The sequence below is a fragment of the Microtus pennsylvanicus genome, chromosome 9, assembly GCF_037038515.1.
Source record: "Microtus pennsylvanicus isolate mMicPen1 chromosome 9, mMicPen1.hap1, whole genome shotgun sequence".
Classification (NCBI taxonomy): domain Eukaryota; kingdom Metazoa; phylum Chordata; class Mammalia; order Rodentia; family Cricetidae; genus Microtus; species Microtus pennsylvanicus.
Genome location: NC_134587.1, coordinates 44318896 through 44560118, shown reverse-complemented (window position 1 = coordinate 44560118; position 241223 = coordinate 44318896). Strand labels below are relative to the sequence as shown.

At 46.9% G+C, this 241223-nt stretch overlaps 6 protein-coding genes, 1 long non-coding RNA gene and 1 pseudogene across 26 annotated transcripts; 2 read left to right on the top strand and 6 right to left on the bottom strand.

The window, feature by feature from the left end:
• Window positions 1–5249: 5249 nt before the first annotated feature.
• On the bottom strand, window positions 5250–16470 carry Set (SET nuclear proto-oncogene). Of its 2 annotated transcripts, XM_075985671.1 has the most exons (9): window positions 16372–16470; window positions 15823–15965; window positions 9386–9443; window positions 8674–8816; window positions 8399–8502; window positions 8191–8304; window positions 7650–7820; window positions 7413–7559; window positions 5250–6952 (listed from the first exon to the last, which is right to left on the bottom strand). In XM_075985671.1, the coding sequence occupies exons 2-9, from the start codon at window positions 15929–15931 to the stop codon at window positions 6929–6931; spliced, it is 870 nt and encodes a 289-aa protein (XP_075841786.1). In that variant the 5' UTR covers window positions 15932–15965; window positions 16372–16470; the 3' UTR covers window positions 5250–6928. The 2 variants fall into 2 exon arrangements, with proteins under 2 accessions (XP_075841786.1, XP_075841785.1); XM_075985670.1 differs by lacking the exons at window positions 15823–15965; window positions 16372–16470 and adding an exon at window positions 10768–10903.
• A 13575-nt stretch (window positions 16471–30045) lies between these two features.
• Dync2i2 (dynein 2 intermediate chain 2) lies at window positions 30046–48903 on the top strand. The gene is made up of 10 exons (XM_075984614.1): window positions 30046–30066; window positions 30128–30295; window positions 41793–42041; window positions 45960–46069; window positions 46659–46816; window positions 47233–47342; window positions 47546–47713; window positions 47818–48050; window positions 48267–48424; window positions 48583–48903. The coding sequence occupies exons 1-10, from the start codon at window positions 30046–30048 to the stop codon at window positions 48819–48821; spliced, it is 1614 nt and encodes a 537-aa protein (XP_075840729.1). The 3' UTR covers window positions 48822–48903.
• Sptan1 (spectrin alpha, non-erythrocytic 1) lies at window positions 48879–121087 on the bottom strand. 11 transcript variants are annotated; one of them, XM_075985655.1, is made up of 59 exons: window positions 120870–120976; window positions 117854–117904; window positions 105931–106170; window positions 103388–103513; window positions 100060–100200; window positions 99599–99745; window positions 97162–97295; window positions 96918–97062; window positions 96516–96670; window positions 95385–95520; window positions 94343–94444; window positions 93257–93394; window positions 92497–92607; window positions 91722–91799; window positions 91436–91591; window positions 91021–91225; window positions 90351–90532; window positions 89769–90012; window positions 89503–89625; window positions 89165–89382; window positions 87747–87839; window positions 86998–87132; window positions 85530–85678; window positions 84423–84482; window positions 83145–83343; window positions 81587–81691; window positions 80926–80949; window positions 79872–79907; window positions 77698–77745; window positions 76470–76561; window positions 76076–76220; window positions 75809–75990; window positions 71165–71264; window positions 70854–71051; window positions 70636–70782; window positions 68057–68160; window positions 67768–67930; window positions 67437–67451; window positions 65806–65937; window positions 65437–65574; window positions 63857–63961; window positions 61062–61270; window positions 60302–60422; window positions 59866–59987; window positions 59339–59471; window positions 58224–58322; window positions 55796–55955; window positions 55197–55273; window positions 54399–54608; window positions 53801–54097; window positions 53468–53580; window positions 52854–52871; window positions 51815–51877; window positions 50756–50810; window positions 50113–50309; window positions 49952–50005; window positions 49725–49871; window positions 49500–49647; window positions 48879–49353 (listed from the first exon to the last, which is right to left on the bottom strand). In XM_075985655.1, exons 2-59 carry the CDS (start codon window positions 117884–117886, stop codon window positions 49228–49230), a joined length of 7533 nt encoding a protein of 2510 aa, XP_075841770.1. In that variant the 5' UTR covers window positions 117887–117904; window positions 120870–120976; the 3' UTR covers window positions 48879–49227. The 11 variants fall into 11 exon arrangements, with proteins under 11 accessions (XP_075841770.1, XP_075841772.1, XP_075841773.1 ...); XM_075985657.1 differs by lacking the exon at window positions 117854–117904 and having other exon boundaries at window positions 120870–121004; XM_075985658.1 differs by lacking the exon at window positions 51815–51877 and having other exon boundaries at window positions 120870–120975.
• A 7396-nt stretch (window positions 121088–128483) lies between these two features.
• On the bottom strand, window positions 128484–161462 carry Gle1 (GLE1 RNA export mediator). The gene is made up of 16 exons (XM_075985654.1): window positions 161257–161462; window positions 159187–159414; window positions 153018–153128; window positions 151139–151287; window positions 150891–150951; window positions 150121–150375; window positions 147382–147613; window positions 146090–146202; window positions 145658–145727; window positions 139718–139860; window positions 139423–139613; window positions 138326–138455; window positions 136211–136315; window positions 134242–134324; window positions 130201–130264; window positions 128484–129538 (listed from the first exon to the last, which is right to left on the bottom strand). Exons 1-16 carry the CDS (start codon window positions 161353–161355, stop codon window positions 129470–129472), a joined length of 2103 nt encoding a protein of 700 aa, XP_075841769.1. The 5' UTR covers window positions 161356–161462; the 3' UTR covers window positions 128484–129469.
• LOC142858077 (5S ribosomal RNA) lies at window positions 154342–154454 on the top strand (annotated as a pseudogene).
• Window positions 161463–166696: 5234 nt separating the features above from the next.
• Odf2 (outer dense fiber of sperm tails 2) lies at window positions 166697–205472 on the bottom strand. 7 transcript variants are annotated; one of them, XM_075985647.1, is made up of 21 exons: window positions 205415–205472; window positions 202374–202464; window positions 201512–201665; window positions 201118–201243; window positions 195154–195324; window positions 193916–194076; window positions 192953–193082; window positions 192327–192458; window positions 184855–184926; window positions 183129–183200; window positions 182931–183047; window positions 182451–182636; window positions 182034–182143; window positions 181022–181157; window positions 178293–178403; window positions 178071–178175; window positions 176972–177130; window positions 175454–175554; window positions 172888–173050; window positions 172403–172528; window positions 166697–167926 (listed from the first exon to the last, which is right to left on the bottom strand). In XM_075985647.1, the coding sequence occupies exons 3-21, from the start codon at window positions 201617–201619 to the stop codon at window positions 167735–167737; spliced, it is 2478 nt and encodes an 825-aa protein (XP_075841762.1). In that variant the 5' UTR covers window positions 201620–201665; window positions 202374–202464; window positions 205415–205472; the 3' UTR covers window positions 166697–167734. The 7 variants fall into 7 exon arrangements, with proteins under 7 accessions (XP_075841762.1, XP_075841766.1, XP_075841761.1 ...); XM_075985651.1 differs by having other exon boundaries at window positions 201175–201243; window positions 205415–205468; XM_075985646.1 differs by lacking the exon at window positions 205415–205472 and adding an exon at window positions 204777–204950.
• Window positions 205473–209156: 3684 nt separating this feature from the next.
• Window positions 209157–220775, bottom strand: Cercam (cerebral endothelial cell adhesion molecule). Of its 3 annotated transcripts, none has more exons than XM_075985667.1 (13): window positions 220155–220775; window positions 218697–218807; window positions 218454–218571; window positions 217364–217498; window positions 217054–217258; window positions 214886–215005; window positions 214527–214603; window positions 214346–214452; window positions 212761–212893; window positions 211054–211181; window positions 210713–210916; window positions 209865–210117; window positions 209157–209644 (listed from the first exon to the last, which is right to left on the bottom strand). In XM_075985667.1, exons 1-12 carry the CDS (start codon window positions 220415–220417, stop codon window positions 209865–209867), a joined length of 1854 nt encoding a protein of 617 aa, XP_075841782.1. In that variant the 5' UTR covers window positions 220418–220775; the 3' UTR covers window positions 209157–209644. The 3 variants fall into 3 exon arrangements, with proteins under 3 accessions (XP_075841782.1, XP_075841784.1, XP_075841783.1); XM_075985669.1 differs by having other exon boundaries at window positions 220540–220750; XM_075985668.1 differs by having other exon boundaries at window positions 209510–209644; window positions 210867–210916; window positions 220155–220511.
• Window positions 220776–220803: 28 nt separating this feature from the next.
• Window positions 220804–228655, bottom strand: LOC142857443 (uncharacterized). Its single transcript, XR_012911818.1, has 4 exons — window positions 228583–228655; window positions 222461–222553; window positions 221410–221508; window positions 220804–220907 (listed from the first exon to the last, which is right to left on the bottom strand). It is a non-coding gene; the product is annotated as an uncharacterized LOC142857443 (long non-coding RNA).
• Between the last annotated feature and the right edge of the window lie 12568 nt (window positions 228656–241223).

The window sequence follows — 241223 nt, the reverse complement described above, 5'->3', positions numbered from 1 at the left end:
CGGCTAGGATTTCTTTATGTGCACCATTGTGCATGCCTGGTATCCTTGGAGATCAGAAAGCATCAGCTCTCCTGGAACTGCAGTCATGAACCACCCTTAGTCCTTCTCAGGAGCATCAAGTACAAAACTCTGACCCATCTCTGCAACCCTCACTTGATTACTTTTCAGACAGGATCACCTGCAGCCCAGGATGGCGTCAGGATGATGAGGTCCTGACCACTCCATCATCCTGTGCTGGATTACAGGTGCTCGTCACTGTTTAGCCGGGGTTTCTGCTATGTGTGTTTTGAGGGTTCATCCCAACTCAGCCAAGGTTTTTTTTGAGACAGGTTTTCTCTGTGTAACAGTCCTGCCTGGCTGTCCTAGAACTCACTTTGTAGACCAGGCTGGCCTCAAACACACTGACATCCGCCTGCCTCTACCTCCCAAATACTGGAATTGAAGGTGTGTGCCATCACTGCCAGGCTCAGCCAAGGTCTTACTACACAGCCCTGGGATTAAGTATCATCATAGCTTCCACTCAGAGGTTAAGAGCACTGGCTGCTCTTCCAGAAGTCCTGAGTTCAATTCCCAGCAAACACATGGTGGCTCACAACCATCTGTAATGAGATCTGGTGCCCTCTTCTGGCCTGCAATCATACATGCAAGCAGAACACTGTATATGTAATAAATAAATCTTTAAAAAAAACAACCATGAATCAGACTATAAATTTTTCCCTTCAAGTTGCCCAGTGTTACAGTTCACCGGTTAAGAGGGTGTGGTAAGGGTTAAGTTCACTGGTTAAGAGGGCATTCAGGTAGCTCTTGGGCTTCCATTTCAAAAAAAAGGGGGGGAAAAATCAGAACTACTGCCGCCCCTAGAAGGTAACAGATAATCTGATTTAGAACTCTCCTTTGAACCAATGGTTCAGTGTGTAAAGGAGTTTTGCTGCTGGTAATGAAGACAGATGATGGAGAACCAACTCACACAGCAGCCCACTGACCCTCATGCCTGCACAAACTTTTATAGTCACTTTCTGTTTGCTTTTTTACCTAGTGCTGGCTGTCCTGGAACTTGCTCTGTAGTCCAGGCTGGCTTCATATTAACATAGTTCATTGGGATAGTTCAAAACATATGCACAACACGTAATAATCAAATCCAGTTTTTTTCTTTTATACACCCTTCCTTCACATCCTTTTGTAACCACTGTACTACGTCCAAATCCCCTCTTCAGCTCTCACAGGTAAGAGTGAAGACCTGCCTCTGCCTCCCGAGGGCTGGGCTCACAGGTGCGTGCTACCACTGCCCAGCTTTCTTCCACATTCTTGAAAATTGTAATATACAAGCCTTTAGGCCAGTACTAGGGAGGCAGAGGCAGGTGGATCTCTGAGCTTGTGGCCAGTCTGGTCATAGAGTTCCAAGATAGCCAGGGATAGGAGACCCTACCACAAAACTGAGAAAAAAAATAAAAGACAAAGAAGTGTGGTGTGGAGATGGGACATCCTGCAATGGCTGATCTAATGGGAGTTCTATGCTAACCAGAGATGCAGCGTAAAACACCATCTCAAGAGCCAGGCATGGCAGCACATTCCCTTAATCCTGGCACTTGGAGGCCAGAAACACGTGGGTCCCTAAGCTTAATGTTTAGAGCCTAGTCTACAGAGTTCTAGAGTAGCCAAGACCACAGAGTAACCCTGTGTCTCGGAAAATAATCAACAAAGTGTTTGTATGTGTGACTGCAGTCTACCCATTCCCACGCCAAGGCATTGACTGGATCCCCTGAAGTAGTTACAGGTGGCTTCAGTACCTAGGTGCTCTTTGCTTTCTTCTGCAGTGCTTGGAGCCTAATGCTGCTTTTTCTGTTTTTTTTTGTTTTGTTTTCGAGACAGGATTTCTCAATAGCTATGGATCCTGTCCTGGAACTCGCTCTGTAGACCAGGCTGGCCTCAAACTCAGAGACCCGCCTGCCTCTGCCTCCCAAGGTTGGGATTAAAGACAGGCATGTGCCACCACATTGTGGCAAATCCCCAGCCCCAGCATGTAATACTGCTTCAGAACCCTTGGTCTACTGCCTGCACCAGGAAGCTGAATGAGCCAGTCAGTACCTCACATGGAGGGAAAGGAGCCCAGGCTGCATTATCCACTAAGGCATCTGGAAGGAGAAAGCCCGGCTGCACCTACTGATGAAACTTTGCTCAAATCCTTAGGCAGACACTGCATGTCCAACTTCCAACATGCAGCTCCAGTTAACTTCAGGACTTACCCTTAAGGCAACCTGAAGGTACCCCAGCTTCCTCACAGGACATCTCCCCACTAGCTGGCAAACATCCTGCAATCACTAGTTGTCACTTGAACTAAGCACAATCCATTAGACCCGATTTTAAATTGGAGTTGGGGATGGTAGAACATGCCTTTAATCCCAGCACTCAGAAGACAGATCTCTAAATTCCACACCAGCCCGGTCTATGTACCAAATTCTAGGAACAGCCAGCCAGGTCTATTAGACCCTGCCTAAAAATAAAGCCAATGTGTTGGTTATAAGCATTTATGTAGCAGAGGTTCAGACTTGAGTCCACCACCATGTCAGATGGCTAACATCCAGTAAATCTGGGTCCAGAGTATGCAGTGCCCTTTTCTGGCCTCCAAAGGTTTGTATACACGTATGGATATCATATACATTAAGTATATTTAAAAACACAACATGCATACAAAGATCCGCCTGCCTCTGCCTCCCACGTGCTGGGGTTAAAGGTGTGTGCCACCACTGCCCAGCCAGAATAATTTTAAACTATTTTGTTATGGATGCTTCCATAGCAGTGTCACATGTGAGGCTTCGGGACTGGAGTTGCTGGTGGACACCAGTGGTTCTGTGGGTAGAGAACTAATCTCGTCCTCTGCAAGAGTAACAAGTGCTCTTAACCTTTCACGTCCACGGGGTACATTCTGGTAGACCTGGAACTCTCTGTAGACAGGCTGTCTTCTACCAAATAAAGCAGTTTTGAGACAGGGTCTGTGCATGTAGGCTAGTCTGCCTGTCTCCCAGGATGGCTATGCGCTAAAGGGAGCGCCACTGCGGTCAGTAGCCCGACTGTCCTGTGGGACTCTGAATTGATGCAGACAGAAGCTATCTGTCTCTGTACTGGCACAGTGGGCATACCCCATGCTAGGCAAGCACCCTATCATTGACCCACAACCCAACATTTCCCCTTATGTTTTTTTTTGAGACAGGAGCACCCTCCTGGAACTCATTTTGTGTGCTAAACTGGCCTCAAGTTCAACATGCCCATCTTCAGAATGCTGGAATTAAAGCCATAGGTCTCCACACCCAGTATTTTACTTTAGATAATTAGGAAACCCTAGCTTAAGGATGATCTATTGAGGTTCCTAAAGGTTTTCCAGCCCAGTCCAGGCCTCAGGGGTCATATTAGTGACTCCTTGTGAACCGTATGGTATGGCCCACTTGTGCCTCATACCCCCATCAGGCCAGCCCAGGAAGCTGTTAGGCTTTCTCATCCCAGCCCAAGAGTCCTATGTTCAAAGAATACAGTGACAAAAATAACTTAAGGTCAAATTATCTTCAAAGATCCCAAAACAAGAACAGCCCCCAGTTAGTCAAAGAACTAACTACACATTGTAACTGATACCTGTAGTCCCACCTAGAAGGCAGAATCACTGGCCAAATTCAAGGAACCAGAAAGGTAAAAAACTGGCTGCCTTTCCAGAGGACCAAGGAACTCCAGGTCCAGGGAACCTCAACGCCCTCTGCTGGCCTTCCAGAGAACTACTCTTGGTGCAGACATAAAGGCAAGCAAAATGTGGAGTCACAGGCGTGGTATCTTGCCATAACTAACTCTTCTTTATATATAGGACTATCTATCCCCTCACAAAGTCCAATAATCCTAGATACTGGGGAAACTCAGACTGGAGTATGCAAAAGTTCTAGGACTAGAGTTCCAGGGCAACTCAGTGATACTTTGCAAAAAGGAAACACCCAGAGCTAGCTATTGTAAAGTGACTTTTTAAAAAAAAAAAAAAAATCACATGGGGGAGGGGAGTGGGGAGCAGGAAAAGGGAGGCGGAAATTTTTAATAAAATAAAAAAAATCACATGGTACAAATGTAAAACTAAGGTACAGCATACTAAATTAATTTTAAAAAGTGGGTGGGACATCAGACAGAGGATCTCCAAAATGCAAATCAAAACAACTCTGAGATTCCATCTTACACCTGTAAGAATGGCTAAGATCAAAAACACTGATGACAACTAATGCTGGAGAGGTTGTGGGGAAAAGGGAACACTCCTGCATTGCTGGTGGGAATGCAAGCTGGCACAACCCCTTTGGATGTCAGTGTGACAATTTCTCAGAAAATTAGGAAACCTTCTTCAAGACCCAATAATACCACTTTTAGGTATATATCCAAAGGATGCTCAATTGTGCCACAAGGACATGTGCTCAACTATGTTTGTAGCAGCATTGTTTGTCATAGCCAGAACCTGGAAACAACCTAAATGCCCCTGACCGAAGAATGGATAAGGAAAATGTGGTACATTTACACAATGGAGTACTACACAGCAGAAAAAAAATGACAGCTTGAATTTTGCAGAAAAATGGAGCTAGAAAACATCATTTTGAGTGAGGTAACCCAGACCCAGAAAGACAATTATCACATGTACTCACTCATAGGTGGTCTTTAAACATAAAGCAAAGAAAGCCAGCCTACAAACCACAATCACAGAGGACTTAGACAACAATGTAGACACTAAGAGAAAGTTACATAGATCTAATCTACATGGGAAGTAGAAAGTGGGAAAAGACAAGATCTTTATGAGTAAATTGGGAGCATGGGGACCTTGGGGAAGGATTGGGGGGAGTGGAGGCAGGGAGGGGAACAGAAAAAAACTTAAGAGCTCAATATCAATACTAAAAAAAAGTAGGCGGGAGGGCAGTGGTTCCAGCACCTGCAAAGCCTGGTTCAGAGCTAGTTCCAGGACAGGCTCCAAAGCTACAGAGAATCCGTCTCGAAAAGTGAAAAAAGTAAAATAAAAAGGGGGTAAGGGACATAGACTTAGTGCCACAATCTTAATTTGAATTCCAGGCCAGCACCCTCCCTCAATCACCAGACTGCCTAGTGTCACGACCAAGTGTATATGGATCTGGTAGATACCTCAACTTTTTACTTGTACCTGGGCCGTAATCACCAAATAGTCCCAGTATCCCAACCACTAGTACATCTTTTAAATCTCTACAAAACAAGGAGAATGACCCCAGTCCAAAAAAAATCTTTATGTTCCTTTATTGGAGCAAGATTCCTGACGTATACAGTGATGTATTCACTAAACAGAGTCCTGTGCAGAAATTACACACTATCCATCTAGACAGATTTGGTTACACTTTGCCTACTGATGGAGTAGTTCCATTTATAAAGTTTTATACATCAAAAAGCTTTGAATTTGACCAGGCTGTCCATTAATCATCTCTGAAAAAGTGGCATTTAATTTTAGCTCTATTTTACAGCATTAAAAAGCTTATGTATCAGGTAGCTTTCCAAAACATTATTCTCTGCACAATGGCGTTGAGCAGATAAAACTTCTTTATCCACCCAGATTCACAGAGTCTGAGAGCTTTGCTACATACCTGGGACAGTGCACTCCCAACCACCCCAAAGACTGCTGACTCTGAAAGCCCATTTCCTTAGTCAGTTCAAATTGCCAATGAAGACCCGCCAGCAGCTGTCCTTCGTACAGATGGCATTAGAGCAACAGTTCTGTGACATGGTGGGAGCAGGTGCCGCCATATATCCAGGTAACTAAAGGCCCATTTAAAAAATGCCAAATTGAGATAAAAATCATGGGTACAAGTCCATTGCAGCAAACTGTACCCACATCACCCAGTTACGGAGACATTAAGACATGATTCACATCCCTTTAACTCAATCTGCATAGCCCTGAGGTCATCCTGCAAAGTGCGTATCAAAAAATATGAAGTTAGGGAGACAAAGTTTGACATGATGTCATTATGCAGGTCAAACTCGGAAGGTCATATTGAGCATCTGTTCTGATAGAAAAGCATCCGGTCCTTTGTGTACACATTGGTTTTATTGTAACAAAGCAACTTGTACACTTCAACATTTAAAATGAGCATCTTTTCCTTCCAGTGAAAACCAAAAAACTAAAAATAAAAAAAAATTAAAAATAAAGTTACAACAGAGAATGTGAACTCCAAATAAACCCCTACAGGTTCTGCTGATTCTCCCATTGAGTGGTAGGGCTCGAGTCATCGTTAGGAGAGAATTTTATTTTAAAAGTGTCATCTTAAACTGCAAGGATGTCTGTTAAACATCACAATTAAACATGCCAAAGGAGAAGCCATGTTGTCACAATGCCCACTTACCCCCCCAGACACCTCAAACCCACCCTTGCTGACCTTCTAACCCCCCCTTTTTTTCTTTTTTTTTCTTTTTATTAAACAAGAGAAAGTAGACAGATACATGTTGGTAAATGCTAACTGTCTGTATTCACATAGACACAGTGTAATCTCTGAGCCCAATATACAGAGAAAGGAAAAAAGCTAGAATTCTATGCACTACTACACAGGGGCCTAGCACCCTCCAGCCTCCAGCAGAGCCAAAGGGGCTGGAGGGCTTTTCTTTTTTCCCACAGAGCACGGTGGTGGTGGTGTTGAATCCACAGTTCAAGACAAGAAAAGATAAAAATGAATGTAGAACAGAGTAGTGGAGATTCTTTCTTTTCCCATTGTATTTTGCTCAAGACATTTCCCCAAAAATAAGTTGAGAACCATGGTATTGAGAAGCGAGACCTCAGAAACAGGGCGACTGAGCACAAGAGGGATTGGGGACGGGAGGGAAATGACTGCAACTTGCTCCCAGGGACTGGAGAAATTTAATAAAAAGAAAATAAAAAAGAGTCGGAATCCATCAGTCTTCTCTGCTAGTCATCCTCGCCTTCATCCTCCTGAAAGAACAAGGGACCAGTCAACCATGGGGCAAATTCTAAGACTTTTCACTACTTTTGAACACACAATGAACCTTATCTAACACAGAACACTCCGTGGATAACCCAGTTCTTCTAGGTGAAATATGAATCTTCATTAAGCAAACACTGGCAGGAAGAGTATGTATGTTCCTGGATTAAGAGCGCTTTAGGACCCCAACACCCACACAGAAGCTCACAATCACTCTTAACTTTAGTACTAGGGGATCCTATGCCCTCTTTTGATCTTTGCAGATAAAGCACATGTAGTACAGACATGTAGACTAAACTTTAAACAGAGAAAAAGTCTCACATGTTAATACCTCATCTCCCCTGATCTCCCCACATTCTAATTATATTCTACAGTTTTATTATTATTTATTATTATGTTCTTTATATATATAATTTCCAAAGTCACTAGGGGTTTAACAAGTTTCCTTACCTCTCCTTCTTCCCCTTCATCATCATCTTCATCTTCATCTTCTTCACCTTCATCTCCTTCTTCATCAATATCTTCCAAGCCTTCTTCTTCTTCATCATCATCGTCATCATCTTCTGCCTCTCCCTCTTCATCGTCCATATCAGGAACCTTAAAAAACCAGGCGATGTTCCTTTATGGACTGAACTCTCTTTGTAGGACACATTAATACCCTCAAGTGAATGAACATCACCAACTCACCAAATAGTACTGCAAGGGGTTTGGCCAAATGTCATCTTTGATGACTTCTCCTAACTCATCTGCACCTGCATCAGAGTGGTCAGTAAACCAGGTAAAGAAGCTCTCTGGCTCTTCATGTTGTCTCTTCCTGCTGGCCTTATTCTGTGTTTGACTCGAGCGTTTTGTCAAATCCTAAATGAAAACATCAGTATGTCCCAATATTAGCTTTCTACCACACCCAAATCCCCCAAAGCACTAAAGATCACTATAGAGCAATTACTAAGAACAATTATAAAATGTGTGTGTCAAGTGCTTTCACAGAAGTTATGTGTCTATTTGATTTCATAAAAATCACTTCCACTGTAGACCTAGAAGTCAGACCCGTGACTCCAAAAGAATATTGAAAAACAAATCTCTGTGAGGAAGATATAGTGCACTATGCAAACTTTGTACAATTAGTATTGTATCTGACCTCTACAAACCAGAATTTCTAAACTTTTCACCCAGTGATCTAAGGTACTGAGCACTAGCAGATTCAGCTAAGCCACAATCTATCAAATACCTTTCCAGATTTCCATTTGATTTCAGTGGACTTTGAGGATGGGTCACCACTCTCATTCAGATGAAATTCTTTGGAGAGAACTTTATTTTCGAAGTAGGGATTTTCATCAAAATACTGTAATAAATCAAAAGATTAGCAATCAATAAACAACTCTCATAACCAAAGCATACATTCATTCTCAGTGGCAAACTGGATGTTCGATACTTACAAAATCTATTCTGTAACCTGATTTAATGTCTTCAAATTCTGTTACTTCAACTCTGGTTAAATAATGCAGAGCCTCTTCGTCTTCCTCCCCAAGCAGTGCAGACACTAGAGAAGCAACTCACTTAATGACCACTTTATAGTGTTTCCAAGTTCAGTAACAGCTTTGCTGACAAACCCACTAATTCCAGGACTTTGTCCTGACTGTGCCCCCAGAATGCCCCAATTCCTGGACAAATGCCCCCCAATAACCTTCATTATTGCTAACCCCCCACATACCTTGTGGATGGTTGACAAATGTGGTTACCCAAAAATTTGGGATTTTAGCGATCAATTCTGACCTCTTCTGAAAAAACGGTTGGCGGAGTTTATTATATTTTTGTTCTACTTTTAGTATTTCCTCACTTGCTTGTTCATTAAGTCTGAAACAACGAAGGCATATTGACTGTGATGGCTGACAGATACAACTGTTTACAACCACAAAATTTCTTACTGGCTTCAGGACTGCAAACAAAAATGTATAGAAGCAGACTCCCCAGTTTATCCCTGAAGACAGTAAAGCTAAATATCCAAACTGACACATCTTAGCAACATTATTCTCCCGTAGGGGCCTAGTATGTGGCACAACAGCCCCCAGGCCTTTCTGAGAACCAAATCCACAGAACCAACTGGGCATCTCCAGTCCTGGCAACATTGTATTTCAGCACAGTCTATTCCAGGCTATTGAGATTGGGCCTCCCAGTAACACCAAGTATTAAGCGAAGGTGCCATACTATCCATGAAAATCCAGGTAGCCAGGCAATTTTGTAGCCTCCAAAAGCAAACCCAACCTACAGTCTCCCTGTATCTGGGAGGTTGAGGTATGTTTAAGTTAACCAGGAGTTATCACTAGACCAAGAAACCGGACACATTCACCAAAACCTTCCTTGACTGACTGCTAGCCAATCAGATTCTCAAGAAAACTTCCATAAAGTGAATTAAATAAATTTACCTGTCTATTTCATTTTGTACTTCGTCAATGTGTTCAATTGCTTCTTGCTGTTCTTTTTCTGCAAAACAAAAAAGGGACGAGACTCAATACAAATTACAAGCTACACTTCCCGACATGTGTAGGAATGTGCTTCCTGCAAAGCATGCTCCCCACGTGCTCAAGCATGCAGTTGACAAATTACTTTCTCGTTTCTTGACCCTAAATTAAAGTATCTGCTAGCCTGCTCAGGAAAATGCTTCATTACTGGATCACTTTTTAAGAGTTTAAGGCTTCAATCATCGGCCTTCATTATGAAAGGTGAGGAAGAGGCTAAGCCTCATTCAGAAATACTTCGTGTTTATTACTAATCACATTATACACTTGCAGTAAAATGTGCCAGCTGCTAACTGAATGTGGAAACTAATCCATGACAAATTCGGATACTACCAACTGGTACAACGGCTTTAAAACAGAATACCACCGCCTATTCCGGTTATCAACATATACCAACAAAGACCAGCCAGCCACCAGTCCACCAGAGCCGCCTCTGCAGTGGGAGATCGGGGACCCGATTCCAACTCCTTCAACCCAATCCCGAGGAGACTGGTCATCACACGCGGCCGTGCGCGATTTCTGAACGCACTTACAGGGAAAAGGCCGTCCCCCAAACTAGCAAGCACCGGGAGGAAAGGGGGTGTGCTCCAGATTCGTGCCCTTTTGTCCGGTGAGGACTGTGAAGGCCTTTACAAAGCCAAGTGGGCGTGAGGGGGCCCCGCTCGCGCGGTCCATTTCCGGTAACCAGCCCCAGGCTCCGCCGCTGCCCTTTGCTAAGAACGAGCCTCCCGGCGAGGGCTGGGTGCCCTGAGGGTCCGTGGAAGGCCCTGCGAGCCTCCGCCTCCGGGCCAGATCCCTCGCGCGCCCGGCGCGGCCGAGTGTGGCTGCCCCACGTGGGGCGTGCGAGCCGCGCAGCCCGGAGCATCCTCGCGCCGGCTCCGCGTCGCCACCCCGCCCCAGACCCAGGCTCCCGGTCCCGCCGCGGTGCCGGCTCCGGGCGGGAAGCAGGACGGCGGGAGAGGCCGGGCCGCAGGGCTGCGTCCGGCCGCACCATGTGGCGGCGGCGGCGGCGGCTGATGGGAGCGAGGCATCATGGCGGAGCACAATAAAGAGAGGCTTCTCGGGAGGGAGGGAGGGGGAGGAGAGCGCGGGCGGGGGGAAGGGGGGGTCTCCGCCCGCCGCGCAGGCCGCAGCGCCCCCGCCTCGCCCGCCGCCACCCCGGCCCCCCGGTCCCGCGCCGCACAAAAAAAGGGCGCCGGCTCTGCGGGCCCCCGCGCGCCCCCCGCAGTCCCGCGGCCCGGGCCGAAAGATGGCGGCGCGGCCGGGCCCCCGCCGCGCCCGGTCCTCACCTGAGGTCTCGTCGGCCCCGTCGTGGTTGGAGTTGAGCTCCTTTTTACTGGCTTTGGCCGTCGGCGCCGACATGGTGCCCTCCGCGGTCGGGGCAGGGAGCGGGGAGGGGGAGCGAAGGGACGGCCAAGGGGGCGGCCAGCGGCTTCCCCTCACGCCACACGCGCGGCGCCCGCTCGCTCCGGCCGCCTCCTCCCGGCGCTCACTTGCTCGCCCTCCCCCTGGCTGCCTGGCGCTGCCCGCGGGGCCTGACGCCGAGGCAGGCCCGGGCGCGTTGTGGCGGGCCCCCGGCCGGGGCTCTCGCTGAAGGCGGGGAGGCGGCGGCGGCTCGGCTGGACTCCGACTCGCGCCCCGCGCTCCGGCTCGCTTCTCGATTGCCCCGAGCCGCCTCCTCCTCCTCCTCCTCCTCCCCCTCCACCACCACCTCCTCCTCCTCTTCGCGGCGAGGGGCAGTCGGCAGTGCGCAGGCGCGCCGGGCCTGCGCAAGTCCCGCCCCCGGCCGGAGACGCTCGCGCCGCACAGCTATTGGTTGGGGCCGCGGGCCAGGGGGCGGGGCCGTGGCGGGTGGTGGTGGCGGTGGTGGGGACACTGGGGCCTGGACGAGGCGGGAGGAAGCGGCTCCGCGACGCCTGGTCCGTCCCCCGCGCGGCGCTCCCCTCCCCCGCTTTCCCCTTCTCCAGCCGACCCGGGACGTTAGCGCGCGGCGGCGGGCGCGCGGTGACTTGAGGGGCGGGGCCTCCTCTCCCCAATACCCGCGCATCACGTGGTGGCTGAGCGGCTTCCCTTCGCGGGGCTCCCGGGGGGCGCCGGAGAGGGGGCGCGCGCAGCCCCTCGGAAGTGCAGGCCTTGGGAATTCACAGACTACACACACCCGCCTGACTCCTGCACCCCGGGCACGGTCGGACCTTCCTCTTAGTGGGAGAGACACCTCCATCCTTTATTCTAGATGCAGAAGCTGCGGACCTAACTCAAACTCTAATCTATCCAGTCTACTCCCAGGGCCCTGCTGTACCCTTGGGCCAAGTCAAGCGTCTCTGCACTCGACTCTCAAATTTTAAAAACTGTCACACGTCCTACTTAAAAAGGTTCACACTGAAGTTTGAGTCCTCTGAATGTAGGAAGCGGCATTCTGCCACAGGTCCTTCGGCTCGACTTAGCCCATCTCAGCGGAGATGAGTTTTGGAGGCGACAAACGGAGAAATGTTCATAGGCTCTTAAAGGGTAAAACAGCGAAAACCAGTTTTAGATTAAAAAGCCCTTAAGTACTATGTCGGGAGGAGGCTTTTCTGCTTAAACAATTTTCCACGGCTTGAAAAGACAGCAGCTCTTTTCTGTCTACCTGTACTTCAACACGTGGTTTTGGAAAAGCCCTCTTTCTACCCGGATGCTCTGCAACTTGAGTTATTCACCCACCTTCCAGCATCCCCGTCTTATTATCAGCTCTTAAAGATAAAGCAGTGTGGCTTTAATAGTCAAGACATTCATGGCGAGTGATCAATAAATGTAAAAAAAAAAAATACACCATATATACAGTCTTCACAAACTTCAGGAGATTCATCTAAGCCTTCTGGCGCACCTTATGCTCAATGAATTCCATTCATCTATTGCAATTGGTAAAATTAAACCTGTCAACAGCCACTAAGTTAGCTTGGCGGTGGTGGCGCAAACCTTTAATCCCAGCACTGGTAAGACAGAGGCAGGTGGCCCAATGTGAGTTCGAGGCCAGCCTGGTGTACAGCGCTGGTTCCAGAACAGGCATCAAAGCAACAGAGAAACCGTGTCTCAAAAAACCAAACCAAACCAAAAACCTGTCAACATTCACTAAAGACTCCCACAGTTCCCAAGCACAGGGACCTCCAGCACATACAACTAACTATGGACAGGTTCCTTAAAGAGGGAAATACCTAACAACGAAATAAAAAGCAGAGGGATAAAATTTGTGATCTGTGACATTTGCTAAATCTCTGGTAACACTTTTACCATGCATGGGTAATTTCAAGATAGTCCTGTGAGGTCCTGGCACAGTTGCAAGAAATTCCACACAGCCGGGTGGTGGTGACACACGTCATTAATCCCACCCAGCACTCGGGAGGCAGAGGAAGGCCGATTTCCGAGTTCGAGGCCAGCCTTGTCTACAGAGCAAGTTCTGGGACAGCTAGGGTTTGTTGCAGAAAAGGCCTGACTAGGGGAAGGAGCACAGGGGGGGGGGGATATTCCACAAACAAAACCAGGCAAAGTAGGGAGACTTAGGAAACCCTGGCAGAAGGACTTAGTGTCAGCCTGGGATAGTGTGAAACAGCGTCTCAAAAGGAAAAAATGTTGACGGCCACCTCACTAGGGCATTTTTATGGGTCACGGCTGGGATTAGTTAGCTATATCTTCATGCAACCCTCACTCAATATAAAGTAGGTTTTATAGATATTAAGTGCTGGGAGTTAACCTAGGCCCTGGTGCCTACTAGACCAGCCCCTATTACCCAACCAGGTCCCAGCCTCAAACTGAACACATATATAGAAAGTACATTTTACTCAAACTCAAGGTAATGGGACTGGAACCCCAGGCCTGGTGCCTGCTGAGCTTTCCTCTGGCTCCCACCCACAAAGCCTCACTCCTAACTGAAGTTTACAAGAAACGGGATCAAAATTTTTTTTTGAGGGGGGAATGGAACTAGCTATGTAGACCAGCACAGTCTTGCCCTTGAGTTCTTCCCACCCCAAACCATCAGATTTTAAATGTGGCCTAAGAGACACAACTGACAGCAGTACTTGGCACACACAAAATACAACCCTACTAAGAACGATGGATCAGTTTCTTTCCCTCTGTATTATAAAAACATTGAAAACTTTTATTTGTTTATTTATTTTTGATTTTTGAGACAGGGTTTCTCTGTGGCTTTGGAGCCTGTCCTGGAACTAGCTCTGTAGACCAGGCTGGTCTCGAACTCACAGAGATCCTCCTGCCTCTGCCTCCCGTGCACCACCACCGCCCAGCGAAAACTTTTTACTTTACAAGCAAGAGTGTTTTGTGTGTGTATATGTAAGTGTAGTGGTAGGATGCTCCAGGTGCAGAGAGAATACTTGCTCTTCCCTGAGCTGTCAAGTGCGTGCTGGGAAACTAAATCCAAGTCCTTCAGCCAGGCCAAAGTGCTCCTAAGCACCGAGCCACCTCTCCAATCGTTCTTTTGTTTTTCGAGACAGGGTTACTACTATGTAGCTTTGGAGCCTGTCCTGCAACTAGCTCTTGTAGACCTTGAACTCACGGAGATCTGCCTTCCTCTGCCTCCCAAGTGCTGGGATTAAAGCTGTGCCCAACCGTTCCTTTTTTAACTACAAGCTATATACCTCATTACACAGACTTAACGAGTCACTCATAGGAAGAACTTTGGTCTGAAAAACCAAAGTGTTTTTAACCACAAAGCCTAGCTGGCGGGTTGGTACCGTTCCCCACACAGCAGGTATCCATGAAGTACCTGATCCACAGAAGGGGCTCTAGGGGCCTTATCGGGCACTGGCCTTCAAGACGAATGCAAGTTCACTAGGAAATGGAAAACGACGCAGAACGGTGAGATAAACATGGGAGAGGCCTGGCATGAATGCTATCAGGAAGTCACCAAGCACTCAAGGGCTGTTGTGATCTGACGCTGGGTACAGGGCCTGGCAGGCCACTAGTGTCCACTAAGCACACTCCGGAGGACTGGGGGCTGCACCCTCCCATCCCTTGCCAGTAAACTAAATGGAAGACCATGCAGCAAGTTTGGGGCTCCATATCCACCAGGACCTGGTCATTAAGGTGCTCGCCTCTGGATCAGAAAGTTAAAGGTCACCCTCACTGACAAATTTGAGACCAACTTGGGATTTCCTTTTTTTTAAAAAGGGAAAACGCCAGGTATGGTGCTGCCTTTAATCCCAGCATGGCAGAGGCAGGCTGAGTGCCAGGCCAAGAAGGGCTGCACAGAGACCCCCGTGTCTTTATCACTCCTGGGACATAGGGCAGTTCTCTGTCTGCCATTTGAAAGGCGAGGGACTGAACCACAGCAAAGGGAAACAGGACCACAGAAGTACTGAGATGTCCGCTTCACTCGGTGCCTAGTGTTCCTTCCACCCGTGGCACGAAACTTCAGCCAAACACTTTCCCTCGGCTTCCCCGCCCTATACCAGACCCAAACCGCGCGGGAAAACTCCACCATACTCGGAGTCGCGTCTAAGAAACGCAGCCCTCACGGTCAACAGAGGAAGACGAACACACAAAAAAAAAAGATGATCTGAATGAAAAAATGAGGGGTGTCACTGGACGCGGCCAACAGTAGCTTTTGATAGGAGCTTAGGCTGAGGGGGAGAAGCTGGAGAGCGATCTACTCCCCCCACCCCAGGGTGGGGGAGACAAGGGTTTCCGGGAAGAAGACAAGTCGTTATCCAGGGCAGGGGGATGAGAGAATGCAACACCCAAGTGTTTAGGTGGTTAGCATTCAAAGAGCTAGAGGAAGACCACCACGTGGGGAACCCGGAGAAGTGGGTGGGGACCAAGTGGGCAGGGTCCTCGGTACCGGAAGTCTTAGTTAGTACCTGGAGGGCAACCGAGAGGCTGTCTCACAAGTCTGGGAGCCAGTCACGTGACGAGCTTTGCTCGGGCAGGATGGGAGAAGGAAGCTGGGAGCCACACGAGGTGGCAGTTATTCAGGCCAGAGTTGTGGGTGGCGGCTGCAGCAACAGGGAGACCAACCTAAGAGGGCTTGAACCTCCAAGCCTCGGAGTTGGAGGAATGGAGAAGCCTCAGAATGGTTGGTGGTGCATCGACCCGCGCAAAGCTCCAAATGAGAGAGTTTGGGGGTTGGGAAGAGCAAGCTGGGTCCCACGTGGTGTCGCGGGCCAGAGGAAGTCCCCCGTGCACGGGTTTCCCAGTCCCGCGCTTTCCGCTCCTTCTCTCACATCGGCCTCATTCCCCGCCGCCCCGAGCTGAGAGCCTTTCGAGAGAGTTTGTGGGGGTCCCATCTCCAGAAGGATCGGGGAAGGGAAAAGCCAATCACAGTCGATCAGCAAGGAAGCGATGGAGGAACTTACCTCCCTTCGGCAGGCCGGGAGAGGCAGACTTGTCCTCCAGTTTCGGGGACGGAGCCGATTTGGGTTTCTTGGACTGAGGCAGAAGCGCAGATTGCCGTTTCGGGGCCATGACACGAGGGAAGTGGCTAGAGGCCAGAGGCCAGCTGCAGAGAGCAGGAAGAAACTCGCAGGAACTGAGGCGAGCTCAGGTGCGGGAGATTTAAGTCGGCCTCGCAGCCGCCCTGCCCGCGGGGGATATTTACATGACAGTGGGATACACACCCCCACGCCCCTTCTTCCAGCCTCCTCGCCCTCCCTCCAATCAGCAGAAACTTCTTTGAGTTGCTCTCGGCGGGGGCTTCCCGGCGTTGGAGGAGGGGGCGGCTTCAGCGAGAATAGCGCCCCGCCGCCTTTGAACCCCGGATTGCACTGGGAAGCCCGCGGCCCGTGGCCCTGCCCGCCTCCCAGAGCCCCTGCGCTACGCGCCCGGCCCCCATCGAGAGTTCTTCCTCTTTCCCTTCACTCCCCAGTCTGGTCTCCAGCAGACTTAGAGGCGTTCTGTTGCCTCACCTCGGCCTGGAACATTCTTCACGCTTCCCAACCCCTCTACTCGTGCGTCTAGCTAGGCTCTTTCCGAGCCTGCAGATCGCCGCTTGGAGGAACAGATGAGTGTTGGAAGAAAAGGGATTCCCGGGCAAGAATTACAAAAATTGCGGCGGGGGAGGGGAGGAAAGACTTGGCGCACCCATTCCATCTACCCAAAAGGGATTGAATCAGAGAAGTAAAATGCGCTGGCTCAGTCTGTCGTCTTTTTGTTTTTACTTTTGTTTTATGATTTTTCAGGACAGAGTTTCTCTATGTAGCCCTGGCGGTCCTGGAACTCATTTTTTTAGACCAGTCTGTCCTCAAACTAGAGACCCGCCTGCCTTTGCCTCCGGAGTGCTGATTTAAAGGCGTGCACTACCACAGCCTTTTAGGCTGTAATATTGGCACTCAAAAGTTGAGGAGGTTCGCAGATTTCAGACCAGCCTGAACTAGAGTGCAAAACCCTGCCCCAAAAAACTAAAAGAAAAAAAAAGTGTGTGTATGTGGTGCTGGGGATGGAACCAAGGCCTCCAGCGAGCACACACACTACTGCTCAGCTACACCTTGCTCCTGCAGGGAGGATTACAGAGCATCTACCTTGGGTGCCACATACCCAGGTAATAAAAAACAAACGTGGACGGGCCGTGGTGGCACAGGCCTTTAATCCCAACACTCAGGAGGCACAAGCAGGAAGATTTCTGAGTTCGAGGCCAGTCTGGTCTACAGAGTGAGTTCCAGGACAGCCAGGGCTGTTACAGAGAAACCCTGTCCTAAAAAAGCAAAAAGTAAATAAAAAAGAAAAAATATTTTATTTAGAAAAGTAAATAAAAAAGCAAACAAAGGAGCGTGCCGCTCAGCAGTAGAGTTTGTGTCTACCAATTGAAAAGCGCACTAAACAACAACAAGAAGCAAGGAAGTTGGGCTGCGGTTCCAGGTGCTTTCTGTCAGGCCTGAGGAACTGCATTCTATTCCCACAAGTAGTGCTATTACTCCCCCATCACACACCGATTGTGCACACACCACACACACACAATCACACAGTTTGTTTTTTTTATTTTTCTAAGACACAGTTTCAAGATATAGGCTGGCCTGGAGCTTACTCTGTAGACCAGGCTGGCCTCGAAGTCAAGATATCTACCTGCCTCTGGAGTACTGAGATTAAATTCCTGTGCCACCAAACCCCGGCTCAAAATAAATCTTTTTTTTTTTGGGGGGGGGGTTCAAGATAGGGTTTCTCTGTGGTTTTGGAGCCTGTTCTGGAACTAGCTCTTATAGACCAGGCTGGTCTCGAACTCACAGAGATCCGCCTGCCTCTGCCTCCCGAGTGCTGGGATTAAAGGCATGCGCCACCACCACCCGGCTAATAAATCTTTAAAATATAGTTCAAGCTAGGCATGATGGCAAAGACCTTTAACCCGAGCCCTCAAAAGCACAGGCAGGTAGATCTCTGAGTTCCAGTCTAGCCAAGGGAACACAGTGAGATCCAGTCTCAAAAGAAGAGGAGGAAGAGAAGGGGCTAAAGGTGGCTCAGAAATTAAAAGCTTCCTTGCTCTTGCAGAGATGGCAGATTTCTTTCCCAGCACCCACAGTTGTCCTTAACTCCACTTTTAGGGAAGCTGACTGCCATTTCTGGCCTCCCAGGGCAGTAGACACACAAGTGGTACACAGACATTCCTACAAACAGGACACCCATACATATAAAATAAAAATAAATACTTTCAAAAAAAAGTACTAGCCAAGGCCAGTTATCTCAGCACTTGAGACTGGGGGGGGGGGGGGGGACGGACACAAGAGTTCAAGGTCATCCTTGAGTCTGTGTGCTTCACAAGTTTGAGGCCAGCAGCCTGGGCTACAGAGAGCTTTCTTACACACACACACACACACACACACACAGAGAGAGAGAGAGAGAGAGAGAGAGAGAGAGAGAGAGAGAGAGAAACTAGCAACAATCCTGAAGGTTCTCAGCTGGAGGGCAGGTAAGGAATTCTCAGCCAATGGGAGGTTGGTGGAACCACTCTGGGCAACTGCGCTGGGTCACAGAGGCTGGAGATGAACACAGTCCCAGCAACCACTCCCGCTTTGCCTCCAACAGAAGCACCTGCAGAGATGCCCAAATGCTCGCAAAGGCTCACGCACTAGGATTCACAATTGCACACCCAACCTGTAAGGAAAGCATTTGCCAAAAGACAAGAATGAAGCTTAGAAACGATGTTGGGTGGAGGACAAGAGACACAAATAGTAACTTACAGAATCAGGCCAGACTTGGTGGGCCGCATTTGTAATCCACCTGCCCAGGAGGCTGAAACAGGACTGATGCGGCATAGAGGACAGCTGGTTTACAGAGTGAGACCTTGTCTCAAAGGCAGGATGGCTCGCGGATAAAGGCTGACTGCCTGGGCTTGATCCACAGGACCTACGTGGTGGAGGAAACCATACCAAAGATGCAAGATGTGGCTCATGTGCACATTCACATATACGTGATAAATAAATAAATATAAAACAAACACAATACATGTAATTTAAAACTTTTAGAACTGGAGAGGTGGCCCGGGGACTAAGAGCACTGCTTGCTCCTCCAGGGTAGCCAGGCTCACTCTCTTCCACCCACATGTTGATGCACAAACTCTAGGCACAGGGCATCCTCTTTTGGCCTCCAGGGGCACCAGGCACATGGTTGGCACACAAACATACATGTAGTCAAAGCATGCATACACATATATAAAGTAAAAATAATTGAAAATATTTTATTTTTTTTTAAAATATTTATTTATTTATTTTGTATACAATTTTCTGTCTGTATGCCTGAAGGCCAGAAGAGGGCGCCAGACCTCTTTACAGATGGTTGTGAGCCACCATGTGGTTGCTGGGAATCGAACTCGGGTCCTTTGGAAGAGCAGGCAATGCTCTTAACCACTGAGCCATCTCTCCAGCCCCCTGAAAATATTTTAAAATTAATTTTATTTATTTATTTTTAGGTCTAAGTACTCTGTGTGCATATATACCTGCGCGCCAGAGAGGGCATCAGATCTCATTAGAGATGGTTGCGAACCACCATGTGTCTTCTTGGAATTAAACTCGGGATCTCTGGAAGAGCAGCCAGTGATCTTAACCCCTGAGCCATCTCTCCAGCCCTGAAAAAATGTGTGTGTGTATATACATTGGTTTTCTGAGACAGGGTTTCTCTGTGTTTCTCTGTGTGACAGCCCTAGCTGTCCTGGAACTTGTTCTGTAGACCAGGTTGGCCTCGAACTCACAGAGATCCACCTGTCTCTGCTTCTTAAGTGCTTAGATTAAAAGCATGAGCCACCAACGACCAGCCTGAAAATATTTTTTAGTGTTTATCTTATGTGTATTTGTGCACCTAAGTGTATGTATGTGTACCACATATATGCTGAAGCCCTCAGAGGCCAGAAGAACCATCGGACCTCTTACAAGTGGCATTATGGATGTTTGTGAGCCACCGTGTGGGTGCGGGGAACTGAACCCTATCCTCTTCAAGAGCAATAGGTGCTTTAAATACTCAGTCTTCTCTCCATCCACATGATTAAATTTATTTCAGATAAATAAAACACAGCATCCTTTCGACTGACTGAGGATGTGGCTCGGATGGTGGAACACTAACCTAATCATACACAAACCCTGGAATCCATTCCCAGCACCACAAAAGTTTGCCTAGTCATGTATACCTACACCACACAGGAAGTAGAGGCAAAACTATTAGAATTTCAAGGCCAGCCTGGGACACAGGAAAACCTGTCTCAAAAATAAAAAAGGAGCCGGGCGGTGGTGGCGCACGCCTTTAATCTCAGCACTCTGGAGGCAGAGGCAGGCGGATCTCTGTGAGTTCGAGTCCAGCCTGGTCTACATGAGCTAGTTCCAGGACAGGAACCAAAAGCTATGGAGAAACCCTGTCTCGAAAATACAAAAATAAAATAAAATAAAAATAAAAAGGGACAGACAGTGGTGGCACATGCCTTTAATTCTAGTACTTAGGCAGAAGCAGGTGGATCTCTGTGAGTTGGATGCCACCTGGTCTACAAAGTGAGTTCCGGGACAGCCAGGACCGTTGCACAGAGAAACCCTGTCTCAAAAAGTCAAATAAAATGATAAAAAATTAAATGCAAAGTTAGTTTATGATCTTAGAAATGCAGGGTGCGCCTGGAAATGGATAAAAGGCTCACACCTTTTACCCCAGCGCTCAGGAGGCAGAGGCAGGTGGATCTCTGTGAGTTCAAGGTCAGCCTGGGCTACAGAGTGAGTTCCAGGCTCCAAAGCTACACAGAGAAATTCTGTCTCAAAAAAAAAAAAAAAAAAGGAAAAAGAAAAGAAAGCAGAGTGAAGTCACCTTGCCTTGGTAGGACATGTGTCACTAAATAAGACAGTAAGCATTCCTCTCTTGGAGCCCACTCTTAATTCTCCCTCACTTTTCCTTATTAAATCCTTGTTTCCCTAGGCCAATAACTAGGCAGTTCAGTCTTTGCATTAGGGGCTTGTTTATTAATTTATTTTATGTGTGCTTGTGTCTGCGTGTGCCACATACATGCACTACCCAAGAAGGCAAAAGAGGAGAGCCAATTCCCCTGGTGCTGGAATTACAGGCAGCTGTGAGCTGCCCCATGCTGGTGCTGGGACCTAACTTTTGTCCTCTAGAAGAGTACTGGTGCTCTTATCCCCTGAGTAATCCCTCTATCCCCAACACTTAAAAAAAAATCATTATTTTATTGGGTTTTTGTTTTTAGAAGGGTGCATTTATCTACTATGCTGCAAAGTAACAGCAGAATATAGCTGTTTTGTTGTTAAAGCTGGGTCTCATATGGTATTGCCCAGGCAATCCCTAAATTCTTTTAGTACATATTTTAAGTTGTTTTGTTTTTGTTTGTTTGTATGAATGCATACTTGCCACAGCAATGAACACAGAGATAAATAGTTGCCAGGCTCTGTGGTTACCTCCCTAGGATGAGTTAGGCTCCAGGTACCAGCTCCAGGACTGCCCAGGTTGGGGTGAGCTGAGGTTGAATGCATAGTGAAAGAAAAAAGGAGAGATACAAGAAGAATAGGAAAACAGATCAAAAATACATAAACAGGCTGGAGAGATGGCTCAGCGGTTAAGAGCATTGCCTGCTCTTCCAAAGGTCCTGAGTTCAATTCCCAGCAACCACATGGTGGCTCACAGCCATCTGTAATGGGGTCTGGTGCCCTCTTCTGGCCTGCGGGCATACACACAGACAGAATATTGTATACATAATATAAATAAATAAATAAATAAATAAATAAAATGTTTGGGCTGGAGAGATGGCTCAGTGGTTAAGAGCACCACCTGCTCTTCCATAGGTCCTGAGTTCAATTCCCAGCAACCACATGGTGGCTCACAACCATCTGTAATGAGATCTGGTGCCCTCTTCTGGCCTGCAGGCAGAGTACTGAGAATACTGTATACATAATAAATAAATAAATCTTTAAAAAAAAATAAAGTATTAAAAAAAAATACATAAACAGCCTGGTGTGGCAGGCAGTGATTGCCTGAATCCCAGCACTCTGAGACAGAGTTTGAGGCCATCCTGGTCTACATAGTGAGTTCTAGGACAGCTAGGGCTACATAGCGAGATCCTGTCTCAAAACAAAAGTAAAAATAAAAACAAAATCAACCACCCCTAAAAATTGAGTGGCTAGAGAGACGGCTCAACGCTTAAGAGAACCTGTGCTTTTGCACACGATCTGTGTTCCTTTGTTCCTAGAACGTACAAGAGAGCTCACAAATGCCTGTAACACCAGAGGATCTGATGTGGCTACTGACCTTGACCTTCTAGGACACCAGACTGCGCGTGTAGTGTACTTACGTATTTGAAGATAACACTTACGAGCGTGAAATAAGAATAAATAAATCGACAGGGGGTAGTAGCGCAGGCCTTTAATCCCAGCACTGGGGAGGCAGAGGCAGGTGGATCTCTGTGAGTTCAAGGCCAGCCTAGTCTACAAGAGCTAGTTCCAGGACAGGCTCTAAAGCTACAGAGAAATCTTGTCTCAAAAAAATAATTTAAAATAAATAGAACAAAACAGGGACTGTTGAGAAAACTTAGCTGGACAAGTGCTTGGTGCCAGCAAGCCTGAGCTGGATCATGGGAACCCACAAGGTATAAGGGAGGACCAACTCCCGGAAGTTGTCCTCTGCTCTCCACACGCATACCATGGCACACATTCATGCAGGACATGCACACAGAGTAAATAAATGTTTGAAATAACCATAAGGAGACATTTTTTTAAATTTATTTATTTATTATATATTCAGTATTCTCAGTACTCTGCCTGCAGGCCAGAAGAGGGCATATATCTCATTACAGATGGTTGTGAGCCACAATGTGGGTGCTGGGAATTGAACTCAGGACCTTTGGAAGAGCAGGCGGTGCTCTTAACCACTGAGCCATCTCTCCAGCCCAAGGAGACATTTTTTAAAAATGAAATTTTAAAAAGAGGGGCCTGCTAGTTGGCGCAGCTGGTGAAAAAGCTACACAATAACCTGAATTAGGTCCTTGAAACTCTGTGAGATCCAACTCCAACCATTGTCTCTGCCTTCCACAGGGGTGCTCATGCGCCCCCAACAATAATAGCAACAACAACAAAGATAATACTAAAGCCGGGAACCAGAAATGCATGAAGTGGAAAAAGCAAATGGCCAAAGTCATGCATTCAGTTGTTACCATTTCTTTCCTCTGCAGCTCCCAAATCTTCCCTTCCTGGATTTCCAGAGGTTACTAGGCAACAGAGACAACTGGACTCCACTCCGCAGCAGCAGACGGCAGGAGTTGGTAGGGTACAGAGTAAATGGCCTCTCCTAACAGATCTAACAGAGGAATGGCTCTGAGAGGGTCAAATGTCCTGTGTCCCTGTGCTTGGGTCTCCAAGCCCAGGTGACGTGAATTCAGTCCCCTTGCATGGTAGAAGGAGAGGAACCATTTCCACAGTTGTGTCATCTGGCCACCACAGACACTCTGGCACACATGGGCATGAGCATACAGTAATAAAAAGTGAAAATTTAAGACATAAAATAGGGCCTGGAGGTGGTGGCACACAGCTTTAATCCCAGCACTCAGGAGGCAGAGGCAGGTGAATCTCTGTGAGTTTGAGGCCAGCCTGGTCTACAGAATGAGTTCCAGGACAGCCAGGGCTGCACAGAGAAACCCATTCTGGGAGGAAAAATAAAATAAAAACAAAGCAATTAGATATCTAAAGGGTTAGCTATCTTGTTCAGCTGTCTGTCTTGTTGCCTCTTGTAGTACCTAAGTGTATCTCACCAAACCGCATTCCCTGAGGAAAAGCCTAACTCAGCTTGCTGCAATAGCTTCGGCGTGGATTCTCTGAGCCAAGGGTGAGGAGAGGCAGAAGAGTCTCCAAGTTCAAGGACAGCCTAGACTATATGAGAATCTGTCTCAAAAAACAAAACCAATGCTCAATGGTTAAGAGCATCCACTGCTCTTCTATGGGAACCAAAGGCAATCCCCATCAACCATATCAGGTGCCTCCCAGCCAACTGTAACCGCAGCACCAGGGGATCTGGTGCTTCTGGGCTCCTCGAGCACCTATACTCATGAGCACATATCCTTCCACAGACACATAATTCAAAATATAAGTAAAAATGTTATTTTTAAATTAATGTACTTAATAAGAAGTACATTTTGCTGGTCCAGAACTGAACTCACTGTGTAGACCAGGCTGGCCTCTAAGTCACAAAGACAGACGTGTCCAGCTTTAAAAATCAATCTTTAAAAACAAGACAAGATAGGCTGGGCAAGCTGGAACACACCTTTAGTCATGGAGGCAAGTGGGCCTTTAAGTTCCAGGCCCAGTGAAGCCTTGTCTCAAAAAACAGAGATGGGCACCAGGTAGTGGTGGCACGAGCCTTTAATCCCAGCACTCGGGAGTCAGAGTCAGGTGGATCTCTGTGAGTTCGAGGCCAGCCTGGCCAACCAGAGCTAGCTCCAGGGCAGGCTCCAAAAGCTACAGAGAAACACTGTCTCAAAAAACCAAACCAAAACAAAAACAAAAAACAAAAAAGAAAACAACAACTTAAAAAAGAACACAGCTGGATGATGATGGCGCAGGCCTTTAATCCCAGCACTCAAGAGGCAGGGGCAAGTGGATCTCTGTGAGTTCGAGGACAGCGTGACCTACAAAGTGAGTTCTTGGACAGCCAGGCTACACAGAGAAACCCTTTCTCAAATAGAAAAACAAACAGGATGAAACAAAATGTCTAAGTACATTTTACATACTAAGTGGATAAACATTTTCTCATATATTGTAAAAATATTTTATCTAGGTTGCTATTTAATGCTTTTTTTTTCTCTTCTTCAAAACAGGATTTCCCTGTGTAACAGCCCTGGATGTCTTGGTTGTCCCCCTTTGTAGACTAGGCTGGCCTCGAACTCACAGAGATCTGCCTGCCTCTGCCTCCTGAGCGCTAGAGTAAAGGCTTGCACCACCACTGCCCAGCCTCTTAGTGGTTTTTAACTGAGGAGGGCCCAGGAAAATGTTTATTTGTACATAGTGAATTTGCTCTGACAATTTTGATTCTTTTTTTTTTAGAATATTTATTTATTTATTATGTATACAATATTTTGTCTGTGTGTATGTCTGTAGGCCAGAAGAGGGCACCAGACCCCATTACAGATGGTTGTGAGCCACCATGTGGTTGCTGGGAATTGAACTCAGGACTTCTGGAAGAGCAGGCAATGCTCTTAACTTCTGAGCCATCTCTCCAGCCCAATTTTGATTCTTTTGATATGTAAATGCAACTGCAGCTAGGCAGTGGTAGCACACACCTTTAATGCCAGCTCCCAGGAGGCAGAAACAGGTAGATCTACAGATCAAGTTCCAGAAAACAGTCGGGGCTACACAGAGAAACTCTGTCTCGGATAGCCTAAATCAATAAATAAACGCAACTTGTTCTGTCCTTTCAGGTATATGAAAGGACTTGCATGTATATGATTCCAGGACTGACCACTTGGTGTTGGAGAACCAATTAGGGAATTTGTCCTTGGAGAAGGCAATGTCTCCTGCCTTCTGCATACCTTAGCTCCTTGTAGTTTTCTGACTGTGAGTGGGGCACCTTGAGAGTTACGCCTAGCCGGGTGGTGGTGGCGCACGCCTTTAATCTCAGCACTCTGGAGGCAGAGGCAGGCGGATCTCTGTGAGTTCGAGACCAGCCTGGTCTACAAGAGCTAGTTCCAGGACAGGCTCCAAAACCACAGAGAAACCCTGTCTCGAAAAACCAAAAAAAAAAAAAAAAACCAAAAAAAAAAAAAAAAACCAAAAAAGAGAGTTACGCCTTCCATTTTAGCATATCTGTTGATGTTGTATTTCTCCAGGTTTTGTGTAGGCAGTCATACTGTTGCGTTATCACGGAGAAAGCTTCCCTGTAGTTTTTGCTGGCATTACCTGTGTGCACCATGCCCAGCAGATATTTTTCTTTTCAAATGATTTTTACTTTTCTTCTTCCAAGAGTGACATTCTACAAAAATTCAGCTGCTTTTCTTATTATGCTGCATATGCATACTTTTGTTTTGTTTTTCGAGACAAGGTTTCTCTGTGTAGACCCGGTTGTCCTGGAACTAGCTCTTGTAGACCAGGCTGGCCTTGAACTCACAGAGATTCAGCCTCTTGAGTGCTGGGATTAAAAGCCTGCACCACAACTGCCCATCTACCTCCCCCCCCCCCCAGACAGGGTTTCTCTGTATAGCTTGGAGCCTGTCCTTACTCTGTAAACCAGGCTGGGCTCGAACTCAGATATCCACCTATCTGCCTCCAGATTGCTGGGATCAAAGGTGTGCATCTTCTTTGGTTTTCCGACGTAAAAATAAATAAATAAATAAATAAAATAAGGGCGTGCGTCACCACCACGCAGTCTTTTTTTTGTTTTTATTTACAGGCAGGTCTCAGATGACTCGGGGATGAAGTTCAGAAGGCTTAATTTAATCCACACAACTGTTTGTGTAGCAGATTTTCAACAGACCTAGTGATGGCAAATGAAATACCAGAAAAGGATGTATCTCCAGAACATTCGAGTGTTCACTCTCAATTGCTGTGCACCAAGTGTCCAGTTCAAACCAGGCTGTAGGCATCATGTTCAAGGCTGTGAACACAATACACACAACAGAATCTGTCTGGGATTGAGACAGGAAGCATTGCCTTGACCAGGAAACAGAAAGGGCTGAGCCTGAGGCAAGAGCAGGTCCCAGAAAACAGACCGGCGCTCAGGGTTTTGCAGGCGTTGGTGACAGAAGGGCTCAGAAGCTCAGAGGCTGTAGAAAGTGAACTGTGGCAGTATTTGGCCCCTTTAAAAAAAAAAGTGGCCAGGCGGTGGTGGCGCACGCCTTTAATCCCAGCACTCGGGAGGCAGAGGCAGGCGGATCTCTGTGAGTTCGAGACCAGTCTGGTCTAGAGAGCTAGTTCCAGGATAGGCTCCAAAGCCACAGAGAAACTCTGTCTCGAAAAACCAAAAAAAAAAAAAAAAGTGTATGTGTGTGTACACGTGCGTGTGGGCACAACATGAGTGTGTTATTCAGAGGACAGCTCAGAGGAATTGGTTCTCTCCTCCCATGTATGTCCCAGGGATCCAACTCAAGGTGTCAGGTTTTAGCCACTATTTTACATATCTTGTAGCTGTGCGGTGGTAGCACATGCCTTTAATCCCAGCACTTGGGAGGCAGAGGCAGGCAGATCTCTGTGAGTTCGAGACCAGCCTGGTCTACAAGAGCTAGCTAGTTCCAGGATAGGCTATAGAGAAACCCTGTCTCGAAAAACAAAAACAAACAAACAAAAAAACCACACTTTATATTTTTTATATTTTATAATTAGACTTATTTATTTTTATATGTGAATGTTTTACCGAATGCATGTATGTCTGTGACCATATATAGCTAGGTCCAAGGAGGTCAGGAGAGGGCAGATCCCCTGGAACTAGATTTACGGACTGTTGTGAACCACCATGTGGGGAATCAGATCCTGGGAATCAACAGGTGCTCGAAGGAAGCACAGAGGTGTCTTTCCAACCCCTTTCAGGAATTTGTTAGCAACCCAATACAGTGGTGCATGCCTTGAATCCTAGCTCTTTGTAGTACAACCAGGTGTTTCAAAAAACCAAAATAAATAAATACCTCTCCCAGGGCTTCATTGGAGTGACTTCCCCTACCCTCGAGACAGGGTTTCTTTGTGTAGCCCTGGCTGATCTGGAACTCACTTTTTTTTTTTTGGTTTTTTTTTTTTTTAAGATTTATTTATTTATGTATACAACATTCCTTCCATGTATGGTTGCATGCCAGAAGAGGGCACCAGATCTCATTATAGATGGCTGTGGGCCACCATGTGGCTGCTGGGAATTGAACTCAGGACCTTTGGAAGAGCAGTCAGTGCTCTTAACCTCTGAGCCATCTCTCCAGCCCTTTTTTTTGGGTTTTCGAGATAGAGTTTCTCTGTAGCTTTGGAGCCTGTCCTGGAACTATCTCTTGTAGACCGGGCTGGTCTCAAACTCACAGAGATCAGCCTGCCTCTGCCTCCTAAGTGCTGGGATTAAAGGTGTGCGCCACCACTGCATGGCTGGAACTCACTTTGTAGAGCAGTCTGGCCCTGAACTCAGAGATCCACCTGCCTCTGCCTCCTAAGGCACCTGGCACCACTGCCTGGCCTAATTTTTTTAATTTAAATTTTATTATTTTTACTTTATATGTCAGAATATTTTGCCTGCATGCATGTCTGTGCACCAGGTGCATGTCTAGTGCCTTCAGAGGCCAGCAGTCTGTTAGGTATTTTCTCTTAGACAAACCTCTCCACCGACACAAATAATCTCAATCAAACTGAATCAGATCGAATTAAAGACACCCATATGTCCCCAAGAAAACGTGGAGAGGGGAAGACCACACAAAACCCAGAGACCACGTGTTCATTCTCTAGGGGACAGTTTTTTTTTTTTTTTGGTTTTTCAAGACAGGGTTTCTTTGTGGTTTTGGAGCCTGTCCTGGAACTAGCTCTTGTAGACCAGGCTGGTCTCGAACTCACAGAGATCCATCTGCCTCTGCCTCCCAAGTGCTGGGATTAAAGGTGTGTGCCACCACAGCTGGCTCTAGGGGACAGTTTAAGTAACCTGTGGAAATGGTACTGCCCTTCCCTGGGGAGAGGTTACTGTTTGGTGGGCTTTCTTGACCCTCCCTGGGGAGAGGTCACCATGGGGTGGATTTTCTTGGAGGTGGAGTTTGGACTGAGGAAATGCCCAGGGGAGGGCCAGGAGCTCAGGTGGAGCCCCAAGCCAAATTTTGTAAAAAAGGGTGGTAGCAAGTTGAGGTGATGCTTTCAGCCAAACACAGATGGTGCCAGAGATGGTGTCAGATCTCCTTGGAACCAGAATTACAGACAGTTGTTAGCTGCCGTGTAGGTGCTGGGGATTGAACCGGGGTTTTCTGTAGGAGCAAGGGGCCAGTGACTCTTAACTTTTGAGCCCCGAGTCTGACTTTTTTGGAATCCTTGATGTTTGAAAATTTTTCTAGAGTTTAGCTGGCCTCACAAAGAGGCTCTTTTTAGGAAGGACGTTTGAGGAAGACTTCTCTATTGTATTTTCCTCCCTCCCCAGCGCCTCTGCGCTAATCTAATCGGGCCTCCTGGCCTTGGCTGTGGGGGAGGATCCCGTCTCAGGGTGGTGCACTGAGAACAAGCCCAGTGCGGGCTTCCCAGCCTGAGAAAAGAGGAAATGGGCCCAGTGGATTAAACAACAGATTACAGCCTAGAGACTCGGGGCTTGGTTTTGGATAATAGGCATGCCACCTCTAGAATAGATGGTTTGGGACAGTTACAGATTTGTTAGTGCAATCAAGAGGCACAAGCATTAATAACAATTGAGCTATAGATGTAGTTCATCGGTAGAGGGTAGGGGTTGGTGTACAGGAAAGCCCTGGGTTCAAAAAACAAACCAACCAACAAGCAAGCAAGCAAGAAAGCAAGCAGTTGCTTATGTAGGTTGAGGATTTAATGACATTCATATGACTTTGGGTACTTTGCTTGACATGTTGTAGGTACTCATTATCTGTAATTGTGCCCGTGTGTGTGTGTGTGTGTGTGTGTGTGTTGAGGACTGATCCGGGGCAATCTATCATTGAGCTCAACTTCATCCCCAGTGGTTGTGTCTTTAATTTCAGTTTAACAAGAATTTTATTTATTATTTTTTTGTTTAAACGTTTTCATTTGGGCCTTCTATCCATTGGGCCCCACTTTCGTTCTGTGTATGAATATTTTCCATTAAGGGAGAAACTGAAAATGCTCCCGACTCAAGCAGCGCACTGTGTGCTTTTGGAGTACTCGGAGGCTTCCCGTTCAGCCTGGTGTCCCTACCAGCTCGGCCCAGTGGGCCGCAGCAAGTCCCCCTCGCCTCTACGCGGGCCGCTCAGCGCCATCTTTGAGCCTGGAGCCCACGCCTCACTTCCTCCCTTCTTTTTATACCTTGAAAAGCTGTTTCCGACGCAAACATGGCTTCTGGGAATAGGACAATCCAAAAACCACTGACTTTTTGCTGTATTGACTGATAAGAGTCTTCATATTTTTCTTCGGGTCCTTTAGGAAGATGCTGTAACCAGTTCAAAAATGGCGCCGTCAGCCTCACTTCCTCTTGCCTGACTTCCGCTAATGGAGGCGAAGCCAGCGGCGGTCAGGTCTCAGGGCGCCGGCGCGAGTGGGCGGGGCCGTCGCCGTGGCAACGAGCGCGTAGCCCGGACCTTTTCAGCGGACTGGGAGCACCAGAGCTGCAACACTGGCTGCTGGCGGGGCCGGCGGCACGGAGCGGCCCGGGAGGCCCGCGCCACTGCAGGACGAGACCCTGGGCGTGGCGTCCGTGCCCTCGCAGTGGAGGGGCGTCCAGGGCATCCGCGGGGAGACGGTGAGGGCGCGGGTTCGCTCTGGGTGGCGCGGACGGGAGGGCCGGGGCACAGCGTAGGGTTTTCATAGTTTAGCGAAAAAACCCACTCGGGGATGCTTTCACGTTAGACTTTCCCCAGTGTCTGAAGAGAAAAAAAGCAAAACAAAAACAAGGAGAACAAAACTCTTAGGATTCCATGTTGTTGTTTACGTGAGTGCGTGCATGCATGGGCCATGGCACTGGTGGGGCTCGGTTACACAAGTTAGTTGTTTCCTTCCACTCGTGGGTCCTGGAAATCCAGTTCACGTTGTCAGGCTTGGCATAGTGCCATTACCAGCTGAGCCTTCTCATCAGCCAGCACCGCGTTTGGAAGGATTTTTCGTGAATGTTTATTTTTAGGCATGTCAAACTGACATTGGTTTTTCGAAAAGTCAGACTGCACCTTAAGGGTTGGCTAAAACGGTTTTCTAGTTTTTTGTTTTTCGAGACAGGGTTTCTCTGTGTAACAGTCCTGACTGTTCTGGAACTCACTGTGTAGACCAGAACAGGCTGGCCTCGAACTCACAGAGATCTGCCTGCCTCTGCCTCCTGAGTGCTGGGATTAAATGTTTGCACCACCACTGCCTCGACTGATCTTTAGGGTTCTAAGAAACGATCCTGATATATGGAGTATAAAAGCCTGCCCCCTGGAGGGTACATCTCCTGACTCCTGAAGGAGATTATTTGAACTTTTTATTGTATTTTATTTACTGATTCGTTGACTGCGGGTGTGTGCTTGTGGGAAGTCAGAAGACCGTAGTAGTGCCATGAGGGTCCCGTGGATGACACTCGGGTGTCTAGGCGTGACTGCAAGCACCCCTACCTGCTTGATAACTGTGAGAGCGTTGGAGGAGACAGGAGAAAGTGGCAGCTTCTTCCTCTAGGTATTGGTGGTTTATGTCACAGATTTAGAGACGTTTGAATTGGCAGACGAGTGTAGAGCTGGGCATGGCGTGGCACACACTTGTAAATCTCGTGCTTGGAGAGTGGAAGCAGGAGAATCAGAAGCTTGAGGCCAGCCTGGGCTGCATGAGTCTTTGTCTCGAAATGAACAAACAGGCTGGGGACATGGCCCAGCAGTTAAGAGCAGTGTTTTCCCAGAGAACCTGGATTTGTTTCCCAGAGCCCACAATCATCTAACTCCAGTTCCAGGGATCTGATACCATCTTCTGGAGGCGCCAGGCACACATGTGGTGCAAAAACATACATGCCAGGAAAAACATCCACATACAGAAGAATAAACAGCCACAAAAAAAAAATATGATTTCTTCTCTTCCAGAAGACCCGACTTTGGTTTCCAGCACCCGGGCTGAGCCACTCAAAACAGCCTATAATACAACTTCAGGGTGTAGCAGACTTTCTTTGGGGCCACCAACCTGTAGAAGGAGACTGCTCATTCATTTCCTGGCTGCCCAGACCTGAATAATCACACAGAAACTATATTAATTACAACACTGTTTGGCCAATGACTCTAGCATATTCCTAGCTAGCTTTTACATCTTTTTTTTTTTTTAAGATTTATTTATTACATACAGTGTTCTGCCTGCATGTATGCCTTCATGTCAGAAGAAGGCACTAGATCTCATTACAGATGGCTGTGAGTCACCATGTGGTTGCTGGGAACTGAACCTCTGGAAGAGCAGTCAGTGCTCTCAACCACTGAGCCATCTCTCCAGCCCCTAGCTCTTACATCTTAAACTAACCCATTTCTATTAATCTGAGTATCGCCTTAACCTATCCGTAAGGTTTCAGTGTTCTAGCGACTTGATCCTTCGGCAGCTACATGGGGTCTCTCTGAGTCCCTATTCTCTATCTCTTCCAGCCTGGCTATATTCTGCCCTGCTGTAGGCCAACACTGTTCTTTATTAACCAATGGTAATGAAACATATTCATAGCATACAGAGGGGAATCCCACACCACAAACCAGTTCCCAATAGACACGGATAATTAATATTAGTGATGAATGCTCAACCTTATCTTATACTTGGCACATTAGCTCCTCCCCTCTGCTCCCCTTTCCCCAAGACACTGATACAGTTTTTTTTTCTGTGCAGCTCTGGCTGTCTAAAACTTTCTCTGTAGACTAGGCTGGCCTCAGACTCAGAGATCTGCCCGCTTCTACCTCCCTGAGTGCTGGGATTAAATAGGTGTGTCCCAGTACCACCAGGTGACTGGCCCCAGGTGTATGACTCTCTCTCATTCTCTCTTTTCTTCTCCTACTTATTCTCGCTGCCCACCAGCCCCTCCTGTCGCTCTACTGCCTAACTACTGGCTCTTCAGCTTTTTACTAAACCAATCAGGAGCCTTAGGCAGGCAAAGCAGTGTATCTTTACATCATTAAACTAATGCAGCATAAACAATGTTTACATCTTTACATAGTTAAAGTAGTATTTCATTGGGGATGGAGAGATGGCTCAGTGCTTAGGAGCTCTGGCTATTCTTCCAGAGGACCAGGGTTTAATCTCCAGTACCCACAAGGCAGCTGATAGCTGTCTGTGATTCCAGTTCTAGGGGATCTGACACCTTCACATCAATGCACATAAAACAAAGTTAAATAAATTATTTTAAAAAGTAATATTTCACAACACCAGAGGATCAAATACCATCTTCTGAAGACACTAACACACACCTGGGAGACACCAGATGCATACATACACACATAAATACGAATGAAATCTTGAAAACCAACTGCACATCCACAAAAGAATAATTGGAGTGCTGGTGGGGTGTTGCTCCCCGCTCCCTGTACAGCGTTTGCCCGGCATGCAGAAGCACTGTAGCATAACGATGAGGTTCTGGGGATCAAACCATTGCCTGTCAGGTTGGGCAAGTGCTCCAGCCTTGGCTATGTCCTTAGCCTAGAAAAACTAACTTGGAACTGGTGGGCAGCTCCATGCTTAAGAACATTTGCTGCTCTTCAAGAAGAGCCACCCAAGTTGGGTTCCCAGCACCCAGGTCAGGTAGTTCACAAGCATCTGTGACTCCATCTCCAGGGGCTCTAGTACCCTTTTCTGAACTCTGCAGGGACCTGTAACATACATGTGCATGTGTCCACTGACACACTGTGTGTCCTGTCTCATGCGCACGCGTGCGTATAATTTAGAAACTTACTTTTGTGGGCTGGAGAGATGACTCAGCAGTCAAGAGCATCAGCTGCTCTGGCAGAGGACCCGGGTGCAGTTTCCATCCTCCACATGGCTGTCCCAACCATTGAACTCCAGTGCCCTCTGTAGTCCTAAGACTAAAGAACCTTTGAAAACTTAATTTATTTCAGCATTTCCCGTGTGTGTGTGTGTATGTGTGGTTTTTCCAGACAGAGTTTATTTGTAGCTTTGGAGCCTGTCCTGGAACTCACTCTGTAGACCAGGCTGGCCTCGAACTCACAGAGATCGGCCTCAGCATTTCTTTGTAATCAGCTGTTCAGATATTGATTAAACCTTGTCAGCTGGGTGATGGTGGCACAATCCTTTAGCAGGTGGGTCTCTGAGTTGAAGCCTGCTCTACAGAGTGAGTCTTAGGACAGCCGGGCTACACAAAGAAACCCCATCTCAAAACAAACCCAAAGCTGTTTCTTTCCCTGCTGTCAGGAAGCCCGTGTCAGTGCTGTAAGTATCTTTTCAATCTCCAGCAGTTCCTCTGGAGAAGTTGAGCACCAGCACATACTAATGTGTGCTGTGTCTTAACAGTGGGCTGGAAAGAAAGCATTGGTGTCTTTTCTCCATTTTTTTGTTCTTTAAATTTTCTTTAACAAAATTAATTTATTTAAATAATAAATAAATTGAATATAATTTTTTTTTTTTGGTTTTTCGAGACAGGGTTTCTCTGTGGCTTTGGAGCCTGTCCTGGCACTAGCTCTTGTAGACCAGGCTGGTCTCGAACTCACAGAGATCCGCCTGCCTCTGCCTCCCGAGTGCTGGAATTAAAGACGTGCACCACCACCGCCCGGCTGAATATGAATTTTTTTAAAATATTTATTTATTTAAAGCGTATACAATGTTCTGTCTGTGTGTATGCCTGCAGGCCAGAAGAGGGCACCAGACCCCATTACAGATAGATGGTTGTGAGCCACCATGTGGTTGCTGGGAATTGAACTCAGGATCTTTAGAAGAATAGGCAATGCTCTTAACCGCTGAGCCATCTCTCCAGCCCAATATAAATATTTAATATATATAAATAAGTACAATAATGATTATAATATTATTTATATAATTTAATCTTTGTTTGTTTTTATCTTTCAAGACAGGGTTTCTCTATATTGTCTTGGCTGTCCTGGCACTCGCTCTGTAGATCAGGCTGGCCTTGAATTCACAGAGATCCACCTGCCTCTGCCTCCCGAGTACTGGGATTAAAGGTGTGTGTCACTGCTGCCCAGTTTAATTTAATTTTTAATTTCACATGTATGAGTGTTTTGTGTATGAGTTTTTTGTCTGTATACTACATGAGACTGTAGTACTCCTGGAGGCCAGAAGGGGGCGTCAAGTACGTTGGGGCCTGGATTTGCAAAGCCTTCATGTTAGTTCTGAGAATTGAACCTGGGTCCTCTAGAAGAGCAATCAGTGTTGTGAACCACCCCTCCTGTTTTTTTGAGGCAGGGTTTCCCATATACCATATACCCCTGTCTTACCTGGAACTCACTTTCCCCCCTCTGCAAGACAAGAGTTTCTTTCTTTTTTTCTTTTCTTTTCTTTCATATACAATATTCTGTCTGTGTGTATGCCTGCACCAGACCTCATTACAGATGGTTGTGAGCCACCATGTGGTTGCTGGGAATTGAACTCAGGACCTTTGGAAGAGCAGGCAATGCTCTTAACCTCTGAGCCATCTCTCTAGCACAACAGAGTTTAGCTATGTAACAGTCCTGGCTCTTGTAGACCAGACTGGCCTTGAATTTATAGAGAATCTCCAGCCTGTACCTCCCTAGTGCTAGGATTGAAGGCCTGCACCACTGCCTGGCTCTGGAACTCACTTTTTTTTTTTTTTTTGGTTTTTTCGAGACAGGGTTTCTCTGTGGTTTTGGTGGAACTCACTTTTTAACCCTGACTGGTTTTGCCATCACAGAGAGAGGCACCTGCTGGTACTAAAGATGTGTGCTTTGTAGGGCTGGAGAGATGGCTCAGTGGTTAAAAGCACTGGCTGCTCTTCCAAAGGTCCTGGGTTCAATTCCCAGCAACCCCATGGTGGCCCACACCCATCTATAATGAGATGTGGTGTCCTCTTCTGGAGTGCAGACAGAACACTGCATACACAACAAATAAATCTTTTAAAAAAAAGGCTGCGTGCTGAAGTGCTGGGCTATTTTCCTCAGCTTCAGCGAGCCTGTCATGGAAGGAAGGGTTCTGGATATTGGCTTGAGGTTGGGTTTGCAGCTCTTTTTAGGGGCTGGGCCTTCTTATCATTGTTCCCCAGTGGGTCTTGCAGAAGGTGCCATTGCTAATATCAAAGCACAAGGCTGCTCCCCTGGGTGGCCTTTCGAGTTCGGGTTCTGGTGCGCTTGGAGCCACTGGGATGCCCTGGAGAGTTTAGCACTTGCGTGTTGCCTGTGTGTTGCCTGTGAACCTGGACAGCAGGTATGTGGTGTGACCTGGGAATCTGTTTCTGTGAATTGCGATGCTGAGCCATTCGTAGTTAACGACTGTTAGCTCAGCCTGCTGTCAAGGCACCAGAGGTCTGTGTTCATCAGAGTGTGGGTTGGTAGCCACGTGGGAGAACTGGTGTCTGATTCCATTGGAGGGCATAGAATTAGAGATTCAGGGCCAACCTTGGCTACCTAATAAGTTTTAGGTCAACCTGGACTACATGAGCCCTGACTCAAAAAATTGTGAAAAAAGACTAGTGGTAAAATGTACATGTGAGTCGGGTGGTGGGGGCACACGCTTTTAATCCCAGCACTCGGACCTCTGAGTTCAGGCCAGTCTGCTCTATAGAGTGAATTCCAGGACAGCCAGGGCTACACAGAAAGACCCTGTCTTGAAAAACCAAATGAAGCCAAGCAAAACCAAAGAGCAACAACAACAGAAACCCAAACATATAACAAGTAGAGCGGAGAGACTGCGGCCCAGTGGTTAGCACTGTCGCTCTTGACAGGACTTGGCGTCCACCTGGCGCTTCACAGTAGACCCTACTCTAGTTCTCTGTCTCCTGGAGACCATGTACATCCATGCGTGCGAGCAAAACACATATACATAAATAATGTTTTTTTCGAGATAGGGTTTCTCTGTAGTTTTGGAGCCTTAAACTTGCTGTATAGACCAGGCTGGCCTTGTACTCACAGTGATCTGTCTGTCTCTGCCTAGTGCTGGAATTAAAGGTGTGCGCCATCAGCGCATAAATAAATCCTTACAAAACACACGTAACACATTTTTAATTTTTTTATTTTATTTTTTAATATTTATTTATTTACTTTGTGTACAGCATTCCTTCCATGTGTGCCCGCATGCCAGAAGGGGGCGCCAGGTCTCATTATAGATGGCTGTGAGCCACCATGGTTGCTGGGAATTGAACTCAGGACCTCTGGAAGAGCAGTCAGTGCTCTTAACCACTGAGCCATCTCTCCAGCTCCACGTAACACATTTTTTAAGATTTATTTATTATGTGTATAGTGTGTAATGTTCTGTCTGCATGTGTGCCTGCAGGCCAGAAAAGGGTACAAGATCTCATTATAGATGGTTGTGAGCCACCATGGTTGCTGGGAATTGAATTCCTTACATCTGAAAGTGCAGCCAGGGCTCTTAACTTCTGAGCCGTCTCTCCAGCTCCAGCCCCGTAACAGGTGTTTTTGAGACTGGATCTTGATAGTTGCCTAGGCTGTCCCAGAGTCCTGGGTTCCAGTGATCCTCCTACTTCAGCCTCCAGCACAGCTGGCTACTCCATTATGATCTTTAAATTTGTTTGTTTGTTTTTTTGTTTTTTGAGACAGGGTTTCTCTGTGGCTTTGGTGCTTGTTCCAGGATGGCCTCGAACTCACAGAGATCCACCTGCTTCTGCCTCCCAAGTGCTGGGATTAAAGGTGTGCGCCACCACCGGGCATGATCTTTGATTTTTATTTTGTGTTTTTATTTTTACATTGTTACATTTAGTGAGAGACACTAGTGTAAATGCCACAGTGCACATGTGAGGTGAACGGACTATGTGGGAATCAGTTCTCTACTTCCATTATGTAGGCCCAGTGGCCACACCTTACCTGTTGAGCCTCTGAGTGCTGGAATTAGAGGCGCTCACCGCCGCCCTGCCCCACCTTGCTCTCTTAACTGCAAATGAATGGCATTCAGTTGCAGGCTGGTTGTTCCAGGACCGCTTCCTCAGTGAACACGAACTAGCTCTTTGGGGGAGGGAGGGGCCCTGTGTGCTTTTCTACCTCCTGCAGAAACCCAGGAAGTTTGGACAATTTTCTTCCCATCCCACGGACTGTGGGGTGGACTTCTGCTACACCTGAGAGGGGACTCCTCCAATGGCAGGCGGGGCTTTGCTTGTGTTTCATGGCTCATGGCGCCCTCTGCTGGCCCATCCTCTCGCTGCTGCTGCCTTAGTGCTGGGATGACAGGCATGTTACCATGCCTAGAGCCCCTTCCCTGCTTTGAGACATTGTTGCTCAAGCCGATCTCAAACTCATGACAATCTCCCTGCCTCCACCTCCCTGGGGTGGGGAATAGAGGGTATTACTGGGATGACAGGTATGAGACACTTTTGTTTCTAGGCCCTCTTTACAGCAGTGTGAAGAGACACAGACTAACCAAAAGTATCGCCAGTACAGAGATTTGCTCCCAGCCTGGTCAAGGAGGGGCGCTTCCTTGGGTCGAGTGTTTTGAGTAGCCATTTGCTGTAGAAGCACTCACAGGCGAGTTTCAGCCTGGGTGTGGGCCAGCTGGTAGAGTGCTTTGTATGCAGGGCGCTGGGGGTTTAATTCCCAACACTGAGGAAGCTGGATGTGGGAGCTTACCTGTAACCCCAGGTAAAAACAGGAGGCTTACAAGTTCAAGGTCATCTTTAGTTACGTGGTGAGTTTGAAGTCATCCTGGGGTATTCGAGCCCCTGGAAAGCGGGGAGGCTGTGCACACACATTCAACACACACCCGGTTCCATGTACACGAGGGAGGCTGGATCTGGCTGCCAGTTTAGCTACTCAGTGTCCTTAACACTGGATCAAATAGGTGGGGGCTTGCTCTACTGCTGTCAGGTAGAGTGTCTCCCAAGTGTTCCCACAGGCCTTGGAAGAGAACAGTCATGGATGGGGTGTGCTGAGACCATGGAGAAACCAAGGGGCTCTTTTTACACACTGTCAAGACCAAGTGAGTCGCTGTGATCAGAAAGGAGGGTAAAGGGGCTGGGTGTGTGGCCCTAGGCTCCATCCCATCCCAGGACCACAAAAATAAGTGGGCACACACGTATGTATTACTGATGTTTTAGTTTTTTTTTTTTTTTTTTTTGGTTTTTCGAGACAGGGTTTCTCTGTGGTTTTGGAGCCTGTCCTGGAACTAGCTCTTGTAGACCAGGCTGGTCTCGAACTTACAGAGATCCGCCTGTCTCTGCCTCCCGAGTGCTGGGATTAAAGGCGTGCGCCACCACCGCCCGGCCTTTAGTTTTTTTTTTTATAAATATTTATTTATTTATTATGTACACAGTGTTCAGCCTCCATGTATGCCTGCAGGCCAGAAGAGGGCGCCAGATCTCATTACAGATGGTTGTGAGCCACCATGTGGTTGCTGGGAATTGAACTCAGGACCTCTGGAAGAGCAGTCAGTGCTCTTAACCTCTGAGCCATCTCTCCAGCCCCTACTGCTGTTTTAGTTAAACTAGTCTTTTTCATACAGTGCATTCTGATCATGGTTTTTCATCCCCAACCCAGATCCACTCAACCCATCCAAATCCATACACTTCCATTTTCTCTGAACACAAACAGGCAATTGAAAAATAAATAAACCATAATAGAACAAAACAAACAAACAAACAGGAAAGAAAAGCCAAGCAAATTTTGTTTAATTTTGTTTTTGTTTTTGTTTTGAGAAAAGTTTCTCTATGTAGTATTGCTATCCTGGAACTGGCTCTCTAACCGGGCTGGCCTTAAACTTACAGAGATCCTTCTGCCTCTGCCTCCCAAGTGCTGGGATTAAAGATCTATGCCAGGGCTGGAGAGATGGTTCAGTGGTTAAGAACATTACCTGCTCTTTCAAAGGTCCTGAGTTCAATTCCCAGCAACCACATGGTGCCCTCTTCTGGCCTGTAGGCATATATGCATACAGAATACTTAGAATACTGTACCCATAATAAATAAATAAATCTTAAAAAAAATACAAAAATAAAGGTGTGTGCCACCACCACTGGGCATAAACAAAAATTTTTTTTTATTTTTTCTAGATAGGGTTTCTCTGTGTAACAGCCCGAAGTGTCATGGAACTAACTCTTGTAGACCAGGGTGGCCTTGAACTCAGAGGCTCTACCTCCTGAGTACTGGGATTGAAGATGTCCACCACTGCTGCCCTGGCCAGGCTGGTTTTATACTTGCCACTGTAGCTAAGGATGGACTTGTGATCCCCCTGCCTCCATATTCCACGTGGTAGGATTGCAGGTATGAGTCATTGTCTTACATTTCGATTGCTGTGAAGAGACACCATGACCATGGGAACTGTTATGAGAACATTTAAATGAGGTAGTAGCTTACAGTTTCAGAGGTTTAGTTCGTTACTGTAGTATGGAGCTTGGTGGCTAGAGTGTGGAGTCCTGCATCCAGGCGTGGTGCTGCACAAGTCTGCAGCAGGAAGTGAGATGTCTCACAGGTGTGGACTGACAGTGCCCCAGATCATCGTCGCCACTGTCTCCAGTTTAGAGTGTGCCTTTCCTTGTCTTTTATTTATTAGTTTTTCTTTTTTAGACAGGGTAGCCCTGGATGGCTTGGAAGTTGCTATGCAGACCAGGCTGGCTTGGAACTCAGAGATCCTTCTGCCTCTGCTTCTGTCTCCCGAGTCCTGGAATTAAAGGCTTGCATCACCAGGCCAGACTGAGCACATGGTTTCCACTAGAGGCTTTGGCTTTGTCCACCTGTGTTGATGTCATTGCCTTCCCTGCCTTGCTATAGGGCTAACATTGCTTGCTTTGCCTATGGGCGGCCTGACGGAGGCTGCCTTTCTTCCCACTGGCTTGTCATGGAGGATGCCTGTCTGGAAAATAGGCCCCCTGTCCTGCTTAGTTTCTTGTCATTGTTAATTTTTGTTAACTTGACACACACTGCTGCCATCTGCAGAGGGAAGGCCAGTTGCTGGGGTTCCTGTGTCACACTGTTCTCTGCAGGCATGTCTGTAGGGCTTTTCTTTTCTTTTTGGTTTTTTGAGACAGGGTTTTTCTGTGTAAAACTAGGTTTTCTCTATACAAACTAGGTTTGTAGACCAGACTGGCCTTGAACTCCTGGAGATCCGCCTGCCTCTGCCTCCAGAGTGCTGGGATTAAAGGCTTGCACCACTACCACCACCATTGTTTTGGGAGGGCCTAGCCCCTGTGGGTGGTGCCACTGTCACAGGCAGACCTGGGTTGCAGAAGATAGTTGAGCAAGCCAGGAAGGAGCCTCCTACTGTGGTCTCTGCTTTACTTCCTGCTCCAATTTCTTTTGATAATTATAGTAGTTTGAATGTAATTGGCCACCATAATGCCATATTCCCAGAATCTCATAGGGAGTGGCACTATTAGGAGGTGTGGCCTTGTTGCAGGAAGTGTGTCACTGTGGGGGCGGGCTTTGAGGTTTTTTGCTCAAGCTTCCCTCAGTGTGAGTCAGTCGACTTCCTGTTGCCTGCAGGATGCAGCACTCTCAGCTCCTGCACCACAGCTGTCTGCGCACAGCCGTGCTCCCTGCCATGATAATGGACTGAACCTCTGAGACTGTAAGCCACCTCAGTAAAATGTTTCCTTTATAAGAGTTGCTGTGGTCATGGTGTCTCTTCATAGCAATAAAACCCCTGGCTGAAACAGAGTGGTCGTGGCGCACGCCTTTAATCCCAGCACTTGGGAGAGGCAGGTGGATCTCTGTGAATTCGAGGACAGCCTGGTCTACAGAGTGAGTTCCAGGATAGCCAGGGCTACACACAGAGAAAACCTGTCTTGAAAAACCAAAACCAAAAAAAAAAAGAAAGAAAGAAAGAAAAGAAAAACCAAAACCAAAATAAATGAATAAAAAAATAAAAGTAAAAGTTATGACTGAGACAATGATGGAATCTAACTGTAAGCCAAATAAACCCTTTTATCCCAAGTTGATTTTGCAACAGAGAATAAGCTAGGACAGTAGCCCAGGCTGGCCTCGAACTCACAGAGATTTGCCTGCCTCTGCCTCCTGAGTTCTGGGATTAAAGGTATGTGCCACCACTGCCTGGTGTCTGTTCTCTCTTTCTACCATGTGGGTTGTTCTGGGAATTGAACCCAAGTCGTAGACTGGGCCGCAAGCACTTTTCCCATCGTGTCTTTTCACTGGTCCATGACCCTGGTTTTAATCTCCTTCCAGAAGAGTTGCCAGACAGCCGGCATTGCCACAGCAGAGGCCTGTGCTCAGGCCCGGACACATGCGGACGCCCAGGTTCAGACGGAGGCTCCTGAGCCAGTGGCCACGCCGCCCGTTTCGCAGCAGGACTCCCTCAGACTTGCTGCCTTTCTCCGGAGGGTGGAGGCCATGGTCATCCGGGAGCTGAACAACAACTGGCAGAGCCATGCCTTCGATGGCTACGAGGTGAACTGGACGGAGCCGCAGCAGACGGTAGGACCCCTCCCTGCGGCCCCACGGCCTGTTTAGAGCTTGCTTTGCTGTGCTCTGCTGCAGTGCCCGCAGTGCCAGCAGCAGCCAGTGTGCCAGGTACAGAGGGGATGGGACTGACTCACCCTTCAGGGGAAGCCTGTGATCATAATGAAAGCAAGTGGCTGAAGAGGTGTGGGCTTCTAGGGCAGCCTGCCCCTCGCCTGGTACCACCCTCAGGAGTGACCTGCTGTGCTCTCTTTCCTTGGCCAACTCTATTCCTGTTATTTTCTCTTCAGAGATGGGCCTGGGCGGCTTGAGTGCTTTGCCTAGGGCTGCAGCTCTGAGCTGTCTGAGCTGGAACCTAAACCCAGCCTGCGTTCTAAAGGTGCCAGCATGTCTTGGCAGTTGCGCGCAGTCCCCTGTGGACCTGTGTGCGCAGCTGGATTGACAGCTGAAGTGTTGTGTGTGACTAAACCATGAGGTTGGTCTCCTTGTTTTATAGTGGGCTCCAGGTCACCTCGACCTCTCCCAGGTGTGTTGTCAGACAATTTAGTGATTTTGGTTTTTCTTTTTTTTTTTTTTTAAGATTTATTTATTTATTATGTATACAACATTCTGCCTTGATGTATGCCCGCACGCCAGAGGAGGGCGCCAGATCTCAATACAGATGGTTGTGAGCCACCATGTGGTTGCTGGGAATTGAACTCATGACCTCTGGAAGAGCAGCCAGTGCTCTTAACCTCTGAGCCATCTCTCCAGCCCCGTGATTTTGGTTTTTCAAGACAGGGTTTCTTTGTGTAACAGTCCTGGCTGTCCTGGAACTTGTTTTGCAGACCAGGCTGGCCTTGCAGTCAGAGATCCGCCTGCCTCTGCTTCCCGAGCGCTGGGATTAAAGGTGTAAACCACGACCGCCAGGTTTATTTATTTATTTATTTTTATGTTTGTGCTCTGCTTGTCAGCAGAGGGCATCAGATCCTATTGCAGGATGGTTGTGAGCCACCATGTGGTTGCTAGGAATTGAACTCAGGACTCTTAACGGCTGAGCCCTCTCTCCAGCTTGATTTATTTATTATGTACACACTGTTCTGTCTGCATGTATGCCCGCACGCCAGAAGAGGGCACCAGATCTCATTACAGATGGTTGTGAGCCACTATGTGGTTGCTGGGAATTGAACTCATCACCTCTGGAAGAGCCAGTGCTCTTAATCACTGAACCATCTCTCTAGCCCAGAATTATTTAATTGTATGTGTGTGCGTGTGTGTGTCTGTCTGTGTCTCTGCCTATGGGTATGTGCTTGTAAGTTTGGTGCCCACGGAGGTCAGCAAGGGTGTCACCTCTTGTCATTGGAGTTTCAGACTGTTGTAGGTTGCCTGATGTGTGTGCTGGGAATTGAACTCGGGACCTCTGGACGAGTGGAAGATCAGTACACGAGCCAGGGTCATGGTTTACTTTTCTTTTTCCTTTTCTTTCCTTTTTCTTTTTCTTTTTTTTTTGAGATAGAGTCGCACCATGTAGCTTGGAACTCATGTGGACCATGTTGGTCTCGAACTTGCAGAGTCCCTGAAATGTGCATCACCATGACCGGTTACAATTTGCGTTAGTGTGAACGTTATAACTGACATGCCCAGGTGACGATGCATGTAGGATCAGTTTCCCACAAGTTCAGGAGTTTGGGGAAGCAGATCCCAGGCCAAGGAGCTGCATGTGACAGACCCATGTCTTCCTCAGGAGCTTCCTTCCTTGGCCTTGTCCCTAACCCTTTCTTTTTTTTCTGCAACTGAGCACTGAACCCAGGGCCTTGCACCTGTTAGGCAAGCACTCTACCTCTGAGCTAAATCCTGAGCCCTCCCGACCATTTTCTTGACGGCATCTGTGCAGTGGCTTACTCTGGTAGAGTGTGGAGTTCGGCCGCTCATCCCAGCCACAGGAGAGCCTGGTCTGCACGCACGGGGTTGCATCCTTGGCTCTCCCAGGAGGGCTGCCTACTGGAGAGTCCGCCCAGGCTTTGCCTTGCTGTCATTTCACTTTTTTTTTTTCAAGACAGGGTTTCTCTGTAGCTTTGGAGCCTGTCCTGGAACTCCCTTTGTAGACCAGGCAGGCCTCGAACTCACAGAGATCCACCTGCCTCTGCCTCCCGAGTGCTGGGATTACAGGCGTGCGCCACCACCGCCCGGCTTGTCATTTCACTTTTTATATTTTGGTTTACTTACTTATTTTTGACAGTTTAAGCAGAAGTTTATTTAACAAAGCAAATGTTCCAAAGACAGATTGGAGTAGGCTGCCCCAAGGCAGAGCGCCCCTTTTTTTTCCAGAAGAAGAAAAAGAACAACAGGATCTCACTATATCGCTCTGGTAATTCTGGCTAGTCTGGAACTCACTGTGCAGACCAGGCTGGCCTTGAATTCAGAGACTGACCTACTTCTGTAGCCCAGGCTGACTTCAAAGTCTTGGCACTCCACCTGCCTCAGCCTCCTGAATATTGGGGTAGCAGGCTTGCATCACCACACTGGCAAGTCTCTGCTCCTGGTGTCTCTGTCTGTGTGACTGGGATCTCTTGCTACGTGGCCTTTGGGGGCCTTCAGCATTTCCACACCCCTGCACGTCAGCGGCAGTGGGCATGTGTTCCTGAAGGCTTTTTGCAGGGCTAGGCTTTTGCTTTGGTCCAGTCATGGGGTCAGGAGGTGTAGAGTTTTACACCAAAGTTTTTGATACCCCGCTGCTAGGCAACCCCCCCCCCCCCATCCATTGGGACTGGACCATCTCCTTTGCTGCTCCCACCTGCTGGGAAAGACTCCAAATCAAGATTCCAAAAGAGCCTTGATTTGGGGAGATAGGGAGTGAAGCCAGCCATGTTGGCCCACATCTGCAATCCCACCACGAGGCTGAAGCAGGATTGCCATGAGTTTGAGGCTAGACTGGGGTATATATTGAGACACTGCCTGAAAAGCTCTTTCCCCACCTGGTGTCTAACAGCCCACAATAAGATTGGCATGCCAGCCTTCTGTAGGTGTGTAGGCTGTGGGGTGGAATGCATTTCTCTGTGTGCAGCTGTTACCATGTTTTTGCTTGCAGCTTTTGCTCCATGTGCTGAGCTGAGCTTGTGGCTGCATCAACTGGGTTTCTCAGGCGCCTTCCAAGGCTCTGAAAGTGCCTGCACAGACGGCAGGTGAAGGCTGTCTATTCTGTCTTTGGGGGAGGGTGTGTGTGTTGAGACAGGGTACTGTTAAGAATCCAACCTGGGGGCTAGAGAGATGGCTCAGAGGTTAAGAGCACTGAGTTCAATTCCCAGCAACCACATGGTGGCTCACAAACATCTGTAATGAGATCTGGTGCCCTCTTCTGGCCTGCAGGCATGGAGGCTGAACACTGTGTACATAATAAATAAATATTTAAAAAAATATTTATTTTTAAATAAATATTTAAAAGAATATTTATTTTTAAATAAATATTTTTAAAAAAAAGAACCCGACCTGGTTGGCACCGTATGGCTCAAGCTTGGCTAGATCTCATGTGATCCTCCTGCCTCAGCCTCCCAAGTGCTGGGATTATAGTGATGAACCCCATGCCCAGATTTTAGTCTGCATTTTCCTCTGTCTGTTGCTAGCTTGTAGGCCTTGGGCTGCCTAGATGTGGCTGTGATTTTCCTCTGCTACCTGGAGGCTCCCTATTAGAGCAGTGCTTCTCACCCTTCCTGATATGTGCTCGCCATCACAGCTCTTCATGTTGTGCTGACCCCAACCCTACAGTAGTTTTATTGCCATTCATAACTGTAATTTTGCTAGATATGAGTTGTAATGTAAATATCTGTGTTTTCCTGTGATCTTAGGCAACCCCTGTGTAAGGGTCATTTGATTCCTTTGGGGGTCGTGACCCACAGGTTGAGAACCGCTTACTAGATGGATTTAGTATTTAGGGCTAGGACTGGTTTGTCTCTGCAGGTGTCCTGTCTGCACACCCTGGTCTATCCCCCAGCCCAAGGGCAAGGTCTGCACGTGACCAGCATTTCCTGGAATGCCACAGGCTCTGTGTTGGCCTGTGCCTACGGCCGGTGAGTGACAGCTGGGGTGGGTGGGAAATAATGGAGGTCCCAAGACTTGTTTGGGCCTCTGTTTCATTAGCTTCAGGGTAAAGGGTTCGGTAAAGAGCAGAGGGAGGGGCTGAGAGCCCATGCCTCAAGTCTACCTACCTGGCAGTCAGCCCTGGGCTCATGCTGGCCTTTACTCTGGTGTCTGTTGCTGGATGCTCTGTGGTCCCATCCACTAATGCATAGTTGCACACTTGGGGTCTGAGGACCCTTCTCCCTACCGTGGGGTCTCACTATGTAGCTCAGGATGGCATTGGTCTCTATCTTGTCTCAGCTTTCCAAGTGTCCTCTGCTCATAGTGGGCTATTGCCCAGCTCCAGGGCAGTCTGCATATGAGTAGTGTTGTCTGCATGTTACACATGTAGCACCCTGGGATACAGACAGGGACCTGAAGTGACTTCACACTTGCGCTTTTCAGTGCCAGAGTACGATATACCCATCGTACAGAGTCTGGGTCTGAAGGAGATACAGGCTCATTTTTATGGGGGTTAGCGGAGCAGAGGTGGAGGTGGTGATGGGAGCCCGGAGGACACTCAGGCATGTCCTTGTGCAGGCTAGATGATGGGGACTGGAGCACGCTCAAGTCCTATGTGTGTACCTGGAACCTGGACCGGCAAGGCCTGAACCCCCAGCAGCCATCAGTAGTTGTGGAGGTGCCCAGTGCCGTCATGTGCCTGGCCTTTCATCCCACACAGCCCTCACACATTGCAGGTAAGTGCTGAGCCCTCCCCAGCCTCCTCTCTTCCCAAGGTTCTGCTTCCCACCCAGCTACAGGCTTCTGGTCAGGGCAGGACACCTGGGAGTCGATGAGGTGGTCCTGGCCCTCTGTAGCTGGGGATAATCTGCCTGCTTGGACAAAGGAGTCATTTGTTAGGGGCTGAGTCTGGCTGTGCAAGAGGCAGGATGAGAAAAGGGGGATAAAGAGGTGGGCTCCCCTCAGTGCTGACAGCGGATGCCCCTGCTAGAGGGATAGGTTACTGGGCACGGTCCCTGAGGCACAGCAAGGAGACTGAGTTTGAGTTTCCCCTCAGGAAATCCTCACAAGAGGCCTTTGTTCTGACTGCATGGCACGAAGGGGTTGCTGGGGGGCTGTACAGTGGTGTGGCTGATGTGATCTGTCCCCACAGGGGGGCTGTACAGTGGCGAGGTGCTGGTCTGGGACGCGGGCCGCCCTGAGGACCCGCTGCTTTGGCGCACAGGTCTGACTGATGACACCCACACAGACCCTGTCTATCAGGTCAGGAGCCACTCCCACACCCTTGTGGGGGGCGCCAGCATCAGCTGCTTCAAGGAGATGGTGGTTAGACAGCTGCCTGGGCATTCCTGGAGCGCCAGTCTGAGTCAGCTCCCCACTGGGTGGCCTGGAGAAGGGACACAGCTGCAGGTGAGGCTGACACTGGGGACACGCCCTCCATTCTGCCTGTGCTGTCGTCACCTCAGGTACTGTGGCTGCCTGAACCCCGGCACAGCCACCGCTTCCAGGTGCTGAGTGCAGCCACTGACGGGCGGGTGCTGCTCTGGAGGGGCAGCGGCACCGGGCAGCTGCGGCTCTCCAAGGGCTTTGCTCTGGCTGTGCAGCAGCTGCCTCGGAGCACCAAACTGAAGAAGGTAAGGACCCAGGCTCAAGGAAGCTGGGCTCTGGGAGCCTGTCGGTGTTCTTCCCTCTGCCCGCTGGCTGTCAGGACTTAACTGTCACTGCCACTTTCCCACAGCCGCCCCGTGGAGAGACCGAGGTGGGGGTGACATCAGTGGCCTTCTCCAGCTTCGACTCCAGCCTTTTTGTTCTGGGCACAGAAGGTGGCTTTCCCCTCAAGTGTTCCCTGGCAGCAGAGACAGCTGCCCTCACTCGGATACCCAGCTCTGTGCCCCTCAGGGCCCCGGTGCAGTTCACCTTCTCTCCCCATGGTGGCCCCGTGTACTCTGTGAGCTGTTCTCCCTTCCACAGGTAGGGGCATCAGCCTGGGCTTGCCACTCAGGCACAGGGAAGAGGCCCTGCCGCAGGCTTTAACACCAGCATTCTGATTCTTTGCACTTTGGTAGTTGGTCCCAGGACCTGCCCCATTTTTAACAGCTGTGCAGGCCAAGGGAATTTCCCACAGGTGGACGGCCGAGGAGGTGATGGTGGCAGCACCATGTAGACACCCTTTTCTGCACTGTCTAGGAATCTCTTCCTGAGTGCCGGGACCGATGGCCATGTCCACCTGTACTCCATGCTGCAGGCCCAGCCTCTGACCTCACTGCAGCTCTCTCACAAGTACCTGTTTGCCGTGCGCTGGTCCCCTGTGCGCCCTTTGGTTTTTGCTGCTGCTTCTGGGGAAGGTACGCAAGAGCCACAAGGCCTGTCTTAAGTGGAGGGGTCATGTGGTGAGGATGGTTTTTATCCCGGCTACTGGCACCCACCACAAGGCACACAGGAAAAGTACACGCCATAGCCTCTCCCAGCTGTGGTTTCTCTTTTCTGGACCTTCTCCCTGCAGGTGATGTACAACTGTTTGACCTCCAGAAAAGCTCACAGAAACCCACAGTTTCCATAACACAAACCCACGATAGCAGTCCTGTCTACTGTCTTGAGTTTAACAGCCAGCAGACTCAGCTCTTAGCTGCTGGTGATGCCAAGGGCACGGTGAAGGTGTGGCGGTTGAGCACAGCCTTCACGGAACAAGGGCCCAGGGAGACGGAGGACTTGGATCAACTGGAAGCGGAAGTAGCTACCTGAGGGCCACAAGGAGCAGCAGGGATGTGGTGTCCCAAGTTGAATAAAGAGGAACAAAAGTTTTTAGGGGGAGAACTGAGTCCTTTATTTGTCTTTTACATGAAAACAGAATTTGGGGAGGGAGGAGAGAGAATAAAGAAGATGAACCAGCTGCTTTGATTTTAAGTGGGAATGAGGGCAGCTGGCTGTGCAGGGTTTGGGTCCCACAGCAACATGGCGATTGTAATTGGACTGTAAGCGGTTTACTGAAGCACCATTTTCTACCAAGTCTTACCCCAAGCTAAGCAGGCCTACGGTTACACTGGAAAGTAACATTGGAATATTTTCCTTGAAAGCACAGAGGAAGTGACATGCAGCAAGGTGACAGCAGGGCAGGCAATGTGGGTCAGGCTCACCTCCGAGCCAAGGGTCAATTCACAAAGAGTGAGCGGGTGAACTCGACGTAGTCGAAGGCAGTGGGGAGTTCACGGCCTTTGCCATCCACATAGGGCTTCATGTGAGAGACGCAGTAGTCGGCTTGTTCCCGGGTCAGGTTCTGGAGGGGAGGTGGTATGGTCAGCTCAGCCATGACAAGTGCCCACAGGTAAGGGGTTGTTGGGCCAGGCCAGATCGGCCAGCAGACACAGGCTTCCTGACTGTGTGTGGGGTGCCCAGGAGCTCTGGCCCTTCCCAAGGTCCTACCTGGTAGAGCTCCTCCTTAGTCACGTACGGCTTGCCCTCAGAGCTGAGGGCCCGGAAAGCGCTCTCAATCTCTTCACTGGACTTGACATTCTCCGTTTCGCGGCTGATCATGAAAGCCATGTATTCTTGCAGGGAGACATGACCATCCCTACAGGAGGCAGGTACAATGAGCAGGGTGCTCAGAGGGAGGCGAAGACTGTCCTGTCCCCTTTCCCTTCAGCTTACCTGTTGGGGTCAACAGTGTCCAGGATTGCTTCAAATTCGGGGTCAGGCTCTCCTTCCTCTACCATTGGCAGGTCATAGCCCAGGGAACGAAGACAGGATTTGAATTCCTGATGGTTCAGCCGGCCAGACTTGTCTTTGTCAAAGTGTCTGTAGAACAAAGCCCAGGGCTCAGCATATGGTCCCTGCCTCCCATCCACCCTCGGCCAAGGTACCTGGGCCATACTCACTTGAACATCATGCTGAATTCCTTGAGGGCCTCCTCGGTCACGCCTGTTGTGTTCCTAGAAGAAGAACAGAAGTAGGGAGCAGGCCTTCCGTGCAGAGGTGACATCTTCTTCCCTCCTGTGCCAGTCCCTTGTTGACAGCTGTACCCTGGGTGGTCCCGTACCTGGCCTGGATCTGCTGCTCCAGGTTGTGCTGCATGCGCATGCCCAGCTGGTCCAGCTGGTCCCACTGCTGGGCCAGGCCCACAGTGCTGTGTTCAGTGTACTTGTTGTCCAGGATGAGGGCTTCCTCCATGGCAGCCCCCAGGTCCTCAATTTTCTTCAGCTGACTTCTCATGGCTCGAATCTCCTGGTGCTTGCGCTGCCGGGAACAAACCAGTGTGAGATGGGGACGCCTCAAGCCCCAGAACCCAGCTGAGATCTCCCAGGGCCAGAAAGAGTCAGGAAAGGAGAGTGGGAGGGGGTAGGATGTGGAGGGGAAAATCTTCATAAAGCAACTGGCAGAGGAGCCAATAAGAATGTGATGTGCAGCAAGGACTTCTTGGCCTCTTCAAATAGGTTCACTTACAGCAGCTGGCAGAGACTTTCTCAAAAAGAAGCCCCAAGCTGTTTTTTTTTTTTGTTTTTTTGAGACAGGGTTTCTCTGTAGCTTTAGAGCCTATCCTGGAACTAGCTCCTGTAGACCAGGCTGGTCTTGAACTCACAAGCTGTTTTTTAAGTCAAGGGAAAAACAGCCTTGGCAGCTTCAGGTTGAGTGGCTGCCTGGCTGGGGGCCTCTGGGGTGGCCAGAGCACTTTGGGTACTCACTTTGGTAGCTTCGAGCTGAGACTCTAGAGTTCCTGACTCTTCCACCATGCAGGACCTAAACACAGAAGCACAGTGAGCAGGGTTCCATCGCAGCAGATCAGTGTCCACATTTAACTCTTCCTCCTGGTACAAAGTGCCAGAGCCCGCAATGCTGTTCACAGAGAACAACCCATCTGGTGTTGACCTCCCTCTAACAGGCCTGAGAAAGGGCAGGCACCATTTCCTTTTCAGAGACACATAGGCCAGAGGCCTCTCAGCTCTTGAAAGGTCTCTCGGGAATTAAATTTGTTCCCCATAGGAACAGAGCAGTTTCAGGCCTAATAGCATGATAGTCCCCCCTTTCTGCGCCAACAGGAGGCCAAGAACCCAACAGACAGGAGTCCTTGGGGCTGTAAGGACAGTCAAGACAGTGACAGTCCACTTAGCCCAGCTTTAATCCCCCTTAGGCTACTGAGGGGAAAAGCCACATTCTAAGAGACAGCATGGCCAGTAAGATAGCTAAGTGGGTGTGCTGGCCAACTGGTTCCAGCTGAGGACAGCGGTGACAGAACTCTGGATTTGGGTTCCAGCATCTAGACACAGCCAGGCTAGGTCTCCTTTTGAAGGCCATTTTCTGAGAAGCCTGCTTCTCTCCAAGATGTGTGAGTACAAAGAAGGTTCCCAGTGAACAAGGACATCAGACAAGCAGGGTCACGTGCAGGGACAGTTCACACAGTGCACACAGCCCCATCTCCTCTGTACCCATGTCTACCCCAATCTACCCCTGCGACTTCAGTGAGCCAGGAAGAACTCTACAATCTCCCCAAGCTCAAAATGCTTTAGCAAGGCAAGGCACCAGGCTTCCTCCTACCCCAGCAGTTGAGACTCACAGGCACGCCCCATCCCCCGGGAAAAGGGAGCCCCAGGGACGGGGGCAGGACGCAGGGCCAGTGCATCAGAGGGGAACAGAACCTCCTCCCAAGTGGCTAGGGTGTGGGTTAGAAAGCAGAGCCGCCTGGGAGTCCAGAGTGCATTGGTAAAACCACAGTGAGGGAAGAAGAGAAATAAGAGGAGAAGAACCTTCCAGACAGATCATCCCCAACTTCATACTGATAGACACGAATGACCCGACGATATGCTATGCTATTCAAAGAAAAGAAACCAAATGAATATACCAAAGGAAGGCGAGGCAAGAGCATATCGAGACAGACATGTGCCACAAGCTGGCAGCCTGGCATCAGGTGGGAACCATGGGTAGGTAGCTCAAGGGGATTGGGCCAGGTGGGACAAAGCTTGGGAGGAGCCACAGGTGAGGAAGCATGGCACTGCACAGAAACAAGACCAAGAGCAGCAGACATAGGGTGGGGAAGCCTGTGGTGCTCAGGCCATGGCTGCAATCCTTCCCGCCTTGCAAAGCCTCTTACAACCTGACTGACTGGGGCAGGTTTCTGTGGTCATTACCCTTACACACCTGACTTGCCCCTCTGCAGAACCTCTCGGACACTAGTTAATCCTTAGTCTGGCTTGGCCTGGCAAGAATGGCCAGGGGGATGGCCTGGGTACAGGCTCCTGGTGGGACTGGGAGATAGCCCTGCTCCTCCCGGGGACTCCTCCAAGCCCTATCTCCACACCACATTGTAACACAGGACATTCTGCCTTTAGCTAGGGTGAACAATTCTGGTTACCCTCCCCAGGGGGAAGATAGGGCCACTTCAGTCCTAAGGGGGCTGCAGAGCTTCTCTCAACTGGATATTGTACTTAGCCCAAGCTCCTAGCACAGCCATCCAGCGTCCTATGTCCACTGACCACTGAGGCTTAATGCAAATCCTTCTGGTCATGGTGGGAAAACAGGCCAAAAGGAAGTTGCTAATCCAATCCTGGTGAACAGGCATGGACAGGGGTTCTGACTTCCTCTCACGGTGACATTCCTTGCCTTGAAAGAGGGGAAGTGACTCCGCAAAGACCATGCGTTCTAGCAGGGACAAAGGGCATGGACAAGATGGGCAGCAGGCCCATCCTTGGAACCTTTGTAAGCCAGGCCACTGGGGACAAGGGACACAGGGACAAGCACACAAGACACCACCACACCATGAGCCCGGAGAAAGAAGGCAATATTAACCCGTCGAGGAGATATGTTCTGTGGAGATCCAAGCAGCCAGGAGCCATGGTAGTGTCCACATACAGCAGCAATCAGGGTGGGATGGAGGAGAGAAAAAAAATGAGCAGAACATCAGTGCCCTCAGTCACCACACCTGTCAGCTCGGTCACCACACCTGTCAGCTCGGTCACCACACCTGTCAGCTCGGTCACCACACCTGTCAGCTCAGTCACCACACCTGTCAGCTCGGTCACCACACCTGTCAGCTCGGTCACCACACCTGTCAGCTCAAGTCACCAGGGACAGCAGTTCTACCTTACTGGGGACAGGTGCTAACATCATCTCTGTGGAAATGAGTCACGCAAAGCGACCCAATCAGATCACACCAGCCTTCTTAGTCCAAGCAGTCCTCCTCACCACCCCATCTTTTGGGGGGTAAGACAGAGTCTTGCTATAGCCTCAAATGGCACAGAATATGTAACCACACTGGATTCAAGCTCATGGCTATCCTCCTGTGCATTGGGATAACAGATGCCAACTGTACTTGGCTTAGGCACCAGGCTGTGAACAAGCTCCCTGTGTCCAGGAGCTGCAGGGAGCAGCACATGCTTGGGCTGGCCCCACAGGGTGGGCACCTGGTCTCCTGGATCCACTGGTGGAAGGCATTGGCATGCTGGGCAAACTCCTGGCGCAGTTTGTCATTCTCCTCCTGCCGCCGTTGTTCCTTCTGCAGCTCCAGCTCCCGCTCCTGAGACAAAAGGAAAGCAGATGCTGCTACCTTCAGTTAGTTCTTGACATCTGGCCTCGCACAGGTGGGCTCAGCATAAACATGGTTCTTTCTACCTTGGAGGAAATGTCAGTGGGACTTAAAAGTGGAGAGGGGCATAAGTTCTACTGAGGCTGACCCAAACAACGAACAGCCCAGGGCAGGGAACAGGGCTCTTAAGGGGCTGGCCCATCAGGTGCACCTTAATGATCTTCTGCAGGTTCCTCCAGGTCTCCTCCAGGGCCTCCATGGTGAACCAGGTGTAGGGGTTGGAGGCCACGCGGAAACTCTTAATCTGGCGGTCCAGTTCAGCTAGTTGGTTGAAATCAGCCTGTGCGGAGCTGAGGGATGAGCGGAAGGCATCGTGAGCCTCTCGAAGGGCTTTGATTTCTTCCAGAGAGTTGCAGCGCACTGGATCTGTCAGGTCCTCTTCTGCATTCTCAAACCAGCTGTTGAAGGCTGATGCCTTTTTGGCAAAAGTCAGGAAGAGGTCCTCTACCTAGAAGTAGAGGGGCAGGGTGTCAGTGTGGGCATTATGTGGGTAAGGCAGTTCCTAGGACTCCAGCTCTCTGCCCCATCTCAGAATCTTCCCCACTTCTCTGCCTGGTGACCTTTGGTACAAGCTGTGCTCGTCCTGGGAGGGTCAACAAGTTCAAGGCTCCACATGCTTCAGTTTCTACTGCCTCCAGGCTTATGTTCAGCTCCTCTGGGCTGAGGGCACTCCTTCCTCACAGGCATGGAAGAGGAAAATGGGCTCTATCGTCCCTTCCACTGGTCCAGTTGAATATAACTACCCTTACCTTTCGGAAATGACTCTGGGCCTCCAGCAATTTCTTTTTCCGGGTAGCTGAGTTGGCCAACAGCTGGGTCCATCTCTTCATGAGGGAGGCATGTCGGACCTCGATGGCCTTAGACTGAATGTGTTTGGCAGCTAGCAGCTGGTCTTTGAGGGCAGTGATATTGGCAATGCCCTCCTGCTGGAAGGCCTGCAAGCCAGCATCAAATGTCTCCTGCAAAGAGAAGTCACAAGTCAGTGGTATGTACTGCAAGGAGCTTAATGTGCCTCAGCTCAGATGGCAGAAGCAGATGGTAGCAGGCCTAGAGCTCCACCTCTTGCTGACATGCAGCAAGACCTACCTATGTTACTACTTGCCCTTAGACCACAGATCATGGCACTGTTCTCTTAAGTTCCTGGCCATAAATAAACCCTTCCGTTCTAGCGCTCAAGTTCTGGGCGTGGCTATGTATGGCCTTGGCTCCTCACACAGAGCAGACCATTCACTTGTGACCACTTTCAGTTGACTTTGTGTAACCGAGTCCAGGAAAACGTGACCCACGGACCCTAGCCTGCTGAAGACAGACAGGCACTTTGTGTCCGAGCCTGGCCAGTCCATCAAGCTGCTGCACCTATGTCTGGTTCTGCATCTATGCTACCCCTCTGGAAACTCTGAGGCCCTAGACTGGAAGTGTTTACTACTGACTGTCCCTGGCCATACATACAGGAGGCCATCCAAGACCTAAAGGCAGAACACCGACTGGCCTTCTCCTAGAAGTGCTATCTGAGTAAATCCAGCCCACCATTCAGGCAGCTAACTGACCTGCTTGGTGAGCAGGGTTTGGACAGAAGACAGATCCCGGCCATAGTCATCAGTTTTCAAGCTGTTCTCCTTCTCACCTGTAAAACAAAGCATGGGACTGTCCTAGCCCTCCCAGAACCCAGATGGGCTAAGAAAAGCCGGCTCCAATTCCAAAGTCACCTGCACTCTTCCTGAGCTCACAGTGGCTGCCTGCTCCCTGTAACCACCACTCTGCCTCAACTGAGTGTGGAAATCTTTTTGGGTCACATGGACTGACACCAGAAACCAGTTCCATTGAACCAGGGGCTAGATGGCACCTTGGCCAGGCAGCTAGTGGGTAATTCTGATATGGCCTGACCCTTTGGTGAGCGGACTAGTGCTGGGTCTCTGTATTGCTTGTGTTGAGGTCTGCAGGCCACTGTTCGGTGAACCCTCATGACAGCCTGGTGTAGGCACTGCTGTGGCAACTCTGACTTCGGGATGTTGCTTCCTACTGGGCAACCAGGTCTGTCCTGCAGCAGACTCAGAGCCCATGTCCTAAAAGTTTCTTCTCTACAGCAGAAATCCCACTGTGTGGCAACACACCCTGTGGCTGCTTCGGGTCTTGCTGCACTACTCACCAATCCAGGACTCCACCACGTCAGCCTTCCAGTTGAACTGCAGGAAGGCCGAGTTCTCATCCAGCTTTGCTTTTCTCTGGGCCGCGGCTCTCTCCAAATCAGACACCTTCCCGTTGAGACCCTTCATCTTTGAAGAGATGTTCTCCTCGTGGTGATTGTTCTGGCCAGGGACAGAAGCACACATCAGTTTTGCTCAGCAGACACCCATCTGTGGCAGGTTCCCAGCACCAAACTGTCCAACTTCTGTCACATGGGCTCTCCCTTACCAGAGCTAGTGAAGCTTCCAAAGGGCGGTACTGAGTAAAAGTTTAAGAGTGAAGACCTGGGACTAGGCCAGGTCCAGCACTCGGGAGGTAGAGGCAGGAGGATCGCTCTGAGTTCAAGGCCTGGTCACTACAGAGTGAGTTCCAGGACAGCTAGGGCTACACAGAAAAATTCTGTCTCAAAAGAACAAAAACCAAAAATAAAACCACAAGGCCTGTGACTAGCAGTTCCAGTAGTCAGTGCCACAGGAGCACGAGAAGGGGAGGACGGTGTGAGTGCAGTGGGCACTCGGGCAGTGATGCAGTGAGTACCAGAGTTTCCAAAAGGGAAGAATCACCACTTACATATTAAACAGTACACAGACAAAGAACGGCTCCAGCCCTGTGTAAGGAAGACAGTAATTCTGGGAAGTGTTTGGATGCCATGGACACAAGAGATAGTGAAGCCTGAACATCAGCTCCAGCCAGAGCTGCATTTGGAAACACATGCAAGACGGCAGAAGAAAAAGAAATGTAAAGAAGGGAAGTTTGCCCAGAACAAAGCACTAAGGAACATTAGAACAGACAGCATACGCTAAGGGTCAGACTCAGCAAGGCGTGACGCTTCTCACTCTCCTAACCCAGGAGTTCTGGGAGCCTGGGCTGGACTCCAGTTTCATGCTGCCTGCTGATCACGGCCAGGAGAAAAGCTCTCCCTGGAACAAACCCAGACACCTAACTATTTTTGCCACACAGATGCTAGGCAAAGGCTTTACCAATCGGGGCACCAGCCCAGTCCCAAACCCCAATTCTCTACATGGCAGTTGCTGAGCTGCACCGTGACAGGAGCTCCAAGCATTCATCGTACTTGTACTGCGTCCCGAGGGCCTGTGGCTGATGGTCACCTGCGGACTGACGCTGCACAGCCTGGGTCTAGAAGCTCCACTGCTTTCAAAGTACTGAGACTTTTCCCCTCTCTCCAGAAGAGTCACCAGTAAACGTAAACTGTCCCTCCTGCAATAGGTTTCGCACAACCAACGGAGTCATACAATCCTACTAAGTGGACATTTCATGCTTAGCTCTACACAGTTCAGAGGGAAAGTCTGGACAGCCAAACATTAAAATCCCAATGAGCCAGGCGCGGTGGTACACAGCTGTAATTCAAACACCTGTGAGGTAGAGGGTCAGGAGTTCAAGGTCATCCTTGGCTACAGAACAAGTTGGAAGCTAGCCTGGACTATATGAGACCCTGTCTTAAGATAAAATAAAGTCTAGAATAGCCGTTTTTGAGTGATGGCTTTCTGGATGATTTCTGGTGATGCTTTTGAGACAGGGTTACCACGCAGCCCAAGTCAGCTGGAATTCCCTGTAGGACACACTGCTGTGTCATGTGCTCTCTCCTCACTTATTAATTACACTTTCTAATATCGCTACAGCGACCTTTATCACCAAGAAACAAAGGAACAGGGGCTGGGGGTTCCCAGAACCCATAGTAGCTCACAACCGCTTGTAATACCACTTCCAGGGGGAATCTAATGCCCTCTTGTGGCCTCTGTGGGCACTGCACATATATAGTGCAGACAGACGCATAAAGAAAAATCTGCCAGGTGGTGGTGCATGCCTTTAATCCCAGCAATTGGGAGGCAGAGGCAGGCAGATCTCTGTGAGTTCGAGGCCAGCCTGGTCTACAAGAGCTAGTTCCAGGACAGGCTCCAAAGTAACACAAGGAAACCCAGTCTCAAAAAACCAAAAAATAAATAAATAAAATAAAAATAAAAATCTTAAAAAAAAAAAAGGTAGAGAGATGGTTCTGTGGTTTAAGAGCATTGGCTGTTCTTCTAAAGGCCCAAGGTTCAATTTCCAGTATTTACATGGTGACTCACAACCATCCGTAATTCCAGTTGTAAGGGATTCAAAACACTCTTTTGATATCTTGGCGCAATGCATAAAGTGTGGTGAAGGCAAAACCATGCACATAAAAAAAAATAAAAATAAAAAAAGAATTGAGAGAAAAGCATTCTAGAAGTTCTACCAGGCCAAAAGCTGGTTGCCCAAGGAGTGTGCCAATTCAAAAGCAACTCTTTCCTGCTGTGTGAAATATGGCACAGGCCTGCAGAGTCTCTCTAAGACCTGAGCTTGGTGCACTTTGGGTTGAGAACAAGGGTCTTCCTGGAATCCAGGCTCACCTTCTTAATGAGGTCTTGTCCATTAGTACAGACGTCATTCACCCGATCCTTGTGGACAGTGAAGTCTGTCTCAAAAGCTTCGTGTTTCTTCAGCAAGCCCTAGAGAGAAGCAGTGAGGTCCGCCACTGAGCCTGTGATGTGAGTAGCTAGGTTCGGGATAGAGAGTGGCACAGCTATGAGCCTGGTCCTCCTACTCTCTACTCCATGGGGAGGACCAGGGAGTCAGGAGTGAGACCAGGCTGCAGGAGAAGCTGAACCACCAAGTTTAGGTTGCAAAAAAGGGACAGAAAGCTGGAAGCAAGCACCCAACAAAGCAACAACACATATCCCATGAGGACCCAGGTCTAGCTCCCCAATGACCGAAGGATAATCTCCCTCCCCTTCCTGTTTCTAGTGACCTCAACTACACATGGACTGCCCACTGTGATAAGAGTGGATCAAGGCAATGCAAACTGTTTCCACATTGTCTGGCTGGAACTAAGGAAGGTATGACCATGGTGATGTGTGACCTCTCCTATTCCATGACTGGGCTCTCTTTGGGCCAGCTCTGAGAACAGTGCAATGCCTTTAAAACTCTGTGGTTTCTGCCTTTGCCTGTCTGAATTAAGTGGAGAAAGCTAATCTAGCCTATACTAGAATGAGGGGCTGTGTAGGGCTGAACAAGACAGTCTGTAACTACAGCCATCTGAGATCTTCCAGCTCAGCTAGCTTTACCTTGGAAACAGCGGAGGGATTACACACCCACCCACACAGGTCAGTTTTAAGTGGCTGTTATACAGCAATTGCCAACCAATTAGAAGTGGCTATGGGGCCATGAACACGGGAAAAAAGGACATTAAGGGATATTTTCAGTCTCTCTTACCATAAGATTGTATCCTTACAAAAAAGAGGTCAATTTGGACCTCTTTTTTGTAAGGCATATGGAAAAGAATGCCAGAGAAAAGAGTGAACAGAAGGAGATGCTATGTGGAAACAAAGCTTGGAATGAAGTGTGGTCCAGAAGCTATGAGGACTCCTCTATGAGGTGTGGTGGACCTGGCCCACCCGCCTGCAGTACCCCCAGACTGTGAGCTGGTGGACCTTCACTGTTTATGCACGTGCTTAGCCTTCCTGACCTGGATGGCAGCAAGAGTGTCTCCGTAATCTTCACTGGCCACCAGAGTCATTTTCTCGTTGATCCAAGCCTCTTCCTCTTCTACATTGGCTACAAACTGTTGATACTCCAAGGACTCCTCTAGCCGCTGGCCCCTTATTAAAGTATGGGGAAGGGGAAATCATTAGTATGTACTTAAAATAGCCATGAAGGGGGGGCTGGAGTTATAGCTTGGTGGTATTGGTGCTTGACTACTGTGTCTAAGATCTCGGGTTCAGTTACCAGCACCAACAAATAATAAACAAATAAATTTGGACAAAATATTCATGAAGGGGTGTGTCTATGTATAAACATGTCCTGGGGGACACAAGGCAGACGGTGCTCCTCAGACAGGACACTCTGGAGTTAACTGCTGGGTGCAGACTCACTGGATAGGAACAGCTCAGAATGCCTCTGGAGCAAGGTAATACTTGACATCCAGGTCCTGGGAGCTGGCAGGAAGGGCCGGGCCTTCTGTCTGTCTTAAGAGCTCCCTGCCTATGTGCTCACCGTGCAGCTGCTAGCTGCTTCAGCTCCTTCCAGTGCTCCACGAACTGTGCAAGACGCTGCTGGATCTCCTCCTGCCCAATGGTGTTGTCATCAGACAGCTTCTTCCCAGTGTCCAGGACGCCCTGACCAGCAAGAGCAAGAGTCAACGCCAGCAGATGCCGAGTGCCCAGTTCCAGGTGTCTGTGGCCCAAGCTTAGGACACCTCAACATCACATTCACAATTAGCTCTTCAGGACACATGAGCTGGGCACAGCTTTAATCCCAGCACTCGGGAGGTGAGGCAGAAGCGGGTGATCTCTGAGTTTGGGGTTAGCTTGGTCTACATGAGGAGTTCCACACCAGCCAAGGTTACACAGAGAAACCCTGACTCAAAAAAACAAACATGGTTTTGCTTCTCCTCATGGCCCTGTTCTCTTAGCAGAAGGCAATCACTCACTTGAATGGCTGGTTCGTGGGCAGCCAGCTCGGCTTCTAGCCGTTTGTGTTTCTTCCTCAGGTTCTGAACACCTGTGAGGTCTCGGCCATAGTCTTCAGAGCTCACCAGTAGCTTCTTCTCTCTGAAGAGCAGAGGCAGTAAGGTTAGCCTGGACCTGCTCAATCCATGGATGTGTTAGTTCAGCCACTAACTATAGCATCCTCCAACCTCTACCACTTTCTTCACAAAAATCCCTTTCCGTTTTTAAGGAATAGGAGCCACTGTTTTCCAAAGCCATGCATCCAGAACTGTCTCTGACCATGCACATGTCAATGGACATGGCTCCTCTAAGTGTCATGAGCATACAGAGGATTGTGCTGTCCTGAGGAGAGGAACACCACTGGTATGTACTATTAACTCCATTTACTCATGCGTCACATAAGGAAACAGAGAGACCCTGTTTCAAAAAACAAAAACAAGAGAACAAAAAACAAAACCAAACCAACAAAACACAAACCAAAAACAAAAACAATCAGGAAAAAAGCCAAAAACCACAACTTCCTTAGGACCCAAAAAGCACGGTCTACTATGACATAATGGTTTACCATCATCACAGGATAACAGGTCTCTACTGTGCAGTAGAAGAGGCTGCGAGTTTGGCATGGTCCCTAAGCTATGCCCTTACATCACACTTCCCTGCCCCCCCCAACAGACCAAGGAAGCCTGAAACTCCTGCTCTCTAGGAAGCCCGACACTGAACACACAACTGCTGGGCACACACTTGATCCAGGACTCCTCATCATCCATGTCTCGGAAGAACTGGTGCAGGCGGTGGGACTCGCTCAGCTTTGCTCTTCGGGAGGCTGCCATGTTCTTGATCTTCTGGAAGCGACCATTGATGGTGTCCCGCTTCTCTTTCACTTGGGAGGTGTCGAAGGCACTGCTGGTCATCAGACTGTCGGCCTGGCTGTTCAGGTCCTTCAGACGATCCTGGGGCAGGGAGACAAGAGAGGGCTCAGAAACCTGGTCCCAAAGACTTCCCCGAAAACAGCACCCATTAATTCCTTATTGGGTTGTGCAGCTTCATAAGTCAATGCTGTGTGAACCCTTGCAGTTCTGTAAAGTCAGCTATCTTGATAAAGACTTGGTTCCCTGTCACTGATGGTGGGAAGGTAGTCGGACACAGAATGCAGGGCCATGGCTGCAGCAAAAACCTTTTTAGTGCCACCTATTTTGCTTCGTAGTGGCCTTCAATTTTTTATCTTTTCATATTTTGATGCTAGAGATTGAACTGACTCTTGTGAGGGATAAGCACACTTTACCACTAAGTTACATCAGTTTTACCGTATACTTTAAAAAGCAGCAAAAGTGAATTTTTGTTTTGTTTCAGATAGGGTTTCATCATGTAGGCCTGGATGGCTTGGAACTCAAGAGACACATTTGCCTCTATCTCCTGAGTGCTAGGATTAAAGGTGTGTACTCATAGAAAACTTAGTTTAATTAAACATCTTGGGCCTACAAATGGCTCAGATGGCTGAGAGGTAGTGACACACACCTTTAATCCCAGCACTGCAGAGGCAGAGGCCAGCCTGGTCTACAGAGCCAGTTCTAGGACAGCTAGAGTTGTTACAAAGAGAAATCCTGTGTCAAGAAGCCAAAATAAAAAGATGGCTCGGAGGATGACTTAAGTTCATCCCCGGTAGGAGGGAACCGACTCCTACAAGTTATCCTCTGACTATGTTTACCTCCTTCAACAAATAATAAACATAATTTTAAAAAAGTCCACGTTTTATATTAAAGAACTCAAAGGAAAGCTATGATCATTCAGTCTTGAGTCAATAGAAAACTCCGCCTACCCTGCTCTTCAAAAAGACAAAAGTGAGTTTACCACTTGACAGGAACAGAACTCAATTTTTAAGGGTAAAATTCAATTTTTTTATTTCATTATTTTTATTTTTATTTTTTTTAATATTTATTTATTTATTATGTATACAATGTTCTGTTTGTGTGTATGCCTGCAAGCCAGAAGAGGGCACCAGACCTCATTACAGATGGTTGTGAGCCATCATGTGGTTGCTGGGAATTGAACTCAGGACCTTTGGAAGAGCAGGCAATGCTCTCAACCGCTGAGCCATCTCTCCAGCCCCCTTATTTCATTATTTTTAAATGTGTATAGGTGTTTTGCCAAAGGTGTCAGGTCCCTTGGAACTGTAATTACAGATAGTTGTCAAGTGCCAGGTGGGTGCTGGGAATTGGAAGAATTCCCTGGTCCTCTGGAAGAACAGTCAGTGCTCTTAACCACTGAGCCATCTCTCCAGCCCCATATTCAAACTTTTTGATGTAAATTGGAATTTTGGACAATTCTTATCTGGCACCCCACAGTTTTTCTGATGAGACTAAGAAGGCAAGAAATGTGTCAAACTATTTAGAACTAACATGTGTAACTCAGAGGACCAACATTTCCTAACTGAGCCAGACATATGACAGAATCACAAGTGGATACAATCCATTCTAAGCCCAGGATGGACCAAGGATACAGGATAAAAGCAACGCTTTTGGCACAATTCATTTTGAAAAACTAATTTCACTCTGCCATGAACAGTTACAAAACTGTGACCAATCTGCTAGTGCAGAAGCAGAGAAAAACCATCCTCCATGCTCTGAATCAAATTCCTCTTCCCCCAGCCTGCCTCTATTCTGTGCACCCATCATAAACACCACACACACAGTAAATAACTGGGAACCTGAAGTCCCTGACGTCCTCTGTGAGATGCACCAACAGAGAATCGCAAAACTGTCACCAATGCTATCCTTTTCACTCATCCCCACCATACTCACAGCATCTCACACCATACTCACACTATCTGAATTATCTAAAGCCACAGGTGTGGTGTAAATGCTGTAACCACAAATGCTGGGAGGCAGAGGCAGAAAAATTACTGCAAGTTTGAGGCCAGATAGGACTAAATATTGAAAGTCCCATTGAAAAATAATAAAGGGCCGGGTGTGGATTCGCACACCTTTAATCCCAGCACTCCAAGGTAGAGCAGGCGGATCTTGTTTGAGACTGGCCAAGGCTACACAGCAAAACCTCATCTCAGAAACAAAAAAACAACCAACTGCTGGGCACTGGTGGCGTAAATCTGTGAGTTCAAGGCCAGCCTGGTCTATGTAACACCTAGCGCTACACAGAGAAACCCTGTCTCAGAAAAATTAACAGAACAAAACAACCAAAAAAAAGCAAACAACAAAGGTGAAAATATGCCAACAAACAAACAAAACAAAACCCCTTTAATTTTGTAGCAGCATGGATGGAAGACAGACTCTTGGGCATGACAGGCAACTGCTGACCACTGAGCTCTATTTCCAGCTAAGAACGCACCTGATTTTTCAAAATAATTAGTACTTATAGATAAGATCTGCATATCCTAGGCTGAGAATAATCAGGAAACCAGTCCATAAACTGCTGCCTCAGGTATCAGGCATTCCCTGACCAATGCCAGCTCCTGTCAACATACTGGGACACTCTTGAGGTTCGCTCTACCCCCCCCCCCCCCCCGCTGTTGCCCTGCTGACCTCGTGGGCCGATATGTCTGCCTCCAGCAGCTGGTGCTTTTTCAGCAAGTTGTTCACAGAGGCCAGGTCTTTGCCGTAATCTTCAGACGCCAGGAGAGCTTCCACCTGCAGTTGGCAGCACAACACATGCACAGCGTCACAGCGTTCTGGAAACCCAAGGTGGCCAGGAGCTGCTCCAGGGCCTTTTCAATCATGTCTATTCTTGTAATTGTTTTTATTTGTTTGTTTTTGAGACAAGATCTATGTATACCTGGCTTACTCTGAACTTACATAGATCTCCTGAGTGCTGGGATTAAATGTGTGCACCAAGGAATCACAATTCTGCCCACTAGGCTGGGTCCTGCTCAGAGTAGGGATAGAGGCTCAGCCCCAAGTCTTCTCTGGATACAAGGGTAAAAAGCACAGAGACCAAACCAGTGTGATCACTGTGCTAAGATGCTCCCTGCAGTCTCCACTTTAGGGACCCCTGAATGGCAGCCCGACAGAATTTTTTTTTACACACCAACCCCAGTTCTCTCTTCCTCCTTTCCTCCTGCTCTGCCCACCCCATTTCCCATCCATTCTTCAGAGAGGGTGAGATCTCCCATGGGGAGTCAACATCAACAAACTCTGTCATATTACTTGAGGAAGGACCAAGGCCCTCCTCTCTGTATCATGCTGAGCAAGGTATCTCTTTACTGGATGAAGGCTCTATGATGACAATTAAGGTTGTTACCAATCTGCTTACAGGGGAAGGCCAGTTTAGGCACCCTTTCCACTACTGCTTAGATTCTTAGCTTGGGTCATCCTTGTGGATTCCTGGGAATTTCCTTGGTGCCAGGTTTCTTGCTAACCCTGTAATGGCTCCTTCTATCAAGATATCTTTCCTTGCTCTCCCTCTCTGCGCTTCCCCCAACTTGACCTTCTCAATCCCTCATTGTTCTCCCCACTCTCCTTCTACCCTCCCCTCAACCCCCCAATGTGTGGCTTGGGCAGTTTGTGGGGCTACTGGCCATGAAACTAGTATTTATCAGTGCATGAACTGGCTTTTTGGAGCCCATTCTCAAAGGAAATTCTTCAATCACAGTAAGAATCTTTGGGCTCTCCCATATGCAAATGTTTAGGGAGAATTTAGTGATATGGGATAATACTCTGCCATAGATACTAAGGAAAAATGACACTATGAACTCAGATAAAATAAACCTCTGCAACGATTCACGCACATACAACAGACCGGTAAAGGACTCTGAAATGTTCGCAGTGGTGGTTTCTAAAATCACCCTCTTTAGAGCCTCTGCTGTCTGGGTTTCCTAGTGTGCCTAAGTTCCAACTCCCTCTTGGTGAAGACTTGTGGAAACCACTATGAGGCACCCATCTCCTCCTCTACACATTCCCTTGGGGAGAGGTCTGACAGCCAGGGTCTTCTGAAATCACTTTTCTGTTCTATGCCTCTTTTCACTCTGTAATAGCAATCTGAGCCTATCTCACACAACGAGGACTTCTGCTCAAGGTGCTCTCAAGAGGTTCCCCTTTACAATCTGGGGCTGGCTGACGGACCCATTCATTACCCAAATGTGGGCACAAGAACCATCTCACATTACCTCAGAGAGCCAGAAGTCAAAGTCTTTGATTCCAGTGTTGAAGTTCTGCTGCTTATTGGCCTCTTTTAGCTTCTGGCTCTTCTCAGCTGATTTCTGCACCAGGAACTGCCACTGGTCTGCAAGGGCAGCCAGGCGGGCCTTGGGAAGAGACGGGGCAGGGGGGGCGGTCACTTGGGATGGGGCAATCTCTGAAAGACCCACCCCTAAGACTCAAATTAGAGACCATCAAAGAGGAAGTGGAAACAATCACAGGAACCGAGTTCTCAGATTCTACAGACTGTAGGTCTTACACTGTATTTCAGCTCTAGTCGAGTGGATAGTAGCATGCTGCCACTCTTTCTGGAGACAGTATGGGTCCTTGGACCATACCTTAACAGCGTCCTCACTGCCAGCACAAGCTCCACGCTCGATGAGTGAGTTTCCCATGTCGATGACGCCACGGATTCGGTCAGCATTGGCGTGCAGTTCTGCCTCAAAGGCTTGGTGCTTCTGGTGCTTGCTCTGAAAATACCAAACCACCAGTCAGAGGCAGTTCTTGCCAGCCTTGTCATTAAGGAAAAAGAGATGCTCAGGAAGGAGTGAGTACTAGGAAGGTAAGGAACAAGGCAAGCATTAGCGTTGACAGAAAGCCACCACAGGTTGTGTGGTGCTATGGTTTGGGGTCTATGGGAGCTCAGCAGAGGTGGGTTTAGGCCAGAAAGGAGACAACACTAGTTCAAGGGCAGTGGGGTTAATGCCAGTTCTGAACAGCTCACCAGCAGGCTGGGAGCAAAGCCTCAAAATCTGTAGGAGACTGAGGTAAATTTTAATTCTGAATCTAACCACATGTCCATTGTCAACCCATGTTTTTATGCTTCCTGGACAGAAGTTCTGACTGGTAACGTGGATGGGCTATCCCCCTTCCCCACAGCAGGAACATCTGGTGGCTGCAGTGGTTCTGTTGATGAAGATTTGTAGGCTTATATTTGCTATCTGTCATTAATCAAAACATGAGGCTGTTAAAAAACCCAGGCTGAATTTTATTTTTTTAAGGAATAAGAGAGTTGGGGGCCTGGTATGGTTTCTAAGAATTTGTTAAGAAACTAAAGATGCTGAAACACTTAAGATCTATGATTTTGAGGGTAACAGTAGCTGTAACACAGTTCTGGGAAAAATACAGGGCGAGAAATAGTCTCAGGGGAGAATGTTACCGAGAAAGAAAATTAGGAGAGAACAGACAAACATAAAGACCAACAAGAAAAAAAACCCACAAAAAAAGCCAACAAAATAATTTATTTGGCTAAGAATTCTGCATTCAATGTTTCATTTCAGGGGCAGTAACCATTGCAGGGAGGGGACCCTGGCTGCTAAGGCAGCACCAAGACCAACAGGTCTCACGCACAGATCTTGACAACAGAGTCACTTTGTGATTTGCTCTCATCACTGTTGATACAAACTCTCCTACAGGTTTATTTCTTCTTCCTAGTTCTGGGACTTGGAGCCATGTGATGACAGATAATCTTTTTGTGACCTCCTCAGCAATGTCTACTTAGATTTAAAAGCACGTATTCCTATTCCAGTTCTCTAGGCCAGCACCTCTTGATACCAGCCTAGGTGGTATTGGATTCATCCCAAGCTAGCCTGCCCTGCCCTGCCCAGGCCACTCGACACCTTAAGCCCAGGAAAACAAACTCACAGTCTTTAACATATAGAAGCTGATATTTTGTTTTCAAAAGCATCCCTTGAAAAAGAGTGGTCAAACTACTGCCCCCAAACCAAACACTGTACAGAACTTGCATGGATGATGGAATGGGGAAGAAGAGGTAAGGACTGCCGGCTAATTACAACAGATAAAGCCACATCTCACAGGGACACTTGGATGGAGGGTGACTGGGGATTAGAATGGTGATGGATGAACAGACACCAGTGGACATTACGTGATCACAGTCACAGTATTCCAGCGTAGAACACAGACCCCAGAGCTCACAAATCTACAACTCTTAAAAGCATAAAGAACTTACCAGCAGCTTGGAAAGCTACAAAAACAGATTGAAAGAAGAGTTCAGTACACTGATTTGAACATGTCTCAGCTATTTAAAGACTCAATTGCCATCATACTTCCCCAGGAAATTCAGCACTTGGGAACAGCACAGGAGTAGGACTCTTAGCAGACAAATTTCTACAGAGTAGCAAGGGAGCAGCTTTCAAATGGCTCCACCAACTCGGCAGCATTTGCCCACTGGTCCAGGGACTCTTTCTAAGTAAGCTTCACAGTGGTGCGAATGGTTTTGTAGGCAAACTCCTTTAAGTCTCATTTCTGTAACACAGGCACTTCAGAGCCAGTCCACTCACCTGGATATTGGTGGGGTCCTTATAGGACTCATCACTCGCTGTCTGTAACTTCTCACTGATCCAGGCCTCAATTTCATCCACATCCCGGCTGAACTGCTGAAGTGTTTGAGATTCTCCAAGTTTTGACCTTTTCTCAATCATCTGGGCTTTTAGGCGGCGCCACCTATGAATGAAGATCAAATGTTGAGTGTTCTTTACCAGAAAAGAAGAAGCTTGAGTAGGCGTGGCTTCTCACATGTGGGCTTTCATCTCAACTGGTAGAGTTTATTTATCACCATAGGACACCTACCTGTCAAGGACCTCATTGCGACGGTTTGCAATGTCTCCTTTGGCATAGTGGTCAACAGCAATGAGCTGGTCAGCAAAGGCCTGCAGGGCAGCTATCTTTTCCTCCTGAGGACAAATGGGTAAAGAGGTCGGGGTGGACTGGATAAAGCCTGTCAGCCTGCTAACTTTCAGAGGAGATGGTTACACTTTGGAACTAACTGGTGGCAGGATCGGAACACACCGATACTTTAGAAGCCAGCTTGATTATCATCATTACTAGAGTAGGGTTTAGTTCAAGAGGACTTCAGGTCATACTGAGCTGTGTAGGTGCTGGGACACCAGCAGATGCCACAGCAACAAACGAGGCTCATAAAATGACTACTGTTCTGTTTGCAACAAAATGGTTTAAGTCACAGTTGTATATCTGTTTTATTATTTGTTTTAATGTGTTACCTTACCAAACATAAATTTTCACCCTTAAAAAGATAATTTTGGGGGGTGGCTGGGTATGGTAGCATACACCTTTAATCTCAGCAGAGCAGGCTGGTATCTGGGAGTTCAGCCTGCACCACACATACCCATTTCCAGGGTAGCCAGGACTAAACAGAAAGACCCTATCTCAAAATACAAAACAGAACAAATGTGGGGGCTGGAGAGATGGCTCTTGCACAGGACTTAAGTTTTCCCAGGAACCATGTGCCTATTAACAATTAGCTTGCTATACTCTACTTGCAGAGGATCTGACACCTTCTGGCTTCTAAGGGCACTGCACATAATGCTACACTTAAGAGACAAGCATATAAATACTCATAAATTTAGAAAAATTAATTGTTTCCAATACCATCATTGTTTTTTGCAGTGCTATGGTCTGAACCGAAGTTTCATATATGTCAGGAAGCATTCTTCTAGGGAATTACAGCTCTGTCATCATACAATAATACAGAACTCTTTTGAGCACTTTTTTCTGTATGTATATGTATGTGCAATAAGTGTGTATGTATATGAATATTTATAAACACCAGACATCAGGCTTGGGAGCCACTGCTCAGGAACCTCCACTGTGTCTTCTGACAGAGTCTCACAGATCAGGCCGACTGGCCAGCTGCCAGAAAGTCCCGCACTGTGATTATAAACACACCATACAAGGCTTTTGGATTCTAGGGATCAAACCCAGGTCCTCATGCACTATGTCCGATGGGCTTCATTTGAGTCACCTGAGGTTTTAAACGTCGTCTTGGTGCTGTGTGCTGAGCCCCAAGGGCCTGTTGCACATTAAGCAGTACTCTAGCCCTGGGTAGCAACCCTTCCTTTCTTTTTAATTTTAATCATTTGTTTATTTTTATTTTTTATTTAAGATAAATAAATCAGTGTTTTGCCTGCTTACATGTCTGTGTGAGGGTGTTGTGTTGGATCTCCTGGAACTGGAATTATAGACACATTGTGAACTGCAGTGTGGGTGTTGGGAACTGAACCCAGGTCCTCTGAAGCACAGTCAGTGCCCCCACAGTCACTGAGCCCCCACAACCTTTCCTCTTTTTTGGAGGTAAGTTTTTCCCCCCTTCAGTTTTTTTGGTTTTTCAAGACAGAGTTTCTTAGTAGCTATGGAGTCAGTCCTGGAACTCACTCTGTAGACCAGGCTGGCCTCCAACTCACAGAGATCCACCTGCCTCTGCCTCCTAGTGCTGGGATTAAAGGTATGCACCATTGTTCAGCTGGGGACAAATTTTGTTCTGTAGCCCAGCCTGACTTTGAACTTCATCTTTCTGCCTCAGTTTCCCACACACTAAGATTACAGGAGTACCCACCAAGCTGGTATCTCAAGGTTTCTTGCTGCTATTTTGAGACAGGGTCTCACTATGTAGCCTTGGCTATCCTGGAGCTGGCCATGTAAGCCAGGCTAGCCTCAAATTTAGACATCTATTTGCTTCTACTTCCAGTGCTGGTAGTAATAAAGGTATGTTTTCATATCTGGCCCAGTTTAAATTCTTATTTTCTCAACTAAAGAAGTACTTGTTGGATATGTCCTGGACTGTACTTTTGTTATTAATTCATGTGAGTAGGTTCATGTAAACACTGAGTGTGGGTGTCCTCAGAGAGAGGCATTAGATCCCTGGAGATGGAGTCACACACACTTGGGAAACACCTAAGAAAGTGCTGGGAGCCGAAATCAAGTGCTCTTCAAGAGCACTACTTAAGTGCTCTTAACCACGTAGCTCTGCATCTAGACCAACAGAATGTATATTTCTTTGCAGTACTGGGGACTGAACCCTATAGCACACTAGGCAGTACTCTAACACACAGCTATCCCGGCCACCTGAATAGCATTTTTTGTTTTATTTTGGAAACAGTGTCTCACTATATAGTCCTGGCTAACCTGGAATGTTCTATGTAGCCCAGGCTGGGGAGCTCTTGAACTTTAGAGCTCCATCTTCATTTGACTCCTGAATAACAAGAATATTATGAAGGTCAATAATAATAGCTCTAACTAATACAACTTAGTCTGTAACTTCCTTTTTAACCTAGTCATTAAGATAGAACTGCCATCAAATTATGATGTGACTCAGGCAAACCTAGTCAAGGACCTCATGGTCTAGAACCCACCTGGACATTGATAGCTTTATCAAAGTCTTCATGTTTTTTGATCAGAGCCTCCACACTGTCCAGCGAGTCTCCTTTGTCTTCTGTGTTTAGGAAGGCCTCCCGGGCAGCCATCCAGTTCTCTGCTTGCTCACAGTCCCGATGGAATAGCTAAAGAGTGGACAGGTAGGTGTGAAGATAGGGCCGCTGGCAAGAAGTAACTGATGAAAACTCAAACACACCTGCAGCTCCAAGCAGTGGTCCAGCATCATTCTGCGCTGAACCCAGGCCTTCTCCAGGTCTGTGCGCTCCTGGTCAAGAATATCAAGTTTCTCCTTGATCTCTGGGCTGGCATAGTGCCCATGAGCTAACAGCTGCTGCCCAAACTGCTCAAATGCCTGGAAAGTGCCAGCCCTGGCATCAATTTCTGTCCGGTGTTCCTGCCAAGAGGAGAGAAGTGATTAGGTGACATGCAGAAGATGTCCACACTAGTTATCAACCACTGGTTCCCAGACGGGGAGGGGTAAGGCCTCTAAGGCCCCCAACGACCTACCTGGTGTCGTTCCAGCAAAGCCTCAGCTCCAGTGACATCCTTGGCTAGCTCATCTGAAGATACCAACCCCCGTATTCCATTGATCCAAGACATGAGGTCACTAGAAACCAGATGAACAGAGGAACACCCGTTACACTACCCAGCAACAAACATGCCTGCCCAGGAAATGGCTGCATCACTTCTGCCTCAGGGGGTTATTTTTATAATTATTACTTTAAACTGTCAAAGCTACTTTACTTTTTTCTATTTTATGTGCATTTGTTTTTTGGTGTGTGATGGAGGAAGGTCATTGGTTAAATTAAAAGAAGCTGCTTGGCTCTCATTGGTTAGGAGATAGGTGGGAGGAGTAAACAGAACAAAACGCTGGGAGGAAGAGGAAGTGAGGTCAGACTCCGCAGCTCTCCTCTCCGGAGCAGACTCAGGAGAGACGCCATGCTACCTGCTCCAGGGAAGACGCACGCTATGAAGCTCCGACCCAGGATGGACATAAGCTAGAATCTTCCCGGTAAGACCAGTGCTACACAGATGATAAGAAATGGGCTAGTCCAGGTGCGAGAGTTAGCCTAGAAGAGGCTAGGTAGAAATGGGCCAGAGCAGTGTTTAAATGAATACAGTGTCTGTGTAATTATTTTGGGCATAAGCTAGCCGAGCCGGGCAGGCGGCTGGGGTGTTTGGGGACGCAGCCTCGCCGCCCCTATTACTACAGGTGTGGGTGTCAGGATCCCTGGTACTAGAGTCACAAGACAGTTGTGAGCTGCCACGCTGGTGCTGGGAATTGCACCTGGGCCCTCTGGAAGAGCAGCCAGTGCACTTAACCACTGAGCCATCTCTCCAGCCCTCAGGAGGTTATTTTAGGTTAAACCTAGTCATATATCAAACAGGGCTGAGTCTTATAGCCTCTTATTTGTGTTACCAAAAAAAGGGAAGGGGATTCTTCTTCTGGATCTAGGTGGGTATGTGTAGTTCTCTTCCATCACCGAGCAAACTTCTCTTTGCAATAGATAGAGATCATTACAGAAAACCACAACCTATCAAAATGCAGAGTCTTGAAGCCCAGTCCCAACCGATACATCTACAACACAACTCCTGCACCTAAGGCTCAGGGATTGTTGAGTGTGTGTGTGTGTATGTGTGAGAAGTTAAACCAATAAAATCTCAGCAAAGTGACCACCTACATACCCTGAAGAAAGTCAATACCAACAGACATGCTAATGTGGAAAGGGAAAAGCTTTCAGGGCTTCAACACTAAATAAAGGCCGGGCGGTGATGGTGCACGCCATTAATCCCAGCACTTGGGAGGCAGTGGTGGTTCACACCTTTAATCCCAGCACTCAGGAGGTAGAGGCACGTGGATCTCTGTGAGTTCGAGACCAGTCTGGTCTAGAAGAGCTAGTTCCAGGACAGGCTCCAAAACCACAGAGAAACCCTGTCTCGAAAAACCAAAAAAAACACTAAATAAAGAACCACAGGCAGCACAATGGTGGCACCTGCCTTTAATCCCAGCACTCAGGACGCAGACGTAGGCAAATCTCTGAGTTTGAGGGCAGCCTGGTCTACAAAGCGAGTTCCACCAACGACATAAAAATAGGAAGGTGGAAATGATGTAATTTGTATAATGATGTTAAAAAGTAAAAAAAAAAAAATTTTTTTTTCTTTATTAAAGAAGGAGAGCTGGGCATGGTGCTACATATCTTTTATCCCAGCACTCAGAGGCAGCAGTAGGTGGTCTCTAAGTTCTAGGCTGACCTAATCTACAGAGCAAGTTCCAAGACCAGGACTAGAAAAACTTAATACATAAATGATAAAGAGAAGGGGTCTGAGAGTGGGGCAGTAACCTTCTGAACATACACGATGGCGAGAACGGATTCTCCAAGCTGTCCTCTAGCATTCACACTAGCTGTGGGACACAAGCATGCACATACACACACAACTGCAGTAACAGTGTAATAAAAGATTGTGGGCCAGGTGGTGGTGGCGCATGCCTTTAATCCCAGCACTCTAGGAGCAGAGGCAGGCGGATCTCTGTGAGTTCGAGGCCAGCCTGGTCTACAGAGTGAGTTCCAGGACAGGCTCCAAAGCTACAGAGAAACCCTGTCTCAGAAAAAAAAAAAAAAGATTTTGGAAGAAAAAAAATCTAAAAACGAAGAACCACACTGGGATACTTAGTGGCAGAGAAGACAAACAGGTTCAGTTCTCAGCACCTCAGCACCCTCATGGTGGCTCACAACTGTCTCTAACTCCAATTCCAAGGGATTTGGCATCCTCTTCTGAGCCCTCAGACACCAGGCTCATAAGTGGCATAGACATACACACAAGTAAAATGCCCATACATTATGTGGGAAAAAAAGGAGTGCTTAGCCGGGCGGTGGTGGCGCACGCCTTTAATCCCAGCACTCGGGAGGCAGAGGCAGGTGGATCTCTGTGAGTTCGAGACCAGCCTGGTCTACTTCCAGGACAGGCTCCAAAACCACAGAGAAACCCTGTCTCGAAAAACCAAAAAAAAAAAAAAAAAAAAAAAAAAAAAAAAGGAGTGCTTATTGCTCTTATTTTTTATTTCTTTTTTTTTTAATAAAGATTTACTTATTATAATTTTAAGTGTATGAATTGTTTTGCCTGGTATGTCTATGTACCAGGCAGGCACAAGCCAGAAGAGATTGTGGGATCCTTTGGATCCGGAATTACAGATGTTTGTGAGGCACCAAGGGGGTGATGGGAACTGAACCTGGGTCTAAGGTGCTCTTAACTGCTGAGCCATCCCTACCCCTGAATAATACTCTTGTAACAGATCTAAGTTTCTTTTCTAGTATTCATACTAGGTAGCTCACAATCACCCTCAATTTCAGCTTCAGAGAGTTCCACTTCCTCTTCTGACCTCCTCAGGTACCTGCATTCATGAGCATATATCGCTGGTGCCCACATGCCATCAAAATGAAAGTATTTTATAAAAAGCCAAAAACAAACAAACAAATAATCCCAAACAAAATCCACAATTCTTCAGAAGAAACAGCTGTGGACTGGAGAGATGTCTCAATGGTTAAGTGTACTTTCTGCTTTTCTAGAAGACCCACATTTGGAAAGTAGTGTGGTACCATCTGGAGCTCCCATCCTCCAGAAGAGGGAGTATCTGAGACCATCAAATGCCAGGCACCACAAACCATCACAAACTCAGTGAAGTATCAAACAGACATGAAAAGACAAAGGCATAATTATGGGAAATCTGCTAAGACACCTAGCTTATATTCCTAAAAAATGACAGGGTGGAGATCCTGCTCCAAGATTGAGGAACCCTAGCTATGAAATATATTTATTAAAAAATATTTATTATTATGTATACTGTGTTCTGCCTGGATGTGTCCTTGCAGGCCAGAAGAGGGCACCAGATCTTATAACAGATGGTTGTGAGTCACCATGTGGTTGCTGGACATTGAACTCAGGACCTCTGCAAGAGCAGCTAGTGCTCTTAACTATTGAGCCATCTTTCCAGCCCCCTAGTTATGAAATTTATATTGGAGACAATCAAGAAAATGTGAGTGTGTGTGTATATATATATATCTTTTCAAGACAGGCTTTCACTGTCTAACAGTCCTGGCTGTCCTGGAAGTAGCTCTGTAGACCAGGCTGGCCTCAAACTCTTGAGATTCACCTGCCTCTGCTTCCTTGGGATTAAAGGCGTGCACCACCACAGTCCAGTAGGCTTAGGTATTAATGAATTCATGATAGGTGTGATAAGGAGAATGCTGGGACCGACAATCTATTGTTGCTCAGAAACTAAAGAACCTGTAATTAATGAGGGTCACAAAATTAACTAGAAACTACAGGCAACAATACCACAGTTGATTTAGTCACTCTTGCAACTTCTCTTGACATTATTTTAAATCAAAACAGCTGATGGAAAAGATTACTTGTATCTACATAAAGTCAAATATGAAGAAGAAAACATAGTTGGCAATGTTTTGTGATACAGACCCAAGTGCAGAGACCAATGACTTTTGGTATTTGGTAGTTTGAATATTTTATATTAAGTGGTAATTTTTATATTACTATTAAAAGGAGGTCCTATGAAGCAAAAATCTCTGAATGACACTTGGTAAGCATATGCATGAAATTGGCTCATACATCAAAATGCTTATTTTCTGCTTGGTGAACTGTTTGGGAAGGATTAGGGAGTGTGGGCTTCCTGGAGATGTAACCAACCCTGGGGCTGGCTCCCCAAGCCCTCTCCATTCCCAGTTAGGTCTCTCAGGATGTGAGCTCTCAGCTACTGCTTCAATACCATACCCGCTGTCATGTTCCCCACACCATGATGGTCATGGACTCTTCAGTCTCTGAAATTGTAAGCCCCAAATAAACAGGTTTTTTAAAAATATTTATTTATTATGTATACAATAGTCTGTCTGTGTGTATGTTTGCAGGCCAGAAGAGGGCACCACACCTCATTACAGATGGTTGTGAGCCACCATGTGGTTGCCGGGAATTGAACTCAGGACCTTTGGAAGAGCAGGCAATGCTCTTAACCACTGAGCCATCTCTCTAGCCCCCCCCCCCCAGGTTTTGTTTTTGTTTTTTTTCTTTTTAATATAAGTTGGCTTGGTCATTCTGGTCTATCACAGAAACAGAAACATAACTAAGATACTTGGTTCTTACCGGAAATCACTAAGGAAGCGCTGCAGGTCATGGGAGTCACCCAATTTAGCCTTGCGCTGGTCTGCACGCTTCCCTAGGCTGGTCCAGGCCTGGTTTAACTCTGTGCACTTTTCCTTCAAATCCTCTGCAGATTCAGGGTGGGACTGGATCAAGCGCTGGGCTGTCTCCCCAAGAGAGTTCACCTACAGGGAAAGAGTGGTAAGAACGCCCAGAGAAACAGCTGTGCTCAGCAGAGCTTAGGCCTCAGCTTCCCCAAGCATCTCTCACCTTGTCGCCCAGAGCTGCAAGGTCCCTCTCAAAGCCTTCATGTTTGCGCTGCAGGGCCTGGACACTGGCTAGATCATGGCCATAATTGTCTGTGTTCAGGGCCTGATTCTTCTCTTCAATCCATTCTTTGGTTTCATCAGCATCTCTGCAGGCAAGACACACAGTGAGTGTCCAGCACCACTGCCTTTGTCCCACGGCAATCAGAGAAAACCTCTTGGGCTGGCACTAGTGTGTCTGGTACACACATTCACTCTCAGCAGTATTAACTGAGCATCCACTGTGTTAAAGAGCCCAAACATCAACAAGACATAGCTACTTATGCTGATATTCCACTTCGCAACCCCACCTATGAGGGGCAAAATCCTCATTTCTTCCTACCCCAGGCAACCCTCACCTGTGGAACCTCTGTACTTCATGTGCACTGCCCAAGAGCTGACTACGTTCCTCAGCCAGCTGTTGCAAGGATCGCCAACGCTCATTCAGCTCCTGCAGGAGAATAGTAACATCAGCCTGTTCTGGTACACCCATAACCAGGCCTTAGGAAAATGATTCAATTGGAAGTGACAGGACACCTGTAATTTTCCATTTCAACGTTCCTTGCAAATACACCAGCAGTGCACCCCAATAGTAATCTTGCAGAGATCAAAACCAGTCATATCTAATGGCCTGAAAATCCCTCAAATGCCTAATCTAGGAACACTCTTTGCAACACTGGGAAAAACTAACTTTGAGCTTCTTTCCAATACACTGGCACATGACACCTATGCTACAAGTGAAACTCCTAGGAGTCTTCTCAGCATTACAACCAAGCAAGTCTTGGGCCAGAGCAGATGTGAGAAACGCCAATGCAGACAGCAAAAAGCTGAGTCCTTAAGGTTCCTGCTTCACTGGAAATCCCAGTGAAGGTTTTCAGTACTGCTCTGTGCTGGTCTGGATAAGAATGGTCCCCACAGGCTCACATTTGAATTATTGGTCCCCATTGACTGAACTGTTTGGGAAGCAACTGTCTTGCTTTGTTGGGGGAGGTGTGTCACTAGGATTTGGGGCAGGCTTTGAGGTTTCAAAGGATTAGACATTCCAAGTCTATTCTCTCTGCCTCCTGTTTGTAGAGTAAGATGAGAGTCTCAGTTGTTCCTGCTGCCATCCCATCATGGACTCTAACCTGAAACCAAAAGCCTAGTTAAACACCATCTTTTGTAAACTGCGTTGGTCATGGTGTTTTGTCACAGCAATACAACAGTAACCAAAATGCCCGTACTAAAGTCTGAGTCAAGAAACCTGAATATACTGGATGGTTGTGGCCTTTAATCCCAGCACTCAGGAGGCAGAGGCAGCAGCGGCAGCAGATCTCTGTGAGGCCAACCTAGTCTACAGAGCGAGTTCCAGGACAGGCAAGCCTGTACAGAGAAACCCTGTCTTGAAAACCAAAACCAAAACAACAACAAGGAAAGAATCCCAATCAAGCTATTTCATGACTTGACATTTGATGCGGATGCTTAAGCATGTTTCTGAGACCTATGGAAGTGGGTCAGGTACCAGCACGTCCTCTATTGTAGTCAAGAGAGAGAAAATAGTGAAGAAAAAAGCAAGGGTAAGCAGGGTAGCTGGTTATCACTTCTTACCTTGATAGAGTTGAAGGTGGCCACTGTGTGGACCATCATGCGAGCAGACTGTGAAAAGAGCACAGGGAAACCAGTCAAGAGACTTTTCACAGACAGATCTGCTGGGGCCAATGTGCAGGTCCCAAAACTCAAACCGCGTTACCCTACACTGGCCAACATTTGAAGCAGGGGCATTGATAAAAACTCCAACTACTAGAAAGGTGAAAAAAAACACCAAGTACATAAGCGGAGTTGGCTGCAGGATGAAGCACACCCACGTCGAGAGGAAAGCCTTGAGGATAGCTGCTGAAGGAAGGGCAGCTCAAGAGTCATAAATGGTGCACTTTACTGTCCATACCAAAGAACCCTCCAGAAAACAGTTCCACATACACTGGCTGCTGTGATTGTTCATTATTAGCGAGGCCCCAAAATCACTCATTCCATGGCTGATGCGGTTACTAGGCTGTGGTTTCTAATAGTGTGCTGAAGAAAAGGGGACAGCATTGCTGAAGGACAACAGAAGCTAGCCAGTGAATTAGCTTTCTTCTTCACAATGCAGACACTTGTAAACACCTGAGGAGCACCAAAATGTTCTATCACACCTGGCTTAAAAACAAAACAAAATTCCTCTTGGCTCAAAACCTTTCAAGTGTGACAAAAGGAGGCAGGGCTCAGCTTTGATGTAGGGGTGGGAAGCCATCAAATGTTCTCATGAACCACAGATGACATGTGGGTGTTATACAGGTCCAGAAGGCAGAACCATCATCTCCCAATCCATCTTAGAAATAAGAAACATTTCACAATGATCTGTGCCAGTGAGATGGTTCAGCAAGCAAAGGCAGCTGTTGCCAACTTAATGACCTTTCAACTTACACAAAAGGGACACCCAGCCCCTGCAAATGTCTTTTAACCTTCCTAAGCACGTGGTGATGTGTGCTTCTACACACATACACACCACAAACAACTGTAATTCTAAACTCTGTTCTTTTCAGCTAGGCATGGTGGTGCATGCCTTTAATTTCAACACTTGGGAGGCAAAGGTAGGTGGGTCTCCATAAGTTCAAGACTAGCCTGGCCTACAGTGACTTCCAGATCAGCTGGTCTATGTAGTGAATTCTAGGCTAGCCAGAAATATAAAATGAGACCCAGCCCCTTTTAAATTTATTTTCAGAAGAATATATATTGCAAGAAAAGCTTGGCAGAATATTCAGATAGGAAGTTCATTAAATTTTGCTGTTAGAAAAAGTAACAGCGGGACATGGAGAATGGAATCAAATGAGAAAAAAAAAAGTCTCATATCTTTTCTGTTTTTTTGTTTTGTTTTTCGAGACAGGGTTTCTCTGTGGCTTTGGAGCCTGTCCTGGAACTAGCTCTGTAGACCAGGCTGGTCTCGAACTCACAGATCCGCCTGCCTCTGCCTCCCGAGTGCTGGGATTAAAGGCGTGTGCCACCATCGCCCTGCTCTTTTCTGTTTTTAAAACCAAGTTAGTAACAGAACTATGAGGGACACTGAGGCTGGGTTGAGACAGGTTAGACAAGATGACAGCACAAGTGTGCACATGGGAGGCTGGTGAAGGAAGGCCTTCTCTGCTAGATTTCTGAGCTATCTTCTACGTCCCAAGAACATCCTTTTCTGTAACGCAGAAGTCTACCTGTAACTAGTTTGTAGCTTAAGCGATGTATTATGAGAGCTGAGCAAGAAGAGAAGATCCAGTAAAACCGAAACTGCTGGTGGTGCGATCTTAGCTGGAAGCACAGCACATCAAGCCTCCTTCCACATTCCCTGGCAGACCTTTGCTGTTCGGGTGCCAGTGACGTCAGCTGTGGGGGTAACTTGCTCCTCCCCTTCCTGCTTTGGAGGTGGGATCTTCTATACACAGGCTTCCTTGAGTTACAGATCTGGTCACTCAGATCAGACAGAAGGACTGTCACTCTCATTCTCAGCCCTACCATCCTCTGCCTCCTGTTGAGTGTACTCTAGGATGAAGACTGCCCAACCTTACTTGGTATTCTGCTTCTGTGTATTAGGCTTTCCAGTTCCACAAACAACAGAATATAGCCACTAAGGTTGGAAGGAGGCCACACCAACCAAGTGAAAGTCTACAACAAGCTGGAAACGAAGAAAAAGGCACACAAGAAAGAACATAAGATTTGCAAAAAACTTAGAACTAGTAAAGTGCAGAATGAGTTCTTACTTTCCATGGGGAGGCTGTCTTGGAATCTGCTTCATCCTAGTCAAAGAAAAAAAGAGTTAGTCGGCGTGTCATAAGCAAAGAACCTTCCCAGTCAGCGACTGTGCTCCTAGAGGACTCCCAATAGTTTATCTTCACTACTATGGAACTCAGAGCTGACTATCCAGCAAACAACCTAGGGTTGCTGGAAGGTAAAATCCCCCTCTCCCCTTTTAAGATCTTTTTTGTGTATATGAGTGTTTTATCTGCATGTATGTACATGCACCACCTGCACGCCTGGTGCCCAGGGTGTTCAGAAGAGGGCATCAAAGTTAAGGACAGTTTGACCCACCCATGATGTTGGTGCTGGAACTGAATTCGGATTCTTTGCAAGAGCAATAAGTGCTTGTGACTGCTAGGCCAACTCTATGGCTCCCTACTGTGTCTCCTACCCCCCAAATCCAGTAAAAGAGTGGAAGGATGGAATTCAATATAATGGCCATCTTTTCTTTATGCCACACTCATAGAATTCTTTAAAAAACAATAAGTAAATAATATTAGGGAAAACATTTTAGAAAGATAAAGATCAAAGATGTTTTGGCCAGATAGGTAGTTAGCTCCTGTAACTGCAGCATTAGAGAGACAGAGGCAGGAGGATTGTGATTCTGTAGCCAGTCTGAGCTGTACAGTGAGTTCCACGCAACATTCTAATAGCAAACCCCCACTTTTGTTTGGAGAATGGCAGGCAAAACAGATGCCTTCTTTTTCATTCCTTTTTTTTTTTAATATTTTTTATTTATTGTGTATACAATATTCTGTGTGTGTGCCTGCAAGCCAGAAAAGGGCACCAAACCTCATTACAGATAGTTGTGAGCCAACATGTGGTTGCTGGGAATTGAACTCAGGACCTTTGAAAGAGCAGGCAATGCTCTTAACCGCTGAGCCATCTCTCCAGCCCCTCTTCTTTTCCATTCTTACACAACAAAAGGTCACTGTCATTCATCAGCTCTTGCCTTTACTTCTTCCCAAGATCTAAATCCTTACCCAGTCTGAGGTCTACGTGGAACCTGTGACTTACCCTGGGCATCATGCCATACACCTCCTACAAGGTGAGAAGGAAATCAGTGTTAGTACAGAGGAAACATGCTTCGGAATGCCATACAGTAAATGTCAGTGAAAAGAAGAGCCACAGAAAACAGACTAGAAATCTAGCTCAATGGCAAGCAGAACTCCAAATCAAATGCTTACATGCAAAAACTTTATCTATTTAAGAAACTTAAGAACTTTAAGCCAAGTGGGCAGTGGTGGCACACACCTTTAATCCTAGCACTTGAGAGGCAGAGGCAGTTGGATCTCTGTGAGTTCAAGGCCAACCTGGTCTACAAAACTAGTTCCAGGACAGCTAGAGCTAATACAGACAAAACCTGTCTCAAAAAACCAACAAAAATGGGGCTGGAGCAATAGCTTAGTGGTTAAGGGCACTAGCCAACAAACAAACAAACAAACAAAAAAACCAACAAAAAGAATGTGAAGTCAATGGCACCAAAGACATTTAACTTCCACAGTTCTTCATGGGCTTGGGAGAACATAGAATGAAGTGTGAACTACACTGGCCTCAAATCTGTGTTATATAACGAGGTGTGGCCTCTGCCAGGCAGTGGTAGCGTGCACCTTTAATCCCAACAACAAGGGGTGGGGGGAGAGAAAGTGACCTCTGGGGCTAAGGTTAAAACACCCACCTGCTGTTGCACAGCTTGTACCTCCTCCGCCATCAGACCTTCAGACTCCAGGTCTTCAGCTACTTTGTTAATGTCCTTCAGTCGAGACTCATTGGCTTTCAGATCCTTTAAGGTAAAATCACAATAATTAAATACACAATAGCAAGTCAGGGGAGGGCGGGGGGAGACTTTAAGTCCCCAGTACTGGACAAACACGGGAGCTACAGAGAGTAAACTCTAAGTCACATAGACTGCACAATCCACGTTATCTTCACTTCAGTAATCTGTGGTCAGACCCAAGAGAACCAACTATTTAAAACTATTTTTGTTTTGTTTTTGTATTTTTTTTTCTGTGTGCAGTGAGGGTAAGTGTGCCACAGTATATGTATGAGATTAAGAGGACAATTTGGGCAAGTTGGTTCTCTCCGGTCACCAAATGGGTCCTAGAGATTGAACACAGAATAAACTCAGGTTTGGTGGAAAATGCCTTAGCCCCATGAGCCCTCTCACATCCTAAGAACTAACCTGCCCTCCCAACCCATCCCGTTTTTGGAGATAGGGTCTCTCCATGTAACAGCCCTGGCTGTCCTGGAACTCACTCTTAGACCAAGATGGCCTGAACTCACAGAGATTCACCTGTCTCTGCCTCCCAGTGATGGGATTAAAGGCGTGCACCACCACTGCCCCAGAGAGAACCAACACACACACACACACACACACACACACACACACACACACACACACACACACGGCTGGAGAGGTATTTAGAGGTTAAGCATATTGACTGCTCTTCCAGAGGTCCTGAGTTCAATTTCCAGCAACCACATGACAGGTCACAAATCCATAATGATATCTGATATCCTCTTCTAGTGTACAGGCATGCATGGAAACAGAGCACTGTACACAAATACATAATGAATGAATGTATTTAAATATATAAATACATAATGAATACATAAATATATTAAATATATATACTTAAAGCCAGGCAATGGTGGCTCACACCTTTAATCTGAGCACTCAGGAGGCAGAAACAGGCAGATCTCTGTGAGTCTGAGGTCAGTCCAACCTATAAATTGAGTTTGAGGACAGCCCAATCTATAAATTGAGTTCCAGGACAGCTAAGAGCCGCACAGAGGACCACTGTCTCAAAAAACAAAAAATTTAAATTCTAAGCTGCTTTTTTAACTTGATTCACTTATTGTATGTGAAATATATGTCTGTGTACTGTATGAGTTATAGACAGTTGTAAGCAAACATGTGGGTGAGGGGAATCAAACCTGGGTCCTCTGCAAGAGTAGTCGGTGCTCTTAAGCTCTAAGCCATTACTACAGCTCCTTAAAAAGATTTCAAATTATTAGTTTCATGTGTATATTGTTTTGCCTTCATGTGTGTTCATGTACCAAGTTTGTGGCTGGTACCTGTGGAGGAAGTAAACTGGAGGTATAGATGGTTGTGAGCCACTAGGTGGATGCTGGGAATGGAATTGGCTCCTCTGGGTGCCTGTAACTGTTGAGCCTCCCGACTCAAGACCTACATATTTACACAACTTCGCAGCCACGCCGCAAGCTTCTCATACCTTCTGGAAGTCATCAAACTTCTTCTGCAGCACCTCAACCTGCTCCAAGTCTGCGCCAACCTCTTCACTCGTAAGAGCGGCTTCTTTCTCACTGATCCACTGCTGCAGCTCATTTGCTTCCCGAAACAGCATGAACTTCTTACAACTCTTCTCCAACATGCCTTTCCGCTTCTCACCCAGTTCCAGCAGAGACTGATATCTGACAGAAGTCAAGAGGGTGACAAAATGGGCAAGAAACCAAAGATGCCAACACAGGACCAACCACGAGTCATCTAAGGTGTGATCCAAGGCATGAGTTTGTAATGATGATGCCTAGCAACAAAGGCTCAACAAAGGATCAGTGCACATAAAGATGAGGATACCAACTAAGCCCCCAAACTACAGCTTCATGGATAAGCGCACAGTGCACTGGTCATACCTGGCTGGGCACACTTATCTCTGGGTCAATTTTCCAATTATTATGACCACAGAAGCCTGAAACCAAGCACTTAGCACAGAAATAAAAGGTTCATGCGACTACACTAGAGAGATGAGATGAAGCTACATAAAGATGAAACTACATAATGTATAAAAGGGATTTTTTGGATTTTTATAATTCTCTAAGCAGCCCCTAAGTGGGGAAAGATAATGAGTTTTTAGCACAGTCTAATACAGGACGCTCCATCTCTGTCAACAGGACACTTCCATGGCGAGCTGTGTATTTCTGCGCAAGTTACTGAAAGAATTTCAGGTGCGTAGCACCAGCTGCAAGACCTAAGAAGAATCAAAGAATTTTCTAGCCCATGAGAACTAAGATACAAAACAGCTGAGCTGCCACTATCTTTAGAGACATAAAAACAACAGATCTTCTGAGTAAGAACTGAAATTCAAAGTTAAGGAAAAATCTGAAAATCATCACGAAATCTAAGCTTCCCAAATAAATAAAAGTACCACGTCAACAGAAGTCAGAGCCCTCAACCTCTAAGCAGCACTTATTTTCCTCCCTACTGAAGAACATGACAAAACTGGCTGCAGGGTCACAGAGGACAGAGATGGCTCCTGCTCTATCACAAAACTAGAGTAAGCCAACACCATTCCAAACACAAGCAGGCGGAAGCAACCGAGGAGAGCAATTCCACTGGCAGCTCTCTAACAGCCAGCAGAGCCGTGCTGCAGATGTGGCAGGTCCCCTGCACCACCTTCTTCTGAACAGACAGCTCTGTAGGAAAGCGGCAGAGGGAGAATGGACAGGTGCAGCAGTGGACATGGGGAGCTCAGCGAGGCTCTCAGCCTACTCACAGTTCTTCCACCTGTTTCATACGCAGAGATACACTGCCGGCCTCCTTAGTTATGCGTGTCCTGCACAGAGGGGGTACAGCAAAAGCATGCACACATTAGTGGGATTAATCCACAGGAATGAAAAGCAGCAGCTCCGACTGGTGCCACGATGGCGGATGCTCGAAGTAGGAAAAACTTAGGAATCATTCAAAAGCACTTAGAAGCAGCTCAGGCCATGAATAAAATCAGTGGAGAAACAGTAGGAAAATTAAATGAGAGGGTTAGTTTACCTTCATGTTCCTCACAAGTCTGCTACACTTAAGCAACGTTCCCTGTACTGCAAACACTTAGCTGCAGAGAGCAAGGCCAGGGGACAAAACAGACTTGAAGGACAGTGCTGATTCTAACAGCCAGTTCAGAACACCATCTCCACCAACATTTGTGCTCTTTTTTGACCCAAGTCTGTGACCGTGACAAAAACACAAGCCCAAGGGTCTCCTTGTCTGTGCAGTAACAGAGAAAGAATGTCTAAGTGTACAAATGGTTCTTGTCAGTTCAAGATCATTAAGGTCAGAAAAGCTCTTACTCTAAGCCCTACTGGACTTAGAAATATACTTCCTGGGTACTTCCCAGGTGCCCAAAGCTGTTGATTTCATTAGTAGAGTAAGGTATGCACTACAGGACAGACATGTAGTATACAGTATGGGGCTCATCTATATGATGAGGAGAAAACAAGCTTAAAAAATAAATTGCAATCTCTGAACACAAAGCTATGGAAGAGAGAGCAGCTCTCTAGGCAGCTGTCCAAAGGGAGGCAGAGCCAAGGGGGGTAAGATACCCGAAAATCCAACCCAAAAAGAATCTTGACTACAAGACAAAGGCAAACATTATATAAAGTAGTAAAATGTGGTTTAGAAAAAGCACCTCAGAAGCACAGGAAAAAAATAAGTGAGATTGTATTAGTCAAGAGTTTGGGCCTAACAGGGAAGTTTATGGGTTAGGAGACTTGAGGGAAAAAGAAAGAGTACAGAGGGCCCCGAGACCCCAAGCACTGGCTGTAACTGACTTGAGGATTGGATTAAGCCCTGAGTGCTGCCTAGCCTGTGCTGTGTGTGTGCAAGTCCTTACTGGTTGTCGATTTGCCCCTGCCGCAGCCCGATGCTGCCCTGTTCTTCCAGGAGGTTCTCCCTCGAGGCTGACTGGGCGGGGTCCAGCTTCTTCACGTACGCAGCGGGCACAAAACCCTGACGATCGTTCACTTCCACTTTCCACCAGTCCTAAGGGAAAAAAAAGAGGACTGAAAAGCACATTCTTTTCCCATCAAAGACAGCTCACACTGGCCTGTTTTTTCATTTTTTAATTTTGTGCCTCTGTGTGTGCTCGCATGTACGCTCAAGGAGACCAGGAGAGCGTGTTAGAATTCCATCCCTAATACACTGGCCTATTTGCATATGAGTGTAGCAGTCATCCAAAGGAGCTTTGTTACTTCAAGCCTGTGACAAATTAAAGTCTCTGTACTGCCACATATGGAAGGGTACAGGATAAAAATGCAGTTAATTATGGAGGCCAGTCTTCCCTTATGTCCAACACTACAGTCACCAGCAACACAGACCTATTTAGCTTTTGTATGTTGGAACCAAACTCATCAAGAACTTCAGTTACACTAACTGTAATTCAATTATCTGTCATATGTGCTTATAAGTTATGCTGGGTACAGCAGACACATTTTCAACCTCACCTTAAAAGGCATGGTAGGGTGACATAGCTTTTGTACAAACTAGGTGGACCAGAGAGTTAGATATCAGTCAAAAGACAGTAACAGTCGGTTGTGGTCGCACATGCTGGTAGGATTTGCTGGAGGAGGCAGAGGCAGGAGGATCACGAGTTTGAGGCCAGCCTGGGCTACCCATTTAAAAGAAGAGAGTAACAATAACAGATAAGACTCATGAGTTTCCTTACTCATTCAGGATGGGGTTACAGTTCCCTAGTAATGGGCAGAACAGTTCTTTGACCGTAACTAAGATGGGAGGCAGGATCCCTCATGACCAGTCAAGTATTATGCAGGTGAACACAGCCCTCCTTATACAGACAGTGTCACACCTACATGTGCTAAGGAAGGAAGGCTGATGTACTGAGCAGCATTTAACTTGAAGAAGATGAAGTGCATACAGCTGCCTTCAACTATTTGCTAATCTTGAGGTATAACCATATACAATCTAGCTGAGTAACCAACAGACAAAGGCTCAGTGGTACACAGTGCCTGTTCAGCCTTCATGAGGCCCTAACTTCCACAACCACCACCAACAGTGCAAGTTATGAAACAAACACCACGGCTCAGAAGGGAGAGTGTTCACCCAGGCCACTTGAGTGTGATTGTGAAAATCCTGTAGGTGACTCTTGCTCTATCTATAATATGACAGACTCAAGAGGATTGATCTAGTACTTCCCTAGTCATATGTGGCTCTGGATAAATGAAGAGTGACTGTGAGTTTGATAAAGTAACCCTCTTCTCTCTTTCCATTCTACCCAAGGACACATGGCTGAGAGCATACTCCATGGTGCTGATGTACCCAACCCTGGCCACCCCGTGCCTTGCCTTATTGGTGCTGTTGAGCAAAGTGAGGATGTCCCCTTTCTTCATGGTGACCTCACGAGGACTCTTCTCCTGATAGTCATAGAGAGCCAAGACCAGCTCCTTCCCAGTCTCATCATCCATGGGGGCCACTTGTTGCTAACAAGCCAAAGGAAAGGCAAAATGATTAAATGCCACTCATAACGTATCACCAAGCACACAGCAGTCCAATTTCAACAGGGACATTAAATACACACTTATGAGAGTTCTTTTTGTCTTTTTTTTTTGACTGTGTGTGGCCCTGAAACTTAAAAAGAACATTGTAAAGAGCCAATCCTGTTTTAGTACTTGGAACTATATAGCCAGACTGGCCTTGAACTCATCCTGGAGACCTGTCTCTGCCCCCAATGCTAGGATTAATGGTTTGTGCCACGACACCCAGCTCCTTGATAGCTCTTTACTGAAGTTACCAAAAAGGATTTGTTCAAGCTGCTGAGCATTAAAATAAATTAACCAAACAAAAACTTTCCTCAATTAAATGTGTCTGACTGTAGACCTTAGTGTGAGAAGAATGTTTCCCATAGGTATGGTGGTATGGCCTTAAAAAACTGGACTCCAGCAATTGAAGTAGAGGCATGTGATTTACTCAAGTTTGGAGCTAGTCTACATAGTGAGACCCTGCCACAAACAAACCCAAACCAAAGAATATTGACCACAGCCTTAAATGTCTGTCAACTTCCCTTGCCCCCTCCTGGTTCCTCAGCACTACTTACCCGGCATGACTGGGCCTGTTCGCGCAAAGCCTGGATGCTGCTGCCATAGGCGCTGAGATCGGACATCAAAGCTTCATGCTTCTTGAGCAGAGCCTGAAACCATATACAGGGAACCTTATCCAAAGGCCCCGCGCCGTAACAAAATATGACTGCTACTTGTTCTTTACACTCCTAATTTTTTTTTTTACATTTTGTATATTTACTTTTTAATTTTAAATTTTGAGAACATCATATACAAGTAGTTCATCTATACCTCTCCTCTCTTGCTCCGCTTCAACTACTTCTAGACTCCCCTCTGATTTCATGAACTCCTTTTTTACAATTACTATTGTGTGTGTGTCTCTCTCTCACACACACCCTACTGAGTACATTCATTATTGCACACGTGTATTTGTGTCCAGGGCTGACCACTTGTGACTGGACAACAGACCTGGGAGCTTCTCTCAGTAGGAAACTGATTTTCCTCTCAGCCACTGACCACTGATAGCTTTGCATGTAGGACAGGACCCTGTGGAGTTTTCCCCATTCACCATGGCTTATACTTATTCTTTGTGTGTGCATACACCATGGCACATGCATGGAGGTCAGAGCACTTGCGGAAGTCAGTTCTCTGATTCCACTACATGATGAGTGCTGAACACAGGTCAACAGGCTTGGCACAAGTTCCTTTACCCACTGAGCCATCTTGCCAATCTATCTCTTTTTCCTTTTAATTTCAGAGAAGAGATACTTCTGAGTTACAATCTCTTCCCCCGCCCCTTACCTAGTTACAAAGTATCTGAAATATACAGACACACAAGCAACAGTTATTTCACACATTTGAGAATTCCTCTTTACAAGGCTACTTTGTCGCTTCCCACTAACACCATTTCTAGCAATTTTGGTTCTATTCTTGAGGAAAATACTGTCTATGTGAAGACTCAGCTTACCTAGGGAGGTTTTTGGTACTAGAAATGGAATCTAGAATTGCGTACACGCTACACTAGTATTTACCACTGAGCAGTAGCCCCAGCTCTCTGTTTTTGACGAGACTGTCTCAGACCTTCGTGGATCAAACATGAGAGTTACAGTAAAACAACAGATGATTAGCAAAAAGAGTAAATGTGTGTTGGTGTATGTATTAAAGTGTTTCATATACATGCACTGCTAAGTTCACATGGGTGTCAGTCCTGGCATGCTTGTATAAGCTGGTCTGCTACATGTCTGCAAGAACATGATGGAGAACAAATGAGACTTAACAGTTGAAGCTGGGTGACAGGCAATCTTTTCTTTGATTCTGAACTTCCAAAATAAAAAATAAAAAACATTCCTAAACACCTTAAAAAGCAGCTGCAGGATACTTTCCCTTTTCCGCTACCTTGCTTTCTACTCTAAGGCTGGGCCCATCACATTACATGTGATGCCCAGGTTTGCGCTACCTCAGCAGAGTCCTCATCCTTCCCATAGTCGGTACTGCCCACAATAGGCTCCTTCTCCCGCATCCAAGACTCAGCCTCGTTGGCATCCGCAAAGTACTGCTGGGCCTGCAGTGAGTCCTCTAGATCCTGCCTCCGCTGGGAGGCTTTGGCTTTCAGTGCCTCCCATTTCTGGTTGAGCTCACTCAGTTTGGCCTTCACATCCTCTGCAGCAAAATGGCCTGGAGGAATGATGGTGAGAAGAACACCTGACATGGCGGCAAAACTCACATAACAGAATGAGAAGGGGACTTGGCCTTGGCCTTGCTGGCTGGGTCCAGGCACTGAGTACACTCACTCACCTTCTTCCACCATAGCGTTTCCCTTCTGTGTCACTGCTTTGATGCGGGGCTCATGCCCTGCAATTTCCGCTTGTAAGGCTTGATGTTTCTTTAGCAGATTCTGGACTCCAATTAGATCTTTGCCTAAAAGCAAAACACATTCTCTCATCAACTGGCATTGAATTGACACTATGGGCTCCCACCAGTGTGGCACTCCCTCTGATATATCTCCTGTATGCTATGGGATGCCGCAGTGGCATAGTTCCGCCTGGGGCAGATAGACTAACCTCTATTAGTGGATGCAGCAATAGGCTCTTTTTCTCGAATCCAGGTTTCCTCATCCTCCACATCTCGGAAGAGCTGTTGCAGACGAAGAGAATCTGCCAGCTTCTGCTTCCGGGCCACCATGGGTTCTTTAAGAGCCTCATAGCGAGCCACAAGGGCCTCTTGCTTCTTCTTAATGTTTTCAGCATCAAAATGGCCAGCATCTTGGAATTGGCGGGCCTGAATTGTAATGCCATCAATTCGATCCTGGGAATAGGAGGCTAAGGTTTGAAAACTGGAAACAATTCCCAGAGACTCTCTTCTGCACATCTACAGCCCATTACTTGGGGTGAAGATTCATCAGACACCAAGGAAAGTTAACATGGTGCTCGTCCTACTCTGAGAATATTTGTTCTGCCATGGCCTTCCCTAGAGTGCTCCTAGAGAGCACTGAGGGAGAAAGCTCGGAGTAGAAGCATATGAAGTTCTGTAAGAGTCATACACTTCATTTCCCCCTAAGAGTCTCATTTGAAACGTTCACTATTTAACAGTCTCCCATTCAGCACTGCCTTGCCCTACACCACAGGTCCCATTCCCCATCCCACCTGGTGAGCAGCCACATCTGCCTCTAGCAGGGCATGCTTCTTCTGGAGGTTCTGGACATTGGTGAGGTCTTTGCCATAGTCATCTGAAGCCAAGTGACCTTCAACTTCATACAGCCACAATTCAATGTCCTCAACATTGCGATTAAATTGCTGCTGCTGGTTGGCTTCACGGAGCTTTATTCCTGTTCAAGGAAGTGGGCTTAATTTTCTAATAATGTGATCCATTAATACTGATCACAAGTTACGGTATCCTGGTGGAGGATTATGGTGAGATTCTTATTCATTATCCGGCTTTACTGAGTAGGGGAACAAAAACATCTCTAGTATGACCTCTGCTCTACATTCTACAGGCTCAACTAGAGGTTGTCTGGAAAGCGTCGTTAATTCCATGAGATACTACTACTTCTGGCACACAGCTAATCTGTGATTTTAGGTGAGAAGGCTCAGTTCATTCTCTTCAGTCTCTCCAACAAACCCATCAATCACACTTACGGAATGATTTATTGAGAACTCAGGTCAAGTAATCCCTATATAGCAAACAACCCTTAACAACAAACTACCATTCTACCTTTCCTGGCTGGTGTCTGGTTCTAGAATGCAAAGACAGAGAGTAGTGTTTAGATTCCCAAATGCTCCTATTACCAAACACTCTTCTTTCTATTTTTCATACCTTTCAATTCTGTGGCCTCTAGAAGTTTCTTCCACAAACTGATGACCTCATTCATACGAGCTGCTACTTCTTCCTTGGCATAGTGGTCGACATCTATGAGCTTTTGCCCAGCTTTCTCTAGGGCATCAATACGGCTCTGGTTTGCTGAAAGCTCAGCCTCAAAAGCCTGATGTTTCTGGACTTTGCCTTGCAGGTTGGATGGATCCTGTCAATCAAAAAAAAGAGGATCGTGTCTTGAACCTGAGTATGGAGAGTAATTTCATGCCCATAAAACAGTCAGCATACGTTAACTAGTGTGGTTTGTAGGACCCGTTTTGTTTAATTCCTTTTGTTTTGTTTTGTAGTTACAACTAGTTTTTGGAAAGGTTATTTAGCTTATAACAAGTATCATGTGACAAAATTGATTGTACATTACTTTATAAGCTTCATCAGTGGCAGTTTTCATCTTCTCGTTGACCCAGCTTTTGAGCTCATCAGAATCACGGAAGAACTGCTGTAGATGGAAGGAATCGGCCAGCTGTGCCCGGCGGTGCATCGCTCGCTCATGGAGGGCATTTCGGCGGCTCAGGAGCTAAAAGATAGGGATGACGAGATTTTACAGTTCTTATTCCCCAAAATGTGGCCAGGTCAACTGAACAAGTATCTCAGAAAGAGAACGTGTACACTACAGGAAAGGAGCATGCTAAGCCCAGGGAACTCACAGCATCTCGGCGAGTGGCCACATCTTCCATTGCGTAATGGTTATTTTGGATTAGTTTGGTTGCAAACTCATCCAGTGCCTAGAAAGGAAGGCAAGAGTTGTCACTGAGCACTGTGCCTTTACTGTGCTACAGAGAAAACATTCTAATCTTTACAGTCAAGGTTTGCACTGAGACATGTGCCCACTACTGGGCCCAGCTGAATGATTATGCTCACCTGCAGGCATGTCCAACCTGTGGTTCACAAGCTGCATGTACCCTAGAATAGCTATAAATTCAGTCTAACACAAAATCCTAAATGTAAAATGTTACGAGATACTTTATTTTTGTTAAGTATCTGGTTCTCCAGAGTGAGCTCTACAAACGCAGACATGACAGTGTTTGCAAGTGGACAAGCCTGAAGGATTCTACTGATGCTATGGTAAGAGTTCCAGACTGCTCATTCCCCTCAAGTGTGCAGACAGCAACTGCTGCATGAGCATCTAATATGTTTCAGATGTAGGACAACAGACTTCTGATCCTTTCTAATAAGCTGTTTTCTTTATGGGAAGAGCACATGTTGCCTTACTCTGATGCAGTGTCAGTCAAAGGTACATCTCAATTGGGAGGTTTCCATCAAGCAAGTATTCTGCTCATAAAGCTGTGTTACATATAAAAGAAGCTCGAATGATGTCATCATGGGGTCTTACGTGTTCCTGGAAGTGCTCTACAGACATCTCCCAACCCTCTCACAAAGGGACTGTTTACTCTGTGGACCACATGACAAGAAGGGTCTTACTGTGATTTTTTCTTCCTGGGCACTGAGGGATTTCTCAAAGTCCTCATGCTTCTTCAGAAGAGCTTCCACACTGTCTAAGGAGTCACCCAAATCTTCATTTAGCAGGAATGCCTGGAGAAAGAACAGGAAGTTTGCAACATCATGGACTGCTCATTCATCTACAGTCCAAAAGCAAAAGCAGATTTTGGCAAAACACAGACAGGAAATATCCTATGGCAATTAAACTTCTGAGATTACTACAAGAAAGTCTAGTCTTTTTATATTCTCTTAAAAAAAAAATCAACCAGGAACACCAGAAAACAATCCTTATCATATATTCTCCCAAACATTTTTCTAATTATTTCTTTTAAGGGAGGGAGGATATTGAGACAAAGTCTCACTATGCATTCTAGATGCTCTTTAACTTTCTAAGTAGTTCAGCTGGCCTCAAACTTGTGACCCTCCTGCCTTAGCTTTCTGAGTCTAAATACAAACACGCATGAACCCCAGCTCTCACATAGCTCTTGTGACTTCTCTTATGTTCAGACTACACATAGGCTAAATTCTAATTTTTAGAAACCTTTTTGTACTGCACAAACCTTTTCTAAGTGCCTTCCTGTCTCAGCAGTACCAGAGGTAGACAGGGCCAAAATAAGCCTGCTTAGTTTAGTGCTATCCAAAACTGAAATGGCTCTGATGTCCTGAAACAAAATCAGCACTCGCTGCAGAGGTGGGACATGACTCCTGTCCATCCCTGATAGGGGCTCCTGACAAACATTACCTCCTGCTTGCTCATCCAGTTGTCCACCTGCTCAGTGTCACGGTAGAAGAGCTGCAAGTCCATGCACTGCTCATACTGTTGCCTTCGAAGCTCCCACAGCTCCAGCAAGGTGGTTCTCTCCTCTGAGAGGATGCTCAGCTTGGGAAACAGGAAGCAAAGTTACCTTCCACCTTCTGGGAGACAGCTCATGCTAGGCTTTAGATATTTCTTCGTGCAATAGCACTTAATGTATATAAGTGTATCATGAGATATACTAATACCACAGAACTGGCATGAGTGTGCTGTCCACAAGAATCCCATGCTGACTAACCTAGAATTTACTGTCATAAGCATTCTGGGTAAAAATGCCAAGGTGGGGAGTAGATAGATGAAAAACTCTGAAAGTGATGTTAATAGGAGCTGTCAACGGAATGGGCATCCCAACCGGATAAGTTCATGAATGACTGAGACCCTTTACAATTTGTTTCCTATTCGTTCCAAATACTAAAACAGGATTGGCTCTCTACAAATTCCTTTTCTTTTCTTTCTTTCTTTTTTTTTGGTTTTTTGAGACAGGGTTTCTCTGTAGCTTTGGAGCCTGTCCTGGAACTCCCTTGGTAGACCAGGCTGGCCTCGAACTCACAGAGATCCGCCTGTCTCTGCCTCCCAAGTGCTGGGATTACAGGCGTGCGCCACCACCGCCCGGCTTACAAATTCCTTTTCAAATAAGTCATGTGTCACACATACCTGAAATTTTAAAGAAAAAAAGTCTCTTGGTCCACTTACATATTTTCCCCCTCCAAGGCAGGGTCTATACAAGACCTACAAAGGTCTGAGACTTGCTATGTAGACCATGCTGAACTCAAACTCACAGAAATCTGCCTGCCTCTTCCTCCCCAGTGCTGGGATTTAAAGGTGAGTATTACCACAACCAGCCACATACATTTTTTTTTAAATCTCTATAGGAAAAAGCTGCCACTTTGTGGAAGAATCTTGGACTAATAATACGTGTTCTCAATTGACGGTGGGCCCCAAACTGGCCATAGAGGCAGAGAAGTAGTCTCTGGTCCTGGCTTTCTCTTTAAAAGGCCCTTTTCATTACTTTACCTTCTCCCTCACTTCATCTGAGGCATAGTGACCAGCTGCGAGCAGAGCCTGCCCAGACTCATCCGCAGACTTAAAGCTATCTTCATGAGCATCGATCTCACCCTGTAGAGTAAAAGAGACAGCATATTTCCAGCATCTTTTGGGTGGTGGCAGGGGTGGGGAGGCATGGGGATGATGGCAGTGACACCAAGCTGTTGAATTTCCAACACTCAGTGACACTGCTAAGAAAAGAAACAGAGCGGCAGGTTTAAAGTGCTTCCTAACCAGTGTCAGCTTCAGGAACCAAACGTGAAAATTATTATCTGCCAACTGAGAAGCACACGCCACCAGCTCTGTAGGCCATGTGTCATTAATCAAGCTGCCATACGCTTGCATAGATCCAAGCCCTATTTACTCTCCATTTTTCTTTTTTATGCCAAATGGACTTGCTTACTAGTTTTATAGTACCTGGTAAAGTGAATCCCTTCCTTCTCTACCATGTTTCTCAAAATTGCCTTAGCTTTTTTGTGGACTTAGTTTACTCTTTGCAAATGACAGTTCTGTTGAGGTTTTGACATACACTGCACTGAATGTCTACATTTATAAAGACCATCCATTCAGCTACAAATTAGGTTAAGTCATTTTACTTGGTTAATCTATTTTGCAATGTCTTTCTATGAGTAAGTTTTGTGGTTTTTGTTTTTGTTGTTTTTTCAGACAGGATTTCTCTGTAGCTTTGGAGAAACTTGTTCTGGCTTGAACTCAGAGATCAGCCTGTCTCTGTCTCCCGTGTGCTAGGATTCAAGGTGTGCACCACCACAGCCCAGCTTGTCCATGTTTTTTTGAGGCAGGTTCTCACTGTGTATCCCCGACTGGCCTGGAATCCAAAGGTCCATCTGCCTCTACTTCCCCAGTGCTGGATTAAAATAATGCACCACCTCACCTAGCAAGTTCTTTAAAATATTCTTGAAATGGGATGGTAGAGGTGCACTTCTTTGAACCCAGCACTTGGGAGGCAGAGGCAGGAGAATCTCTGTGAGTTCTGAAAGACCCAAAATACTACCTTGTGCTCTTGATGCCTATCCAGCAGAGCTTCAGCACCAGCCACATCATTGGCCAGTTCATCTGCATTGATGAGGGCTTTCATTTCAGTCACCCAGCTTGTGAGGTCACGGAAGTCAGCAAGAAAGCGCTGAAGCCTTGGGAAAAATAAAAGTATGTCACTTCCAGTAGTGGTCCCAAGACAGAAGATGGCTTTCTATCTGAAGCTCTGAATTCTGTTCTCAAAAGTCAACCATACAAACCCTAGTTCTGGGAAAAGAAACTTCACTGAACCTCAGGTGAAGACAGCAGAAAAACAGGTTCTCTCATCCACGGTAATGCCCCCACCTTGTCTCACATTTTGCTGTTTGAGATGGGTCTCCTTATACAGTCCTGGCTCGTCACTGACACTAATTCACCATTGTTAACTTCCTTGTTATTCCCAGGGCTAATTCAAAGCGAGTAAGAAGCGTTCTTTACTTTTCCAGTTCTTCATTTACTGTTTTTTTGTTTCTTGAGACAGGGTTTCTCTGTAGTTCTGGAGCCTGTCCTGGAACTAGTTCTTGTAGATCAGGATGTCCTTGAACTCACAGAGATCCACCTGCCTCTGCCTCCCCCCTGAGTGCTGGGATTAAAGGTGCGCACCACCACCGCCCGGCTCAATTACTGAGTTTTAATAGGTTATTCTAAATGATGTTGATGACTATAGGTTATTTCCATTCTGTCAAAGTGAAGTAAGAGTTGACAGAAGATTTTATGAAGTTATAAATACTATATACAGACTACAATCTACAAAGTTACCATTCTCCAAAAGAATTTTACTGTAGGTGAGGGAAAGTACCCTACATTTTCTTTTTTTTTTTTAAGATTTATTTATTTATTATGTATACAGTATTCTCAGTACTCTGCCTGCAGGCCAGAAGAGGGCACCAGATCTCATTAAAGATGGTTGTAAGCCACCATGTGGTTGCTGGGAATTGAACTCACGACCTTTGGAAGAGCAGGCGGTGCTCTTAACCACTGAGCCAGCTCTCCAGCCCCCACCCTACATTTTCTTACTGGTGATTTTTGGCAGGCTACAGAAACCTTTTTGGTATCTGAAATTGACCCTCTGCCTCTCCTGACTGCTAAATACCAAAGGATCATTTGCTACCTGTATGAGTCATCGAGTCGCGCATGTCTCTCTGCTGCCAGAGTGCGGATCTGTTCCCAGTTGGTAATCAGCTCCTCACGCTTTACCTGGATCTGGTTGGCACTCAGAGGGTGTGACTGTTGCAGACGGTCAGCTTCAGCACACAGGGCCTTCACCTAGAAATAGACTCTTATCAGCACTACTCTCCCGTCCTTGCTAACTGACTTTCAAACTCACCTTGTGGCTAGGCAGTGGTAGCATACACTTTAAATCCCAGCACTGGGAGACAGAGGCAGGGGGATCTCTGTGAGTTTGAGGCCAGCCTGGTCTAAATAGTGAGTTCCAGGACAGCCAAGACTTCACAGAGAAACCCTGTCTCAGAAAAACAAGCAAGCAAGCAAGGAAACAAACAAACAAACTCACTTTGTCCTCTAGAGCAGCAAGATCTCTCTCCAGACCCTCATGCTTCCGAAGCAGAGCTTGAACACTTGCTAGGTCTCTGCCAAAGTCATCAGAGGCCATTAACTGCTCCTTTTCCTTAATCCAACCAATGGTCTCATCCACATCCCTACAGAAGAGGAACCAGTCAACCCAGCTATGCAGCTGTCCAAGTGCACTGGGCATACCACAGAGAAAGAGCTCTGCTCAGCTCTCACAGCCCCAGTACCTGTTAAAGCGCTGAACCTCAGCAGCACCAAACAGCTTGCCTTGCCGTTGAAGAGCCAGGCCTTTCAGTCGCTGCCAAGCTGCATTTACTTCATCCTGCTTGGTCTTGATCAGCTCCTCTTCTGGGTGCTGTTCCTACAAAAGGAAGAGAATGGATCAATTTATCTGCCACCTCTGACCCCTGCAAGTTATCTTGGGCCTGGATTCAGAACACAAGCAAGTCTTCACAACTGTAAAGAAGCCTGGGTCTGTGTGAAAAGAAGGGAGTTACAGCTCAAGAGAGTATCCATTTCTTTGGATAAACTGTTTCCTGTCCCTTGGAGGGTGTAAGTTTTTTTTTTTTTTTTTATTGTTGTTGTCTTCTCTTTTGAGACAGAGTCTCATTATACATCCCTGGCTGGCCTGGAATTTGCTATGTAGACCAGGATGGCCATGAACTCAGTGATTCACCTGCCTCTGCCTCCCTAGTGTTGAGATTAAAGGTGTGAGCCACAATATCTGTCCTGTACCAGATGATAAACACACTGTGGACCAAGTAAAGACTGCTGAGTGGTTAATAGCCCTTGTCAGTCTTGCAAAGGACCAGCATCAATAGTAGGGTTCATAACTATCTCTAACTCCAATTCCATACGATCCAACACCTTCCTTTAACCTTCATGGGAATCAGGAATACGTGTGGCACACACACATACATGCAGGCAAAATGCACAAAATAATTCTAGAAAAAAAAAAAAGACACACTGAGTCCAACTTAGTGCAACTTCAGCAATGTACCATCTACCTCAAGTGCTTAAAAACCCAGCATTTCAGGTGTCTGTGAACAGTTAAGTACTCTTTCCCAGATTCTTAGTTCTTAGTGGCCAAAATTTAACTTATTCCTCAAAGTAGACAGGCGACATCTTGTTAGCATGACTTTTCCCTACCAATCACATTTCAATGCATTGTTTTCTCTTAGCTAAAAAGAACATGTAAACACCGGGCAGTGGCGGCACATGCCTTTAATCCTAGCACTCAGGAGGCAGAGGCAGGCGGATCTCCATGAGTTTGAGGCCAGCCTGTTCTACAAGAGCTAGTTTCAGGACAGGCTCCAAAGCTACAGAGAAACCCTGTCTCAAGAAAAAACAAAACAAAACACGTGAAGAGGTCAGATCGAGTATGCGGGGGCTTGGCTTGACTGCTCTATTCCAGCATAACTTTGAAAAATGGCTTGTGACTTGAAGATGACACTGGCCTTCTAGAAGGACAGATATTACTGAGCAGTCCTGGCTGTCCTCTCAAACACTGACTTTAAAAAAAAAAAGAAAGAAAGAAAAAATGTATTGGCCCCTAAATACCTGGAAAATTTAAAATCTGAACCCCTCCAAAAGACACCCTCCAGACCCCCAAAGCAAAATGTTTTGCTTCCATTTACTAGATATCTTCAGAACATACTGGACCCTAGTGTAGTAGAAGATGGGGGTGAAAACAGCACTCATGCAGACAGTAGGATAGGTGGTTTTACCCATTCCACCCACCTTGTTTTCCTTTTGGGTTCTGAGACAAGGTGGCTAGCCTTGAACCTGCAATCTTCCAGCCTCAGCATCCCAGTGCTGGGAAACAGATGTCACCACACATAGCTGTCTTTGTCCCCTCTAATGAGCTCCAGAGCTACCAGTGGAGAGTCCTTCAGGACACCCCCAGACCCAGAAAAACTTCAGTGGGAAAGAAGTAAGAGCCATCAATACTGCCAGAATTGGTAGGCATTTACTACCACACTCTGGTCCAAAGTCTGAGAAAACCCAGAAACAAGTTTTAGAAGCCAAATAAAAGTTCATCCAACCCGGCCCAAAAGTGGATGGAGTAAAGAAATCAAATGAACTCTGTCCTTCCTGCCCAGGGCCACAAGGTAAAACCATGCTCTCATTTAGAAGCAATCAGAATGAGGTTTTATGTACATTAGACAAAACTTTTAAGATACTTACAAAAATCTGCTTGTTAGAAATTAGGGATCTCAGTTGAGTGTGATAGTGCATTCAGGAGGAGGCAGGGGGGTCTCTGTGAGTTGGAGGTTAAGCCTGGTCTACACACAGAGCTCAAGAATAGCCAGGACTAAAACAAAGAGACCTATATCAAAAATAAATAAGTAGATAAATAAATAAATACATAGATAAATAAAAGAGGAGGAGGAGAAGGAAGAGAAGTAATAATAATTAGGTAATTAGGGATCAGGCAGTGTCAGCCAGCCCAGAGGTTGCAGAAGACCCACATGGCAGCTCACAAACATCTCTAACTGTAATCCCATGGGATCTGACACCCTTTTAGTCTCTCCAGGCACAAGGCACACGCATAGTGCACTTACATATATACAAGCAAAATATTCACATATAAAATTAAACTAAGGCTGCCAAAAACATCCTCCTGAATGCACTGTGAGGAGCAAACATCAATCTGCTTCTCACCTGGATGAGTTTGGCAGCAAACTGGTTTACTTCGTTAACTCTTTCTTCATGAGCAGCCAGATCAGTCTGAAACTCTTCAAATTTCTTCTGCAGGACTTCCACATGTTCCAGGTCCTGGCCTAGCTCCTCAGAAGTCACAATTGCTTCCTATTCAGGGAGAGAACCAGCTTGAGACACTGGCACACAGTCAGTTAACGAAGAAGATACATTAGGGACGAGGCCACATCACTTTACTGGACAATTCTCTATGCAGTCTTTTACTTCTGTCCTTTAACAGTGTTCTTCCCAGAGACCCTACGCTTCAGGGTTACAAAATCAAAGGTTCCTAGAGAGCAGCTGAGACAGCTCCTGCCCTCCATCTAAGCTAGGGTTCCAATTGCATTAACACTGCCTCTCAAGGCAGATCACAGGGAGGCTCCTTCCTCTTAGGGGAGCCTAGTACACCTGCCCTCAAAGCATACCTTGTCATTGATCCAGTCCATTACATCCTCACACTCCCGCAAATACTGCACCAGCTTCTGTGCCTGCAGCAGTTTGATTCCCTTCTCCCGCATCTTCTCCAAAAGCAACTCCCACTGGCGGTGAAGCTCTGTCAAACGTGTCTGGAGGGTAAAAGTCAGACGTTTAAGCCAGGGATGGTAGTACATGCCTTTAATCCCAGTACCCCGGAGGAAGAGGCAGGCAGATTTCTGTGTTTGAGGCCAGCCTGTTCTCCATAGTGAGTTCCAGGACAGTGAGGGCTACACAGAGAAACCATCTCAAAAACAGAAATAAAAAAGCCAGTGGGGTGGTTCAGTTGGTAAAGGCTCTTGCCACTCAAGCCTGAGGAGCTAACTAAATTCCCAGAGGCCACAGCTAAAGGAGAACAGATTTCTAAAAAATTGTCCTAAGACCTCTGCATGTGTGTTGTGGTACACATTCGTCTCTTGCAACTCTCTCATACAACTATAAAATGTCATTTAAAGAGAACTACAATGTGAAATCTTTGGATTACAGTAATAGAACACCATCAGCTCTCAAATAACTCTTCAGAGAAAAGGCTCTGGAGGGCCTTACAGTGACCATTGTTGAACATGACATCTCAAGCTAAGTTCAAACCTCATCTACACATCTGCATGAAGTGAATACTTCATGCAGCCATAGTTCATGAAGTATTCACTTCCCAGCATCACTGGGTGTTCACAGCACAGACCTAGAAAGGACCTGAAAACGAGGGAAGTCAAGAAAACTATTTCAGCCTTGTGCTGTCTCTGGTACTTGACTTTACCTCAGGGCCTTGATTATGCTCACCCCCAAAACACTGGGAGTTTCTGGGTAACAATGACAGGCAAAGGTATAATCACACAGGTTCAAACACAAACGAAAATGAAATCTGGGATCCACCCATGTTGAGATGTTATTACTCTCATCAAGAGAACAAAACAAAACAAAACTTTGAAAGCCAGAGGCAACAGTCAGCATGGGTGGAGTCTTTTACAAGCAGGCATGAAGGTTTCATCAGCAGAGAGAAAGCTGTGAGGAAAGGAGAGCTCACACACTTCACTGCACAGCGCCATGACAACAAGCCAATACTCCACCTACTCGGATGTGAGACCCAATGTGGGTGGCCGTAACTATGGGGCGCCAAGCTGTCCGGTATGGTGTGAAAGTCTAAACCGGTGACAAGACAGGTTACACAGGACACAGACACAGTCTTCTACTCCACCCATTTTCCTTTGTGCTAACGCTACCTGTCAAACTAAACTGCTAACTTTGGGGACAAATAAACTGCCAAGGCAGGTCAGGGTCAGTATGGGAAGTATGAGCTCAAATACAAGATGATAGAACTCTTTGCTTAAGAATGGGGCTACAGAGACTGGCCAGACCTCACCCTCAAGTCCACTGTCAGTCACACAAATTTCCTTTTCACGCAGTCAGGTCATGACTCAGGTATTGGCACAATTTTCCCAGCCCTACAAGTCAGAGAGGGCCCAGCTACTCAGGCTGCCTGCAATCCAGGAAGAAGAGTAGATAGGGAAGCTGCAGAACTCAGGGTGGGAAAGAAGGTCTGGCTATGACTCAGGCTGTGCGTCAGCAGTGGGAGCTTTCGGAGATGCAGATACAGGAAACATTAGGAAAAGACAGGCATGGGATACAGATTGGAAATAACACAGTGAAATTCTACTTCTCACCTATGGGACTTTGGGAAGGTTACTCCAAATGCTAGTTGGCAGTATATATAAAGCTGCTTTGATAAACTCTCCAAATGGGGTACAAATGAACTCAGCTCTGGGTCCTCTCCCAAGATGAATCCCCAAAGTCAAACACTTGGTCTGTTCCTCTCAGGTCTATCTGTGACTGGGTTATACTACATAGTCCCGTATATCTCAGGGAAACTTCTATGAAGTAGTAAGAAGACAACTGACTTTATTTAGTACAGGACTACATTAAAAACAATGTATTTAATTAAGAGATTACATTAGTCAAAGGAATTCAAAATCAAACAGTTGGTTATTGGACGATTGGCACTAACTTTTCTTACAAACACTACTAATAGCAATTTTAACAGTTCCTAATCAAAAGCCTAGATTCAGCCCATGCCTTTTACCCCAGCACACAGGAAGCAGGCAGAGGCAGGTAGATCTCTGTGAATTCTAGGCCAGTATGGCCTATAAAGTGAGTTCCAGGACAGTCAGGGCTACACAAAGAAACGTTGTCTTGGAAAAAACAAAAACAAAAACAAACCAAAAACCAAACCTAACCCACCAAACAAAAGCCTGGATTCAGTAAGTAGGCAGATAGGCCGGTCCATTTTAGAATACCCACGGCAGACAGACACCAGCAGAGCAAATACGGTACTAATGTTTAACGCTGTAAACCACCAGCCTGGCTCCTAGCTCATTCAAAACAGATAGTGAAGCAAGGCGGGGTGGGGGTGGAGTACCCCTGGCTGAGGCTGATGGCTTCGCCTTCATCTTCAAGAATGCGTGACAAATAAAGTCCTAGGAAAGGCTGTGCCCTCAATGCAAGGTGGCTTTGGAGACAACCAAATAAAAGGTTGGATGAGGTAACACACACTACAACATTTGGGTGGCTGAGACAAGAGGATCCAGTTCAAGTACAGCTTGTTTTAGATACCTAGAGCCTAACACAAAGAAATAAAAAGAAACAAGCAAAGCATGTAGACAAACAAGAAGTATATCAAAGGAATGATGACATGACTCAGTAGTTAGTGTACATCCTTTCTTAGGGAGACCTGAGTTCAGTACCCACATGAGGCAGCTTACAGACACCACTAACTCCTGCTTTAAGGGATCCAACACTCTTCTTTTGGCCTCTGAGTGTTCATGCATACATACATGCACAAACACCTGTAATTACACACAGAAATTAAAATTTAAATAAGTATATCAAAGATCAACTAGATAAAAGTATCTGTTTATGAAACTCAACAGGGCAATAAGAATAGGGCATTTTCCCTCAATACTATAGTACTGTTAACAAAGCATAGAAAACTATCTTCTCAACTCCAAAATAAGTGGGTCCAAAGTTTGAAGATACCAGTCCCAAAGTTACTAGTTATCCTCTGAAATACTAGAGTTAGTTGACATGGAAGCAATCTTCCTTAATGTATGAACAAATGCTAACTCTCTCTACTCCAAGAATCCTGTTCCTCACTACATACACTAGTTTTCAGTCATGCTCTCAATCATAACGATACCTGGTTTGTAGATTTCTTGGACAAGTCGAGCTTCCTCCTACCCTGTTCCTGCAAGTGAAGCTTTCTGACCAAGTAGAATTCTTACTTACCCGGATGGTTTCAGACGCAAAATGTCCTTCTGAGATCATAAGGTTTCCTGTCTCATCCAGCTTGACAATGGCTCCTGAGTTGGCCTGTACTTCAGCTTCAAAGGCTTGGTGCTTCTGAAGCTTTCCCTGGTAGTACAACACAAGTGAGCCCCAAGTGTTACCACAAGGCACTTGCCTTGTTCCTATCCCAAAGATCCCCTGTCCTCAGTCCCATTTCCTCTAGCGAGGGAGGCAACTACTCAAATACAAAGACTATATTTCTACCACACTGGCCTGTGAGCACATGCAACTTTGCAGGTAGAAGATAATTCAGAATATAATAATATAATAAAATTTCAAATTTTATTACATTATTATATTTCAAATTTTATCCAGAACATCTAATCCTTTCTAGAAAAACAGGACCATGCTCACAGTATCATACACATTCCACTTATTTTAGAAGCCACAACCAAACCCTGCTTACATTCTATTTAATTTTTTTTTCTTTCTTCTTTCCCTCAAGACAGGGTTTCTCTGTATAGCCCTGACTGTTCTGGAGCTTGCTATATATACCAATCTGGCCTCAAACTCACAGAGATCCACCTGCCTCTGCCTCCCAAGTGCTGGGATTAAAGGCGTGCACCACCACCGCCTGGCTCTCTTTAATTTTTAAGTACATTTATTTTTCAGGTCTGTGTATGTGTGCAAGCATGCACATGCTATAGCACATGTTCTCTCCTTTCACCACGTGGGTCTTAGGATGGAACTCAAGTCACCGGGCATAACAGTATGCGTCTTTATGCACTGAACCATCTTGCAAAACCCATTCCATTTTTTTCTTTCTTTTTAAAAAACATGTATTGGCCGGGCGGTGGTGGCGCACGCCTTTAATCCCAGCACTCGGGAGGCAGAGGCAGGCGGATCTCTGTGAGTTCGAGACCAGCCTGGTCTACAAGAGCTAGTTCCAGGACAGGCTCCAAAACCACAGAGAAACTCTGTCTCGAAAAAACCAAAAAAAAAAAAAAAAAAAAAAAAAAAAAAAAAAAAACATGTATTGCCAGGAGGTGGTGGCTCCCACCTTTAATCCCAGCATTTGGGAGGTAGAGGCAGGCGAACCTCTGAGTTCCAGGCCAGCCTGGTCTACAGATCAAGTTCCAGGATAGGCTCCAAAGCTACAGAGAAACAGTGTCTTGAAAAAACAAAACAAAACAAAAACAAAAAACAAAAAACAAAACAAAAACCATTTATTCATATATCTGTGTCTGTGTGGATGTATGCCATATATATGTAGGTGCTCAGAGGCCATAGAGGCATGACAGCCCCTGAAACTGAAGTTACAGAAGGCTGTGAGACACCTGATATGGATGCTGGGAGCCAAACCCATAACCACCGCAATAGCAGTGCATGTTCTTAACCACTTAGCCATTTCTCTAGCCCATAACTACTTATTTTTGGTAGCAACAATACTGTTAGCATGCCTTCTCAGAACAGTCGAGCTGGGCATGGTGGTGCATTAATTTAAGCACACAGGAGGCAGGAAAGTAGATCTGTGAGTCTGAAGCTAGCCCAGTCTACATGTTAAGTCAGCTAGGGCTACAGAGCAAGACCCACACAGTCAGGTAGATCTCTGTGAGTTTGAGGCTAGCCTACTCCTAGGGCTGTAAAGACCCTGCCTCAAAAACAAAACACAATCCAAAATAACCACCAAGACTTTTCTTGGAAATGTCAAGAATTCCAGTGGCAGGGCTGGAGAGATGGTTCAGCAGTTAAGAGCACTGCTCTCCCAAAGATTCTTGAGTTGAATTCCCAGAACCACATGGTGGTTGGCAAACATCTGTAATGAGACCTGGTGCCCTCTTCTGGACTGCAGGTATACAAGCAGGTAGAACACTGTACACACTAAATAAATAAATCTTTACAGTAAATGTGTGTCAGTATCTGGCTGGGTTTAAAAAAAAAATTCCAGAGGCTTTGAGTTTAAGAGCTATCAGCTTAAAGCAGCGGTTCTCAACCTGTGGGGTTCAAACAACCCTTTCAAAGGGATCGCCTAACATCAGAAAACACAGATATTTACATTACAAATCATTTGTGTGTGTGGTTTTTTTTTTTTGTATTTCAAGACAGAGTATCTCTGTATAACAGTCCTGGATATTTTGGAACACACTCTGTAGACCAGACTGGCCTTGAATTCATTGAGATCTGCCAGCCTCTGCCTCTCAAGGTCTAGGATTAAAGGAGTGCACCACCACCACCTGGTTTACATTACAATTCATAATAGTAGCAAAGTTATAGTTATGAAATGCAACGAAGTAATTTAATGTTTGGGAGTCACCACAACATGAGGAACTATATTAAAGGTATCAGCATTAGGAAGGTTGAGAACTACTGGTTCTCATGCATGCAGAAAACATCGTGCCTGTAAGCTATGCCTCCACCATATATGCTAGGTTCTTCTCAGAGCAGAGTTGGTCTTTGTGTCTGACCTACATTCTTCCAGCTACTCTATCTTTTTTGGTGCCCTGACTTCTGAGATGCAAGAATCTCTAGGAGCTCAGACATACCTGCAAGTTGGTTGGGTCTTTGTAGTTCTCATCAGATGCAACTTGAAGCTTCTCCTGAATCCACTTCTCCAGTTCCTCAGCATCTCTTTGAAAAAACTGGAACCGATAGGAATCTTCTAGCTTCTGCCGCCGCAAGGTAGAGAGCTCCTTGAAGCGGTGGTACCGATCCAGGACCTGCTGCCGTCTCTCCTGGATGTCCTCTGCTGTTTCCAGCACTTTGACCCCACTTGGATCCATTTTCTGAAAAGACAGAATGCCCTGAAATAAGTTCCATGAGACAAGAAATGGATTAGGCTCTCTGATGGAAAGAATCAGAAAATCCCAACAAATGAATTATGAAGTAGGCTTTTCTAGGGATGAAGCCTTAATGAACAGCTAATTCAGTGGTTCTCAACCTTCCTAATGCTGCAAACCAACACAGTTCATGTTGTGGTAACCCCCAACAATAAAGTTATTTTCATTGCTACTTCACAACTGTAACTTTGTTACTGTTATGAATTGTAAAGCAAGTATCTGTGTTTTCTGATGGTTTAGGGTGGCCCCCAGTGAAAGGGTCATTCACCCCCAAAGGGGTTGCGACCTACAGGTTGAGAATTGCCAAGTTATTTTCTCCCAACACCTACCTACCTACTCTGGCCCCTCAGATGGCAATTTTTGTTGACGTTGTTGTTTTCAAGATCTATTTATTTATTTATTTATTTGTTTGTTTGTTTGTTTATGATGCTCTATCTACATGTGTGCCTGCACAGCAGAAGGTGCTATCAGATAACATTATGGATAGCTGTGAACTATACGTGGGTGCTGGGAACTCAACTCTGAACCTCTGGAAGAATAGCCAGTACTCTAGCCACTGAGCCATCTCTCCAGCCAAAGGATGGTGGTTTTGATGACAATGAAAAGTGAAAGTGATAAATGGGAGAATTACATTTATAATACTTCTACAGGGGCTTCAAGATTCAAAGCAAACACTGGTATTTGAAGGATTATTGATAAATTCACTTTAAAACAATTCTTTCATCTCGCTTTTGCATTTATCATATAAAGGTATGAGATATGAATGACTTTTTTTTGACAAGGTCTCGTGTATCATGGATTGGCCACAGACTGGCCACTTGTTATATAGTTACAGATAACCTTGAACTACTGACCCTTCTCTCCTAGGTACTAGAATTACAATTATGTTCCACGAACGCCAGATTTTATGCTGTGCTGAGTCAAACCCAGGGTCTCCTACATGCAAAGCAAGCACTTAAACAAGTCAGATGCATTTCCCACTCCCAATTTACTCTTATTTAAACCAGCTTTCCTCTTTATCTTCCCACCTCTGATGCTAGTCAACCAAAGGATGACTCTACCTAGACAAAGCAGCTGAATTCTGTTACTCTGAAATGTCAGCTAAGCAAGTCTTCGGGTGGACAGTGACAGGTCTTGTCATCTGAGTGAAAATCACATCACAGTGTATTGGGAGACTGAGCTGTATGACCATTTGCTTATGCAGGTGCAGAAGTGCGGGGGCGGGGGTTCACAAGAGTGTGCACACCAGGGATTTAACTCAAGCACATCATGCATGTGAGGCTACCATGTTCCAAGAGCTACATTTCCAGTTCTTTTTCGTTTTACCGGGTCCACGTTTTACTAGGTTTCCCAGACTGGTCTTGAACCTGAAATCTTTCTGCCTCAGTGACCCATAGCTGGAAATCACAAACCTGGGTCAACAGGCCTGGTTCAACCTCCCCTACTTCTATCAGTGGCTTTGGAAAGGAGGGAGGCTGTGTAGGTTTAGCAGTTTTACATAAACTACAAAGGTTGATATAACAGATAATGGGGTTTTCCTTGTAGCATTAAACCCTAATGTGAAACATGTAGTTTTCTAAGCAGTTTTGCCAAATTTTATGTCAAGAAGAGAACTTGACTTATTATGTAAGAAACGAAGATTATGCTACTTAGATCTTTTTTATTAAAAAATATTTATTTATTTATTATGTATACAATAGTCTGTGTGTATGTCTGCAGGTCAGAAGAGGGCGCTAGACCTCATTACAGATGGTTGTGAGCCACCATGTGGTTGCTGGGAATTGAACTCAGGACCTTTGGAAGAGCAGGCAATGCTCTTAACCACTGAGCCATCTCTCCAGCCCCTGCTACTTAGATCTTATCAAGAAGTCAGGGTGGAATATAGAACAGCACAGCTGCTGGCATGCACAAGGCCATCAGTTTCCTCCCCAGCATCAGAGAGAAGAAACCATTCTGTCCTCTACTCAGTTCAAGGACCGCAGCTTCTAAAATTCTAAATTCAGCAGTACATGACCCTGTTACAAGCTACCTTTCCTATTATGCTTAGAGTGGCTAAGGAATGGCAAGTAACCTTTCCCACTCTAAAATTACTGTCTTTAGCACATATACCCATCAATCAACTGATTCCTAACACCAACAACAGAATCTCTCTCAGTAGGCTGAGGCAAGAGAATGGAGACTTCAAGGGCAGCCTGAGTTATACAGAAAGATGTTTCAAAATGCAAATAAGAATTCTTGATTTGCAGAGACGGCTCAGAGGTTAAGAGTATTGCTCTTCCAGGGAATCAAAGTTCGGTTCCTAGCACCCATATGGCAGCTCACAATTGCCTGTCACTCCAGTTCCAGGAGATACAATAACTTCCTCTGACTTCATGGGCATCAGGTATAAACACATGGTACACATATTTAAAAAACAAAAAACAAACAAAAAACAAAGGCTGATGAGATGGTTCAGTGTATCCACTGGCAATCTAAGTGTGATGACTAGAATTCATGTATAGAAGAGAATCAAGGCTGGGTGGCAGCGGCGCACACCTTTAATCCAGCATTCGGGAGGCAAAGGCAGGTGAATTCCTGTGAGTTCCAGGCTGCCTGGTTTACAAGAGCTAGTTCCAAGACAGGTAGGACTGTTACACAGGGAAACCCTGTCTCAAAAACAAACAAACAAACAAACAAAAAAAACAAGAAAAAAAAGAGAGAAGAGAATCAATTCCACAAAGTTGTCCTCTGACCTCTACATGCCCCAACACTCACAAATGCAATAAAAAATAAAAATAAAATCACAGTTTGTGACCGGAATAGAGGCTCATGCTTGAAATCCAAGTCCTCAGGAGGCAGCTGCAGAGGACTGACACGAGTTCAAAGTTAGTCTGGTCTATTATCAGATACTAGGCCCACACCTAGTAAGACTTTCAAAACAAACACCAAACAAAGTACAGTGTAGAGAGGAGATTCTGAGTCTAGTAAGCAGGATAAAAGAGTACTAAGGTCCCTTCCAGTTACTGTTCCATGAACCATGCAGAAGGTATAAAAACTATGGGGCTGGAGAAATGGCTCAGTGGTTAAGAGCATTAGCTGCTCTTTCAGAGGACCTGAGTTCAGTTCCTGCACTCACATGAAGGCTCAACCCTTCTTTATTTATAGTCTCATGGGATCCAATGACCTCTTCTGGTGCGCAAATGTACACATAGAAAAAACACCTATATATAAAGTACTTAAATAAATAAATCCTTAAAAAACCCCAAAACTTTACTAGAAATACATGGGAGCTTTGCCCCTTATCTTGTTGCCTCCTGCAGCTAGTAGGCCGAGGACTGGGATGAAAACCTGCGAGGGTACTGCCCACAACCCACACAAGATTTTGGCAAGCACTGGATGCAGCTGATCAGCATTAAAGACAACATTCTAACTAAAATAGTATCTTCCCAGGGAAGGTAATTTTTGCTGTTACTGTTTTTTTGGGGGGGTGTTGTTGTTGTTGTTGTTTTTGAGACAGGGTTTTTCTGTGCAACAGCTCTGGCTGTCCTGAAACTCACTTTGTAGACTGTGGGACATGGATTATTCCAACATATATATTTTCAAAATTTAAGTCAAATGGTATGTTACTTAGAAGAAGAGGTTTTGCTTTTGTTTCCACAGGAAATGAGAGGCTATGGATTCATTCTGGGCTAAGAAAAATCACGTTTGATCAAGGAAGACACACACCCCCCCGCCCTTAAAAATCTCTGATCGGAGCAGATGGCCCAGAAGAGCCAATGTTTTCAGATCAAGCCTTACAGAATATTCCAGTCAAGACTTGACCATAATTCAAAATTTTCTTTAGGTGCCCGTAAGAATAGCTGTGGCCCCAATCAGCAGGAAGAAGCCTAAAAAACTATGCCCACATTCCCCCCAAAATATATTATGGATATTTGTCTTTGCTTAAAATGTTGGTTGCAAGTTGTTATGGATATCAGGAGAAAAGCTAAAAAAAGCGGAAAAGGAGATTCGATTCAGAGTTGTTGCTGGTTTTTTTTTTTTTAAAGGTGGGGTGCTGTGGGACAATGGTCTGTACCCTGTCAATTGTATTTTAATAAAATGTTGATTGGCTGGTAGCCAGGCAGGAAGTATGGTAGGGGCAAGAACAGGAGAATTCTGGGAAGAGGAAAGGTTTAGTCTGTAGTCATCACCCAGACACAGAGCAAGCAAGGTGTGACTGCCTCACCAAAAAAAGGTACCAAGCCACATGGCTAACACAAACAAAAATCATAGGCTAATAAGCCAATCAGTTTATTATAATTAATGTAGACCTCTGTGTGATTTCTTTGGGACTTAAAAACCAGGCATGACAGGAACCTCAGTCAACAAGGCTGGCCTAGAACTTAGAGACTGGCCTGCTTCTGCCTCCCAAGTGCTGGGATTGAGGACACGTGCTACTGCTGCCCTGCAACCTGGGGTGATTTTAACTCAAGCACCTTGTCTTTCAAATTATCGTCTATGGAAGTAGTTATTTTGATTGATTTCCCAAGCTTTTCCTCCTCTCTTTTCAGTGGTGCTGGGCATCTAACTCAGGACTTCTTGAATACTAAGAAAGCACCCCACCAGAGTCACTTCTCCAGCTCTGTGTGTTGTATGAGCCTGCAGGTACACGAGTCTGTCAGACACTGTTCTCTGTCTTTTTTAAGAAATCCAGCATGTGAGATGGCTCAGCTGGTAAAGGCACTTGCGGTCAAGCCTGATAATCAGAGTTGGTTCTCAGGATTCATGTTGGAAGGAGAAAACCCACTTTCACAAGTTGTCTGCTGACCTTCACACACATGGTGGCACATGAGCAACCCTAGACACACAAATATATACGTGTGATAATAATCTTTATTATTATTGTGGGATGGTGGTGGAAAGAAGGAGGGAGGGAGGGAGGTAAATGTTATACCACAGCTCTTAACATCATCACTCCCAAGAGTCCCCTCTTACCTTATTTTCTGCAACAGAGTCTTCCTCACTGAACTTGGAGCTTACTGATTTGGCTTGGCTACTCATCAGGGCTCCCCTTCTTCCCCATCTGAGCCATAGAAGCACACTGCTATGCCTGGATTTCATTACAAGAACTTTACCTTCTGAGCCACCTCCCCAATCATAAATGAGTCCCTTTCTAAAACATGATTCTCTATGAAATGCTAAGCCTTGTACACTTTTTTTCTTTGAACTCCCTATGTAGCCGAAAATGATGTTTAACATTTAATCCTCCTCCCTGGAATTAGACATGCCTGGCCTGTACATAATTCTGCCTACAATGTTCCATCCCGTCTTCCCTGGTATGTCCTACACATATCCCAAGACACACTGAAATGAGTAAACTCTAAGTCCTGCTCCCTATCCTCTGTTGCAGCCACACCTGCAGATGCACTAAAGATTTCTACCTACCTCCTCCTGATTAGCCAGAGACACCTAATGCCTGAAAGCCTTACTCTGGTGTAAAGGGCATTAAGAACGTTTGTTCAGCCTGTGTCCTGCTTTCCTCTGGTCTGTGAAGTGCAGCAGCTAAAAACTGTCAATGCTGAGAGGGTTCCTCGTGTTTTTGTGTGTGGAATCCTGGTCTATGATTTGTCTATACACTGCTCTGTATCAAAATTAGAAAAACACCTTTGGTAGATAAGCTGCTGGCCAATCTGTGACATGCATTTAGGAACAGGCTGCTCTGTCAGCACAGTTCTACCAGATTTCCTTTAGCCTAACTGCTTGTGACAACAGGAAATATTTATGTACATAGAGCATTCTTGCTGGGTTCCAACATCATACTCTGCTAAAAGACAGTTTAGACTCCTCTCTGCAAGAAGAGGGTAGACATAATAGCAATTCACGGCAGACAGAAACCCAGAGACCACTGGAAAGGAAAAGCTCATCTTCAGTGGACAATTTGTGGATCCAACCTGAAATGTCAGTTGGGAATGGTTTCCCTTTGCTGGACTAATTTTTCTTTTCAATTCCTAAATTGAGGAAGCAAGCTATAAATGTGGGTGGTAAGCTACCATATAATTCTCTAAGTTTGACACCACCTCTTAGAAGTTGGACAAATGCCCGTGGACATTATCCTTACCTTTTTTATGTTCTTCGTAAAATCAGTGTGTTCTTCTGTACATGTTTATTGACTCTCTTGGTATGGTAATAAGGGGCTTTCCAAACATTTAAAATGGTAAGAAAGGCATTTTTTGGTTTTTTGAAATAGGGTTTCTTTGCAGCTTTGGAGCCTGTCCTATAACTTGCTCTTGTAGACCAGGCTGGCTTCAAACTCACAAAGATCCTCCTGCCTCTGCCTCCCTAGTGCTGGGATTAAAGGCATGAGCCACCATCCCCCAGCAAGAAAGGTAATTTTAAAAAATAAAACTTGGGGGCTTGAGAGATGGCTCAGCAGTTAAGAGCACTGACTGTTCTTTCAAAGTCCTGAGTTCAATTCCAGCAACCACATGGCAGCTCACAACCATCTGTAATGAGATCTGGTGCCCTCTTCTGGCATGCAGGCACACATGCAAGCAGAACACTGTATATATAATACATATTTTTTTTTAAAAAAGAAAAAAAACTTTTAAGCCAGGTGTGGTGGAATATGACTTTGATCCCAACACCACAGAATGATCTTGAAATTTAAGGCCAGAATGGTCAATATACAGCAAGTTCTAGGCCAGCCATGACTACATAGTGAGACCAGGTCTCAAAATAAATAGATATACATAGAAATGAATATGATTATTGACTAAACGACCAAGAAAATACACAAATTCATTTGCAAGGAGTGGGGAGAGTAGGATAATGGCACGCTCTCTCTCTCTCTCTCTCTCTCTCTATATATATATATATATATATATTTCTTTTTTGTTTTTTTGACACAGGGTTTTTCTGTGTAATAGTTCTGGCTGTCCTCGAACTTTCTCTGTAGACCAGGCTGGCCTTGAACTCAGAGGACTCATTCCGCCTGCCTCTGCCTCCCAAGTGCTGGGATCAAAGGTGTGCGCGCCACCACCGCCCAGCTTCTTTCTCTATATTCTGAGTCTGGGAGTCTCCTCTGGTGAATGCTAGACTGGTGACAAGAATGACAAATAGTACACTGACCAAAGACATCCAACCAGGTATCACCCTAGGAGATCCAGATCACCAAATGTTCCCTGAGGAGGCAGCTGCTCTGTTCACCAGCACAGGCTGACGTTAGGAAACAACTCAGCAAGGCATATCAATTCTTAAAATGAACTTCAAAAATCCTTAAAATTAATAGCTAGCTGAACTGTTGGCACATGCCTGTGATCTAACACCAGGGAGACTAAGGTAGGATTTTTCCATTTGGAGGCCAGTCTGGGCTACCCAGTGAGACCCCCATCAAATAAATAAAACAAAAAGGATGATTTATTTATGCATTGTCCTTGTTCTCATCCACAGGAAACTGTTAAGGAAAAAAAGAAAAAGAAAAAGCCAGGTAGGAACGGTACACACTTTTAATCCTTGCCTGCAGGAGGCAGAATCAGGTAGTTCAAGGCCAGCTTGGTCTACAGACTGAGTTCCAGGACAGACAGCTGTATCAAAAACAACAATGAAAAGAAGAAAAACCATCAGAAATGCTGTACTTACTTTGCTTGCTTACAAAATTTTCTTATAACCATTTCCCCCCCAGAGGAGGTAGAGCTATAACCTGAAACGGTAACCACACTGAAGAGTTCAGGACTGAAGAGTATGGTGCCTGTCCTGTTTCCTATTACAGAACCCACCACGTTTTAAAACTCCTTTAGCTGCAGGAAAATCTCTAAGCAACCACAATAGGAGCTGAGCCTTGTAGCTCAGAACTACAGATCCAGCTACTCCAGAGGGTGAGGCCAAAGTATCTCAGAGTAAGTTCAAGGCTAGTCTGAAACTTGTTGAGATCCTGTCTCAAAACTTATGGTGGTGGGTCTTCTAGAAGAGGCAGCTCTTACTGGTAGAGTACTTGCCTGTCAATGTGCAAGGCCCTATGTTCAAGCTCTAGAGTATAGATGTGGAGTGGGAACACATCAGGAAGCAACCCTGTCTGATGGACAACACTCAAGATTCCACTCCAGTCTCTCTGCATGGGCTCAGCCTGCTTTTAGCAAACTGCCCCTACCAAAGCAAAGAGACCATACAGAGAGGACCCACTGAAGTTACCCAACCTAAAAGGCTCTCTTTGTGGACCCAGTGAAGTAGAAAGAGTCAATTCTATACCAAGTACTTTGGTCAGGCAATAATAGACTTTTCTTTCCTGCAGTACATCAGCTGACGTCAGAAGGTGGGACCTCTGCCAAGCACAACCGGCTCTCTGCAGAGTTGGACACCACCTCGCTCCCACTGCAGATTTGTATGATTACAGATTATTATTCTCTTAACCTATTAGATGTTATTTAGCTGCAAGAACTCCATTTTCTTTTCACTCCTAAAAGGAACATTTTCATACAACATGAAGAAAATAAACTTTCATAAATACAACCAAAAACTGTTACTCAAAGATATATAACCTCTCACCCAATATTACGTCAAAGTTACTGGAGTTTCTGGGACCCTGCCTGTGTGTACTACATTCCGTCCATGACTGAAGGTGCATTCTGAAAGAACCCCACCCCTGCCCTGGCAATATGCAGCAGCCTGATAAGACATACTCCAGAGAATGTTCCAGGCTGCACTTAAACTAATGAGATTAACACCTTTAAATCACTGGGCAGGAAGAATCTGGGAAATATGCCATTAAAAAACAATCTCCAAACCTACCAGCCTATCTGTCGGCCATACTAACCACCTAAAACCACAACAGGGGACTGCCTCAGAGTCAACAACCGGTAGCTTATCTCCATGCTGCCAATCAACTTTGATTTTTGTTAATCAGGTCCATGTACACAAAGAATAAACGAGGGGAAATCAGGGTTAAATGTATTCTCTGTGGGTTTAAGGACAATGTTATATTTAGCTGGGGACGATGACACCTTTAATTACAGAATTAAATTCCAAAATTTAATTCAGAGGCAGAGGCAGGCAGATCTCTTAGTTCAAGGTCAGCCTGGTCTACAGAGTGAGTTCCAGAACAGCCAGTGCTGCACAGTGAAATCCTGTCTCAAAAACAACAACAGCAACAACTGTTACATTTAAGGTAACTTTTAAGAAAAGTTTGTTTTGTTTTTTTTGAGACAGGGGTTCTCTGTGAAAAATTTCATAGTTTTACAAATGTTAGAGAAGATGGAAATGTGGGCTCTTCATAAGGACAGCAGTCAAAACAATAGCCACATCCTACAGCAAGCTGACTCAGGGGATCAAACAAGAATTACAGCCATGCCCTCTACTGTAATAAACAAAAGCACTTGTCAGCATTCTTGCAATACTGCCAGATCTAGTTGATTCTTTCCTTTTACAATTTTTATTTTTATTCTATGTTCATTGGGGTGTGCCTGCATGTTTGTCTGTGTGAGGTTGTCAGAAACCCTGGAACTGGAGTTACAGACAAATGTGAGCTGTCTGGGTGCTCTGAACCACAGCCAATGCTCTTACCCGCTGAGCTTTATATCCAGCTCCAGGTCTAAAGGCATGAAGTCTAACTGAAATTTTCTAAATGAATTTCCAAAGATACAGGAAGTCAAAGAATGTTTCCTCATGCATAATATAAACTTGTACACATTCTATACTGACCTGGATTCCTAAACAAACTTACACGAGTATTTTGTCAGGACAGCCAAATGCCACGAAACAGCTGTTTGAGACCCTTCTTGGTACTTGGGGAATTTTAAAATGTCTTCACTTAATTTATAAGCAGTTACATGCCACTATATATCTATACTGGGAGCATGGAGAGACAGTGGGTTAAGTAACAAGACTATGGATGAAAACATTTTCAAACCAAAGGTCAAATGTTTTAGATTCCGCAAATCTGGCACCTGTAAGTGAGTGGTTTAGGACAGCCATAACCACATTTCATAGGGTCGAACAATTCAATTACTTGTCTTTCTATACTTTAAAAGAAAAGAAAAAGTAAAGTAATATGAAAGGAATCTTGGCTTTTGCTTGCGTTTAAATCCACTGCAGCACACTGAATGTCCTGAAGGCCAGAGGACTTGGACCACTATAAAATGAACATTGATTTTCAGGCTGGACACCAGCTGTTCTCTTTTGCAAGAAAGGCATTTTAGGGACTTACAGAAAAAAAACGATCAATTGGCTCTATGGAAAAATTCGTAAACATCACCCAAGGCAAAGGTCACAGAACAATTTATCAGTTTGGGTTTTGTTGCTTAGTCAGAGCTCAAATGTGCAGAACTGACAATACCTTCTCTCTGTGGCTTATGAGGCCAGCACATAGTGAATCTCAGATTTGCAAAACAATCCACAGATGTGAAATGGCTTGCCTGAGAACAAACTACCAAAGAATTGGTTAGCACCCACAAAAAACTGTGTACTAGATGATTCTCAGATCAAACAAACCAACTCACAACCAGCTTAGCTACAGGTTTTAGTAGCGGACAGGATGGTAAGCAGAGCAGTAAATAGTACATAAACAAGATTTCCGGCAGTCTGTTTGCTTCAACCACATTCCAGTCAAGATTGTGGCTCTGCATGTCAGCCTTCAAATTGATTAATTCAGCTTGTTAGCATAATTCTGCAGAGGTGAGCAGGTCTTAGCTTCAAGAAAGCAAGATATTCATACTGCATTGCATCAAAACCCAGAAATGCAGAGCAGTGCTGGGTAACTTACTTCTGATGCTCCCCACATACTATCTTGCTGCTACTTACCTTTCAACCTGCAAAATTCAGATGAAAAGGGTTTAAGTGCAATATATTAAGATTCAAGACAGGAAAAGGCTGTAATGTAAGCCTTAGATAACTAACAGTTTCATTTATAAAAGGGCCTGCCTTAGATTTAGCAGCTATAATCACTAGAAAAGTCTGTAATTTTTAACTCTTATTTTAGGATATCAAGGTCATTTTATGCAGTTTTTTTTTTTGAAAAGGGCTCAATTTTAGCAAATACTGTAACACTACACATAAAACAGAGTGTTGTTTTTTTGTCTTCTGGTTTTAAAAGACAGGGTTTTTCTGAAGCCCTGGTTGTCCTCTAACTCAGATGCCTGCCTCTGCCTCCCAAGTGCTGGGATTAAAAGTGTGCGCCACCACACCTGGCTAGAGTGTTGGTTTTAAAGATTTGATCACAGGGATTATGACAGAGCTAAGTCAATGGAAAAGAAGACAAACTCAGGTTACAGCACTTGTCAAACGAAAAACAGTATTTATGTTTTCAGGTAATTTTTAAATATGTAAAGTAAATTATTCCCTTGGTTCTTCGGGAACCAAGCAGCCATCATTTAAGATCAGCAAACATCACATGCAAACACAAGGATGGCAATAAGAAACGAATATATTCATGCCTTAAAAGATATCAGAAAGGTAGAGAACAGCAGGCTTTGGAAATTTTAGAGTGAACATACTGACACTTCCAATCATGAAACCAGAAATCCCAACCAGACTGTCACTAACCTTTCTACCTAACAGAAAGGTCATGCGGGCAAGGGCTTCTCCTTTTTGGATCATTCAACCTTAGACATGAGTATGTCTTCACTGCAAGCCAGGCAAAAAACCCGAAAGGCAACACATTATCTGCATGCTAGTCAAATACCTGGACTCTGCGTTTACGAAACGATGACAACATGATGGAGGAATGTGGAGTCTAAAGAGGGAGGGGAAGAGCAAGATAACACTTCTAAGGGCAAGTGGGACAGAGTCACTTCAAAAGGGAACAGGTCTGTGAAAACAGGTCAACATTAATAGCAAACATTTCCCCAGTATCCAAATCCCACCAGGAATCTGAACTGCAGCAAAGAGAATCAAGGCTCCGATGTCTGGACAATTACCATGACCTGAATGTGCTGCCTTGGCCAAGTCACACGCTCTTTCAGGCCTCAGTTTGCCCAAGTATTGACTTTTTTAATTTTATATTTTGGTTTTCAAGACAAGGTTTCCTTATGAAGCTATGGCTGTCCTGGAACTCACTATTTAGTCCAAGCTGGCTTCGAACTCAGATTCACCTGTCTCTGCCTCCCGAGTGCTGGGAATAAAGGTGTGTGCCACCACTGCCAAGCACCCAATTTTTAAGCACCTGATTTTTTTGTTTTGTTTTGTTTTTTTCGAGACAGGGTTTCTCTGTGGCTTTGGAGCCTGTCCTGGAACTAGCTCTGTAGACCAGGCTGGTCTCGAACTCACAGAGCTCTGCCTGCCTCTGCCTCCCAAGTGCTAAGTACCTGATTTTTAATACTGAGTGCTCTTTTAAAAATAAATTTGGCGTCTTTCCATCCACATTCTAATGAAAAAGGAATCTTGCAGATTTTAGAAATTTGCACAGTAAAAGTAATTAAGTAAAAGCATTAGGTCATTGTTGGTGCAGGTCCTTTACAAAACACTATTATTTCCTCCTCAAAGCAAGAATAAGCAGCATGTGCAAGAGAGATGGGCAAGGTGCTGGCTCACTGCACAGCTGTTCCACTCAGCTGGCTCTGAGATCAGCCATGCGGACCTCCGCATTCCTGGAGTCAGCCTTTGCCATCGGACGTGGCATTCCTCCGTGAGGCCACAGCTGATGAGCTGCAGCAGACCTAGATGCATAGAGTGGAGGCTGCCCTCAGACCCTCTGTCCTTTGCATGTTCCAGAGAGGATGGGGGAAGCTATCCTAAGAGCCATTCCTCAATATCCGCAGAGGCCCCACCCTTTGAGGTGAAAGGAGACAAGGAAAATAATACAAAATTCTAATTCAGGGAACTAAAACCTACACTTAATAATGCTCTCCCCACTTAAACCTGTTCAGTAGATTATTTGACATCAGATTTTTCCGATTATTGGATTATTACAAAACATACAGCCAAGGCCAAACGCACCATCAGAAAATAGCTGACGGCTGCCTGCCACAGGCCCTGCTACTTAGGAAGCTGAGGGTGAAGCTTTAAGCCTGAACCCAGGAGTTTGAGACAACAGAGCAAAGGCCTCTTCTTTAAAAGGGCTATAAAAGCCAAGGCTGGTGCCAGCCAAGCTTGTTGGCACAAGTATAATTAGTTCAAGACCAGCTACAACCAATTACACAGTTCCAGAAAGAGCTACATATCAAGACCTTGCCTCAAAAAGTAGGGAGTGGGAATGCATATCTACAAGTCCCTACGCCCTGGATTGCCCTAAGAACCGTTCCACACTTGTCTGGTACAGGGCAAGCCTTGCATTCCATCCTTTTTATCTAGGTCCCTGGATTACAGCCAACACACTTTGAGGGTCCCTTTGAGAAATTAATGGCCCAGTTACTAAAAAAGGCTTATTGTTAATTTCCTGCAGGGAACCTTAGTAGAGCACATTTTTGGGGGGGGGGGTCAACTCTGACTTCAATTTGACCTTTAAAATCTAAGCCATTTAGTATGAGTGGGATCCTTGGCTCAATAGCTCATGCAACTCACTGCTGCTGCTGCTATTCTTAAACCCTCGTTTCCTGGTTGCAAGACACCCCCACCCTGCCATCTTTGATACATTCTGTTTCACTGAAGTCCAATTGCTATGACAACGCAATTTCTTAACATATTATGAAAATGCTTAGTATTCCTTGACAGCTGTGATGATTAGCTTTTCGAAAATACCAAAGGAAAGAACAAACGAATTAAAATATCTGGGGTCTATATATAAAAATCTGATTGCTTGGGAAATTGAGGCAGGAAAAACCTGACTTTGAGACCAGCCTGGGCTAGTCAGGGAATTCCAAGCCAGCCTAGGCTACATAGTAAGAGCTTGGAGAGATTTTTTTGGGGGGTGGGGGGAGGTCAAAAGGACTCTGTAACTGTAACAGCTAAAAATTCTGTCACCCCAGCTGTAAAGACTATTCATTTAAAACACATCGAACCTGACTTACACCGAGGTCCACTTGTTTTATATAAATATGTAATTCCAGTACCTAAGAGACTTTTAAAATAAAATTTTTCATTGAGAAGCATTTCATCAAATTTGCAAGGACAGCTTCAGACAAAAGACTCACTTCACACTGACACGGTGGTAAAATCTGACAAAAAAAATATATTAACTTAGACTTAAAAACAAAACAAAATATAGTCTCACAATAGAAAAAAAATAAAATAAAAAAGCTGTGAGCTACTAAGTTATTTATTGGATTTGGATCTCCTACCAATCGGCGCCGCATCTAACAACTGTACAGGAGCAGGTCAGCACTGGAGAGAAAAGACATTTATTAACAGGAAAGAAAAAGGAGACCTTCCTGCTGCCGGAGGGCCCGGGATCGCTGCACAGGATGAAATTAAGGTCAGAGAGCCCTTCACTGCAGACGCTAGCCCGTCCTCCTCCAAGGGGTGCGGGCATCCATGGTGCGGGCTCAGGGGGGCGCGGGGGACGCTCGCGGGTGGGTGCTGCGAGGACCACCCCCCCACCTGCCGTGACGGGTGGGGCCGCGGGCACAGGGAGGGGCCCTCGCGCCTGCCCCAGCTCGTGACATTCCAGGTCGCCGCCCGGCTCCGCCGCGCCCCGCAACCCACGCGCCACAAAGGCGGCGGCCCACGGAGCAGCCTGTGAGGCCACACGGCTCACCTGTCCGCACCGTCCCCGTGCTCGGCTGACCTCTGCCCTTCCCTTCCCTCCCTCCGCCCTTTCTCACCGGCTCCCGGGGGTGAGGGGCGTGGGTCGCCGCGCTGTGGGCTGCTGAGGAAAAAGATGTGCCGCCGCGGCCTCTGCCTCACGCGTTTCGCTCTGCAGCGGATAGTGGCGGTGACGCGCGCGCGCCCGGGCTTTTATAGGCGACCGCGCGCGCCCCCGCGGCGGCCGAGCGCGAGCTCGAGGGAAGCTCCCGAGTTGGCGACGCGAGGGGCGGGACTCGCCGCTCGGCTGCTGTGCGGAAAGGGCCGAGCGCATCCGGAAGAAGCCGTGGCGGCGGTGCGGGGTAGTGGGGGTGGGGATAAACAACCAGAGGGCGGCGGAGCTAGAGGAACTCGGGGGCGCGCGCGCGAGGGGTGCGGGGCGCGGCGCAGAGGAGTCGCCGCCTCCGCCCGCCGCGGTGTGGGTCCTGCAATCCTGCCCCGCCCAGTCCTCCCTGCAGAGAATCTGCGCCGCGCCCCTCCGCCCCTGGGAGCCCTTCCGGGACTGCGGCGAAGGGCGGGGCGGGACCCAGCGCTGCAGTCAGGATTGGGATGCTGCTGCCCTGGCCGGAAAAAAACGCCCTTGCCGTTTCGGGTGATCTCTCCGGAATGTTGGCTCTGCCTCTCCAGTTTCTCAGGAGGAGGCTTGGCGCTGGGAGACGCCAGTCTGCCTGTTTTGTTGGGGGCTGGGGCCAAGAAAATCAGATGATTTGGGGCTCCGTGTTTGAGAAGGTGGTAGGAAAAAGAAAATCCTGATTAGGAAGAATGAAAAGACTGGTTTGTGTTACAGGCTTTTATTTCAGGATTTGGAGAATTCATCAGCAGTTTTTCTTCCGGTAGTCAGTAGAATATGGTGCATTCGTTCTAGCTGATAAAAAAAAAGATATTAGGGTTTCTTTTCCCACAATTAATTATACTTTGCTTTGTAGGTGACACTGTGTACTACCTCTTTGGGCTTTTAATCTTTGCACTAATCACAAGGTAGATACTGCCTTCTCCATGTTACAAATGAGCACCCTGATGACATAGAGGCTGGCCCTTTCCCCAGGTCAGGCAGGAAGCAATCAGAACAGCTAAGGTTTGAACACAAGGAGTTGTGCAGGGGGTGGGGGTGGGGGTTGTGCTGGACTTTTGAAAAGAAAAACAAGATTTCTGCAATTTCTGTTTTGTACAGCCCCTTTTCAGGGCCTGGCTCTAAACTGTAGGCAGGCTCCCCTCCTGTAAAAGCTCTTTCCCTTCCTCCATTTGGGTGGCAGCTCTGTGGCAACCATTGGAGTGGCACCCGGCTCATTCCTGTGTAGTCAGGCCGACTGGGAGTTCTGCAGCTCCCCCAGGCACAAGCCTCCTGGTTACCAAGCCGCCCTCCTCGTTAAATAATTACAAAGACACTGGGCATTGCTCCAGAACTTGGGTGAGGCCCAGTCCTGAGCTTCCTGTTCCTCTGCAGTTTGGCTTCTCCTGAGCCTAGGATCTGCATGGTGACGTCTAAGCTGCCCTGGCTGGAGGCATGATAGTGAAGAAAGATTCCTAGTCCTCTTCCTTGGAGTGGAGAGACAGAAAAGGAGTGGCCACACCCCAGAAGTAGCTTCACAAATCGTGAGGAAACGAGGCATTTCCTGAAATCTTTACAGAGAAAACAGGTTGGGGAGCTACTTCCTGAACTTTTTTTTTTCTTCCAGACCGAGTTTCCCTTTGTAGCTGTCCTGGTACTCACTCTGTAGACTAGGCTGGCCTCAAACTCAGACACCCCCCCCACCCCCCCCCCACCCCCGCCTCTTTCTCCTAAATGCTGAGATTAAAGGCGTGCACCACCACAGCAGGTTCTGGACTTCGCAATTCTGAAAACAGCTGATAGCATCCGTAGTAAGCCACCATTTCAGCTAGTAGCATCAAATTTTAAAATCAGATATTCAGCTTTGGGTACAAAATGACTAATACTAATGTAAATCCCCCAAATTCCCAAGACCTTATGCTTCAATGGTAAAGGATGGGATCAGGGCCGAGGGGTCACCCTGGCCTCCAACTGAAATAGGTGCTCTACTGCTTCTACCAAATGCCCCACAGATCGGACACCGACAGAGAGCTCTCTTCTGAGTTGGAACGTAAAATCGTGTTTGTTGATCCTTTCTCTGAGCAGAAGAATGACCAGGATAACAGTGCCTCGGGCTTCTCCTCGCCCGCTCACCTGTTCTCACTTGGAACTAGAAATGAGCCACCGAAAAGCCCTTCTTCATGGCTGCCACTGCTGCTTCCCTTCCTCCTGCAATCTCAGCACATGCCTCACATTTTCTTCGGCGTAGGGAGAGGGAGAGGATATTCCAGATGAGAGAACTTCAGAGGGAGAAAGAAAGCAGGCACCGCACAGCGACAGCTTGGGTTCGCGCCGTGTTCTCAGCCACACCTCTCTGCCTTCTTACCAGCAGTGAATCCAAGCGAATTCTAAGCTTTCCAGGGCCCCTGGATTTAAACTCTGTAGTCGTCCTGATCCCTTGTTCAAAAGGTCAGTGGCTGAGGAAAACACTAATTGTTAGGTCTTTATCCATCATAGCCAGGGAGAGTCACCTGTCCACTTTCTCTACCGCTACTCTGCATTCTCTGCAAAGTTCAAAAGCAAGTGCTTGCATTTTCCCCCTGTAAAGAAGCTGACAAAACGGATGTAATGACGTTCTGAAGGAGTGGAGCTGACAAGCCAGTCACACGAGTCTTCCAAACACAGAGACTGTGTGAATCTTGAGGTCATTTTATGCTAAGTGAAATAAGTCAGACACAGGACCAATATTATATGGTCCTTATCTCACAACCCCGCAACTGTCAGGTCTGAGGACAGAGTATTGGTGGCCAGGGACTGTGGGGAGACAGGAATGGAGGAAAAGACCATTGTTTCATGGCATTGTTTCCACCTCGGATGAGAAAGTTCTGGCAATCTGGGCTAAGCACTTGGAAACATATTCTACTAACCGAGTTATATACTTAAAATTTTTTATTACATGTATTCATGTGTGCTTACTTATGTACCCACAGGGCATGTATGGAGGTCAGAGGACAACTTCTGGAGTTGGTTCTTCTTCTACCATGTGGATCCTGGGGATCAAACACAGGTCATCAGCTTGGTGGCAGGTACCTTTACCTGATGAGCCATACTGGAGTACTGGGATTAGTGGCATAGCTGAGTTTTTGGTGTTCGAGATAGGGTCTCATGCTTTGGCTTAGTCTGTCCTGAGCTCACGGCAATCTTCCTGCTTCAGCTTCCTGATTGTTGTGATTGCAGAGGCGGTACCATCATGCCCAGATCTCCTGCCAATCTTAAACACATTTTTTAATAATCAGTTTCATAAACCATATCAAATCTCAAAAAACAATGTTAGCTTTCCATTGTCTAGAGAATAGCCTAATGACAGTTTTGAAAAGCTTGCATCAGTCGACTGTCCCATGGCAATATTTCTTACTGCTTTTCTCCACGCACCTGTCTTTACCTACTTGAAAAGCACAATACTAGCTGGGAGTTTTGTCACTTAGTAGAATATGTGCTTCCAATAGGTGAAGCCCAGAATCAATCCCCAGCACTACAGATCAACAATCATCTGTCTCAGAGGAGTCCAAATGTATACCTGCTTTTACAAACTCTTGCTTTAAAAAATAGAAATATTTTATGTGTATGAGTGCTCGCCTGCAGTATGTAGATGCCTAATGCCCTTGGAGGCCAGAAAAAGACTTTGGATCCTCTGACTGGAATTACAGACTGTTGTGAACTTCCTCAAAGGTGCTGGGAACCACACCTGGGTCCTTTGCAAGAACAGCAATTGCTCTTAACTCAGCCATCTCTCCAGCCCCTAACCGGGTATTGTCTAGTAAACAAAGCCTGGCTTTTACTAGGGACTATCAGTAAGCCCTTTACAATGAGTATTTTTGTAAATGCATCACATTGTTGGAGGCTCACAGCTCTTACAGGCTTTTGTAGATCCACAGGAAATCCAGTGACTGCATTAAGCATGGTAGAGCAAAGAGAATTAGTCAGGTGTGAAAAGGATGAGCAGCTCTGTGGCTTCTATATCCTGGCACCTAGGGATGTCGGAATATCATTGTTACTGTGGTCATCTCAGGATTCCTGATTGTGCGCATGTGTGTGTATGTGTGTGCACGGATGTGATCCCAAGGCCGACAAGAAGCCCCCAGCGTCATCCCTTTCTGTATGATGGATGTGCAGAGGTTGCAGCCTACTGGAATTCTCAGCACATCATCAAATCCGCACTAAGATGATATAGGACAAAGAATGACACGACAAAAATTTGGGCACTCAGCCCAAGAAATGAGGTCACGCTGCAGTGAAAGCAGGCAGATGAGAATTTGAGCTGAAGAGAATGCAGCTTGTAGCATTCTGTGGCAAAGAATCTGATGTGCCTGCCTGTATGGAGCTACAGCTATCAGCTGGCAGTCATGGTCTCTGAGGCGACACTATCAGTGGGTATCAAAAACCCAGCCTTCAATGATCTTCTTTGTTCACATTTGAGACTCCATTAGGAGAATTAGCATCGAATGACAAGTGCCAGGACTGCTAATCACATCTGAAGGAAGAATATTAAATTGCTAAAAAAAGGTATTCTCGCCAGGTGTGGAAGTACACCCTTTAATCCCAGCACTAGGGAGGCAGGCGGATCTCTGTGAGTTCAAGGCCAGCCTGGTCTACAGAGCGAGTTCTCGGACAGCCAGTGCTGTTACATAGAGTAACCCTGTTTTGAAAAACCCAAGGGAAATAAAAGGCATTTAGCAATCTTTCTTGTTGGACCCCAAATAACAACACAGAAACTTACTTTTAATAATGAACGCTTGGCCTTTAGTTTAGGATTGCTTCCAACTAGCTCTTGTAACTGGAATTAGCCTGTTTCTATTCATCTATGCTCTGCCAAAAGGCTCGGTTACCTCTGCTCTGCACCATATGTCCAACTTCTTCAGGGTCTCACTGGTCTCTCTGGTGTAAACTGCACACCTAGATTCCTCCTCCACGTCTCTCTCTTCCTGGAAATCCCATCTATCTCTCCTGCCTAGCTATTGGCCACTTAGATTTTTATTAAACCAACCATAGAGACACATCTTCACACAAAGGTTTTCTCAGGCTGGTGAGATGACTCTGCTGGTAAAAGAGTTTGTCACATAAGCCTCACACTTGAGTTCAATCCTCAACCCCTGTAAACAGAGAACTGACTCCACAGTTGTTCGACGACCTCCAAATGCATGCTGTGTTACACGAGACCACATGATCAAGCACTTATCTAAATGGCTTATTATTAATTAAAAACCAGTAGTCAGATATTGGGATAGAATAGTGATAGATTAAGAAAACTGTGGAGGGGCTGGAGAGATGGCTCAGTGGTTAAGAGCATTGTCTGTTCTTCCAAAGGTCCTGAGTTCAATTCCTGGCAACCACATGGTGGCTCACAACCATCTGGAATGAGGTCTGGTGCCCTCTTCTGGCCTGCAGACATACACACAGACAGAATATTGTATACATAATAAATAAATAAATATTTTAAAAAAAAAAAAGAAAACTGTGGAGGAACAACCAGATGACCCTCTCTCCACACTTCCCAGATCAAAAGGGCCCACAAATCTTTCTAAGCCCCTCCCTACTCTTTCCTGTGCCTCTTTATCATATCCTGGGTCCTCCAAAATCTCTCTGGGTAATTCTGGCCAGCTAGTAATTGATTCTACCCCCTGATTAACAGTCTCAGAGTGTCACAGTGAGATAAAATAGCAGGCCCCTTCCCATTTATCTACATAAAAAGAAAAGGTTTTAACTCTAACACAATAAAACTATATACAAGAACAATTATCAGGCATTGTCTGAATAAAAAGGAAAGGTTTTAATTCGAACACAGTAAAACTATATATACTTAGAACAATTATCAGGCAAGAATTATATTTACAATGCAAAGTCCACTTATTTTTTTTTCTTTTGTTTTGTTTTTTCAAGACAGGGATTCTCCATGAAACAGTCCTGGCTAGGCTGGAACTCACTTTGTAGACCAGGTTAGCCTCAAACTCAGAGATTTTCTAGCCTCTGCCTCCTGAGTGCTGGGATTAAAGGTGAGTGCCATCATCACCTGGCCTACTCCATTTGTATTTAACAAATTCAGAGAAATTACTCTATTATCATATCATGATGAGTCCGAAGTTTATACCTAACCCACTTTCTACCATAACTTGTATTACCAGCCTAAAAAAATCATTTTAAAGACCTTAAAACATTTTCTTAAACAACTTAAGCTTTTATGTCTCTCAACTTTATAAACTTTACATCTCTTTTATAAGTTTCTTTTCTGAATTTGGTAACAAAGAAAACAGTATAACTATCTATTCTTCAACCCCACTGGAGACCTGAGAAGGATAAACTAATACCTGAGTAAACAAAGCAAACAACTTCCAAAACTACAGAAAGGACAGAAACATCCTGGCTGCCTGAACAGCCACTCAAGGTTCCTCTGCAACACTGGGGCATCCATCTTTGTTCTACAGGCCTGTCTAGAATATCTGACATACTTTTCTATGAAGCAGGAATTTTAAAGGACTATCTTACTTTGTCTTGACAAAGCTCGGCAGCTGCCTTTTGTGTCCTGCTTGTACAGTTTGGACAGCATACTTACTATCAGCAGTGGAGGCTAGGACAGTTTCTTGTCCAAGGACTAACTTTGCAACAAATGAAAGCAAACTCTATATGGAGGTTCTTTGGTGTCTATCATCTTCTCTGAAGTAGATTGGTGTTCCTAGGAACAGATGTATATCACTGTCATGAAGAGCTTTATGTTATAAAATATCTTAAATGCCATATTCTGTAGGTCTCTTAAGTGTTTGAAGAGCACATAAAATGTATCTGTTTGAAAACATATCTAATATGACTACAAGACTAGTCTGATTCTTACTATACTGATGACTAACTATTTTTTTTTTTTTTGGTTTTTTTGAGACAGGGTTTCTCAGTGGCTTTGGAGCCTGTCCTGGAACTCTCTGTAGACCAGGCTGGTCTCGAACTCACAGAGATCCGCCTGCCTCTGCCTCCCGAGTGCTGGGATTAAAGGCGGGCGCCACCATCGCCCAGCTGATGACTAACTATTAAACCTGCATTTAATGATCCTAAATAGTTTATAATAATAGCTCTCAAGGACTAGTACTTTTTTACTTTTTCTTGGTTTTTCAAGACAGGATTTTACTGTTTAGCTCTGGCTGTCCTGAGACTCGCACTATAGACCAAGCTGTCCTTGAATTCACTGAGATACACCTGCCTCTGCCTCCCAAGTACTGGGTCACTGCCACATTGCTTTATATTACATTTTTGATATAACGAAAATGAATGGAGTCCAGTTTCCTGTTCAAGTGTACATTCCTGGGAAGGGGCACTGCAGCTGGAGCCCAAGGTCTCCGGCATGCTAGGTAAATGCTATAGTCTCAACCCCCCACATCTCTTGCTAGATCAAAGTCAGTTATTGAAACATCATTTTTTTAAAAAAGGAATGATATAAAACCAGGTTTTCCAAGATGAAGAGGAAGAAACACATATTCCATACCTAGACCTGCACAAAGTCATGCCCATAGGATTTACATATACTGCTCATTTGCAAGACACAGATAATACTGAGACAACCACATAATAGCAGAGGATTTTTAAAAATTCAAACTTTATTACCTTTTTGGGCACTGCAGTAAACAACTGAAATGCTTAGGCCATTCAAGAGAACCAACAGATAGACACCACACAAGGCCCTGTGCCTGCTGGACTAGATTTGATCTGTGGCTCTGCCTCTGCAGTGCACAAAGAGAGTCAATCTATTCATAAAACAAATACCAGCTTCCACCTGAGATAGCTCCTCCTAATGACCAATGCATTCACTGCTGATGAACTTCAGCTTATACCTAATGCTGTAAGTCATATCTCAGTCAATCTTAGTTTTTGTCAGAAAAACAACAAAAAGGTACTGAATCTAGTACAGCATTCCCAGCTATCCAGGGACCAAATTCCAGATCAAGAAGACAAAGAGTGCTCTATAGTTCCATGTTCCTAGTCTTGATCCACATACCAACTACCTTGACGCACTCTGGCGTTCAGTCCATGCCTACACCACACATGTCCTCTGAATATACAAGTAGTTTACAAGCCATAAAGTATAAAGTGCTTTACCTCATACTCAGACTGCATAGAAGAGATTGGCCTCAAACATCACATGATACTTTAAAGGGAATCTTAGGAGATTTACTCTTTTGAGTGTGTGTATGGAAAGTGATGGGGCCGAGGGTGAAAGTGAAAATGGTGGACTTGCTCCAGGTCAGAGGAAAACACAAAGTCTCACCAACTTTCGGATAGATCCTGGAGACAAAGGATGCATCCCAGTGCTAAGTGCCTCTTCTGACTCTTCTCATAGCTTGTCTGTCCTGATACCTATAGGAACTACCAAATCTGACAAGAGACTGGCAAAAGGCTGTAAACTATGAAAATCATAGTCACATGATACAAATGTATACATAAGAACACACTGATGAAGTTCTAAATCTGACATGACTTCTTCCACACGCGCTGTCTCAGTTCTTTATTGTTGCCCCTCCTGCAAACTGATGTGATGACTGATGACGGAGGACATCAGGAGCGCCAGAAGGAGGAAGTCAGAAAGCCTTTGGGGACAGGAATCTCCCTGCGTTGCAGACATTTCTGGATATGAAAGATGAAGAAAACAGGATGAATTTCTGAAAAAACTGCCTCTAGTGTTAACAGTGGGGAGACACTGAGGGACAAGACCCAGGCCAGAGAAAGAGAAGACAAAAGTCTAACGGATCTGTGGAAACCTAAGACAAATGTAGAGTTGTTTTTATGCCTGCCTACCCATTTCCCCATAGCATGGCCCCATCTGTCCATCACTATTTTATAGGTTCCTAGAAGCTGGTGGTCAGTGGGCTACCTTGACAGAACTACTTGACAGAGCTCTAGATGACCTGCTAAGATGAATGTCTTGGTACTTGGAAATGAAGGAAAAATCCAAGCGAAAGTACAGTATGGTCTCAGGGCGAAGTAGCCACACTCATAGTTCACTTCACCTGAGACTGACAGAAGAACCTTGGGTAACGAGCCAAACAGTTTGTTACACACACCTTACCATCTAATACTCTTTGAGGACAGCTACCTGATGGGCAGTGTGGAGAATGTATACAGGGGTGAAATGGCATACTGTGGTCTAAAATGCAAGGGGAATTATGAACAAAAAGCAGAGTGTGGGAAAACAGAAGAGACGGCTATCAGGTCTGGAGACCCAAGACTGCAGGACCCAAGTGTGTCTCAGGCTACAGTTTAGGGAATGTTGGAAGGGAGCATCTTACCTCCAAGAACTGCTTCAGACGTATGAAAGAACCCATCTGTCCTGAGCTTGTGATGGCTTCAATTCTGTAGGGAAAGGGAGGGAGAAAAAGAGAAAGAGATGTGAGTCAAGTGAGGACTAGATCCACTGACTCTTCTAAAGAATGCTGGCTGTGCTGGGCAGTGGAGTTGCACATCTTTAATCTCAGCACTCAGGAGGCAGAGGCAGGCAGATCTCTGTGAGTTCAAGACCAGCATGAGTTCCAGGACAACCAAAGATACAGAGAAACCCGGTCTCAAAAGAACAAAATGAAACAACAAAAAAAGAACGCTGGCTGCTCTTTCAAGGGGTCCTTGCTGGTCTTCCGAACAGACAAAGGAGAGGGACACACTGCTCTTTTCTGAGGTCTTTGTGACCAGATAGGATGAGCACCACAAAAGCATTCCCCCTGCCTGAAATCCCAATGAATTTGGAAGAGCACTTCAGGGTGAAAAGCATACCACAGTCAGAGAATCTGGGGGGGGGGGGGGGGCAGATCAGCTTCTCTAACTGACTTAATGATGGACTCAACTTCATGGCTCAATTCATGACTACTTGTAATCACAAGTATTAGAAACAACACATAAACACACCAGAGCCAGGCATGGTTACGTACACTTATCTTTAGCACACAGGAGGCAGAAGTAGTAGGAATTCAGTGTCACCTTTGGCTACATAGTACAATCCAAGTTCAGCCTGGGCTGGAGAGATGGCTCAGTTAGTAAAGTACATGCTGCATAAGCATGAAGAGTTGAGTTCCGGCCGGGCAATGGTGGCGCACGCCTTTAATCCCAGCACCCGGGAGGCAGAGGCAGGCGGATCTCCTGTGAGTTCGAGACTAGCCTGGTCTACAGAGCGAGTTCCAGGACAGGCTCTAAAGCTACAGAGAAATCCTGTCTCGAAAAACCAAAAAAAAAAAAAAAAAAGAAGAAGAGTTGAGTTCCATCCTCAGAACACACAGGAAAACAAGAGATCGGGGTATACACTAATAAATCCTAGAGCTTGGGGACAGCAACAAAAGAATGCCTGAGGCCTGGTGCCCAGCATTTCCAGACAGTTCTAGCTTCATGAGAGATACTGGTTCAGCAACACCTCTGAGTTACATGTGCATGTGCACACACAACTCCCCCCACATACACCTGGGCACAGAGCTCAAGCCTATAATCTCAGGATTTGTGAGACTGAGGCAGGAGACTGCTGAGGTCCAGGGCATCCTGGCCTACAGAGTGAGATCTTGTTCCAACTCCTCCTCAAAAATCAGCCAGTATCATCTCAGTGGTGCAAGAGTGCATGTATCTCATGGTTTGAATGGAGCCTAGAATGTGCTAGATAAGTGCCCTACCACCCACAGCCAACATCAAATATCTTATTTCAACATCTTCCTAGTTTATACCTTTCCTTAACAAACAATATTTAAAAGGTGTTTTCATTGAAATTCATAACCATTTACTCAAACATTAAGGAGAAGAAGTCGGAGAGATGGCACAGTGGTTAAGAGTACCTACTGGTTTTGCAGAGGACCTAAGTTCAAATCCCAGCACCCATGAAGAGCAGCTCACAACTCCAGCTCTGGGGGTTCCAACACCTCTGGCCTCTAAAGGCACATGCATACATTATATGTGTGTTTGGGAACATTCTCAGGTGCAAATATATACAGTTAAAAAGAAATTTCTTAAAAAAATCAAAGAGAAGGATGAGTAGAAAGATTTCCCCCTTTTTTCATTTTTTTTGTTTTGTTTTGTTTTTTTGTTTTTTTTTCGAGACAGGGTTTCTCTGTAGCTTTTGGTACCTGTCCTGAAACTAACTCTTGTAGGCTCCCCCTTTTTTCAAGACAGGGTTTCTTTGTTTTGCCTTGACTATCCTAGAACTAGCTCTGTAAGACCAGGGTGGCCTGAACTCTATTGCCTTGAACTCTACCTGCCTCTGCCTCCTGAGTGCTGGGATTAAAGGTATGAGTCATGACCATGACTGCCCAACAATATTATTTTTAAACAGATCTATGTCCACATCATGAGGACCAAACCCAGGCCCTTGCTCATGCTAGGCACGTGCTCAACCACTGACCCTTGTTCATTTTTTACTTAAGTCAAAAATACCACACACTTGGGAGGCAAGATGGCTTGGGGTGTGTGTATGTGTTAAAGTTCTTGATACCAAGCCTGACTTACCTGAGTTTGATCCCAGGAACCCATAAGGTGAACCTTGTTCCCATATGCTGTCCTAACTTCCAAGTGTACACTGTGACATGCACAAACCCCACCCCAGCTCCACCAATAAACAAAACAGAAAACAAAAACAAATACAACTTTAAAATAAACCACGCACAAGATCCACAGCCAACAGTAGACAGAAAGCCAGCCAGGCTGGAGGTCTCCACTGGATCCCTTCTCTCAGAGCTTGACGAACTCCACAGGAGAGAGAGGTTGAAGACAGCAGGAGAGCATGGCCTGTGCGATCAACTAAGCAGGGCTCACCGGGCTCACAGGAACTGATTGACAACTGTGCAGCCTGCATGGGTCTACAATAGGTCCTCTGCATAAATATGTTATGGTTGTTGGCTTGGGGTTTTGGGAGGACTCCTGACAGTGGGACTAGGGGTGTCTGACTCTTTTGCCTGCTCTTGGGATCCCTTTTCACCTACTGGGTTGCCTGAACAGCTACTTTACACTTTAAAAGTCCTCAAAGACTCACTTGCAGAAAAGTCCTAGAGGAGAAAAAAATTTGTTTCCCAAACTGATCTCCCAACAGAACTTTTCTTTGTAATAATCCTGGCTAATTTTCCATGGAGCAAATAGTCTTCGACTCTTGTTTTAGGAAATGTTGGCCGCAGGGTAAAGGAGGATTTCTATTGGAGATGAATCTGAGCTTGGAGACCACAGCCCTAGCTTTAATCCTGGGCTGTTAGGAATCATTACAGAAAGGTGAGAAACCTTACAGTTTAATAATTACACCTCACATCTGTGTGGTTTTTATAGCTCCACAGACCCCCTTTCACACCTTTTCTCATTAAAAATAAAACCCCACTAGAGTCTGTGTGCCAGCAGGCCAGGTATTATAATTCCCACGTTACAAGTAAATAAACAAACTCATGGAAAGTGAAGAGTTTGCCTACCTAGGTCATGTGTCTCGGTGCTTTGGGTCTTATTAATGACACAACACACGCAAGTTTTAGAGGCTCTGGCAGCCGAGATTCCAAGGATATGTTGGCATATACCATTTTGTTAAACTTCCTGGTAATGTACTCTCTTTTTAAAAATGAGACTCACGACAGCATGAATTAGCTGCTGGTTAAAAATTCCCGTGGCTTCCTTTCTCAAGAGTGCTGCTGGAGTGACCTGAACACAGGCAGCCCTCTTCATCTTTCCTGAGGCCTGCAGTATACCATGACTCTTAGCATAGTCCACCAGAGTAATTATCCATGAACTAACAAATGGAACTTGTGCATCTTCTGGTTGTCATTCTTGTGACTTTGGCATTGCTTTTTTTTATTTTTGTGACCGTTTTAATACCTTGACTTAAGTTTTATTCTAATATATTTTAGTATAAAGTCACAAAAATTAGATTCCTATCAAAGTTATGAGGTTCTACATTTATGTGAATCTTGAGGTGAGGGTTTGTGCCTGGTCTTATCATACCTTATTGTGATGTGTTTGGTTGATGTCCTACAGGAAGGCCTGTTCTTTTCTGGGAGAAGCAGGGAGTAGGGGAGTGGATTTAGGGGAGGAGAGGAGGGGGGACCCGTGAGGAGTGGATAGAGGGGAAACTGCGGTCAGGATATATTGTATGAGAGAAGAATAAATAAAAGTTGTTTTGTTTTTTTTTTTTAATAAAAAAAAAAAAGCCGAGACAGAGTTGGTAAGAGATTGGGACAGTCTAAACTACAAAGACTCTCAAAACAAAAGAACAAGACAGAATGAAAAATAAAAACTCAGCCAAGAAACACACACAAACACTGCACTAGCACTGAGTAATGGCTTCAGTGTTACCTACTAACTCCTCAGTGGTTTGCTTAACAAGCCTATACCTGGGAAAGTAGTCCTCTTTGATGAGAAGAATCATCTTCCAGAACTGGACCTGGTACTGCTTCATGAGGGCATTCCCACACACCTAGAGGGAAAGTAAAAACTGTAAGCACAAAGAACAAAAATCAACTCATGAGAGAAGCACAATCACTCCTTTTCCTATCAGTCCTTCAAACATCTCAGCCACGGCATCACTTAGCTAACTAAGGAACTAAGGAATAGATGGTAAAGACCTAACTTTCCTTTTTTGTTGTTGTTGTTGTTGTTGTTTTCTTTTTTTTCTTTTTTCTTTTTTTTGGCTCTCCGTCGGATTGTTGTTGTTTTCGAGACAGGGTTTCTCTGTAGCTTTGGAGCCTGTCCTGGAACTAGCTCTTGTAGACCAGGCTGGCCTCGAACTCACAAAGATCCGCCTGCCTCTGCCTCCCGAGTGCTGGGATTAAAGGAGGGTGCCACCATTGCCTAGCTTCTTTTTTTTTTCCCCCTAAAATTTATTTTTTATGTATAGTGTTCTGTATGCATGTATGCCTGCAGGACAGAAGAGGGCACCAGATCTCATTACAAATGGTTGTGAGCCACCATGTGGTTGCTGGGAATTGAAGTCAGGACCTCTGGAAGAAGAGCCAGTGTTCTTAACCTCTGAGTCATCTCTCCAGCTCTATAGTGGTTGTTTCTAAGGGCAGGAATGTATGAGCTCTTAGAGAGGTTACATTTTCTCCCCAGAAAGTAGGAATGAGAACAGTGGATAATGATCCCTCCACAATGGGTAACCAAACTGAGACTGGGTGACAGCACAGGATAGCTAGCATCCTTACAGAGCACGAAGAAGCAAGGAGAAAGAACGTTTATGGAAGACTAGACCCAGGGAGATCCAGCTCCTGTTTCCAGTGTCTCAAGAGACTCACTTGCACAGCCTACCATAGTTCCACTACTCAATTCAATATCCCTACGATGAAGTCTACTTTTTTACTTAGGCTAGGACATATATTATTGCAGAGGGCAGAAAGTACTTGTGTACACAGATCAGTAAAAGAGAGGCCAGGACAGTTAAACTCACAGGCATCCTTCAAAGGAAAGAGTATTTTGTTTGTTTGTTTATTATTTTTCAAAACAGGGTTTCTCTGTGTAATAGTCCTGGCTGTCTTGGAACTAGTTCCTATAGACCAGGCTAGCCTCAAACTCAAGAGATCTGCCTGCTTCTGCACCCCCACCACCCAGCTGCCCTCCTCCTGGATGTAGTCTACAACCTGGTGATCCTTTGCTGTCTGATGAGCCAGGCTCAGCCTATATCTTACAAAATTTGTTTTACTTATCCCAGGCCCTTTCCCCCTAAACCTTGAGCACTGCTTCTCAGCTCATAAAACCATCCTTGTTGGAGGTATAATTTGTGCTTCACAACAACCTACATGTCTTCTATTTTGTCTTCGCCCCAGGCCGATCCTGACTCCCATGGATGTTATGTTTACTTCAGTCATTCTCCCTAGACCTTTATCTTGAGTACTGTTTCCAAGCCAACAAGAACCCATTTCAGGGATGAAGCCACTGTACTTTGTAAGGAGTTTCATTGTAAACGTGTCTTAAGTATGTTGGACTCACAGAGCTATGTTGTTATCTGAAAAGATTTTCCAAACATGTGCTCTGCTTAAATAAGGCAAAATTATATGAGCTGATGTCACATTCCAAGAAATTCTGGCCCAGTACCGGGCTGAAATGAATTTCATTCTTCCCTCACCTGAAGTGTTTCCCTTGCCTGTGGACCCCGAGACATTATAATGAGAAGAACATGGTCGACAGAGAAGTCAAGGACAGTGAGAGGGAAAGTGGAAGCGAGGCCTGTCTCGTGCCTCATGCTGGTGACAGCAGCCTGAGCTGTTCACTACTTGGCTCCACCTCTAGGCTGCTTCCCCACTCATTTTACCCTATGTCAGAAGCCACCTCAACCACTGGCTGTCTCTCATTTGATAACGGAATTACCTCCAAGAAGTCAAACAGGAGAGTGGCTGTCACATCTGATAGAGGCTCCATGTTTAAGATCTGTGCCAACCAGCGCCAGCCATGATTTAAGCCATGAGGATGAGCCTGGAAGGAAAGCAACTGTGTCATGACTTCATTTCATTTTATTCACAGAATAAACTCCATGTGATCACTCAGCCATTAGACATGAACCCATGCATGCATGACAGAACAGAAAGAATTAAGCTAAGGAAATCTTACGCAGGGTTTCTCTGCGTGACATCCCGCGCTGTTCTGGAACTCGCTCTATAGACATGGCTGACCTCAAATTCACAGAGATCTATCTGCCTCTGCCTTCTGAGTGCTGGAATTAAAGGCAGAGGCCACCACCACCTGGCTCAGTGAAATACTCTGATCCATGTGCAGGCTTCCACAAATTTCTTACATGGTTCCTTTGATATGTACACATCAATTTCATGTTCAGGAAACTTGCAGTTTGTTTGTTTCAGATGCAGTATTAACTTTGTAGCCCAGGCTGGCCTCAAACTCATGGCAATCCTCCCTGGCCCACTCTGCCATGGTGGGAGTGTAAAGGTAAACCATCTTGTCTAACTTTGTTGTTGTTGATTTTAGCTTTGGGGTTGTTTTTTGGTGTCTTTGTTTGGAGACAGGGTCTCATTAGCATCGGGTAGCCTGGGATATCTATGTAGACAAAGCTGCCTTTGAACTCACTGTCCTTGCTTCCTAAATGCTGGCAATAAAGGTGTGTCACTATGTCCCCAACACCTGACTTTTTGTCGGATTTTGGTATTGCAGTGACAGGGTCTCACTTTGCAGCCCAATTGATCTGGAACTTGCAATCCTTCTGCCACAGCTTCCTGTGCTGGAATTACAGGCAGCACAGCACAGCTGGCTGAAACTTTTGTAAATGCTATGACTTGTGGACTCTGTTCTAAGATTAGCTCTTTATGGCCTCAGCTGAGGCAGCAACTGAACTTTCTTGTTGATTCAAAAAAGCTGCCTAAGAATCAATATCCACTTCTCTAAAATACCATCGTCTTAGCTGGGCGATGGTGGCACACGCCTTTAATCCCAGCACTCGGGAGGCAGAGGCAGGCGGATCTCTGTGAGTTCGAGACCAGCCTGGTCTACAGAGCTAGTTCCAGGACAGGCTCCAAAGCCACAGAAAAACCCTGTCTCGAAAAACCCCCAAAAAAAAATAAATAAATAAAATACCATCGTCTTTACCCATCATTCCACAGCACAGCCTCTCTGAAGAACAGCTTGCAAGAGCCCTCAAAGACCTGCTGACGGGCTTGGTCACCAGCCTGTGGGCTCTATTGGAAAGTGTGGTATATTTTTATTTTTGAAAATATTTTTTTAAGCCGGGCGGTGGTGGCGCACGCCTTTAATCCCAGCACTTGGGAGGCAGAGGCAGGTGGATCTCTGTGAGTTCGAGACCAGCCTGGTCTACAAGAGCTAGTTCCAGGACAGGCTCCAAAATCACAGAGAAACCCTGTCTCGAAAAACAAAAAATATATATATATATATTTTTTTTTCAAATACATACATATATATTTTTTTCAAATATTTATTTATTATATATACAATATTCTGTCTGTGTATATGCCCACAGGCCAGAAGAGGGCACCAGACCTCATTACAGATGGTTGTGAGTCACTGTGCGGTTGCTGGGAACTGATCTCAGGACCTTTGGAATAGCAGGCAATGCTCTTAGCGATTGAGCCATCTCTCCAACCCCAAAGTGTGGAATCTTTAAGAAGTGGAGTCCAAGTTAGGTCACTGTGGACATACCCTTGAAGAGGATACTGAGACACCCACACACACAAAAAAGCTTTTTGCATCTTTTACGAGCCAACTGCCATAAGCAGCTTTGCTCCGCCCATGCTTCTGCCATGATGCTTTGCCTCACCATGGCTCCAAAGGCAACTGGACCTAGTGTGAGACTGGAAGCTCTCCCAAATGTCCTAATCCATGCATAGGCTCCCACAAAGCAAAGGAGAAGTTTCCTCCCTGTAAGCTGATTATCTCAGTAATAGAGAGCTGACTAACACAAAGGCTGCAGTTACTGTGGGTGCTGGGCTACTCCTATCAATACCAGGCTGTTTTACCTACCTCTTGCCGGTTTCCATATGGCCACTGGAGCTGGATGATGGCAGCATACAGACGGATCATCCCAGACATTCGTTTTAGAAAGTTGTCCTGTTGCTCCACCTTAGAATCCATCACTTGGTAGCCAAGCATCCTATGTGTGAAGATAAGATTTAGAATGATGAGGCCAAAACGAGGGTGACAAAGAGGCTTCTTTTTATGGTTTAAGGTACTACTAGTTGCATTTTGCATTATTATTACAATTATTTTATCTGAACAAAGCATGATGCTCAAATTTCTATTTATAAAATTTAGCTCTGCAAAGCAAACTCACCAGTAAACTCAGAAATAAGGAAACTGCCTAGGTGGTGGCTAGTTTTGACAACCTGACAAAAGCAAGAGTCATCTGAGACAAAGGAACCTCAATTGAGAAAATACCTCTATAAAAAGCTATAGGGAAGCCTGTCGGGCATTTTCTTATGGTCCTGGGTGCTGTGAGAAAGCAAGTGGAGAAACCATGAGGAGCAAGCCAGTGAACAGCAACCCTCCAAACCCACTGCATCGGCTTCTGCCTCCAGGTTTTGGTCCTACTTGAGCTCCTGCTCTGCCTATTTTCCATGAAGAACCGTGATACAGAAGTGGGAGTGAAAGAAACCCTTTCCTCCCAAGTCACTTTTGCTTAGGTGTTTCATCACACCAGTAGTAACCCTAGCTAAGATAGCTTCTCAATGAGATCTAAATGACTTACCCTATTTTGCAAAGCTGTAAGATGAATAAATTCTAAGACTTAGGATTCTAGATCCAGTATTCATTCCAGTGAGCAATAGTGTTTATCAATTATCACCACCCCAAATCTACAAATCCCAAAAGATGTCTAGTTTGTGTAAAAGACATTACTTTCCCCCTTTTTGTGAGATAGTGTTCTTGCTATGTAGCCCAGGCTAACCTCCCAAATCCTGGGATTACAGATATACAATACCAATCATGGTTCAAGACATTTTGTTTCTGGTAGGACATTTAAAGTACAGAGAAGGAGCTGTGAGAAAGACTGAAAATAAACTCAGATTCTTATATTCTCCTACTCTCCCTAGAGTGAATGAGAGAAGAGAAAATAACCTCACCGCTGATAGTCCTCCAAAGCCATCCCCTCCTTAAAAGCTGGGTAGAAAGGAACGGAGTAGGGACACTTCTTGTGGAGATGAGCAAGGATAAGTTCCCCCACTTTAGGATGGAGCGCCCAGATACCGGATGCCACCACTGCAATGGGGAATGCTGCTTCATGGTGAGAGGCCACTTCCTCCTCACCTTGTTTCTAGGAACACAAATATGGACACAATTTCAGGTTAATATGCCAGCAAGGCTCAACACTGCCCACCAGCTTCTTCTGCCCATACCCCTGACAACAAGGTTTCTCACCACAAATTTCTCTGCCAGTTTGTACTGGACAAAGTCCAACCCTTGTGGGCTAAGAGTGACAGACACAGAACGCCCACCAGATTGGACGGGCTTTCCAGATAGCAGGCTATGGATCTTTTCAAAGACCTCCTTCAGCTTTGAACCTAGGTGGGAAAGAAAAAGCAACAAAAAGATAAAACTGCAGGTTGACATGATTGTACACACTTATACTAATGCCAGCATTTGGGAAGGAGGGTAGAAAGATCAGAACTCATGTTTGCGTTGAGTAAGGCCATGTTGTGAGTTTGAGACCAGCCTGTTCTACATGTGAACCTGTCTCAATAACATACAACTTCATGTCAATCTTTTTTTGTTGGTTTTCTGAGACAGGGTTTTTCTTTTCCTTTTTTTTTTTTTAAACTTTATTTTATGCACATTGGTGTAATGATGTCAGATTCTCTGAAACTGGAGTTACAGACAGCTGCAAGCTGCCATGTGGGTGCCAGGAACTGAACCCAGGTCCTCTGGAAGAGCAGTCAGTGCTCTTAACCACTGAGCCATCTCACCAGCCCCAAGACAGGGTTTTTCTGTGTAACCTCCCTATCTGTCCTAGAACTCACTTTGTAGATAAAGTTGACTTTAAACTCACAGAGAGCTGCCTCCAATGCTGGGGATTAAAGGCATGTGCCACCATGCTCAGCTAATGTCAAATCTTTTATTCAATGCAAATGACAAAGTAAACCATCTACCAAAATCCATCTGTACATAAGTGTAGAATCTAAACCCAAACACAGTTGCATATGGGCATATCATAGATGGCTGGGGAGAGGGCTCAGTGGATGAAGTCCTTGCTGCACATAAAATCCGAGCATGGCAGCATATGCTTGTAAACCCAACACTAGCAGGGTGGAGACAGGCAGATCCTAGGGACCCACTGACCAGCCAGTCTAGTTAAAATGTTAAATTCTTGTCTCACTGAACAAAGTGGAAGGACTAGAAAAATGGTTCAGCAATTACAAATACGTACTGCTTTTATGGAGGACCCAAATTTGATTCTCAGCACCCATAACTGCAGCTCTAAGGAGATATGATGCCTATAGCCTTGGAGGGTACTTTACTTTCATGTATAAAACTACACATACCACATAATTAAAAATAAATCTTTAAGAATAAGTAAATTGGGGCTAGAGAGATGCTCAGTGGTTAAGAGGACTGGCTGCTCTTCCAGAGGACCCAGGTTCAATTCCCAGAACCAACGTGGAAGCTCACACCATGCATAACTCTTATTTCCAGGGATCCAATACTCTCCTCTAGTCTCCAAGGGCACCAGACACAAACACGGTACACGGACAAACACTTACACACATAAAATAAAAATAAATAAATCTATCTACAGATCATTCAGTAGTTAGAACATTTTCTGCTCTTCCAGAGGACCTGAGTTCACTTCCCAGCACTGACATCAGGCTGTCTCCAAAGGTCAAAATAAACCTTCTTTTTACTGAATTAATACCTCACAAGATTGCTACAGGAATGGAAAGCTGACACTCACATTTCTTAACATGCATACAGAAGAACCCATAGCTGAGCAGTGGTGGCCCACGCTTTTAATCCCAGCACTTGGGAGGCAGAGGCAGCAGAGTCTCTGGGTTTAAGGCCAGCCTGGTGTACAGAGCAAGTTCCAGGACAGATAGAACTACACAGAGCCAATGAAGAGCCAATTCTTTGAAATAGCTGTTTCTGTATCACCACCTACTGACTTTGACCTGATGCTTGAACCAAAGATAGGTAATATGTGAAATGGGGATGGAGATAAACAGGAAAGATGGGAAAGGTAACTATAATTTCTCCTTCCTGAAAGAGATCTAACTCCATTCCCACCACTGGCTATGTGAAATATTGTATGAAACACGTTAGGATAAACATTGTTTTTTCCCCCATGCGTAAGCATTTTCATTACTCCAGTACTTACAATCAATGATTTAATTAACCAGAATCTCCAGTTGAAAAATACTTTATGAAATTCTTAATCACTTCAAAAGTCTAACGACTCAAAAATATCCCCTAAACCAGAGATGCAGGAGGAAATCAAAAATGAATTAAAAAGACATCACAGAGTCCAGTGGTGGTGGTGGTGGTGCACACCTTTAACCCCAGCACTCAGGAGGCAGAGGCAGGAGGATCTCTGTGAGTTCAAGGTCAGCATGATCTACAAGAGCTAGTTCTAGGACAGTTAGGGCTGTAACAAGGAGAAACCTTGAAACACAGAAAAACACACACACAAAAACCTAAAATAAAAGACAGCACAGATCTACAGGATGAATAGTCCCAGAAAATAAGAAAGATTGGGATGTTAAATGTGTCCACTTTTATACACGCTTCCTTAGTGCATGACTGCAAAGTCATATTCTACTACTATTACCAACAGCTTCCAGGGACTCACGAGCTAAATCTCACAACCAGCCCCTCTTTACCCTATGCCTGAAGTGGTTACCATACCCACTAGCCCATGTCCACTTATAAATCTTTCCTAATTCTAACTCTTCATGGTTATTGTCCACTTTTAACAATAAGAACAAATTTTTTTTTCCTTTTTCCTCTGCTTACTCAACCTTCCTGAGCACTGATTCCAGAGCATGCTGGGTTTCACCAGAAGAACAGCAGAATGAGAACAGACATGCAGATTGCTTCCAGTTTCCAGAAGGAGAAAAAAGGCACAGAGAAAATAAATTAGTTAAAGGGAGCCGAGACACATCTTTCAGAGAAGTGCCTTATGAGGTTGTTAGAGACTGTGAAGCTTGGAAGAAAGGAATGACCCAGGACAGAGTGAGAAGTCACTGGTATAAAAATAAAGTTTGACACCATGGGATTACAAAGGATAAACAGAACTGTGGATGATAACAGGCCCCTAGGAAGCAAAACAATCAAGGCAGGGGCAAGAGAGGAAAGAGGGGTGGAACCTGAGAAGCAGAGGCGCCGCAGAGTCAGGGGAACTGTTTCATAGAGAAGCTTGTAGTCCAAAGGCCGAATAGAAATACTGGCTAGAGTAGAGATTGATCAGAGCCGGGCGGTGGTGGCGCACACCTTTAAGCCCAGCACTCGGGAGGCAGAGGCAGGCGGATCTCTGTGAGTTCGAGGCCAGCCTGGTCAATAAGAGCTAGTTCCAGGACAGGCTCCAAAACCACAGAGAAACCCTGTCTCGAAAAACCAAAAAAAAAAAAAAAAAAAAGGAATTGAGATTGATCAGAAGGCAGAAGAACAAGGGAATCAATGAAGATATATGAGCAACTCAAGCACATTTAAAGGCTGAGGAAGGGAGCGGCAAAATGAAGCAATCTCAGGAAGCAGAGAGAATGGACAAAAGCAATGAACAAAGTCTGACAGGTGACAGAAGGGATGGGAACAAAGGCAGACTTTTACAAGAGCTGACTAAGGAAAGAAGGCTACCTTAGTCTCTAAAACAGACAATAATAATAATAATAAAAATAAATAGTAATAGTCTCTAAAACAAACAAACAAACAAATATAGCCTCTGAGGAGCTCAGGCTGCTTGTTTCCCTGCTGCAGCTGAGATAAGACTGCAGTGACTTAGGTAAGGAATGAGGATAAGCAGGAGAGTGCAGCCAACACACCACCACTCCCCTACCCCCCTCACTCTACCCCCCTCCCTCCCTCCCACTGTCAATGCGACTTGAAACTCCTCAATAGAGTTTATTTATACTCTGCCCAGTTCCACAAAGAATTGCAGGCAACAGAGGAATCTAAGTAAGTTTGGCCAATGACCTCGAGGGCACAATCTACAACATTTATGTGCTTTTTTGGCAACAAGTAAGAGTGTGATAGGGCACACAGTAAGCAGAAGAGCTCTTGAGCTGCTCTTCTACTGCTCGATGGTACAGCCTGTAATGGCTTCCTCATCCACAGCTGTGAAACTGAACCCAGGCTCTAAAGAAGGGTCTTTCAGCATTTGGATTATTTGCTACATCTCTGGAGCAGAGAGTATTAAAATGTCAATATTGGAGTTTGGAAAAGCTAACACAGGACAAAGCAGGACAAAAGCAAAGAGCAGAAGTGACATCCTAGGTTGGTATTCTCCCATTTCCTCCAAGTTCTCTTCATAATATTTACAGTACTAACTTTCAACTTTATTTATTTATTTATTTTTGGTTTTTTCGAGACAGGATTTCTCTGTGGCTTTGGCGCCTGTCCTGGAACTAGCTCTGTAGACTAGCTCTGTAGACTGGTCTTGAACTCACAGAGATCCGCCTGCCTCTGCCTCCTGAGTGCTGGGATTAAAGGCAGGCGTGTGCCACCATCGCCTGGCCTAACTTTCAACTTTAGATTTAAAAGTCATTCTAGGGCTGGGGGAGCCAGGGTATGCTCACTGGTAAAGAATTTGCCTAGCATTCTATATAAAACCCTATGTTAAATTACCAGCACCACTTTAAAAATACAAATAAATAAAGCCAGGCGTGGTGGTACATGCCTTTAATTCCAGCACTTGGGTGGCAGAGGCAGGCGGAATGAGTCCTCTGTGAGTGAGTCCAACCTAGTCCATAGTCAGGGCTACATAGTGAGACCCAGTCTCCAAACTACTCCCCCCCGGAAGGGGAAAAAAAAGCATTCTAAATAATTTATTATTAATACATAGCTTATTAAAAATGAATCAGGGGGCTGAGAGATGGTTTAGTGGTTAAGAGCAACTGCTAGTCAATCCTGAGGACCAGAGTCCTTGTACCCACATGAGACAGCTCACAAATTCCAAGGGATCAATGCCGTCTTCTGGTTTCCACAGGCACCTGAACATACACTCATATAGTCACATAAATACAGGTACATGTATATACGCATAAATAAAATCCTTAAAAAAAAATACTCGGACACCAAGTGTTGTGGCACATGTCTGAAATCAAGAACACCCATCAGGCTAGGATGAATTTAAGGTCATCCTGGGCTACACAGTGGCCCACTAACTCAATAAAGCAAACAAATTAGTATCCGTTGCTCAGTGGTGGAGGCCTGCAACCCCCAACACTATAAAAAAAATAAAAATAGCAAATCTCTGTAAATTGGAGGCCAACCTCGTCTCCAGAGCTAGTTCCAGGACAGTCAAGGTTACACAAAGAAACTCTGTCTCAAAAAAAGGCAAATAAATAAACAGAGAGACAGACAGACAGATAGATAGATAGAGGTTAAGAATTGGTCAGTGGTTTTTGGCATGTGATCCCTCTTTTAAAAAAAAAAATGTACACAATATTTTGCCTGCAGGCCAGGAGAGGGCACCAAACCTCGATACAGATGGTGTGAGCCATGCTGTAGTTGTTGGGAATTGACCTCAGGACTCTGGAAGAGCAGCCAATGCTCTTAACTGCTGAGCCAGCTCTCCAGTCTGGCACGTGATCTCCATCCCCTGCAGCTCTTACTTCTTTAGCACCTTTCCTAGCTCTCCTATCTCACAGGTTCTCAATAAAATCATTTGAACCTCTCCAAAAAGAGTCAACAAATAATCCTTTCTTCTTTTCTATGCTACTGAGGAGTGAGTTAGGCCTAGCATGTGTCTGTAAGAGTTCCACTAGCTGCACCCCCAGGTGTCTTCTGACTTTCTCCTTTTGAGGTAAGGTCTCAGTGCATTTATGCATGCTGTCCTTGAATTTATGATCCCCCAGCCTCAACCTTCCCGCAACCAGCTGGGATTACAAGCCTGTACTACTAGAACCAACTATCTTCTGTTTGAAGAGGAAAAACAGAAAAAAAAATCGGGACCCAACATAGTTTGAACACACATTTTTTTTTTTGGTGGTCATGGGGATGGAACTCAGGCCTTTGCACATACTTGGCAAGTGCTCTGCCGCTAAGCCACACCTTCAGCCCTGATAAAAAACTTTTAAGACCCTCAAAGCAACCAGTTTGGAAAAATAAGACAATGAAGTGAAGGACAATATTCGTAACCATCTGACCCACCTGCAATAGTGGAGATCTGGCTCACTGGGATAGTGGCTGCTTTCTGCAAGTCCATCTTTATCTTTTTGGCCTGCCAAAAGAGAACGGTGACATGTTAGATGGTGTTGTGAAAAGCTGAGCACCCAGGGGCTGGAGAGATGACTCAGAGGTTAAAAACATAGACTATTCTTCCGGAGGTCCTGAGTTCAATTCCCAGCAACCACGTGGTGACTCACAACCATCTGTAATGAGATCTGGTGCCCTCTTCTGGCCTGAGGCATACTTGGAGGCTGAACACTGTGTACATAATAAATAAATAAATCTTTAAAAAAAAAAAAAAAGCTGAGCACAGGCCTTTATGAATGAGGGAACATGACACACCAAATACTTTCTTTTAGGAGGTCAGGCTGTGGGGTACACTGCCAGAATTTCTGCCACCCAACTCTTCCCTACCTGACTGTCCTTGCTGCTGGTCAGGCCCTCAAAGGCCAACACACATTTTGCAGAAGCATCCTGAAGCTGCTGATACCACTGCATGGTACTGTCTTGTACCTTTACCTGCAGTTCTGAGAATAAAAGACAGGTCTCAATGGCAGTGAGCTTATTGAACATGGCATATGAGCTAGAACTATTCTAAGCACTGATCTATGGATTGACTACGTTAGTGGTCACAATCACACTGTGAAGTAGAAACTACTACTATCTCTATTTAATGAGTAAAGAAATAGACACGGAAAGATTGTTTGCTAAGGTCACACTGCTATACAACTAGAAAGAAATTCCACTGTCTGGCTAAACACATGGCAATGTGATCCTCAAATATATTAAATAAGGTTATCTGTAAATATTATTTAAAATACTTAGTAGTGGGACTGGAGAGATTGCAGTCCAGCAGTTATACAAATGAAAGTCCTTGAAAAAAATCCTAAAAATAAGAGTTTCTACTCTTGGAAAAGATTAGACCTCTCTGGTTCCCACATCCACATAGTTGATCACAACTCCTTGTAATTTCAATTCGAGGTACAACAATGCTCTTATCTGGTCTCTGTGGGCACCAAGTACACATGTAGTGCACATACGTACACAAAGGCAAAACATTCATACACACAAAACAAAAATAAATAAATCTTAGCCGGGCAGTGGTGGCGCATGCCTTTAATCCCAGCACTCGAAAGGCAGAGGCAGGTGGACCTCTGTGAGTTCGAGGCCAGCCTGGTCTACAAAGGCTAGTTCTAGGACAGGCTCCAAAGCAACAGAGAAACCTTGTCTCAAATAAATAAATCTTTAACAGTTCTTTTAAGTCAGGTAGTGGTGGCGCACACCTTTAATCCCAGCACTCAGAAGGCAGAGACAGTCAAATCTCTGTGAATTCAAGGCCAGTCTGGTCTACAGAGCAAGTTCCAGGACAAGTTCTAAGCAATAGAGAAACCCTATCTCAAAAAGCCAGGGGGAAAAAACAACAACAACAAAAACAAAAACAAAAAACCCAAAATCCTAATTCTTATAAAATACTTAGCAATATTTGGAACAACACACCATTAGACATAACAGCCTTTTCAAGGCTCTTTTCAAGTGCTAGAATTTGAAATTGGTTCCAGATCAACTAAAACACACTTATGTAAAAGTTCTTAGGAACTGGGCCATTCTGTAGTGTGACACATTCTCATTTACTTTTTTATGTTTGTTTTCTTTTAACTCTCCTGAAACTTAAACAGTTAAAAGACTGCATTCACACCAGAACCCACCTTCATTCTGTGTCCCTGCTGGGCCTGGGCTGGGCACAGTGGGCTGAGTGGGAGCCCCTGGCCCCTTTTGCACCTGTGATTCTTGCAGCTTGATACGGGCCTCCTCTTCATCCTGCTTCTTTTTGACTTCATAGGCTCTAGTGATCTCCTGCTCCAAATTTGAGAGGAGGTCCCGCATTTCCTGCAGTGTTCGCTCGGCCTCAGCTTGGTGCTCTGCTGTGGGATAGCCACTCTGTAAGAGTGAGAGACAACACTCAACATTCATTTCCCAGGTACCCTTGTGGTGACACCACACACCGTACATTTCTAAAATGGAACTGTTGGATCTGTGCACATACATGATCAAGTACTGATACCTACTCTTTTCCTGTTCCCTTGAAGATTTGCTATCATAGAGCTGGGAGTGTTGGCTCATGCCTGCAATCTTAGCACCTGAGAGGCAGAGGCAGGAAGACTGTTGCAACTCTGAGGTCAGTCAGGGCTACAAGTGAGACCCTGTTTCCAAGAAAACAAAAAAACAAAAAAAGCCATAGAGATAGCTCAGTGGGTAAGAGTACTTGCTTAGCAACTCTGACTGACAAGCTGAATGTAGTACCTGGATCCCCCATAGAGGTAGGAAAGAACTGACTCCACACAATTGTCCTTCTACTTCCACACATGTGCGCGCGCGCGCGCGCGCGTGCACACACACACACACACACACACACACACACACACACACACATACACACAAACAACAAAATATTTATCATCATCACATTCATAGCAACCAATAATGGAGTTGTTGATGCTTTCATCAACACTGGTCAGAGTAATCTATAAAAAGATTGTGACTAAACCAACTATATGGTGCATATGCAGTAATCCTCGCACTCGAGGACTGATGGGGGAGCAACGCCTTAAGTTCCAAGCCATGTTGAGCTATACAAGACTCTGTCACCAAAAAAACAAACAAACAAACAAACAAACCTGGGGTCTAGAAAAATGGCTCAGCATTTAAAAGCAATTGATGCTCTTGCAGAGCATCTGGGTTTGGGGTCCTGGCACCCATGCCAGGTGGCTCACAACCACCTGTAACTCCAGGTCTAGAAATGACATTGTCTTCTACCCTCCATGGAAACCCACACACATGTGTACATAAAGAAATACTGAGGGGGCTGGAGAAATGGCTCAGCAGTTAAGAGCACTGGCTGCTCTTCTAGAGGTCCTGAGTTCAAGTCCAAGCAACCACATGGTGGCTCACAACCATCTGTAATGAGATTTGGCGCCCTCTTCTGGCATGCATGCAGAACACTGTATACATAATAAATTTAAAAAAAAAAAAGAAAAAGAAAAAGAAATACTGACACATATCTATACATACAAATAAAATCTAAAAGAACAAAAAAAGGGTGGGGAGAGTTACAACAATATGCTAGTTAAACATGCTGGTTTAGCTAGGAACACTGGTGCAGGTCTGCAATCCAGCACTAACAAGCTAAGAGGAAGCATTGAGAATTTGAAGTCAGCCATGGCTACATTGCCTCAGTAACAAAGAAACAGAGCTGAGTCTGGAGAGATGGCTCAGAGGTTAAGAGCACTGACTGTTCTTCCAAAGGTCCTGAGTTCAATTCCCAGCAACCATATGGTGGCTCACAACCATCTGTAATGGGGTCTGGTGCCCTCTTCTGCCTGCAGACATACATGGAAGGAATGCTGTATACATAATAAATAAATAAATATTTAAAAAAAACAAACAAAGAAACAGAGCTATAATTTGTAAAAGTCCTATTAGTGGTGATTCATCCATAAATATTCAAAGTTCTTTTCCAGCTTTTGTTTTTGATAAAATATTAGACTATGTGAGTGTGTGTGCGCGCGCGCACGATTATGAAAGTCAGACAACTGCAGGTCGGCTCTCTCCTGTCACTTGTGTGAGCCGGGAACTCAAGTTCGTCAGTCTAAGCACAAGGCCTCTTCCTGCTGGGCATCTGGCAAGCCCCATTTCAGCTTTTTAAAGCCACCTGTCATGTCCTTTGCTCATTTTCTCTTCTACGAGAAAAGCAGAAAGTGAAAGCAGTTCATCTTTTTGCACAAATTTCAAGAGCATTCTTGAATCAAGGACATTAAATTTTAGTGTATGTGGGGGGCTGGAGAGATGGCTCAGTGTTTAAGAGCATTGCCTGCTCTTCCAAAGGTCCTGAGTTCAATTCCCGGCAACCACATGGTGGCTCACAACCATCTGTAATGAGATCTGGTGCCCTCTTCTGGCCTGCAGACATACACACAGACAGAATATTGTATACATAGTAAATAAATAAATAAATATTTAAAAAAAAATTTTAGTGTATGTGACAAATATTTCTAAATATGTAATATCTTTAAATATTCTGTTCTTAGATACATCAACATCTTCTTTATAACTTTAGTTTTTCTTGTGCTGTCAACTACTCACCTCTTTTTATTGTTCTTAATGTTTGTCTCTGGCTTTACACTAAATATAAAATATAGAATACAATGAAAATATGAAGATATATTTAATCTTAATTTTTATGTATTTATAGCTATTATTTGCTAGGTTTTCATTTTACATTACCAGGACCTCATGAAAGCTAACAAATGCTTTACCAGAGAGCTGTCCCCAGTTCTTACCCCACTGATAAAGCAATCACTGGTATTTCCTCCAATAGGTAGGCATTATTTTTAAATCAAAATACATTTTTACTTTAAGCAGCTTTGTTGTCATTCTGTAATCCCTACCTCCAAGGTGGTGCGAATGATTCCGGAGATGAGGCTACACAGCTGGTTGCCCCGGGTCTGGAAGGCAGCCAGGTCGACATTCAGCAGGTCCTTGTGCTGATTGGAGGCATCCAGCTGCTGGTTAAGCTGAAGGACCTCCTCTTGCAGGGTGTACAGGCTGCGTAGACGGACCTGGCCTTCCTCCTTCCGAAGTTGCTCCTGCTCTGCCTGCTTCACACGCTGCTGCTCTGCCTCTCGAAGCTTCAGGTTGAGAATCTACTGAAAGGGGCCACTGAGTCGCTGAGTAGGGGAGCCTTTCCCTTTCCACACTGCTCAAACCCTAGGTGAGTTACATCTTTTCACAAGTGGGCTCAAAGCAGAAAATAAATTCCCCAAGGTCAAAACACAGGTTAATTGCAATTTTAAGCTTGATTGATTGAAAAATAACATAGGAGATTAGTAAATCGTACCTCTACAGGTTTCTGAGGGCATTGTCAGGGAGGATTAACAAAAGAGGAGAGCCTGCTTGAATGTGGGTGGTACCATTCCCACAGGTTGAGCCCCGAGGAGGAGAAAGAGAAAAGGGGGAAACCCAGAGTGCAGAGGCTTTCTGGGTCATCTGACACCAACAGTTGAAACAAGCCCCTTTTCCCTTGTCATCACAGTGATGAAAAGCTACTACGGAGCCACTAGCCAGGAGCATGATCATGGATCAATGGCCGGCTGATGAAAAATTCAGAGGGCTAGAGACAGTCACCAATTCAATCATGCTGATTCTCCCAGGCACTGACCTTGGCTCTGTGGCGATGCTCAGCTTTTAGCTTCTCCTGGTGGCCCAGGGCTTCTCTGGTACTGATGAACAAGGCAGAGTCAGGTAGGTCTCCTGAGATGGTTTCCCTCCCCTCACTGTCACAGTAGGGCTTTTCCCAAGGTCGGGCACTTTTGATGTTTAAGGACTGACTTTCACCTGGGGATTTCCCTGGGAAAACAATCAAGCTGACTACACAGACATTTGCAGCAGTCACTCAGGAAGACTGACCTCTTCTCCATCACCTCTTGTAAATCCTGGAATTCCTTGTGCAGCTTCAGTTCCTTCAGCTCATCAAACCTCTTCAGTTGTTCAGATGCCATTTCTGAGAGGGCTCGTACCTTCCTCTCCTGCTCCTCCTGCCACTGCTTCAGGCCCTCCTAAAAAGAACCAGCACCTGCTTTTGGAATGCCGCAGCCATCTGGCTCGTCTGCTCCTTGACCACTGATTGCCCTCAGCCCTAGAACCTGGGAGACTCCAGAGCAGGGAACCAATAGCTTGCTTCTCAAGAGCTGTGTAGGAGCACTTGTACTTGGAGTGGATTTTTTTTCTTTTTTCTTTTCTTTTTTTTTTTTTTTTTTGAGACAAGATTTCATGTAGCCCCTGCAGATCTCAAACTTGTTCTGTACCTAAGGATGACCTTTAAGTTCTACTTGTCTCCACCTCCTTAGTGCTGGAAATATGAGCATGGGCTCAGTTTTCTATGATTCCAGTTTCTGAGCCCATGGCTTTGTGCATGCTCAGTAAGTATTCTATCAGTTGAGCTTATTTCCGGTTGTGGTTGTGTGTGCGTATGTGTGGAGGGCTAGTGGTTTTGTGGTCTGTGTATTATGTTGTGTGTATACACTTACAGAGCAAGATGTCAAATGTCTTCCTCTATCACTCGCTCTAACTGCCTTGACACGGGATCTCTCACTGAATCAGAAGCTCAGCATTTGGCTGAAAGTGGCTGGCCACTCAGCTTTCAAGACATGCCCCTCTCTCCTAATGCTGGGGTTACAGGCACATACATATAGCCATGCCTAGTTTTCTGTATGGGTGTTAGGGACTGGAAGTGAGGTCCTCAAGCTTACAAGGCAAGTGCTCTTTCACAAAACCATTTCCCCAAGCTCTCGCCATTTTTAAGATCTTAATTTGTGCTGGGCAGTAGTGGTGTACACCTTTAATCCCAGCACTTGGGAGGCATAGGCAGGCGGATCTCTGTGAGTTTGAGACCAGCCTGGTCTACAAGAGCTGGTTCCAGGACAGGCTCTAAAACTACAGCGAAACCCTGTCTCAAAAAAAAAAAAAAAAGGGCTAAAGAGATGGCTCAGAGGTTAAGAGCATTGCCTGCTCTTCCAAAGGTCCTGAGTTCAATTCCCAGCAACCACATGGTGGCTCACAACCATCTGTAATGAGGTCTGGTGCCCTCTTCTGGCACCAGAATATTGTATACATAATAAACAATAAATAAATAAATAAATAAATATTTTTTTTAAAAAAGAGGATCTTAATTTGTTGGGGTTTTTTTTTATGTTTATTTGTTTTGTTTTTGGTGGTTTTAGAGACAGGGTTTCTCTGTAGCTTTGGAGCCTGTCCTAGAACTCTCTCTGTAGAACAGCCTGGCCTCAAATTCACAGAAATCTGCCTGCCTCTGCCTTCTGAGTGTTGGGATTAAAGGCCTGTGCCATCACAGCCTGTCTAATTGGCTGTATTGTCAATTATAGACTCAGGCAAAACTTAATTTTATAAGCTAGAAGTAGTCCCAGGGGAGAAGGCACAAATTAAAAAAAAAAAATAGAAGTAGTCCCAAAGTCAAATTAATTAAAATACAGCTGTTCTTTCAGAAGTTAAAATATATCTGAAACATCTGGACCATCTGCAAATTTTGAAGAACTGGAATATAGGAAACCCTAAGAAACTTTCCTGAAGTTAAAATAGATAGCCAGAAAATGGAACCAAATTTCACTTGAGAGTGTTCACTTTTGATCTTTACATCACACTACCTCCAAAGTGAGCTTTCAGTGGGTGACAAATCACGATTAGCATGTCTCAGTGTCCTCCCCCAGGGGGATCTAGTGAAAGACGGCTCTTTAGTGTCAAGCCTTCCTTGCTTCATTGTCTCACTTACTGTTCCTCTCATTCTGTGCACCAATTCGTACATTCGGATGCAGCCTTCCACTTTGATCGCTCGGGAGGACAGAAGTGCAATAGGTTCAGTGCTCTGGGACTCTCGGGTGCTCTAAACAAAAGATGACAAACAAACAGATAAGTAAATGAATTTTCAACATGATAAACTTGTGTTGTCTTTATAGACAAAGATCATGTCCTTGTTAGCTTTCCGTCACTGTAATTTTCCTAGAAAATTATCCAAAAGAAAGATTAATTTGGCACCCAGTTCAGAAGTTTCCATACATAGTCATTTGATTCACTTGTTGTCATGTAATATTACTTTAACTATATAAAGATAGTTTACATTTGTTTATGCTGCATTTATTGAATGATATAAAGATATGTGGTTTTGCCTACTGAAGGCGCCTGATTGATCTAATAAAAAGCTGAAGAATGGCCAACAGCTGGGCAATAGAGGCACAGGTGCAGCTGGTGGGCTGAGAGAATAAATAGGAGGAGGAATCTAGGAGTCTGGGAGGGAGGGACGGGAAGATGAAAGGTGAGGATAAGAGAACGAGAAAGAGAGGGAGATGCCCCTGGGCCAGCCAAGGAGGAAGCAGGAAAAGTAGGACATACACAATGAAAGAAAGGCAAAAAACCCTGAGGTAAAGCGTAGATAAAGGAAAATAGGTTAATATAAGTTATAATATCTAGTTGGATGAGCATAAGATAAGGCCGAATATTCATATAGTAAGTCTCTGTATCACGACTTAAAAGAAAGCCTGATACAACTGGTTGCTTATTGCTTGTTTCAAGTCTGTGCTAAGTCAGAATATGTAGAGAAAAGCAGCTGATATGGTATATCCTTTTGTATATGTGTTCCTTTTATTAATTAATAAATAAAGCTATTGTCTACGGCAAGGCAGAATATAGCCAGGCTGGAAGAGATATATATAGAGAGTAGGCAGACATAAGACACCACGCAGCTGAGGGCTGGAGAGATGGCTCAGTAGTTAAGAGCATTGCCTGCTCTTCCAAAGGTCCTGAGTTCAATTCCCAGCAACCACATGGTGGCTCACAACCATCTGTAATGAGATCTGGTGCCCTCTTCTGGCCTGCAGACATACACACAGACAGAATATTGTATACATAATAAATAAATAAATGTAAAAAAGAAAAAAAAAGACACCACGCAGCTGCCAAAGGAAACAAACGCCGGATCCTTATCAGTAAGCCACAGCCTCATGTCAATATACAGATGAATAGAAATGGGTTAATTTAAGATGTAAGGGTTAGTTAATAAGAATTCTGAGCTAAAAAACAAACAAACAAACAAAAAAGAATTCTGAGCTACCCTGAATGCGCCCGATCTCGTCTGATCTCGGAAGCTAAGCAGGGTCGGGCCTGGTTAGTACTTGGATGGGAGACCGCCTGGGAATACCGGGTGCTGTAGGCTTTAAAAAAAAAAAAAGAAAAAAAAAGAATTCTGAGCTAAAAAACAAACAAACAAACAAACAAGAATTCTGAGCTAATAGGCCAAGCAATGTTGTAAACAATATATTTTCTGTGTGATTATTTAGGTCTGGCCAGCTGGGAATGAACAAGCAGTCTCCGCCTACAAAATGGGGCTCGAACATGGGGCAACTACATTCACATAAAACCTGAGAGATTGGGAAAAAATTCCAGACACAAAAAGAACAGAGTTAAGTACAGCTTCTTGGTAGCAGCATTTTTCTTGGGTGGGCTCTGTTTGCCAGAGGCAAGCAGAGACATAATTCCTGTAAGAGAAAAATTCCTACTCAGCATTAGCAGCAAAAACTGCATGGCTCCTTTAAGAGCTTCCTGGTTCGTGCTGGTACAGTTACAGAGCACTTAAATGGGGTCTGTGTGTAGCATGTTACAAATTGCTTAATGGCAACATACACCCACTGTATCCCTGGAGCTGGGGTGGTAAGTATGACTTGCAGAGGTCATGAACATGCCTTCCCAATGTTGCACTAGGTGGGGACAACAAAAAGGGTCACAGAATTGGCACTGTGCACGCCACTTAACGTTAAAAAAAAAAAGGCAACCGAGTGGTGGTGAGCACAGCACTTGGGATGAAGAGGCAGGCAGATCTCTGTGAGTTCAAGGCCAGCCTGATCTACAAAGTGAGTTCCAGGACACGCTCCAAAGCTATAGAGAAACCCTGTCTCGAAAAACAAAACAAAAACAGCAGTCAGTCATAGATTAAAGAGGTGAAGAAAAGTAAGTCATGTCAAGATGGAATATACACAGAGAATCAGAATTATGTATATTATTGTGAATTTTTTGACTGAAGAGACATTTGATTCTGGGTGCTGCCAAGCTAAACCAACATATATATTTTAAAGGTATCTTGACTTCAAAATTCGAATCTAAGGATATGGTTCTTTTGAAAAGAGATTCTGCTTTTGTTTCCACAGAAGATGAGAACTTGTATATTCCTTCCAGGCTAATGTGGTTTGATGGAACAAACTTCCCACAAAAAATGCCTCTGTGAACCCTAAAAATAATTTGCCCAACAAACAGCTGGAAGCAGTTTGGAGAAAGCAATGCCAAAATCCCCAAAATGATTGTTTATAAATGTTTATTTTCATTTCAAAAGGGTTGGTAAAAATGTTAATGGAAATGAGGGGGATATGATATAGAGATGAATACTTTGTATTGCTATGGATCTTGGTCTATTGATACAAATTTAACATCAATTTGCTACACTATATGTATTTCTGCTCTTGTTTAAGGTATTGTGTTTGTGCAGCTCATTTAAAAATGTAATGTATAGTTAAGAAATACAGATTAGTAGTTATCTGTTATAATCAAACTTTTAATTATATTAGTTTTCTAAATATACAGAGATGTATTTCAGTTAGATAATCTTCACCACTCCAAAGACCTATAGAATATGGCATTTAAAATGTTTTAAGAACATAGAAAGTGAGGCATGTCTGTTTCTGGCAGCACCAATTACTTCAAGAGGAAGATAGGCATCGAAGAGTCTCTTTATGGAGTTTGCTAGCCATTTGGGCAAAAAGCTGCTCTTGCCTGGACTGCTTTATGATATGCTGTATGAATTTGACATGCAGGACCCATAGAAAAGTGACTGCTAAACTTTCCAAAAGAAGGGATGGTCCTTCAGGGTTCCTGTTTCATAGATCAAACTCCGAGATATTCTACTGGACACAGAAGAAGGCAAATGATGTTTGCCATTAGAAGGCAGAACAGATCTTCAAATTTCCTGCTTCATAGAAAAGTCTGCTGGATACTATGGGCTTGTAGGTTAAAGATAGATGCCCCAATGTTACAGAAGAACCTTAGGTGAAATCCAGGCAGCAAGATGTCTCCATCAATTCTAGAGTTTTGGAAGTTACTTAGAATGCACTTCCTGTTTATTTAGGTAAAATTATATACTTCTGGAGTCGAAGAGTTAAGACAGTTAGTTATAGTTTTCCTTAGTTATGATAAAGTAGATATAAAGCTTTAGACTTAAAAACATAGAGTATTCTCCTTAATTTGCCAGATGTGGATGAACTAAATATTGTACCATAATTCTTGCTTGATAACTGTTTTGTAAATTTGTTATGTTAATGTTAAAAACAACCTTCCTTTTATTTAGACAGAAAAGGGAAGATAATGTGGGAGGTCCTTCTGTATATGAGTTGCTTTTATTGGTTAATGAATAAAGCTGCTTTGGCCTGTGACAGGGCAGAATATAGCCAGGCTGGAAGAGATACAGAGAGAGAGTAGGCAGAGTCAAGGAGATGCCATATACCTGCCAAAGGAGACAGGCCAGTAAACCACAGCCTCATGCCCATACACAGAATAATGGAAATGGGTTAATCTGAGGTGTAAGAGTTAGTTAATAAGAAGCTTGAGCTAATAGGTCAAGCAGTGCTGTAATTAATATATTTTCTTTTTTTTTTAAATATTTATTTATTTATTATGTATACAATATTCTGTCTGTGTGTATGTCTGCAGGCCAGAAGAGGGCACCAGACCTCATTACAGATGGTTGTGAGCCACCATGTGGTTGCCAGGAATTGAACTCAGGACCTTTGGAAGAGCAGGCAATGCTCTTAACCACTGAGCCATCTCTCCAGCCCATTAATGTATTTTCTGTGTGATTATTTGGGTTTGGGTGGCCAGGAACGCACAAGCAGTCTCCGCCTACAAGTAGCCACTGTAGGGTGGTTGGGAAGCAAAAGAAAGAGAGAGGAGGAGGCCTGGGATTAGATTTAAGTCACAAGGATCCACTCCCTTCAACTTGGTGCCACCTACTATGTTTACAACCCTGGCAATCTATCAGATGATGAACCCATCAATGTATTAATCTACTGAAGATAATGATCTAGTCACTTCCCAAAGCCTCACCTTTGAATGTTGATGCTTGGGGGGCAGGGGGAGTTCAACCCAGATCCTTTAAGGGACTCTTGAGTTCCAAAGCCTAACACATCCTACTTAGAAACCAATAATGAGCTTATAAACCCACCAATAATGGAAATAATTTAGGTTCATGTCAGAACACAGTACAAGTCATACAAGAGGATTTCTGAGTGCTTGTAAGAAATTCCAAGAAAACATGACAAGCATCTTGCGACCACAGTTTCTTCAAAACACAAAATTGTTCTTGGAATGTGCTTTTGTGCCCCTCCCACATGTAGCAGAGAGGGGAGAGTTTATTTCTGATTATTCATTATAACTGCTTGTTATTTATATGTCTATGGGAAAACATGTTTTTACCACATGTGTGTGACTGAACACCTCACTCATGTGACTCTTCTTCTTAACCCTCAGAGTATAAATTGCCTAACACTCTGAATAAAGTTGCCTATTACATAAGGCTTCCCTCTGTCTTATTTTTAGGCCCCACCCTCCTAGGTTCACACTGCCAACGAGAGTGGTAAACAGAATCACTGCATTTTTCATGATTCAGCTTTGTTCATCCCTCTCCCCATTCCTGGCCCTAACTGATTTACATGTGATCTTCTCCAAAAGGCCAAGAAGCACAATACTTTTCTGTAGTGATATTTTATTTATATTTTAATAAATAAGCTTTCCTGAAGATTAGAGTACAAAGCTAAGCCACTATAAACCAGGGAGTAGTGGCACACACCTTTAATCCCAGGACTCTGGAAATAAAGACAGACGGATCTCTGAGTTTAAGGCTACCCTAGGCTACACAAAACTGATCCAGAAACAGATCCAGGTGGTGGTTGTCCACCCTGTTAAACCCAAAGTTTGGGAGGCATTCACCCTTAATCTGGGCAATAGGACGGTAGAGATAGGAGCGATATGGCTGTGTGGAGAAAAGAATACAGGGGGAAGAGATAGGCTCTCCCTTGAGTGTAGAGTCTGAGCTTTGGTGGAAACAAAGTGCAATCTAGGCAGTCTGAGGTAGGGTAAAAGGTCTCTCTAGTGGCTTACTGTTCTGCTTCTCTGACCTTTAGCTTTAACCCCTATGTCTATCTCTGGGTTTGTATTATTCGTGCTACACTTTTCTTCTTTTTTTGAGACAGCATCTCACTATGTAGCTGTGGCTGGCCTGGAATTTACTATGTGGACCAAGCTGGCTTTGAACACCTGCCTCTGCCTCTCAAGTGCTGCAGTTAAAGGTGTGTGCCACCTAGTGTCACACTGGTCTTCTTTAATAAATGATGTTTCTTCTTGGGCTGGGGAGACAACTTAGTGGGTAAAGTGTAAACAGAAAGGCTTCTAAGGTTGTTTGATCCCCACAAATCCATATAAATCTGCATGGTAGCATATGCTCATAATTCCAACACTGGGGAAGAGGAGACAGGAAGACTCCTTGAACTGCTGCTCTGCCAGTTAATCCTAATTGGTGAGCTCCAGGCCAGTGAGAGACACTGTCTCCAAAAACAAGGTGAAGAGCCGAGCATGGTAGCACATACCTTTGATCCCAGCACTAGGTAGGCAGTTGGACCTGTAGACCACGCTGGCCCTTGAGAATAAATACCCAAAGCTGATCTCTGGCCTCCACACACATGCATACATCCACACATCCACAAGAACACTGGGAGACATGATAAATATTGTTCCTACAAACAGCTGCAATAGGAAACAATCATTTCCCCAGGGTAATGTCACTGTCATGTGACTGTATTATACACTTCAATTTTGCAGCCAACAGGTATTCTGTCTTCATACCTTACCTTGGTTCCATTTGGTGTTGAAGGTGAGGGGGATTCTGGGGTGCTTCTGACAGGAGACTTAAGAAGTGAGGGTTGGTCCAGGCCTGAACCAGATCCAGAGGATGGCGAATGATCAGAGGAAGGAGAGTTCTCTTGCGCATGGGGTGAGGTGTTGGGTAGGACGTGATCTACCACCCATCCAGAGTAAGAAGACAGTTTGGGAAGAGATGTGCATTCCTCCAAAACATCCTAAGGAGACAACGGTTGAGCCTATTTGTATACCCACTGACAGAAGATACTACATGCAATGTTCAACAACTGAGGGCCCAAGCAAAGAAAAAAGTTAACGCTGAAGATAAAGGTACTGCACTAACAATCAGAGATGAAAAGACAGTAGGCTTTCTTCATCTTTTTGTTTTTGAGACAGAGTATCAAATTGAGATGACCTTGAACTGACCCTCCTGTCTCCACTTCTGAAGTGCTGAGATCATAAGCCACTGTACACAGCAATAGTGGTTTATTACTGCTGCTGTTGTTTTATTAATGTGTTTTAAAATGTACTAGTACTGTTAGTGTGTATGTAGAGGCTCATGTGCCACAGCGCACACGTGGAGGTCAAAGGGTAACTTGTAGAGTCAATCCTGGTATCCACTCTCACATAGGTCCTGGGAATTGAACTTAGTCATTGAGCTTATGCAGCAACCAACTATACCCATGGAGCTAATCTCATCAGCATGAGTGGATACTTCATAATGACCCGGACCATATATCTATAAAAAAGTCAGATTAAAGTCAGATGTGTTGGCGCATGCCTAGAATTTTAATACTAAGGGAAGTAGTGGGAGGAGCGTCAGGAGTTCAAAGCAAATTTCAGGTACAAAAGCAGTAGTTCTTAACCCATGGATCACAACCAATTTGGAGTCACATATCAGATATCTTGTATATCAGATATTTACATTACAATTAATAACAGTAGCAAAATTTCTGTTATGAAGTAGCAACAAAATAACTTTATGTCTGGGGGGATCACCACAACATGAGGACTGTATTAAAGGCTTGTCGCAGTAGGAAGGTTGAGAACCACAGCCTAAAAGGAACAAATTTTTAAAACTTATGGTTTGTGTGTGCAAGGGATGGTGGAGGGTGGGGTACTATGGTGTCTGGATGTAAGCGTTTGTAAGGTTTGTTTTCTCCCTCCAACTTGACATCGATTCTAGGGGTTGAATGCAGGCCTTCAGGCTCCTGTAGCAAGTGCCTTTATCAGTTGAGCCATCTCACTGGCCCTCACTAAGGCAACTATGAAAGGAATCAAAAACCTCAGAGAGAATACAGCCCGTGAGAAATTATCAAGCAAACTATCGTGTTTGGAGTCCGAAGGTATCCTCACACTGGGTATGGTTGTTCAAGCCTGTGAATACAGATAAACTCGATATACTGCCATGAGGCAGTAGGCGGGCACATGTGATCACTGATTAGAAAAGCCACCAACAAGCATTTAGCGACGGGCATTGCAAATACTAGTTACAGGGATCACGTCCACATCCCCAGGTCTGCCAGAAATATAAAACTGGGCTCATTACACTGGCAGCACTAGAGTTAGTTCAAATCAAACACTCTCCGAGAAACCTGGGGTTCCGTGCAGTGATTCTCAACCTCCACATGCTGCGACCTTTAAATACAGTTTCTCATGTTGCGGTGACCCTAACCATAACGTTTATTATCTTCGTTGTCACTTCCTACCTATAATTTGGCTATTATGAGTCGTAATGCAAATGATGTGTTTTTCCGATGGTCTTAGGTGACTACCCCAAAGGAGTCGCGACCCACAGAATGAGAACCGCTGTCCTAGCAAACTGGTTATAAAGCAAATGAAGAGAATGAGAGGCCAGAGCCGCAGCCGGCACTGGGGTTACGGTGACGTCTCGGGCAGGAGGCTTCCCGTGAAGTGCAGCAGCCATAGATCAACTAGAACAGGCGGGATAAAAGTGTGTGCACGGGAGTCAAAAAAGCAACCCGGCCCATCGCCACGCCCGGTCCTCCGCGTCCGGCTCGAGGGAGCGTTGTAATCGCGTGACGACGGCCGCCGCTCACCTCGTAGTGCACCAGCCACTCGCGGTGGTAGCGCAGGCGGCCTTTGCTGGAATTCCGCAGCGCGCTTAGAGTTTCCCAGCAGCGACCCTCGGACGGCATGGCGGGCGACCGGCAGAGCCTCAGAAAACTCTACTGACAAAACAAACCCTCGAATCCGCCGCCCAGGAGGCGCCGGACTCCGCTTCCGGGCTTCCCGCCCCACATCCGGCGCAGCCTGGTCCGTAACGGTCGCAGACACATCTCGTCAGCGGCGACCCGCCCACTAGGCAATTCCTGCGCCTGCGCAGATGGCTGTGCGAGCAAGAAAGCGGAAATGAGGCTGTGTGAGGCCGCTACTGTTAGAGACTGACTGTTCTGGAGAAGCCGAACGGAGGAATCATTTCTAATAGAGCTACGCTAGAAAAATGAAATGCGTCCGCACTGATGGTTGTACATGAATATTCATACCGGTATTAATAGTAATGTGATAGTCTCCCAAATCATCTGAATTGGTAAAATATTCTGTGAAGTCCAATGGAATCCTTCCCCTGTCCCGGGTAAATATAGTACATTCTGTAACATAAACCTTGAAAACATTTTGCTAAGAAAAAGCGACACTTTGCTGGGCGGTGCTGGCGCATGCCTTTAATTCCAGCATCTGAGACGCAGAGGCCGGTGGATCACTGAAACCCTGTCTCGGGGCGGGGGGCGGGAGGACGACCCAAAACAAAAAAGCAAGTAAGGACAGAACACAATATACAATTCCTTTCATGTGAGGTCTCCAGAATGAACAAACCCAGAGCCATTAGAGATTGTCAGACACGTGAGACATCGAGTGTCTGCAAATGAGGGTGGGGTTTCTTGGGGCTCATGAGATGAACTAAAATTAGATCATGGTAATAATCACACTCTGGTAAATATACTAAAAAACTGAATTGATGCGGGAGGGTAGTAGCGCACGCATTTAATCCCAGCACCCTGGAGGCAGCGACAGGCGGATCTCTGAGTTCCAGGCCAGCCTGATCTACAGAGCGAGTTCCAGAATAGGCCCCAAAGTTACAAAGCTACTGTCGCGAAAAAACATAAAAACAAATAAACTGAATTGATAACTTTGAATTTTAATAGGTCTCATTTAACCGTTCCTTGTTCCACCACACATGGTTGAATCTTAATGTAATTTCGTTCACAAATGCCCAGAGATGGCTTTGATGGATGCTCTACACTTTTTGACCTTCTACTACCCATGACTCTGTGACATCTTTTGAGATGGGAAAGAGGATAAACAGTATTTTTTTCTGGAGAGGTGGCTCAGGTGTTAAGAGTGCTTACTAATCTTGCAGAGGATCTGAGTTCAATTTCCAGCTCCCACATGGCAGCTCACAATGGATACGTCAGCCCTAGCAGATCCATTGCCCTCTTTCTGGTCTCTTTGGACACGAGGCATGCACATGGCGCACATGCATACATAATTTTTCTTATTGTTTTTAAAATTCTTTTACTTATTTCTATTTTATGTATTAATGCTTTACATATAGACATGCAGGCCAGAAGAGGGCATCAGACCTGTTATAGATGGTCATGAGCCATCATGTGGTTGCTGGGAATTGAACTCAGGACCTCTAAAAAAGCAGCCAGTGCTCTGAACCACCAAGCCATCTCTCCAGCCCCTTGTTTCTGTGACCTTCTAGCCGGGCAGTGGTGGCACACACCTTTAATCCCAGCACTCGGGAGGCAGAGGCAGGCAGATCTCTGTGAGTTCGAGACCAGCCTGGTCTACAAGAGCTAGTTCCAGGACAGGCTCCAAAGCTACAGAGAAACCCTGTCTCGAAAAACCAAAAAAAAAAAATCTGTAAACTTCTAGTAAAATATTTTATAAAGGTTAATACAAGAGTTCCAGGAGTTATCTGAGTGTGGTGACACGCATGCCTATAATCCTAGCACTTGGGAGGCAAAAGCAGGCAGATCCCTGAGTCTGAGGCCAGCCTGGTCTACAAAGTGAGTTCTAGGTAGCCAGGGCTACCCAGAGAAACCCTTGTCTTGGAAAAAAAACAAAAACAAAAAATATCACCAGGAGTAGACTCCAAGTCAAAACAGTTACACAGTTACACGGCTCAACCCTGTGGTGCAGAGGTGGTTACACTAATTTGACAAAAGGAAAATGAATTACACACAGAGAAAACACACACACACACACACAAATATGTGTGTTAATCTAAGTGTGCCAACTGTTCTTGAGAAATTCTTTGGGAGCCAGGGCATGGTGGCACATGCCTTTAATCACAGCATGTGGGAGGCAGTGACAGGGGATCTCTGATTTGAAGACCAGGCTGGTCTACATGAGTTCTAGGCTATCTAGAGGCTACTTGGTAGGATCCTGTCTCAAACAAAAAAGTGTATTTGTTTTCAGTGTGTGAATAAATGTGCATGAGTGTTGTGGGGTAATCTTTTTGTACAGTGCCTAAGATGCCTTCTGATTGGTTTAATAAAGAGCTAAGTGGCCGGGCGACGGTGGCGCACGCCTTTAATCCCAGCACTTGGGAGGCAGAGGCAGGCAGATCTCTTGTGAGTTCGAGACCAGCCTGGTCTACAGAGTGCCAGGACAGGCTCCAAAGCCACAGAGAAACCCTGTCTTGAAAAACCAAAAAAAAGAAAAAAAAGAAAGAAAGAAAGAAGAGTTAAGTGGCCCAAAGCTAGGCAGCAGAGGATAGGCAGGATTTCCAGGGAGAGAGAGGAAGTTGGGAAGAATCTGAGGCATGTGGATTTTCGCCAGCCAGACCCAGGAGTCCGACTTAGAGTATGGAGAAGTAACAAATCACAGGACAGAATATAGATGAATAAAAACAGGGTAAGTTATAAGATCTAGTTGTGAACAAGCCTAATCAAGCTAGGGCCAAGATTCATGGTTAATAAGACATTCCTGTGTTATTTGAGAACTGGCAGTCGAAAGAAAGTCTGACTAGACTACACGTGAGTCAGAGGCCGAAGGCCAGAGGAATTCGTGTCCCAGGGCTTGGACTGAGTTGCTGCCTCATGTGGGCAAGAACAGTTTGTACTCTTAACTACATCTCTGCAGCCCACCTTGATAAATTCAAGGTCTTCTGCAAGAGCAAGAAGGCACTTTTTTTTTTCTCAGACTCCTTGGTGTTCCTCCTCAAACCACCAGAACAAAGGGTCTTAAGGGTTCTCTCTCCAGCCCCAATCTTGGGTTGGAATGGTTGAGATGCTGTAGTAATTTGAATGAAAATGGCTCATAGTAGAATTGACTTGGTCCCTAGCTAGTGGAGCTGTTTGGGAAGAATCAGGTGTGGCTTTGTTAGTGGAAGTGTGCCACTGGGGCAGTTTGGAGGGTTTTTTTTTTTTTTTTGATTTTTCGAGACAGTGTTTCTCCGTAGCTTTTTGGTTCCTGTCCTGGAACTAGCTTTTCTAGAACAGGCTGGCCTCGAACTCACAGAGATTCGCCTGCCTCTGCCTCCTGAATGCTGGGATTTTTTTTTTTTGAGACAGGGTTTCTCTGTGGCTTTGGAGCCTGTCCTGGAACTAGCTCTGTGGACCAGGCTGGTCTCGACCTCACAGAGATACGCCTGCCTCTGCCTCCCGAGTGCTGGGATTAAAGGCGTGAGCCACCACCGCCCGGCAGGTTTGGAGGTTTCAAAAGACTCCGATTCCTGGTGCTCCCTCTCTGCCTCCCTCATGGTATGGATCTACATGTAAGCTCTCTGCTATTTGGTCCACATTTCTGAACTCTAACCCTCTGAATCAATAAGTGAAATTAAACACTGTCTTTTAGAAGCTACTTTGGTCATGGTGTTTTATTCTAGCAATAGAAAAACCAAAAACCAAAGAGAAAATATATGAAAAAGGCCGGACGGTGGTGGCACACACCTTTAATCCCAGCACTCGGGAGGCAGAGGCAGGAGGATGTTTGTAAATTCGAGGCCATCCTGGTGTACAAGAGCTAGTTCCAGGACAGGCTCCAAAGCTACAGAGAAATCCTGACTTGAAAAATCAAAAAAAAAAAAGTGCTCTCTCTGAAGAACATGCTTTGTTTTATAGCATTTGTGGTTTCTGGTTGGTGATAGTAGTGATGGGGGAAGGGCCCTGAAGATTAGACCTAGCCCTTGGGGCTGGAGAGATAGCTCAGCAGTTTAGAGTACTTGCTGCTCTTACAGGACCTGGTTTCAATTCCCACACTCCTGGTGATTCTCAACCATCCCTAACTCCAGTATTAGGGACTCTGATGCTCTCTTCCAACCTCAGAGATTTCCAAGAAGACAGATGTTACATAGCACATATATACATGCAGGCTATTCACCCATAAATACATAAATCCAATTTAAAAATTAATCAAAACAAAGCAAAACCCTAGGCTCTCGTACATGTGCACATACTAAGCAAGTACTCCACACCACCCAGTTTTTCAAAAACAGGAAAATACACAATTGCCCAGAATCTTCTCATGTGGAAAGCAGATGGTATTTCTGACACAAATATAGGCACATCCCACACCTATCTACCCTCTTAAAGCGGTCATCCCCAAACCCTGAATAGTAGGGCCTGCAGCTCGAAGTGTCTTGCTGTTAGCCATCAGGTGCCTTATCTTACAAAAGCACCTATCTCTTCCATCATGAAATGAAAAATTGGTAATTCAAGCATCAGCTACTCTGCAAACTCATGTTTTCTCACATGAATTTTTTTGTTTTATTTGGTTTTTGTTTTTTCTAGTCAGCGTTTCTCTATAGACTTGTCCTGGAATCCACTCTGTATACCAGGTTGTCCTCAAACTCATAAAGATCCGCCTGCCTCTGCCTCCAGAGTGCTGGGATTAAAAGCGAGCGCCACCACCAGCTCTTACATGCATTTTGTGAAATCATTTAAAAATACTTTTGGGCCGGGCGGTGGTGGCGCACGCCTTTAATCCCAGCACTCGGGAGGCAGAGGCAGGCGGATCTCTGTGAGTTCGAGGCCAGCCTGGTCTACAGAGCTAGTTCCAGGACGGGCACCAAAGCTACAGAGAAACCCTGTCTCGAAACACCAAAGTAACTAAATAAATAATTAATTTAAAAAAGTAAAAATACTTTTGTTGGGGCTGGAGAGATGGCTCAGAGGTTAAGAGCACTGACTGCTCTTCCAGAGGTCCTGAGTTCAATTCCCAGCAACCACATGGTGGCTCACAACCATCTGTAATGAGATCTGGTGCCCTCTTCTGGTCTGCCGCATATATGTAGGGAAAACGCTGTATACATAACAAATAAATCTTTAAAAAATAAATAAAAATACTTTTGTTTTTGTTCAGTTTCATGTACCCCAGGATGACTTCACTCACTGTGTAGCTGCGGATAACAGTGAACTCCTGCCTCCAATCCCAAGTCACTGCGCAACAAGTGTGCGCCACCGCACTCAGCTTCATCATTTTTAAAGTCAGGAGAGAGGGTTAAAGGAAATCAAAGAAGTCTCAAAGAACTGATTTATAAAAACTTTATTTCTTGTAAAATCACACAAAAATTTCAGAAGTAGACAAATTCCAGAGCTGTAAAGAGAAATGAAAAGCAATGAGATAGGAAGCACTCTTGTACGCTGGGTGGACATTAGCTTCTGTGAAGTGCTGGGGACCAGTGGCCCTTGACAACGCAGACGTGGGAGGTTTCCGATGCCTGCCCTATCCGTCAAGAAGGAATAAGCAGTGCTCGACTCAGCAGCACACATACGAAAATAAAACTGGAGGAATACAGACAAGATTAGCATGGCCCCTGCTATTCCATCCTTTTCCTGCCATTAAGAGGTGGATAAAGTGTCAACAGCAAGAATCCACTGTCATGACCACACTTGCCACTGTAGTAGCAGTGACTGCTCCACTTCAGGACATCTGTAGCTAACAATTCCAAAGCAGTAAAGGGAGCTGTGGCCAGGAGTGAGCGTTACATCTTCCTGCCTCCACTTTATTTTTATGCTGATAAAAGCACAGATTACTCAGTTACTAAGTTACCTGTTTCACTATTTCTTGATACAAAGGAAGTTTTATTTTTAGTAAAAATAAAATAAAAATAAATTAAAAAAAAAAAAAGGAAAAGGCGATGTAGGTGGTTCACAGTCTAAGGAGGACTCCTGCTGCTTCACCTCAGAGAAACACAAGACATGGATACATTGAAAGATGAGGGCTGCAAGGAGACAGCAGGGAAAAGTCCATCAAAACACTCCCTGAGGATAGCAAGCAGACTCTGCGAAGTCACAGCACTTTAAAAATCTGGTACCCAATGTAGCAAATCTAAGGCCTGTGAAGATCATTTAAAATTCCAGCAGGCTCACAGGTCAGGAAAGAGAACCATGTTCTTCCTGACTCATCCCCAGCTGCTCTAGGGACTTTCATGTATCGGAGCTGAGGAATAGACCCTGACCACATTTGATCACTTGAAGAGAAAGCCAGTGGGCTTGCCAGCTATAGGATGGCAACTCCTCAGTTCTCTGGCATCAGGCAAGGGCTTTAGACCCTGGGCAGGTGGCCTCAGGCAGGGGGAGACCGGGAGCGGATGGGTGAGCTTGTCAGGTAAGAGGATGTATAGGGGCCGTCCCCAAATACATTGGCATAGGAGGACTTGAGGAACTGGACATAATTCTGCATGCTGCGGTTGGTGCTCTCAGACTGCTCCAGACGGTCTTTCAGATCCTGCAGCCGGCTCTGGTATCGACGATCCGCCTGACAGAAGAAAGAGCAGGGACCAAGATTAAGAAGGTAACAAGGGCAATAAGAGACAAAGGCATTAACCTAGAGGAGAGGCACACGGGGCCTGCAATGGAAATGGGTATTTTCCCCTTGGGTGAGGGGAGTTAGTTGCTTGGCTTTTGGTTTAACTGTTTTGAGCCAAAGCCTCACCAAGCTGCCCAGATAACTCAATACACGGCCTTGAATTTCCCGCCTTAACCTGAGTACTGGGATTATGGCAACATACACTAAGCCAACATACCTTGCTGAGTTTGTTTTATTTTATTATTTGACAAAGGATCTCACTATTGAGGCGGTTCCAAGGAGCCTAATACCTTCTGGCCTCCACAGAGGACTTACACACACACACCTCTGAAAGTGAGTTTTAAAGAGTCTGGGAATAAAGCTAAGGGTATTGCTGTGTTATACTCCTCTCTCAAAGCTCCATCCTAATCTCCACGGTGGATGCACAGGTTCCCAATTCCTATCAGCCATGGATGAGGACTAAAGGGCTGCTGCCTGCCCCGCATCCTCTGCAACACATGCTGTCAAGGACTCATGTTGCCCAAGCTTGCCTCAAATCTGCTCAGTAGCTAAAGCTGATGTTGATTTTCTGACCCTTCTGCCTCCCACATGCTGAGGTTACAAGAATTACCACTCTGCCTGATTTGTTTTCTCTTTGTTTTGTTTTTTAAAAAGCCAAAGAGCTGGTAGGGACTGAACCCAGGGCTTCAAACAAGCAAGCACTATAGTCAACTGAGATTTACCCCTATTTCCTTTAAAAACATTTTTTTTTACACTTTTCTGTATGTTAAATAGTTTTCTCAAACTTTCGCCATGTGGGTTCTGAAAACTCACTGAACCATTTCTCCAGTTCTTCAGCATAAAAACTCTATATTGAGTTGCCGGGCGTCAAGGGGGGCAGGTTGTTACATACACTAGTTCTGGCATTCAGGAGGCAAACCAATACACATCTCTAGGAGTTTGAGACCATTCCCAGCCAGCGAAGGCTACAGAGTGAAACACTGTTTGAAAAACAAACTAAACTAGTAGTATAATCCCAGCACTCAGGAGGCTGAGGCAGGCGGATCTCTGTGAGTTTGAGGCCAGCCTGGTCTACAAAGCTAGTTCCAGGACAGGCTCCAAAGCTACACAGAGAAACCCTGTCGCAAACAACACATGCAAATCCAAACAACCAAACAAAAATCTAAATTGAAGAAATAACTGGATTTATTCCCATGTGGGACACTGCCAGCCACAGGTTTGTGAAAAACCACTTTTATCATGTTGAGGTATGTTCCTTCTACTACAGGTTTCCACATGGCTTTTATCGGGAGGGATGCTGAAAGTCTTTTCTGAATTAACATGATCATGTGACTTTCCTTGTGTCTATACATCTATGTATGTGTTCTGTTACTGTTGTTGATCTGCATGTGCTGAACTAACCTTATATCCCTGCAATGAAACCAATTTGGCTGTAGTTTGTGATCTATGTTTTTTAACCTCCACTTCTAAGTATCTGGAGGCCCTCTGCATCGATGGTCAATCAGACACTGCTTTCTAGTTGTCTTTTTTCATTGTATCTTTATGTGGTTTTGGTATCAAGATAATGCTGGCTTTGTAGAACCAGCTTGGTAGTGTATATATCCTTACTTTGTTACTGGAGAGATAGCTTACTGGTTATGAACACTGGCTGCTCTTGCAGACGACTCAAGTTCAATTCCTAGCACTCACATGACAGCTCACAACTATCTGTAACTCCAGTTCCAGGGGACCTGACACCCTCACACAGACATAAACCAGTGCACATAAAATAAAAAGGTCTTTTTTTTTTTCAAGACAGGGTTTCTCTGTTTAACAGAGTCCTGGCTGTCCTGGACTTGCTTTGTAGAACAGGGTGGCCTCAAAATCATAATCTGCCTGTCTCTATCTCCTTAGTGTTGGGATTAAAGGTGTGTGCCACTATGACCGGCTCCAAAAAATAAAATCTTAAAAAAAGGCTGGACAGCCGGGCAGTGGTGGCACACGCCTTTAATCCCAGCACTCGGGAGGCAGAGAAAGGCGGATCTCTATGAGTTCGAGGCCAGCCTGGTCTACAAGAGCTAGTTCCAGGACAGGAACCAAAAGCTACAGAGAAACCCTGTCTTGAAAATCCCCCCCCCCCCCAAAAAAAGGCTAGAGAGATGGCTCAGCAGTTAAGAGCACTGGTTGCTCTTCCAGAGGTCCTCTCTGCATTCTGTGAATATCATTGGCTAATAAAGGAACTGCTTTGGGCCTAAAGCAGAGCTGGGGGGGGGGGGGTGACACAACTAAATGGAATGCTAGGAGAAAGGAGGCGGAGTCAGGGAGAAGCCATGTAACCCTGCTGGAGCCAGATGTAACTTTACCTGGTAAGCCAGCCAGGTGGCAATACAGATTAATGGAGATGGGTTAAATTAAGATGTAAGAGTCAGCCAATAAGAAGCTAGAGCTAATAGGTCAAGCAGTGTTTTAAATAATACAGTTCCTGTGTGACAATTTTAGGGCTAAGCAGCGGGAACCGACTAGCAGCCTCTCCCCAACATATGTCAGTGTACCATATGCATGCCTGCTGCCCTCAGCCTTACGAGAGGGCACTGAATACCCTTGGAACTGGAGGGACACTTGTGAGCTGCCATATGGATGCTTGAAACGGAACTGTAAGAGCAGCCAGCGCTCTTAAACAGCTAAGCCATCTTCTCTGGCTCCTTATTCTGTTTCCACTTCTCAAACGCTAGAATTTCAAGTGTGTACCACCATGCCCAGTATATGCAGTGCTTGAGACTTGTCATCGTAGGAAAACACACTAACAACTGAGCTACAATATCCAGACTAGTGGGATGTTAAAAGCACCCACTGTTGTTCTATCAGAACCCACCTGACTTGTGCTAGCTAGATGATGTCCCTATGAAATCAGGAGCCCCAACACTTGGCACATATATAACTGGTTTCTTGAAGCAGCATTTTTCTGTGTAGACTTTGCTATTCTGGAAATTGCTGACCTCAAACTCACAGATCTGTCTGCCTCTGCCTCCCAAGTACTGAGATTAAAGACGTGGTCCATCACACCTGGCTTGTTACATCTTACTTAATTATTCCCTTTATTAATTTGGAATATCCTCTTCAGTCTTCTCATTAGCTTAGCAGACTGGTTCCCATCCTTTGCATCTGTCTGTGTCTAACAGTGAGGCAGACACATACTGATTTCCTGGACACATGTTGTTGTTAGTTTTTCAGCCCTGTCTGTCTGTCTCATGGGTAAGCTGAAGTCATCTATATTTAGGGCTATTATTTTACCAAGTCTTGTAATTTTGTTGGTTGTTTTTTTGGTTGGTTGGGTTATGTTTTGGGTTCTACATTCTCCTCTATTAGTAGTAGTGGTCTGCTTATTTTATGTGTGGGACATGCCAAACTCCTTCCTAGTGCTCTTGTGAAATTTATCCTGGCCCTGTACTTTCCTGGTTGATGCTTTCTTCCCTCTGTATAGTCTTCCTTCAACTATCTTCTTCAGTACATGGAAATCATGAACTTAAGGCAGTTTAACTGTATTTCAGTCCATTTTAAAAGATAGCTTTGATGAACATTGCAATCTTTTTATGTAAATTTTTATTTACTTATTTATTATGTTCAGTGTTCTGTAATGTGTGCCTGCAAGCCAGAAGAAGGCACCAGATCTCATTATAGATGGTTGTGAGCCACCATGCTGTTTGTTTGTTTGTTGCCCAGCTCTGTTTGTTGTTGTTTTTTTTTTTTAAAACAGGGTTTCTCAAAAAAAAAAATTAAAAAAAACAAAAAAAAACAAAACAACAAAAAAAAAAGACAGGGTTTCTCTGTGTAGCTTTGTAGCCTGTCCTGGCACTGGCTCTGTAGACCAAGCTGGCCTCGAACTCACAGAGATTCTCCTGCCTCTGCCTCTGCCTCCCAATTGCTGGTAGAAAAGGCATGAGCTACCACTGCCTGGCTATTTCTTTTGTTTTTCAAGACAGGGTTTCTCTATGTAAACAGCCCTGGTTGTCCCTGGAACTTCCTCTGTAGACCTGTTTCTTTCTTTCTTTTTTATAAAGATTTATTTATTTATTTTGTTTACAGTGTTCTGTCTACATGTATGCCTGCAGGCCAGAAGAGGGCACCAGATTTCATTAGAGATGGTTGTGAGCCACCATGTGGTTGCTGGGAATTGAACTCAGGACCTCTGGAAGAACAATCAGTGCTCTTAACCTCTGAGCCATCTCTCCAGCCCCTGTAGACCTGTTTCATCTCAAACTCAGAGATCCGCCTGCCTCTGCCTCCCAAGTGCTGGGATTAAAGCTGTGCACCACTGCTACCCGATCCAGAATATCCTTATAGCTTGGCAAGCTGGCAGAGATAATAACCTACGTTGAGTCTCACAAAAATACCAGTAGACAGTTTTACCTGCAGCCCAAAGAAGCCCTGCCCACTAGTGCAACTCACATCATCACGAGTCCGCCGCAGCTGGCCAAGTTCTGTCTTGGTCCTGCTTAGCTGGGTCTCAAGATCTAGGATTTTGCTCTGGGCTGCACGTTCCTTGGAGAGTGCCTGCTCCTTGGTTTGCTCCACCTGCACACAAGGTAGAGGTAAGGGCTGCCTGTCCCTACAGAGAAGGCTAGCCACTCCCATTAGCCAGTGACAGCCCACTGGCACATCAGTAGGCAACACCTTCCCTGAGGCCTTGGAGCAGAAGCTATCTAGTGGAAGCTCTTACTATCCTCCTTTGCCTGCCCTTTTCTAGCATCACTAAAATGTGCTGGTGCCTTCCTGAGTCTCAAGAGGGCAGAGAGCGAATGAGCAGTTATAGAAAGGGCTGGTCCTCATCCTCACAATACACTCAGGGACGATACTACTATGCCATTCTTCAGATGGGAAAGTAGGCTGAGCAAGTTTAGGACACAGACCTAACTAGGAGTGTAATCACTGACCTGCCGCCTGGCATCTTCAATGGCACTCTCCAGCTGCCTTGCCAAGGACCCACACTCCCTCGTTTTCTCCTCCAGCCGCAGCTGAGCCTGGTGGATTGCCTCCTCCCTCTTGGCAATCACCTGTAGGAACTCGACATTCTGGGCGCTGGTGGCCTCCAACTTCCTAGGTGAGAGCATTCCATTAGACCATGCAAAGACCTGTCTGTCTTAATCCACTGCCAGGGGGCTGCTGCCTCCCCTGAGCTGGGGATCTTGTCACTTGAAGAATCTCCGTGAATCTCCAAGGAGCACAAGAAGAAACAAAGTATTTTCAGATCAGCAAGGTGGCTGCTGGGCTGTACAACTGCCAAAAGGTGGTCCCAGAACAGCACAGAGAGGGAAGACTGAATGGATAAGTGTAACTGAGTGTGCATGACGCCCGTGCATACTGTCACACAGAGAACAGCAACCTGCAGCTCACAGAAGGCCTGCCATTGTCCGTCCTTTCTAGGAAGAAGGGAGCAGAGCCCGAGGGAAGAATGGCCGGCAGGTCTGTTACCAAAACTCAGACCAGTAACAAGACCACAGCGGAGCCACACAGCACCTGATGTGACAGGCATAGGACAGCTGGGGCTTCTGCACTTTACACAGGGTCTTCCCTGCTCTTCCTGAACACCTTCCCCTTTAATGAACACTGCAAGTCCTGTTGAATCTAGCTACATTTTGTTGGCCAGCTTGGCAGAGCAGAGGTGGAACATAGGAGGCCACCTGTTCCAGCCCCACAGCGGGCTGAACTGGCAATCAAGACCCTAAGACCTTAAGTTCTTAGCCCTCTCTGGTTTTTGCTTTTTTTTTTCTTTTGAGACTGGGTCTTATTACATAACCTGGTATACCTTCTAGGTGGCAGCAATCCTCCTGCCTCAGCCTCCCAAGTACTGGGATTAGTAGTATGCCGCCATACCAGGCTCCCAGTCTTCTGCTTACAGGTACTAACGTGGTTCTGGAGGAAACTTCCCAGCATAAGGAGCAGCTTTCGTAGGCACCAGCTGTGTACATCTGGGCAAGTTACCACTTCTCCCTGAGCTTGGCTTCCTCATAGTTAATATTTGGGTAGTTCACACCTATGATCCCAGGACACAGTACAAGAGGAATGAGTTGCAAGCCACAGACTGAGACTCTGTCTCAAAGAGTCAAAATACAGGGCTGGCAAAATACGATTCAGTGGGTAAGGGTGCTTACTGCCAAGCCTCATGACCTGAATTCAATCCCCAGGACCAACAATATGGTGGAAGAAAGAGAACTGATGCCCACAAGTTGTCCTCTGACAGTCAATACCCATGCAGTTGCCCATGGTGGGCACAAATAAATATTAATAAATAAAAGTAGGGGTTTTTTTTTAATATTTATTTATTATGTATACAATATTCTGTCTGCATGTATGCCTGAAAGCCAGAAGAGGGCACCAGACCTCATTACAGATGGTTGTGAGCCACCATGTGGTTGCTGGGAATTGAACTCAGGACCTCTGGAAGAGCAGGCGATGCTCTTAACCTCTGAGCCATCTCTCCAGCCCCCTAAAAGTAGGTTTTTAAAAGATAGGGGTTAGAGAGATGGCTTGGTGGTTAAGAGCATATACTGCACTTGCAGAACCAAATTCAGTTCCCTGTAGCTACATCAGCTACATCAGGCAGCACACAACTACCTATAACTCCAGCTGCATGGGATCTCATCCTCTGGCCTCTGTGGTCACCTGCACTCAAGTACACATACTCCCAGATAGTTACAAATACACAGAATTAAAATAGGGGTAGTACCAGCTGACAAACATCTACAACTATCTTATCGTGACCATTTCTAAGCAAGTGACATGCTAGACCCCTTTATGAGGACCCTCTCACTGATAACTGGCAGGATTCTTACCAGCTGGTAGATTACAGCTACACTGATCCTTCCTCAGATGAGGATAACAGGTTCAGAAGAGTTAAATGATCCAACTGAGTTCACAAGGAAGGTAAGTGTCTGAACTGGACCTAAGGTTAGGGCTTCGATGCCAAATGGTGTGAGCTCCCCATAACTGCAGAACAGAAGGGGGCACCAGTTCTTATTACCAATGACTGTGAGCCACCATGTAGTTGTTAGGAATTGAACTCAGAACCTCTGGAAGAGCAGCTGGTGCTCCTAACCTCTGAGCCATCTCTCTGATAACTGCTTGTAAGAGTCTGTAAGAAGAGTCAGATCACGGAGGTTGTAGGAATGCTCCTTAGCAGCACACTGGTATTCTGGCTGCTCCATTCAAGGCAGGCCCTGCTGGTCTGCTTCGCCTAGGTGTACCTTTGAGACAATGGTGTCTACCAGTAGACTGGCTTCCATCACACAGCCACACAGCACCCCTCCAGGCAGACGCCCCTTCCTTGCGCCCACAAGGCTTACCACTGAAATGGAAGCAGCTCTTCCTCTGAGTTCTGCCTAGCACCTTCCAGGGCCTTGAGTACCTCTAATACTTTGGCACACTAAGCACAAAGCAGCTAAGCGGCAGAAAGTCTCAAGTCCTAGGAAGAGGACAGACATGGGACCAAGTGCCTCTAACCTCTCCAGTTCATCCACCTTCAGACTCAGTTGTTTATTTTCCTTCTGGGAAGCCTGATGTTTCTCTCTCGCCATCTCCAGCTTGTCCCCCTGGTGTTCGATCTAAAATGACAGGAACGTAGACTGGTTTACGAGGGAATTTCCCATAAGAGCAAGTAATGAAGGAATTCTCCCTTCTCCTTGTGATGTCATCCACACACAGGAAAAGAGGAATGCTGCCCTCAGCAGGTGTCCCATCTTCAACAGCCAACCTGAAAGAGAAAAGAGCAGGGGCAGGGCAGATCCACCCTACCTCCCACACCAGAACACTGGTTAGATGCTGAAGAGCCACAGCTGGACTGGCCCCAAGGCCAGGGTCCGGGGTCCTGATGAGGAACCTGGTGGAACTGTAGGACACATGAGGTGTGACCAGTGGCTCATTGGACAACCAACCACCGAGGTTTCCCAATTATGTCGTTGGCACCACTGACTTTATCTCCCTCAATGGGGCAATGCAGCCAAGCAATAAGGCAGCTTTGATTCATTCAGGCCAGCAAGTGTGAGAAGTTACCCTTAGTACTGCTTTAGTGCTCCTCAGGTTCAGGAGCTCAAGAGAACTTGAGGACATTCGGCAGTCTTGAGGCAATGGATTCAAATTTGTGGATGCTAAGTATCCCTGTGACATAGGGGACTTCACTTGTCCCTCTAGGTGTCAGGATGTCATTGGAGAAGTAACCAGTACACAGCATCAGGTTTCTGGATGAAATGACAGCCTGCTGGAGTGGGGCAGGTGCTCAGAACAACAGCAGCTTCCCCTTATGACTGCCCAAGGAAACACTTCAGGGGGTAGGGCACAGAGGTGCGTGACCACAGTCCCAGCATTCTCAGAGGTAGAGGCGAGACTAGGAGTTTAAGGTCACCCTTGCTACACAGTAAGTTCAGTCTGGTCTATGAGACCCTATCTCAAAAAAACAAAACAAAACAAAACAAAAAAACTTGAAAAGGAAAAAGTAGAGACCCGCCCAAGTCAGACAACAAAATGAGAGGTATATGATGTCTTGGACAAACGCAGTGGGGAGACATGGTTCCAGTAACTGAGAGACAGATTGCCTCTGAACAAAGGGGCTGCTTGCTTCTGTCTCTCAGAACAGAATCCCAGGTAGTAGATCTGTGGAAAACAAGGAAAGGCAGTTAAAGCTTGAGAAAGATGAAACAACGGACAAGCAATGGCCAGGTATCTGCTAGGTCTCCTTTCTGTGGCTGTGGGCTGGAGGACAGCGGCAGGATATGCAGGGCAGAGGTAGGCAGAGCACGGAGCAAGAGGGCCCAAGGCGAGTCCTATAGCTACAATCACTCTGTGCAACACGAAGCATTTGGCACACCAGACTTTTATTTCACAGCACTGATGATAGCTCACTTCTTTCAGAAATCGGCAGCCAAGAAAAAGGAAGTGGTCCTCCCTTGGGGGGCGTGCAGCTCATCTCGGTAAGCGGGACCCTGCTCGGGCCAGTTCGTGGGATCCCTTCTGCCAGTCCCTTACCCGGCTGCGCAGGTCTGAAATGATGGCTGTGAGGTCGATATTCTTCCTCTCGTAGCCTTGCAGCTGGTCTTGGCACTCAGCCAACTTCGCTTCTGTGATTTTAAGAATGTCAGGCAGCTGTTGCAAGTCAGCCAGCTGCGACTGGAACTGCCGGCGGGCCTAAAGCAGGAAAAGCAGCCCACGGTTGGCATGACCCTAACTGAGAATAGGATGGCCTTCCTCTAGAATGCAGCTGGGCTGCCCCAGTCCCCAAAGGTCTCGCAAAACCCACAGGTAGCAGCTGGCCTGCTCTCCCACACTTGGGCCGGCCTTGCCACTTGAGATGGCCATTCATTTAGTCAGCAAGTGTCAGTGGCAACACCAGGGTTCAGCACCACCCCAAGAGCTCTGCAGTCACTTTCTTTGAATAATAAAGAAGGCACAGCTGGAACCACAGAAGGACACTAAGGATAGCTCAAACTTAGCTAAAACTTGGAAAAGCAGGCTGGACTAATTCCAAATCCCCTAGGAAGGCAGCTGTGAGGATACAAAGACCAGAGGAACAGGAAATATCTGGTCCTGCTCCATCTTTGAGCTTTAACAAGACTGAGGACCAGAGACAGGCAGGGAGCTGCTCAAGAAACTAGTGGCTGAGACTGACTCAGACTGTCTCCAAGGTTATCTTTAAGGCAATCACTGTGGACCAGTCAGCCAACAGCTCCAGAAGAAAGAGATCCTTCCAGAGGTGAGAGGCACATTTAAAGATCCTACAAAAACAAAGGCTCCAAACGGAATAAAACAGGTATCCCAATACCTGGCCACTGAGTGAATCTGAGTCCACCTAGACGCCCCAAGCAGGATGGGCTTTGTTTCCTTGAGAAAAAGGGAAAGAAGGAAGAAAAAAAAAACAAGGGAAAAAAATAGAAACAGAAAGCATAGTATAGAGAAAGGCCAGAGGGGACAATAAAGAGAGAAAAAGAATGCATACATAGTGTGGGTGGGAACCAGCTAGGAAATCAGTTACTCTGTGAAGGAGCTCAGAAGGGTCAAGGGCACAGAGGGTGCCACTGGATCAGACACTTGTACAGGCAGTGAAGAGAGCAAGGAAGGGGGACAGTACCGCCTCAATTTCCTTGTTCATTTCATCTTTAAGCATCTTGTTCTCTTTGTCGCAGCGCTCTAGCTGGGCAGCCACTTCATCAGCTTCCAATCTTGTTTTCATCACCTAGGGAACAAAACCACAATGGGTGCTCTTGGGCAGAACTCTCCCCTCCCACCTTGCCCCTCAGAGGCCTAGCGGTGAGCTGCCAAGCAGGGGGGCCAGGCTACCCAAGGGGTCTACCTGGCTCTTATAGTTGTCAATCATCCCCTCGTAGTTCTTCACCGATGCCTTCAGCTGTTGGACCTCCAGATGAGCCTGGTTGAGCTTGTCCTCCATAGGGGCAAAGCTAGCCTAAAGAAGGGAGGACTTGTGAGCAACCAGAAGAAATGTTCAAGATCTGAGTCTCCTTATCCTCAGTCTACTTGTAGAAATCAGAAAAGAACATGCCCCTGTACAGAAGCTCTCATCAGCTAGTGTCCGAGGAAGACTCCTACTGTGACCCCTCCATTGCACAGATGATAAATGGTGGTTATCTAAAAGCAATATACAAACTCTAAAGGAAACGGGTGTTCCGGCCAAGTAATAATGTACTTGCCTGGCATGCTAGAAAGAAAATGAATATAAAAGTCATGGACTGCATGCCCAAGGTTCTAGATTTGGCAAAATAGTTATTGTTCTATAACTTTTTCATGAATAAACAAATTATATAATGCTTTTAAAATTTGCAAGATACTTTTTTGCAATACAGATAAAGAAGAAGCAGGAATGAGCATGAGAATGAATAAACGTAAGCAGATGCATGGTGGCTCCTATTTAATCCCAGCTCACAGTGGGCTGAGGTGGGACTGCTGCCAAATCTGAGGTTAGATAAGGTCTAACAATACACTACCAAACAAACAAAAACAGGAGGAACAGGGTGGAAATGGGGAAAAAGGAAGGGGTTAATACAATGACCTAAAGAGAGGAAAGAGCTAGAGTATAGCCTGGTGGTACAGTGCTGGCCTAGCAGGTGCACAGTGCTGTGCTGTCCTCAGCATCAGATTTAAGAGGAAGAAAGGAAGAAGCAGAAGGAAGCTCCAGAGCATCAGCTGGGTGCCATCAGGACAAATGCACACACTGTGACAGAGACCTGTCTGGTGCTGACAAGGAACTCTGAACCTTAGAGCATGTCAACTGCTCGCTCTATCACTGAGCAGCACCTCCGCAGCTTCTGGGATGTTTGAAACATTTCCTATGCACATATCCAACTGTCTAAGAGGATATACTTTCACAGACAACACTTTCAGTGGCTACAGTGCATAGTCTACATAGATACACCACGGTGTAATTAATCCCCAAGTGTTGGATTTGGAGGTTACTAATTATTTGAACCGTGATTTCTGTGTATCCTAAGTTGGCCTGAAGCTCACTCTACATAGTCTTCAACTCTCTCACATAGTCTTCACCACTCCTGGCCCCTTGAAAGTTATTTTCAGGGTGTCTAACAATTAAGTAAAGCAAAGACATTGTACCACCAGAGCAGTAAAAATACGAAGGACTGATAATACCAAGTATTGCCAAGGGGACACAAAGCAACAGTTGCCACTGACAAGTCACTGGTGGAAACAATGTATACAACAATTAGGCCAGTTGTTAACATCTGCTAAGGCTGACACCAGCAGATGACCTCTGCAATTCTACTTCAAGGAGTATAACCAACTACGCACCCAAAAGATGTCCACTACCAGTAAAAGAGACAAACGCTAATGGATCCACCTCCCAGCACCCCCGCCCCCACACAGCCACGAGGAGTAAATTATACACACTGTGCTAAGTGAAAGCCACACATCAGCACACAGGCTGTCCACAGCAGGCAGATGGGTTTGTGATGACACAGGCAGCAGCTGCCTTTACAGGGGTGTTACAGGATGCTCAGAACTTTCAGAGTGATTGAAAAGCTATTCATGTTACAAAAGTTAAGGATCTGCATACTTTTCCATGCCATCCTTGTCTTGCCTAACAAAAACTAAAATCAGAGGGAAAGCTACTCTGGAGTGACAGCTCTGCTCAGGAGGCTGTGGTCTGTCTGAGTCAGGAGCCTACTTGAAGTTTGAGTTGATGTGTTTGAGATAGGTCTCACTCTGTAGGCCAGGTTTCCTCAAATTAATAAACTTACAGTGAGCCTTCTACCTCAGTTTCCTCAATGCTGAGATTACAGGTGTGTACCTCCACATCCAGTATTTAGAGACCTGCAAAGAGCTGGGTCTACAGAATTAGTCTCAATTTCAAATCCCAACTCCAAATTGTTCCTCGGGCAAAACCCTGTGTGACTCTCTTTAAGCCTTTCTTTTTCTTTCTTTTTTTTTCTGATTATTCAAAACAGGGTTTCTCTGTGTAGCCCTGACTGTCCTGGAATTCACATTGTAGACCAGGCTAGCCTCAAACTCATAGAGATCTGCTTGCCTCTGTCTCCTGAGGGCTGGGATTAAAGGTGTGTGCCACCACCGTTTGGCTAAGCCTTGCTTTCTTTTTTATCTTTGGTAGATTAGAGATCAAACCTAGAATCCCAGGCTTGCCAGGCAAGAGCTCTACAAATAAGCTACAATGTCCTTATTTCCAATTTCCTTATTGACCAAAAATAGTCCACATACAACTGGAAGGCTAAAATGAAAATGTGTGAGGTACCCAGCAGACCCCTAGAGAGCCATTGTTAGGGCCAAAGTCAATTCTGTACTGCAAATGTATCCAAATGCATCATATAAGCATTTCACATGAGTTAGCACATTCTCAGCAGGACTCAACTCAGGAGCTGCAGCAATAAATTAGATACTGCCAACTCCCACGATGCCCCCCCCCAGGCCCCATGTGCATGCCCGCAGTAGTAAGAGGCAGCAGTGGGAGTGAGGCACCAGAGCACGCTGCCTCGGGCTCATCTGGCCCACTGAGGCCAGCCTGCTCTTGGCCTCCTAGCTCCCAGGATGCATCCAGACCTTGAGCCTCTCGTTCTCTAGCTTGAATGCAGAATACTCAGCGGTCTGCCGGTGCAGTCTCTCCACAAGGCTGTCCCGGTCTTCCCGCATCTTCTCCTCCAAGCTTTGTTGTTGGTTTACAAGATCTGTCACCCGGCTGGAAGATCGGCAATAGAATCAGTTCCCAGACCTTCATGGGAATGGAGCTCATCCCCACCACAGACCATTTCCACCTCATGGCACGCTGCCTCTCTGCTCCCCAGGCTCCACACCAAGAAACAGCTTTCCCATCCCAGTGTTCTACCTCCACATAATAGCCTTTCAAAACGGTTCCCATAATACCTCCTCTGGAAGCTACCATTTAGCCGGGATGACTGTGAGTGTGCCCATTCTGACCACCTCGCATGGCCGAGACACAGGCCTTCCCAGCTTTCAGCATCACCAGACAGTTCTCTCCCCATCCTTGCTTCGTGTTAGGACTAACTCCTTTGAGACCTTTCCCTCAAGTTCCAGGTTGGTGGTTGGTAAGGACTACCCAGGTAGGCCTCATCCCCAGGCACCTGGCACATGTGCCTTTTGTCCCCACAGCACTGTTCCTGTGTGTGTACACATGGCTATCACAGGTAAGAACTGGACTGACTATGTGAGAGAGGCTTGAGGAGCCAACTGGCAGACAATGGAGAATGCACAGGGACTAGCTGCACATCCCTCAAGAAAAGCAAGACAACTGTGTGCCCATGTCCTGTTGCAGAGACTAGGGCCAGGCTGGGCCTCTGGGATGGGTATCTTATCCCCTTGAGGATGTTTACAGTTCAGGTGATAGAGACCTGGGCCTCTCACGGGCTAGACAAGTGGAGTAGTGGCCCAGGGCTAGAGCTAGAGCCTGACACAGGGCTGCCCACATCTCAGCCCAGTTTACAAGTCCAAGTCGTAGAGATCACAACAGTCTCATGACATTGAGACCTCAGTGCACCATGCTCCTTCCACCTGTTCAAGTCCCGCACTTAGTTCCCCTATTCACACAAAGACATACTCGTTCAAAACGATAATTTCCAACTCGAGGTCTCCTTTGTCTTTCACAACCTGGTTGTAGCGGCTCCTCCATGACTCCAGAGTAGATAAAGCTTCAGCAACATAAAGGTCCTGGGGACACAGGACAGCAGGAATGTCAGCCTCACTTCAACACTTAGGCTGAAGACAGGTAGGGTGGGCTAACCTAGATAGACCCAGCTTCCCGCTACCACCTCTCTCAAGATGAAAGGGTACTGAGAAAGCCAAACTGAGCTCCCAGGCTTCCAGCATCACACTGCATCCTGTGGGCAGATCCCAAGTCATCCTTCCCTCGAGATGGATGTGCTGGACAGTTCTGGTCCTTCAATCATCTCCATTTCCCCAGCCACACCCCGCTCACTCACGCCAAAAACAGGTGCTGGAGGGGCAGGACTGGCACCTTGTCGGCAAGTTGCACGTGTAACTGCTCAGCATACTCTTCACTCTTCTCGGCTCGCTCCTTCTGGGCTCGGATGGCCTTCTTCAGGGTCTCTTTGTCCCGGTCTCCCTTTTGCTTCAGTTCCTTTAGCTGCTCCATGATGGCCTCCACTTCCGCTTTGTGCTGGTTACCGCTCCGCTCCAGGTTCTAGGAGGAGACAGGAAGGAAGAGGTGGAAAAGACAGCAAGGGGGTATGGCAGCAGAGAAGAGAGAAAGGGAAATGTAAGAACTCAGACCTACTGGGACAGACACCAGAGCCGTGACCCTCTGGGTCCTTTTGACCATGGAGAGCATTTAGAATCGTCAGATACCCAAGTGACTCAGCAGAGCAGCCACCCTGGGAGCCTGGAAAGCATTTGAGACTAATGCCTTCCCTCATGTAGTCACGAAAAATCTAAGAGTGACAGCCTCTCCCTGCCCCATCTGGGAGCCAGCAAGCACCTTGATCTGCATGCACAGGCGACTGTTCTCAGCCTCTTTGCATCGGAGCTGTGCCTGTAGATGCCCACGCATGGACTCCATGGACTTGGAGAGCTCAGATGCTGTCTTTGCTTGAGCCTTGGGAGACAAGAGAAAGTAATGAAGCCAGCTCTAGCATAGCACCGTGCAGCGCGGCTCCTCACAGGGGCTAAACTGTACCTTCTCACATTGTATCTCCTGGAGGAGCTCTTCCACCTCCTTGTCCTTGTCTTGCAGCAGTAACAGCAGGCGCTGGGAAAAAACAAGAGTCACATGTCTCTGAATTGGGCACAGGGGCCTCTCAACACAGAAAGTCACTTGCAATTGTCAGAGACCCAGGCAGGAGCACCTAACCTATAGTAAATTTTTTTTTTTTGGTTTGGTTTTTGGAGTCAGGGTTTCTCTGTGTAGCTTTGGAGTCTGTCCTGGAACTAGCTCTTGTAGACCAGGCTGGCTTTGAACTCACAGCGATCTGCCTGCCTCTGCCTCCCAAGTGCTAGGATTAACACGTGCGCCACCACCGCTGGGCCTAGTGATTTTTTAAAATGTTTTTTGGTTTTAAAAATGGTGATGTCAGCCGGGCGGTGGTGGCGCACGCCTTTAATCCCAGCACTTGGGAGGCAGAGGCAGGTGGATCTCTGTGAGTTCGAGACCAGCCTGGTCTACAAGAGCTAGTTCCAGGGCAGTCTCCAAAACCACAGAGAAACCCTCTCTCGAAAAACCAAAAAAAAAAAAAAAAAAAAAAAAATGGTGATGTCAATTAGGAAATATAGAAAAGCACAAAGCTCAAAGAACCCCTGACACTTCTGTTCATCAATAACCACTCAACATTCAAAATGAGTCTTAAATGCATTTTGTTCTGTACCCCAAAATCTCACATTTATCACAATACGACTGAATCCTTCCCATCTTTTGGAACAGCTGGTGATGTTCCAGCATCTTGACCACCTGAGCTGAGCCTGATCAGCCCCTAAGCTGTGAGTGGGGGAAAAGCAATGTGAGTATCCCTCAACTTCTACTCCTTCTCAAATCTGTATTTGTCTCTCTCCTCTTTCTCTCTCCTCACCTTGCAAGAGATGGTTCATGAAGAAACACACTCCAAGAATGTGAGGGCAGGTGAGCTGGGAGAGGCACACAGATTGGCATCCTCCATGGTGATCACTGGTCAAGCAGCAAGGCCTTTCCCTCTCTACCTTCCCTCTCATAGAGACATAGAAGACCATTCAACACCAGAGGCTCCCACCATCTTGGAGAAGAAGCCTGGTGAACTTGCAGTTCCCAGGTCAATTGCCCACAACATTTGCCCATGCTTGTTCCTTGCACTCACGAACTAACATCTTGCACAGCTTCAAGTTTCACAGAACATGAAGCCTTGGGAGAGAATTCTAAAATAGGGGCTATACTTAAAAAAAGAAAAAATAAATAAATAAAATAGGGGCTGTGAAGTAGAAAGGTGTGTACTTTTTTTTCTCCTTAGAGTCAGGGTCTCTATTCTGTCGTCTTGACTGTCCTGGAATGCACTCTGTAGACTAGGTGGCCTCAAACTCACAGAAATCTGCCTGCCTCTGCCTCCAGAATACTTGCGCCACCACACCTGGCAGTATGTACTTTTTGACTGCTGAGAATCCAAAGAATAAATCCAGGTTTAATAAGGCCAGAGGACTAATGATCCCTCATGCTGGGGTCTCACTTTGTACCTTGAGCCCTTCAGTGATCAGCTAGCTAGCTAAGTCTAGCGGAGAAGGCAACAAAGCGGGTGTCAACCCATTTTATAGATCACAAAATACCACCCAGACAAATGGTAGATGTGTGGTTCCAGCCCCGCTGTCTATTCAGCAGCTCTGTTCTGGGACGCCCAGCCCTCTAGCACCTAACCCACTGGAGTGCCCAAGGGTGTGGTGGTTACCGCTTTCTCTGAGTCCGCCTCTGCCAGACGTTTCAGTAATGCACCTTGTTGCTCCATTAGTCTCTCGGAATCCTTCAGCGTGGTTAAAAAGAAAACCCAAGATTTAAATAAGCAGAGAGTCTACATCTCACTATTTTCCTTTCCATAAACAATGTCTAGCCATATATATACTAAAATATACCAATACAGTGTCATTATAAAGTCATGAATATTATTAAAATTTCAATACGCCAGGCAGTGGTGGCGCACATCTTTAATTCCAGCATTCAGGAGGCAGAGTCAAGAGGATCTCTGTGAATTCAAAGGCCAGCCTAATCTACAGAGCTAGTTTCAGGAGAGCCAGGGCTACACAGAGACACTTACCACTGTTTAGCTAATTTTACTTTAATGTTTTTTAAAAATTATATATTCTTTTTCATCTTATATATATGGGTGTTTTGCCTGTGTGTGTCTGTGCACAATAGGTATATGGTACCCACAAAGGTCAAAAGAGGGCAACAGATCCCTTGGAACTGGACTTACAGGTGTTTGTGAGCCACCATGTTGATGCTGAAAATTCAATTCAGAAGTCCTGGAAGATCAACTAAGGCTCTTAACTATTGACCCATCTCTCCAGCCACAATGTAAGGCTGTTAACCTGTTTATATGTATGTGTACCTGTGTACCAAGTGCATGTCAGGTGCCCATGGAGATCAGAAGACAGCATCAGATCCCATAACACTGTTGTTACCAACGGTTGTGAGCCACCTGTGGATGCTGAGAATGAACTGAGGTCTCCGCAGAGCAGCCAGCACTTTTTAACCACAGAGTTACTGCTACAGCCCCTTCCTTCATTTTATTTTATTTCTGTACAAAGTCACCACTACAGCCCTTTCATTTTATATCATTTTTTTATGTACACACATTTTGCCTACATGTGTCTCTATGCATTATATGCACATAGTGCCCACAGAGGCCAGAAGAGGGTATCAGATGGTTATAAGGTTGGGTACTGGGAACCAAACACAGGTTCTCTGGAAGACCAGCCATTGAACTTAACCACTGAGCCATCTCTCTAGCTTCTCTGGGCATCTACAGTCATTTATCTTTCCTTAACAAAGTGGGCAGGGGCTATGCCATTTTTAAAGAATCATATCATGGGCTGGAGAGATGGCTCAGTAGTTAAGGTCTTCAGTTCAATTCCCACAACTACATGGTGGCTCGCAACCATCCATCTATCTATAATAGGATCTGATGCACTCTTCTGTTTTGCAGGAATACAGGCAGAGAACCTATACATAAAATATAAATACATTTTAAAAAAAGAACGATACCATTTTATGTGTTACAACCTGAAATTGTGTTTTTTTGTTTTGTTTTGTTTTTTTTGAGACACTATCTCACTCCGTAGGCTAAGCTTGCCTAGGATTCACTAGCTTGGGCTGGCCTTGAACTCCCCGACTGCCTTAGTGCCAAGATTACAGGTCGTGTCACCATGTCCCCTTACAGCTTGATTTCTTTTTCCAGCTTTTATTTTATGTATATGGCTGTTTTGCCTGCATGAATATACTTGTGCCAGTTCCTGAGAAGTAAGAAGGTAGCAGCACATCCCCGGAACTGGAGTTATAGGTGATTGATTGTGCGTCTCCATGTGGGTGCTGAGAACCAAACTTCCTCACAAGAGCAACAAGTGCTCTCAACTGCTGAGCCATGTCTCCAGCCCCACCTTCATTTTTTAAAAGGCTGTACGAGGACGTAAATATGAATGCCATACAGTTAATCTCTTGATGTGTCGTCCACAATGACTGAAACGTCATGGTACTGTTCTGCATACACCATTTGCTCCAACAGAGCACAAGTGCTCATCACACAAAGTTCATGACTTCACTGTGGTAACCATTTTCCAACACACACATCTGCCTAACCCCTGCAATATATACTGTTCTTATTGGTCAATTACACCCCTCCCACGCTGGCAAAAGTAATAAAGTGAAAACATTAACGACTTTTGGGTACGCTGTTGTTTAACTGTGGTAAAATACATAATAAACTTGGCACTTTAGCTTGGAAGGCATACAGCAGTAACATTTAGTGCATTGCAATCACTACCATTCCCATCACCCCAAAGCAACCCTATTCCCACTGCATCTTCCCTCTAGTCCTTGGCAGCCACCAACCTATCTTCTGCCTGTAACCTGCCACCGCTTTAACGTTCTTTCTGGTGCTAAGAATTGAACTGAGGAATTGAACTCAGGCTCTTCTGGCCTGCAGACATACACACAGATGGAATATTGTATACATAATAAATAAATATTAAAAAAAAAAGAATTGAACTGAGGACCTCATTCATGCTCGTCATGCACTAAAGAGTTGCGATGTATTTCCACCGCATTTGAACTCTCCTCGGTGATGACCTCCCAAGGTTTTTACTTAAGTATCTGTGTGCACATCATGTGTGCAAGTGCCCAGAGGCCAGAAGAGCACCGTAATGACCTCAACCTGGAATTGCAGGCTGTTAACCACCAGACCCGAATGCTGGGAATCAAATGCCAGTTGTCTGCAAGAGCAACAAATGCTCTTAGCTGCTGACCCATCTCTCTAGTCCCTAACTTTATATTTTACACTTAGTTGTTTTTTCATACAGGATCTCTATGTAGCCCAGGCTGGCCTACAGAGATCCTTACAATCCTCCTGCCCCTGCCTCCCAGATTGCTGGGATTTACAAGTCCATGCCACCAGCTAACGTCTGTTGACTTTCAAAGCCTTTCCCTAACCCTCATCTTTTTGCATATGCATGGTTGTATACATGTCATCTCCTACCTTGACTCAGGCTAGTTGGTCTTTAAGCTACCAAGATTTTCCTATCCCTACATCTGTCTCCCCCGCGGATTATAGACACCAGTTCTACCCAGTTCTAGGGATTTGAACTCATACCCTCACAGTTAGACAGCAAGCATGTTTACCCTCTGAGCTGTCTCTCTGGCCCACTTTGTCTGTAATTGTCCATTATATTAGCTCCTCCTACAGTCTGGGCAACTGGGCTGCTCTTGGGTTTGTACTTGCAAACAATGAGGAGATGGATTCGGCAAGGCATGGAGAGTGGTCTCTTGGAATGATACAGGAAGAGGGAAGCACTAACTCATGTGGGTCACTACAGGAGGACTCTTACCAGTCCCAGACAGTCACGGTCTTAGCCATGGTCCTAGTGCTATTTTAATTTACACTTTCCTAGTTATCAGGGAGACTCAGCATCTTTTTTGTTGTTTTGTTTTTCAAGACAGGGTTTCTCTGTGTAGCCCTGGCTTTCCTAGAACTCGCTGTGTAGACCAGACTGACCTTGAACTCAGAGATTTACCTGCTTCTGCTTCATTAGTGCTCTGTCTCATAAAGGTTGGGATTGAAGCTAGCACCAGTATGGCCCCACTAAGATTCAGCATCTTAAACATCGACAGTCATTTGGAATTCCTGATGACTACCTGCTTCTCCTTGCCCATTTTCTCACTCACTGCAGCTCTATGACTGCCCTCTGTCTGCTTCTTGAGAGGCAAAGCATCCCTTGAAGGAGGCTCACAATCATTCCCTCTGATTTCCCAGGTACCCTGATGCCATTTTCTAAAGACCTAGGAACTGACAAGCGATAGCACTGAGCACCTGGGAGGCTCACGTAGGGGGAATGGAACATTCAATGGCAAACTGGGCCACACAGTGAGCTTGTCACTCAAAAGGACAGGAAAGAAAGGCTGCAGCTGCTGCGCTCAGGCTCCTGCCACCATCTGTACTCCCCAAAACATTCCACTCATGTCCGAGGTGGCATTCTCTCACTTTATAGCTTAGGGTGGGGCTGGGACAAGCAAAGGACCTGAGGCCACACAGCTACAAAGGGCAGGGCTAGGCCCTGAAGTGGACTCAGACTACAAAGCCAGAGCAGTGGTCCAAACACTGAGCATATCCTCCAGGTGGCCCTGAGCCCACACACAAGCTGTGAGTAGGAAATGAAGTCGCTGAGTATTCTCATCCAGTAAGAGACAGACTCCAGGATGATAGAGGTTAAGTCATAAACGGAGAAAAGCCTGGTGTGCCGCCCTGGAATCCTAAAGGCAAGCACTGAATTGGAAGCCAGAGATGAGAGAGATGATTCAAAGGCTAATAAGAGTCCTCTTCTCTCCCAGAGGACCTGAATCCAGCTCCCATGTGGCAGCTCACAACTGCCTGTCAATCCAGGGGATCTTAGGCTTCTGACCATTGACCTTTCATACGTACACCCACATACACTCACTTGCACTCACATACATACCCCCCAACAGACATACACACACACACACACACACACACACACAATTTAAAACAGTAAATTTAAAAAAAATACAAAGATTAAAGGTAAGGGGCTGGAGAGATGGCCTGGCAATTAAGAATACTTGTTGCTCTTACTGAGGACCTGAGTTCAGTTCTAAACTCCAGGTCTAGGCAATCTGACGCCTTTTTCTGGCCTTTGCAGGTGCCTGGCATGTATGTATATACATACATGCAGACAAGATTCTAATACACATAAAATATCTTTTTTTTTTTTTTTTTAAGATTTTGTGAGACAGGATTTCTCTGTGTTGCCCTGACTGTCAGGCTGGCCTCAAACTCACAGAGGTCCACCTGCCTCTGCCTCCTAAATGCTGGGATTAAATGAGTGCACTATCACTGCCTGGCAAAATAAATTTGTTTAAAAAAAGAAAACTGAAGGCTAGCCTAGGTTACACAGAGAGCTAAGACCCATCTCAAAGCAAAAGCAGAACCAAGGGCTTGGCTTGTCACCCCAGCATTTAAGACAGAAACACAAAATTCAGGAATTTAAGGTCATACTTCAGCTACCCATGAAACCCTGCCTCAAATCCAAAACCAAATCAAAGCTGAGGGTAATGGCACCCACTTGTAACCAGGAGTTCAAGGCTAGCCTAGGTCTACACTGTGAAGTCCAGGCCAGCAAGGGCTACTGTGTCAACACCTGCATCAAAAAAGCAAAAAAACAAAATAAAAAACAAAACCAAACTTTCCCTGCTCCCCAAAAGAGAAAAGACAAAATGGCCACAGCGAAGCTTTCTACAAGTGCCACGCTCCTCTAGGAAAAGCTGCAGCAGCCGCAATGTGCCAGGCCTGGCCCCACCCATAATCTTCCCATCTCTGCACAATCCCGAGAGGTGAGTGCTCTACGCACTTCTCAGAAGAAAAACTAAGGTATGAATTACCTGCCTGAGATCACCAAGTCAGAAATTAAGCATGTATAACTAGTTTAGAGAAGAATTTGGCTATAACTAGAAGCATTTAGAAACATATTCTAGACTTTTCATTTATTTTTATTTATTTTTTTGAGACAGATTCTCAAAAATCTGGAAAATCACTGTGCAGCCTTGGCAATCTTCCTGCCTCTACCTCTCAGTCCTGTGCTACCATGCCCGTTCGGAATCTTTCGAGAACAACAGGATGATAGATATCAACAATTTGTCAGAAATACAGTGATAATCCAAGTGTCCATCAACAGAATGGATTCATTACAATGAGAATAAAGCAATGAAATCCGTATTAGACTGAAGGACAAGAGTGAAGTCATGAAAGTGTTAGCTGGACATGGTGGCTGACACCTGCTCTGCCAGCACTTGAGAGGCTGAAGCACAATTCTTCTGGGTTTGAGGTCAAAGATGAGTTCTAGGCAAGCTATAAACAGGATGAGACCTTTGCTTCAACACGGTGAACAGACACACATACAGGCAAAACACCCATATACATAAAAGAAAACAAAAATAAAAACAATATTAAATGAAATAAGGCAGAGACAGACAAAGGCAACATCACCTCATTCATATACAGACCCTACAAGAGTCAAATACAGGGCAGAGAACAGTAGTGATCAGATAGAAGAGGTGCAACTGTAGATACTGAGCAAGGACAGTCCCAGGGCTGGAGAGATGGCTCAACACTTAAGAGTGCATACTGCTCTTCCGTAGGACCTGAGTTCAGTTCCCACCACCTACATGGCAGCTCACTATTATGCCTGTAACTCCATCTCTAAGGGAGTTGATGTCCTCTTCTGGTCTTTGTAGGCAATGCGCGCGCGCACACACACACACACACACAGTAAATCTTTAAAAGCAATTTCAGCTACAAAATAGTAAGTTCAAAAGACCCACCATGCAACATGATGATTCGAGTTAATAACATAAAACCTTGTTGAAAGAGCCAGCAGTGGAGGTGCACACCTTTAATCCCAGCACTCAGGAAGCAGAGGCAGCGGCAGAGGGAGGGCAATCTCTATGAGTTCAAGGCCAGCTTGGTCTACAAAAGAGTTCCAGGAGCATCAGAGCCAGGTGTGGGGGCTCTCAATCTTTCCCACCAACAGGTGGGCACTGGAGAGGTGGACTGCAGCTAGAGATTAGCGTGAGCTATGTGAGACCCTTCTGAGAATAAAATAAAAAAGGCTGAACGATAGTTCCACAGGTGAAGGTGCTTACTATGACCATGTAAGCCTGATGACCCAAGTTTGGCTCCTGGAACCCACAAAAAGGTAGAAGAACCAACTCTACAAAACTGTCCTCTTATCTTCATGTTGCTGTGGTATGTGTGTACACAGCCACACACACACATGCATGCACACATGAAATAATATGGATTAAACCTAGAGGCCTCCCAGCTTCTTTTCCCTATTTTGTTCTCAGCCACCATCCTCCCCCCTTTCTTTCTTTCTTCTTTTTTTTTTTTTTCATGACAGGGTTTCTCTGTATAACAGTCCTGGCTGTACTATAACTAGCTCTTGTAGACCAGGCTGGCCTTAAACCCACAGAGATCTGTTTGTCTCTGCCTGAGTGCTGGGATTAAAGGCATGTGCCACCACCGCCCGGCGTATTTTTTTGTTTTTTTGTAACAGAGTTTCTCTGTGTAGCCTTGGCTGTACTTGAACTCAGAGATCCACCTGCCTCTCTGCCTCCCAAGTGCTGGGATTAATGGTATGTGCCACCACCACCCGGCTTTTCTGCCCTTTTAAAATGTTTATTTGCAACACCATCTCATGATGTAGCCCAAGTGACACCATGCAATTTTTGGAGCCTAGCCAGTCCTCATTTTTCCACCATACATGTAATGCAGTCTGAGGCAGGTATAGGGCTCCACTTTTAACGCCAGCATTTTGAAAGCTGAGGCTGCAAGACTGTGAGCTTGTAATTCAAGGGAGAAAGAGGAGGGAGGCAAGAGAACAAAGAAAAGAGGAGAACAGGAAAATGAGGCCCAGGACTTCCCGCCCATTCTCCCAGAACTGGCCTCTTGACTGCTGACGTCTTTCTGCTGCTGGGCTTGGCTTCAAGACAGCACTGAACACTTACATCAGTGACTTCCTGACTCTCTCTCCCACTAAGGCCTGGCCTCACAGAGTTGTTTAGAGACAACCAAGCAGGATTCCAAGACGGGGCAGGGCGGAGAGAGAGGCACACTGCAGTCGCGCCAGATTAGACACTCACCTCTTTGCAGTGCTGTTCCCTCAGCAGATCTCGGAGGGTGCGGTTGGTCTCCTCGAAGGTGCTCAGCTTCTGAAGGAGAAGTTCCTTCTGCCTCGTCAAGGTGTTGATGTCGGTGCAAGTCATCTGTTTCTCCTGGAGGAGAAGCTGAGTTATACGGCACAGGGGGGACAGGCCCATGCACATGTTACACAGCAGGGGGGACAGGTCTACACAACGTTAGAAGGCCACGGAGGCCAAGGGCAGGTAGGTCTCCTGGAGTGGGCCTGGGGAAGGGGAGAGGTGGAGAGAGGGATGGGAGTGCTCAGTGTATGGTCAGGGCAGGCTTCCTGCAGGAGGAAAGGCAGATGACAACACATGGTGGCTGACACCTGCAGGAATCAACCACATGCCTTGACTCACTGTGATCCCAAGTGACCCATGATTTGGTCTCCTCAGATGCCCTGATCAACAGAGATCATCTTCAAGGACCAAGGCCCAGGACGTGAGAGTGCAAGGGGGGTGTTGAGACTGAGCAGTTAGGTGTGCCCTCCCCCAGCCTGGAGATGTCGATGTCATAAAGTCAGCCTGATGACTGCGTAAAGCTTCCCACCGCAGCCCCACCCACTCCATCCTAAGGCTCCACCTACGGTTTTCAGCTTCCCGATGGTATCCTTCAAGGCCATGACTTGCTTGGCAGCAGCTGCTCCATCCATTTCAGCCTCTACCAATTTAGACATGAGGCACTCCTTCTCCTGCTGTAGGTGTTTCTTCTGAAGCCTAGGGCCAAAAAAACAGGATTCCTGAGCGATGGCAGGGCCTAGCCTGTCCAGAGCTCTGAAGCCTACCTCACAATGGCCTGAGAAACTCCCTTCTGCTAGGAAACAATGGAGAGGGGTTGCAAGGAGCCAGTCCTACCCAGGTGACTTTCTAGAAGAGAGCAGAGTCATACTTGCTTCGGCATTAAACCAGAGCCTCTGCCAGAGCTATCATGCCATAGCCAATGACTTTGACTGTCAAGACTGCCTCCAGGTTCCTGAGTTCATCTCCCTTCCCAGCACACACTCTGGACTCATGGAGCTGAGGTTGGCTTTGGGACTTGCTATGTCACAGGAACTGGCCTTCAATTCCCAATCCTGGATCTCCTTCCTGGTGCTGTGACTACAGATATGTGTCACCATGCCTGGTCACTGCTCAGTTTTTAAAAGCGGTCCCCACATCCTCAAAGTTTTACCCAATAGATTAGGGGGGTTGTGGATCAAGGGTAAGGCACTGAGCATGCTCAGGCCTTGGAATCTATACCTACAACTGAAAAAGAAAAAAGATGCTAACTCTACAGCCCGCTGTCTCTGAGACACTTTTGCCCTCTGCAGTCAGTCTTGACCTACTTTCTATTGCTTGAGATAAACGATACCCAGTCTGTTGAAGGCTCCCAGCATTTCATGTTCAATGCCTTCCTGCAACAGTCCTGTCTCCCCCAAGGCCTCTGTGTAAAAGAGTTCTCTCTGGCCACAACCTACACCACCACACCGAGATGGCTTCCCACAGGCACTCCCAGGGCTGCTGCCTCCACTGCCTTCCTCTGGGCCCATAGCCCAGCCAGGCTTCCTTACATGGTGAAGTCTTTCTCCTCCTTGATGCGCTCGATGTTGTGTCTGAGCACCGTGTTTTCATGCTCCGTCTCTGCCAGCTCATGAGCTACCTCCTCCAGCTCCTCCTTTCGCTCCTCCAGGAACCTTTTGGCCATTTGACGTTCGCCTTTCTGCATCTTGACCTTGGAAAGGGGAAACAGGAAAGTGCCACTGAAGGGACAGCTCTTCCCTGAGGCCATTTTGTTACATCTAACCCTTCTAAAAAGAGTACTAGAGTTTCCAAGCATTGCCTCAGTGAATCTTCACATGAACACTGACTGCCCTCCAGACAGACACTCCATCCAGTCTGTACATGAAGAACCTGAGTACAAAGAAGCAGTGATGCGTGCTGGCAGGGGTGGGGCAGCCAGCAACAGTAGTACAGCTGGCATCCCACAGGAGAGAAGATGTCACAAAAAAAGGACAGTGGGCCGGGCGGTGGTGGCGCACGCCTTTAATCCCAGCACTTGGGAGGCAGAGGCAGGCGGATCTCTGTGAGTTCGAGACCAGCCTGGTCTACAAGAGCTAGTTCCAGGACAGGCTCCAAAACCACAGAGAAACCCTGTCTCGAAAAACCAAAAAAAAAAAAAAAAAAAAAAAAAAAAAGACAGTGGGCTATGGAGATAGGAGGGCCCCTGCTTGTCAGGAAAGTTAGTTCTCAGTTCTCCAGGAAGGTAGGCACTCAGATAAGTAGAGGACATAGGCACCTCGGTACTAAGGACCTGGCTTTTAATGCCAGCCCCACTTGCTTCCTGGTCAGGGGCTGCTTGAAAGACTCCTTTGTCTCCTCTGCTCTTCTTCAGCCGTCTAAGCAGCAGAGGCTGGGCCTTGTCTTACAGGCCTTCCCTCTGGGTAGGAGCACTAAGCCAGGGAAGTGGCCCTCAGAAGGCGGAAGATGGCTCAAGGCAGGCCTACATTGATAGATGGTCTCAAAACACAAACAAAAAGGGGGCTAACCCCACCAGCTTTACTGGCTGCAGTAATCATATCTGCCACCCATTGAGAGCACTGAGAAAGCTAAGTATTCTTAGAGAGTTCTAATATGGAGGAAACTCAAGCTGCCCAGTGACCTCTCCAAATAAATGCCCTGGGAAGGCTTGCTGACGAGGGACAGGAGACTCCCAGAGAGGCAGCCTGAAGGAAGCCTCCACAGGTTAATCTGCTTAGCCCATCCCGCTTGTTCTCGGGGGTACTAGTTGTCCAGCCCACAGCACTCTCACCTCAGATTTGAGACAACCGACCGCGTTCATTAGACTGTCAATCTTCTTATCGTAACGGTTCATTTTACAGTGACCAGAATCGTCGTCTTCTGTAGAAAGGTCACTTAATCGCATAACCGAGACCAGCTTTTCTGAAGATGGTGGTGTGATCTCCAGACAGTGAGGTGGATTCTGATGTGAAGGGGGGAGAGACACATAAGCGGCTGAGGTCAGCCCTCTGACAGAATTCCACTATAATTATTTGTGCGTTGGAGGCTTGCTGACTGCCAAGGTGACAGGCAGAGCCAACACAAGCCAATGGCCAACCCCAGAGATCCTGCCCAGGAACCAACCGCTCCAGACCCTCTGAGGGGAACATTACCTACCCAAGTCTAAATGATGAGTTTGAAGAATTTCTAACATTGAAAGAAAAGGTGTGGGTTAGAATGTTAAGCTATAAAGAAGGCAGGTTTGAGTGCTGTATGCCTGAATAGTCCCAGCTACTTGGGAAGTTGAGACTTCTGGGAAGATCACCTGAGCCTAAGAGTTCAAGACCAGACCAGAAAACATAAAGAGAATCTCTGCCTTTTAAGAAAAGAGAGAGAGAGAGATGTGGTGGCACATGGCTTTAATCCCAGGACTCAGGAGGCAGAGGCAGAGCAAGTTCCAGGACAGCCAGGGCTACACAAAGAAACCCTGACTCCCAAATTCCATGGGATGTCATGCATCTTCTGGCTTCTAAGACATACATATGGTACGTTACATACATAGGCAAACATCCATAAAATAAAACTTAAGGAATAACAGGGCTAGAGAGCTGGCTCAGCACTGAGTTGTGGACAACCTTACAGAGGACCAGAGCTCTGCTCCCATCACATCATAGGTTTCCCTACTGCCTGTAACTCTAGTTCCAGGGAACCTCATGTATTCTCTGGTCTCCATGAACACACACACTCACATGTAAATACTCTGTAATCCCGGCACTTGGGAGGCAGAGACGGGGGGGGGGGGGGGCGTCTCTGAATTCCAGGCTAGCCATGAATACAGTGCCATACACATATACACCTAATTAAATGAAAATAAAATATTTTCTAAAAAACAAGAATGGGAGCTGGGCAGTGGGGGTGCATGTCTTTAATCCCAACACTCGGGAGGCAGAGGCAGGGACACCTCTGTGAGTTCAAGGCCAGCCTGTCTACAGAGCTAGTTCATGGATAACTGGGTCTAGACAGAGAAACCCTGTCTGGAAAACAAAAACAACAGAAAAACAACAAGAATGCAAAAGGGCTACAGCTCAATGGTAAAGTACTTGCCTGGCATACCAAACGCCGTGAGTGGTGGCACACGCCTGTAATCTTAGCACTTGAGAGGTAAAGGCAGAAGGATCATAAATTCAAGGTCATCCTCCATGACAAGTTCAAGGTCAGTCCTAACTTCATGAGACCCTGTCTCAGAAACAAAAAATAAAAAATAACACCACACCTTTGGTCCCAGTACTGCTAAATCTGAAGCAGGAGAATCTCTTGAGCCCAGAGATTCAGGCTAGCCTGGGCCACTTAACAAGACCTCAACAAAGAAAAATGCATAATGAAGATACGTTTCCAGAACTGGGACTATAGCTCAGGGCAGAGCACCTGCAAGCATCACAAGCCCTAGCTTTAATCCCTAGTAATGCAAAAACAGAAAACTTACAGAAATACCGCATACAGTCACAAGAAAAATGTGCCTCAATTCTTACTAAGAGCAAAAGAACAAGGCTACTTCTGAGAAAAGAGAAGAGAATATTTAGAGTGTGACTACAACTCTATTTTCAGAAACAGCAATAGCCTGAAAGTATAGCTCAGTGGTAGGTAGAGCTGGCCTAGCATATAGAGACCCTTTATTTAATCCAACTCAGGATTAATAAATTAAATAAAGGGTCGGACACATGGCTCAGCAGTTAAGAGTATCTGCTACTCCCAGCACCCATAGGGCTGCTTGCACCTCTTTTTAACCCCAGTTCCAGGGGATCTGATACGCTCTCCAGCACCCACATGGTGGCTCCCAACCATCTATTCTGGGATCTGATGCCCTCTTTGGCATAAAGATGTACATGCAGATAGAGCACTCATATACATAAAATCTTAAAAAAAAAATTTCCAGGCTCAGAGGTACATGCCTATGACTAGAACTCTGGAGAGACAGAGACTAGAGGATCCCTAGGGTTCAATGGCCAGAAAGCCTCACCTACTTGCAGGTTTCATGTTCAGTGAGACCCTATCTCACACACACACACACACACACACACACACACACACAACCAATTGAAGATCTCCCAAAGAAAGACACTAGAGGCTATCCTCTCACTGTCATGTGTACATACACACACAACTTTTAATTTTTAAAAGGCCAGGACCTGGGCTAGAGAGATGGCTCAGAGGTTAAGAGCACTGGCTGTTCTTCCAAAGGTCCTGAGTTCAATTCCCAGCAACCCCATGGTGATCTGGTGCCTTCTTCTGGCCTGCAGGCACACACACAGACAGAACACTATACATAATGAATAAATCTTAAATTTAAAAAAAGAAGAAAAGAAAGAGAGAGGAAAAAAACACCCACAAAGTCAGGAGCCATGATTGTGGCACAGGCCTTTAATCTCAGTAATCATGAGGCAGAGGGCAAGTGGATCTCTGGGACGGCAAAGCCAGCATGGCCTACATTGTGAGTTCAAGGACAGCCAAAGAACTATATAATAAAGACCCTCTCTCAAAAAGAGAAAAAGGGTGGAAGGTTGGGCACAGTGGGACACGCCATTAATCTCAGCAGAGGAAGCCTGGCAGAGGTGCACATCCAGCAAGTCAGGAGGCAGAGGCAAGCCAGTCTCTTGAGTTCAAGGCCAACCTGTCTACAGATCAAGTTACAGGACAACCAAGGCTTTCCTGTCTAGAAAAAAAAAGAAAAGAAAAGAAAAAAACAAACCAAAAATGAAAAACTAAAACACAGCAGAGCCAGGAAGATACTATTATTTTGAGGCCACCCAGATCCACACAGTGAGTTCTATGCCGACTAGGGATAAGCAGTGAGACCCTGTCTCAAAAAGTAAGAATAAAATGATCTGCCCCGGTGGAGAGAGATGGCTCGGCATAAGAGGGTGTTCTGTTCTTCAGAGAACTGGAGTAAAGTTGCCAGTACCCACATCCAGTACCCACAACTCTATGTAACTTCAACTACAGAGAAATCCAAAGCCTCGGACCACCTCAGGAACCTGCACTCACGAGGACACGCCCACAATATACATAACGAAAAATGAATCTTGGGGCTGAAGAGATGACTCAGAATTAGAGCATGGCTGCTCTTCCAGAGGGCTTGGTAACTCCTGCACCCACATAGCTCCAGTTCCAGGGGACTCACGACCCTTCACAGGCCTCTGTGCGTACTAGGCACACAAGCGGCACAGACACACATGCAATCATGCATGCACATAAAATAACATTTTTTTTTTTTTTTTGGTTTTTCAAGACAGGGTTTCTCTGTAGTTTTGGAGCCTGTCTTGGAACTAGCTCTTGTAGACCAGGCTGGTCTCGAACTCACAGAGATCCACCTGCCTCTGCCTCCCAAGTGCTGGGATTAAAGGCGTGCGCCACCACCGCCAGGCTAATAAGATTTTTTTTTTAAGCCTAAATCTTTTAAAAAGGAAATTCAGTCATTTGCAACTCCATATGGAGTTTGAAGCCAGCTTAAACTTTGTGAGACCCTGTCTCAACCACAGAAATATCTTTAAAAGTTGGGCCGGAGAGATGGCTCAGTGGTTAAGAGCACTGCCCCCTCTTCTAAAGGTCCTGAGTTCAATTCCCAGCAACTACATGGTGGCTCACAACCATCTGTAATGAGATCTGGTGCCCTCTTCTGGCCTGAAGGCATGCTTGCAGGCAGAATACTATATACATAATAATAAAGAAATCTTTTTTTTTTTTTCTTTGATTTTCGAGAAAGGGTTTCTCTGTAGTTTTTTTGGTGCCTGTCCTGGAACTAGCTCTTGTAGACCAGGCTGGTCTCGAACTCACAGAGATCCGCCTGCCTCTGCCTCCCGAGTGCTGGGATTAAAGGCGTGCGCCACCATCGCCCGGCAAGAAATCATTTTTTAAAAAAGTTGATGGGGTATGTGCTTGAGGACATGGGGTATAATTGTGAGCTTTTACATTCCTATCTTTAAACTTTTATTTTTATTGTTCTTATTTTTTTAGATTTACTAACATTTAATTTGTTTTGCCTACCTGTTTGTCTATACATCATGCATGTTTCATGCCTGCAGAGCCCAGAAGAGGGTTATCACATAAAACAGCTGGGAACTGACTTCGCCGGAGTCTTACAGAAAGCAGCAGAGCCGGAGTTAAGACATGTGAGTGACCGTGTGGGTGCTGGGATTGAACCCGGGGCCTCTGGAAGAGCAGTCAATGATCTTACCCACTGAGCTGTCTCTCCAGTGCCTTAAACTCCCTACCCATCAATACAAATGATACCGTGCTGTGTTTATTCCAATTTATTTATTGATTGATTTTGATATAAGGCCTCACTAAGTCCCAGCTGGCCTCTTAACTCTAAGCACCCCTCCTGTTTCAGCCTCCTAAGTGCTGGATTACAGACACTGACCACATCTGGCGCTTCTCTGTGTTTCAAATTTACTTTTCAATGGTTACTACTGAGGTAGTAAAACAATATTAAGGGACCATTTTTATTTCAACCTTCTTTTGGGTGACCAGTATCTTTTACAGGAGCCTCACACATGTTAAGCAGGCACTCTACCATTTAGCCACATCCCAGGCAGAAATGCCCATCTGCCTTGTGTTGTTATGCTATTCTTAACACTTCCCAGGCATTGCTGAGGATACCCAGATTCCTCTCGTTTGCTAAGGTTAAACTGACAAAGATTCAAATCCGTGTGGTGTGATCATGAATGTCAGAATTACATCCATTTTTGGATTTCTCATTTTCAGAGAAACAACCTATTAAAAAAAAAAAAGACTGACTCTAAAAGATCATGCTTTATTATGTTTGAAACAGGGTCTCGCCATGTAGCCCTGGCTGGCCTGGAACTTACTATGTAGACCAGGCTGGCTTAAGAGATCAGCCTGGCTCTGCCTCCCAAGTGCTGAGTGTTGGGATTAAAGGTGTGAGCACCACTCCTAGCCTGCTGAGCATTGTTCTGATAATGAGAGTGTTGTTCAAAACATAGCCTTTTCTTATCATAGACTTCTTCACCGCAATGCACTTAAAATGAATAAAGAAGCATGTCTTGCCAGGCTTATAGCTAGAACCCCTGTGCTGGCAACACTTGGTAGAAGCCTCAGAGAATGTACTGTGTAAGAATTGTTGGCTGGATGACTAAGTAGGGGTGGTGGTGGACGAATGGCTGGGGTTGGGGGATGAGTGGATAGGTGGATGGTTGGATGGTTGGAAGAGTGGGTAGGTAGTTGAGCAGGTACTTGGATAAACACTGTTAAGGTATAAGACACATATTCTCTTGGCTACTAATAATGAAGGCAATTCATTTTCCCCCCAGAGACTGTTCTACAAGCAGTGTGGATGATATGCTTGTACCATCCATATGGCCACATGTTCTTGGCTATTTTATATACTTGTATATGTACACTTGCACACATGCCCAACCTTAGCTTTAATTATGCTTCAGATACTATGACAGACGTATAAATCTATTTGGCAAAGCAGAGGCTGAATTCAGTCTCCAAAATGAGATAGAGTCCTAAGACCAGCTCTGCTGCTCTCTAAGACTCCAGGGAAGTCAGTTCCCAACCGTTTCCACTCTATGCTAAAACAGCAGGACCTACCACATAGCAATGCTGCAAGGACCTAAGTAGTGCTGCATGCTGTCAGGGTTCAGTAAGGCACTCAGTAAGCTTGCTGGAATTTCTGCAATCATACCAAGTCTGAGGCTTGCTAGACTCTGACTGACCAGTCCAAGAAGAGAAGCCTGAACAAGACTGAGCCTACCTCCCACTTGCATCCCACATGCCGGGCAGATGATTTTCCAGGGGGCATCCAAGGTACCTTGGTTTTCACCCGGACACTCCGCCGTACATTCACGGTGTCCCCTTTCATTCCGCGCTTATGGGATTTCTATGAAAAGACACAAAACTAGAGTCATTTCCAGCAGGCCCAGCTGCCTAGTGTCACTTTGGTGGCACACCACCTCTGCAGGGTTCCTCTTCTGGGTGACTTTACTGCGGCTGTTGAACAATGGCCTACCTTCTAACCAGGCAAGTAACCTCCAGAGAAGTCTGAATGTCTCCCAAACCTTTGGAGTCAGAAGTGTGAGGAGGCTGCTGGGACAGGAGACAGTGCCCTGATCCACAGCTGTGACCTCGCCCCACTGCCATGCTCCTACCTGGCTGCTTGCTGCTGATGGTTTCGGGAGTTTTTTTATGTGGACGTGGACAGGAGTGTTCTCATCCACATGAACATGTAAGGGGGGCGTTGAAGACCGGTCCTTCATAGTTCACCTCTGGCAGGCGGGGGAGGGCAACACAAAAAAGGCTGATCTGTGGATAAGTAAACTGGACATGAAAACAAAGCCCAGAGGCTTCTGGGACACCTGAAAACGCAGCCACCAAGTGAGCAGGACAGCTACCAACTACTGGCATGCATGCAGGAAGCAAGGCAGGAGTGTCACTTAGGCAGACTCCACAGAGGTCCCAGCTGAAGGCCTCCCAGTCCACTGGGAACAGGGTTCTCTAAAAACCCAAAGGCAAGCGGCAAAGGGCTCCTCAGAGCTGCAATTCCACCCAAGCCTACTGTGCTGGACAGCTGCAAAGCTGAATCTTTCAACCATGCATGCAAATTAGCACGGGAAGCACACAAAATGGTTAAGGGATAGAATCAGGACACATGCAAGTGAGATAATAGGGCAAAGGCGGCTAGTGGGAATGCCAAGGATGAGAAGGTTGTGTAGACTCTAAAGAAAACATGAGCAAGGTCGTATTGTACCCCAGGTACAGGTGCCTTGCCACCAGCAGCTCCTATCCCATCTCCCCTCATTCTTTTTATTTATTTTCTTTCTCCTTTTTAAAGATGCTGGCATTTTCCTGGAAGAAGGACATGAAGACAACCTCCTCACACCCGGCCATTTCATCAGCAAGCAGGCCATGCTTGACAGTTCTATCCAAAGCACCTGGGCCGTGACAGTCTCGGCAGCCGCCAGCCAAGGCTTGCAGGAACATGCTGACGGTGTTGTTGCCAGGGTTACCTACCGTCACAGTTACACTTGGTGCGCCACAGGGTGTTCTCAAGACTTTTTTCTGTGTGAGACTCGTTACTCCGTTCTTCCCACACGATGGAAACCTGTACCGAGCACAAGAACCAGATTATGAGCAGAAAAGCAGGGTTCTCCTATGTCTCGGCTCCTAGAGGATGACACACTGCATGTGGTGGCTATTGCGCTGGCAGCCGGAAGAACCAGTCTCGAATCCCTTGGCTCCCTGTACATGAGCATAAGGCACGCATGGTGTGCCCAGCAATAGGATGGAAACAAGGCGAGGGGGTCTTCGGCTGGTCTGGCCTTTTAACCTGCATCGCATCACATGTATTGTGACCTTGTGCTAAAGCCTACCTGTCATCCTATCAGGTGACCAAAAAAAAGTTGCCAAGGTACTAGTCTCAAACAAGAGTGATGATCCCCAGGTCAGTGTCTGAAACACAGGTTAACCTAAGCTAAGAGACCTCAAGTGCACCCCACGCAGGCGCAAAGTCAGTGTGACTCAAGGGTACAAAACAAAGGCTCACTCCCCTGCCTGAGCGCGTGAAGAACCCCGTCTGGTGCAGTCTACTCCCTGCCCTACAGGAGCTTTCCCTGCACACCCACAGCCCAAAGCGAGATGTGCAAGACAGCAACATCCTCCAGAATGAGCAGTCCAGCCAACAATTCCACGCTGGGGGAGAAGGGCTTAGAATGATCAAATCTAACAGCCCACTGTCTCCTCACAGTCCCCAAACAGCCTTTTGCCGACCTCACAAACCCGTGGGGGAAATACTGAACCATGAAAAAGAACAGCACCACAGTGTGCATTTTGCTCAGCTCACTTACAAATTATTATGTACTGAGCTGGACTGTCATTTGGAAGACTGTCCAAACTAGGAACTCGGTTCCCGTCCCCCGTCTACTTACTTGTACCATTTCTGTTCACTTTAGAGACACTAGTTTAGAAGTGGCATGGTGAGAAATGCTTTCAAGACACCACACGGAAGGTAGAGGCAAGAGAATCAAGAGTTTAAAGACAACCTTGGTTGCCTAGTGAATCCGAGCTAAGCTGAACTCAGACCTCAATAGCAGATCTTATTTGCTACTAGAAAGCTGTGGTGTCTTGGGTGAGGGGGGTTAAAGCTGCGGGGTAAGCCAGTGTGTCTTTACTCCTCGCTATTCAAAGTCACTTATAAGCGTTTTTGGTCCAGACTTTCAGTACCTGGGAAACTGAAGACAAGTTTCCACTGAGCCTGGCCTGGGGAGCCCTGACCATTTTTCCCTGCCCTACTGCAAAGGCGCCCCCCACATTGGCTGTACCTGGGGGAGCCGCCTGAGGATGAGGCAGACATGGCTAAGCATCAAAGCCGCAAAAGGTGGGGCAATTGGGTCGGCAGGCTCTGCTCAGGGGGACAGAGGGGCTTGCCAATGAGAATCTCAAGGACCAGGCATCAAACGTCCTCTCTCTGAGGGGAGGAGGGTGGAAGCTTTGGGGGTGGCAGTTGGATGAAAACTTGGGAGGCGCTCCTCTACTGTCCAAGTCGCACAGCAACTGTCCTGCCAAAGTGGGGAGGGGGGAAGACAGGAGAGGCTGAGCGACTTGAGGGGTGCCAAGTGAGCTGCCAGGAGGCAGGTGGAGGGCGCGGCCTGACAGTGAGGGGGCGCGTCACTGAAAGGGGGGACGACGACCAGCATGCCCAGGCCCCACCCGGGAAGTAGAGCGGGTCGATGGCTACCAGGGGTTAAACCTGAGGGCTGGCTGGCGTGCGAAGAAGGTGAGAACTGCTAGGCCCCAAGTGGGCCCCCAGGGGCGGGAACCCGCGCAGGGAGATGGAGGGATATTCGGGGCGTTGCCCGGGCAACAGTGTCCTAGGTGAATGGGCGTTCCCCGCAGAATAGCTACCGTGGAGAACCAATAGATGGAAAGGGAGGAGCGGCGGTCAGGGCAGGGCGACAGGGGCAGCGGCGGTCAGGGCAGGGCGACAGGGACAGCGGGGTAGCTCCAAGGCCGCCCGCATCCCCGGGGCTGGCCGGGAGGGTCCCGAGCACACGTAACTGCCCGGGCCGCAGGGAGCAGAAATGGCCTCCTGGGAGGCTGGGGCATACGGCCACCCACCAGCGGGCAAGAGGGGATGGGGTTCTGCCCATAAAAGGGCGCAGCCCTGCCCGAGGGCAGCAGAGGAGGGAAGGAGCCCTGCCGACGGCCCGTAGAGGACGGAGGCGGCCGGCCCGCCCGTTAGCGGGAGGAGGACGGGCCCGCGCCCAACGAGGGGCGGGGCGGGCCGGGTTCGGACGCAGAAAGGAGCGCGCCTGGACGCGGGGACGGTGCCCGGTCGAGCCAGCCCCAGGCTGGGAGCGCGGGGCTTGAACCCGCGGCTCTCTGCGCCCCGCCCCGCCCCGCCGCGCGGCCTCTCACCAAGAGCGGCACGGCTGCGCCCAGAACCGTCTCCTTATGAAGTCGTTGAAGTCGGAGGCCAGGGTCGTGCCATGGAGACGCCGCGGCGGATGCAGTCCGGCTCCCGCGGCGGCTCCTCCCCGCTTCCGCCTCCTTTTCCGACAACCGGTCGGCAGCTCGCCCATTGGCCAGTTCAAACCCCCCCTGGAGCCCCTCGGGTTTCGCCATTTAGGCCCTGCCCCCAGCGTCACAGAGATGCCCCGCCCCACTGGGACGCTCCGCCCACTTCCGGGCCTCGCGGCGGGCCGGCCGGCCCACCGCCCCGTCGCCAGGGAGACGCGCGACGCCTCCCGCGCAGACCTGCCTGATCTTGTCCCACCGTTCAGAGCCCCGCGTCCCCTCCGCCATTTTTGCCCTGACTCCTGAGCCCTAACGCGCCCTGCTCGAAACACAGTAGGAAACTGGGCGCAGAGGAGGACGGCTGAACAGGCGACAGCCTGGGGCTTCTGGAAAGCCATCCTTGTGCCTAGTCCACTCAGTGCAGACAGCTTGTGCACACTACCCAGACTGTGCCCCTATCCCACACCGCCCAAACAGAAGGAAGACGCCCCACGCCCCTCGCCGCCCTCCCGCACGCCGAACGCCGCCTCTGTACTGACCTACTCTGCTGAGGTTCTCTATGCTGAGCCGCCATCTTCTCAACTATATTTCCCAATTAGCCAATCGTGGGGGACTGTCACGTGGCTCACGTTGCCGCCCTGGATTCTGGGAGACCTTAACAACCTCAGGGCCGGGGAGACCTCCTTTTCTTGACGCCCTGATCTCCAACACAGCAGTCTGCTCCCACTAGCTCCTCCCTGGAGTGTGAACCTCAACTGCTTTCCCAACTTCACCCTCAGCCCTTCTCACATTGTCCTATCAGTTCTTCAACCCTTGCCAGTTCATGGTGTGCGTCTGGCCTGGCTCTGGCTGCCCTTGAGCAGAGAGATCCACCTGGGTCTGCCTCCTGAGTGTTACTGATAATCTTTTGGTCCCCGTCCCTTTCCATCCCCACTCCCTCTGACCACTCGCCCCATCTGAAAAACTCTCTCTCCCTGTCCTCTTTCTGGTGTGCACACGTGTCTTTGCCTCTCTCTCTCTCTCTCTCTCTCTCTCTCTCTCTCTCTCTCTCTCTCTCTCTCTCCTTTTTTCTCCTCTCTTCTCCTCTTCTCTTCTTCTCTCTCTCTCTCTCTCTCTCTCTCTCTCTCTCTCTCTCTCTCTCTCTCATGTTTATGGCTATTTTCTGTGTGCTCGCTCCGCCAGCCTGCCCGGGACACGCGAGTGCTGGGATTAAAGGAATGACCACCGTACCAAGTCTTTATTATTATTATTTGTTTTAATGCCTGTAATCTCAGCAATGAAGAGGCTGAAGCGGGAAGATTACCATGAGTTGGAAGCCAGTCTGGATCCCTCAGTCATAACCTTACCATTCTGAGGTTCTGCAAGATCAAATCTACAGCCCAGCAATGGGAAAAGGCTCAATGGTTGAGGCCCGGCCTGACATGAGCAAAACCCTAGATTCTGTTTCAGTACCACATAAATTCTATAAACTCCCTCCACTGTCCAGCAATCTATCTCTAGACTATGACCAACAGTAGCTTATCCGCTACTTTTGCTTTGTCTGCATTCTGTACATCAAGTTCCTTATTTTTTTTAACTAAAAATATTTACATGCAAATTCCAGAAATTTGTGGGTATTTTTTGAAAGAAAATCCTTGAGTGGAACTGGAGCCAGGCTTGGAGGTTTGGAGGCATAGAGCTGTAACCCACACTCATGCAGTTGACATAGGAACATCTCCAATTCAGGACCAGCTTGTGCTGCACAGTAAGACTCCACCTCCAAAGCAAATTCTCAGCAAGGTTCCAGGGCCAGGGCATCTGTCTCTGGTGGTGGCTACATGAGTTAAGTAAGGTCCTTATTTTCATAGAGAAAAACAGAACTGCAACAGAACATTGACTAAGACACCATGCAACGGTAGAAGCCTTCTGATTGTTCCCTCCTCCCTGCAGTCACCTGTGGGTCAGCCTGAAAGGAGGAGTTCTCAGTTCCCTTCTGTGTGTGAGTCCAGCATACATGCCATGAACCTACATATAGATCCATACCTATGCTGAGTGCTCTCTTGAACAAGAACCACATCTTCCTGTCCTGCAGAGCCTGGCACCAAACAGGTTCTGGTGAGCTTCAGGTCAAAACTCCTGTAAAGGCCAGGCAGTGTCGGTGTGGCTGTCTTTAATCCCAGCACTCAGGAAGCAGGAGGATTTCTGTGAGTTGGAGGCCAGCCTGTCTACAGAGCAAGTTCCAGGACAGCCAGGGCTACTAGAGAAACCCTGTCTTGAAAAAATAAAGTAAAATAAAACTCTTATTCAAAGTTTAGGGCCAAGAGGAAAACTATCATCTTACAGCTACCTAAATATTCCTATATATTCCTTCCTTTTCTGTGAATTCCAGGGAGTTTTGAAGGCTCCAGTCCCTGGCACCAGCCACAAAACTCTGTACTGAGGGATGTCTATTATAGTCCCCTTGGCTGAGGTCTCTCCATTTACCCAAGGGCCTGATTAGGCTGTTTCCATGCAGGAACACCTGCTCCAGAGCGCTGATGCAACTGCCACAGCCTTGACCTGGGGAGAGAAAATCAGTGCTACGAAGTGGGTCTGGCTTTGTCTTCTGGTGCCTTCCAGACTTGATGGAGGGTCTGAAAGAAACTCTCCCAGGCCCTCAAGGTTTGGCCTTCTTGGATTCTCTGAGCTGCCCCCCTCACTGCCCTTTAGCCTTGGATAGATGTTGAACTCAGTGACTATAATCTGAGTGTGGTCCATGATCTAACAGCATCAGCCGCACTAGGGAACTTCTTAAAAACACAAATCAGTTAGGTGTGATGGCGCATGCCTTTAATCCCGGCACTCAGGAGGCAGAGGCCAGCCTGGTCTACATAGTGAGTTTCAGAACAGCCAGTGCTACATGGAGAAACTCTGCTTTGAAAACAAAAAAATAAAAACACAAATCCTTAGGTCTGGGTATGAGAACTAGGCTGACCTCAAACTTGAGATCTTCCTGCCTCTGCTGTCCAAGAATATCACCACCCCGACTTTTGTTTTGTAAGATTTATTATCTTCTAAATATTTATGTGTGTGGCATACATACTAGTGCAGGTACAAGAAGGCCAGAGAAAGGAGTTGGATCTCCTGGAAGTGGAGTTACAGACAGTAGTGAGCTGCCAAGTGGGGCTGGGAAATGAACCTAGGTCCTCTGGATGAGCAGCCTGTGCTCTTGGCTGCTGAGGCATTTCCCAAGCCCCGCTGTCAGGCTTTCAGTGGTTCGTAGTGGTTTTTTTTGTCTTCAGCACTGGACAGGGCTCCACAGCCAGGCACCTGCCAACTCCTTCCTGTCTGTCCCATTTACTGCCGAATCCTTAGTGTCCCATCTCAGACCCCGAGTTCATCAAATTCCGCAGAATGAATGAAATGTTACTTGCTCCTGATCACAGCCACCCAGAGGTAACAGTTTTCACCCTCAAAAGAGCATCTCACCCTCAGCTCTGAGAGTCCTCGGAGCCAAGGCAGGTCCTCACCCAAGGACAGAGCCCGCTGAGAGCCCAACCTCAGGGGGTACCAGTGGACTCTGCCACGACAGGGCACTCATATAACTCACGTCCAAAGGAACATGGAAGACAGGTGGGAAAAGGACGCCTCTGAAGGAGAGAGCCTGTTTGTGTTGGTAGGAGCTAAGGCAGCCATGATCAAGACAAGGAGTTCCCTCCCCCTCGATATTACAGTCAGCTAAGGACAAGCGCCTGAAGGCTGGTTCGTCCAGAGACCTGTTCCTTTGTGACTAGTGGAAGGGGAGTACCCCACTTCCCAAGCAGAAGGGTGCAGCATGTGGAGTAGCCTATAACATCTCTGCTGCCTTGGCTGGATTGACTCTAAATTCCCCATCCTCCCTTCTCCATTGTGGGTTCAGAAGAAGGAAAGAACCTGGCCCACAAGGCAAGCACCCTGCCAGCTGGTGCCTTCTGGTGGGTCTATTCCTTAGGTCCCTAAGAGAACCGGGATCTCCCCAGCACAGTACTGGGCTCCTTATGGACACAAGGATTGCAGTCACAGAGCAGAAATCCAAAAGACAGGAGTGGGGGTAACCTCTGGCTGGACCTTGACCGGGCCCAAGCTGATGAGCAAGGCTGAGGGTGCCGTGAGTGCCCATTCTGCTCAGAAGCTATACCTCCACCTACCAAAGGCGACATGGATGCCCAGCCAGGAAGCAAGCACCTGCCAACTTGAGCACTCTTCCTCTGCCCTCCCTCTCTGTCCCTAACTCAGGGATCTCCTGCCTGGGCCTGGTGAGATGCAGAGAGGCTCAGCTGTGAGTGAAGTATAAAGTGCCAATGCAGAGGACTTTTATTGAAGGCCTACTGTGTGCCAGGCACCAGGTGTGCCTCCCACCTTCCCGCACTTTCTGCCAGCCAGGGAGAAGGGTGCTCGTGAGCCCCAGATGTGAAGCCAGGGACGGGGCTGAGGTGGAGGTAGATGGAGGCAAGGTGGCTCCAGCAGCTGAGTCCTCAGAGAGGGCAGGAGTCAGGATTCTAGGGTCTGGCCAGCTTGAAACCTGAAGGCTGGGGCCTCCCTGTTCCTGAGCCCACTGGGCTCCAAATCTGTGTGTGGAATCAAGAGTCTGAGTCTTGTCTTCTCGTTCTGACATTCAGGGAATGGACTATCTCAGAGTAGCTCTCCCAACCTGGGAGGGCTCCAGAAGTGGAATATGGTGGAGCCCAAGAGAACAGTCAGGCTTCTGCTGAGACTCCTCTCTGTTCTTGTTGCTCCTTTGGAGTTCCAACTCGGACCTTGTCGACTAGAGGCTGAGGGGGCAAGAAGGAAGCAAGGGAGAGTCAGACAGAGACACCAACAGCTGTGGAGAGAGGCAGACAGACAGACAAACACAAGACAGATGGAGACAAAGCTAGAGAAATCAAGAGGAAGAGCTCAAGAGATGGGGGTGGAGGAGGAGGGAAGAGAAGCAGGGAGCTAAAGTGGAAAGAAAGGGACCACGGACTGGTCCTCTTCCAGGCCCAGCCTCACCTAGAGCTCATCCCTGGGGTGAGGATGGAGGCTATATCCACTGCTGCCAGCCAGGTGCAGGTGGGAGCTGCGGAGAGTCTTCTGAGAGCCAGTCCAGCTAATGAGGTGGCCACTGTCATCATCCCAGGGGGAAGATGTCTCTGTGTCACTGAGCCACTCAGCATCTCCCGCATAGTGGGTGGGGGAGGCAAGCAGAGGCCGGGCTGAAAAGGCTTGGAGGTCCCGAGGCCAGAAGTATGCCTTGTACTGGTCACTGTGGGTGAGAGAAGAAAACTTAGGTGGACTGGAGCAACTCTCCTCCTAGACCCTGTGATGCTCATCCGGAGCTGGGGCCTTGGCTGTATGCTCTACCTCTGCCCTGCCCCATTAGTCCTCACGGCTACTCGTTAATACCCCATGATGAGGGCACTGAGGCTCAGTACTGAGCCATAGGATTGAAAACCACATGCACAGGGGCTGGAGAGATGGCTCAGCCTGTAAGAGTGTTCACTGCTTGTTCAGGGCTCCAGCACCCACATCAAGTGGCTCTCAACTGCCTGTAAGTCCAGCTGTAGGGGGATCTGCGCCCTCTTCTGGCCTCCTTGGACACCTTCGCTCATATACACATACCCACACACAGATGCACATAATTCAAAATTAAAAATAAATCTAAAAATAGAACCCACATGAGAATGGACAGCACAGTGTTCACATCTAGCTGGGCCTGGTACCTGGGCAACTTTTGAGTGGGTTCACCAAGGCCACATGGGTGAACCTTGACCATCTCCCTCTCTTCAGCTGCCTAGTGAGGGTTTTCTCTAGTGGGCCCCTGGCTAGAATGACCCTGCCCTTCCCCACCCAGTTCTCACTTTGGGTGTTGATCAAACATGATGGGCAGGAACTCATCCACAGGCAGCATGCGTTGCAGAGGCCGGGAGGCTAACAGTTTGCGAGCGCCTGCCAGGCTCAAGGTGTACGCTAATGTCCAGTAGGAGTACCCAGCCACCACCAGACCTGGCAGACCCTCCACGGCCACCTCCTCCTCAGGGTTCACCTGCTTCCGGCCAAGGTAGCTGCAAACGACACCGAGGGTGACAGGGTCACTATAGAGCCTGGGGTATCCTGGCCCTCCCACAGGTATGCTAAGGCCAGGCTATGTGGGAAGTGCTAGCTAGGATCCCAGCAGAAGCAGACCCCAGAGTCTGCCTACATCAGGTCCCACGAAAGCTTCTGGGTCACCACATCCTCCATCAGCTGTTCCAGCCGCCTCCGGAAGTTGTCCTCAAAGCGGACGTCATCCTCAAACACCACAACCCTGGCCAGGCCCCTTACAACCACCTGTGGGACACATGACAGGGGAGAAAACTCTGCAGATCTGAGCTGCCCTGTTCCTACCTGCCTGGACTCAGGCCAGCACACCCCTCTTGGCTAAGTGCCACATACCAAGCCCTGGCCATATCATGTAGCTACCCCAAAGCCTGCTGGGGCTCCCACTGGTGGGGACTGAATTCCTCTTGCTCTGACATTCAAGACCCTTGAGTTCCCACACCCTGGTGGAACTGACAGGAGATTCATGGTGACAGTCATGACTTTTGGCTACAGTTACTGAAAACTACGCTCTCCCAGGAACCTGTGCCATTGCTCAGCCTCGGAGAAGCACAGGTGCATCCATGCATGCTCTGTTTGTCACCTGAAGCTGGGGTGGGTAGGAAGTGTAAGAGATTCCAGCCCCTACAATCACCAAGAAAAGCTACTTTTGTAACTATGGAAAATGTGGAAAGAATGTGAAACGATCTGGGTAGAAAGCCAACTGGGTCATTCTTTCAGTCTGCTCACAGATGGCAAACAGAAACAAGACCACACACTCCCCTGCAACGGAAGAAAAGAAAAACAAGGTTTATGCACACTGCCTCCTGGAGGGGGCACTCTCGGGGACCCAGTGCCCTCCAGTTCTCAATGCTGCTGCCCCAGCCAGAGACTGAAGCCTAGCATGTACCTGAGTGTTCGGCCTGGAAGGCTCTTCTCCCTGCCTTCCCTGACCCCAAGGCAAGGGAGACTGACAGAACCACCTGCACCGCTTCCACCAAATGCAGCCTCGAGCCTCTCCTGATTTCTGAGACCCAGCTTGTTTCCTTCCTTTTATGTGCATCCGTGCTTACATTTGGAGACCAGGGTCAATGTCAGGGTGTCTTTCTCTATGGCATGACATCTTTTTTTTTAATTTATTTTATGTGCATTGGTGTGAAGGTGTCAGATCCCCTGGAACTAGAGGTACAGACAGTTGTGAGCTGCCATGTGGTTGCTAGGAATTGAACCCGGGCCCTCTGGAAGAGCAGTTAGTCCGCTTAACCACTGAGCCATCTCTCCAGCCCCCCCCCCCTTTTCAATTTTTGAGGCAGGGTTTCTCTGTGTAGCCTTGGCTGTCCTAGAACTTGCTCTGTAGACCAGGCTGGCCTCAAACTCACAGAGATTCACCTGCCTCTGCCTCCCGGGTACTGGGATTAAAGGTAGCACCTGCCATAATTTTTGAGGCAGAGTCACTCACTGAACCTGGATCTGTGTTCTGGTCCTCCTGTTTCCCCAGCAAGCACTCTACCACTGAGCCATCTCCCCACCCACAGGGTCTCTCCCTTGTAGGAATGAGACAGACACGGTTTACTTGTCCCCTGTGTTACCAGACAAGAGTCCCTTTTAGGGAACAGCCAGTGCTCGCCAGAGATGATAGAATGAATAAGGTCACCTCTCGGGGGTGCCAGGGAAGCGTTGACCACAAAGAAGGTCCAGTGAGCCTTTTTTCTGGGTGCATTTATTCACACAGTGGCTCAACCACCTGTGTGCCTGACACGCAGCAGTGACTAAGACAGCCAGTCTCTCTGCTGTCCCTGAAGGGCATGCGCCAGAGGGCAAGTATCCTCACCTCTTCCCAGATGGAGTAGTGGCTGAGGAAGCAGCCCACCTCACCCTTGGTCAGTGTGCGGCCCGAGTAAGGGTCCTGGTAGCCAGGGAGCAGGTCCACACCCAGGTGCTTAAGGATGCTGCTGTTGAGTGTCCTACGAGACACAAGCCTAAGTGGGGTGACACGTGCCAAGCAGAGCCCCCATCCAGAGGGGCCTCCCTATAGGTGTTGGAATCACACAGGAGCCTGCTGTAGGGGAGGATCCAGCTTTGTAACTCCATGTGCCTGGAATCTGTCATGGTCTGGATTCAGCCTCTAACCTAGAACTCTAGCCTCCGTAAGGAAGCCTCAGGAGAAGGGACTTTGGAATCTGTACAGGGGGAGGCAGCCCAGGACGAGTGGACAACCTGCTAGAGATTTCATGCACCAAGGTCCAGGAAAGGACAGACATCCCCCAAGACAGCCAGGTATAATGGTGCAGGCCTGTAATCTTAGAGCTTGGGAGACAGAGGCAGGCAGATCCTTGTGGATCTGAGGCCAAGCTTGGTCTACACAGTGAATTCCAGGCCAGTCAGGGCTGTGCGAGATCCTATATTGAGTGGGAAGGAGGGAAGGAGCGAGGCGCATACACAGACAGAATAAAGCAACTCCTGATGCACCTGTGTAAGTCTAGCTCTTGGGAGGTAGAAGCAGAAGGGTCAGGGATTTAATGCCATCCTCATTTATACAATAAGTTCAAGACCAAACTCAGCTCCAAGACCCTGTCTCGAAAAAACCAAGCCAAGGACCAGTGGGATGGTTCAGTGGGACACAGTGTTTGACCTGAAATCCTGAGAACGTGAATTCAGTCCACTGGTCCCACAGTGGAAGGAGAGGATGGCTCCCAAAACTTGTCCTCTGACTGCCACAGGAACACCGTGGCACATGTGTGCCACTTAAAAAATTTCTAAATAAACCTCAAAAGAATAATGGAGAAATATGATCAAAGCATGTTATTTATGTAAAATTGTGTATTATGTATTATTTATATACATAAAATACTTTTTATACATGTGAACAAAAAGGACCTGGGAGTTTCAAGCAAACAGCAGCTGGCATATGGACCATGTGACCCTGGTAGCAATAACGTGGCCTCTGGATCCCTGGGGAACACAGCCACACTTCTTGCACACTCCACACTCCGGCCCCTCAGGGGCCTAACTCTAGAACATCCCTGAGACCGGCCACCCGCCCCCTGGGGTACTTTCTAGGTGCTGGATCCTGCCTAAGTGTCTCACTGGACCACAAGAACCAAGCATGTTGAGGTACATCTTTTGTAAGAGGCTGAGAGATGGGCCAGCTTGAGAGGGTTCATACAGCCAGTACGTGACAGCCTCAACCCAGGCCTCAACCCAGGCCCCGGAGCCCTCTGCACTGCCTTCGGGTGGACTGCGGGAGGACATCTCATCCTGCCGGCCTGTGCTGGCAACTCCTGAGACAGCAGGCCCCAGGCCCCATGTGGCTACCTCCTGGATGTTTAGGATGTTCATGCAACTGTTCTGTTTGCCCACTCCTAGGATCTCAGGTGGGTTTTATGGTCCCTGAGACCCATCCGTGGGAGCCTCACCTGCCATCCACAGCATCTACTACCTGAGCAGAGATCTCCATCTCCCAGAGAGAGGTCAGCATCCGAGCCCGGCGCTGGGGTCTGCGGGCCAGGCTGATGACAAAGACCTAGAGGAAGCAGAGGTAAGTCTAGAGAGGGTAGCTCATTCACCCGACCCCAACCCGATAGACTGGGGACATACTTCATCAAATCCCATCTTGTTGGGCTTCTTTGGGGGCTGAGACACATGAGCTGAGGCCAGCATAGGGGGTCCATCCACTGTAAAAGGAAACAACAGCCCCGACCCCCAGGCATGAGTCCCTACTGGCTTCTGGTCACAGACAGAGCCCCAGCTTCACTCCTATCACTCCAGCAGAACACCTAACAGGATGGGCTCCCTGAGCTCCTACCCCATTCTACAGATCAGAAGACTGAGGTGACACAGGGAAAGGGACTCGCTCACTGTCATGACACGAGTTCAAAGCAAGGAAGGCACCCAGACACGCTTAAATCTACACCTAGACAAGGAGCACTGTGGGAAGGAAGGGGCCCCAGCCTCACCCAGTGCTTCCAGAATCAGATGGATGAAGTTGGTCTTCTCTTCCTCCAGCCCCTCGTGGGGCTTCACTGCCACGTTCATGTACCCATAGCGATGGTCATTGCACACGTGCACTGAGACCCCTGCAGAAAGGCTCCCCTGAGTGCTGGTGTTGGGGTGAGTCTGTCAGGAGACACCACCAGTGACCCAAATCTTTTTGTTTGTTTGTTTTTGTTTTTCGAGGCAGGGTTTCTCTGTGTAACAGTTCTGGCTTTCCTAAACCTTGTTCTGTAGACCAGGCTGGCCTCTAACTCACAGAGATCCACCTGCCTCTGCCTCCCGAGTGCTGGGGATTAAAAGCATGTGCCACCACCACCTGGCCCCAAGTCTTGTCTGGGACTCAGTTTTGCCACACTGATGAGGGCACCAGGCCACATCTCCAGTAGTTTTAGTCTTACTTGTCTACACACTGCAGACTTCTCCAACACCTCGGGGGCAAAACAATCAGCACCCCTTCTGATTCACCAGCACCCTAAGGACACTGCCTGCTCTGGGGCTTGATAGACACCTCTAACCCTCCCTGACCCCCAGTAAAGTTTCCCCAACACCAGTCAGAGTCCTAGCTACAAGTCAGCCTCAGTCTGAGTTCAAACCCCAGTGCTGCAGCCTTCTCAAGCACGGTGTCCAGCATCACTGCCTTAATCTTATCCTCAGCTCTTCCTTGGGATTCTTGGGGTATTTTTGGTAGGGGGAGGGCAGATGGAGACAGGGTCTCACTTTGTAGCCTTAACTATCCTGGGACTCCTCATGTAGCCTAGGATGACCTTGACTCACGGAGATCTGGAGTGCTGGGATCAAAGGCATATGCCAGCACGCCAAATTTCTTGGAATTGGATTTATCCCACACATACCTAAACACTTCCTTTCTAAGTAACTTTCCTCTTAAAAATAATTACAGGCCAGGTGGTGGTGCACACCTTTAATCCAGCATTTAGGAGGCAGAAGCAGGCAGACCTATGTGAGTTTGAGGCTAGCCTGGTCTACAGAGTGAGTTCCAGGACATGCTCCAAAGCTACACAGAGAAACACTGTCTCGAAAAAACAAACAACAGGGGGCTGGAGAGATGGCTCAGTGGTTAAGAGCACTGACTGCTCTTCCAGAGGACCCGGGTTCGATTCCCAGCACCCACATGGCAGCTCACAACTGTCTGAAAATGCAGTTCCATGAGATCTGACACCTTCACACCAACGAACATAATAAAGTTAAATAAAAAAAGTTTTTTTAAAAACAACAACAACAATAATAATTGTTATTATTATTATGGGGTGAGGGAGAGATAGCTCAGCAATGAAAAGCACTTGCTGCTCCTGCAGAAGACCTTAGTTCACAACTACCTTTAAATCCAGTCCAGGGTGTCTGACTCCCTCTTCTGGCCTCCCATGGCACTGCATCCATGAGGTACACATACATACATGCAGACAGGCAAACATTCATGCACATAGCATAAAAATAAATAATAATGCCAGGTATAATGGTGCACGCCTTTAATCCTAGCACTTGGGATGCGGAGGCAGGTGGATTTCTGAGTTCAAGGCCAGCCTGGTCTACAGAATGAGTCCAGGACAGTCAGCGATACATAGTGAGCCCTTGTCTTGGAAAAAAAAAACCACAAATAAATAAATAAGTAAATAGATAAATAAATAATAAATGATAAACCTTTGGACAAAACAACTCGACTGAGCATGTGTGAGAGATGGCTCAGAAGCTAAGGGTACTTGCTGTTTGCCTTATTACTGCCTACCCAGACTTTGGATGCCAGCCCAAGAGTTTCCTTCCTTCCTGAGGTCTTCTCTGACTAAATTCACTCTGGCCTGAGCTGTCAGCACACATGTAATCAAGGCCTCCTTGTCAGTCATGACTGGATACTGGTTTGTGAAGTCCTCTGCCTGACTGCCACACATCACCAGTGGATGCTCCACAGGCACCTGCCCGGTGAAGCAGTAACTGAAACTGTCCAGACAGGAACAGCCAGAGCCTGTCTCCTCCGCTGGGCAAGAGACATAAGACAGGTTAGGGCCCAAAGAACCAACAGGACTTGACAGGACGAAATGTGGGGTGGAAAATGGTATGCTAAACAGGGTGCAAAACCCCAGGGGCCTCCAAGCAAGGCTCGAGGAGGCCTGGTCCTCACCAGCAACCTGGCAGGCATAGGCAAAGACAATGATGTCATCAAAAGGCCAAGTGTAGTTGGGATGAGGTGGGTAGAAGGCCAGCTGGGCTGTTTCCTCAGTCTTCAAGGACACCAGGAAGGTAGAGTGGACCATAGGGACCGGGAAGCAGCCCTGGCGCTGGCGGTTCTTGGTAGGGAAGTATTCAGCTGTGCGGCGATAGTAGCCCTGAAGAAAGGCGAAAGGCAGGTTTGGGGCTGAGGCCCAGGCCTGTCCAGGCCCAAAGGCCCTGAAGCCTCAGGCGCTGTGCTCTCGGAGTCCTCCCAGCCTCACCTGGGGTGTGATCCCGCACCAGAAGTTGGAGTAATAGGTCTGGGAGTCCAGCATTGGGGCCACCACCGGCAACTGCCGTGCTGTGAGAAGCCGCAGAGTCTGGTTGTTGGTGAGAATGTTGTCTGTGTCTGCAAACTTTGGGAAAGGAAGATGTCACAGGAATTCTGTCTGAGCTTCAGGACCAAAGAGCTCACTGAGTGGGAATTCCTTAGAGTGGCTCGAGGCGCCTATGCCCACAGATGGCTCTGACGGCGACCAGAGAGGTGGCTGGAGAGGTAAGGCACTTGCTGCCAAGCCTGACGACCTGACTTTGGCCTCAAAGCCACACGGTAGAAGGAAGGAGCCAACTCTGAAAGCTGTCCCTGGCGTCCACATACCATAATGCGTGTGCATTTACACACATACACACAGGATACAAGTAATTGGTGTGGGGAGACCTAACCAACACAGTCCGCTTCTGACAAGAGGCCAAGCTGAGACATTATCATGGAGTAGACCAGGGAGTGGCTCTGAGAAGCTTATCTGAGATCTAGCCTAGAGGAGACCCACAGAACTGCTCTGAGGGGAAAAGTCCTGGGCTCTTCCATCAACCATATGGTGGCTCACTACTGAGTGTGGCTCCATTTCCAGGGGATCTGATACCCTCTTCTGGCCTCTCTGGGCACTGCATGCACAAACTGCACAGATGTACAGGCTGACAGAAAACAAAAATAAACCCAGAGCAGTGGTGACTCACGTCTTTACTCCCAGCACTCAGGAGGCAGAGGCAGGCAGATATTTGAGTTTGACACCAGTTACAAAGTGAGTTCCAGGACAGCAAGAGCTACATAGAAAAAAAAACCTGTCTTGAAAAAGCAAATAAATAAATACATAAATAAAATAAAAATAAATAATTTTTAAAAATCTACTCTGTGCTCTAGTCCTGGGATTCAGGCTAGGCACAGCACATAAACTAAGGTATGTCCCAGTATGAGCTTAAATGCAGGGTCTCCGCTCATGATCCAGCCTGGTGGTTTGGTCATAACCAAGACTTCCGTCGGGGTTACTGGTACCTCCCGCTCCTACCTAATCCCAGGCCAGGCCTCCTCACCAGGATGTAGTCAGCTCCCCAGGCCCTGGCAAAGGTCAGGGCTTCCTGCTTCAGCTCCATCACAAACTGATGTCTTTCTCTGGTCCAGTGCTTGGGACTCTGTTCATCTGGGTAGGACCTGGGGAGGGGGCAAAGAGGTGAGACATTCTCCTCTGCAGGGCAGTGGACAACCTGTTCTGGGGACTGGCTGACACTGGTAACAGCTGCTTTCTATAGTCTCCAGAACCCTTGCCCTCGGGTCACCTGGCCTCCTCCTCAGGCTTCCAGACGACAGCCGCATAGTCGCGGCCCACAGCAGCCAACCACTCCTGCAGCATCGCTGTGGTGTTGTCCACGTTGTGATCTGTGGCACACCTGAGGGCACATGACAGGAAGACTGAGAGACCACGGCCACCGAAGGGCCGGACCCCCGAGGTGTACTTGCCTTTGAAGTGCCCTTGGACACCCCCAAGTCTGATCTGTCTTGAGAGCTGTGGAGGAGAGGCATGCTGCAGTGGAGGGCGGCCGGAGATGCGCTGTGTGACCTCGGGCAAGTTCTGCCCCTCTCAGTGCTTCACATCCTCCCTTCTAATTTTGGGCATTGTGCTGGGATTGAACCTAGGGACTTGTACACAGCGAGCACCCCTACCACTGAGCCACAGCCTCAGCCTGATGCCCTGTGAAAGACGCACTTGACCTTGAGACTGCACCTGCTACGTCCCCTCACTGCCTTCTGTCTTCTTGGCACCACAAGCCAGGCCCTTTCCATCTCCGAGTCAAACAAAACAGTTTCTCTACCCTGAGTGGTGCTGAGGGCTACACCACGCTCTGAGCAACCCAGGAAAATGCTGGAGGCCCGTGCTCTGTTACCATGGAACACAGCTTTCCTTCTGTTGGGGAAGGGACTCACATAACAGAGGTGGGACACTTAGTCAGGAGCCCAGATTTTAGGCGATACTGCCCCTTTAAGCCAGTTCCCCACAAGTGAAGACTAACTACGTGTCAAGTCCTACAAGGGTGGGAACTAACTCCCAAACTGTGGTGACTGTGGGCAGCTCCCCGGGCCACAGCTCCACCCCAGCCCAACTTTGGTGTGCTCTGAGGAGCAGTTATCTCCAGCCTCGGCTTGGGCTCCTCCCTGTTTAGACTTTCACAGACAGGCTGCTGTAACCTCTGTGCCCAGCGGCCTGTGGGACCGCAGCCCCACCAGGAACCCACCAGTCCCTCTACCTGGAGAGAGAGGCAGTACCACTGGGGAGGGGTCTCAGCCTGATGACCCTGCCCAGCATGCAGCCTGGAGCTGAGGGCTCCCTCCACCTGCTCTCTAGAAAACTCCAGTCTGACCGATCCTTGTTCCAAGGCTCCTGCTTGTTCTACTCCGAATCAAGTTGACCACAGGTCCCCCACTGAGATGCAGTGTGAGCTCCAAGGGCTGGGTCAGAAAGGACAGGCCTAACCTTAACCCAGGGTAAGCCCGGGGTGAGTAGGAGGCCCAAAGGAGGGGTGGATGTCCTTGAGCCGACCCGTGTCCTCAGAGGTCTGCCCTTGCCCCCCCCCCCAGCTTAGGGACCCCGCTGAAGGGTTTGAGGCCCTACGGGCATGTCTGGGAGGGAGGAGCTTGCCCGGGTGGTGTCTGGGCAGGAGCTACGAGGCCTCCCGGTCAAAGGCTGTCCTGGATCCTGGGACTTGATGCCCAGATAGGCCCACCCATGGATCTCTCACCAGAGGGCCAGCCTGGCCCGGGGGTAGTCCAGGCGCTCCAGTGCGCCCAGGTAGTGGGGCAGTGAGTGCTCGGCATTGCGGGCCAGGATAGCAAGGACCACAGTGGGCAGCGTTGGCTCTGTGACACCCGCAGCCTGGAGCCGTGGTCCCAGCAGAAACAGCAGAGGTAGGAGCGAGGCAATGCTCATGGCGGTACTGGGTGGCTGCTGAGGCCCCCGTGGCTCCCACCGCGCGGCAGGGAGGGGGCGGGACGGGCGGGGCATGGAGGCGGGGTCTTTGAGGGGCGTGGCCACAGCAGTGGGGGTCCCCTATGCCCCTGGCGGGCGCCTGCAGGTTCCACTATCCTCTTTTTCAGCCTGGGCTCTAGATGTCCAGAGTCAGACACCTGTTCCAGTCGCGTCCCCAGGGTTGCCCTCTCTGTGTGGACCTCAAAAGGCGACGACAAGCCAGGGAGGATCCGGGGACCATGGTGGACCCGTAGCACCCTGGACGTTCATCTCACTCCTGGTGTTCGGGCACCCCGGAATCCTGGCTCCCTGACCCTCAGCGGTGGACCCACGAGGCTGCCGGCTTCGCGGGGAGCCCCGACTTCCGACCCCTGCTCTGTCTGCGGCGCCCTCTGGCGGCCCCATGCAGGAACTCCACATACCCTCCAGATGACGCGATGGGGCTGGAGAGCAAGCCCCGGCTTGGGGCGGGGACCGGGTGCCGCTGATCTGGGCGCGTCTTCTCATCACCTTCCAAGTTCCGGCCCTTAAAGTAAGCAAAGCCCACTCAGATTGAGTGTAGGACTTGGAGAGCACCACAGAACCCCTGATGGTGACCCAGCCCCACTCCAAAATAGGAGATACAGCCTCCTCTGGGATAGGGCGAGTCTTAGGACCCTGTCGGGGTGAAAGGGTCGGGGTGGGGATAAGGACTCCTAAAGTTCCAACTAGGCATCTGTCACCAGCCTTTCCCTGAGTCTCCCCATCCTCACAGGTAAAACCTGATTGATAACACCTAACATGAGGGTTTGCTAGGGATTTTTGAGAAAGAATGCATTTGAGGATCCCACCCCCCCCACACACACACACAGAGTCTGAGCCAGGTTGAGAGACCTTTATATTCACCTTCGCTCCACTTGCGTGTCTACTTCCCAGGGTTCCCCTTCTGCCTGTTCTGGCTTTAGGGAAGGGAAGGCACACACGAAGCTGGTGCACACTACCTATACTGACCGGACGGGAAGGAGTAGGTTCAGTAAAGAAAGGTTTACCTGGTGACGAACTGCATCCTGGGGGCTGAACCCTGGAGTCAGATCTCTAGCCTAGCTCTGGTCACGGCTTCCTGGTGGGCTATTTTCGGGCCAATGGTCCTGCAATGAGAAGGACCCCTGGAAACCTCCTCCCTCTTGCTTGTCAGTCCCTGGCAGAGGCATTCCCAGTCCCCAGTGAAGATTCTCCCTAAAGCTATCCCATCTACACATGTATAGCCTCTGCCCATGTATTAGTGCAGAAGTGATGTGGTCAGAGTGTGCCCCCCACACACTCAAAAGATCTAGTCAACAGAACCATGGGACTAGGAAAAGAGGAGAGACTGGAGAGATGGCTCAGAAGTTAAGAGCACTGACTGTTCTTTGGTTGCCCTTGCTGAGGTTCTGAGTTCAATTTCCAGCAACAACACAGTGGCTCACAACCATCTATAATGAGATCTGGCGCCCTCTTCTGGTGTGTAGGCACATAATAAACAAATAAATAAATAGACACATAGATAGATCTAAAAAAAAAAAATGAGGGGCCAGGCAGTGGTGGCATACACCTTTAATCCCAGGACTCTGGAGGCAGAGACAGATGGATCTCTGTGAGTCTGAGGCCAGCTTGGCCTACAGAGTGAGTTCCAGGACAGACTCCAAAGCTGCAGAGAAACCCTGTCTCAAAAAAGAAGAGGAGGGGGCTGGAGAGATGGCTCAGAGGTTGAGAGCACTGACTGCTCTTCCAGAGGTCCTAAGTTCAATTCCCAGCAACCACATGGTGGCTCACAACCATCTGTAATGAAATCTGGTGCCCTCTTCTGGCCTGCAGGCATACATGCAGACAGAATACATAATAAATAAATAAATCTTTTTTAAAAAAAAAAGAAGAGGAGGAAGAGGAGGAGGAGGAGAAGGAAGAGGGAAGGGCTGAGACTGGTGGGTCACACTTGCAATTCCAGCACTTAAGAGCCTGAGGCAGAAAGATGGCCAGCCTATGGTAAGACCTCATCTCAAAATTAATCAATAAACAATGTGGCTGAAGAGATGGGGCGGGGCAGGGGTGAATGGCACATACCTTTAATCACAGCACTTGGAAGACAGAGGCAGACAGGATGTCTGGGCTACAGAGTGAGTTCCTGGACAGCCAGAATTATTACACAGAGAAACCCTGTTTTGAAAAACAAACAAAACAAAACAACATCAAAAGTGGGGTTGAAGAAATGGCTCAGCAGTTAAAAGCACTGACTATTTTCGCAGAGAACCTGCATTCCCAGCACTCACACGGAGGCTCACAGCCATCTCGAACTCCAGCTCCAGGGGGTCTGACACCCTCTTCTCGCCTCTACCAGACACTCATATGGTGCATAAGCACACCAGCTGGCAAAATAGTCACACACATAAACACAGTTTTTTTCTTTCTTCTTTTTTTCTTTTTCCTTTTTTTTCAAGACAGGGTTTCTGTGGCTGGTCTCAAACTAAGAGATCCACCTTTCTCTGCTGGGATTAAAGACATGTGCCACCACTGCCTGGCTTTTTCTCTCTCTCTCTCCCCAAAATAAAGAAGACCCAAGAGAGGTCCTCAAACCGCAAGGTGATATTTGTGAGGAACAGGCCCTCACCAGACACCGGATCTTCTGGACCTTGTTCTTAGATTCCCGCCCCCCCCATCTCCAAAACTGTGAGCAAAAACTTCCTTGAGCTAGGCACCGTGGCGCATACTTCATCTTAGAGCTGGGCAGCCAGAGCAGGAGGATCCTGGGTTCACAGGCATCCTGCAGCTACATAGCAAGACCAGCTTGGGTCAGGCATGGTGTCCCATGTCTATAATCCTGACACTCAGGCTAGAGATCCTCCTGAACCCCCAGATCTGGGTACATGCATCTGCCCCTGTGCCCAATTTTTACCTGAGTTCTGGAATGGTCAGGCAGGCACTTTACCAACAGAGTTACCACCCCACCCCACCCCCAAGTCCTCTATGTTTTGTTTTCCTGAGACCAGCCTGAGTGTCAGGATTATAGACATGGGACACCATGCCTGACCCAAGCTAGTCTTGCTATGTAGTTGCAGGATGCCTGTGAACCCAAGATCCTCCTATGTCTGGCTGCTCAAGGCACTATAGCATTCGTTGCACATGTACACACGAATCTGCACATGCACACACACAAATTAAAAATAATAGCTATGTACGCCTTTAATTCCAGCACCTGAGAGGCAGAGGCAGGCAGAACTCTGTGAGTTCGAGGCTAGCCTGGTCTACAGAGGGAGTTCCCAAGACAGTCAGAGTTACACAGAGAAACCCTGTCTCAAACAAACAAAGACAGAGAGAAATCAAGGAAGACACAAATACATACATATATCTTTCACACAGAGAAATAGGTAAATATATTGAAAGAAAAGAAGAGAGGAAGTAAAAGAAGGAGGAGGGAAAAAGGAAGGCCCCTGGGGAAAGTAAACACATAAAATCACATTTCTCCTGCTCACCAGTAACCTAGGCTATATTTTGTCATAATGGCCCAAAGGGACTCAGGAGGGAGCTTGTGGAGCGTCCCAGGCCTAGAGTCTTCTCTTCTCTAGCACGCTGACAGTTCCAGCTGCTTCCTCCCTCTGCGCCCTCCCGATGCCCTCCCCATACCACCAGCCCTCCAGCTTGTCACTTCTATTCCCCACAACTTTCCCATCACTCCTGCTTAGAAAAGTTCTCGAGTTCAGCAAACTCCCAATTTCCACCCTCATCCAGGCCCCGCCCAGCTCTGCAACCCTGTGTTCCTGTGCCCCTGCCTCTGTCTTCCCTGCTCCATCAAATGCCCTTGACTCCGACCCTGATCAAGAAGTCCCAAGCCAACTCTCGTTTACAACCCTCAGAGTTTCCCCTCCTTTCCCCCAAGCCAGCTTCTGTTGTCTTTTACAGTGAAAGAGGTTCCCCCTCCTCCCAACCTCCATACCATCCTTTCCTGTATCCACAACCTCTTCTCCAATCTTCCTTCCAAATTCCAAGCGACTTTAATCTCTCCCAACTTAAAATGAGAACACAGCGAGATGTCCGTGAGGCGTCTGCAGCAGCCCCGTGTCTCTCCCTTGAGAATGGAAAAAATCTTTCTATTCACTACTTGACCCACAACAAGGCTGTTCTAGCAGGACCAGCATTCTCCAGCCACTCCCCCAAGCACACTCTTCCTCTTCCAAAGGAGCTGGTCCAAGAGGGTCAGCAGCCGTCCAGCAGCTGATGGCGAGAGCCACACCCTCTTTCTGGACCCCAACCCTCCTGCTCCCCACTTATATCCAAACTCCACCTTCCCAAAATAGAACTCCAGTCTTCCGCCAAACCTAATATTTCTACCCCTCTAGGGAAGGGCACCTCTGTGTGCCTAGTCCCTGGAAGCGGCCTCTCAAGTGTCTCTGTCCCTGGCTGGCTGTGTCTCCTGCACACGGCCACCCTCCTTCTGCAGCTCATTGCTCCACTCAACTGGACACCACACCTCTCATCACCACTGCGACCAGTCCTTCTCTCCGGAACTGATCCCTGCCCAAAGCTCTCTCTAAAAATGCCTGCTGCTGGGGGCTGGAGAGATGGTTCAGCAGTTAAGAGCATTGCCTGCTCTTCCAAAGGTCCTGAGTTCAATTCCCGGCAACCACATGGTGGCTCATAACCATTTGTAATGAGGTCTGGTGCCCTCTTCTGGCCTGCAGACACACACACTGACAGAATATTGTATACATAATAAATAATATAAAAAAAATTTTAAAAAACCTGGGCAGTGGTGGCACACACTTAAAAAAAATAAAATAAAATAAAATGCCTGCTGCTGTGACAGTGGCTGCCTATCACCCCGGCTCTTGGCAGGCAAGAGCAGAGGGCTCTTCAAGGCCAGCCTGCGCCACAATACATGTAATAAAGTGAAGCAAAATCCTGTCTCAAAACAAACACCCAACCAACAGCGCAAGCCTAGAGCTCCACCTTGTCCGGCTCCAGAATCTTGTTTTGCTCACGGTTCTGGAAGCTAGAAAATCCAACACGGGGTCAGATGGCTGGGGCTGCTGAGACAGCTCAGTGGGCGAAGGGGCTCACCACCAAGCATAACAACCTAAGTTTGATCCCAGGACCCACACGGCGAAAGGGCAGAGCCAAATCCTAAAAGATGTCCCTTGGCCTCCCGTACCTGCATGGGGATGCGTGTTCATACACATGATCAATCAATAAATGTAATAAAGAATACATTAAAAAAAAACAATGGCTAGACAAAGAGTTTGCCTAGCTTCTGCCAGCACTCTGGAGGCAGAGGCAGGTGTATCTCTGTGAGTTCAAGGCCAGCCTGGTCTAGTTCCAGGATAGATAAGGCTACACACACACACACACTCACAAATCCAGGGCTATCTGTTGCCATCTTCGGGCTCCAGAGGGCACTCCACAAGATGTACAAATATTAAAGTGGGTACAATGCTACATAAAATAAAAATAATTAAATAAAAAAAATCATTCTGAGCCAGAGATGCTGTCTCAAACCCACAACCCTAAAACATGGGAGGTTGAGACAAGAGGATTACTTTGAGTCTGAGGCTAGCCTGGGCTACATAATGAGTTTGAGGAAAGTCTAATAGCCTGGGTTACAGTGTGAAATTGTATCCAAAGACAAAGGGAGGGAAGAAGAGAACGAAGAAGGGGAGCAGGGAGGTTGATCTGTAACTCAATGGTAGAGTATGCTCCTAAGGCCCTGGCATCCATCTCCAGTCTGGGGGTGGGCAGATATCTCACACATGGAGACAACAGGATCAGGAAGGAGTCCATGGCAACATAAGGAGTCCTTGGCAACATAAGAAGTTCCAAGTCAGCCTAGGCAACATGAGACCTTGTGTTTAAAAAAAGAAGAAAGAGGGGCTGGAGAGACAACTCGGTGGTTAAGAGCACTGGCTGCTCTTCTAGAGGTACTGAGTTCAATTTCCAGCACCCATTCGGTGGCTCACAACCATCTAGAGAGGGATCTGGCGCCCTCTTCTGGCTTGCAGACACACATGCAGACAGAACACCACAGAACAAACAAATATTTTTAAAAAAAGAAAAGAGAAAAACTAGGCATGGTGACACACACTTGCATGCTTGTAATTCCAGCTCCAAAAGCAGAGGCGGGAGAAGGGTCGCAAGGTGAAGCCAGCCTGGTCCACACAGTTGCACTCTACCAAAGAAGACAAAAGCAAGGTTGGAGGAGATGGCTTAGCAGGTAAAGGTGCATGGTGCCAAGCCTGACACCTGAACTGGATTCCCAGGATACCTATACTAGAAGTAGAGGAGTAACAGGCACAACTGTCCCTTGAACTCCACATCTTACACGCGTGCGCGCGTGCACACACACACACGCTCGCACACAATGAGATTCTTTAAAAATAACAAAAACAAAACAGGTAGGGGTGGTGCATGCCTCCTTTAATCCCAACATTTGGGAGGCAGATCTCTGTGAGTTTCAGACCAGCCTGATCTACATAGTGAAGTCCAGGCCAGCCAGAGCTATGTAGAGAGACCCTGTATTAAAAGAAAAAAAAAGAGGGGCTGGAGAGATGGCTCAGAGGTTAAGAACACTGCCTGATGTTCCAGAGGTCCTGAGTTCAGTTCCCAGCAACCACATGGTGGCTCACAACCATCTGTAATGAGATCTGGTGCCCTCTTCTGGCCTGCAAGTATACATGCAAGCAGAACACTGTATATGTAATAAATAAACATGTTTTTAAAAAAAAAAGAAAGAAAAAAAAAGAAAGAAAGAAAAGAAGGAAAGAAAGAAAGAAAGGAAGGAAGGAAGGAAGGAAGGAAGGAAGGAAGGAAGGAAGGAAGAAAAGTGGGCTGGAGAGATGGCTCAGAGGTTAAGAGCACTGACTGCTCTTTCAGAGGTTCTGAGTTCAGTTCCCAGCAACTAGATGGTGGTTCACAACCATCTGTAATGAGATCGTATGCCCTCTTCTGGCATGCAAGGATACATGCAGAAAGAACCCTTTATACATAATTAATAAATCAATCTGCTTTAAAAAGTATATATATATATATATTCTGATTAGGGGCTATAAAGTGAATTCTTGTCTCAAAAAGCAAGTCAGGTGGTGGCACATGCCTTTAATCCCAGCACTCTGCTTGTGGGGGCAGAGGCAGGTGATCTCTGTGAGTCCAAGACCAGTCTGGTCTGCAGAGCAAGTTCCAGGACAGTCAGGACTATAGAGAGAAACCCTGTCTCCAAAAACCAAAATCAAACAAACACAATTTCTTTGTTCTGGCTGCAGTTTAGATAGCAGACATGGGGTTCCTAGCACCGAAATTTCTTTGCTCTGGCTACAGCTTAGATGGCAGACACAGGGTTCCTAGCACAGGGAAAAGAGTCTGGTGAACAGTCGTGAGATGAGGTGAATCCCACTGACCTTGTGCATTAGATGTGGGAGACTGAGGAACAAGGGTAGCCTTTGCAATGGCTTGGCTGGGGCAGGCTGAAGAAAAATCAGGCCAAATAGGAAAACTGAGCATGCTTCTAACCTTATTTTGAGATCACCAAGTGTCAATCCACACCCTTGCACCTTTTTGGACCCTAAAAATACCATGAAATACATTATTTTGGTGATGAGAGGTTGAGGCAGGATCCCATTATGTAACTCTGAGTGGCCTGGAACTCACCATGTAGACCAGGCTGGACTTCAATTCCCAGAGATTCACCTGCTCCTGACACCCAAGTGCTGGGATTAAAGGCATGTGTCCATACACAGCTATGAGATGTATTCTTGTTTTGGTTTTTGTTTTTTCAAGACAAGGTTTCTCTGTGCAACAGTCCTGGCTGTCCTGGAACTCTGTAGAACAGTCTGTCCTTGAACTCAGAGATCTGCTTGCCTTTGCCTCCCAAGTTCTGGGATTAAAGTACCACCATGCCCAGCTATAAGATGTATTCTTTTTTTTTTTAAATTTTTTTTATGGTTTATTTAACTTTATTTTATGTGCATTGGTGTGAAGGTGTCAGATCCCCTGGAACTGGATCTTCAGACAGTTGTGAGCTGCCATGTGGGTGCTGGGAATTGAACCCAGGTCCTTGGGAAGAACAGTCAGTTCTCTTAACCGCTGAGCCACCTCTCCAGCCCGAGATGTATTCTTAAAAGTGGCATGGGCTAAGTTCATAGAGGTTTTGAAGTTACAGTGCTAATCAGCCAAGGTCCTTGGTCCAGTATCTTAGGCCTCACCTGTGCAAAGGCCAACGCAGCAGGACAGCTCATGCTTGTAATCCCAGCAGTCAGGAGGCCTGATGAAGAAAGAGTGTCACAAGTTCAAGGCCAGTCAGGACTAAGCAGTAAAACCCTGTGTCAGCCATCCATTCCCCTCCCTTCCATCAAATACAAAAGCTAGGATTTATGGTGTGGGTCTGTAATCTTAGCCAACTTAAGGCGAAAGCAGGAGGACTGGGTGTTTCAGGCCAGCATGTGCTACACAGCACTCACCATCCCGTCTTCATATCAAGACCCTACCTTATTAGAAAAAGAGAAAAGCAAATATCAACCCCATCCCCATGCCTAGGAAGTCTGAAGTCTGGGAGTGGAATCAAATGAACTATTTCTTTTTTACCATTTTCCCCTGCTTTCTGAGACAGTCTCACTATGGACTCAAGAATGGCCAGGAGTGGGGGCTGGAGAGATGGCTCAGCGGTTAAGAGCATTGCCTGCTCTTCCAAAGGTCCTGAGTTCAATTCCCAGCAACCACATGGTGGCTCACAACCATCTGTAATGAGGTCCGGTGCCCTTTTCTGGCCTGCAAGCATACACACAGAAAGAATATTGCATAAATAATGAAAAAATAAATATATTTTAAAAAAAAAAAGAATGGCCAGGAGCACCTGACCCTTCTGCCTTAGACTCATGCGTTGTGGTATTACAGGTTTTTACTACCACAACTGGCCTTTTTCTTAGGGTTCTGGGGTCAAACCTAGAGATCCATGCTAGAGTCTACCACTGACCTGCGCTCCCCCCACCCCCACCCCAAATCATCCGTTTTAAAATTCCAGGTAATTCCAGCTCAGGCTGAGCTTGGAACTGCTGTTGTATACAGCTTGGAACTGTACGCTGAGCCCTGAGCTCTGGGTTCTGTTGGGTACTGCTCAGAGCCTGGAAAACAGTTACTGCGGTACCCAGCTGGCTGAGTAGGATGGAGACCAGATGCAAGGGCTGCTCTCAGGGTTTCTGGCCCTCGGCATTCTTGAGCCCCTCAGTCACTGTAGTTCTGCACAGAACCATGTGGTGGCGCCAGTACCCCAGGGCTTCAGTTGGATATCCTGAACCGGAGACCCTGGAAGAACTGTACCCTTCCCCTATGGTCCACATCCCACTGGGAACCAAGGTTTGGCGATCACTGGCAAGTCCTTTTCCAGGGAGAAAAGGTGATACCAGAAAAGCGTACCAGCAAAAGCTGATGCACTCAGATTGGAAGGGGTTAACTCTGGAGGGTCAGGAAGGCAAGCTAGAGAAGACCCCTTGGTCACAAGAGTTAAGGGACTTGGAGGTAAATAGCTCAGATGGAGTCTAGCCTCATGCCACTATAACCCTCAGCCTATTCTACTCAACCTGTCTAAACTGGTTCCAAGTATTGCTTCCCCGCCAAGCGCAGGGGTAGTCGGGGCTCCAGGCTGCAAGTTCTCACAGCCTGGCAATCAGGTAGGCTGGGGATGGGCACTCGAAGCAAAGAGGATGTTTGGATGGAGCTCTTACCAGCTGTCAGCTTCCCGTCTCTTGGGTTGGAGGCTCTGGGACCCTGTCCTGCTCTGTGGTCACAGAGGCCCACGATCCTGGCCAGAGGAAGAACCTTCACCCAGTTCTTGGTTCTGGGTGCAGTTCAACTGACCAGGTGAGCTGCCCGGGCACCATTCTCACCTCTGGTTCCAAGCCAGAGGTCCACTTTAGGCTCCCCTGTCCTTCATTTGTCCTGCTTGAGGGAAGATTAAGACCCCAGATCCCAACTGGAGATTCTCTTGCCCAGTTTAAACCTAGCATACTCTGGCTTCTGCAGTAGAAATTGGTCCACACCCCTTGTCTCCGGGGTATCCACCCGACACCCACATGCTCCGAAGAACCACCCTCTCCCTCTTGATTATGCCTTCCTCTTTGAGGACCCCCAGATGTGGTTCTGTCCTCTGAGGTTCTGCCTCTGCTCTTAGGATGCTGGGACTAGGCCAGATGTTTTCCCTAAGAAGCCAGCTGTTTTGCCCATCAGAAAGTAGCCCTGGCTCCTCTGCTAAAATCGTTTCTAGGTTGCAGCGTGGCAGCCCTACTGGGCCAGGGCCTGGGAGTGGTTAACTCCTCGGGTCCAGGCAGCAGCATCTGCCTCCCAGCTTTCTGCATTCTCCAGACTTAGCAGAGACTTCTAGAGACCCCGAGAAGGCTAAGTATGACTGTCGCCAACCCCCTCAACAGCTACCATGCCCCTCTCCAGAGCTTTGTCCCCAGATGACCCAAGTGAGGTTCAAAGGGATAAATGTTACCAATTGAGAATAATTATAACAATAGCTGTCCTCCTGTTAGCCTTGAAGCCACCAGGATTTAATTAAGTGCCTTCACAACTCATTTGATGGCTTTGTGACAACTTTGTGACATGGGGGAGTATTTACCTAAGAGAAAAGTAGGAAACCCATGCTGTGAAGCGCCTCAGTCACCAAGAGCTGGGTGGATGCTGCTCAGCACTGGTGACTGTAGACCGGCCCTCTGAGCTACTTAAGTTCCCCTGAGCCCTCTCTCCTAGGTCTGGGCTCGGGAGCCCCATCTGTGAAATGGGAAAACCAACGGATAGAGTTAACACCACTAGTCCCAGATGAAGAGCGGGGCCAAGGCACCTTCCAAGTATTTATTAGTGATTCCTTCTCCTGGTGGCTGTGGTCAGCCTGGGCGAGGATCCCAGCCTCGCTGGCCGCTCCTGGCTGCCTGGCTTGGGGTTAGCGGCTCCCTCTCAGCCTTTTTGTCTCCAGAGCTGGAAAACGGAGACGGAGAATAACTGACCCGGGTTTCACCATGCAGGTGTAATGGTCTGCCCACAACCCAACTGAGAATTGCTGGGAAATGTCCTCTCTTGTCAGTAAGACTACTGAGCACAATCAGTAAGGGACAGAGACACCCTTCCACCATGGGTGCCTCCAGGTTCAGAGGGGAGCTTGTAGGTAGAGCTCCGTCATTAGTGGCTCAGGAGTCCCCTACACAGAAAAGCAGGCAAAAGGTCATGGCAGTTACCTGGGTAGAGGGGTTCAGCCTGCCTCTGGGTCTCCCAAGGCCTCCTGTTCTAACTGTACCCCCTGTGCCTTTCCTCCAGAGACCGGAACCTGGTCTGGGGAGAGGGCCAAGGAATAGGGACAATCCCAAGGCTAAAATGGCCCAGAAGGTGACTTGGCTGTGGCTGGGTGGGATATCAGGGTCTGGGAACGACTCCTCAGGATGCAGTGACCCGTGTTCTCCCCCTTTGTCCCCTCCTCCCTGCCCACCATGGGTCAGTTCCCTGGTCCCAGCCTAGACATCTGGAACTGGGGCAGACAAAGGGCTGCGGGAAGGGACAATAACCTTCTGTCCATTTTCCGATGCTGGGCCAGGCCTGGCCAGGGCTGGGGGCCGGAGCCCCGGCGAGGCAGTGCCAGGCCCCCCGCGGGCAGCAGACAATGTTGGCAGTGATGGAGAGGAGGCATTTCAAAGCGTTTTGTTCCTCCTGACCCCCTCCCCTCCACACATCGCGCCCCAGCTCGGGGTGAGGCCCCAGCCCCACCCCCAGCCACCCAGGCCTGGCTCTGGACTGCTTGGGGACTGGCCACATTCTTGACCTCAGGGGAAAAGTTTAGACTCTTTGCGCCCTGGGCAACAATAACAGTGTCACAGACCTGATTTAGGAGCAGCACTTACCATCACAAAGCCTCAGACAAAGGGCTGAGGCTGAGAACTGAGAACGAGCTGGCCTCAGAGCCTGTTCCACTGCCAGGCTCTCTTCACGTCTCTCCCAGGTTCTGCCCAGGCCCTCACTGTGCCAGGCATGGACACACCTGGGGAGGACTTGAGGCAGAGGGATGGAGCAGAGACCGTAGTACAACTAGGAAAGAAGCAGTTGAGAATCACTTCTTACTCTCCCATAAAACACTTAGTAACCCTGAGTAGGTCCTTCCCCACTCCAGGTCTCAGTTTCCCCATCTGTAATAAAGACGCCAAATAAGCAACACCACCGAGAGCAGGAGGCTTTGTCCTCGTGGCAGGAGGGTTTCATTATGGCCATGGCCAGGTTGGGGATGGACCCCTGGAGGAGCTCCATCTACTGAAGAGGCTGAGGCTACACAAGGCCCTGAGCTGCAAGAGTCGGAGATCAGCCTGCGCAACACAGTGAGATTCAGTCTGCAAAGACATCGATGGTGGAGAGAGGAGGCTTGCCCCTGCAATCCCTAGGTGCCAGCCACCAGCTTACCAAGTCCTTCCTGGATTCCACCCCCTCTGATCGTTTGAACCCCAGTCAACCTCACAAAGCGGTGTGTCATGAACCCTGCTCTAAAGTTGACCAACTGAGAATGAAAGACGGGGAGTGACCTGCCCAGGGCCAGGCCGCTGCGCCCCTGACTTCCCCAGTGGGAAGGAGTGAGGAGGCAGCTGGCTTCTGCTGAGCTGGGGTGGAAGGGCCTCCCCTCCCAACAGAAGGCCATGCATAAATAAATATTTGATTATCCCCAGGGGGAATTCCACCCTCAGAGCAGGTGCCTTTAAAATCTGGATTGATTCTTGTCTGTGAGCAGAGGTTGGCCTGGGTGGACACCCAGATGCAGGGGACTGGACACAATGACACACACACACATACCCCATTCCCCCTTATCCCTGTGGAGGCCAGGAAATAGAGGCAACACGAAAAGGTCACTTAAAGATTTGTGGCACCAGCTTTAGGCTGTGGGTCTGTGTAGTGCCCATTGGGTGAACTTCAATGATGGTCTCAGAACAGTGCCTTGAAGCAGTAGAGGGAACCCTTCAGACCAGGACCCATGGGCCAGCACATCGCACCCCACACTGGGCACCGCTGGGACATCATGACATGCCGTTTTCTTTCCTTTCCATGAAGTGGTTGGCTGTTGAATACAACGTGAGGGGTGATGGCTGGACACCAAGAGCAAAGGGATCTGTTCCGGGAGAAACTGCAGTGACCCCGACAGCAGCAGGGGTTGTCTGGACCCTGACAGAAAGGAAGGAGACCCGAAGTGTGGTTCAGACTCCACTTCTCCTCCCCCTTGCCTGACTCCATGCAAAGGAACTGAGCTACACAGGCGGCAGAGTGACAGCAACACTAACACCCTCCAGAGCGCCCCAACCCCAGGACCGCCATTCACCTGGAATGAACAGCTACCCATTCTGCGAGTTATTTATGGACAGGGTCTATGATGCAGCCAGTTTAGCAGTTTAGCCTTAAGTACTACTGTATATAGCCAAGGCTAGCCTTGAACTCTTGATTCCATTACAGGCATGGGTCACCGTATCTCAGCTACTTTTAGAATGTTAACTGTGAGTCTGTTATTATGCCAGTCAAACAAAAGAGTGGGCTGGTACGGCAGTGTACCCCTTTAATCCCAGTTCTTGGGAAGTAGGGGTGGATGGATTTCTCTAAGTTCCAAGCCAGCTCGGTATACATAGCAAACTCTAGGCAAGCCAAGTCCACGTTGTAAGACCCTGTCTCAAAGAGTGGCAGCAGGTACCTGAGGCTGAGTTTGCGGCTAGCTAGTCTGGGAAACATGGCGATCCTGTCTAAGGAAAAAAAAAAGTTGGCATGGAATCTGGGGTCCTCCATCCCCCCTCCATCCCTTCTCTCCACTTCCTTCCCAGAATAAAACTTCTCCAACTACCATCCTGTCCCTTTGACACCTCTCTCCAAACCACCACAAACACACCAGTCACAGACAGTGGGGGACTATTCAAGCAGAAAATGCCACAGCTCTTGAAGACACAGAACGTTCATGGAGGCCTTAAGGAACCCTAGGAACAACAGCCTTCCCCTCCCTGCCTGGCTTGAGAATAGAGGAGCACTCACCGGGCAGAGCATCTTTGGGTCCCCCTCAGCCCGGAGGTGGATGGCACCGCTGGGTGCTTAGGTACAAGAGGACTGCCCGCTCAGCTCTTATTTTGGAGGGTTGGCCAGGCAGCCCATCCCAGGCCCAGACTTTCCTGGCATCTCTAGGCAGGAAGGGCACTGCCTGGGGGTTGGGAAGAGCAGGAAAAGAGGGCTTGATCCCACACTCAGCTCTGGACATTATGGGATGAGGGTCTGAGAAGCCAGGGGTCCAGAAGAGCCAGCAGGGGCGAACAGAGGTTGATCTGACCCGGACCCCTGCCCCACCTCCACTCCAAGGCACGGAGGCCCACATGGAGGTGTTTGCTTTTCCTGTCTCCACACTAGTTCCATTCAGTGTGGCCCATCCCACCCCAGGCCAGCGGCCAAGGACCCAGTGCACCAGTGGGCGAGATCACCGACCAGCCTCCCTCCTATCCTTGTTGCATGAACACGGCACAGTAGCCACCAGTGCCTCCCCGTTTTATGGGGCATTGGAAAGAGAAGAGAAGAAAAAAGACCAGATAGAGGAGGGTGAAGGAAAATATGGGTACGAGGTTGAAAAAGAAGAGGAACACACAGACAGTGATGGAAAATAGATGCTCTGAGTAGGCCCTGGGCATACGGAGGCAAAATAAGGAGCCACTGGGCAGAGGGCTGGGCCAGGAGCAGGGAGGGCTGGTCCAGAACCTCACTGCTTTGCTTTGTGCTGAGACACGGAAGCTGGGATATTCACTTGAAAATGAGCATCCTCCTCATTCCTGGGCCAGGGGTCCAGGAGGGGCTGAGACCTGGTCTGGGGCCAGGGGAAAGAGGGTGAAAGTTTCCCCTAGTCAGAAGGCCATGGGGGAGGCATCTCAAAGGGTCCTGCTCTTTGCTCTCTTCTGACTGTCACATTGGTACATAAAGGGGGTAGAAAGGTCAGATGTGCCCTTTCAGGCCCGTGAGAAAAATTCTGCCCATTTCCCTAATCCATATTTATTGGTGTGAGACACTGGGGTGGGAGAAAGTCCCTGCCCCCACCCACCCACTGCCCCAGCCAGGCCAGGTTAGCACTAAGAACAGGCTCCATGTCACCCAAATCCTACTCTTTGTCTCCAGATTGGCTCCAGAGCCCACCCCTCATTCCCCCTTGGGGTTGCCAAGCAACCATGGAAGGGTAGCTGAGATATTTTCTTTATTACAAGCAAAGGCAAGACAGAGTTGTGGTCCCAGAGGGGGGTATAGGGTGCTGAGGGAGAGGGCACCCTGGGCTCTGGAGGGTCCAGAGGTTGTCCCCTATGCTCTGGGCATTGGGTCCCAGAGTCTATCTGAAGCCAGAAGACATCACCGAGTGGTGGGAGGTGGAAAGGCTGGCAGACATTATTCCAGACTGGACAGTGCTACATGGCAAGGCAAGGCACCTCCAAGAGACTCAGGGCTTCCCGAGACCACCAGCTGTGCTGTCTGTACTAAGTCATTTTCTTTCTTTGGTCCTGTGTTTTCTCCTGAACAAAATGGGGTAGTGTTGTATGTTATCTCACTTAGCCCTCACAGGGATACGATGAGACACCACCGTTTTCCTCACCTCTTCCACTAATTGAGAAACAGAAGCTCAAAGATGTGGCGCCATGTGCCCAGCAGATAAGGCTAAGGTGCAATTCCTTAGCCCCAACCAGTTTTACTGAGATGTGATTTACAGGTCATACAATTTACTTTCCCAGAGTGTGAATGTCATCATTTGTATATTCGAGTCCTGTACCTACAACCACAACTTATTTTAGTCTTACATCACTCTAAGGAGAACTCCCTCCCCTCCCCTATACCCAAGGTGAGCATATAGTACAGTGATAGAATTAGGAATTAGCATTCCACCTCTGTGACCCTAGATGATGTAATCCCTAGCCTCCCTCCCTCTCTCTCTCTCTCTCTCTCTCTCTCTCTCTCTCTCTCTCTCTCTCTCACACACACACACACACACACACAGAGTTATAAAGCAGGGCATGGTGGCCCCTATGTAATCCCAGCATTAGAGAGAACGAGGCAAGGGGATTGCTATTGAGTCTGAGGTTAGCTTGAGCTATATAATGAGTTCCAGGCCAGCCTTGGCTACAGAGTGAGACCTTGCCCTATGAAAGAAAGGAAGGAAGACAGAGAGGAGGGAGGGAGAGGAGGGAAGCAGGCAGGCAGGCAGGCGTTCTAGAGGTCAGCCAGTCCCACACCCATCATACATAGCGCCCATTATCTTCCAGCTTCACCTACCTCCAGCCTCGCCACCACTAATCCACTCTGTCTCCCTATTGGTTTGTCTATTGTGGACATTTCCCATGCATGCAATCAGACTACATATATCAGTCTGAATAACCTCCCACAGCTTCTAACCCCAGAGGTGTCAGGTGGGGCTCAGACAGAGGTGGCCAGGCAGGGAGAACAGTTAAGATTGTGGCCTCTGCAGCCTGACAGACAGCTCGACAACCTTGATCCACCACCCAGGTCTAAATGGAGAGGTAGCCTTTCTCTCCCAGGGATGTATCAGTGCGTGACAGATGTCTAGCCAGGTGCCGCTACTCGGTACATCATAGCTCACGGATTACAGGGGTCTATGCAATGCTTGTTTAATCCTGACCTGGGCACATATTGGGGGTGAAATGCTGGGGACGGAGTGGTGAACAGGACACGATCCTGTCCACACAAGCCATCTATTCTAGTGTAGAGACAGACAAGACAGCTTATAAATAGGACACATACAGAGTGAGACAGTTCAGGGGGGACAACGGCACAGTGTGATGGAGCAAGCCGGCTGGTCGGCTGGTGACAGGTTCAGTTCTGTGCTGAGAGTAGAAGCCAGGGCCTTGCACATGCTAGGCAGGCGCTCTGCTCTGTGACAATCCTCTCGTGTGTTCAAACTTGGGTTCCTTCCGGCTTGGCCCTTGAGTGGCTGGAATTGCAGGTGTGCAGCCCAGGTCTGGCTATCTCAGTGTCCACTTTGAACTGAAAGGCTTGCTTCTACCTACCCCCCCCCCCACACACACACACAAGGGAGGGGTATCTGCTGCAAACCGCAACATGAGATGCAGGGTGAAGGGCTCACAGATCCTGACTAGGGACTGGGGACTTAGCTTCAGCGTCTATGACTTCATGTGCTAGGTCATCAATTAATTTCTAAAGATAGGCCACCTGGCCATCATCCACCACGTTGTAAGAGTACCAGCCACCACCGCTTTTACCCCGGCCCCAGGACAGGTCTCGACATTTCCTGAACCCCTAGATTTGCCTATGAAGCTGAGCATGGAGGCCTTCCAAACTCAATGGACTCCCTATTCGACCCCAGAACCTCAGCTGACGGGCTGTGTGCACTTACATCCTTTGCATTGTTTACTTATATTTAATTTTATTACACTTTTATTACATGTGGATGAGTGGGGACACATACACCATGGCAGGTTAGAAGTCAGCTCCTAGGAGTTGGTTTTCTCCTTCCACCCACTGCATGGATCCTGGGGATCAAACTCAAGAAATCAGTCTTGGCCACAAACAACTTTACCCACTGAGTCATTGCTCATTTATTTCCTGGTTTTTAAAAGCTCAGTGCTGAGGTTCAAAACCAGGGCCTTGGAAATGTTAGGTAAATGCCAAGTGTTCTACTAATGTTCTCTGCTATAGTCCCTGCCCTTGTATTTTTGTCTTTTCTTTTTATGATTTGTTTTATTGGAGCTGGAGAGATGGTTCAGCAGTTAAGAGCACTGACTATTCTTCCAGGGGACCCGGGTTCAATTTCCAGCACTCACATGGCAGCTCACAACTGTCTATAACTCCAGTCCCAGGGGATCTGACACCCTCATACATACATGCAGGCAAAACACCAATGCACATAAAATAAAAATAAATTATTTTTGAAAAGATGTGTTTTATTTATTTTTTTGGTTTTTCGAGAAAGGTTTTCTCTGTCCTGGAACTCACTCTGTAGTCCAGGTTGGCATCGACTCACAGAAATCCACCTGTCTCTGCCTCCCAAGTGTACCACCACAGCCTGGCTTCGTGTGTGTGTGTGTGTGTGTGTGTGTGTGTGTACGCACTCGCATATGCACCTGAGGCAGTCAGAAGAGGGAATAGGATGTTCTGGAGCTGAAATTACCAGTGACAATGAGCTGCCCAATGTAGGTGCTGGGAACTAGACTCTGGTCTTCTGCAAGAGCAGGAAGCACTATTAACCACCGAGCTAGCCCCCCAGTGCACCTCCTTTTGCAGAGATGTATCTTTATTACTTTTAATTGTCTGTGTATGAATGTGTGTGCATGTACCATTGTGGTCCACCTGAAATGGGTGTTGGGGATCAGACTGAGGTCCTCTGAAAGAGCAGTATGTGTTGTTTTTGTGGGGTTTCAACGTGTAGCCCTGGCTGACCTGGAACTCCTCGCTCTGTAAACCACACTGGTCTTGAACTCACAAAGATCTGCCTGCCTCTGCCTCCCAAGTGCTGGTTAATGGTGAATGGTGGGCCGCCACCACCACCCAGCTGCGCCCAGCTGCTGTAAATGCTCTTAACTCCTGTCCTGGCTTACTTCCCCCTCCCCCAGCCCCACTCCAAACAGGGTTTCTCTGTGTAACAGCTCTGGCTGTCCTGAAATTTTCCCTGTAATCAGGCTGGCCTCAAACTCACAGAGATCCACATGCTGGGACTAAAGGCGTGCACTGCTGGGCGTGGCTTTGAATTTTTGTTTTGTTTTTTGAGACAGGGTTTCTCTGTGTAGCTCTAGCTGTCTTGAAACTTGTCCTGTAGACTAGGCTGGACTTGAACTCACAAGATTCACCTACTTCTGCTGAAATCAAAAGTATGCACCACCACTTCTGCCTTGGTTTTGAATTCTTAATCCTCCTGCCTCAGCTTCCCAAGTTTTACTATTGCAGGCATGTGCCACCACACCTGACTTTTTGCCCATTCTTTATAGATCTTTTACCCGATTGTCTTCAAGTCAGTTCCTTGTTCATCCACCTACCCATTCATTTAATTATTGCACTAATAAAGCATCCATTCATGCACTTATCTGTCATTCATTCAACAGATGTTTCCTGAGCATGTCCTTTGTGCTGGGCAGTGTTTGGTCAAATCCTTGGTAAAATGCCAGTTCTGGTGGGAAGTGCACACACTGGGCATGGACATCTCTGCTGTTTTCCTTCTGAGAGCGTCTTTTCTTTCTTTCTTTTCGTTTTTGTTTTTGGAGTGTGTGTTTTGTTTGTTTTTCAAGACAGGGTTTCCCTGTGTAACAACCCTAGCTGTCTTGGAACTTACTTTACCCACCAGGCTGGCCTTGAACTCACGGAGATCTGCCTACCTCTGCCTCCCAAGCACTAGGATTAAAGGGGGAATGGGGACCTGGCTTTCATAAAGCCTCGGTGAGTTGAATGCACACAGAAGCCCAAACCTGTATGTGTAGTTGCATGCACAAGTGTTGGAGGTGTGACAAAGCTTTCCTCATTGGCAGCAGGCGCCATGTGTTTAGATTTTCTTTCTTTCTTTCTTTTTTTTTTTTTTTTTTTTGGTTTTTCGAGACAGGGTTTCTCTGTAGCTTTGGAGCCTTGGATTTTCTCAGTACCACAGAGAGCAGGTATAAGGAGCCCACAGGTCATAACCATGCTTCAGTTCCTAAGAGTTCACCCGCCCACGGTAAGGCTGCTTCTCCCAAAAATTTTCTCGTATCTTCCTGTTGGAATGAATCTCTGCCTTCTATAATCCCAGAGAAATCTGCCAACACTTGGGAGTGTTTCTACCTGGCTCGGCTCCTATCACTGGGTTGGCTAGACAGCAACACTGTTACCTTTCTCTTCCCTTAGCTGTCAACGACCACACCAGGAGCTCACTAACCATGTCAGTGCAGACGGCCATGAATTTAGCAGACCCTGCTTTGCTGCTCCCCCAGCTTTCACCAGCAGACCACAGGCAGCTTAACTGGTCGGGATAAGATCATTCAACTTCCCCTTCCCCCTCCCCACTTCATCCCCAGCAAATCTAACATGTAAACAAACGTGCACTTGTCTGTTGAGGGTCTTTCAGGATCCCTGTGGCATGGCGTTTAGGGTAAAACCACAAATCCTTCCAAGGTTCCACCAGGCTTGGCGGGGTGGGCTATCTGAAATCCTCTGAGCTTCGACACTGGGAGTCCCGTCTCTACTCAGAACCTGCCATGATCTTTCCTGCTTGCTGGGTTTGAAGCTGCTGGAACTGCCCCTGCAGTGTCTGTCCATCTTTACCCACCCCATCCTCAACTTACTTTCTCTGACCTTCATTCTCTATGACCTGCCTCGGCTGTACACTGGGCTACCTCCTTTGGGAATGCCCGTCCTTTGCTGTCTGACTACCTCGAGGTAGGCTTTCCTTGAATGTGCAAGGACCAGAGGCAGGATTTTCTCTGGCTCCTCGTTCCCTGAGGGCTGGGCAGGAGCACTCGCTCAAGGCTCTTGACCTGATCCCTAGGACTACAAACCAAACCAAACCAAACCAGAAGTGCTGTGGGAAGAGGTGGCAGGAGGGAACGCCTTTTCCTGCTTTCCATCCCTCCATCCCTGCAGCTTCATGCCCAATCCACCCAGGCTGTGTTCACACCAGACCACGGTGGACAATAATTTAAGCAGTGTCTGCCAGAAACCACTGCTTTCAGCACACTTGTGCCTGCCTTCTGCACTTATCTGCTAAAGACATAAAGACTAGGAAATTGTTTGCAATAGGTTGGGCAATCTTAGGTTCCAACCCTGCTTCCATCACCTCCCAGTGGGCCCCTAGTCATAGGTCTGTTTCTTTATCTGTAAAATAGTTGAT

Bases quoted from the DNA above. Each gene is read 5' to 3' on its own strand.
- Set (XM_075985671.1), bottom strand. From the start codon at position 15,931: ATGGCCCCGAAACGGCAATCTGCGCTTCTGCCTCAGTCCAAGAAACCC. The intron at 8,817-9,385 runs GTAAATTTATTT...TCGTTGTTTCAG, and splicing joins GTACAAAATGAAATAGACAG to ACTTAATGAACAAGCAAGTG. The intron at 6,953-7,412 runs GTAAGGAAACTT...TTGTTCTTTCAG, and splicing joins ATGAAGGGGAAGAAGGAGAG to GAGGATGAAGGCGAGGATGA.
- Dync2i2 (XM_075984614.1), top strand. From the start codon at position 30,046: ATGGAGGCGAAGCCAGCGGCG. The intron at 42,042-45,959 runs GTAGGACCCCTC...TTGTCTCTGCAG, and splicing joins GGACGGAGCCGCAGCAGACG to GTGTCCTGTCTGCACACCCT. The intron at 47,343-47,545 runs GTCAGGAGCCAC...TCGTCACCTCAG, and splicing joins ACACAGACCCTGTCTATCAG to GTACTGTGGCTGCCTGAACC.
- Sptan1 (XM_075985655.1), bottom strand. From the start codon at position 117,886: ATGTTGTCATCGTTTCGTAAACGCAGAGTCCAG. The intron at 87,133-87,746 runs GTAAGTAGTGCT...TTGGCTTGTTAG, and splicing joins AACAGGCCCAGTCATGCCGG to CAACAAGTGGCCCCCATGGA. The intron at 63,962-65,436 runs GTAATGTGAGAT...TGCCAACTGCAG, and splicing joins TTGACTTCTGGCTCTCTGAG to GTGGAAGCTCTCCTGGCGTC.
- Gle1 (XM_075985654.1), bottom strand. From the start codon at position 161,355: ATGCCGTCCGAGGGTCGCTGCTGGGAAACTCTAAGCGCGCTGCGGAAT. The intron at 150,376-150,890 runs GTCAGTGCCTGG...CCCTTTCAGTAG, and splicing joins AGCATCGCCACAGAGCCAAG to ATTCTCAACCTGAAGCTTCG. The intron at 139,861-145,657 runs GTGGGTCAGATG...TTTCCCACCTAG, and splicing joins CCAGATCTCCACTATTGCAG to GTTCAAAGCTGAAGGAGGTC.
- Odf2 (XM_075985647.1), bottom strand. From the start codon at position 201,619: ATGAAGGACCGGTCTTCAACGCCCCCCTTACATGTTCATGTGGATGAG. The intron at 182,144-182,450 runs GTGCCAGTCCTG...CTGTGTCCCCAG, and splicing joins ACGTGCAACTTGCCGACAAG to GACCTTTATGTTGCTGAAGC. The intron at 173,051-175,453 runs GTTAGAGGCACT...GCTCTCACCTAG, and splicing joins AAGGTGGATGAACTGGAGAG to GAAGTTGGAGGCCACCAGCG.
- Cercam (XM_075985667.1), bottom strand. From the start codon at position 220,417: ATGCCCCGCCCGTCCCGCCCCCTCCCTGCCGCGCGGTGGGAGCCACGG. The intron at 217,259-217,363 runs GTGAGGCTGGGA...GCCTTTCTTCAG, and splicing joins GGTGCGGGATCACACCCCAG to GGCTACTATCGCCGCACAGC. The intron at 211,182-212,760 runs GTGAGGATACTT...TGTGTCCCACAG, and splicing joins ACTACTCCATCTGGGAAGAG to GTGGTTGTAAGGGGCCTGGC.